The 288,358-nt window shown below is 40.7% G+C and overlaps 2 protein-coding genes across 3 annotated transcripts; one reads left to right on the forward strand and one right to left on the reverse strand.

The window, feature by feature from the left end:
• Positions 1-33,139: 33,139 nt before the first annotated feature.
• osy (oskyddad) lies at positions 33,140-199,027 on the reverse strand. 2 transcript variants are annotated; one of them, XM_065238344.1, is made up of 9 exons: positions 198,862-199,027; positions 197,924-198,143; positions 62,652-62,925; positions 43,684-44,625; positions 43,406-43,622; positions 43,169-43,346; positions 42,917-43,103; positions 42,586-42,851; positions 33,140-33,858 (listed from the first exon to the last, which is right to left on the reverse strand). In XM_065238344.1, the coding sequence occupies exons 3-9, from the start codon at positions 62,918-62,920 to the stop codon at positions 33,557-33,559; spliced, it is 2,361 nt and encodes a 786-aa protein (XP_065094416.1). In that variant the 5' UTR covers positions 62,921-62,925; positions 197,924-198,143; positions 198,862-199,027; the 3' UTR covers positions 33,140-33,556. The 2 variants fall into 2 exon arrangements, with proteins under 2 accessions (XP_065094416.1, XP_065094415.1); XM_065238343.1 differs by having other exon boundaries at positions 62,652-62,922; positions 197,924-199,027.
• On the forward strand, positions 65,642-68,589 carry LOC135714960 (uncharacterized). Its single transcript, XM_065238364.1, has 3 exons — positions 65,642-66,058; positions 67,087-67,108; positions 67,151-68,589. The coding sequence occupies exons 1-3, from the start codon at positions 65,642-65,644 to the stop codon at positions 68,587-68,589; spliced, it is 1,878 nt and encodes a 625-aa protein (XP_065094436.1).
• Positions 199,028-288,358: the final 89,331 nt, after the last annotated feature.

Genomic DNA, 288,358 nt, shown 5'->3' on the forward strand with positions numbered 1-288,358 from the left:
AATTAAACGCTAACACTGCACTATGGTCCGAATCGACAATTTAGCAGGAAAAAATTGTTTTCTTGTTCATTTTAGATGCTAAGTGTTGTGATAGAAGTTGTTTGCTATCATATCATGCTTCTTTTGAGCAAAAAGCCGGTTAGAGTGGTCCTCGTTTAAATCCAAATTCAAATTTTAACTTTTTTGTTTCATGTTATAGGTAGTTACATTCCTAAGCAAAGTTGAAGAAAATATTATTTTAGGCAACTTTGCAAAATACACCGTTTATCTATCTCTTTAATTGACTTTTTAGAGCATTTATTAAGTATTTAGTAAGGGTGTCCATAAAAAACCAGTTTTTTATTCTATCTTTTTTGAATCATTTTCTTTTAGAAAATGGTCTTCAAAAACTTGTAGAACAAATATTGGCGCACATTTTTGCTTAACAAAGCATGTTAATAAGTCTTAACGTTAAAAAATTATAGACTATTTTGCCCAAAAAACCAAGTGGTGTTAAAATGCTTATATCACATGGAGTTGGATCGCTAAAATATTTCTTGAGGTATCATCTGAAAACCCATACTTAAAAAAATATATGAGGAAAAAACTGCGAGGACAACTTTCTTTAAATTTGAATAAATCAATTTTAAAAATTCCCTAAAAAAACTTGAAAATTACCTGTAACTCAAAAATTTCTAAACATTACAAAATACTGTAGGTTTTGACTAGATCTTAAAGTCTTCTTTGCACAACTTTTTTGTAGAATGAAAAATAAAAAAGATAGATCTAATTATATGTTTTATTTTGTGTGAGACAACCTATATCAATTATTAATTATCATGGGGAACATCTTTTTAGTAAACTGTCATTGTACGAATTGACTCTGAAAACTTTAAATGGAACGAAGCATATATATTTACGAAACAAATATTATATTTTCGAGGCTTATTTCACAAAAATAAAGAAACAAGTGTAATAAAACTTTACTAAGTACCAGATGTTGAGCATTTTCTGGCAAAACCAATGAACTATTTCTTGTTTTTTTTTGTTAGTCAAGGATACCACCGGGTCAGAGGTGATCAACAGTCTTTTAAAAACGTCCTCGATGTTAGATACTCTGTTAAATTTTCGGGCATAATGTTCTCGGAACTTACGGACACTCTTGTTCCGTGTCTCTTGCGCCTCTTCGCTTAGCATGCCTATCGGTAAAATTGCATGTCTGATTATAGTCGATCCGTGTACCAGCAATTTATGGGCGGTTGGCGAAAGTGGGTACCACCCATATAGTTCGACATAAAGAGCCCGTGTTTCTTCGGCATAGCTTTGAAATGCCTCAATTTTTATGTCAGATCTACTGTTAATTATGGTTAGAAGCACAAAAATCGCTCCAGTAACCTTTCATAAAGGCCAGCGATTTCTGAAACGATTTTCCATTCCTTCAATTTTTTTCGGGCAGTGTTGCCGTCATTAGAGTTTCCTCCAGACGGCATTGGTTCACTTATGCGCAAACCCAACTGTTCCCCGAATGCAATTTTCATACTGAGCTCTCGTTCTTTCACTTTCTCGTTCAACTTGCTAACTCTCCATGTTGGTTTTTCCATGGCCAACCTGTTTGAAATTTTAAGCATCAATTCCATACACCGGATATATGCGTGGAAAGGGAACATCCCAAATGAATAGAGCATAGGATCGTTTGCATCCTTTTGACTTACTGGATCGTTCAGCTTCTTTCCTGTAAAAAACACGCGTATATTTAAAACCTTAGACAGAGATCACGTTTACTTTAGTACCTGATTTGCCGCATATATAACACGATTGCGAATGAGTACTCGTGACGTTTTTGACGACTTTTGTATCCATCATGCAAAACACGAATGTTGTTTGCACTGTGACACAATAATCTTCTGTCTTACAAACGGTAGGTTTAAAATTTTTGATTTGAACTTTAACGTCCTCAACTTCGTGTTGTGTTAAATCCTTTGTTTCCTTCTGAAACAACATTTTGATTGGTCGGCAAAGAGAAGCTGAGGATGGCAGATCGTTGTTTCACAATATTTCCGTGGTTTGACATGGCATAGATATGAGAGTCACTATATTCTTTTATTTCTCCTTCATCGTCTTCATCAAAATAGGGTTGTTTGTACCGAGAGTGATTTGAACTTCCGTCAGCGTCCCACTTAAAGATTACATGGTAGTCATCATCAGAAGTAAATTCGCATTTTGTGCTGGAATAAACACTCGATACAAGTCGTGTCACCGTGTGTTCGGTTAAGCTCTGCAAAGGAACTTGGGCTATTGAAGGTTGTACTGAAATGTCTGAAAGCAGTCAATTTCTGTGAATGAACTCCCAAAATTGCTAACTATACAATATACCTTTTGGATAACACAGTTTCTTGGCGTCAAGAATCAGATGATATGATGGATACTTATTTATTCCTTTTTGCAGTGCCATGAATCGGATATTCATATATTGGGCTTTCAAAAAATCATTTTGACAAATAAACGCAAGTGCTTCATTTGCCGTATACATCAGAATAGCCGGCTCTGAACTATAAGAGTCGCTTCGAACTTGCATAGCAATTGAAGAATCATGATTAACACTCTCAATCAGCTTTCCAGCCGAACGAAAGCCCTCCGAAGCAGTACTTTTAGCTGCAGCAAACCGCAATTCTTCAGGAGAGAATTGGTTTGTCAGCGTACGTACTTTACTCTGTTTTGATTTCCTCCCAACCGCTGAAAACGGTTTAGAAGGACAATCGCTTTTTCGTAGTTTTGGTGTGACATCGTCCTGTTGAACTTTTTTGAATTGGATCTTTTTGTTCAGCCAAGATTTATTAGATGAAAAAAAAAATATTCACGGCTATACCGACTCTTTAACCACTTTCGGCGGAATTCTGCTCTAATCCATCGAATTTGATTCAGCACAGCACTTCCGTTAATGTTGCTCGCAAAAGATTTTTGAATAACATACTTTAAATTTTTTTTTCAGTGCTTCTACCGGCAATCAGCATGTCTGCTATATCTTTGTAGAATACTAAAAAATAACAAAACAAAAAAGATAAATTTTGTTAATGCTCCATGTACCTGTATTTATTGTCATACCACTACTCATTTTGCGAATCTAAATTCCGATTAAACTTTTCAAAGCACTTAAAAATCGTTAAACAAACTGCTGAATACAAGACAAAACAAGTCACTAAAACCGTTCATGACTGTGAATCTGTTGACATAAATAGCGCAACATATGAAAAGTGCCAATGAGTTATATTCAGAAAGATTCGAGTTTTGGGTGTAATTGATTTGCAAACAAACATTTAAATCGTCTTTTACTCCCGAATTAGAATTTAATCTTGCAAATCTACTAAACCAGATGATAAAGGAATCATTGCTCCATAAATTGGATTATGGATATGGATATGCGTGATTGAGCTCGAATCACTCCGGAAATGTAAGTAATGACTTTCAACGACAATTTCTCTCAGATTTAAACTCTTTCAAGCAAAACTGGAAGAGGAAATTGACTCTACACACTTAGAACTAACTACTTTTACACGAGACGTAATCCATATTGGACGTAAATCATGGAAACCTAACAAAAATTTCCTGTAAAATTAAGTGTTCTCAAACCGAAATATAAGCAACTTGACGAAGAGAACGTTTGATTGAATTGATTTTTTCGTTTCTTTCAACTGATTCTTATGTTAAAAAGGCTGCTTACATGTGTCGATCTCATGGAACCGAAATTTACACGACTTTTTCGTAGTATGTATCATATGCTACTGCTGGTTTTACTGAACTATCAAAAATAATGTTTAAAGTTTTTGTTTAAATTTGACTCATTAATCCGTTTCACATGTTGAGCTGAATATGTTGATGCCAATGCAAACAAATGCGGATAAACCGTTAAGCTTGTATGTGTGACAGTACCGTATCGTACATGCAATATAACAACTACATCTTATTTTTAAATTGTGTGAGTAACACTACTGTGAGATACAACTAATGCCACTACCACAATCAAAATGTCCGGTATACGAATCGTGTAAATAGGAACGTGAATAAACATTCATGGTAAGCAGCGCCAGTGGTGTAGTGATAAGCGTGATTATCTCTCACCCCAGAAGGTCTGGGTTCAATCCAAGTCGGCGCAACCGGGATGTTCTGAGGCATAACATCTCTGATCACGCCTTTGGTTCTCGGTTCATGAGTTCTGATGGGTCGATAGGTAGGGTTCCAGGTGTAGGAGCTGCCTCCCTGGCTTCAGCAGCATTGATGTTTAGCACGGAAAACAAGATCGACGGAAAACAAATCAAGGAAAAAAAAAACCATCATAGAATATTACTGTCTTTAAGTTACAAAAAAACATAGGGGAAATGACGGCTTCGGCATGCCACACTATTTTGGCAACCCAAATTGAAACACTATTTTCGCTGGATTTTTTTACGAAAACACTTCGCTGAATGCATGCAAACGATTCTTTATGCTTTCAGCTTCAATTTGACTAAAAAAAAAAAAAAATCACTGAGAAAAGCAATCTAGCAAAGTTTTCTTGAAATGCAACACACGCACTACAAATTGTAGCTGATTTCGAGTTGCCGATAATAGAACAGCAGATTTACTTGCATTTCAAATGGAACGGTTGCCGAAGAAAAACTGGTTGCCGACAATATTCGCTCTCACTAGAGAAGATTGGAGCTTTGTAAAAGAGTTTCAAAACAGTTTTTGACAATTCTTTCGACTGAAATTGTTAGAGCAGCTGGCAGCAAAAGATTGTAAACAAACCAATACTGCATATGTGTGCGTTCCTTAGAGAAAAAGGCTATAGAAAGAAGGTCGCTGCTTAGGTTGCCGAGAATACGTAAATTCTCTTAATTAATTCTATCTCTTTTACTTTACATTCTATAAAAAAGTAGTGCAAAGAAGACTTTAAGATCTAGTCAAAACCTACAATTTTGATGAAGACAGTATTTTGTTATGTTTAGAAATTTGAGTTACAGGTAATTTTCAAGTTTTTTAGGGAGTTTTTAAAATTGATTTATTCAAATTTAAAGAAAGTTGTCCTCGCAGTTTTTTCCTCATATATTTTTTTAAGTATGGGTTTTCAGATGATACCTCAAGAAATATTTTAGCGATCCAACTCCATGTGATATAAGCATTTTAACACCACTTGGTTTTTTGGGCAAAATAGTCTATAATTTTTTAACGTTAAGACTTATTAACATGCTTTGTTAAGCAAAAATGTGCGCCAATATTTGTTCTACAAGTTTTTGAAGACCATTTTCTAAAAAAAATGGTTCAAAAAAGATAGAATAAAAAACTGGTTTTTTAGGGACACCCTTACTAAATACTTAATAAATGCTCTAAAAAGTCAATTAAAGAGATAGATAAACGGTTTATTCAGCAAAGTTGTCTAAAATAATATTTTCTACAACTTTGTTCAGGAATGTAACTACCTATAACATGAAACAAAAAAGTTAGAATTTGAATTTGGATTTAAACGAGGACCACCCTAACCGGCTTTTTGCTCAAAAGAAGCATGGTATGATAGCAAACAACTTATATCACAACACTTCGCATCTTAAATGAAGAAGCACGGAGAAAACAATTTTTTTCTTGCTAAATTGTCGATTCGGACCATAGTGCAGTGTTAGCAGCAGACATACACGGAAACAAATCCGATTCCATTTCCATGAATAAAAAATCATGAAATGAAAAAACTTGCCATCCCATGAAATCGTAACAATGAGATTACAAGATTACAACTCTGGAGCGCATTTTGTGTGGTCGTTGGGGGCGTGTGGTTCTGAATTTGGACAAACAGGCATAGATTAATTCTATGCCAACAAATAAGCTTGTTTGCCTCCGAAACCGTACAGAGTGCGTCTGTCGCTTCAAAGCGTAAACGACATCCACGGCCGCTTACGCTTGGCGTGTTCAGAGTAGGTGACAGCATCACAGATCACATTTTAATGGAACACATTCAACACACCTCGTGTTTTCTCCTAGATCAGACCGGAGATACGTTTGACATTGCCATGGCGAGCCAGACGACGGATGGCGTTTATAACGGAGAGCCTTGCGATGACGCATGGCACCAAGATCAAGACCTTTTCCTTCTTTGCCACGATCAGTCATTGTTGCTTGTTGGGTAGAAGAGTGGACTACCTTCCTACTGCTGCTTCTGCTGCCTGCTCACCACGCCGTCCGAAGCGAAAATGAGTTGAGGCTAGACAGCAGCGCTCTTTTATATCTTTTCAAGTTAAAGCAGAATGATGTGCAACCAATTGGTGCTCGATTATGACGACTGGGTTTGGGAAGAACGTTTATTTCATGAAAACAATGATAAAATTATCACTTTTTTCAATTATTTTCTTGTAGAAAATCATCAATCGAAATCATTGCTATTGATGCGTAGAAATATTTCTGATCGATTGGAGATTAAAATTATTGAAATTGGTCCAGGGGCAGCTGAGTTATTATTGTTCAAAATATTTCATAATTTTGTTACACGTTTCATTTTCGGTTTTCACAAAGTGTATATAAATCACAGACGTAATCCTACGTCAAAATGGTTTAATTTTACAAAGCTTATTTCCATTCCTCGTCGAACGTTCGACAGAGCAAGTTTGCTTACGCTACTCTCCCGCCGCCGCAAAAGTGTTTTTCGGAAAAAAGTGGATTTTTTTTTGTCTCTCCCCGATCGGAGTTTTTTTTTATACACCTTCTGGTGTGCAGTGCCACAGGCGGACATAAACGTTCCCCGGAGGAAGCAACCATCTCAGCCGAGTCTGAAGATTGGATTGTCCAACGGTCCATCAACCACCACCTAGACATCGCATCATACGGCATCAAAAGGTCATCACCCGTATACACCGTACAACGAAGCAGCAGAACTGCAGATACGGTCTATCCAGACCGGACGGTGCCCTTTGTGCTAAGCCACGTGCTGCAACAATAGAGCTATCATCTCTGCTTCACCGCACAGTGGAGTTTGTAAACGCGCCATCCCGGCATATAGAGATAAGTTAATTTTTTCTCAGCCTATTTCTTTTCTTTTTTTTTTTTTTTTGTAAATATTTTTTTTTTTGTTTGTTTGGTTTTTGATTTGCTAATATTAAGTAATCCCCCTGCAGCGTTGAATTTCCTTTCTTACAAATTATTATTTTTATTGTTATCATTCTCATATCATTATCTTCTTTAGTTTTTTTGCACATATTTTATTTTATTTTTATTTTTTTAACACTGAGCAATTCACTCACAGTGTTGACTTCCTTTTCTTGTTGTTTCCTTTCCAATTTCAATCCATATATTTGAAATTTGTGGAAAATATAAACATTTAATAGCTAAGATTGCAACCAATTCCGTTGCGGTGGTATCTTAAGTCACCGCAATGGATGATACAAATAAAGGCGGGGGTCTGTCGCTTGACATCTCTGATGATGAGTCAATAAAGTCTCCCTCATTTGAAAATCTTGATAGCTCTGAGGAAATGGATACCCTCGAAGAGCACCTTGATCAAACTATCCCCTATCCAAAAGTGAAATCTCTACCACAACCCCCTTCTCCTCCATCGCCGCCTTGTCCACCATCGCCGCCTTGTCCTTCTGTGCCCCCTACTCCACTCCTTCCCCCGAAAATATCAGCGACCCCCCGCCACAAGGCTTACCCTGATGACTCGAAAGGTCCGTGGGTTGTTTTCTTCCGGCAAAAACAAAAACCTTTGAATATTTCTCGGATTTCGAAGGATCTGACAAAACATTTTTCGGCCGTAACCGATATCTTTAAGGTGACGCCAAACAAACTGCGCGTTACCGTTGATAACCTGAAACAGGCAAACCGAATTGTTGCCTGTGAGCTTTTTTCGATCGAATATCGATTCTACGTCCCCAGTTGTGACGTAGAAATTGAAGGAGTGGTCACCGATTCGAGTCTGACTTGTGAGGATTTCCTGCAAGTCGAATCTTTCGGCATTTTCAAAAACCGTGCCCTCCCGAAAGTCAAGATACTGGACTGCATTCAACTGCAGTCAGTGTCGCACATAGGCACAAACAAAAAGTATACCCTCTCAGATTCGTTTCGTGTGACCTTTTCAGGATCGGCATTACCTGACTACGTCACAATTGGGAAGGTTCGACTACCTGTACGCTTGTTTGTACCGAGGGTAATGAATTGCTTGAAATGCAAACAACTAGGTCACACCGCGGACTTTTGTTCCAACAAACCGCGGTGCGATCAATGTGGGGAGGAGCATACGGAGGGTCCTTGTCATGCTACACCAAAATGCGTTTACTGTAAGGATGCTCCGCATGCTCTGAGTGATTGCCCGAAGTACAAACAGCAGGGAGAAAAACTAAAGCGGTCCTTGCAAGCTCGCTCTAAGCGCTCGTTAGCAGAAATTTTGAAAACGACCGCTTCATCTTCCCAAACCACCCCAAAAAGCAACAACACATTCCACCTCCTGCCAGATGATGATCAGGGCTCTGACTCAGAGGTTGGTGAGAGTAGTCCTTTTGTCTTTAACGGCAACACGAGGAAGCGGTCCAAAACAAACGTCACCCAAAAACTTCGTAAGGCCTCTCGTACGGACTTTCAACCTACCTTGACAAATTTAAGAGGTAGCGGAAATGTAGCAAAACCCCCACCACCGGGATTTAAAGTTTGTAATTTTAACAAAGACTTTCCGCCACTTCCGGGATCATCTAAAACCCCAGATATCCCAGTTTTTCAGCCAGAAAAACAGCTGAATAACCAGCAAGAACATGATGCCATGTTCACGTTTTCTGGAATTGTGGAGAGCATCTTCAATATATTCAACGTCTCTGACTCAACTAGGAACATTATTAATTTAGTGCTTCCATTTGTGAAAACTCTTTTGAAGCAACTAGCTTCTAGGTGGTCCTTCCTTGCATCGATCATATCTTTTGATGGATAATTTTCCGAATGAGGTCGGAGATATGATCTCTCTTCTTCAGTGGAACTGTAGAAGTCTTATACCGAAACTTGACGCATTCAAATTTTTAGTTCACAACTCACTTTGTGACGCATTTGCTCTTTGTGAAACATGGCTTTCTTCAGACACCGATCTCCCTTTCCACGATTTTAACATTATTCGCCTTGATCGAGCAGATTCGTATGGAGGGGTGCTTCTAGGGATTAATAAGCTCCATTCCTTTTATAGAATCGATCTGCCTTCCGTGACAGGCATTGAAGTTGTCGCGTGTCAGGTAAATATTCGAGGTAAAAGCCTCAGTATTGCCTCAGTATATTTTCCTCCGAGAACTGCGATTTCTCGCCAAGGTCTCTCAGATATCTGCTCAGTTTTATCTGAGCCTCGGTTGATCTTAGGAGATTTTAACTCTCACGGTACAGGCTGGGGGGAACTGTACGACGACAACCGCTCAACCTTGATATACGACATGTGCGACATCTTCAAAATGACAATTCTGAACACCGGGGAAGCAACACGAGTAGCCAAACCTCCAGCAAGAGTAAGCAGATTAGACCTCTCACTTTGTTCGAGTTCACTATCGTTGGATTGCTCGTGGAAAGTAATCCAAGATCCCTACGGTAGTGATCATCTGCCAATCAAAATTTCTATTACCAATGGTTCATCTTCCACTCGCTCGGTTGACATCGCGTACGACCTCACGAAAAACATCGACTGGAAAAAATTTGCGGCCACGGTTCTCGGTGGTATTGAATCGGTTGAGATACTCCCTCCGCTGGATGAGTACGTCTTTTTATCGCGACTTATCGTTGACTGCGCTCTTCAAGCACAGACGAAACGCGTTCCGGGTGTTTCCATTCACAAACGACCTCTCACTCCGTGGTGGGATAAGGATTGCACCAACGCGAACAGCGAGAAGTCCGCCGCGTTTAAACGCTTCCGCAAACACGGTAAGGTCGGGGATTTCGAGCGGTACACCGACCTCGAGAAAACTTTCAAGGGCTTGATTAAAGCCAAGAAACGCGGTTACTGGCGTCGGTTCGTCGATGGTTTGTCGCGAGAGACTTCCATGAGAACACTCTGGAATGTCGGCAGGAGAATGCGAAACGCGTCATCACCGGTCAACGAAGACAAGGAGTACTCAGACAGTTGGATATTCAGCTTCGCGCGGAAAGTTTGTCCGGATTCGGTGCCGGTTCAACCCAACGTTCGTGATCGTCCGTCGGGTAATAACGAAATAGATTCCCCGTTTTCGATGGTGGAATTCTCACTTGCGCTCCTCTCATGTAACAACTCAGCTCCAGGAATGGATAGAATCAAGTTTAACTTGCTCAAAAATCTCCCAGACGTCGCGAAGAGACGCTTGTTGAACTTATTCAATCAATTTCTGGAGCACAACATTGTTCCGGATGACTGGAGGCAAGTAAGAGTTATCGCCATTCGAAAACCCGGTAAAACCGCGTCGGATTATAACTCGTACCGTCCCATCGCGATGCTGTCCTGTATACGGAAATTGTTGGAGAAAATGATTCTTTTTCGTCTAGACAAATGGGTCGAGTCGAATGGTTTACTTTCAGATACGCAATTTGGATTTCGGAGAGGCAAGGGAACGAGCGACTGTCTTGCGTTGCTTTCAACTGAAATTCAACTGGCCTATGCGCAAAAACAGCAAATGGGTTCAGTTTTCTTGGACATTAAGGGGGCTTTTAATTCTGTTTGTATCGATGTCCTTTCGGATAAACTCCACGATAGTGGGCTTTCACCAATTATGAACAACTATTTGAGCAACTTGTTGTCTGAGAAATATATGAGCTTTTCTCATGGAAACTCGACAACTTCACGAATTAGTTACATGGGTCTCCCCCAGGGCTCATGTTTAAGCCCCCTTCTTTATAATTTTTATGTCAAAGACATTGATGGTTGTCTTGATGAAAATTGCTCGTTAAGGCAGCTTGCAGATGACGGCGTTGTGTCCGTTATAGGGCCAAGTGCACCGGACCTGCAAGGACCATTGCAAGATACCTTAGACAACTTGTCTACTTGGGCTTTGAAGCTGGGTATCGAATTCTCTCCGGAGAAAACTGAGTTGGTTGTTTTTTCTAGGAAGCACCATCCTGCACAGTTACAGCTTCAGCTAATGGGTAAAACAATCACTCAAAGTATTTCTTTTAAGTATTTAGGTGTCTGGTTCGATTCCAAATGCACATGGGGAAAACATATTGCGTATCTGAAACAAAAATGCCAGCAAAGAATTAATTTTCTTCGTACAATTACTGGAACTTGGTGGGGAGCACACCCGGAAGATCTGATCAGGTTGTATCGAACAACCATCTTGTCGGTTCTAGAGTACGGTAGCTTCTGTTTTCAATCCGCGGCGAAAACACATATCCTGAAGCTGCAACGGGTTCAATACCGTTGCCTCCGAATCGCGCTTGGCTGTATGCACTCGACGCATACGATGAGCCTCGAAGTACTCGCGGGTGTTCTCCCACTGACAGATCGTTTCGCGGAACTGTCCTTCCGGTTTCTTATCCGTTGTGAAGTAATGAACCCATTGGTAATAGAAAATTTTGAGAAGCTACTCGACAGAAATCCTCAAACAAGATTCATGAGTTTGTACTATGAGTACATGACGCTGGAGGTTGGTCCTTCTTCATTAAACTCCAATCGTGATTGCTTTCAAGCCTTCTATAGTTCCTCTGTAAATTTTGATCTGACCATGATGCAAGAAATCCATGGAATACCAGATCACCATCGGTCGATGGTTGTTCCCTCAATTTTTGCAATCAAGTACCACCATGTAAGTAACGATAAAAGATTTTTCACAGATGGGTCAACCATAAATGCTTCCACTGGATTTGGTGTATTTAATCAATTTCATAGCGCCTCTTATAAACTGCAGAAACCATGCTCAGTATACGTTGCGGAACTCGCAGCTATATTTTACGCAGTAGAGCGAATTGCCTCACTACCGTCTGACCATTATTTTATTTTTACGGATAGTCTTAGCTCATTGGAGGCTATTCGTTCAATGAGGCCGATGAAGCACTCCTCGTATTTCCTGCCTGATCTAAACTGAGTGCTTTATCTAACTGCTCCTATACTATCACCTTAGCTTGGGTCCCATCTCATTGCTCAATTCCGGGTAATGAGAAAGCGGACTCATTGGCTAAGGTGGGCGCTATGGAAGGCGATATTTTTGAGCGACAAATCGCCTTCAACGAATTTTTCTCCATTGCTCGTCAGCAAGTCCTCATCAGTTGGCAACAAAAATGGAATGATGGTGAATTGGGAAGATGGTTACATTCTATTCTCCCACAGGTGTCGAACAAGCCATGGTTCAAAGGGTTGGACATGAGCCGCGACTTTATACGCGTTATATCAAGGCTTATGTCCAATCACTGCTCGTTAGACTCGCATTTCTATCGAATTGGGCTCTCAGGCAGCAATTTATGTGCGTGTGGCAGTGGTTATCACGATATCGAGCACGATGTTTGGTCATGTACCTTACACCGTGTTGCCCGATCTGAGTTATCCATATCCCTCAGGGCCCGAGGAAAACAACCCGCGATACCCGTTAGAGATGTCTTGGCGAGCCGAGACCTCGACTATTTGAATTTAATTTATGTGTTTTTAAAACGGATAGATTTGAGGATTTAGTAGTTAGTGTCATCTTGTGTTCTCCCAAGTTGTTAGTTGCCCATCGGTGTACCCCCATGTTTGTCTTTTTCATCAGAGTGTCGCCTAGTTCGAGATCAAGAGCACATTGCTCTCCAAACCTTGTGTTCACAATCCCTACCCTGCCATCCATTTGTTACAATTTGTTACCCCTAACCTCGAGATAGCCGCGAGTAATCGGCCTCCGCCTTACTAACGTTAGTTTTAAGTAATTTTGTTATTTAAACAATGAATATCGGCTCCGCAAAGCTACAGCAAATGAGCCTGGAAAAATAAACGAATTATAAAAAAAAAAAAAGCTTATTCCGATCTTGCATCTCATCCAATTAGTGCTTTGAAAGATTTGGTAACCTAACGGATTTCCATTTTACCTTTTTTTCAGTAACGCTAAGCTAAGTGGCGATTCAATGTTGGTAATCTGTGAATTGCTCCATTTTCTGCTTTGTTATAAAATGATTAAAGCTAGAAAAGCAAATACCAGGTGAAAAGAAATAGTCTTTGTGTTTGGTACTCGTTTGCACTTTGATATACTCGTACAAAAACGAATTTATGAAAGACAAGCAAAGGATCGTGCTAAGCGAGGAGACCGTCAACGAAAGAAAGCTCCCTTTTCCATCATCTCACGGGAAAGTTTATTGTGAAGCATCGTAGAGACGTCACCGCAAAGAAGCAACGCCCAGGAAATAAAAAAAAACTACGACTCTTCCCCCTTTGCCCAACATCTAACCAGTTCACAACTCAGCACCACACTGAATAACTAAGGACACTGCATCGCCTCTCCTCTCCCCAATGGCGAAAGGAAAAAGAGTACCCATTATGAATGGGGACATTATGAATAATAACTCGAAAATGACATTCTGATGAATTAATTATATTTAATTGGAAAATTTCTTTTAATTGAAAATAATGAGCATCCGCGTGGGAAACCGCAGTCAACAATAACATCAACGACGTCAGCAGCGGTAGCAGTGATTGCGGATGGTCATTAGACTCATCATTAGTTAGTTATATTCATCCTTCCATCATCATTGCGGTTACGGTTACCCATTAAGGAATGCGTGCCTACTGCGTGAATGGGATCATGGCTGCGGGGGGTTTTATGAGTTGGACAACTTAGCAGAAAAGTTTACGGTGCCAATTTCGAGGAATAGATGGCAATTGAATAATGATGATTCAATGAGATTAATTGGTTTAAAATTGACGACGTGCTGTGTTGGAACATTTGGCTTTAATCTGTTATTGGATTGTGAGTCGCTTTTAACCAAGTACAATCTGTTTTCTTTGATATGGTAAAATGTTCCTAAAACTGATCATCCGCTAAATTTCATAACTGTTTTATAATGAATTTCAATTTGCTTTTCATATGAAGTCTCTATGTCTAAAATACATCAAGCCATAAACCATCCTTGCATTCCGTATAACGACCCAGCTTCAAACACATCATGTACCATCTAGTCGAGAACAATGAAATATTCCACTTTTCAGTACTCTAAAAACTTACCCCGTTAAACTCCAAACAAAACTCTCTCTGAGCCGGCACTGCACATAGGAGCATTTAAACCAAAAAATTGGCCAAAAGCTCGAAATCCTAAATGTGTGAATTTCATGATTTTTTGTCGTTTTTAGTAGCAACATATTGTAGGCATCATATAATTACCATTCGGGGCCTGATTGATGTTTTTCAAAGCCCACCCAACTGGCATTATTGGAAGCTCTTGAGTATTTACTTGGTCGTTTTGAAAAGTTTATTATGTCAGTAGTGCGGTGCAAATTAAAAAAAAAATCGTATTCAATAGCAATTATTTGACATTGGTTAGTGAATGTGGTAAGACGTGGAATACATGTATACAGAAAGAGAGGTGGATTTGCAATTTCGATGTAATTCAATTTCATAATTAAATAGCAAACATTGAATGAATTCCATCACAACACCATTGATCTAGAGTTTTGCCCAACTTTTTGGTTCAAATACTCCTATGTGCACTGGAACAATGCAATTCCAGGTAGATAATTTCCCATCCCTCATAATTCGTTCTCGCAAGACACTGATCCTGCTTTGCTATTCCAAAGTTTTCGCATGGGACAAGCTCGGGAAGCTCGACCCATCAGCTGTGTAGGTATATTCACCCCTAGACCGAACAGGCGGCGCTCCGCAGGGCGCTGAGCAGTCACCTAAAACTTTTGCCGGGAATCCTCCTTTAATCCTATTCAGAGAGCGCTGCTCGCTTCGAAATCCTAAACTATTTTCAATAAGTTAAAAGCTTTGATTAACTTTATCCTCGTTGGCTGGCGCGTCGCAACCTGAAACACGGCGAAACTTTGCTCATCTTTTCCCTTCCAGGACGACGACGATGATGATGACGATGCAATCCCAGTCCACCCACCACCACCACCACCGTTACCGCAGAAGCTTAAGTGCAGAATCATAAAGCATTCTCTAACGACAGTTTCTGTAACCACTAATGCTGCCAGCAGCGCGGAGCCTTACATACACTGCAGCACTTGTAATCGTCATTGGGGAACTGGAATAAAAACACAGAGAAAACTTTACAATCACATTGCGCACCGGTAGCGAAGGAAGGCATAGGTTCCACTATAAAGTCACTCCGGGATTGGAATAATTGATTCTGCCGAGCCACTTGGCAGGCAGGAGTTGTGCAATAAGTTCTCTGGACATAAATGGAAGCTTTGTGAGAAAGCATTTGAAAAACTTGAAATGTCCTCCGACAGCGAATCGAATTATCGCACCAAGTCTAAAATCGCAAGGACTTTCATCGCAGGCACTAATGTGCGAGTGTTCCATTTTCATTATCAGTTTATGCGCCGTCTTCTCCTTAATTGATGTCACGGTGGTAATTTGTTTTTTGAACATTTCAGAAGTAATTCTGGCCATTTGGAGCAAGATTCCATACTTTATCTCCCGTTCGCGCATTTCCCGTCCAGAGTGGTGGTCAGCAGACCGTGGGAAAATTTCTTTTCAACCTTTCTGATGCGAATCGAAAGTGGACGCGTAGTGATAACAGTTGCTCCCGACTGCCGTTATTCTGTCTCGAAGGGGGAGGAACGTGGGGGGAAAAACTATAGGAGTGCTTGGGTGGTAGAAGAAAGGGGGTGGCGGTGCTGTTTAAATTGTTGATTGAATTCTCCACGCTAGAATTTTCAAACACTTAATTGAGCGGCTGGTTAAAACGATCCTTGGGCACAATTGACAATTTGGCATATTTCGGAAATAGCTAAACCAAAGCAAATAAATTGTTTTAAGAAATCTAGGACTTGAAATAACATATGGCTCTCCCATAATCGCGCACTTAAGTGTGGTCCAGTTATGATCTGGACGCAAGAAATCAGCTTGATGTAAAGTAATCAAATGCTTTTCCAAAAACAAATATCTCAAAAAATTATTATGAGAAATTCACAAAATTTACTTGAAACTCCCCCCATTATTTTTGATCGGTCAATCCCAGCATGCCTCAGTGGCCAGTTTGAACTTTAATTGCTTTTTCGATTAAATCCACTCCGTAGTCACGTTACAACTGACATACCTCCCAGCTGTAGCTGATAGGTTGCTGAATCCGGTCAAAGTTTCACAGGTCCTTTGTACACACTGAATTAAGATCACCGAACTCGGTAATATTTTATCGGGTTTTTGAACAGCTGAAAAAGTCGGTTAAATTTCAAATGACCCGTTACACGTTAGAAGTCAATTAAGTCTATACAAATTTGGAATGCAATTTTACATTTATAACTGATTTTTTATCATTTTTCCAAGCAGTTCCATAGTTAAAAAATTACCGAGCAGCGGAGGCCTAAATTAGTATGTACGTCCGGTAGAATGCGTTTTTTGGGTACAATTGTTTGTACAGATATAATTTGTATGGTGGATCACAACTCCCTGTTTCTCACTGCTCCTCCGATGTGTATTGAGGTCCCCAACAACGGTATTAAATGTGAACGAATTTGATTATGATCTGAATTTGCGGGAAAATTTAAAATGTTTTATGGGAAACGAAACAAACCTATTCTTTGCTTGCCAAAAATCCAAATACTGCTCAAATTTCACCAAATCGTGGAAATAGATTGGGAGTACTATGCAGACCAACGTTGTTGAAGACTGCGAATCGATTAGACTTCTGAAAAAAAAAAAACATTATATTCATTTACACCTATTTCTCCGCGCATTACTACAGACGTATATATGAGCTTGTAGGTACGTGTGGAATACATGGTCTAAAGTGAAAGATTAGTAAGTGGTTGTACAAAGCTCAAACCGATTTGAATACACCTCCGATTTGGTAGTTGACAATTTTTTTTTCAAATGCGTTGAATTCAAGCAAGTTGGACGTCGAAATGAACAGCTTAACTGGGAATCACACACTAATGAACAATTTCACCGGAGTAAAAAGCTATCTTTAAAAAAATTTGAAATTTCCCGGGAATTTCTGGAATATACGGAAAACGAAAACTATTGATGACGATACTCGCCTTGCCGTACTTGAAGGTCTTTCTTCACTAGCTTAGTGAACTAGCACCGAAAAATGCACTCTCTAGAAATGCTTCACTAACCACTAAATTCTTCCAAGTCCCTTTTTACTGGAGGACTTTGTCGTTCAAACACACCGATTCAGTCATCGGAGGACCAAAGAAAAAATGACACATATTGTTACTATCTATAAATTCAAATTTCTAATGTATTAACTTTAACATTCCAGCCACCTTGAAATATGGAATATTTCAACTGATCTTTAATCTACTTATTTACAAAAAAACTATCCCTTTTCCCTTTCACTGCCAGAATTCCGGCTGCGCATGATTCTCCATTTGCACGCTTAACCACGGGTTCACGGGTTGATCCAGCGGTAGATGTAGGATGATTATTCCTCGACGGATACTGGGAACAAGAGAAGGAACAGGTAGATCTTACGAGGCAAGTGTAATTTATTGGATCTACAATTACCTGTGCAATGTGCAGGTGCGCATCGAGCAAATTTTCCCGGAATGGGTTGCTCTACCTGGTCACAAGGTTGATGATGATTTCATCAACGGAAGTAACGCGATTCGTGCTACAGGGCACACGACTTCTTTAGCTGAAGCACTCGTACAACACCATCTTTTCCAGGATGAAGCTTGATAATTTTCCCCAGCGGCCAATTTGTTGGTGGAACATTGTCTTCCTTTATAATGACAATGGCACCAACTTCGATGGTGACTGGTGGTTTGCAACCCTTAGTTGCACGAGATTGTAGCTGTTGTAGATACTCCGGGTACCAGCGCAACCAGATCACCTGCAGCCGTTTCTGGGTCAATTCCCAATGGTCCAAGCGATTATCAGCAGTGTCCTTCCAGTTCGGTTCAGGAACCGCTTGTAGGATGCTTCCAACAAGGAAGTGTCCTGGCGTTAGGACTTCTAGGTCAGATGGCTCCGCGGGTATCGGCGTAAGCGGACAAGAGTTGAGGCACATCTCGATTTGTGCTAACAATGTCAACAGGTCCTCGTAGGCTAAGTTGACGTTACCAGCGGTCTTCAGCAGATGTGTTTTCGCAGATTTGACAGCGGCTTCCCAGAGGCCTCCGAAGTGTGGAGCTCGGGGTGGAATAAACTTCCAGACGATTTCATTTTCGGAGCACCAATCGAAGATTTGCGCACGGTCAGCAGCTTCAATCTTTAGCATTCGGTAAATCCTATTCAAGGCATACGAAGCACCTTTGAAGGCAGTAGCATTGTCAGAATGGATCTCGACGACTTTTCCTCGGCGGGCGACTAGACGACGTAGTGCAGCTAGGAACGCAGGAGTTGACAAATCGCTCGCTAACTCGATGTGAACAGCTTTGGTTGAGAAGCAAACGAATATGGCCACGTATATTTTTGTAGGACCACGCTTTCGAACTGCTGACTTGATGTAGAACGGTATCCACAGTAGTCGATACCGCACACGGAAAACGGACGCGTCGGCGAAACTCGCGATGCCGGCAGATCGGCTGTGCTCTGCTGGACTAGAGTTGGCTTGCTTCTAAAACAAGTGCGGCATTGATGGAAGACGGATTTTATGAAGTTTCTGCCGCCCAGAATCCAAAACTTCTGGCGGAGAGTGGCTAGCAGGAGTTTTGGACCTGCAAGCAGTAGCATTTGGTGGTAACTGCTAGCCAACAGAGCAGACAGCGGATGTTTAGCGGACAGAACGATCGGGTGTTTGATTGCGTCGGATAACGCGGCGTTACGGATACGACCACCGACGCGGATGATACCGTTTTGGTCTACGAACGGGTTCAGCCATTTGAGTGAAGATGACTTAGTGATGTGTTCGCCATTTGCAAGATCGGAGAGCTCCTCAGCGAAAGCCTTGCGTTGTGATAAACGGCACAGTAGCTGTTCGGCGTGTTGAAGCTCGGTGGTGGTAACTCGTGAAACGGATGTGGCTTTATCTCCTTGAAGTATTACTAGTTCAGCGAAACTGGGATCGGATTTGCGCAGGAGAGAACGATCTTTCAGGCACTGTAGGTAGCGTTCGCAGAATGCCAAGACTCGGCGTAGTTTGCTGTAGCTGGAGTACCGTGCGCAGAGCTCAAGTCTAGCAATGGAATGATGTGTAAACAACGGGGCGACCTTAGACTTAGATGTCAAAAGGTGTACAAATACTCTTACCACTGATCCCGTGCGAACGTAGCAGCACGTACCGTATGCAATGGAGAATGCATCGGCGAAGAAATGCAGCTGGATATTGTTGACTCCGGCTTTCAATCGGCTTGAAGTTTCTCTGGTAGTGGAGAATCCCATTCACAGGAAACACCATTGCGCTTCAACGTCCACAAATGTTGCATGAAGAACTTTGCCTTGGTTGTCGTTGGACCCAATAATCCCAGTGGATCGAATATTTGAGCTATATACGACATCACTTTCCGCTTTGTAAGGATGGCAGCAAGAAGAGGTAATTCAACCTTGAACCGTAGCATATCGGCGGTTGACTCCCAAAGTAAACCAAGTGTGGAGATTGTCTGCTCATCCTGTAGATCATGGATAGGCTGAATTGCAAGATCCTCTGGCGGAACATCCTCTAGCACTTCATGGGCATTCGACGCCTACTTCTTCAGCATGAACCCAGCGGAACTAAGCATGGCAGTGATTTCTCGGCGGAGAATAATCGCAGCTTCCACATCCAATGCTCCATACAAAAGATCATCGACGTAGAAATCTTCAACAACCGAGTTGACTGCAGCGGGATACAAATGCTCATGATCCTTCGCGATCTGCTAAAGTGTCTTCGTTGCCAAATAAGGAGCGCTTGCTGTTCCGTAGGTGACAGTCTGTAGTTCGTATATGGCGATTGGATCGGTAGGACTTCTACGACATCGTATGCGGAGGAATACTAGGTCGATCAGATGATGCAGCACTTGTCGATACATTTTCTCGACATCTGCTACGATGGCGACAACTCTTGTCCGGAATCTCAAATAGATCGAGTAGAGATCTTGCTGAACAACAGGTCCAACAAGCAGAGTGTCGTTCAAGGAAAAGCCCGACGAAGTCTTGCATGACGCGTCGAAGACAACCCTTTTTTTTTTTTTTTTTTTTTTTATTATAGTCACTTTAACACTCTTGGGTCATTCGTGACTTGTCCGGGGGTGAGATTTGAACTCGTGACTTTGGCGTGAGAGGTATGGATGTTAACCACTACGCCGGGGTCGCCCCCAAAGACAACCCTGACTTTCATGGTCGTACTGGATTCCTTGAATACGACGTGATGTGGAATATAGCAGTGTTGAATGTGGTCATCTACAGGCTTTTCCACCTTCTTCATGTGTCCAAGTTGCAGATACTCCTCCATGAACCTATGATACGAGTCTTTGGTCGCAGGATCTCGCTTGAGTCGACGTTCCAAGCTCAGAAAGCGTCGATCTGCTATTAATCTCGATTCTCCGAGTATGATTTAGGGATCTTCAACCCGTGGGAGACGCACGATGTACCTTCCTGATGAATCACGCGTAGTCGTTGCAGCGTACAGCTCCTCACAACGACTTTCTTCGGTAGACTGAACCGGATCCGATGGAATTGTTTCCATTTCCCAAAACCTTTGTAAAGTGGATTCCAGCCGTTCATCTACGGTGGAGAGATAGCAGAACCGTGGAATGCAGGTAGCCGTGCGAGCTACGGGACCAGTAACCGCCTAACCAAATGGGGTTTCGACTACCCACGGAAGACCTTCACCCAGAGAAATCTTCCTACCCGTGTGGAGTTCCTAGTAAGTTTCACTGCCGATGACGAGGTCGACACTTCCGGGAATACTGAACTGAGGATCTGCTAGCCTTACATCCGGAATTTTCCATGCCGAAATGTCAATCGGCGTTGTTGGCAGCTCCGATGATGGTTGTTTCAATAGCAAAAACTGCAATTTCATCGAGATCGTTCGATCTCCCGACTCGATGGTTGCGGTAATGGCAGTACTGACCTTCTGTGAGGATGATCCAATGCGTGCGACGGACACGTTGACTGTTGATCGGCGACTGTAGAGGTTCTTAGCTAGCGGTTTCGAAATGAAATTCGACATCGATGCTGAATCGAGGAGAGTTCGGGCCTTGTGTGTTTTACCGTAATCGTCGATGATGTTAAGAACAACTGTTTCCAGTAATGTCATGGTGCATGCAGTTTGCACTGCCATGCTGACTTGGCGGGAGCCAGAAGGTTCCACAATTGGTGACGTGGAAGGAAGCGATTTTTGAACCGGGGAAACTGATGGTACAGCAAGATTCGAGACTCAACTGAACTGGATAGAATGGCAGGCGTCGCTGATACCTTCATTGGAGCAGGATCGTGCAGGAGAGAATGATGTTTGTCGTGGCAAGTTCGACAAGTGAATTTGAAACCACACCTCTTGGATTGGTGACCGAAGCTTAAGCAGTTCCAACATAATCGTTTCTGGGAAACCAGCTCGCGTCGCTGGCTTACATCCTTCCCAAGAAACACAACCGTGAATGCGTTTCGCACACTCCTGCTTAACTGCTGGCAAGTCGTACAATGCCCGGAAGAGTTGCCTTTTGAGGTATCGTCGGTTGTCGTACCTCTTGATCAGAGCGTCCCATGTTGTAGCGTAGTTGTCGGCTTCGATGTCAACTGATTCGAAGGGTTTCTTGGCATCCCCTTCGAGAGATTGGAGAAGATACTGCAATTTGGCATGGACCATTGACGTAAATGTGTCCCGAAATGAAATCCAACGAGAAAAATCCCCGTTGAATTTCGGCAAGTCAATTTTTGGAAGACGGAGGTGGAAGTTTGGAGTGAAATGTTGCGGAGCCAGCATAGAATTGTTCATCGACTGATTTTGATCATCAGTGCGTTTCGGAAGTAGAAAGCCCTTTGCCTTGCAGTATCGCTGTTCGAACTCCACACCTTCCAACTGTTCAATGGCATCCTGACAATCCAAAAAGTTTGCGTTCAATTGATCCAACTAATCCAATTGTACACACAGTTGACTAGCATCGCGATCGTGATCGTACTCGCGAACAAACTTCTCCAATGCATTGCGAATCGCAAGGAGTCCCTTACGTTAGGCCAAACGATCGCCCAGTTTTTTCTCCTCCCTCGTCGGCAGCGCGGACGAAATCGAAACGGAAACGGTAGTTTATATATGAAATCGAAAAATCCTTCCCGGCGCGAACTAACCGATTCTACGCGAAACCGTACTGGACGAGGGTAACACACAATCGAAACGTATTGCTCCTTACCGACGCGGTGTATAAACCCCTTCGCGACGTTTCAATCGAACGGATGTGAGTCGTTGATTATCGAAATCGATCTCTCCTTCCCGTCGCGAACGTACCCACTTCTACGCGGTTTCGCAAATCGAGGGCGCGAACGGTTTTCCACTCGATATGCGGACCGTCAACCACCAGTCACAATAGCCCTTTGCTACTCACTTTCTTACGTTATAAAAGCTACTGCTAGCCACATGCAGAATAACTTGGAACGGACTCACCGGGAGCAATCCAATGGATAGGATGCTTTCCTTCAGGCACAATGGTATTGCGTCAAATTGATCCAATGGCACCAGCGAGCGATGGCGTCCAGTAGCGTTCCCAAGCAACGCAGGCAAGCGTAGAAGATGGCAGCGACGTGATGATGTAGAAGGGTTAATCACCTCCTCCCAGCAATGGCCACGATCCACAATGGCCAGACACAATGTCCTTTCTTTTCCACACAACAGAGTAACACTCGGCTTAGTGCACTCTCAAGCGCAATATTCTTGTCCCGCACAAAATACACGCACTTATTTAGTACCGACGGCGAAAATGTACCGTATATCGATCGTTCTGCTTTTCTCCCGCGATCAACACACTAGCAGCGATAGCGATATCTTCACACAGTTCACCGTCGTAGCGCGATCGATATCAGTGATCGAATTATCACACTAAGGCTGACGAATAGCACCCGTCTTGGTACTATGTCCACGCAAAGCACACACAGCAGGATAGTGCTGATTGAATTTGATTAATTCCCACACTGAGGTTTACCCGACGTGGTAGAAACCTTGTCGCACTATCGCACTAGCCTAGTGAACTAGCACCGAAAAATGCACTCTCTAGAAATGCTTCACTAACCACAAAATTCTTCCAAGTCCCTTTTTACGGGAGGACTTTGTCGTTCAAACACACCGATTCAGTCATCGAAGGACCAAAGAAAAAATGAGACACCAAACCGGCCGTACTGTGCTCTTCAACGTGTATATTGTTAGGGTAAAAAACTACTTTGGCCTAATCGCCCATTTTGGGCCTATCGAGCAGAAAACTTCAAATAAATACATGATTTCAGAGTTAACAAATCAATTATGCGTTTAGTACGATACTTTAGTTAATAAGCCGAAGTGAATTCATTGGCGTTTCAATGGCGTTTCGATGCGTTAGGCCGAGTTTAGAATCCGTAGGTCGAGTTTGGCGTCAAGAAGCAGTGTTGGACTTTTGACAATATCTCAATGATTGGCTTCTCTTTATCAAATATTACGGTACATATGGAAAGGTTAATAAATTTGGAAGCCATCAGTAATAATAACATTCCGTTTGGTGCTAAGCTGCGCTAGATTAAGAAAGATAAAGTGCGGGTTGTGCTTAATAGGCCGGAAATGAGGTATTTAACCCTACTATCTATAAATTCAAATTTCTAATGTATTAACTCTAACAACTATGTTCGGGGAATCGGTAATCCCGGGAAGTCTCATTTCCCGAAATGTCAACACTAGTGTCGACTCTTCGAATAGAACGTGTTCAGAAAAGATTTAAATAAATAAGTAAGTAAATAAATTAATTCATAATTAAATGAATAAATTAATAAATAAATAAATAAATAAATTAATAAATAAATAAGTAAATATATAAATAAATAAATAAATAAATAAATAAATAAATAAATAAATAAATAAATAAATAAATAAATAAATAAATAAATAAATAAATAAATAAATAAATAAATAAATAAATAAATAAATAAATCTATTTGATTTTTGCTGAAAGAAGTTTTACTGCTACAACAAATATACCTATAAATTTTCCAACTAGTTCAACTTTCATTCCTCTTCGATCCTTGTTTGGACGCTACCCGCCCAAGTACAACTGCTAGTTTTATCGTGGTTTTAAAGCATTCTAAAAGTCTAAATCATGGTCTACAGAACCCTCATAAAACCTGCAACCTCCATGTCCGAGTGAGGTGGGAACACTTGCCAGAAATATCGATATTTAGGAGTATTTTACCCTTTTCCACATACCGGAAGTCGCCATTTTCCTAAAGTTCATCCTATGATCACTAGGGTCCTTTTTCTGTTCACAAGTCCGAATTCTCTATATGAGCTTTCTAAAAAAAACACTTACTTCTTTTATGAATTGACCACTTTTACGGTTGGTTTGGACCTTTCGAAAAGTTATCCCGTGGCCCTCAGGTTCCATTTACCAGTAGCAAGTCCAAATTCATTCTAATGAGTCTTCTAGAAGTCCTTTCGAAAAAAAATCGTTGATATACAGGTTCAACACTATTAAGGTTGTTCGGGATGTTTCGAAAGGTCACTCAGTTCACTTTCTGGTGAGTGCTTTTGAAAAAAACCGAAGAGCTCTAGGACTAATTTAAGGTTGTTCTGGATTTTCCAAAAGGTCACCCTGTGGCCCATGGGGTCCATTTTCCGGTCACAAGTCCTAATTTATTCTAATGAGTCTTCTAGAAGGACTTTAAAAAAAAACCGATACTCTAGGACCAATATTATGAATTGACCAGTTTTACAAATGTTCCGGATTTATTGGAATGTGGCCCAGGTTTCGGTCACAAGTCCGAATTAATTATAATTAGTCTTCTAAAAGAGCTTTCGGAAAAAAAAACACAGAGCTGTAGGTCCAGTTTCATGAATTGACCATTGAAGCTGTTGGTCAGGACCTTCCGAAAGCTCTCCCGGCTAGATTCCAGTGTCCATTTTTCGGTCACCAGTTTGAATTCGTTCAAATGAGTCTTCTAGAAGTGCTTTCCAAGATAAATTTTATGAATTCATCACTTTAACGGCTGTTTCTTACCTTCTAGAAGGTCATCCCGTAGCATCCGGGGTACATTTTTCGATCACAACTCCAAATTCATTCTAGTGAGTCTTCTATAAGTGCTCTAGAAATAACCGCAGAGCTCTAGGTCCAGTATCATGCATTGACCACTTTCACTGTTGTTTGGTATCTTCCGAAAATTCACTCCGTGACCCCCGAGCTCCATTTTCCGGTCAGAAGTCCAAATTCATACTAATGAGTCGTTATATAAGTGCTTTCAAAAAAACCGCAGGACTCTAAGACCAGTTTCATAAATTTACTGAAATTTTACCTAATCACAGAACATCCTAGACATTTTCAGATCATGTTCGTCAAACGAAATGAGCATTGTTTCTAATTATATCTTTTTCTTAAAGCCTAATCACAGACAAACAGACATAACTCTTAGAAGAAAATTCTTCAAAAAATATCGTCAAGCGTATTTTGCATGTGCACTAGCACCATCTATCACCCACATTCCCAAGCATTGTTTTGCAACCGGAGCATCCCTCGTTCATGCTATTTTTTCACGAGTTGCTTTTCACTCGTTCTGTCAACGCGTCAACTGTGTTGAATAAAAACAAAACAGATGGAAGTCAGTGATGTCGGTTCTACGAAATTTTCCGAAGATCTATAGAATTGATTGAATTCTGCAGAAATACGGATTCGTAGGAAAAATTCACAGAAGCTAAGACCTTCTTTGGGGATTTGTTTTGTTTGCTTAGTGGGCTTCTTCTTTTGCTGGACATAAGTTTTTAAACGAGGTAATGCATCACTTATAAGTGCCCTTTCTACCACCGCTCATCACTTTACTGTGTACACAGAAGAAAAACATAATATGTATCAAACAATGATATTCATGGTGAAGTATTGAACATAAATAACTGGTAATAGTTGATAGAATATTACAGTCATCAACATGATTTGTTCTCGAATTCTGTGTACATCGTACAACGTAATATAAGGAACGGAAAGACTAATGTGCAGCAGTTTTGATGTAATATCCAACAACTTTTTTTTTATGTATTCGTCAGATCTGGTTTATGTCTCCAGTGGGATGCCTTGACCACTTATCATTTTTAAGAGCTGACATCTACTAACTAGACGTGAAAACGAACTGGCATCACTGCTAAGTTCAAAATGTGGTGGCTTGCTCAATGCTTCAGTGGCGCCATCACGACAAATGCAAGCACATTCTCAACTAAAACATTATTAGCGATGAATGTGATTGTGAGTGTTATGTCTGTTTATCTGTGGCCTAATGTGCAGCCTACATTTTTTTACCAAGACGATTTGGTTCTACACACGCAGTTTTCCAAAGTAAGATTGCTTGAATAAATTGTGTGCCAAAACAAATACGCCCTTGTGAAAAATCACACTTGTTTCCAAATTACCATGTGCAATGGTTCATCCAAATCCGAATATTCTTTGCGCATGATATCGGCTTTCCTCCATGCGGAGTGAACCCCCACACAACGTGACTGCCTCGTGCAGACAGCAGTAGGCGGCAGCTGGCAGTGCTGCTAGAAAAAAAGAATAATGAGCAGTTCGTTTGGTTAGCAATCAGTAATAACTAAGTAACTTTTTCCACAAGCGTCGAATCGTTTTGTGGTTCTGGAAGAAAAGTTTCCTTGTAAAATTTCCAAGGAAAAAATTGGTTGATTTATTTCAAGAGGACAATGGGTGACCTCGTTAGATATTTATTTGAAAAAGTAAGTTTTCTCATTGAAAATCCCATATAAAATTAAAACCGCTGGCGCTAAAATATAGTTCCACCGATCGACCTGAAATTTTACACAGTTACTCTAGGACCCAAAACGTCCCGGAAATCATACTGGAACTGGGATTTGAATTTTGTCCCACCCTAATGAGGGCATAGCTTGATAGGAATCGAGAAAAGACATAACAAAAAATCCCATTTACCCATATGTATCATCTTTGGCTTTACTTCGTGAAGCAGCTTTCCAACAATTTGCTCGTTTCCTTCTACCGCCCCGAGTGAGCTGTGTCGCACGGGCTGCTTGTCATGGAAAAAAGGAAGAAGATTATATCATAATTGCTTGCCACTTCTGACATAGCGTTATAATTCGGTTCGTTGATCGTTTGGCATTTTGTCATTTGGAGATATTTTTGATTTCTTGATCATAACAATTAAGGCTGGTTCCACTGGAACGCCACCATTCCATCGCTCTTGGAGTATACGCTGAACCACAAAAAAATAATCGGAGGTTGATCGCTCGGACAAAAAAGCAGCTTGATGATGTCCTATATTGCCCACATATCTTTGAAGCGTTTCGAGAACCCACATCGCATATAGTTTATAACCAGAACTAGATAAGCAAATCCGGCGATATTGTGATGTCGACAACAGGTTAGGAATGATGAGATTATTCTTCCAAGAATTCGGAAGATTATTTTCGGTCCACACAGCTTCTAACAAATCCTTCAACTCTAGCAAAATAGTGGAATTTGCATACTTCAGGTACTCTGTGGTTATGCGATCTTGGCCACTAGCCTTCCAATTTGTCATCATACTCAGGAGTCGACGTATATCTCCAAGCGTAGGGCTCGCTGGTAATGAGCGACCGTCAGTTTCAGGAATCTGCTCGGGCAATCCGTCAGCATGATCTTCACGTACTGCATTTCAGCTGGTAATCGGGATTGTTGAGAAGCGCACTATACTCTTTCGTTTGCGGTGTTTTTTGAGGTACTTATGAGTACGGTTGATACGGGCTCCGTAAGGATACCTGTTAAGGTTTTTAAAGAAATCTTCGCATTTTTTTCTCGTCATAATGCTGTAGTTTAAGTTTCAAGCGAGAGGTAACGTCAGATAGTTTAGTGGATATTTTAACCGAAGGTTTCCACGACATCCAGAACCTATATTTGCATATCAGTGCCACCAGTTTCCGGCAGTCCCGACCAGGTGGTAGGCGCCCTTTAATTTGAATGGCCTGTTTTGCAGCCTTCCTCGTCTTCTGGACAAGACCATCCCATGCATTACTTACTGACAAGTGTTTATCGGACTGTGACTTCTGGAGCTCTTCGTGGTACACTCTTTGGGCATCAGAGTGTTGCAGGATTGAAGGCTCATCCAACGGAAGGAAGTGAGGTTGTTGAAATCGCTTTAATTGTTGATTGCATCTAGGGTTTGATTTAGCACCTATTTTCCGGCTTAGCATGATACACCAGGTTATCATCTTATGGTCAGTTTTGACACCTACGGGTTTTTTTGCTTTAATGTCGCGAATGTAATGCTTGGATACAGCTAGATTATTATATGATCTAGCTGTGAACGTGTTACACCGTTAGTCCATGTCCATAACAGTGACTTGTCGGATCGCATGGATCGAACTACCATATTGTGCCGTACCAAAAAATAACGTAATTGTACTCCAGATTGATTGCTCTTTTCGTGACATGTAATTCTCCCAAGACAGCTTCTCTCTCACTCAGTGGAGTCATTGTAGGCAAGATGACTATTAAAATCACCGACCAGAATAACGAGTTCCTTGTCTGAGCAGCTCTCATAGAATCCACCAAGCTGCCCCAAATATGTCGAATTGGTTTTATTTGGAGCATGCACATTGACCACTATCATATGGTAAGTGGTAAGGCCAGCTGTATAATATACGTTAGCCGTCAAGATAAATGACCCAATGCAATTAATATCGTTTACATTAACATTGTGCCACTTGGAAACCAGAATGGCCAAATTGCGTTTTTTGTTTTTACGAGTGCTCCCAGTTAACCAAATATAATTCTTAGTATCGGATTTTACTGCGTCAATATTAGCCTCCTGAAGGAAAGCAATTCCAACCCAGTCATGATGAAGACAATAATCAAGTCCATTCCGCTTCTCGCGTGTTTGACAGCCCGACACATTCCAGGAGACCATTTTTGGAAGGCAATCGTCAGTATTGTCTGAGCCTGATTGCACCACAGAAGAACAGGCTACGATTTCATTAGCAGACGATGATTGAACGGGCAAAGGTTGGGCTACCGAAACAGTAGTAGGTAATGTAGGCTGAATAAATAAGGAATTATCAGATGCATTGACACCAGGAGTAGGAATGAGAGAGAGGTCAGGAGCTGGTGTTGACAGAAGCAGTTTCGTCGGACTACCATCCTTCGTTGATCCGACGAAAGCTCTCCAGTTCTAATCTTCTTTGCCGGAGGTGACAAGTCAGTGATTTGCAGTACGCTGCCGCTGATGCAAATGCAGTCTCTTGTTCCCAGATAAATCCTTACGCGTGATAAAGTGTCTGAGTTGACGATAAATAGGTGCCGCTCATCTGTATCTTCGCTATAAACAGTTATATTATTGTCAAACAATTCAGAGAGAGCAGACAGAATCTTGTGCGCCATGTCTTCAAAATTGGATCGATTAATTACACTTTGGACTAGAATAAATCAGGCAGAAGTTATTAGCAACGGTGCTAAATCTACAGATGATATGATTACCTGAATCTGAGTTTGATTTAAAGTAGGTGTATTTAAGGATCATCGAGTTTAGCGCAGACACTTCTTTTTCACCCGGGGTTATTGCCAACTGATGAAGGAAAGATCGACAAACGGCCAGGTGATCACAAAAAGGCAGGACATTAAGCACATGTCCAGCTGTTGGAATATCAACTGACCCGGCAGAATCTTGGATGTCAATATGAGCACAAAAGACAACGCTGTCGTAGTGAGAGCCAGTATGATGAATAGCGACTTTTTGAGAGGTAGCGGTCCCTACGGAATACTCTCTAAACCGACCGGTGCGTTCTTCCCAGATGGTGATACTGACGTTGTAGAGTTCACACGCAAAGGATAAACATTCCTCAACCCCCAAGTGCCGTCGTGAGAAAGCAACTCTAAATATTTCCAAACACAGTCGTATACGTCGATGAATCCGTGTTTTATTACATCTTCGGCAAATGGGACTAGATAGACCCAGTATCTGGCAAAATTTCGCTGAAGATGTTCAACCATTGATGCTCGCATCTGCGACACCTTATTTGGGAAAACCGACTCGGCAGGATGAATTCCCAGTATTTGGTGAACGAGGCTACCAAATAGACAATTTCCGTCGCCTGGGATGCGTTGTAACCAAACTTCAAACTCGCCGATCCGACGGCACATTAACTGGAAATTCTTCTTTGAAAACATATCTTCAATGTTCTGTATACACCACGCGCCGAATAATTTACAACTGATTAAGGTTAGGAGCGGTGCGTTGTGCGTGGCAATAATACACTAAAAAAAAAAAGAATGGGAAAAAAAGGAGGAAAAAAGGGGATAAGGGAAGGGGGAAAAAAAGAAAGGGGAAGCGGAAGGAGGGGAAACGGAAAAAGAAAAGAAAAAAATCACATTTCAGATGGAAAATATCCATTAGAATTTCACATAACTTTCATGTGGTCTTATAATTGGGAATCGCTCCAAAACACAACATGAAATTTATGTGTCCAGTGAAATGTGTGTGATTTATCACATAGAACACATGTAATAATATGAAAGTTATGTGAATGTCAGATAAAAACATTAATTGCAGCATATCATGTGCGTTAACTTTTAATATGTTTGCAGACAGTGATAGATGCACATGAGGGTCCTGTGGAGGTGCCAAGGTGTCTTTATCCCAGACAAGGGGTAAGCTCTAAATTCACTATAATCGTCGTCGTCGTTGGCAGTACTATTTGTATATTTTGAATTGATTACCGGTCGAAAAAAAAGCATATGAATTCTGCATATCTTAATCGTTCGCTACATACCTAAAGAGAACTTAATCGTACTTTGACGCGAAGCGCTGTGGATTATGAGATGCTGGATGACCCTGGAGGGATCGATTTTGCTTACTGAGCAGAAAATCATGGATTTAACCCCAAGCTCTTCCACAGCACAATAAATCGCCACCATCATTTGTATATTTGATATGGATCATTAACCTCGGAAACTATTTGCATATCAAGCGAAAACGTAGTCCTGTATTGTCGCGAAGCGTTATGGTTCTGAGATGCTCGATGACCCTGGAGGGATCGTTTCTGTTTACTGAGCAGAAAATCATGGGCTTAATCCCAAGCTCTCCGTCATGACTCTTAAAATTCATGATCACTAAACAAAATGAATATTTTCTTTCGATAGTCGGCTATCGAGAGATTAAATGAACAACAAATAAACGATATATACTTTTGGTTGCATCGCCAACTCGAGGTGAATCCTAACCGAATATCCTACCCAACCCTCCAACTCCGTAGCACTTATGAGGGTGTCGTTAAGTCGGTGGCCTCTCGTTAAGTAAGTACTACATCAACATTTCCTTCCCTATCCCTAGTTATGGTAAAGATGGGCGTGGCCGGGAATAGCGACAGTCATGCTTCTGTTACTCTTGTTTAGATTGGAATCAATGTTTACTCCCCAGCATTATTCCTGAAAGTAGTCTAGCTGAGAATTTCAGAAGAGACGTGAGTGTCGCTAGTATCCAATCTACGAAGTATATCATAACAACGCTAACGCTAACGCTAATAATTAAGGCTGGTTGGTTACTGTAGTAACCATTAGTACCGTCCCAATGACGCGTTCATCTAGATAAAATTGAATAATAGTAGATTTTTAGCGATAGGCCCAATCTTAGATCCATAGGCCAACATTAGAGCCATTTCTCCTTAAGCGTTTAAAAAGAGGACTCTTCAAGAAATGATGAACGTTCGTTTAACTTCCTCCCTCTCAGACCGTTCCCCTCGTACCTAAGCACGCCAGTGGTAAGCTGGCACCCCACTTGATCGCATTGGATTCCAGTCAGTGTCCTTCTTGATTTTAGCTGCACGTGGGGCTGCTAGACTTTTGCGTGCTTAGTAGATTCTCTGCTGTCCCACTGCTGTCCGTATCCCGTACTTACCTTCTAGTGTTCTTTGGGGGAGAAAATGAGTCTCCACCGCCACCGTCTATCGTGAGCGAAGCTGTGTACCATCAATTTCAATTTTATTGTTATTTTAGAGAGCATTAAGTGGATTACGTGTACCTGGAGCAGTACCTCCCGGCTGGAACGGGGGTGATGACAACGAACGAACAACCCCGGGAGACGAAATTCAGTGTGCTACTGCGCTAATGCACTTTTCCCTCGTAAGACCAGTTTTCGCACTGATAAACTAAGTTAGCTAGAGCTGTAAAAGTGCGATAACGTTTCGCCATTCGAGGTTCGTTGCCTCGCCCAATGCCCGTGTCTCAATCGGTGCGGGCTCATTTGCTTCACTTTATGAAGCTTTTCCAATCAGCGCAAATCTCTTTTATGGAACACGCTTGGGAGAAGTTGTCTTGCATGAATGACATGTTTTTTCGCGATTTAAACTGCACTCCGTTCTAGTCCAGTAAGCGTCGAATGTGTTCCAAGAATTCGCCATAAATTTCACCCCAAAAACCATCATCCATGTAATTAAGTTTCACCCGGTGCTTCCGCACATTTGCAACGAGATTTATGTTCCCGGCTCGAACGTATCTGATTATGAAATATTTATTGGATTAGCTCTCGCTTCCAGCGGTCTGGATTGCTTCCGCGCGGTGGTCCAAGGCTGGTTCACTACTCCAAGCTTTTCACTAGTGGTGCTGATGCTGCTGCGATGGGAGCCATTAGCCTCGCTCTATTTACCACGCTGCAATTAATCAATTACTCAATCAGATGTAAATTAATAGTGGCGACGAAGAAAGATGTATCTACACATTAAATCTAGCGGAAATTGAGCCACACTTGACCGCTAATTTGCGCATCGTCATTGCGTGATCTTAAACCTTGGCTGGGCAGGGGAAACGACTGTTAGGATAATTAATTTGCATAAACATCGACCGAGATCGGACAACAGCAGCAAAGGCAAGCGTCTTTGATGGCAATCCACAAGGGATCAGTAGTGTGCTGCTCTAATTAAATCGAATCCTATCGGATGTAGATGAGAAAATTAATCACGCCTTTAATCAACGCGTGTTATGGCTTCCGGTGGAATTAAATTTTCCCGAGTTATTGTAGAGGGGTTTTGTAGAATTTATTGACTTTATTAACTGGCGCTTCACTGAACGCATTATAGTTGGTAACACGAAAACAGAAACTCTGTAATAGACCATCACATAAGATTTTTTTTTTGCGAAAGAGGAATCAGACCTAAATTGTCCAACAGTGTGTAATGTTTGTGTTTATAAATAAAAAAATGTCTGGGTTATGTACACTGCAGCTATATTGCCTATTCTAGATGGGTACACGATAAAATCGTTACAACTACCACTCGTCAGTTCGCTCCGTACTGAAGTACAATATGTTTGGAACTACTTAGTTAAAAATGTCTCCTTCTCTTGTCATTCATTCCTAGCTAAAAGTATTCCGATAAAATTTACCCTAGAAAGCCTTCAACAGTAGTACCCTAGAGCCTAGGTGTGAGCAAGATCTCGCGGGGCTTAACCCTTCTTGAATTTGAGCAACAGTATGCTGATGGTCAGGAAGATCACGATCCAAATTCCGGTCGAGGCGAATCCGATCCAGACGTTTGGGTTGCTGATGAGCCAGCCTCGCTGCAGGATCGAACGGAGCGACTCGGTGGACTTGGTGAGTGGCAGGAAGACGGAGAAGATCTTCACCGCAGGATGCATGCCCTCGATGGGCCAGATGATACCGCACAGCATCACGATCGGCAGGAAGCTTCCCATTGCCATGTAGGTGGCGGACCGTTCATTGTCAACCGAGCATGAGACGACGAAGCCTGCGGTGGAAAAAAAATGGGGGAAATAGAGATTTAGAATACTGGGAAATGGTGTCATGGAATGGATAAGGGTAAATTGATTTATGCTGTAAAGTTGGTTGGTTGGTTGGTTTGTGAAACTGTGGTAATTCACTGATTTTTCATTTGTGTTGACGAATTGTGAAAATTCACTATTTTATGCGAATTATCTTGTACTCTATATGATCATGGTTAACTCCGCTACAATGTCTTTGACCAAGCACATTTCAAATAAAATTACTTAAAATCTACAATTTCCTTGAATTCCCTAATGGTAGTTTAAGTCATAAGATTGTTTAGCTTGTTTATTGGAGACTTTATTTTATCATGGTGCTATTACTTCTTGCATGAAGTTATCGATTTTACATAGTTGAAGATGCAAAGTGGTAATTTTTATACGATAGATGAGGAGCTTAATGTAGAGAGTTGATAGTTCCGTTAGAGTAAAGCAGTGTAAACATTGTATATAGAGAGTAGAAAGCGAGCAATGGTCAATTTTGACTTTACCAAACTCATCATCTCCAACTATTATTGAGCAGAATTTCGGACCAGGGGTTGAAACAGTTGACGTTTTTACTACACTCGCTTCGTTGTCGTGCGCGACAGTCTGGTTGTATTCGTACACTAATGCTCTACTATCGTCTCTCTCACACAACACAAACGGTAGAATAACATTCAAACAAAAAGAAAATTATCAAATAACTATCAAATGACATGTGTGATTTCGTTCTTGTTCCTCAATTTTGTGTAAAATAAACCATTTTTGATCAGAAATGTTATTACTAGGACATCATCGCTTGCTATTTTCAGAATACATCAGCAGCTCTTATTATGAGAAAAACTAAAATGTATACATTCGTGACTGTCTTCGGCGACAGTGTCGTATGACAGAGCATGTCATATGACATTTTAGTTTGGTACTGTACTATGGTAGCTTGTTTTGAAAATGGCAAAAGTAGTCGATTATCACAGAAATTTTGTCAACTACCGTGACCGCTTACAAGGCTGTTCAGAACCATAGCTGAATCGTCTTTTGTAAAAGTTTGAGGGCTTTCTAAAGACTTCAGATCAATGCTGCAAAATCTCGAAGCGTAACCGATCTTCTAAGGGATACCATGCCATTTGCTAGTGACAATATTGTCAGTGGTGAAGTTTTGTTTTCAGTGAAATTTCTTTCAAAATTAAATGGGTTAAGCCAAATGCTCCATAGATCCACCAAAGTAAACATGCATCTACGTCCTTAACTGTATGAATATCAATAATGATAATAAGATGCTCAACATTATACTTCTTGTTATCAGGTGAATCTTTGTCATCGACCAAAAATTAATTACATTTTGACAAAGGTTTATGTAAGACTCAATTCTTTCAGTGACATTTTCAAACATGTCGCGCGAAATTATCCATCAGTTTTACCGTTCAATATGGGTATTTTCGGAATTGGGGTGCTAGAGAGCAAAAATCGATGTACGATGCTATCTTGAAATGCAAGATGGAGGCTTCCGGTTAAAGAATAGCTGGGAAATAATATCAAATACCCTTAGATATGGGTATTTTCGAAATCTTGGTACCGTATAGAGACCGGAAATAGTTTTGGGTTTAAGTCAATACTCCTACGATTTTTTTGACCACCCTAAAATGGAAATGGTCACCCTAATGACAAAATAAAAAATATCTAATATTTTGCGATAAGGATAATTCTGAGAACAACTACATCGTTTTGCTATGGAATGGCTGTATGGGTATCTTCGGCATTGAGGTGACGTCTTGAGACCGGAAACCTCTGTCTGACGCCATCTAAAATTTTAAGATGGCGGCTTCAGGATATAGAAATACTGAGAAATTTGTACTATCAAATACCTTTAAATATGGGTACACGCAAACCAAAAATCTATTACAATGAATGTTAGTTCCGTTTCCTATCATCCTCTGTTCATTAACATCGCAACGAATGTAAGAAATTGACCATGCAGGCGATGTAATGGTTTTTTGTCTTTTTTATTTTGTTTTCTATCTACGCTTTCGACTATACCAGCAAGCTTGTAGAACGACGCACATTGTAGAACATTGTAGAACGACGCACACACTTGCCTCGAATCTCTCCAGCAGAAAAAGCATACGAAGTCGAGTATGCGAGAAAATGAGCGCTTCATGTTTGCTATTAGGCTATCCATATTCAGAAGCATGGAGAGAGCAGTCGAGAAAGCACAGGTCTGATATTCGCAACGTTCGTGGTTCGAGTCCAGTCGCGGCAATCTGTTTCCTTTTTTTTTCGACATAACTAATTTCACTCACTAATACACTCTACACTTTTCGGTCTCCAATTTTCTTGCATTGGACCGCAGCTAGGTATATCGCACCCTCGGTTCATGCGGTCTCCACTAACATCCTCTGATGATGAATCCCACATAATTGTAAGAGAATCTTACATCCCCCGGTTGGGTGTACTTTCGGAATCGGGGAGCCGTATAGAGACCAGAAATCTGTGTCCGACACCACCTTGAAATCCAAGATGGCGGCTTCAGGTTGCAGTAAAACTAGGACACTGCCTAATACCCTTGAATATTGGTATTTTTGGGATCGGAGTGACGTTAAGAGAGCCGAAATCACTGTCTGACGGCATCTTGAAATCCAAGATGGTGGCTTACGGTGTCAGAAAAAATGGAAATTTAGACAAATACCGTTCCATATGGATATTTTCGGAATTGGGATACCGTCTAGTGACCAGAGATCGATGTCCGACGCTATCTTGAAATCCAAGATGTCGGCTTCTGAATGTAGGAAATCTGGGAAATACAGTCAAGTACCCTTCAATATGGGTATTCTCGGAATCGAAATCGATGTCCGACGGCATGTTGAAATCTGGCTTCCGGTTATAGAAAAATTAAGAGATACTGTCAAATAACCCTTCAATATTGGTACTGTCAGAATCGGGTCTAAACTTTTCATTCTGTGGTTGTTGCGTATAATTCGGATAAGTGTACGTCGAGAAACTCAACTTGTTTCCAAAAATTTTTGATTTTCAGGTCATGTTCCGCCCACATCTTCCACATCATCCGATTCCGAAGATATTCAAAAGTGCTCTATGGAAACGTGAGACCTTTCATTAGGCGGTTGTTGCGATCAATTCAGTGGTAGCCGAGAAAATTTTGGATTTCAAGATGGCGTTGAACATCGATTTGTTGGAGAGTACGCACCCCAAATCTATCTATCTATCTATCTATCTATCTATCTATCTATCTATCTATCTATCTATCTATCTATCTATCTATCTATCTATCTATCTATCTATCTATCTATCTATCTATCTATCTATCTATCTATCTATCTATCTATCTATCTATCTATCTATCTATCTATCTATCTATCTATCTATCTATCTATCTATCTATCTATCTATCTATCTATCTATCTATCTATCTATCTATCTATCTATCTATCTATCTATCTATCTATCTATCTATCTATCTATTTATCTATCTATCTATCAACTATCTATCTATCTATCTATCTATCTATCTCTCTATCTCTCTATCTATCTATCTATCGACTATTCGATTCTCTCTGGATTTCCCTGAAATTCTTCCGAATTCCCTGAAGTTCTCTGGACTTCCCTGAAATTCTCTGGACTATCACAAATTCCCTGGACCTCCCTGATTTCCTCAATTTTCAATTTCCAATTTAAAGTTCCCACAATTTTTCCGAGGTTAATGGAAATTTCTTGAAGATGTTTGACCTTCCCTGAAGTATGCTTGCGGAATTTCCCTTAAAATCTCCAAACTTGTTTGAACTTCTTTGGGTTTTTTTTTTTTTTATATATCTTTATTAAGGAGACTTTCAGCCGTTGGCTGGCTCGTCTCCGATCGCTTTGGATTTTTCTGAACATTCCAAAATGTACAAGATGTTCTCGGAACTTCTCTTAAGTCGCCGCGATTTTCCTAATATTCATGAATCTTACCTGACGTCCCCGTTCTGAAATTGTCGGAAATTGTCTGTAATTTCCGCAATTTTAGTGGAATTCTTGGAACTCTGGTGAAGTTGTCTTTTTTCAGAAGATATCTTAACTTTTTTGGAGTTCTTTGGACTCATCAGCATTATCGGGAAATGAAATTGAAATTCATGGAACTGCCCTTAATTTATAGGAACAAATTCTTCAAGATCTTTAAACTATCCTGAAAGCATTGAATTTTTCAATAACATTTGGAGATTCCCTGAAGTTATTATAACTACTCTAACGATCTGATCTTTTCTCTCATCTGTCTTCAAAATCTCAAAACTTCCCTGAACTTCTCTGGACTGCCCTGAAGTTTTTGGAACTTACCTAACGTCCCGGCAATCATTCTGAAACGTATGTAGTTTTCGCAACATCTCTAACATTATCGGAATTTTCCATAGTTCCGTGGAACTTCTTGTAAGTTTCTGCAACTTCTTGAAATTAGTGGAACTACTTCTGAACTTCCCCCAAAGCACTGTTAACATCTCTTATGTGAATACTTCTACTAACATTTCTACTCTCTCTTAACTTTCCTAAACCACGCTGAAGCTTTTGGAACTTGTCTTATGTCCCAGGAATCATCCTGGAATTTATGGAACTTTCATTAAGATTAGGTGATTTTCCAGGTTTCGAAACATCTCTGAAATTATCGGGATTTTCAATTGTTCCTTGGAATTTCTTGAAAATATTGTAACTGCTTCAAAGTTATCTGATCTTCCCCACTTTAATCTTCTCTTATGTTAATACTTCTACTAAAATTTCTAAAAATGTCTCAACTTCTCAGGAGTTGTCTGATCTGATCCCTGCAAGTTTTGGAACTTATTAAATGTTTTTGCAGTTGTCTGAAGCTAATGCAATTGCTCTGAAGTTTACCAAACTTTTGATAAACTCTTGATGTTCCGCTAATTTCCCAATGCTCTCGGAACTTTGGTGAATTGTTCGAAAATTTGTTGAGGTTCTCGGAGTTACTTTATTGTTTTTGTAATGTACTAAACGTTAATGAAACTGCTCTGAGGTTTTTTATGTTCACTGATGCTCTTGGCGCTTTCCTGAAGATCTCACAATGCTCCTGCCCTGATATATTTCTTAAGTTTTCTAAAATTCTCAACTCACCCTTACAGGCCCTTGAACCGCCCCAAAAACCTGGACTTTCCATAAGATTTCGAAACTTCCCTAAGCCTTTCTGAAGCTATAGGAACTTTTTTTAAATTTTCCTACAATTTATCCCAAGTTCTCTGGACTTCTCCAGATTTCGCTAAAATTCCATCTCAGTTTCTGCAACTTCTCTGAAGTTAACCACATTGAATTTTTTGAAACTTCTTAAGGAACACACATGTTCCACAATAGTTTATATGACCTTTGTATGACTAGCTGGTAGTACAGCATTTTATTCAACATAATTTGCATTTGTTGTACTTGGGCGGACATGAAGAACCAGTGGAGGTGCCGGACAAAGGTATTTATCCTAGACAAATGGTAAGTTACAAATTCTCTGTTGTCGTTGTCGTAGGCACCGTCGTAGTCGCTGTCGTAATCGCCGTCGTAGTCGTAGGCAGTACCCTTAGTATATTTAAAATTAAACATCAACCGCTTAAAATATGAATTATCGCGTATTTCTGTTGTTCATTACATTCCAAGTGAAATTCGAGAACGTAATTTCATTTGAATAGCTTGTTTAACCAGGTCTTAAACAATCGTCACGTCGGTCATAGCTTGCTATGATTGTCTGAGCCATGCGTAACGAGAAAATCGAAACATTGAACGTCGCGTGAAAGTGGATCTTAATGAAGGCCTAAGTACTCTTTCGTAGCTTTTAGTTCTAGGATTTCAAAGATCGTCGGTTGCAGTGGCTTGCTTACTGAGGAGAAAAACGCGGTCCCAGATCCTTTCATATTAAAAATGCATGGTAAGATCGCTTGTTTATCGTGTATTTTGTAAAACTTTTCGTTGTCGTCGGTGCTGGGTTTGAATAGTTATAAAAACTTGAGTAACGCTATAATGTGATATGTGAGGCTCGGTTGCCTTAGAGCAACCGTTTTTGCTTACTGAGCAGAACATCATGAGTCTAATCTCAAGCCCTTCCACATTCAAGATTCGTCAATGATTAAAAAGGAGCTCGTCTGCCTAGTGGCAAACGTTTTTGCTTACTGAGCAGAAGACCGTGGGTTCAATCCCAAGCTCCTTCGCGTTATACGATCGTTAGGACATCAATTCAGCTTATCGTTTACCAAAACGAACCCTGCTGCTAACCCAACCCTCTTACCCAACATCCCTGTGATTCCTCGTGGAAGTGCAGAGGACTCCTCGGCTTCCATCAAAGCGAGTGTCACGTCAACACATTCCTACCCATTCCTTTCTTGACCTGCGTTCAGGCGCGGCTGGCGCTGGTATTGCCTAGTTCGAGATCACCAGTTTTTACACATTGAGGATGATTGGTAGTCCCAAGCATCGTCTATTGGTTCTCTGTGTAATTACAGCAGGTCTGGCAATAACAGAGTAGCAACCGTGGGCGGTTAATCATGCTCATGCTCATGCTCATAATTTGCATTTGTTGTACTTGGGTTCTCTGAAGTTACTGAAGCATTTCAGAACTTCCCCAATTTTCCAATTATCTGTTGATGAAACTTCTCTGAAACTGTGCAAGCAAACTTTCCCTCACATGCTTTCTCACAGTACAATCCTTCAAAACACATCGTAAATTTCCTAAAACATTCCTTAAACTCAATCTTTTCCCACCATAACATCAAGTCCATGTTTCCATCTTCTTAGTAGCAATATATTAGCCACGGACAGTTCCAATCATTCATACAAAGCAATAAACCTCAAGCTTGAAGCCATAACTGTAGAATATGCAAACAGTGTCCTATCAACACACTGCTAAACCAGTTCCGTTCTCGAGAAGTGCATAGTGTAAGCGACTAGAGCAAGTCACTCGCGCTAGGGCACTCTCTATGTTTACATCCTCTATCTTTCTATCATCCCTTCTATGCACGATCCATCTAAATACTAGAATCGATTATGTACCGATCAGAATGTTAACTTCTGATTGGTTAATATTTTAGCGAACTTTAATCCACGTTCCTCAATACACAGTTTTTAGATACTCGTTGCAACTGATATTAAACCCCTGAAGTTCTCTGAACTGAAGTTCTCTGGAACTTCTGCGATGTTTCCAAAATCTGTTAAAGTTCTGAAAGCTTCTCTGGAATTTTTCAGGCTTCGTTGAAGTTTTTGAAACTTTTTGAAGGTTTCCACTGTTTTCCTAAAATTAATACTTGATTGAAACAAGCCCTTTTTTCATTTGCAGGTGGAATAATTTCAAACTATTTTTATCACTAGGAGCGTTGCAACATTTTTTCATCTTCCGTAGTACCGATTAAACGCTTTAACCCAAGTAACATTGCAAGTTTTATAGTGGTTTTAATGCATGCTACAAGTCTAAATCATGGTCTACAGAACCCTCATAAAACCAAAATTGTTACTTGGGAAGTGTCTACACAGGAGTGCATGTACGATATTCTGTATTCGATATTTTCCCTAGCTCGGTGGTTTTCAAAGTCCCTTTAATTTTACAAGCATTGCTCTCTTCCTAATTCAATGCCTTTCTTACGGCCGGGAACTCAAGTCCCATACAAGGAATCTCTGTTTTTCTTCTTATAGGCTTCTGCAGTGAGCGTCTTTCCGGCTCTCAACTTAGTATTCTAGATGAACTTCCACAGTTATTAATTGAGAACTTTCTAAGCCAATCAATGCGTGAATTTGTATATTGTGTGACAGTTATGGATCGCACATTTGGGGCTTTTCATTAATTTTTATTATAGAAACTAACGCAAAATCCAATTGAATTTTCAGTTCATCCATCGTTAAATAATTATGCTATTAATCTCTCTTTAAAAATGCAAAATTGCACCGTAGAGCCACACTTTCTGTTTTCACTGAATGTGCGTGCACTCGAGAGTACTCTCAAGTGTACCCTCAGTGAAAACACAGAGTGTGGCTTAACAGTGCGGAAATTTTAAATTTTTTTTGGGAGATTAATAGCACTAAACTTTCTATTGTATCAAAAATGGGTTAACTGAAAATTAACGTAAGCATTCTAAATTAAAAAAATGATGAAAAGTGAAAAAAAAGGTAGAATGGCAAGCACTCTACGCGGTTCCGGGTCATTTGGCTGAATGCCGAATGTCATTTGACCGAATGCCATTTGACCGAATGGGTCGTTTGGCCGAATGCCGAACAACAAAACTCCAAAGAACTGCTCATGTATGAATGAAGGAAAAATCTCCTATTTTTATTAAATTCGGATTTTTCTTAATTTTATGACAAGCTGTGCTTACTGTGCAAAAACTAACTAGAAAAACAAAACTCTAAAGAGCTGCTCATGTTTGAAAGAAGAAAAAATCTGTTTAAATTGTCCACAGGGCTCATTTAAGTTCAAGTAGTGTTCAACAATTGGAAATTTCTTTTCAAGTATTCAGCCAAACGGCATTCAGCCAAACGACCCATTCGGCCAAATGGCCAAACACCCTCTACTCTATTCCCAGAGAAGTCGAGAAAAATTCAAACCCGAAAGATTTCCTCACCGGGCCTAGGAATCGAACCCGCCGCCTCCGGCTTCGTAAGATCGTGCCTATACTGACTAGACTTTCTAAGACCCCTAAGACATATCTGTATACTACCCATTCTCCCAATCCCAAGATTAACAGAATACCTACCGAAGCACATTCCGCACAACCCCGTCATTATGGTCAGCATGACGACCCAGAAGATTTCCCCGTGGATGGTTAGATCGAACACGTAGAAACTGCACAGGATCACCAGTGCGGTTTGACCGCACATCACCAGGAACTGGGTGGTAACGTGGGAAAACAAAATCTCCACCCCGGTGATACCGGACACCAGACAACGCTCCAGGATTCCCTCGTTCCGTTCGATCAACATCGCTCCGGAGGTCAACGCCACCGATAGGAAGAAGATGATTCTGAAAATAAAACCGAAAGTTGTAATATTGAGCTCCCGTGTGACGCCAAATCGATGATAACCCACGTCAGAATTACTCCAGGTGCAGCGAAATCCGTAAAGTTGGGCGTCACATCACCGTAGATGGGCATGTTCCACTGTATAGGTAACCTCCCGTTGGAAGGATTCACGTCACAATCCGACAGGATGCTTTCGATGAAGGAGAAGTACGCATACTGAATATCCCTGTACAATAAGTTCCCGATTTGTTGATCTGTTCGAATTACACAAGCCTCAATTTGAATGATTCTTTTTATGCAGCTTGGTAGGATAACTAACTTGACATGTCCATGCTAACTACAACGCTTGCCGCATCCAGGGTCCACTCCTCGACGCTGCGAATGTTTTCCGAGCGTTCAATCAGCGCTTCCGAGTAGTTGTGTGAGAATATCATCGATGCCCACGCCTTTCCTCGACTGACCTGATTCAGAGTTTCTTCTTCGGTATCGAACAGTTGCTACAATAAGAGTGTTTAAATTCAATTTCTTCAAGCGCTCAACACAAAATCCAACCTACCACAACAACACTCCTGTTTCTCAAATTTTCCAAGTATCGGCAGCTCAGCAGAGTATAGTTGCATCCGGGGTACGATGGGCATTCAGCGGTCGAAAGGTTGGCCTGTTGCAGTTCATGGTTCGTAACTGCCACTCGCAAACCTACAGGGTCATGTCCAACAGCCCAACAAAAGAGGATGATCTGTGCCACCGGTAGTCCTATGATAAACGCCATCACGCTGAAATGGTAAGCAAATTTGAGCTATTCTGTGTCTACCGACAAAACCGTCCACTCCTTACCCAACATTTCGCCACATCCATAAGAAATTCTTCCAAATCAGTGCCTGCATGTGGATCGGTTTGATGAACTTGAAGTACTCGATAAAGGGAACTTTGGTTTCTTCTTCCGGTGGAAGCGGAGGAGCTTGAATTTCCGGTGTGATCGAATCAGGACCACGCGAGGACATTGAAATGTTATCGCCAAACTCGCCGGAGATTTCGCCGTGGTCTTCTTCCGGGGACAAGTCCAGTGCCGGGTTCGATATCGCCGGCACCCGAATGTTTTCCACGACCTCCTGGGCAATGGACGACCGGCGCCGTTTGCCCATGTTTTGCATAACTGACAGCTTCAGGAAGACATCCTCCAACGATTCGGCATGATACTGAGCCAACAGTTCGGCGGGTGACTCCTCGGCAAGGAACTTTCCACCTCGCATCAACCCGATTACGTGAGCTTGACGGGTTTCTTCGATGTAGTGCGTTGTGATGATTACCGCAGTGTTACCGTTCTTAACGATCTCCACCATGTGATCCCATATGCTCTGCCGTAGAACTGGGTCCACTCCAACGGTTGGCTCATCCAGAATCAACAGCTCCGGTGAATGCAGCAACGCTGCAGCCAGACTCATTCGCCGCATTTGGCCTCCGGATAGATTCTTTACGAACCGGGAAGCGTTCGGCAGCTGTAGCAGCTTGAGCAGGAAGTCGGTTTTTTCATCCACCTGTTCGTTGGTCATCCCGTTGATCCAACCGAAGTAGATTAACGTTTCCCGGATGGTAAACTCTCCGTAGAGGGCCAGCTCCTGGGGCATGTAGCCGATTCGGGGCCCTGGTACTCCGGAGCCACGCGATCCCGGCCGACCTCCGAGGACCCAAATTTCGCCGGAATTCAACCGCCGTCGGCCAACAATGCAAGAGAGCAGGGTGGTTTTACCGCATCCGGATGCTCCCAGCAGGCCATAGCTGGAATATAAGAAAAGAAGAAGCATGGTATCGGATTAAATGGAAAATACTGACTCAGGGATTAGAAGTGCAATCGGGCTGTGTAGAAAATTAAATTTCTAGTGGAATTGTAAATTTATTCAATTCATTGGGGGGAAGTTTGCGCTTTTGACGGTGTGCGTTGATTACCGTGAGTTTTGAATACTATTGGTTGAAGGGAATTGCTTGGAATATCGGGAAATGCGGTAATGGTCGTATGCATCATAGCCAAATAGAGCTGATAAATTTGAAACCAATTTCGAAGATTGGGAAAAATGCTGATATTACAACTATGATGTTGAATAGGTATTTTATCATTGAAAATATGAGTAGGTGTAACTGAAGCATCAGCTCGAATTTAATTTTCAAAATAATCTTGTTGGATTTAAAAATAGATGTACTAGTAATGTGTACTCTAGTGGGCTTAGCAGATGGGATGAGAGGTTCTCTACTCTTAGACATACAATAGAACTCATGTGTAGCATTTACAGCCAAAGGCCCAATAACAGAACTCAAATGAACATAATGACTAATGCCTAATGACTTCTCTGGAAGTTATTTACAGCATCTCCAAAAATTTTCCACTGGAAATTTATTTAATTTTATTCTAGTTCTACAGAGAATAATTTTCTCAGGAATGGTGCGGGCTATCTTTAAAAAAAAATATACTATCATGTCTTTTCTTAGCTGATTCCCAAGAAATCAAATTAGCTACCCTAGAATTTGGAATCGTTTCGTTGTTTTTGAAATTGTCGGAAATTAATTCGTAAGATATCAGATTTTTATAAACATGTAATTTCTACAAGCCCAAATTAAATGTTGCATTGAAATACTTTAAATCGTTTTAAATTTAAAAGTCCCTTCATTTCACATCCATTGAACCATTTTGAACGGCCATCCTGTTGTGGTAATATCACAGCATTGCTAATAATGTATATATCTTTATCTTTTCCGGTACCGTGGAGCTCGTTAAGAAAATACCGGAGATGAGCAATGTCTATTTCCGTACTGGTGCCATAATGTCATGTTGGTTTTATAAGGTGACATTGTTTTTACGTGTCGTTAATCATCGGACGTGGTCTCATGTGAAATTTTGAGCCAACGCTCTCACAATCTGGTGCTTGTTTTCTATGCTGCAGTGTTTTGTGCTAGTGTATCAGTGATTAGCATATTGTCATTGCTTATTCACACCCGTTCACTGTCTCTCCCCCGAAGCGCCATCTGCAAGCAAACGTTGGAACCTTCAACAAATCGTGCATCCAAGCGCTGCAGAAATCTAGCCGCATTCCTCGCAACCTGACATTACCGTCGTGCACTATCGATCCCATCAATCGCTCGAGATCCTGCGATGAGACATCCTTTTTCGAAGTCTTGGATGAGATCAACAGCACAGTAGTTTAACAGCCTGACAAGCTTCTGGTGGGAAACAGGCGCGTCCAGATAATTCCCAGTCAGCAATCCAGCAGTACTACTACCCAATCGAATGGTCCAACTAACAGCGAACCCCAATCTCTCACCCAGCCGAATACTGGCAATGCTAGCAAGCGTAGTATCAGCAAAGCCACCACCCTGACTGATAGTGGGAACACGAACCACCCTGGTGGTAACAGGAATAGTACCGGGCCTTTGAGCGTAGCAAGACTAGGCCAGACGTCTGACGACACGGTAGCTTTCTATGTGACCCCGTTTGCCCCAAACCAGAAAGAGGACGACGTAAAACAGCATATCCTTGATATGGCAAATGTTGATTCTTCGTCGGTGAAAGTTGTCAAGCTAGTTCCTCGTGGGAAACTGTATCCAACGTGGTGGGTGATCCTTGGTGCTGGCCAGAAGGAGTCACTGTCCGTGTGTTTGAACATGTTCAAAGAAACGGTTCTGATGCATCACGTCCGAACCTGCTGTGAAAAAAAAACAATCATCAATCAGCCAGCCTCTCATAGTGGATTCAAAATAAACAGTTCCATCCCGGGATGCAACAACCCAAGCCATTTGGAAGCCCCTTATTCCCCCATCACAGTCGTGTCTCTCCGGCCAGCGCTCAGCAGTCATCCCGGACCTGTGTATGGGTACGGAGACGGGGTCTTCCAGGCCATGACTTCAGGCAAGTTCACTTCCTCTGTTTGCCATTATGTACCTGATACTCGCTACGTTTCCAGCTGAATTCCTTCATCACATTATCCTGCATCATCATTCATCAGACCACTAGGATGCATGCCTGCAAGCCTCATGCCCCTAATCCTCTCATTGCAGTCGAGCCCCCCCGGCCAGCGCCCTGCAGTCATCCCGGTCCTGTGTATGAGTATGGAGAGGGGGTCTTCCACCCAGTTACCACAGGCAAGTATGCTCACGTTACGAACTATGCACTTCCTGAATCGTCTATTGCTTCCAGTTGTTCATACCACCACGTTTTCGTGTGGAAAACAATATTGCCAGCGTTCGGAGTTAACCCGATCAACAAATTGCATCGCTTGGAATCAAATCAAAACCAAATCCGTCTGAAATGAACTGTTTATTTATTATCAGAACGTCAGAGGCTTACGGACCAAAATTGTTCAGCTACGCTTACTACTGTCTGGCTGTGATTATGACGTGCTAGTTTTCACAGAGACTTGACTACGAGAAGACATCGGCAGCGCTGAAATCTCTTCGGATTACACCTTATTCAGATGTGACCGCAGTGAATTGACCAGTCAGCACTCGCGTGGAGGAGGAGTGCTCGTCGCGGTCAAAAACAACATCGTTTGTGAACCTGTCACTTTGCCGAACTGCGACCAACTGGAACAAGTGGCAGTTTGCGTAAGGTTGGGGCATCGTTCGCTTTACATCGTCACCATTTACCTTCCGCCGAATTCATGCTCCGACTTATATTCAGTTCATGCAAAAGCAGTTCAGCATATGTCAATCTGTTCTTCAGAAGGTGACATTATTCTATCCCTGAGTGACTTTAACCTGTCGAATTTGCGCTGGCATTTGGATGGTGATATAAATTGTTACATTCCCTCAAACGTTTCATCGGAACACGAACAATTCTTCATCGAAAATTTGTTTGTTCACGGCTTCCAGCAGATATACAGTTTCGTCAACATGAACGGTAGACTTCTCGATCTCGAGTTCGTCCGCCTACCTGAGCATCTAGACGTCATCGCACCCTCTACTCCACTGTTATCCGTTGACAATCATCACGAGCCATTCATTTTACTACTCGACGAGAGCAGCGACGATCTGGCTGCAATAGACGACCAAGACGAGAGTTTCATCTTCGATTTTAAAGAATGCGACTACGATCTCCTAAACAACGCGTTTGCTGGTATCGACTGGGATCTTCTACTGCAGAACAGAACAGTGGACGAAACACTTGCAGTTTTTTTTTTTATGAAAAGCTGTACGAAGTTTTTATCGAGCATGTACCTCGGAAATGGCGACCCATTACCTCAGTTTTCAGCAAACCATGGTGGACTACCGAGCTGATCTCAGGAAATCACGCAAACGGTTCTTCTTAACAAGGACTGATAGCGACAAAGTTAACCTCCGCGAAGTGGAAACGTCGTACAAGGAACTTCTTTTATCGTCATATAGAAACTATGTATCGGGAATTGAATCTTGTGTGAAACAAAACCCTGCATCTTTCTGGGATTTTGTTAGGCAAAAGAAATCTTCCACCCGGATTCCATGTAACGTTCATAACGACGGAACTCATGCTTGCACCAACGCTGAAGCTGCTGACCTGTTTGCGACGTTCTTCGAGAGTGTGCTCACCAATGTGTCACCTGTACTTCGACATGACAGCTTTGCCCATATTACTACACATAACATCACGCTTCCTGTTCTCCAGTTTTCTTCAGAGAAAATTCAAAAATATCTTGAAGATGTAGAAACGAACAAAGGACCTGGGACAGACGGCATTCCTCCACTGTTATTGAAAAAATGTTCGTCCACACTAACATCTCCAATCGCTCGATTGTTCAACCGTTCGCTGCAGGACAGGACTTTTCCAACTGCGTGGAAAACGGCATCGATAGTACCAATCCATAAATCTGGCAGCTGTAATCGTGTGGATAATTATCGTGGGGGTGTCTGAACTTTGCTGCCTAAGCAAGGTTTTGGAAAAGTTGGTCCACAAGGTCTTGTATAATGCCTCTTCCTCGATTATCTCCGAGAGCCAGCACGGGTTCATGAAACATCGGTCTACAACAACAAATCTGATGTGTTACGTCACCAAACTGTCTCGTGAAATTGAACAAAGAAGGCAAGTAGACGCGGTGTATATTGACTTTGCTAAAGCGTTCGATACTGTACCGAATGGAATGAGGCACATAGGATTCTCCGATTGGATAACAGAGTGGCTTTTGTCGTACTTATCGAATCGAAATGCTTATGTGGTTGTTAACTCTGCACGATCCCATTCATTCAACATCATGTCTGGTGTACCGCAAGGTAGCGTTCTCGGTCCTCTAATCTTCAACATTTTTATTAACGACCTGTGCATACTACTTTCATCATTCAAACTTTCCTTTGCCGATGATCTCAAAGTGTATCGCATCATTGCCTCGTCTTTAGACTGTGACGCTTTGCAGGAGGATATAAACTTCATGCTTATCTGGTGCGGTGACAACGGCATGCGCGTTAACAGCAAGAAGTGCAAGATAATATCTTTCACTCGCTGTATCGGTCAAACTCACCATCAGTACTGTATGGACGCAGAGACACTCGAACGGATAAATTCGATCTGCGATCTGGGAGTCACCATCGATTCAAAGCTGAGGTTTAACGATCATGTAGGGATTATATCAGTCCAAGCTTTTTCGGTATTAGGATTCATCCGTCGACACGCTTCTGACTTCACCGATGTATATGCTCTAAAAACACTCTACTGTTCGTTGGTGCGCAGTATCCTGGAGTACGCTGCACCAGTTTGGTCGCCGTATTACGTAACACAGACTCTGACGATCGAACGTGTGCAGAAAAGGCTCATAAGATTCGCTCTTCGTCAACTTCCTTGGAACGATCCAGAAAATCTTCCTCCCTATGTCGATCGATGTCAACTGATTAAACTCAAACCTCTTTCTGCCAGGCGAGTCAACATGCAACGATTGTTTGTCTTTGACCTTATCAAAGGATCCATCGATTGTCCTGCACTTCTCGAACAGATTCCACTGAATGCTCCACCCAGACGCTTCCGCCACTCGCCACTCGTAGCGGTTCCTTATCATAGGACAAACTACGGCCATAATAATCCATTCGACTCGTGTCCTCGAGCATTCAATGACGTTAGCGATGAGTTCGATTTGAATTTGTCTAAAAATTTGTTATACAGTTATTCAGTCTGTACGACTAAGTCGAAGATGGTGTAATAAATAAATAAATAAATAAGAGGAAACGAGGAACTCAAGATCACCATACCGGACGTCGAAATATCGTACAACACATCAGAAATAACACGCAAGACTTTTGGGCTTCTAGTAGCAACTAGTAGCGATGCAGAGAAGAACAACTAATTCACATATAGGCACGAAAGTTAGTGAGATCGTTTTAAATTTTTAAATTTTTATTATTGCTCATATATATTTATAGATACAAGTCAATGTTGGATTTGGAAGGGTCCATCAGGGCACCCGATTGAAGCAATCTGGACGGGGAGAGTGGGAATGCCAACTTCTTGTTGATAACATTTCGTGGATAAAGGGTGGGCTCTTCTCCCCGCTCATTGGAGCATCTTCCTGTTTGGGGGTTCGTCTTTTTGACCACTTGTGCGATCATGTTGCTGGAAGGAGATTCTTTACTGTCCCGTAGATGCGTATAGGCGACTTTGGCCATTGATCCACCCAATCCGTTTTTTGGCCCTTCATACAGCGACATTTTGAGGACAATCAGAAGTTATTAAGCTTGATCAAGACCAGGGTTGCTTCCACTCACTTGCTATAAAACAATGGTTTTCAAAATTATGAGATCATTAGATGATGTAATTATATGTTGTACTAGTAAGTAACAAGAAAAGGGTGTAAAGGATGTGTTTGACTCATAAAACCTGTCAATTTCACTTTCAGAGCGTCACAATCGACGATCTTATTATTCGCGAGCGTTCACTCTGAGTGAGCGCTCACGAATCGTTAAATCGCTGATTGTGACGCACTGAAAGCAATATTGACAGGTTTAATGTGTCAAACACATACTTCACGACTTCTTCTTGTAACTTACAAGTACTAATTATCTTTGTAGCATCTAATGTTTTCATAATTCGGAAACACAATTTTTTATAGCAAGTGAGTGGAAGTAACCCTGAATTCAAGACAAACAGAGAAGAGATCCCACTGCTACCGCACAAATTTTTCGTGCTACAATGCACAGTGGTCCAGAATGCAGATTTAAGCCTAGTATACAGATCAAAGCGACACGAAAAAGGTTGTGAAAAAATGTTTGTGGAACATTTTCTAGTTTCCTTTTTTCGCAGTTTACAGTTCATGTGAAACGAAATCGATCAGTTTACACCTCCGGTGAAGTGAAAATCTGACAGATACGCTCTGCCGAAACGTCAACTTTTCGCTTAGCTGCTGTTCTTTTCGCGAGCGCTGCATGCGCGAAAAAAATAAACGTAAGCGAAAAAGATGCGATCCACAACATTAGATTTCGCTGGATTGTATCTGTTTACAGTTCAAAGCGAAGCGAAATATTTGCCAATTGCGTTTTCCACGCAGGTGAAAAATGCAGTATTTTGTATGAGATTTTCGCTTCGCTTCGATCTCTACACAGGCCTTTAGGTGGAATGATATGTTTTGAGCCTGAAATTGAAACTTTATACTAAAAGTTTCTTCTACAAAGTTGTTCCTTATAGTTATGCCCTCATTTTTATGACAATGAATTCTAGGGTGGTTCCTATTATCATTAAAATCAAAAATCTAACTTATTTGTTTGAATAAATTATGGTATACATTCTTCGTTAAAGTTATAGCTGAGCTGATTTCAAGTAACTTTGTAGAAAACAACTTTTTTGTATCTCTTAAATTGGCCGATTAAGAGATATTTTCTTGAATTGAGTTAGGGTGGCTTTAAAAAAACAGTATTTTTCTACGGCATTTGAAAGGGTGTATGTTATTGTCAATAATATAAAAAAAAATTGAGGTACTTTTTTTTATTAGAGTCACTTTAACGCTCTTGGGTCATTCGTGACTTGTCCGGGGGTGAGATTAGAACTCGTGACTTTGGCGTGAGAGGTATGGATGCTAACCATAACGCCGGGGTCGCCCCCGGAGATACTTTATTTTTTAAACTCGCATAAAATCAATTTGAATTTATTCATATTTTTTACTATATTTGGGTATTATTTTTTATTAGAAGAGATACAGACAAAAAATTTCGCTTTAAAACATTTGTCTTAAAGAGTTTTAAAAGTCTCTAGAAGATGACTTTCATGAGAAATTCCAAATAAAAAAGTTATTGGCAAAAGGACCACTCTAATGACAAATTGATAATAGGAATCACCCTAGAATTCATTGTCATAAAAATGAGAGCATAACTATAAGGAACAACTTTGTAGAAGATACTTTTAGTCTAAAGTTTCAATTTCAGGCTCAAAACATATCATTCCACCTAAATCTGCATTGTGGACCACTGTGCAATGGGTGGTATAATGCTTCATTTGCTTCTATAATAATTGTACATACACCAGCTGATATAAAATTGAATAGGATTAAGTACATGTGGGTTTTAGGAATAGTGAAATTATTAGTCATTTTTGAAATCTCCGTCTCCCTCTCCTCATCCAATCCAATTGTATATCTTCACTAACCTCGAGAAAACCGAGGATATTCGGGTCAATTCCCTTTAAATTTAAATTTAAGACATTAATAATGCATAACGCAAATGATAACTTGGCTCTGTAAAGTTTATTCGATGGAGCCTGTACAAATAAAGTAATTAATAAAAAGACTACTGCAACATTGGGGAAGTTCAGGAAACTTCTGCAATACTTCAGGAACGTCAAGGTGGTTTCATAAACTTTTAAAAAGATGCTGAAACTTTCAGGAAAAATTAAGAATTCCAGAGATATCTGGAGAATTTCAAAGAAGCCCGGACAACTTCATATATGTCAGGAGAACTTGTGATAAATTGTGGGAACATTTTTAACAAGTTCCAAGAGCTTCTGGAACTTTCTGGGAGCTCCGATAACTTCACGGAAGTTTCGAGATCTTTGAAAAGTCCTGAATTTTGGGGTGGTTAATGAACCTGTAAGGGTGAGTGGTGAATTTTAGAAAACTTCAGGAATTATAAGGATTTATATATTAGGAATTTATCAGAAGGCCTGGTAAATAAAGGGAACTTTTAAGATTTTTATGACAGTTTCATTAGTTTCTGGGCAGGAAATTTTTTTTTTGATCTTCAGGAAAGTTCCAAGAGCATCAGGGAACATAAAACACCTCAGAACAGTTCCATTCACTTCAATGTAGGACATACAAACATACATACATTTTTTTTTAAATTCAGCGCAGTTCCGATAGCACCTGGAAATTAGCGGATCACCAAAGGAATGCGAGAACAGTTTATGAAAATTTTCGTATACTTTCGAAAACCTAAGAAAAAAATGCAAGACTTCAGCAAATATCAGACCAGACAACTCCTGAGCAGTTAATTATTTTTCTGAAATTTTAGTAGAAGTATTCATATAAGGATGTTCCGAAAACTAGACTAATGTATGATCTTTAGGAAAGATCCATTAATTTCAGTATGATTGCCGGGATAATAAGCAAGTTCCAAAAACTTCAGCGTGGTCCAGGGAAGTTTAGAGAGAGAATATTTTTTTTGAAATTTTAGAACAAGTATTCACGTAGGACTAAACGTGGCTGGTAAACGGTTGGACAATGCGTACCGTTGATACTTCGCGTATCTGCAGGTATAAAATAGACCCCACTAGCGGTCCTTAGCCTCTTGTCCAGTAACTCCTATCCCACGGTGCCGGCTGGGGTACGAGCAACAATAGGGAAGATCGGGTAACTAACCCCGGTGGGACCTTGGTTGTATGCTGACAGGGAAGGGCGGGAGTCCTCTCTTTGGAGAGTGCAGTCTTCGAGCGTCTGTTCACCTGGAGATTCGGCTCAAAAAGGCGTCTGTTCTCCATGTTAGGAGCGGCTGATCAACGTCCTGGTGCCAGCGTAAGACTCTAAACAGTGCTGTGCACGATGGTCCCCCGGCGAGACAATGGGGGTTGGTGCAGACCCTACAAGCCAGCCGTAAAAAAACAAAAGTACAGGAAGGAAGCAATGTAAATACGGACCGGAACAATCGGCATAGACCCAAGCAACGGAAACGGACTAACGATTGGAAACTCGGAACATGGAACTGCAAGTCTCTCAATTTCTTGGGAAGTACCCGCATTCTTTCCGATTTATTGAGGGTCTGCAAGTTCTACATCGTAGCGCTGCAGGAGGTTTGCTGGAAGGGATCGTCGGTACATACGTATAGGGATGGTTATACCATCTACCAGAGTTGTGGCAATACACATGAGCTGGGTACAGCTTCATCGTGATGGGCGAAATGCAGAAGCGCGTGATTGGGTGGTGGCCAATCGATAGCAGAATGTGCAAGTTGAGGATCAAAGGCCGTTTCTTCAATGTCAGCATAATCAACGTGCACAACCCTCACTTAGCAAGTGACGATGACGATAAAGACGCTTTTTACGCGCAGCTGGATCGGGAATACGACAGCTGCCCAAGCCATGACGTCAAAATCGTCATCGGAGAACTTCGAGGAATTCAGATCGGATATAGGAAAGTTCAGCGCTCACCATCTAACGAACGCCAATGGCCTTAGACTCATCGCTTTAGCCGCCTCTAAGAACATGGCCATACGTAATACCTACTTCCAGCATATGCTCCCATATCGGTACACCTGGAGATCACCGCAGCAGACAGAATCGCAAATCGACCACGTTTTGATCGACGGAAGGCACTTCTCGGACATTATCGACGTCAGGACCTATCGCGGCGCAAATATCGATTCGGACCACTACCTTCTAATGGTCAAGGTGCGCCAAAAACTTTCCGTTGCCAACAACATTCGGTACCGACGCCCGCCACGGTACAATCTGGAGCGACTGAAGCTGCCCGAAGTCGCAACTGATTACGTGCAGTGCCTCGACGCAGCGTTGCCGGATGAGGGAGAGCTCACCGAAACCCCTCTTGAGCAGCGATGGAAGAAAATCGCTTCTAGCGATTAATGAACACGTATAAACCCACTGTGCGATTCTTTGCTACTCCCACAGCAAGCGATTCTTTCCTACTCCTAAGCACTAATACACAGGGAATACTGAGAGCCGTGAGTAACAGAGATCTCAAGAGAGTACGACGAAAGCAAATCATTGACAGGCGCACTCACGATTCGTTTCGCATACCATGCAATGCTTGTCGTCAATGCAAGCTACCAACTGTTGTTCTCGATTTGTACAGTTTAGGACAAAAGGTTGTTCGGATTATGTACAGTGGATGAGCAACTGTATTCAAATCATGATCATTGGCATGATGATCATGATTTTTTTAGCTTTTCAATTTTGATATAGTTTCGGTGCATTTTGCTAGTTTAACCGTCCTAGTGCTTTACGGTCTTTTTTGAGCCATTCAATTCGCTGTAACTTTGTACTGCGAAAAGCAATTGACCTGCAATTTTGTGAATTTTCTCAACTTTTTGAAACACAAACGCAATCAAAGGCAGATTTCAAAGACGTCTAGGAACGGTTCTACAGAAAAAGTGACACATTATGCATTAGCGGGTCGCATTCATATATGCTTGCAAAAAAATATTAACCGATTTTTGAGCAGTTTATTGGATGCTGTCTTGAAGTTAGTATCACGTAGCTCTGAAACCCTGGGCTCTCCAAATTGTCCTTGAATTTAAGCAAACGCCGGTTCAAATCTGCCATACTTTCAACCCTTTTGGGAAAGGGGGAGGGGGTGGGAATTAAATGAAGTAAAAAAAAACACACACACATGAGGGAAAAACAGATTTTCAACGTGAGGTGCTAACAAATTTTAACAACAAATCCTAAAAACGTGGAAAATTAAAAAAAAGATATGAATAATTAAGTGATTTCTTTCCATTTGATCCACATGATACATTTCTGTCAATTTGAATAAATTTTGAATTGATGATATTAATTGATATGAATTGGATTTTTACTAAATTAGATTTAGATTTGTATTGAATTTGAATTGGATATCAATAAAAATCGAACTGATTTTGAATTTAATTTGAGTTAAATTTAAACTGAATAAAAATTGGATTTGAATGGCATGGAAACCGATCCTGAATTGAATTTGAACTGTATATGAATTAGATTTGGCTCTCCCTTAGCTCTGTTGGTAAAGGCGCAGGGATACAAAGCAACGTTATGCTGGAGATGGCTGGGTTCGAATCCCGGTCGGTCTAGAAATTTTTCGGGTTGGAAAATTTCTCGACTGCAATGCGTTGCGTGACGATGTCATTTACAAATAAGACCATAGCAAATTCACGACTGTGGTTTGTATGTTAATGAGCATGCAGCGTGCTTCGTAAGTGCATATAATAGAAATTGTTTTTGTACTGATTCTATTCGGTCAAAATGCGTGCTTTGATAAGGGGATCAGACAATGCTGCAATATTCCAGGATTGACATGACATAGGCGCTATGATATGATTGCTAACATAGTTCTATACTTGTTTGATCTAAAAGAACTAAGCATCTGAACTCTTGGATGGTTTGAAGAACCTAGAATACCTGGCATCCTTGACAATAGATCACGTATCTCTGGTTCTACCTAGTAGTACAAAATATCTGAACTGCTGAACAATTTGGACAACCTAGAACATGAGACATCCTTGACACCGTAGAGCCACACACTCTGTTTTTACTGACGCCACACTCAAGTGCGTGAAATCTTGCACTCGAATGTAGCGTCAGAGAAAACAGCGAATGTGGCTCTACGGTGCAAAATGCGCATATTAGATAGTGACAAAACGAGAGCTCACTTGACTATTTGAAGGTACATTCACTGAAAACTCATTATTACTACAACCAACCGGGGGCTGTTGGATTTCTATACCATTATGTATGATTATTATACGAGATCTGTATAAGAAGGCCGCGTATACATTGGTGCGGATGGTTATAAATAGCTTGCTCGAAGGTGGCAGGAAACTATGCTCCATTCCAAAAACATAGCAGCGTATGATTCTCAAGCCATGGACTTCAGGAACAGTAGTTTAGAGATGTATCCACTGCACATCATGGGTGACCAGCAAACATCGCCTTCCTCCTCGGTGCTTCCACAGTCTCTTATAGCATCATAGCACGCGAGATATATAGCCGCTATTCGCATAAGAATCTCATGTTCTATAGGAATCCCTATCTACATGGGACTATTATGGGAATACCGGCAGTATAGCTGCGCTAACTTCACATTTTTCGGCCGATACTGTAGATTAAAGTGACCAGATCTCTTCAGACCCAATCTGGGACGCTTGATTTAAAACACTTATAATATGTACAGATATATTTGTTTTCTTGGAAAACATAACAGCTGCCTGATACTTGATGCTGTTTTACACACTTAGAAGATGATTAGCTTACAGTTCTTAAAATGTTTCTAAAGCTTTAGAAATGTGGCTTGAACTAAGATGAATTTTTGACAACTTTAAGCATAGAAATTCAAACCATGCCAAACATTTCACAAAATCCATTCATAATTCACTTACCCATACCCATAATCAGTGTGGTTAGTTGTATGGCTTAATCCGTAGTTCTACAGATATTGATATTTTCTACGGATCTACGGACGATTGTTGAAATTCGGATTGTTGTAAATTCCTACGGATATTCTACAGCTTCGCTACCCTCCCCCGCTCATCACTTAAAAATTTGAAGATTTTGAGCCGTTTCTATGAAAATGTTTGTTGGGCAGAACAAATGTAGCTGAATATTTCTCAAGTTAACAACAATTTTCACTGTCTACGGATTATACTCCATGAAAAGTTAACAACACTGCCCATAATGTCAAAAAATTCAAGATTTTCAGAAAGTATTCGAGAGCTTAAAAGCTGATTAAAGAATTTAATAACAATAATTAAGAAAGCTACAATCTGTTGATTAAGTTCAAAAATGTTCAAAGCATACTATTGTAGATAAAAGTTCATAGAAAATAAGGGTATGGTAACCAGAGCTTCAGGAACGAATCCAGTACGCCAATATACACAGAACTGCTTTGATTTTGCTGGAAGTGCAATGTAGCCACCAAAATCATCGCAGATCCCCAAGAAATTCAACTTTGTTTTCTACCTAATTAATAAACATTTTAGAAAATTTTACAGAAAAATAAGGGAACTTCTCAGTTCTTCCAATGGGTATTTCAGAGCTTGTATACAAACTTCAGTGAAATTTTCAGGGTTTTAAAGAGCTGAGGGATTTTCTAAACATTGTAGAAAACTTTAAGAGGTTCTGAGTTGTTTCCAGAACATTAGAGAATCTCTCAGGTTTTTGGAGATGTTTCCGATCGCCCGAAGGAAGGTTTTAAAATAATGAATTTTTCGGAAAAACTTTCAGAACGTACGTGACATAGCAAATCAAAAATCATCATCGTTTCATAGATTTTTATCTTTTAGGAATGTTTCACAAATTTTTCAGGAATGAGCAATCCTTAAAGATTAGAATTAGAAGTCAACGTAGTTCATAGAAAATTTAGATCTTGAGATAATTTCCAACACTTCAGCACATTCGTCCCAAAATTTGCAAATGAGATTTCCACAGAAGCTCTACACTTTTTATAAATTTTCGCAAAAATGTGCACCGGGAAACGTTCTGGGCTGGTACCGGAACCAGTGGACCGACTACCCGGCTATCAAAAGGCCTCAATTCGGCCACATTTTTGGCACACTATCACGGTAGTCGTCGCGCATAAGGCAATGTGTAGCGGAGAACACAGGGCACTAGGTGCAACGTTAGGTTATCGTATTAATTCAGAAAAACGCGACTGATTTTACAACTCCCAAGTGGAAATGCAGAATTCTTATCATGCGAATCTCGCTTTAAGTCTATAGTCTGTATACGGCAGTGCGCCAGTGCGCGCGACTCACGAAACCCCGAATTGACGGGGAATTCGCTTATATCTATTTTTTCTTATTGCTTGCAGCCTGCTAGCAACCGTGCCCTGCATCTTCAAGCCCACACTGCTAATGAAGAACAAACGCAGCAAAATACAAAAAGAACACTCACTCTCACACCTCACTCTCGTCATGTGAAACACACACGAGTTGCGATTTGTGTACGTAGTGAGCGAAAAAGGTAACTCACTTTTCTGAGCAGGACTCAATCCCTCGATGATTGATTTTCTGTGGGTTGCTTTTGTAGCAACGTTTGATCATGACGGGTGATGATTAACTGTTAGTCGTAAAGCGTACAGTTTGCGAGTAACTCTGTTGACGATGAAGTGGAAATCTAATCATGCTCGTTTGATTTCCATCGCTGCTCTTGAGGACTGCTGGAGCAATGTGAAAGCAGCCATTAACAGCGCTGCTGCAGGCGCCCCGTTGGGTTCGTGGAGTGGAATCGACGGAACGATTGGTTCGACGAAGAGTGTCAGACGGTTTTGGACGAGAAGAACGCAGCGCGGACAGGCGATGATGCAGCAAGGAACCCGTCATAATGTGGAGCGATATAAACATAAGCGAAGACAGCAAACCCATCTTTTCCGGGATAAGAAGCGCCGCCTGGAAGAGCTGGAGTGCGAAGAAATGGAGCAGCTGTATCGTTCTCAAAGAACACGCAAGCTCTACAAGAAACTCAACGCATCCCGCCAAGGCTTTGTGCCGCGAGCCGAAATGTGTCGGGATAAGGAAGGGAGTATCGGTCGAAAGTGAGGTGATTGAAAGGTGGAAGCAGCACCACCATGTACATCTGCACGGCGCAGAGGTGGAGGACCAAGGCGGCAGGAGGAATGGCTTCGTCGGTACAGCGGATGAGGGGGACATGCCAGCTCCCACGATAGGTGAAGTAAAAGATGCTATCCGACAGCTTAAGAACAACAAAGCAGCTGGGAAAGATGGTATCGGAGCGGAACTTATCATAATGAGCCCGGATAAGTTGGCCACTTGTATGCACCGACTGATAGTCAGGATCTGGTATACAGAACAGCTACCGAAGGAGTGGAAAGAGGGAGTAATATGCCTAGCCGTTTATCGCCGCTAGCAAGCAGATTTGTGGGAAGTTATCAAGCCGGTTTTGTGGACGGGCGATCGACAACGGACCAAATCTATACGTTGTGGCAGATCCTCCAAAAGTGTCGTGAATATCAAGTCCCTACGCACCACCTAAATACTCAACGATTTCAAGGCCGCTTAGGATACTATTGACCGTGAAGAGCTATGGAAGATTATGGACGAGAAAGGTTTTCCCGGGAAGCTGACCAGACTGATCAGGGCTACGATGGATGGTGTACAGTGCTGCGTGAAGATATCGGGTGCGTTGTCGGACTCGTTTGAAACTCGCAAAGGACTTCGACAAGGCGATGGTCTTTCCTGTCTCCTGTTCAACATTGCGCTAGAAGGTGATATGAAACGTGCGGGCTTTAACATGCGGGTACGATCTTCAATATGTCCAGCCAGTTTATCTGCTTCGCTGACGTCGTGGACATTGTCGGAAAAAAACGTTTCAGGCCGTGGCGGAGTAGTACACCAGGCTGAAACGTGAAGCAGAGAAGGTTGGATTAAAGGTGAATACGTCGAAGACAAAGTATCTGTTAGCTGGAGGAACCGAGCGGGATAGGGCTCGCATAGGCAGAAACGTGACAATCGACGGAGCTGAGTTCGAGGTGGTGGATGAATTTGTCTACCTCGGATCATTGGTGACGTCGGATAGCAACTGCAGCAGAGAAATTCGTCAACGTATTATTGCCGAAAGTCGTGCTTACTACGGACTCCACAAGATCCTGATGTCGGGTAAACTTCACCTCCGTACTAAATGTACCATGTACGAGACGCTGATAAGACCGGTAGTTCTCTACGGGCACGAGACGTGGGCAATGCTCGAGGACGACCTGCAAGCACTGGGTGTTTTCCAACGACAAGTGCTTAGGACCGTCTTTGGCGGGATTTGTGAGAACGGTGTATGGAGGCGAAAGATGAACCACGAGCGGGAGCAACTCTATGGCGAACCCTGTATCCAGAAAGTTGCAAAAGCTGGACGGGTACGATGAGCGGGACACGTTTTAAGAATGCCGGAAAACAATCCCGCAAAAATGGTGTTTGCCTCGAATCCGGCCGGTATAAGACGAGGAGGAGCACAGCGAGCAAGGTGGCTAGACCAAGTGGAGCAGGATATTGGAAGTGTGGGACGGTCAAGAAATTGGAGACAAGCAGCCACGGACCGAGTGAATTGGCGTAACATTGTGGACATTAGGCAAATTTCAAAAACTTCCGGGCAGTCCACAGAAGATCAGGGAAGTTTAGAGATGGTGAAGAAAGAAAAGAGGAAGGTCCAGATCCTTAGGGTAGTTGTAGTAACTTGGAAACTTTTTTTGGAAGTATATGCTTGCCTGGTAGTTTAGAGAACTTGAATATTTTGTTCCTATTCATTCAGGGTAGTTCCATGAATTCCAATAACATTTCTAGAACTTCAGTGACAATCTTGGAACTGCGTACATTATTTGGATCAATAATTTCAGGAAAATTGACCTCTACCTATTTTTTTCTATAAACTGGGCTCATAATTTTTCAAAGTTTCAGAATATTTATTATATGACGATAATAGGTTGTTAAGGTATTGCCGAAGCTGACATTTCAAGACCAACAATTGAAAAGGCCTCAACTCCATTTTGTAAACAAACCTTGTAAGGCCATTTTCACGCCTACCAGAGTCCGCAAAGGCAAACCAACATAATGAACAGGTAGGAGAAATTCTCCTCTACCCGATTGTGGTTTAGGTTTGCAAATTTAGGTTTCGGTTCGCTAGAAAATGGCCTTACAAGGTTTGTTTACAAAATGGAGTTAAGGCCATTTCAATTGTTGGTCTTGATTTTCCCTTTGTTTTGTAACACGTGATAGTCTACTTTGTTTTCATCTAACTATCCAACTTTTTTTTGTAGGAGAGGGAACGGTGGAGTAATTTTTTTTTTTAAAAGGGATGTTGAAAACCACTGAAGATTTAACAAAGTTTTAAACTTCGCTTCACCATTCGAAAAATTTAAATTTTGCAAACATTATGCACACTACCCTCTGGCACCCATTCAGTGGAATTTTTTCCTCCATCCCATACTTCCATACAATAAACAATCAAATTTAAAATTAATTAATTACAGCTCGTCGCACAGCGATTTCAATTCTATGCATTTTTGTGCGTTCCCAGCTTGCTTTTACCCCCAAAAACTCACTCCCCTCACCCCACGACCACGTGTTCCACTTTGATCCCTAGCAGAAACCATAATCCACTTCACACAATCTCCTCTCGGCTCGTGAATGCGATAATCACGCGTTGCAGTTCGGACTACCTCTATCTATAGAGCACACCGTTTGCGCGCAGCTATTCACACCGGAAAAGTGTTCGGAAATTGCGGAAATTTGAATCCCTCTCCTTCTCCTCCAAGTCGGTACCCACGTACACACGTGGGCTCCACCCACATGTTGGTGACGGTCACTTTATCGAAATCCAAACCGATGAATAATTTAATAGCTCTATACCTCTCTCTCTGTGCATGCAAGCACCCACACCAAGAGGGAGTAGATCCTTTGATGTGTCACTGCTAAGCTCACCCTTGTGGGGTGGGGTGGGGGGTGTATGAAAATGGATAATATTAGGGGGAGTAATCCTCCCGGTTGTGAACGAAATTAATTCAAATAAAATTCTCTTCGATCGAAATTCCATCGCATATGGCCAAAGTTCGGTGTTTTGAGTATATGTTAATCATGCGGATAAAGTGTATTGCTGCTGCTTTGTTTACCATTTAGATCAAGGTGGGATGGATTATTTTCAAACCTATCATACGTCCGTCGGTACTTACATCGATCCTTTCTGCACGGTCATGTTCAATCCGTCCAGGATGACGTTGGGGTTCTTTTTGGTGCCGTAGATCTTGTGTGCTCGCCGGACGCAAATCGCCTGTTGCCGTCGGATGGCCACCGTCGAGGGCTGTGACATGAACATTCGCCTCCGGGCGGCCAACTCCTGGTGTGTGTCGTCGGTGTCGATTGTGGTGATGACGGCTGCGGCGGCTGAGTGCCCATTCCCGTTGGCACTCACCGGTTGGACGCCTTCCGATTCAACGTCCATGGCTGCTGTTGGGGAATATAAACCAGAGAAGGTACGATATGTTAGACATGTGTGAGTATGCGTGATTATTAAAACGAAAAATGAAGTAAAACATGGCTTCGGATCTAGTTATTGTACATTTCTATAACCACCGCCATCTATCGTTACGTCGCCGTTTGAACAAAGGTAACGTGCATTTCCTCGTAAAACTGTGGTAATAAAATGTGAAATAGTAGTCTATAAACGGTAGCAATAGTACAACGGAATGGTGCGCAGCGCTTTTGTACATACATATGTGTTTGTGTGTGTGTGCGCAAAATATAAATTTGCATGTTAAATATTCGTGGCAATTTTATATTTTCCCACATTTGATAGATGTGCCTTTCAGTGTTGAGTTGATAGGTACGGCTACCGGGTGCAGCTCAGGATTTAGTGTTTGGTAATGTACATGGTTGACCTGCCTTTATTGAAACTCTAATGTGTGTGAATCTAGCAAACAAGTGTAGTTAGATTTATTGGTGTAATTTGCTATCTATTACACTAAATTATATTTAAAGTCGCAGAGATAAAAAAATGCTAGGTACAGCAGCGACTCTTGAACATCCGTTTATTGCTACCCTCCGCGAATATTGAGTTTCTCTAATTCGTGATTCGTGCTTTTCCATCGATAGTAGACTATTCAACGGAGAAAGTCTAAGACAATCAGTTCTCTAAACAATATACCCAACTAACAAGTTTAGCTGCTTTTAAGATTAAATATGAATTTTTTGTTTATGCAGCTAAGCTGGTTTGCAGTTGAAATTGCTTGTTGGATACTTATCGCAAAACAAGTAATGAAGTCGGACAGTTGCCGATTTTTGTAAAGAGCAATGAAAAATTCAATATAGCATCAACGAAGCTATCGATGGTAACTGGTTCTGGTGAGAGGGACAAATGGTATAAAAAGTTGTATAGATCAAATAGTGATAATCATTGGAATAGGTTCACAATCGCGGGTAATAAATATTCACAATCGATACAAAAAAATTCGTTGTGAATACTTCCAGAGGAAGATTGATCAGCATCAAAACAACAGCAAAGAGTTATGGAAAATTTTGCAATCTGTATCAAAACATAGTAGTTGCAAACCACGGACCATAACTTTTAATGGCACTTTAGAACAGTCAGAACAGGTAATTGGATCTAAGTTTAATGATTATTTTGACGACAGTGTTTATCAATCCATTAAATTGGTCAATGAACCTGACGAAATAAATCAGCCAGTTAATAACAGTTGTAGATTTAAAGATTTTCATCCAATTACATTAGATAAACTTAGAGCTATTTGCTTTTCATTAGGAAAATCGGATGGACCCTATTAATTAATCATTGCAGACTGAACATGTGCCACAAATTTTGAAGGAATCCTTAGCAGTTCCTATTCAAACAGTTGCTGAAACTATTAAAGCCGAAGAGTTTCGTCCCATCAACATGTTGCACACATTAGAGAAAATTTTATGACTTGTTGTTAAAAGCCAGCTGTTGGAGTATTTAAATAGTAATAGTTTGTTGATACCAGAACAATCGGGATATCGGTAAGGTCATTCGAGTACTGCATATAAATCGTTTGAAAGCTATTTGGCTGATAGAGCTCAAAGGACTGTTTTTAATGATTATATTTCCAGTTCCGTGGGGAATAACCTTGGAGTGCCCTAGGGAAGTGTATTGGGGCCCCTGTTATTTATCATGTATATTAATGACATGCAACGTGTTTTACGATTTTGCGACATTAATCTTTTTGCAGATGATACTGTGTTATTCATTGCAGTTAAGGATTTAGAAGTTGCTGTTTCACAGATTTGCGATCTCTTAGTAGATGGTTAAAGTGTAAGCAGTTGAAATTGAATGAAAGTAAAACTAAATTCATGGTAATTTCACGGAATGATCTCTGCGGGTTTGCTAGTGCAATAGGATGCTTTGTTGATTGCTCATTAACTTTTGATTGCTTGTAATACTTAGGAATATTTTAGGTGGAAAAAAGGTGAACTAAGAGGTGGACGCCTAAACTTTACCACATTTATATCGCTGTGAAACAACTGTAAACTCTAGGGGGAATATATATCTGTAACTGTAACCAGTTCGATTTGGTTTGCTAATCTGGTAAAAATGTCATATTTAATTATGTTAAAAATAAATCGCCCAGCTCAAACCTTTGTAGGGGTAAGAGGTGGGTGGGATCATCATCATTTTTTTTTTCACAAGCTCGTTTGTCATTGTACTACGTATGCATAACACGGGATATCAGCCCTTCCCTGCATAATCTCAATCGTGTTTGGTTCTCCGACTTCGGAAATTAATTTGATGTATCTATGACATGGGAGATTCATGAGATTCCAAGGCATCATCGCTCCATAATTACTCCGTCAATTTTCACTGCATACTTTGACCAAGTTGATTCCGCAAGATCGCTGGTTTTGGTATTTATAACGAATTTCTCAGCACCTGCTTCAAGCTCCTTGTTCCGTATATGTTGCTGAGCTGGCGGCAATACAATATACGCTAGCAACTATCGCCTAACTTTTTTTTCCGTCGATCTTGTTTTCCGTGCTGAGCACCAATGCTACCGACGTGCCAGGAAGGCAGCTCCCACACCTGGACCCTACTTATCGACCCATCTTCACGCACGTACACGACCGTTGGCTATCTTTCGAACACACAAAAAAAATTCAATTTCCACTTTGACTGATTTATTGTTACCGACGGATGGATAGCGTAGTCGACAAATCAGAAACGACCGGCTTTGGGATGCTGCGAAAAGAAAGTCAACGGTCGTGTAAGTGCGTGAAGGTGGAACATCAGCAGTGTTTCAGCGTGCCAACTTCCTCAGTGATTTCTGTGCGCCGTTCGAAGGCCGAACGGACTGCCAAATTGTTCATGCAGCGACTTTGGAAACTAAAGAACGAAGACAAAGCTCCCTACGAATGGGACCACCCGCTCCCGCAGAAGCTACAGGATGAGTGGAAGCAATTCCATGCTACGCTTCCCATCCTGGCTGACATCAGAATTACACGTTTCGTATCTTTGGCCGCCATTTCCAAGGTTGAGTTGCATTTCTTTTGCGGTGCATCTGACGCTGCCTACGGAGCTTGTTGCTTCACCCGCTCGTTGAACAACGACCAAGTAAAGGTTCAATTACTGACATCGAAGTCAAAGGTGGCACCTCTTGCCACGAAACACACTATCGCAAGACTTGAGTTGTGTGCAGCCGTTCTTTCCACGAAGCTGTATCAGAAGGTTGAACACTCAATCAAGCTGTCTACCGATGTCTACTTCTGGACAGACTCAACCACAGTCATTCAATGGTTGCAATCACCACCGAATCGTTGGAAAACATTCGTTGCGAATCGTGTTTCCACCATCCAATCCAACACTGAGAGACATGTCTTGGAGACATGTCCCAGGAGTAGAAAACCCAGCCGACGAACTATCTCGAGGATTGCAGCCCGCAGACTTAGTCAATCAGTCCAGATGGTCCGAAGTGGTTGTGGGAATTTCCTGCGCACTGGCCTGTCTCGAATGTTCCAGAAGAAGAACACATTACCGTCATCGAAGAAGCTCGGAAGGTAACTTTGTTATCGCTCAATACTTCTGACGAACAGTTTGCAAATCGGCTATTCGCTCGCTTCTCTAACTACACAACTCTTCGCTGTGTAGTAGCGTACTGCATCAAGTATATCAAGGCATTGCAAGCCACAGTCAGTGTTGGCAAAATCATCAATCAAATGATATTTTTCCGCTCTCATACGCTCTCAATATTACGCGTGATATTGGAACAAAATATCATGCTTGATATTGATTTTACAAGCTCCTTTGATATTGCGAGACTATTCACAACGTGCATAAATCAAGCTGGGAGTTGACTCGACACAAAAATGATTTCGTTGCACATCGTTTTCTTAGAAAGAGAAAGTATAGTTTGCTATCTCTTTTTACTCTTCACCGATGGCAAACACGAAGTGACTGCTGCCAACCGTTATGGACGTTTCGGTTTCATTCGGGTGTAAAGCAAAAATCATGAAGCTCAATCTCACCACAGTTTGTTGAGATTTGCAGCTGATGAGTTTTGTTAGCTTTGTATTCCGAGCTGCGATATCATAGCTTGCAAAATCAACCGCAATTGTTCGCTTGTTGATTTTTGTCTACGAAAGTCAAGCGTGATCTTGGGCATTGGTGAGATTTGATTTTTTGATATTTTCCCAACACTGGCCACAGTACGTAAGTCCACCAAATCATCGAACATCATTCTCACGACAGCTGATCTCGTAGTCACCGATCACACGCTGATTCGACTTGCTCAATCGCAACTCTACTCGGAAGAGCTAGCTGAGCTCACCAGTTCCACAAGTAACGACGTCTTGAAGTCCTCACCCTTGAAATGGTTGAAGCCACATGTCGACGACAACGGAATCATCCGTGTAGGAGGACGTCTATCAAACGCTGAAGTTCCAGATACCGTCAAGTACCCGATGGTGCTATCCTCAAGTCACCCACTAGCACAGTTGCTAGCAGGTTATTACCACAAGTTTCTTCTGCACGCCGGTCCACAACTCATGCTCGCTACCATGCGCCAAAAATACTGGATCATCAGTGGAAGGAATCTTGTCCGGCATGCGTATCACCAGTGTGTCAAGTGCTTCCGGAACAAGCCGATCCTGATTCAGCAGAGTGTAGCAGATCTTCCAAAATCTCGTGTGACTCCAGCACGCCCGTTCGCAATCAGCGGCGTCGATTACTGTGGACCAGTGTTTCTGAAGTCAACGGTACGCAATCGTGGGCCAACCAAAGCGTACATCGCCATTTTCGTATGCTTTTCAACGAAGGCAGTGCACATCGAGTTGGTCACGGACTTGTCCACACCAGCGTTCTTGGCTGCACTTCGCCGATTCGTCGCCCGCCGTGGCCTTGTTCGAGAACTCCATTCGGACAATGGCACTGCATTCAAGGGAGCAGCTAACGCACTCCATCGCATCTACGAGATGTTGAAGTCCAGTGAAACTGACCGAGCTCACATCCAGACCTGGTGTGCCGAAAATCAAATCCAGTGGAAATTCATTCCACCACGCGCCCCACACTTCGGAGGATTGTGGGAAGCCGCAGTGAAGTCAGCCAAACATCATCTCCTGCGTGAAATCGGCCACATCAGCATCCGTCAAGAGAACATGACAACGCTGCTAACACAGATTGAAATGTGCCTCAATTCAAGACCACTGACCCCAATTCCGTGCGATCCTACTGACCTCGAGGTTCTAACGCCTGGTCATTTCTTGGTTGGCTCGAATCTACAATCCGTTCCGGAGCCAAGCTACGTCGACACGCCGGACAACCGTCTGGACCACTGGCAAATCACCCAGAAGCTATTCCAGCGTATTTGGGCCCGGTGGTATCCGGAGTACCTTGCTCAACTCCAATCTCGAGCAGCAAAGGGTTGCAAAGCACCAGTTCCTATCAAGGTGGGACAGATCGTGGTCATCAAGGATGAGAATCTTCCTCCTGCACAATGGCCGCTCGGAAGAATTACCCAGCTACACCCTGGCAAAGATGGGATCGTTCGCGTGGTCACCATGAAGACAGCAAATGCCAACAGCGTCGTGAGACCAGTTGCGAAGATCGCAATCCTGCCAGTTCCAACCAAAGACCACCAACCGAAGTAACAGCAGTTCCTGAAACTACAAAGACCGGTAGAGCAGTCCGAAACTAGCTCGATGCGCATATGGAGCGCAATCAGGTGATTAGCGTTCCATTAATTTAAACCAAACCGTTCGATCTACCGGGTCTTTTGTTGTTCACAGATCTCCGTTTCGTGCAACCTCGTGCCATCCTCCATTCAGTCGTCCTCAACGATTCGCCAACAACTGAATCAATGTCCGCCAATCACCATCGCAAAGGTGAATGGTTCAGTCATGATTACGGAATCGTACTGCCGAAGACATCCGATCGTGAGGAGAGAGTGGAGAGTACAACTACGAGAGATGAGAGTTCAGAGGGTTGAAACAATGGGAATGTTTCAAGGTGGCCGGAATGACCAGTACCCACTGGTTATAATAAAAAATTAATTTTGTAAATATTGTAAATACGTAATCCTAATCATAAGTATAAAACTAAAGCTAAATCCTTAAACCATTGAAATTAAAACTAAATCGATCTAATGCGACTAACAACAACAAATATGACCCACCCTAATGAGGATCGTCAATTCTCACTCAATCCAGTGGTCACTCAATTGCACTTGACCACACAGCAGAAATGTGTATAGGTACATTGTAGATCAGTTGCAAATATACCGCGGTAACGTTCGCAGCATCCCAAAGCCGGCTTTTTGTATGTCCGAAAAGATAGTCAACGGTCGTGTAAGTGCGTGAAGGTGGAACATCAGCAGTGTTTCAGCGTGCCAACTTCCTCAGTGATTTCTGTGCGCCGTTCGAAGGCCGAACGGAAAGAAACACCTCCGAATCCCGGCAAATACAGAGCCCACGGCTCGAACACCATGTCAGAAACAAATATACACGGCAAAAAGTTGCTGGAAATTTAGAGTAAAATCCAAAAAAAAGTGTTTTTAATCTTAAATTACAAATAAATACTCTCTTCAAAATATTTGACATATATTTCATTTTAAAGCTCATGAAGAATGGCGTCTTTTGTGAAATTTTTAAGATGGACAATTGAAAATTAATAAAAATCATAGAATAACATATAACAAATTTTTGAACTTTTGGTTTTAAAAGTTTTATTTTTATTTTTTTTTACAGAAAACCACTTTTGAGACTTTTAGTTGTTAAGTTATTGCTAAGATTTTTGATAATTTTCAAGTGTCCTGCTTTCATCCCAAAAAGCCTGGGTTCAATGCCAGATCACACCTTCCTTCCACAGGGAAGTAAAACCGTTGGTACCCGGTCCATGAGTTGATAGGGAGGGTCCAGATGTAGGAACTGTGGTAGAATTGATGCTCAGTACGGAAAAAAGGGTTCTGCTTATCATAAAGAACATACCATTTATTATAAGCTTTTTAATAAAAATATTTTAGTACATTGAAGGGGGTCATTTTATGTTATTTGTGTTTTCAATGATTTTTAGATTTTTACCCATAGCTACGATGTTTTTTTTTCGATTAGATTTCGAATTTGTTGAAAAACATCGATTAGTCGGAAAAAAAATTGGAGAAGGTCGAGCTTAAATTATTAATTTTTTGCTTGTGGTCTGGAAATGCTAACGTTAGAGTGATCCTCAAATTAATTAATATTCAAAAACTAACTTATTATTGCATATAAAGACATATGATCGTCGGCAAAGTTAATTTCAAGCAACTTTGTTGTAAAATGGGAAATGGTCCTAATGTTGTTTTCCTATAAAGCAGGACCCCAAGCCACAACACAAAATCGCTTCTCAACAGCACCGACGTCACAATCCCGAGGGAGGTCAAACTGCTGTTAAGCCTGGGATCGAAATTTGCATTGCCATACACAGATATGAATGAGCTTCCTATCTACCACCTGATCGCCGATGTGGAGAATGTCGTTCGAGTGCACGAAACGGAAGAGGTTCAATAACGCAATAGATGCGCCGTTGCGAATCAAATCCAGAATTTTCTTCACGCGGAGAGGCGAAAGGGAAGGCACGACAAATTTCTACCGTACCACCACCAAGTCAACGAAAGAATTTCTGAAGCAACACCCCGAGATAGTAGTCATCGAGGCGGACAAAGGGAACAGTACCGTGGTGATGAAACGTGAAGAGTATGAGGCCAAACTGCAACGGATGATAGACGATGACGACACCTACCAGAAGCTGAATCGGGACCCAACATCAGGATATCAAGCAAAAAACAATCAGTTCGCGAAGCGACTAGCAGATCAACCGAAATGAAGTTGAAGACGTTCAAGGCTACGTCCCCTCGAATCTACAGTGCCCCCAAGGCACACAAAGAGGGTTTGCCGTTGAGACCAGTAGTACCATGCATGGCGTAACCGTCGTACACACTCTCGCAGTTCGTTGGTAAAATCATACAGAAGTCCATCGCTGGTAGATACAACGTGCCAAATTAATTCATCTTCTGTGAGTACATCAATAACGTGCAGCTTCCACCCGGCTACGTCCTGATTTCCCTGGATGTAGTGTCACTTTTCACGTGCATCCCTGACAACATCAAGCAACACACAAACATCAACCTGTTTCTGGAGATATCGGAGTTCTACATTGACTGCATCTACTTCCGGTTCAAAGGACAACCCTATCGCCAGATGGGTAACCCACCATTGCGGACCTAGTGATGCTGGACACTACAGTAGCAAGGCTCGATTTCCAGCCCCCGGTGTTGAAAAAGTACGCCGATGACCTGATATTGGCCGTGCCGGGGGAGAAAATCGAATCGGTGAGGGAAACATTTAACCTATCACCCAAAAATCCAATTCACAGTGAAGGTGCAGAAACAAGGACGAATACCGTTCTTAGACCTGCTTCTGGTACGAAGGGATGACCAGACAGTAAAAACCGAATGGTACATGAAACCGATCGCATCAGATAGGTTTCTGAATTACCATTCCATCTACAGCATGCAACTCAAAGTGAATGTGGCACGAAACTTCATTCACCGAGTAAAAAGTTTCTCCACCAACGTCGGCTCAAAAACGGCCACAAACACGATTTTCTCCCAACTAAAGCCCGGCGAAACTAATAAATCGCCTCGTCAATCGATCGAGAGAACGGTGCATCGAAACACAAACCAATGACGTCACGAGCGACGACAACATGCAGTATCGCAGACAGGGGTTGAAACAGTTGACGTTTTTTACGACACTCGCTTCTTTGTCGTGCGCGACAATCTGTTCGTAATCGTACACTCATGCTCTACCGGCGTCTCTCACACACAACACAACCGGTAGAATAACATTCGAGCAAAAATAAAATTATCAAATAACTATCATGTAACATGAGTGATTTGGTTCTTATTCCTCAATTTGGTGTAAATTAAACCATTTATGATCAGAAATGTTATTACTAGGACATCATTGCTTGCTATTTTCAGAATTCACACAAGCACAACATCAGCAGCTCTTATTATGAGAAAAACTAAAATACACACATTCGTGACGGTATTCGCCGACAGTGTCGTATGACAGAGCATGTTAAATGACATTTGAGTTTGGTACTGTACTATGATAGCTTGTTTTGTAAGTGTCGGAGGCAAAGACAGTCGATTATCACAGAAAATGTGTCGACTACCGTGACCGCTTACAAGACTGATCGCAGATACGAAAAAGCTTGAAAAAAGACTACCCCAATATCATCATCAGTGCCAAGCATAAGAAGACGGTCGGCAACCTACTGCCAACCTACTACTGGACCAAAACAACAGATTGAACGTCATCTACAGGATCCCATGCACGGGATGCGCATAGTTAATCTACTGATTGGTTTAAGTTAAATTTGAATCCAGATCTCTAAAATTTCACCAAGTTCATGTAAATTTTTGTTCTTGTCAATGTCCACAAAATTTAACCATTGGATCATTTTCGTCAATGTCCTAGAACTCGAGAAGAAGTACTACACCATGATCATTCTGAAAAGAACTTCAAGATAATACAAAAGAGAAATCTAAGGACATTCCGAGGATAATTTAAATAAAATTCTGGGAAAAAAGGAATCCGGAGCATATTTCCATGTGAGTTTTCGGAGAATTCATAGAGGGTATATTCTGGAGGAAAGGAGGAACCTCAAAAGAATTCGGTTAAAAATTGCAAGAGAGTTCTGGAAAATTTTGTGGAGAAATCTAAGAAGAACTGCAAGTTATTTTTTAGGTGAGAATTTCATAGATGTGAGTTGAATTCCAAGGAAAGGGGCAATATTCAACGGTAATTCCAAAATATATTCAATGAGAATAATTCCAATAATTATATTTTTTCTTTACTCTAAACAATAATACCTATCAGAATTTATAGCTCAATTTAAAATATTTCCAATAAACATTTGGATTGTATTTTTGAAAAATGCGTGAAATTAGAATCATAGATTAATGAAACTATGGTACTTTTCGGTAGAAACATTCGGGAAAACCTGGAAAACTCATGGAATTTTATTAAGTAAAATAAGGAGACTATAAGCAATAATAAATATCAACATTATAAAAAATTACGTTACGAATGTGGAATTCTTTTCCATTGTTTTTTTTTTTAATTTCGCGCTATATAGTACTGTATTTTGTACGTTTGAGCTCTATGACCCTTTCCTTCCCACGGTAACACAGGGGATCTATAGGTTTTTGGTCCGTCTTACGATTATCACTACAGCTTGAATTAGTCAGCATTGATTTAAGTTTCTCTTGTGCTCAATATTCCTTTTTATATATTCATCTCACAAGTTTCCAGAAGGTTTATAAAAAAATCACTTCGGAACTTATAAATTGAGCTTGATAGCTTCAAAAGTGTCTTAGTCCTATGATTTGTAAATTTCCCGCAACTTGCAGTTCTTTTTGTAGAATCATTTTCGTAATATCTTGTTGTTAGCGGTATCGCAAATTAATCGAAGACCATACCCCAATCTATTATTTTAAAATGCAATTGACAACAGAATTTAAAGATTATAAAGACAAATAATCTGGAATTTATTAAAACTAAATCCAAAATATATCATATTTCCACAAAGTGCAAAAGCTTGAAAATAATCAAAGAATATCAACAAATCTCCAAAGACAAGACTAAAAATATCTTAAAACAAATGGTTCATTCAGGTACTTGTTTTTCTTTCTTTAGTCTGACACCTCTCAAGTTAAAATGTATTGAAAATTTTCTTATTTCCAAAAATGGTGGTTATTTTTTATTCTGTCAAAAGTCAAATGAACCAAAATCTCTTCAGGGATCTTGTGAATTGAAGTTCAAGGATTTTATGAATTCCTGGTATCTTGCATAAACAATTCCGATCACTCGATATTTGACTCATCATGTCTTATTCTATTTTCTTACCAGTTTGAAACAGGTTATAAGATTTAAAGGTTGAACACAAAAAAATGCGGACACATGAGATTGTTGCCATAAAAGCATTTTTTGAGATGTTTTTTTTCAAAATTTCTTAATCAAGCTAAGAGTGTATACAATTACAGTAGGCATCTGGTTTGTTTACATCATGGCTTCACCGGAACAAGCACGTCGTAGTTCGATCCTGCGCGCTCAAAACGAAAATCCCGGTCTATCCGCTACTGGCATTTTTCGACCAAATTCCTGGGCTGTCATACCTCGGTTGACCGGAAGAAGAAAAAGAAATTGAAATTCCCCAAAAAGTTCCTTGCCTGGCAAGTAATCTGCAGTTGTGGGATTAAAAGCGAAACTGGGACCATGAACCAGCAAATTTACCAGGAGGAGTGCCTAAGGAAAATAATACTGCCTTTTCTGGAGCAGCATGAGGTGGATTGCCTAATCTGGCTGGACTTGGCAAGCTGCCACTACTAAAATTCCACCAAACAGTGGTGCACCGAAAATGCCGTTACGGTGTTTATAAAGAAGATGAATCCGGCCAATACTCTCCGCAACTAAGGCCAATTGAGGAATACTGGGCAATTGTGAAGCACATAGGGTGGAACTGCAATTGGCCTGAAAGATTTCAAGCGGAAATGGAATTTGGCAGCCAAACAAGTGGAAACAGGGCTCGTGCAAAAGATGATGGGCCTTGTACAAAGAAAAGTTTGAGAAATAGCTTATGGTAAAAAGGAAGACTGAAACAATGGTCTTACAATAAGCATAATACTCACAAATGTATAGCTGCTACAAATTAATTTGCATGATTCTATTTCTTAAAGTTTTCTGATAATGTTCAAGTCACATTTTGGTAACTTTTTAAAATGATTTTGGTCACTAATTCACTATTTTTATTGCTTAACACTGCTATCCTGCCATGCCTATTGGTCCAAAGTAAACCATAGAGGTAATTCTAAGACTAGTAGGTCCCGAAGAAACGTGCTCAACTTTTTGGCTCAGCTCTGGTACTATCTTCGGTCCCAAGCTAATAGATTCACCCCTCGAAACATAGGAAAATCCAATCCCCTCATTTTATCTGTCAAACTTTCATAGTGAATCAAAACAAACATTGTGAAGTAGTAGAATTTCGACTAGAATGGGATACGTTAATCGTTTGCTTGGGACCAATAGGCTAGTTTAAAATCGTTAGTTTCGTATTGATTGTTGGTAAATCGATCAAAGTACCCCATTCCAGTCGAAATTCTAGTACTGCACTATGTTTGTTTTGATTCGCTATGAAAGTTTGACAGATAAAATGAGGAGCTCCTATGTTTCGAGGGGTGCATCGATTAGCTTGGGACTCAGTACCAGAGAGTACCAGAGCTGAGCCAAAGAGTTGGGCACGTTTCTTCGGGACCTTCTTGTCTTAGAGTTACCTTTATGGTATAAGTGTCCTCGAATGTACTCCTCGAGAGTATGACGTCCGGCTAACATGAGATCTTGTTTTGTACCATACGATGCCGAACATCGTGACAATTGTGCCTATGCTGTGGGCTCTTAACACTTAAACGGAATTTAGTTAGTAAGTAAAATCGAAAACGAAGTTCCAACATTGTATTTAAAAAAAAATATTTTCACTGATTCTTTGAAAAAGGCACAATACATGTGACCGAAACGTCAGATGAAAACTAAAAGCCACATAACCTCCAATATATATCTTAGGATTGGGAAAATGCGCCATCTGGAAAATACAAATTAATATTTTTGGTTGGTTGGTGAACTTCAGGGAACTGCAGTGGACTTCAGAAAAGCTATGCAAAATTTAAAGACGTTCTGCAATCTACAACGCAGCTTTGTTAACTTCAGTGAGAATTTATGAACTTTAAAAAAGGATTCTGAATTTCAGGAAAAATATGCAAGTTTCAGTGACATTTTGGAAACCCCTGGAAAATTCTACGAGCTTCAGGACAACTTTCCGATTTTTAATGAAGCTCTGTGAACTCCATGGAAGTTATGCAAACTCCAGCAAAATTCTGTGAACTTTCTGAGAATTTTAGGGAACTGTTTCAAACTTTGAGGGCGATCTGCATCTTTTGCCAAGTTCTTTGAACTCAACTAACGTTCTGCAATCCTTAGTTGTTGTTATGCGAACTTCTGGATATTTTTTGAAAATTTTAAGAAAATTCTGCGAACTTGAGAAAACTTCTGCGACCACGGGTAAGTTCTAAAGACTCCATGAATGTTCTACAAACTTCAACGATCAGCGGTGTCGGTGTTTTAGTGGTAAGCGTGATTACATCTCATCCCAGCAGGCTTGGGTTCAATCCCAGTCAGCGCCGCCGGGATGTTCTGAGGCATAACATTTCTGATCACGCCTTCCTTCGCAAGGGAAGTGAATCCGTTGGTCTCCGGTTCATTAGTTGATGGGTCGATAGGTAGGGTCCAGGTGTGGGAGCTGCTTCCTTGGCGTCGGTAGCATTGGTGCTCAGTACGGAAAACAAGATCGACGGAAAACAAATCAAGGAAAAAAAAACGTCTGAAATCTTCTGCGAACACGAGTAAGTTATAAAAATTCCAGGAATGTTTTACAAACTTCAACGAGCAACAGAAAAGATTAACAACCTTCAAAGAAGTTGAATGAACTTTAGGGAAGTTCAACAAACTCACAAAAAAATCTGCAAGCTTTTAAGACTTGCTTCGAATTTCAGAGAAGCTTTTAAAACTTTAAGTAAGTTACTGATAACGTCAGGAAAATACTTCAATCTACATAAATGAGAGTTCGCCACCTGAGTTGGGCTTTGGGTACAGTCAATTTTCTGGTACAAATAGTCAAATATGAGAAGTAAAGCGCGGAAGTTTTTAAAGAAACTACACACTTGCCAAATCCCTGCATTTTCAAATATGATTGTAAAATAGCAGTTTCAAGTCCAGTGTTAATCGTGATAACTGATAAAGTCATTCATGTAAATCGCAAAATGAAACAAACAAAAACTATAAAATCGACTTTGAAATGATAAACGGTTCGGTTCTATTGAGCACTCATCTTCCTCAGCCGGTCGTGCCCCATGTTGTTCGCATTACTCTTTTTCCCATCGACACTTCAATGCAATGCAAACCCTTATAACATCAATTTTCCCACGCACTTCCAACTTCACCGGAACCAAACAGCTCTATTATGGGTAGAGCGAGTTTCAAGTACCAGACGGGCCACGGCGCCGGGCAGCCCGAAGTGAAAGCTGCGTTCCGTTCTTTTGCCTGGTGGAAATATAATTCAATTAAAAAGTTTCTCGTTTTCAATCAGCGTGCAGGGCCCTGTAAACACGAACGAACGCTTGCAGCAACCTTCCCTGCCTCTTTAAAATATCGAGGGTCTGTTCTGTTCGCGAGTTTGCCGCCCAAAACGAAAGAATTGATCGATGAGTGGTGGTTTGAACGAAACTTGTTGCATTCCGTGATTGTTGCAGTGCGTCCACGAACGAAATTCAATCAACTAACGGGCTTTCATTTCATCCTTTATGTTGCATTCAATGCAAGTTGTACTGCGATAAATAAATAAATTGTTTTTTGTTCGAAACAAAGAACGATAGTCTCGGTTACGAAGAAAATCGATTCATGCAACAAAAAAAGTCTTTTGAAAAAGCTGTAAATTTCTGCATTGGCAATATTTTTGCATATGTTTTCCGTAGATCGAAAAAAAAACAAGCCGCTCAATGAGGAAAACATTGAATCGCCAGCTGAACAATGCAAGCTTCCCGTCTGATCAACCAACCAACCCACCACCCCTCATTGAACATATTCGACGCCGGAAAAAGCGCCTGCAGTTATTAATAGGACCGCTCACATAAAAGCTCGGTGCACGTAATCAGTCGTCGCGATAATAACGGGAAACTCGCGTGCAGTGTCCATTGTGGTTTTCTGCTGGAGGAGACAGGGTTGCATTGCAAGGGTAAGTCCCACCACCCACCATTGACTGCTCCATTCCCCGGCCGGTAGGCACATGCAATCCGGCTCGATTCGAAGCGACGTTCGTGTGAGGTGTGCGTCAATTTGGCTCTTTAAGCGACCGTAAAAAAAAGTCTATTTCCATTCGACACGCAGCAGGTGTCGTCAGCCGGCCGGAGTGGGAGCGAGCGGGGCAGGAAAGTCTTGGAAAATGTTGCCTACAATTTAACTAATTGGAAAAATACTAAGCAATCAATTAATGGAAATATGAAAAACTCTCAAGCAACGATTGAGAAGTTGCTCAAAGATCGCTTTTAAAGGGCATGCTAGTTTAGGTTACGTTATTAAAGAGACTTTCAGTCATCGGCGAGTGAACCTCTGGGAACCCCAGAAGGGGGTCACAGTTTTGGGGCAGCACAGTGCTTCAAACGGTGAAAATCGTGATCCCGTGGAATTTCTCCAAAACCGTTCATTTTAGGTAGAGGAAATGGCTCTAATGTTGGCCTATGGATCTAAGATTGGGCACATCACTAAAAATCTGCTATTTATCAATTTTATCTAGATGAACCCGTCATTGTGACGGTACTAATGCATATTTTTGGTCACTATTGAAAATTTAGTCGATTTCAGAATTTATGTATGGGCTCAAATTAAGCGAAAATTACATCCATTTCCCCTATATAGTATATTTATAGAAGTTTCTTGGCTTACAAAGCCCTATCTTTTGATGGTTTCCGTTGGTTGATTAGTTTCCCTAAAAGTTAGACAAAAAATTTAGTTTTTTGAAAAGTAGAGAAAGAGCGTTAGTGTCTTCGGCGAAGTTGCAGTAAATTCCAATACTTTGTGTAAAAATTTCCAATCGATTTGCTGATTTATAATTAAAATCCATCCAGTATTGACAGAGTTATAAGTGGTCAAAACCTGACCTCTTTTCGTGAGGCGGTCGATTTCCAAATTTACCAGCACATCACTGGGTTGCGGTCTTTGTCAAAGCTGTTCAGATACATAAGACCTTTTGGAAGGTGAACAGTTGAGTTCAGAATTTATCTTCCAGATGGCAATAATAAATTATTTGCTTAACTTAACATCTTGACTAGAAGGGTTCTGTCTTTGGAAACGTCTTTCAAGTGAAATAGAGTTATTGGAGTTGAAATCATGAATTAATTTATGAATTTAACCTCTAGTTTTCAAACCAAAACATTTAAAAAATAAAGCGTCCGAATGGATTTGAACCAAGAACCTCGGGATAATTAAACTTATATTTGACCACCAAACTATCAGTACTTGTAAAAGGCGGAAGGCAAAAGGCGTATAAGCCACCTTTGTGAACACGGTTTGTCAGGTACGTGTAACGCTTGTAACGGACAGAATTCCGCTGCAATATGAAATCATGAATCATTGGGATGGCTAGTTTTATTCATGAAAATGAAATCGGATTTGTTGCCGTGTAGGACCTACCCAAGTAACCAAAAGTTCTGATAAAAGGCTATTTGTGGCTTAATCAGCTTGGTTGAAGGTGTTCTAAAGAGTTCTAAGCAGCCGCTTTTTTAAGTCGTTATAAGAACTTGAAAGTTCCGGTACCATAATTGAACAGCAGTCTAAGCAGCTTCTGGTGGAACTTGAACGGAACATTTAGAAAATAATTTGAAATAAGGTTTTTGTCCTGTACACCAATTATATATTTAAGTTCGTACTTCTATGAAAGTCAATTCTTAAGTCAGGTCTTCATGAAAGTTATTTCTAAAGGAAGGTATGAACGTGTATTGATTTATCAGCATTAGTAGTAGTATTGGAGCTGTTTGAAGAATTAAGCCCAGTCCTTTTGCGTGAGAGCTCCAGCACGAACCGCTACGTCATCTGAGATATGTTAAGGTGATACTCTAAGGAAGCCTTAGCGTGAAACTTCAAAGGCACAAATGTCAGCTTCCACAAAACATAAAAATTTGAAATTGCTACTCACTGTTTGTAGTAGCACAGCAAACAAGGAGTAGCAATTACACATTTGCATGTTTTGTGGAAGCTGACATTTGTGCTTTTGAAGTTTCACGCTAAGGCTTCCTTAGAGTATCACCTTAAAGTGAGTTGTTGTCCCGCCTACTGTTGGAGTTTTCAGTGCCAGCTGACTGACTTGAATACGAAACACAACACATTGATGAATTTTAAATTGGTGTTTGCCCGCATGGTATTCCAACACACTTGTGGCGCAGTGGTTAGCGTTCGTAGATCGCCTGCCGAACACACGGGTTCGAATCCAGGAAATTGCTTTTTAAGTTTTTTTTTAATGTTTGGATATAATATTGATGCACTGCATAGATATAAGAATTATGATTGATTTGAGCTATTAAATATTTACGTACATTAATTTTTTGTAAATAATTAAGACTTGTGTGGGCTATGACGGACCTTTTAAGAAACATTCAAGTTCCTAAAAAGTTCCGCAGGGAACTTTTAATATACTTTAAAGTTGCTAAGAAGTTCCGCAGGGTACTTGTTCGGTACTTTTTTGTGAACATGTTTTCAGTCGTGCCTGAAGTTCCTAAGAAGTGCTTAGGGAAGCTTTTTGGAACTTTTTGTGAACTTCATGTTGCTAGGAGTACGCATCGGAACTTTTTGGAGCCTGAAGTTCCTCGTGTGCTTTCTATGGCTTCTTAAGTAGCAATAATATTGTGGTGGAACTTTATATGCATGTTCCATAAACTTGAAAGTGGATTTTATCGTTGAATGCGGAACTTTTGGTTGCTTGAGAAGAAAGTTGTGTCTGAACTTTATTTGACCTTTATGGACCTTCAAATTTCTTTCGGAATTTTATTTGAACTTTATGGAACTTGAAGGTTCTGTCGGAACTTTATGTGAACTTTATGCAACTTGGAAGTGAGTTTTATCGTTGAATGCGGAACTTTTGGTTACTTGAGTACGATCTTAAATATCCAGAACTGCAAATAGAACTTTGATCCTCTATACAGTCATACCTCGATATAAAGCAACCTCGATATAACGTAACTCGATATAACGTTACTCGATATAACGTAACTTCCACCTCGTTATAACGTGACTTTTTTTTTAAGTCTAAAAATCGAAAAATATCAACTCACAATCGATTATTAAGGTTACAAATCCATTTTAAATTATTTTATACATAGTATTATTTAATTTTTCATGGGTTCGTCTCTTTGAAGGATTGGGGCTCCTGAGGGGGTCCCGGAGAGAGAAAATAAATAAATTACATAGTGTTTGTTACAGAGTTTAAGTATCTCAGAGTTCTGTGTCGATTGTTTTAACAGTAAGGAAGGTGAACGAAGTTGTGGTTAATTTCCGAGAGAGAGAGAGAGAGTCAATGTCCGTAGCCTGCGGGGATGTCATCGTCGTTCTTCCGTTTGACATGTCATTTAGAGAGCTGGTGTTGTCCAAGTGCCGTCGTTCGTCCGTTGTCGTGTCATTGTTCGTTGCGGGGTTCTACGTATATTCATAATAGCCTGTGTCTTTAAGGAAGTCGAGAAGTGATCTTTCCCTGTCTGGGTCATTGGATAATGCGTCTCTGATGCTGAGACCGATACCGCATTGGTCTCGGAGGTTTTGATGTGCAGGGCAATTTATTATGAGATGCTCAACTGACATTTTGGTTGAGCACCCCATACATTGTTTGTGGAATCCATCACGGGATCCGAGATCGTGTGAGAATCTGGTGTAGCCGCAGTGTAATCTGGACAGTACTCTCTGGTCCTTCCAGTTTTTGGTGTCGGACCAGCATTTTGTATCTCCTTTTATTTTGCGTAAGAAAGGGTCTCGGTATTAGCCCATTCCTTGTCCCATGCCGAAGCGAGGATAGTTTTGATCCAGTTTTTTAAGTCCGCTGCCGGGACTTCCGGTTCCACTGGGGTTTTCGATCTGCCGATCGCTGCCAGCTTGTCCACAGCCTCGTTTCCACTGATGTTGCAGTGGCTGGGAACCTAGACATATACGGTGTTACTGTTCGAAGCCATTCTGATTGCTTGCACCAACGGGTGTCAGTTCTTCGGACTCTCAAGTGCCTTCAGCACACTGGCCGAATCGGTAATGATGGCCTTCCAGGAAAAACTGGACTCCGTAACGGCTGAGAAGACGGCAGCTGCCTCAGCCGAGCAAATCGATGTAGGCTTAGGAAGGGCTCTGCTGGTATCTAGGTTGGGGCCGAATACGCGATAGCCGACTTCTTGAATAAACATCATTTTTATCCTAAAGAGCGAAGCCAGCTCAATGACGGATGGTTTGTTTTCTTTGTCTTCTTTTTTTCTCCCCTACCCAATCGTGTTGTTGGTTTGCGAAGGCAAGCCTGGGCCCGCACGAAAAAAAGTTGTTTTCAAAAGGATGATAGCCCCATTTCTAATGTTCGGCCTAGTTTGCAGTGACAGTTCATGACTGGATCTCGATGACGTTTGCGTGATCGATAGCAAAGGTGTCTCCTCTCTCTCAAATTTTTATTATTTCAGGCATGGGAGGCATGTAACGAAAAGTTTATAAATGGAGAAAACATCCAGCAATTTTGAAGTAGGACTACGTCTGTGATCTCTATTGTGAAAACCCAAAATGGAACAACATTATCGGAGATGAGCCAGCCAACGGCTAAAAGTCTCCTTAATAAAGATATAAAAAAAAAATAAAAAAAAAAAAATGGAACATGTAACAAAATTATGAAAGATTTTGAACAGTTATAACTCTGTCCATATCGGATGGATTTTAATTCTAAACAAGCCAATCGATTGGAAAGTCATCTAAAAATCTGTTAAAATGAACACTTTATCAATTGTCAATAGGTCACTATTGAAAATTGCACGAATATGCAACTGCTGCTATCATAATTTAAATTATCACCGATTGTCACTGAAAAGCGCTTTTCCTAACACAGATTTAAAAATTTATTTCACTCCGGTCTTGCCAAACGGAGTTTATTCAATCAATGCGTGTGGTGAGTGGTTGTGTTCGGTCGTCATCAGCAGCAGCAGCTGTGCTTTCGGCGCTTGGCGTTCCCCAGTACATAATGAAAGCCTACCGGCATGCAGCTAGCTGCATGCTCTCGATTCAGCCTTCGATTCTACGAAGAAAGAGGACGAAGCCGCACCGCTACTGATCGGATTCAGTTGCGCGTCGTGCGCCACAGTGGGCCATCTATTCCAAGTGCATCGCCCTCGTTCCAAACAACATACAGCTCGCCAGCTTTATCTGTATTGAACACCCTAATAGTAGCTCAGCATTACTCAACCATTACGACAAAACGTTCCTTTTCAGGACCACGATAAATTTGTTAAATAGTTTTTTTCTGGACATTTCACATGGTCATTAATCGGATATCAGTTCCCATAAGTTTCATACATAACATACCATGTATTTTTAAGACAACCCACAATTACAAAAACCAAAGTTGGTCGTGGCATGAAAGTGATTTGATTTTGATCCAGAGATGATGGATTTTAATTCGTAAACGCCAATCGATTGGAAATTTTTTTACAAATGAGAATTAGACTATCAATTTACAAAAGGTCACCATTAAAAATTGCACGAATGTGCAACTGTTGCGATGGCGATCAAAATTATCACCGATTGCCTGCAAAAATCGCATTCCTTAACACAGATTTAAAAATCGAATTCTCTTCTGTTTCGCCGAACGGTGTTTACTCAATCACCGTGCGTGGTGAATGGTAGTGTCCGATCGTCATTAGCAGCAGCAGTGCTTTCGGCGCGTGGTGTTTTAAGGTACATAATGAAAGGCTGCCCGCAAGCAGCTTGCTATTTATCAAGGCTGCCCACAAGAGCCCTGGATTCACCGAAGAAAGAGGAAGAAGCCGCACCGCTACTGATCGGATTCAGTTGCGCGTAGTGAGCCGCTGTGGGCCATATATGCCAACTGCGTCAACCTCGTTCCAAACAACATACAGCTCGTCAGCTTCATCAGTGTTGAACACCCTAATAGTAGCTCAGCATTACTCAATCATCACGACAAAACGGTCCTTTTCTGGACCACCATAAATTTGTTAAAAATCTCCTTCCGCAGTTAACAAATAAGATTTTTCATATAAGACCACGTAGTCCTACGTCATCATTGCGTACAAGCCCATAGGGCTATCCATTGTAGTTTTTTGATGTTTGACTAGTACAAATAGTGAAAATAGAACAATTGAACAGGCAACGACTGGGATTGAAGCCCAGGCCTTTTGGGATGAGAGGCAATCACGTTTACCACTAAACCACCGGTGCCGCAGTTCATTCACTGTTGGTATCGATTCCATGTTCACACAAACGGCTCCATTTGAAATATTTAAAGAGTTTTAAGGATATAGATTTTAAACAACGAAAAGAACTAAGCACAAAAACAAGTGTACCGACCAATCGTAGTCCTACATCAAACTTCCGTTCGTGCCCCTAGGCACAGACCCTAGTACTTTTTTTTTTTTTTCATTTTCATATCTTTCATGTAAGCTTTGGGAAATTAGGTAATAAAATTGGGGAAAATTATATAAGAAAGGTTTTGTAAGCCTGTTAGATGACTTGGAAAAAAAATTGGGTCATCTTTGGGTTACAATAAACAATTTTCGATTTAAAAAAATATTTTTTTTTGCTTCGATATAGCGTAACTCGATATAACGTAACGTTGCTTTATATCGAGGTACGACTGTACAAGTTTTAAGATTTTAACCGGAAGACTTAATTACAAGCAATGAGCTTAACATTTCAAGGATAAATCATCAAATAGCCATAACTTCTTTTGAAAAATGATGACCTCAAACGACAATTTATCGAAACTGCTTGCTCGTCCACGCAATAACATCACCATCAGGTAGAGTCAATATTCCCCCGACCTGAGCGTGGTGTCAGTTTACGTGGGCGAGCTAGCTGTTGCGACAAATCGATATGCTGATTTGCGACTACATCGATGAAGAGTTGCAGGAATCTGACAGTTTCCTGCAGCCGATTTGCGTTTGATATATAGTTGCATTCCTGTTGCTAATCATACCTAACAAAACCCAGCCTGGTATGTATTCTCCTTCGATAGATCTCAGTAATGCAAATTAGCTGCAAGATGAACACTATGAATTCATCAGCCTCTGCTACACTGCCTTTTTAACTGCAAACTTATATCCCAACATGTTGTTAACCGTGCATCACCTTTCCGTCGATTTAGAAGCTTTGCGCTGAACAATGAAATGACATTCCTCAAATCCTTCAATTTGCACAACTACCTCCCATAGGCTAGTAATCCGCAAAACAAGTAATTTGTTCCGGCGACCTCGCGCACTTCATCCAACGACCTACGGGGAAAACAACCGAGAGCATCTAACAACCCACACATCACGGGACGACTAATGGTGGCAGAACATGCAAATCAAATAGCTTGACCAGTTAGCCCTTGACTCGCGCTAATCCTAGGAACATTACGGGATCGCGACGACATCGCCGACGACATTACACCGCACCCCGGCGAAGGCGAAAATAAATTGCAATTATCACCACATTGAAACGGTTCGACCCTTTGGAGGGGAAGGGTGTAGTGCAAGGCGTGTCGATAGTCGTTATTTTTGCATTCTGAGTACGAGCTCTGGCGCTATTTATAGAGGAATGGAGGTTTTGTCACCGCCGGCTTTCACACGGGAAGTATCACTTGTAAGGACCATCCAAGCGGCAGTAAAAATGGCGATTAATCTGCTGATCGGGCAGTTTTGTCATCGCCGTATGAATTATTGGCACGTGGATCCGACCGAAGTCGAAGGCGAAATTAATTAGCCGACGAGTTAATTCGCAGGAACTGAGCTAGGCTCGGTTGTTAGTGCGAGTTTGACAATCCATCACCCCGCGCGCACCCGGTTGATTCATCACGTTGACTAATCGGTTTCTGGCTGGCGACGCAAACAAAGAAGGTCAGTGCGAAATTTTCCGTCATTTTCCAGCCGTTTGCTCCCATCACGGAGCAGCGTTTCCAAACGAATTGCGTTTGCGTGTCGAGAGCAGGTGGAATTTGATGATGATTAATTTAATTAAGCTGGAAGTATGATTAAATGGGTAAACTTTACTCTTTTTCTCTGACGACACGACGGTGAGTACTTACCCGGTACACGCAATCCCGGCTGGTTGGAACTACCCGCCGAGCATTCGATAAACGCGATATTTGATGACTTTTGGGGGGAGGAAAACACGTTTGACAGATGGTTGTACGATTTCGAGCAGGTCACGGCATCACTGTTGGGGGTCTCTTAATCAGGGTGAATTAAATAATTCTACTTTACAGTTTCTATTTGAATAATTTCAATGGTAACGCACTGCCATTTTAGCTGCTGGAAAGGTCTACTAGGCGGCAGTGATTGAGTGGACGATGAGTTATTTGTTCATTTCGTTCGTAGGACAGGAAAGGATTTATTACTAAGGACTTTTTTCTACGATATGCGTTTGAAACATAATAGTCCTATTTTAAGAGCCTTTTTTGATTTCAAAGGGAATCAGCTTAAATAAAAATTTCATCTGGAAGTTGAGTGTATATACAATGGTTGCTATGATGAGTTTTCACCGTTTGCTCTGCAGTTTTCAAAATGACGTCCAAGCAAGAAAAGCAGAGTGTCAAAATTTTGCTCGCGCAGCAAGAGAATCCGATGTTCTCACACGCCAAGTTGGCAAAATTGCTGAATGTTGCCAAATCGACCGTGACAAACGTTTTAAAAGTGTTCGGGGAGCGTCTGTCGACCGCCAGGAAGCCTGGAAGCGGCGGCAATCATAATCCGGACGTGGCAGCGGCGACGAAGAAGGTGGCAGTGAAATATAAGCGGAATCCTAACCTCTCCATCCGGGACGTCGCTGGCAAGCTCAATGTCTACCATACTATTGTGCAGCGGGCAAGAAACGAGCCGGGTTGTCGACGTTTAAGAAGGTGAAGGTGGCGAACCGAGATTACGAACAAAACACGTCGCCAAAGCAGCGTTCCCGAAAGCTGTATACGAATATGATCACAAAGTTCGACTGTGCCGTCATGGATGCCAAAACTTTTGTGAAGGCGGATTTCAAGCAGCTTCCGGGACAGGATTTTTTTACCACATCAGGAAAAGGGAAGGTGGCTGAATTTTAAAAAAATCATCAAACAATCGAAGTTCCCGAAAAAAATATCTCGTCTGGCAGGCCAGATGCACGTGTGGTCTAAAAAGTTGCATTTCCATTACTACGGGAACCATCAATCAAGAGATCTACGTCCAGGAGTGCCTGAAAAAGCGGCTGCTGCCATTCCTAAAGCATCATAATAGACCTGTGCTGTTCTGGCCGAACTTGGAGAGTCGCCACTATGGGAAAAATTCAATCGAGTGGCACGATGCGAACAACGTGGTTGTGGTACCCAAAGACCACAACCCTCCCAACAGCCCAGAACTCCGCTCTATAGAACGGTATTGGGCCTTGGTCACACGTAATCTCAAGAAAACTTATAAATCCAAGGAAAGCGAGCAGCAGTTTAAATCTAACTGGCGTTCAGCGTCGAATAAGGTCGATGAGCCCACTGTGCAAAATTTAATGGAAGGTGTTAAGCAGAAGGCACGGTAGTTCGGATTTGGCAAACCAAAAGAATAAACGAACATTTTTTCCTTTAAATATATATATATATATTTGTGATTTTTGTGATATGAATTTTGACTGAAAGAAACAGTTTTTTTGTCGACCAATTTTTGCGCGTTCCAGTCTTTAATCTGGAGGAACTTCGTGATAAACATATGCAGCACTGTCACATGAATAATTACTCGCAAAATCATCCATTCCCATATTCGTGAACGAGAGCCGTTAACTAAATATATTTCACGGTGTACATTTCCTTCTTCGCTCGGACTGTGAACTATAATTCACGGTTACCGTTCACGAATATGGGAACTGTTTTTTTTTTTCGATTATGTGGGTAATGATTCTGCTCTGCCGAAGGACTATTCTTCGGATGGGCTTGATGTCAGGCGAATCAATCCTGACAGGGTGGTGATGTTTGAATTTACTTGCCAGTGGATCGGTCGACAGATCGACTTGACTTAATAGCGATTTGCGGTCTCCTGGCGTCTACCTTTGTTGACAAGAATCACCAGAGGCAAGGCCGGAGTGACTCTGCTGAGAGGCGTCCTTTTTTGCTTTTAGATCCGTCTTGGCCCGAGGAATGCGGCGGTTTTGGCCTTGCAAGGCCAGAGCGAAATGGTATCTTTTACTTTTAGAATCAGGACTACTAATCAAGAACGTTGACGCGTCGTTTCCCGGGGACCGAATTTCATCAGGTCAATCGGAACAAACTGCGTATAACTGCGCCTACATATAAAATCGCAAATGATATTGCTGACGACGAGGGTTATAACGAAGAGTATTACGTCTACATCCCATCTCGAGATGTGGAGATAGACGGCGTGGTCTCTGCAGTGAGCCTGACGTGTGATGACGTCATGGAAGGTATGGGGCGCCTTCAAAATGCTGCTACATCTACCGTGGACGTTCTGGGTTGCAGGATATTGTATTCAGCGACCACGGTAGATGGTCAAAAAACTTATTCCCCTTCAGGCTCACTACAGGTGTCTTTCGCTGGATCGGTTCTCCCAAAGTTTTTAGAAATTGAAAATGTTTTTTTCCCGGTGCGACTTTTTGTACCAAGGGTATATAATTGTACCAACTGCAAAAAGTTGGGACACACAGCTGCTTTTTGTGACAACAAGCCTCCGTTGTGGCAAATGTAGCCAAGACCACATGGAGGGTGCTTGCCAACAGGAAGCAACTAAATGTGCTTACTGTGGCAAAGAACCTCTTCATGCTTTGCAGGACTGCCCCGCGTACAAGAAGCGTACCAACAATGTGAAGCGTTCCATAAAAGAACGCTCCAAGCTGACGTTTGCAGAAATGGTTAAGTTGCAAAATGGAACCTCTGCTTCGTCGGCATCAGCCGCTCAAAATGAAAACACTTTTGAGATTTTGTCTTCCGATGAACTGGACTCTGACATAGCAGATGAGAGTGAGTCTCCGGAGGTACACGCCCCCGGTAAAAGGAAGCCGACTAGCTCCCCGGGAGTGCGCCAGAAAAAAATAAAACCACTCTCAAAAGCATTCAAAATCTGAAGGTAGCGGGGATTCATAGAAAAAGCCAAACGTTAATTGCTGCTCCATCTGATCCTTGCTGCAGCTATTCCACCCCGCCGCTACCTAATAAAGGTAATCGTAAGAGGTTACCAAAAATAAACACCACGTCTACTCGCAATTCAAAGAAAACGCTCCCGTCCAAGCGAGGAAAGATTAGATTTAAGGACATTGTGGATAATATTTTGAATGCCCTCGGCTTTCCCGACGAATCGCCACTTCAAGGGCTTATTGACCTGCTTGTTCCTATAGTCGGAAACTACTTCAAGCAATTGACTGTATCATGGCCCCTCATTGGTGAATTCATATCTTTCGATGGATAATTCGTCGATTGAGGATCAAGATATGATCACTTTATTACAATGGAACTGTCGTAGTTTAATACCTAAATTAGATTCGTTCAAGTATTTGATTCACAATTCTGATCAGTGTTGGGAAAATATCAAAAAATCAAATCTCACCAACGCCGGTTGATTTTGCAAGCTGTGATATCGCAGCTCAGAATATCAAGCTAACAAAACTCACCAACTGTAAATCTCACTTGTAAGTATTGACAATATTTCTTACCGTGTGGGGTTTGCTTTACACCCGAATGCAACCGAAACTTCCATAATGGCTTGCAGCAGTCCCTTCGCGTCTGCCATCGGTGAAGATTAAAAAGAGATAGCAAACGATGTGCAATGGAATCATTTTTGTGTCGAGTCAACTCACAGCTTGATTTTCGAACGTTGTGAATAGTCTCGCAATATCAAAGGAGCTTGTAAAATCAATTTTTTTTTTTATAATAACTTTATTTGTACAGGCTCAATCGAATAAACTTTACAGAGCCGAGTTATCCTTTGCGTTATACATTATTACTGTCTTAAATTTAAAGTTAAAGGAACTGGACCGAGTACTCGCGGTTGTCTCGAGGTTAGTGGAGATTTACAATTTTTTGGATGGAAAAAGGGAAGAAGGAGGTTTGAAATGTGGTTTACGATACAACTATTTAATTAATCCTAAAGCATGAAATTATTTGTATTCATCTTGGAAACAAACATTGAAAAAAAAAACCCACACGTACAAAATACAAACTAAACACAAGGTTAATCAAACTTACAATCTAAGGTTAATATCCTTAAAGTAAACATATATGAGTTTCATAAACCTTGTAAAATCAATATCAAGCATGATATTTTGTTCCAATATCACGCGTGATATTGCCAGCGCATGAGAGCGAAAAAATATCAATTGATTTCTGATTTTGCCAACACTGACTCTGATTGTGATATATTTGCACTCTGTGAAACTTGGCTTTCTTCTGAAGATAAACTAAACTTCCAGGATTTTAACATTATCCACCTGGACAGAGATGATTCATATGGTGGCGTACTTTTGGAGTTCAAAAAGTGCTACTCCTTTTATAAAATCTCAATCCCAATAATTTCAGGCATTGAAATTGTCGCTTGCCAAATAAATGTGAAGAACAAAGATCTTTGCATAGCTTCTGTATATGTGCCTCCAAGGACTTCCATAAACCGCCGTCAGCTTTGGAGTTCAGTTAATATCCTTCCATCTCCAGTTCTAATACTGGGCGATATGAACTCACACGGTACTGGTTGGGGCGAATCATACGATGACAATAGAGCGGGTATTTTCTATGAATTGTGCGACGATTTCAACTTGACTATCTTGAACACTGGTGAAGCAACACGTATAGCAAACCCGCCTGCTCGAGAGAGCCGTCTTGACATATCTTTGAGCTCTAACTCACTATCATTAGATTGTCTGTGGAAGGTTATCAATGATCCCCATGGTAGTGGTCACTTGCCAATTATTATTTCAATCAAAAGTGGTCGTCTAAAAACAGATCAGTCAATTCAAGTTCCCTTTGACCTCACGAGGAACATTGATTGGCAAAAATTTGTATCGGCGGCAACTCTTGGTATTGATTCTACCGATCCTCTACCACCACTGGAAGAGTATCGTTTCTCAAAGGAAGACCCACCATCCCTGGATGGGATGACGAATACACAAAGTTGTATCTTGAGAAATCCGATGCCTTTAAAGATTATCGTAGACATGAAAGATATGAGCTTTTTGAAAAGTATCTAAAGCTTGAAAAAAAGCTTAAAAACTTACTAAAAGCAAAGAAACTAAATTACTGGTGTACTTTTATCGAGGGACTTTCTAGAGAAACCTCGTTGACAACGCTTTGAAAAAAGGCTCGCTATATGCGAAACCGCGCATCTTCCCATGAGAGTGAAGAATACTTCTCCCAATGGATATTCGACTTCGCTAAAAAGGTTTGTCCAGATTCTGTTCCAGCACAACCAACTTTACTGGATAAAGGGTGATACGGTCAAAATTTGGTCAATATCAACTTGACGTATTTCTTTCAATTTTGCATTTTAAAAACCTGAACACCCCTCATTTTGAAGGTGTGTGTGTGTAGAATGTTGCTCCTATTTTGATTTTGGAATTCACTCTTCAGTTGTCAAAATGCCGTCCAAGCAAGACGACGATGCTGACGAAGTTTGACTGCGTGGTAATGGACGACGAAACCTACGTCAAAGCCGACTACAAGCAGCTTCCGGGACAGGAGTTTTATACGGCAAAAGGAAGGGGAAAGGTAGCAGATGTTTTCAAGCACATGAAACTGTCAAAGTTCGCAAAGAAATATCTGGTTTGGCAAGCCATCTGTACCTGTGGCTTGAAAAGCAGCATTTTCATAGCTTCCGGGACTGTCAACCAAGAAATTTATGTGAAAGAGTGTTTGAATAAACGTCTGCTGCCTTTCCTGAAGAAACACGGTTGTTCCGTACTGTTTTGGCCGGATTTGGCATCTTGCCATTACGGTAAAAAGGCCATGGAGTGGAACGCCGCCAACAACGTGCAGGTGGTTCCCAAGGACAAGAACCCTCCCAACACGCCAGAGCTCCGCCCAATTGAGAAATACTGGGCTATTGTCAAGCGGAACCTAAAGAAGACCAAAAAAACTGCTAAGGGCGAGCAGCAGTTCAAGGCAAACTGGCTTTCTGCGGCGAAGAAGGTGGACAAGGTGGCTGTACAAAATCTGATGGCAGGGGTCAAGCGTAAGGCCCGGCAATTCGGATTTGGAAAAGCGGAAGCCTAACTGAATATTTTTCCTGAATTTTATACTAATTGAACTTGAAAAAGAAATTTAATTTGATTTTTTAAATAAACGATTTCACCGATTTACACGCGTTTTCCCTTGACCAAATTTTGACCGTATCACCCTTTACAGCCCGAAGTAACGGTTCTCTGGATGAACCATTCAAAATACTGGAATTTCCAATGGCACTTCTTTCATCGAATAACTCTGCTCCGGGAAGCGATATGATCAAATTCGACCTTCTAAAAAACCTCCCCGATATCGCTAAAAGACGATTACTTAACCTATATAATTCATTTATGGAATTCAATATAGTTCCACCAGCATGGAGACAGGTTAAAGTAATAGCTATTCAAAAGCCTAGGAAACCAGCGTCTGATCACAATTCCTACCGTCCGATCTCTATGTTATCATGTCTGAGGAAATTATTAGAAAAAATAATCCTATTAAGACTTGACCATTGGGTTGAATCAAACAATCTACTTTCAAATACGCAATTTGGTTTCCGGAAGAGTAAAGCAACAAACGATTGTCTAGCGATGCTTTCATCTGATATTCAACTGGCCTTTGCGCACAAGAAGCAATTGGCTTCAGTCTTTTTTGGATATTAAGGGCGCATTTGATGGTTTCCATGAGAGGTCCACGTGCGGAAATCTTGCAAAGACCATTGCAAAATTCCCTAAATAATCTGTCTTTCTGGGTAAGAAATTTAGGGATTGAGTTTTCACCGCAAAAAAACTGAATTGGTAGTGTTTACAAGGAAGCGGTTTCCAGCCCAACTGTTTCTAAATCTTTTGAGCAGAGACAATACCCAATCTTTAACCTTCCAATACCTTGGAGTCTGGTTTGATTCAAAATGCATTTGGGGTATCCACATTACGTATTTGAAACAAAAGTGTCAACAAAGGATCAACCTTCTACGATCAATTTCCGGGACATGGTGGGGTGCTCACCCGGAAGACCTCATTAAACTATATAAAACGACTATTCTTTCAGTTCTTGAGTATGGCTCTTTTTGCTTCCTCTCGGCAAGAAAAAGCCACCTAATTAAATTGGAACGTATTCAGTATCGTTGTTTACGTATTGCCCTTGGCTGTATGCGTTCAACACATAATATGAGCCTAGAGGTCCTAGCGGGCGTAAAACCCATGCAGAACCGTTTCAGGGAGCTCTCATTAAGAATATTGATTAAATGTAGTGTCAGTAACAACCTTATGATTGAAGACTTCGAAGAAATGCTCGAATTGAGCATCTAGTCTAGATTCGTGCGAATCTATCTTAATTATATGTCATCGGATATTAGCCTTCTTTGCTATAACCCCTCTCGTACATGCTTTACTAGCTACAGTTCCCCCATTGACTATGATCTCTCCATGAAACAGGCTATTCAAGGAGTTCCAGATCAACTTCGACGTATCTCAATTCCCCGCATTTTTGCTGAAAAGTACCAACAAGTCAATTGCAATAGAAGATTTTTCACTGATGGATCACGCATTGATGGATCCACTGGCTTCGGCGTCTTCAATGAATACTGAACCGCCTTTCGGAAACTTCAGGAACCTTGTTCCGTTTATGTTGCTGAGCTAGCAGCAATCAACTTCGCATTGGGGATGATTTGCGATATGCCCATAGCCCATTACTTCATCTTCTCGGATAGTCTCAGTTCGATTGAGGCTATTCAGTCGATGAAACAAGGTAGGCACTCATCTTATTTCCTTTCAAAGGTAAGATTACCTTTGTATGGGTCCCCTCACATTGCTCAATCCCAGGCAATGAGAAGGCAGACTCTCTCGCAAAGGTGGGCGCACAACAAGGCAAGATTTATGATAGAAGAATTTCACATGATGAATTTTCCCATTAGTACGTCAGAGTTCTCTTTTAAGTTGGCAAAACGATTGGACAAGTAAATCTCTTAAGCGGTGGTTACATTCCATTATTCCAAATGTTTCTTCGAGAGCGTGGTTGAAAGGTCTGGATGTAAGTCGGGGATTCATTCGAGTGATGTTAAGACTTATGTCCAACCACTACTCGCTAGACGCACATCTCTATAGAATAAACCTCGTTGACAGCAATATATGTAGCTCCTTGCAATCGAAATTGTTACCCATTAACCTTGAGCCCACCACGAGTAATTGGTACTAACCTAGAACTACTGCTATTTAAAATGTAAATCCAAACATTACTGATTTTGGCCCCGCAAAGTGCCACACGACTGAGCCTAGTAAATAAACGAACTTGTTAAAAAAAATAATCCTTGTTGTATCTCTTTTTCGTTTGCATGCATTCCGGGTGGTGAGCGAACCTGAAGAAGAAGAAGTAGGTGACTATTTATTTATTTATTTATTGTTCCAATCATTCATCTGACATATGGTTGTCTTAATGAATTAAAAAAGTATAATTACAAAAAGCCAGGCATGGAAAATCATTTGCATTCACTTCATACATTCACTTACATTCATTTGCCTCTAACTTTTTTCATCAGCAACATTCCGCAAAATGATGTATAGAGCCTTTATAGGTTTTATCATTAGCTACAAATTTTGCTCACAACTCAAATCTTTATCTCTTATGCATCACGAACCACAGCGGGTAGAACTTGTTACTGTTTTTCAGTGAATGTAAAATATATTCACTGAAAAACAGTAGTGGCTTCTGTTCGCTCTGGTTCGTCATGCATTAGAGATACGGATTTGACTTGTTTAAAAAGTTGTAGCTAATAACAAAACCTACAAAAGCTCTATACACCATTTTGTGAAATGCTGTTTAGGAAAAAAGTTAGAGGCAAATGAATGTACATGAATGCACGAAATGAATGCAAATGATTTTCCATGCCTGCAAATAGCTATACATTATGAGTGGTACCACAGAGCCCCTTTTCGGAACGAGTGTATTGTTAATGGACCTGGTCTACGATTCAAAGTGTGTTTCTGTGATAATAAGTATCACATAAAAGGTAAAAAAGGTAGCACCATCTTCATCAAAATGTAAGTATTATTGACAATAATCACAACAATCAACTCGTAGGAGAAATGGATGTAATGTCGGCCTAAATTTCCCTAATTTGAGCCATACATAAGTTCAGTAATCGACTAAATTTTCAAAAGCAAACAAAAATATTCATTACTACCGTCCCAATGACACGTTCATCTATATAAAATTGATAAATAGCCGTCACTCTACACTTTTCTGATCAGATTTGGCTTCCAGCCATATCGTCCCGAAAAAATATTAATCCTCTCCCAACAAACAATTGCCTATTGAAGAAACGACTTCTTGACGATTTTATTCCACTTCATGCTTAATAATACTTGTACTATTTTTAATAATAACTTCTGTTCAGGCTTTGTTCACGCAAATCTGGAGAATTTATTCAACCACAACATCGAAATATTTGGTGTTGAATAAGGTATGTCTAGAAACTTTTATTCGACTTACAAAAGTTGTAACAGAGCTTATTCGATCAAAGTTTTGATTATTCAGCGTTTATTAGACATCTGTACTTCCTTAAACAGCGATGGTATAAAGGTGTATGTAGACGCTTGATTCTCATGTGAAACAATGTTTAATTATTACATCATTATACATTTATTAAACGATTATTCAACTACGGGATAATTAATCCGAAAATAAGAACGCCACGAGCAGGGTTGTTCTCGGTAGTGATTGTTGTGTCACATTTTTTCTGTCGAATTTATTACATACATACATACACACACATATCGTTAAATGGGATTCGAACCATGACCTTCCGATCACCAGCCGCTTGCCTTGCCATCTGAGCTATCCTGGAATACATCATATGAGCAGCTATATAAGCAATAAAAGCTTGAATCTGAAAACCTATCAGCACTTCCAGCCGTAACTCTAGCTAATTCAAGGAGATGTGAGAATGATTAATTCATTCATAGTTGTTTAACATTAGACCAACGTTAACTCTCCATCCCTCTAATTTCGATGGAAAGGACGCTATTCTTTTCTATACATCTATGAATTGGTTGTCGTGAGTGATACGATTTATGATTACGATTTAAATTAATTAGGAGTAGAACATAAATAAAAAAAAGGTTGAGGCTGGGATTGAACTCGCGACCTTCTACTTGGAAAGCGGAAACGGTAACCACTATGCTACCAATTTCGTTTTGTTATTAGTCTGAAGCACTATTGTGGAATAATGAATGAATACGCCGTTTGTAAAGCATGCAATTAAAACATGGACGCATGGTGGTATAAGAGCTATTATGCTTCAGTATGTTATTAGATCAAACTTCTGGTGTTGAATCAGGAAGACAGTCATCGTTTGTATAGATTTTAATAAGTATATTAATCAAATCAGAGCAATCAGCGGAATAAAGGCGCATCATCGATCTCAATGAGGTTTTCTGAGCACATAATTTGACAACCCGTTTTATTCAGCATTGTACACTGTTATAAAGCATTTATTCAATCTATATGCTTATTTGTGACTCTGAATTGTTTTGGGCAGTGTTGTGGAATAATGAATCTAATACGTCGTTTATAAAGCATTTACAAAGCATTCAACTAAAACATGGACGCATAGTGGTATAAGAGCTATTTTGCTGACTGTATTCACCTTTATACAGCAATATTGTAAAGTAATGCAATGAAATCTAATAATAGAGTTAGAAAACAATTATAAGACGTCTAATAAAGCATTTTATTAAAGCAATTGAAAACAGTCGAATTAAAGCGACAATGTATGTGAAAATTACACTTATTCAGTTTGTTATTAGATCAAACTTCTGGTTCTGAATCAGAAAGACAGTCAACGTTTATAAAGCTTTTAATAAGTAAATTAATCATATCAGAGCAAACGCCGGAATAAAGGCGCATCTATCGATCTCAATGAGCTTTTTTCAGCACATAATTCGACAACTTGTTTTATTCAGCATTGTACACTGTTATACAGCATTTATTCAATGTGTATGCTTATTTGTGACTGTGAATTGTTTGTTGGGCTAAGCTCACCGGAGGATAAAGCAGAAACTTCGTAACCATTCCGAAATAATTAATCAACAATGAATTAAAGATGAGGAAAGCGTTGAAAAACACACCTAAAGGGCGCACACGAAATTAATGCAACCTTACAACTGGCTGTATCTTTACTCCTACTAGGTGAAAATTAACCAAACTTTGCATAGTTTATCATTGAAGTGCGTTGTTTACACCCTATAAATTGCATTATTGTCTGTTTCGATGCGGCTAAGATGGAAGTGAATTAAGTGAAGACGCGTGAAACAATTTTGTACTCTCACATGGAAAATCCAGAGCTGTCCCATCAATATTGCATGTCAATAATTCAACCGTATCTAGAGTTATAAACAGGTTCAAGGATCGGTTGACATTGGATCACAAGCACGGAGCTGGAAGGAAACCGGGAGTAGCATGTAGGAAGGCGGAGGGAAAGGTGAAGGGTAAGTTCAACACGTATTGTTGTCAAAAAGGTCGGCGTTTCGCAAAGTTACCTACAGAAGGATGGATTACATGCATTCAAGGTTCAAAACTGCCCAAACCACGATGAACGCCAGCAAACTATTGCCAAAAACCGCGCAAGGAAACCCTACACGGAAATGTTGACCAGATACAGTTGCTGTGTAATGGATGATGAAACATAAGTCACAGCTGACTTCCAACAAATACCAGGAAAGGAGTTTTACACCGGAAAAGATAAGCTTCAAGTGGATGATCGTTTCAAGAAAAAGAAAAATGCTAAAATTTGCATCAATATACCTTATTTTGTAGGCTATCTGCACAGGTGCGCAAAAAGAAGTAAAATATTCGTCACAAAAGCGAAGACTACTAATCAAGAAGACTGGCAACTGTTCCCTTCTCCCATACAAATGTCAAACGTCACTGATAACAGTGCCTCTGTCAATCAAAGATGGAACTTCGAAGCACAAGTGTTAGTGAGATTGCTCATAGATAGTGACTGTGTATGTGACCTTATGTCACCGAAACGAATAATCATAAAATGGTACTCGTTGTTGTTTTTGTTTTGCTCTACAAAATTTCACGGCAATTTGAATCCTAATCCCAGCAAGCCGGTGGTTTTGCAACTCCAAACCGAAAAACTTGTCATGGTGGATCAAGTAGAGGATTGAAACTCGGATCGATATCTAGTGAAAGTAACTTTTACTTGTGAACGACGAACTGAAATATTGTTTATTTTGCCTGTTGGAAGCAAATAATTATAAGGAATTGACAGCTTCCACCGCCATTAACTGAACTACCGTCATTGCATTGGAAGCTGCTGAAAATTAAACGACTAAAAAAAAAAGAAAGATCCGTTACCTACATCACGATCCAACGGAACGCGTAGCAGGATCTAATGGTGGAGAAAATGAAAATGAAAGATTGAAGCACTACAATTCCATTTTAGATGATGTGAGAACATGAAACCACCGGATAGTGATCCTCTGTATGCTTTAACTATGCTTGGAATCGACCGAATCCTTCCAGAGAATGATAACAACAGTGTTGGATTGGTCAGTGACATTCAAATGGTCAGTTAGTACTGTGCCAAATTGCCGAGCGTCACAACTTAACTCCCCCGCTGTGGCCAGGTGCCAAGGCCGTGCGGAACGGGCATGGATTTTACTAATGCACCATACAAATGCCCATAAATGCATCACTAAATAGGTTAGGAAAAGTGGTAGATAATTCTGAGATAGCAAATTAATGATCAAGGAAGGTCCCACCATTATTGTCAATGGCATCATTGCCATAGTTTTAATTTTCACCACAAATTTACTTATCCATCTGTTCAATGTCAGCTTAAATTTTACACGTTGTCAGAATAAAGTAAAGAAAGAAACGTTTCACTTTTAACGACAATCATAATAAAACCAATAATTGACAGCTATTTATGTCTACCTATGTGTGTGAATGCACTCGTGATTTAACACACACCATCATACACAGGTTCAACTTTTGCTCAGAAGAGGCGTTGCCGTTACTGTCTCCTGGTTTTTGGCAGAGTTGCCAGTCTTCTTGGTTTGTAGTCTTCGACAAAAGGCTCCATCAATGGTGAAATTTGGATGGATTTGGATTGGAAAAATGGATGTCTCTAAAAACGTCTGCTGCCATTTTTGAGGCAGAAAAATTTAAAATCCATTGTTATGGCCAGACTTAGCTTCATATCACTATTCTAAAAGCGTGCTGGAATGGTATGAGGCTGATTCGGACGACTGTACAAGCTCTTATGGATGGCGTGAAGTAAAAGTGTCGGGCATTTTAACAAACAACCCACGAAAATTGATCCAATATATGTATACTGAGCTAAATATGTGTATAGAACCACTCTACAAATTTGGTTTTTTTCTGTTAAATGCGTGACATTTGATGTGTTGCAATAATTCCGTGTTCGCCCTTTAAAGTCGAATCTGACGTTGTCCAACATCTTATGGAAGGTGTGAAAAGGAGTGCGAGCATTTTGATTCGGAAGCGAACAGTTGAAGAGCTTTTACACTTATCTTGACGATATTTGGCGTTTATGAAAGGTCAATACAATCAAACTAAACTCGTCGTCTTTTTTCAACTTGACGCAAGTGCTCATTGTGAAGCTTTTAAAGATCCTTTAGTTTCTCTTTTCTCAGCAACAGATGATGGCAAAACTTTGCTCCAGTAGAGACTGCCGACTCGGCAAGTGACAGTTTCCCACTAGCATTCATCCTCTCATGCTGCCAACCACACTCGAGAGCCAACAGACAAGGTTTTTCTATACGGACCTTTTAGCCACAAATTCGACGATAATATCATCCTCCTCCGTAGCACACGCGCAAAGATTAGCGTGTTCCTGTAAAGGCAAACTAACCGTGCCGAAGACAGTACTTTCCAAGACATATGAGAAAAGTTAAACTAAAACCACTTTGATTCTAAGTTTCTTTTCTTCCGCTATGAAACATCGTCATCTTCTGTTTTCGATGCAATTCAGCCAAGTGTTAAACTGGCCAGTAGAGAATAAAAGAAGGAACCCAAAGCGGTAGCGCTTTTCCCCAACACCGACAACGGTTGACAGTTGCAGAACATGAAGATCTAACATGAAACTTTTACCTCCGTTCTTCGAGCTTTCTAAATACATATTTGTACTTGCTGCCAACGAACAACCGGACCAACTCGGTATCGAAGATTTATTGCGTCCATCTTGTGTCGCTCTTTTTTGCCGCAGCAGTTCTTCCGACAAATGCAGCAAACAAAGAAAATTCCCGTTGTTCGGAGGTTTTGCTTTTGTTTGGTCTCCACTGGATGAGAAGTGCTAAATCATCAACTTTGGGAGGCAGCCACACCATCAGAGCAGTCTTAGCTTAGCTTGGCCGGAATTGCCTGGGAGTGAATTTTATAGATGCTCATATAATAGGTGTGCGTATCCAAACGAGCATTAAAAAAAAATCAGCGACGAAAATAAAAGCTTTTCTGCAGCAAATTTAAAATGCACATCGGCGCTATGTTCAAAACATTTGCACACAACAAAAAACATCGGCACGAACGACCTCACCATGTAACATTATTTTTTTTTATCGGCTTTGTTTACTTTATGGAGTTTACTGCATTCTAGAGCATTTTGAAGTGATGGCAAATGCAATCATTTTCCATCCACATATCTATTCCATGAGCATCTATAGGGGATTTTACCCCTCGCTGACGAAACCTGCAGTGGTGATCTGGTTGCAGTTCGAGAACCTCGATCGAAACGTTCAAGAAAGTGATGTTTTTTTTTTTGGTATTGAAGACCCCATCATCGGTCCGAAAAAGCGGCAATTACGGACACGAGTGCGACCCAACCGCTCCCGATGGGGCAACATCTCCAATTGCATACACACATACACAAGCGCTAATAGTGTGCTGCTCGGTCACGGCGAATCTAATTGGGAGTCATTATCGCTTTAAGGTGAAGCAAGAAGTAAAACTCTGTATGATAGACATGACGAAAAAAAAAAAAGGAGCAGCAAAAAATGGCTCCCATCGCGTACAGAGATGATGATGGTGAACTTTGTGGCTCGGTTAAATGGCGAATGTGTTATCGTCTGCGGTTGATTTCTTGCTTACAAGCAAGCATGTATTGTTGGTGTACATTGACGCAGCGCGGTTTCACTAGAAATGACGGGTTTGCGGTGAGGATTTGGAGTGCAATTAGCGTCGGGTTTGTTTTTTGTTTTCATTTTGGGAGCTTTTTCAGTGTGGTTCGTATTGAAGCCAAGTCAAAAGCTTGATTTTTGTTTTGTTTGAGTTGTGATTGATTCGAAGACCGCGGCAATTCATTTTTTCAATATATTCTTGGGCAGATCGTATGTAGGTAGTTCAAGTCGACACTAATTCGTTGGAAGTAGGGTTACGGTATGTAATGTGGGTCTAGTCCTTTCATTCGGCCTATCACGCAAATAAATAATTAATTAAGGAATATTACACAAAAAATAAGGAAAATATTGATCACTGATGATTGATAAATGTGTACCACACACAAATCAATTTATATCACAACATTTCAATACATTTTCAGCTCTCGTAAGTAATAAAACTGGTTGAGAATATCACTCTGTTCGGAGTTTTTAGCCGCCATGACTTCTAAGGTTAAGATGGGAAGGTTGCACTGACGATCATCAAATGGCCTGATTATGGCATTTATTGAATGGAATTACCTGATAATACACACTAGACGTAAAACTCACAGTTACTGTTTGAATATTTTATGTTTATTTTAATTGTTTAACAACGTTTTCACAAGTAAATCATGGACCCAACTTTAGGGACACATTTCTTTTCTATGTTCCTAACTTTGGCCCATGAAATTCATTTGACAGCATATAGCAATAAGAGTAACGTCAACAATGTGGTTTGCATTTGGATGATAAGGAACGAACAGGAAGGGAGATTTTTTCTGCCAAATCTGTATAATGAACATCACAATGTTTTGATTTAGATATTCTGCGGTCGAAAGACGATAAGCGAAATTTTTAATTTTTAATTTTTAACTTGAGTGATTTAATGTAGTTTTCGTAAAATTTTCTCTAAGAAATGTTTTGAGGAATGAAGAGTATTAAGTTAACAGTGATAGTGATAAAAAAAAATACATAAGAAAACGTTACCAAGAGCGTTTTTTTTGAGAATCAAACAGGATAGGACGAAGTTGCATCCATAAATAGACCCAATTTGGGGACAATAGACCGATATTACATACATTTCCCTGGTGAGTTTTTGTCTTAAAAAAAGTAAGTTTTTCAACTTTTTGCGGTTCCTGATAGCAAACGACATGATAAGCATATCTAAGCATACCATTTAGCAGTAGAATATCGTTTGCAGGTAAATTAATTGATGAGTTATGATTAAAAACGTAATCTATGGCTGCATATTAGACCGAGGTTAGGGACGTATACCCTATTTTGTTTGAAATCATGTTCTTGAACATAGAGGCATTTACATATTCTCGTCAATCCAAGCATTCATTGACATTTTTTTTTATCAGCGACATGCACACACATGACGTGTTTGTTTGTTTATATTCATTTACTGCCTGCTCCTCTATCCATACCCATCGACAGAATTGCCCAAAACTGATTAACACGTTTTTAAAACGCCCCCAACTTCTCAGGTGAGGGTGACTAGTGTTTTCTTCTTCTTCTTCTTCGCTGGTCAAGATTATTTCTTATCGTATTTTAGCTTACTGCGTGCTCTCAACTTAGTGTTCTAGATGTCAGTGCTGAGATTTGTCATTGTCATTGACAGACTTTTGCACGATATTGACCAAATTGTTTTTGACATAGTCAATGATAGACTTGATTCTCAAAAAAATCTTTGTCAAAATCTCATTCATTTTTTCGTCAATGACAAAGATTCACCTGGTAACAGAAAGTGTAATTTCTTGCATTCTGAGACACATTATTGTTATCCAAGCGGTTCAGGACGTAGATGCTTATTCACTTTAATTGCTCCATGTAATTGTTTTGCTCAAGCCATTTAATTTCATTTCAAATTTAGCTAATAAACAAATCAGCACATATTCGTCACTAACAAAAATGGTACTGACAATTGACATGGTTTGCCTTGACGATGACTGTTAGCTCAAACGAGTGACCAAAGCAGAATTTCCGTGTATCACCGTGTATTGTCGAAATTTTGCAACACTACTAGATGTACTTTCACAGTTATTAATAGAGAATTTTTGTTGCCAGTACCATTTTTGCATTAGTATAATTGTGTGACAAGTACAATCATACTTAATAATAATAATAATAAAAAAAAAAACTCTCTGCCCAGGAAAGTCGAGAAACTATCCAGCCCGAAAAATGTCTAGACCGGACCGAAGATCGAACCCAGCCACCTCCAGCATGGTCTTACTGTGTAGCTATGCCTTTACCGACTGAGCTAAGGTAGGCCCTGACTATTGTCTGCAACCTCTTTTTCTTCGGCAACCTTTCCATTCCATTCGAACTGCTGTTCTATTTATTATCGGCAACTCGAAATCAGCCGCTTTTTGTAGTGCGTATGTTTTATTTCAAGAAAAAACCTGACATGACATGATTTCTCAGCTGTAAACATGTTATCTGATTGTAGGTGATCGACATTTAGCGAAGTGTTTTGGTGAAACAATGCAATGAAATTAACCAATGAAATTGGTTGTCGAAAACAGTCGATGAGTGCCGAAGCCGTCATTTACCCTATATTACAGTAGTTCTTGAGAATTGTTGTGTTGCTATGTTTTGGCGGTTTGGCTTAGCAGTCTCTGGGGAGTTTGAAAATTAAAGTTCATTCCGTAATTTCAGTCCGTTTGAGATCTTAAAAAATGTTATAAATTTGATTGCCATAATGAATTTTAGAAAAAGAATTTTCATCATGATCATCTTAAAACTAATTCATATCATTTGATTCAAACTATTTTACACTTTACAAAATTCATGAAAATCAGAAAACTGAAGATAGTCCAAATGGACATGAAACTATTGCAACCCGAAGACTTCTAAGAAGTGCAGTGATACTGACAAAGGGTTAAGGAATCTTCGGAATCATCTAAACTTTAGAATCTCGAAATGTTTCTTTAAGAGTTTTTCGAAGATATTTTAGTTTTTAATACGTCAAATTCTCTGCGTCCCTGCACTTTTAGAAGTTGCGGGGGATTTTGAGTTCTGCCGCAACAGTAACTGGAAAATTTACTCACTTAAAAGAGGTTCGTGAATATCTAATGTTTAAAATTTAAAATAACTCAGGGGTATTTAATTTATTTTATGCATCCAAAAGTTTTCAGTTTTTCTCTTTCTGATAACGATCTTTGCTCTCAATTATATGTGAACAACTCTTGTCAATTATATTGTAGAGATATCAATTTCAATCTCCCATTTCCATGACAGTCGTTCACATGCTTAAAATTGTTTTCCTTGCTAAAATGTAAATGATGTAAGGTAGGGAACGAACATTTTGATGTTTTTGGTCCATTGTTATAATGGAATTATCTGGAAAATTGTATAGCAATTCAATGAAGTGTTCCAAGAGGTTTTCAGGATTATGCTGAACCAAATTCTAAGGTAAATTACAAAGTTATCCTATCCCTTCTAGGTGTAACCGTTCACGAAATTTCGTTGAGGTTTTCGTAAAACTCAGTGGCTTAAGCGCCACTCTCGGTTAGGAGAGACCACTGGTCGTTTTTGGAATTTACCAGATTTATGAGACCTTATCTCAGAGAACCTGAACGGTTTCCGATTACTAATGGCACAACTAACGTTATTAAAGGAAAAACGCAAAATCTTGTTGAACCGCAGATATTATCGGAACGAAAGAATTACTCTGACTTACACAAACATGAACGAAACGAAAAAAGAAAGAAGGAATGCTTAATCAACTGAGCAGCAGTGCTGAGATTTGTCATTGTCATTGACAGACTTTTGCGCGATATTGACAAAATTGTTCTTCACATAGTCAATGATAGACTTGATCCTCAAAAAAATCTATGTCAAAATCTCATTCATTTTTTCGTCAATGACAAAGATTCACCTGGTAACAGAAAGTGTAATTTCTTGCATTCTGAGACACATTTTTGTTATCCAAGCGGTTCAGGACGTAGATGCTTATTCACTTTAATGGCTCCATGTAATTGTTTTGCTCAAGCCATTTAATTACATTTCAAATTTAGCTAATAAACAAATCAGCACATGTTCGTCACTGACAAAAATGCTACTGACAATTGACATGGTTTGCCTTGACGATGACTGTTAGCTCAAACGAGTGACCAAAGCAGAATTTTGAGTATCACCGTGTATTGTCGAAATTTTGCAGCACTGCTGAGCAGTAACCGAAGGAAAAACTGAACGTAAGATAGCGAGTGTCTTTTATTCCAGGGAAAAACATTCTAAAACATAGAAATAGCTAATCTTCAATCTTCATTAAATCTATTGAGTTCGTTTATTCGGGTTGGACTTCTGGATGAGTGTACGGAAAAAGAGCAAATCATGGCCATGAATAAAAACATGCTCTAACATACCTGCGCAGGTTTTTCGATAATGGGTGACCGTGGGGACTCGATGATGGCTACGGAAGACGACCTTCCTGTTAGCGTGGCGATGGTGGCAAGGCGTGATGGCGCCGCACATGAGCTGCAGTATGGCGAGCAGCGATGAAGCTAACTCGTGCGCAGTATGGCCGAACTAGAGTTGCGGAGAAAGTGGTGGCTGGACGGAAGGCTTCCGATTTATTACGTCGAGAGCTGAGCATTGACCGTGGTCGTGCTTTCCCGGGAGATTCGCCCCTTAGAGAAAAGAGGGCTAACTTACCGCCGCACGGCTTCGCGTACTAAGCTTCCGCTATGACCGCCCGGGATGAAATGAAACCCAGCCACTCTCCTTGGATTGAATCCGGACCGTGGTACGCTCTTGGCTACGCACTCAAATGGTCCGCGCTCTCGGAAAGAATGGTCCACAGGGGTTGTAGCGGAAAAAGGACCTCGTCGACGGTTGATTGGCAACCGTCGGGAAAGTTTTGCTCCGAGGAATAGCGAACTTCACTCTTCTCCGTTTAGCTACCATTTAACAGGCGGGCCTTCGCTTGGGCGCACGAGTCTGATGGTCCGTTTCACACGGACTACGGGAAAGATGCGTTACAAAGGGTTATCGCGAATTCTTAGGAGAATTATTTAGGATAACAATTGAAAGGTGGAGTATATTTCTAGAGAGAAACCAATGAATGTTTTAGAGGATTCCTGAAATGAGCGTATTGACGTGGGAGACCTAAACCAGTTAAATATTGGTAACCTGGAACCAGGGTTGCTTCCACTCACTTGCTATAAAAATATGCTTTTCGGAATTATGAAATCATTAGATGTTATACTGATATTTTGTATTTGTAAGTTACAAGAAGAGGTTGAAAAGTATGTGTTTGACTCATCAAACCTGTCAATTTTGTTTTTAGAGCGTCACAATCAGCGATTTTATGATTCGTGAGCGTTCACTCAGAGTCAGCGCTCACGAGTCGTTAAATCGTTGATTGTGCCGCTCTGAAAGCAATATTGATAGGTTGTTTGTGTCAAACACATAATTTACAACCACTTCTTGTAACTTACTAGTACTGTTTATCATTGTATCATCTAATTATTTCATAATTATGAAAAATATTGTTTTGTATAGTTGAAGACGCTAATTTCAAATAACAGGCTAGAGTGGTAATTTTTATACGATGTATGAGGAGATGAAAGTATAGAATTGATAGTTCCGTTTAGTGTACGGCAGTGTGAAAATTGCATATAGAAGTAGAAAGCGAGCTAGACAACTTTTAGGAAGATACAAATCAGTTTTATCATTTCTCTTTACCAAACTCCCTCTTCGGAGAGGGATGGTGAGGGGTGTGTCCCCCCCCCCTCCGCCACCACTGGCAAAAAGAGATGATCACCGACCCGCTCATGTACCAACGATGTGTTTGAAACAGTTCTACCGATTGTTTTATAGCAAGTGAGTGGAAGCAACCCTGCCTGGAACATTATTGTGTGTGGCAGGATAATTTCTCAAAACGGGATTATACCATCTGCTTTCTGTTTATGGCCGTACGACTGCGCCCATTGATTTAACACACGGCGGCTATTAATCCATGATTCGCTCCTCAAGCCACTGCCATACAATACTATCTAAGTTACACACCTGTGTATAAATTTTATGGGCGGGAGAATGATAGTGTGCAGTGCACAGTGGACAGAGATGCCAAAATAACGAACTTCATTAAATTGTGTATAAACTATTGACTTAACCTTAAAAGTGTCTTCAGAGGAATTGTTCACAATTCTACCATTTCAAAAATTCTATGATAAAAATGAAATACTTAACTTTTTCCCCTTTTTTTCCTCTGTTTGGGACCTAACACCACTGCGACCAGTAATTTGATCTATTGTAGTATATCCCGTGTCCTTAGTGTAGCGCATGTCGTATTACTCCATCACTATTGATAATGTGTCCATCGCGAGTTTTGGTGGTGATTCGGTGGACGTTGCCGTGAATCAGCGAGTTTACGGCTTACAAAAGTGATCGTCTGCTGGTCAGTGTAATGCCGCGGATACACTTGTATGGCAAACTTTAAACATGAGCATTTTTTATATAATAAATTATGAGCACATACTTGGTCACATTTGTATAGTTTTTGTATAGTTGTTGAATAGTGCTCATAATCAGAGTAGGCTGCGCGTGTGAACGAACATGACGTTCGTTTTTTATGCTTATTTGGTTATTAATCCGGTTAACATTTTCGACAATTTGACACTTCAAATTGGTTCTACATAGGACGGGACTAGTTTATGTCGATGCCTATCAAGCGAACCGTCTTTGATTGGAACTACAATGCAACAATAGCACGGATGCTTAATGTGGATTCATTTGGACTAACTTGGTGAGATCGTATCTGATTTTATCTTTATAAACTAAATTTACATGATTCTCTTAAATTTGGCAAATTCTCAATGAAGTTTTCTCCACACATACCATTTTTTGTGTATTTGAAATCATCATTGTCAAATGTCTGCACATTTTTGAACATGTGGTGGAGCATTACTGTTAATCGTATATTTAAAAACATTATATAATATATTAGGTTGGGGAAGGGCAGCCTAAGGGAATCAAAGGATTTGTTGACTGAACGAGGGTTCGTGGATTTGCCAGTCTCTTTTCACGTGATTACAGATGGCCATATGGTCGTTTTGTCTTCCAAAGGTCTTCAATGAAGCTGATTCACCCTGCTGCAACAAACCATCAGGCAGAACTTTACAACCGGTAAAGTATCTGCAGGCTTTGGTAATCCTTGCACTGATGGTGGGTCCCATTCACATCATCATCATCATCATCATCATCATCATCATCATCATCATCAGTAGCATAATTAAATTTAAAAAATATTGTTATAGAATAGGAAATCGAATTTATCCACTTCCAGCATCCCTATTCCCACCTTAAATGCACTTTCCGTCAAGCATTACCACCAGCCACAGCCACAGTTGACTACAACGGTTATCGTCGGTGTGGTAGACGCTCATCACCATCACACCGAGGCTGATAAAACTGCCTGTCACCGTGGGATCGCTCTCTAATAGGTGAACGAATTTCACAATCGCAAGACATGTAATTGCTCAAAATTCCTTTTTCCTTTAATAGTGAATGTTTTAAATTTCGAAGAAACCCACCTGTGTGTTTAAAGCGGCTGGAAAGCCGGTAGTGAACTTCCCGACGAAAAAGAACGTTCCGTCTGTTCCGTGTGCCGTCCGGATAGGAGCTTCAGAAGCGGCAATAGTTGAAGGTGCCGGAGTGAGAGATTCATCAACCCCAGAAGGCGCCATTTCAGAAAGTGCCGGTATGCCCGGCGAGTTAAGGAAATGTGTGACCGTCTGAACTTTTGACCAACCCTCATCGTCATCCGGATTGTGGACTGTCTGATCACCACTCGGATTGCTTCGTGAAGGCTGCCCAGTTTTGAAGCCAAACCACGGAGAAAGAAGGTTCGTCTACGTTACAATCCTTTCCCAATTTTCTTTCAAAAATGAACATTTGAAGCATGTAAAGGCACGAAATACAATATGTTAATCTAATCTATTCCTGCATTAGAAATTTCCTTCACTACGCTAATCCCTTTTCCTTCATCTTCTTTTGTTGCTGGATCCACCTTGGACATTTTTTAAGGGAAGTATTTCCAGAAAATCCCTCCTAGAGCCTTTCAAACGACCCTGAATCTCTAAATAAAGCCTGGATGGACAAAATGAAGTCCCCAGATAAAGTAAGTCTAACAAGAACTACTATACTACTAGTAGAACTATTACTATTTGCCATGTCTAATAATTTAGAAGATATGGAACGACATGTATGGTTATCCTTTTAAATTTATTTTTTTATTATTAACTTATTGTTTAATTACTGAATTTGTACAGGCTCAATCGAATAAAGTTTACAGAGCCAAGTTATCATTTGCTTCTTAAATGTAAAGTTAAAGGAATTGAACCGAATACTCTCGGTCTTCTCAAGGTTAGTGCATGGACATTTTTATGGATGGGGAGAAGTATGCTGTATGATACAAAATTTTCCCTATTTACGAGGACTTTTCCAAAGTGTTTGATAAAGTGCCTGACTAACCGAGTTAACTCGTTTTGCAACACCATCTGGCGTGCCGCAGGGCAGCCATCTCGGGCCCTTTGTCTCATCGTAGTTGCTATCCATGGGTACACCTACTTTTCGTCTCGTAGCTTTTCTGTCTGCGTCTAGAATTAATCCGGTGCCTCTCCATTTTACACAAGCAACACTTGTCCTTGATACCATAATAAAAAAAAACGTTAACGTTCCGATTGAGGAAATGGAGCGAGGGGGGATTTCCTTTTACACTTCCATACATACACTCCTCGTATACCCGTGCGGCACCTAACTTTTCCGTACTTGTCTAGCACTATCGCTAAATCACGATCCAGGAGTTCAGGTGGCTCACACGTATTGAATGTTGCCTCTCCCAGGTGACATATGAACCTTAACTGCCTTCCCATCCGGGTGACTGTTGTTCCTAAGGGCATGCAGCGTGGAATCCTCTGACTTGCGCTTAATGAAGATGGCTTTCTCCTCGGAGATTCAATATGCAGCCTGATGCAAAATTTGACTTTTTTGCTCCACAGTGCTTAAATGGTTTCAAATCGGGTCTTGATTAGCCTTCCAAAGTTACAACTCATTTGGTTAGAAACAGACTTCGCACAAGCCATTTGAAGTTTACATGTAAATTACTATGGGAAATCTCAACTTTTTGTTCATTGCCTTCTAGTCTTTTTCCATATTGAACTGCGAAACAGTTCGATAGCCATTATTAAAGAAAATTTTCTCAGCTACAACTTTGCTGAAGATCGTTTCTATGTAAAACGAGACAGGAAAAGGTTATTAATTATTTAAGAGATTGGTAAACTTATGACATGATCAAGCAGCTGCTCTGTAGGCAACACTGTATTTTGCAGTGTGACATAGTAGCCATGATTTTTGCGTCCTTTTCAACGCCCCAGAAACACCAATGCTGCCTGCTGAGCAGTTGATTGAGCATGAGCATGAGGCATCAGCGCATTGAACCATTGATCACTTTCGATCCTTACATTTAATCAAAAAGTGATCTTCAGCAAATTTGTAGCTGGGAAAATTTACCACAAGTACAGTTGAAAGCTTTCAAAGCAGACCGATATGGTGAATTATTAGATGGACATGAACAAAAATCTTGGTTTTACCATAGTAATTCCCATACAAGCTTCAAATGGTTTGTGCCATCTCAGTTTCTCACCAAAAGGGTTCAAATTTTGAGAGGTTAGTCAGGATCCGATTTGGAATCATATAAGTATTGTGGAGCGAAAATTTCAAATTTTGCATCACTTTAATGCAGCATCTATTCCAGCACCATTAACATCCAGTGTCTTGACGAAGTTCGTAATTTCGTCCAAGGTTGGCCTCGCACATCCATTTCCAAAGTCGAAACAAATGGTATTTTTGATTTCTTTCTAACTTATTATCAGTTGTTTGCTCCATCGGCTACAGGCAGGGAACCAAGCACACAACAAGTTTCGATAGTGTGATTGACAGAGGTACAACCTATTGCCTCGACATCACCCGTAAAAAAAGAACCATAGAGGCACAATGAAATGTATTGCAACCATACAATAGAATGAATTATATATACAATAAATCACATTGTCTACAACGATAAAATCACCATCGAATATATTGTTTTATCAATAGAAACTATGGTAAATGGGGAAATCTACAATAGAACAAGGGGGTTGTTATGTATCTTAACCATAGGAAAAATCACTTTTTGTTGGCAATAGATTTTGATGTAATTGTATTTTGTTGTATGGTAATTGTATTGTTATTTTTTCCGGGCAGAGAGTCGTTAGCATTTTTGAAAGGCTTTCAAATAAACATAGGATCAAATATCTTATGTAATGTTATTTGTTTTCTTATTGAAATTTGATTTTTTTCCTGTGAATTGTTTTTCAGAAAAGGCATTCCTGTTCCTACGACTTTGTCTCAGATATCATTTCGCTTGCATGAGTTGTTTTCGTGCTATTATTTATTTAAGAATATTGAATACGTCATTTTGAAAACAATAGGTGAGAGTCAAAATGGCCGTTTTTCTTTGAAGACGTGCAGTTTATTAACAAAATCTAAGAAAGGTTTAAACCAAATGAAATGTTCAGGAACTCATTTCTAAGGACTCCAATTTAATTTGTTAAAAGCATCAAAATAAAAAACAAATTAAATAAATAAAAATTGTCGTTTTCCATCATAAACTTGGTTCATCGCCCTTTTGCACAGTTGGGTTGTTTAGGTGTATTGAGGTAAATACACATTCATAACCTGCATTCAAAATGGAACCGATGTCCAAAATTACATAAATTTTTGTGCACTGGTACTTTTTTTTAAATCAGTACGATTACATTGGCAAAAATCATCGTCTGAGCGCCCCATCGGAGGGATTTGTATAGGAGCTGATAGATTAAGCGTCAAAATAAATTTTGATTTAAAAATCGAGATGCGATCGATAAAAATATTGTTGTGCTCAAAAAATGAAACTCTTTCAGATGATGTTTTTCGAAATTAAACGACCCAATTAAGCGAATATTCATCCCAAGTAACATTTTAAGTTTTATGAAATACTACAAAGCAACTATTAAACAACAATTATAAAACCCTGGTCAAGGCTATTTTGTCATTAATGCATCCACCAAAACCTCATTAAAACTAGAATATGTCTAGTTGAGCCACCCTGGAGAAGGTTCTGAAGGGTGTATTCTCGAAGCTCTTCAAGATTGATTTACTGCAAAAGGTTGTATGACGAACGCATTGAGAACCATTTGACAGCTACAACAAAAGCTATTTAGCAACAATAAAAACCCTTTCCGAGCTATTCCCCCTAGCCGCTTGCTAAATCCAGTTGGAAAGCATCAATCAAGATAGAAAAGGATTTATGAATCCGATTTTATCAAAATAATTAAACTGATGGTATAAAAATCTTGTTGAATATCCAATTTTGTTACAATAGTTCTCATTGAGGGGCGTAGTTTTAAGTGCCTTATTAAATTTTATGTGAAATGTACGTGAAAACATCGAAAAAAAATAAGTCCACCCTTGTAAAGAGTCGATTTGAGTAATTATTTTACACTGAAAAAAAAAATTCCTCTGATCGAGCGAGGCTGAGATTTTTTTTATGAATTTCGCATTCAAATGTTTGCTCATTGCTAAATTTTTCCAAAATATAGTTATATCCAAGGAAATATAGATTGAAAATTGAAGATTGTAAAAAACAAGCAAACTAATTGTAACATGGCGTTGTTTTATTGTTTTGCTTTCAAGAAAACATTAACAAATTCATGAGGTTTTAAAATGGCTTTTATGAAGAAAAATTGCAGGCTGAATTGTATTTATCTAAAGTCATTTTGCTTGATCCTAACCCGTTCAGATTTATGGCAGCATTTATGGAGGCAAAGTAGCCTGCAAAAAGTTAAACGTCAAAGTTTGTTTATCTTTCGATAGTGGCGCTGTGGAATCCAGGATTCTTCCAGATAGTTTGCGATACTGTTTTACAACATTTCGCATTTCGAACAGCTGGAAGCGCAATCGCTCCCGAAAAAGGTCCCCTTCTTCCGGATGGTTACAGAAGTGCACCATCCAACGATGCAGGGATGTGCGCTTGAATGAAATTTTCGAAAAGTTGATTCTTTCGCCGAATAAAATCGCTGCTATGGATCGGAAACCAGCTAATCTTCGGTAACTAACAGATTCAGTGGTTTGCTGTCGGTTGTTATTTCGATTGTCATCTATTCGCAAGATCTGGAGAAGGCTGGTATGTTTTTCAACTTTCGACAATGTTTTATGAATTCGAGGGCCCCACTCACTTTACTCTTCTCCGCTAGATGGCCAGTCGTTGATGGTGTGCTGGTTCTTATAAAGAAGTAACTTTTGATGAAATCGACTTGAATTTTTCGCCCTAGACGAATCCTTCGAGATTTTCTTGTCTCAAATTTGGCTTTTATTAACTATGAGGAACCATCTTTTAAGCTCAATTTGTAAGAGAGAGTTGGGAGTTTATGTTTAAAAAGCCTAAAAAGCAACAATAAATGATCAAATCTAATGAAAAACCTAATGGTTTTATGGTTGCTTTTTTAATGATAGAGGTTTTTAATACAGCAAAAAGCTGAATTACTAAGCAGGAATGTTTTACACTTTGAAATGCTGTATTTAAACTCAATGGATTGTTCATTTCCGTTATAAAACCATCATAAATCAGAGTGGCTGCCAAATGGTTACTGAATTGTTACTTGGGATGGGATTCTGAGAGGTAAAATTTTAAATTCGTTTATTTTTTCGCAATTTAGCGTGGATTTGCTCTAATTTGTTTCAAGCTTATTCTCACAGCCAAATATCAAAGAGAAGAAGCAGCACATTCAACAATTCCACAAACCATCAAGAACCTCATGCAGAACTTGGCTTACAACGTTATCCCTCCTCAGAATCCCTTTATTCCATCCTAATTCAGATTACCGGTGAGACGCAGTTGCACTAAATGCTACTCTGCATCAGAAATTAAGACACATTCCAGTGTGGGCATACTGCAGTCGTTGGCAACCATGCAGTTACTTGTTCTTCATGATTAATTCAAGTTGCATTAACTATATGTGCATCTCATCTTCCTGGCTGGCTGTGGTATGAAACCCCCGTACCTACATCGTATATCCCGAGCATAATTTGCTCAATTCTCCGAAACGATTCCTGAGGAAAGGATGGTGGATGCAATGGAGCCCGCCCACCGCAACTAGATTCAACTTCCGTCGAACCGAGAGCAGAGTATTTCGTCGAATCTTGAAACTCATGAATATATAGTTATTCGGACGAATACGAGATCAGGCACAAACACTTTCCCCATCCTTCTCTAGCTCTTGCACAGCCAGCCAGCAGGAGCAGAAGCAGGAACGGCTATGGCGACGACTTTCCCGGTCGTCCGGGTTTGATATGTATATGGCCCAGTGTTGCATCAAAATCCGTTCCATTCTGGTTGGTTGCTGTTGCTGTGGGGAGCGCAATTCCAGCGCTCTGGTAAAACAATGCATAAACATGCACAACCACCGCACACCTTTTGATTTCATTTTCCAAAAACCCTTTGTGTTGCAGCCAGCCAGCACATACACACAAACACAACTGGTTGGATTTCCGGCAGGAAAATGTGTTGCATTCCGTGTTGCTGGGCCTGTGCTCCCTGCATGTGTGAAATCCGCCCCTCTCACTGAATGCAGACAATTGGGGGGGGGGGGGGGGGGTGGATTGTACCTCTGAGTTAAGTTTGCTGCTTTCCAGTTTTGATTTTTTTTCTTACCCCAGCACATATAAACATGCCCATACCGTATCGTCGCTCTGTAGAAGTGTATGCATCCGAAATTATGGCGCTACCGGAGCAGAGCTAATGTTGCCTTGTTGGGGCTGTTGTTGCATTATTCTGCTCATATTTCTTCACTTCCGACTGCAGCACAATAGGGTACCTCCCAGCAACGCTGGCGAACAAATGCTCATTGTGCTGGTGTGAATGTGCAACAGTAGCCAGAACAGGTGGCAGTAAATGGGGAAATCGGATTCCTCATATCGTTTTCGGAAGAACGAATAATATTTAATTTTTCAGGGTACTGCCTGGAACTGGAATGTCGTGTTTTGTGCTAGCATTTCCAAGTTTATTTCACCGGAATGAAAACTAAGATTGGATAATGAATAGCTTTCAACAGGAATTTATTCCCGACGTTTACGGTTGATTCTTGGAAAGTTGGATAAATTTCTAGCCCAAAACGATCCTCGTACGAGAAGGGGTGGAATCATCTCCAAAGTTGTGACAGAGGCTAATAGGACTTGTTTTTCTCTCTCTATTGATTATCATATAGATATTTGAAATTACTACTGCATGTGTTTGCGCATCTTTTGAATCATATTTCAAATGTATTATGGTGAAATAGTTCCAAAATTCCAGAATACCACACACAGATTGTTCCCACGACAATGTACCTCCCATTTTTCACCGAACCGACGACATGTCTTTTCCACCACGCTAATTGAACAAGCAAGTGCTGATGTGTCCTGTCCGGTCGGTGTTCGGTGCAGTGGTGGTCTGCCTACAACTGCATAAATGTGAAAAATGCTTTCCAAATTACATTTTTCAGCATCAGAATAACTGTGTAATGAGACATAATGTGGCACTGAGCACACATGAGTTCACAGCGACGACATCCAGGACACGACGACGCATTCTGCTATACATTCATTGCAGGTGCTAAAATGCTCTAAATGCAATTCTTATAACAAGGCAGGACGCAGGATGCAGGATTTAACGTACCGGGTCCGGTTCCTAACAGAACTCGCAACACCAGTATGCCATTCTCAAGTGACGGGTTTTTTAGCAACTGGCTTTCCGTGTCGTTTCCGACCCGGAATACCACTTCTTTGGGCCCTGCTGGACCAGGTAGGTGTGACAGTGGGGCGAGAGTAGCAGTAATTACAGAGTCTTGTCATGAGAACTTTAGTCTAACTGACTGATTTTATGAATGGGTGATGGTATGTTGTACGTTGCTTTCGGGAAATAGAATCGAGGTGGAAACTCCTGTTTCGTACTTGTGGCTAACGGAAGAATTCGTTGCTTTGGACGCTTGTGTGTTGTCTGTGTGCTTGGAGCTCGAATGATTCATGTTGAAAAGGAATTTGATTTGAAGGTATTTTACAATTTCAAATTTAACAATCTTGTAGAAGCAAAATTGTCAATCAATGAAAAACAAATACAGAAAATAATAAACCATAAAATAAGGAGCTTAACCAAAATGGAAATTATACTTCTTCCATTTAACATTTTTTCTAAATTCCAGGGCTTTAAAAATAGGTTGGGGCCTGGTCATTTATTCCTGTAAGTGTCCCTAGGTGGACAATCATCCATATAAATTCTTATATATACATTTTTAAATATATGTAAATTTTGAACACGACCCTCTTTAAACGATCCACATGGTTATGGAAACCTCCAGAGTTACAGAATCAAACATTTTCCGGATTCCACCGACTGAAAGCTATTGGACTGAATGGTTCGTTATTTTGAAATGTGGAAAGTGAGCAGTGCTCTTATGGTACATTTAGAGCTGGTTATTCACTGGAGAGCTCGTGGGGCAATACCAGGCGGGACTTATGGGTGCTCGCGCTACATCGCACCAAATTTTCGCGATTCGGCAAGTTCTGCAGAAGTGCCGCGAATACAACGTGCCCACACATCATTTATTCATCGATTTCAAATCCTCATACGACGCAATCGATCGAGATTAGCTATGGCAGATTATGCGCGAGTACGGGTTTCCGGATAAACTGAACCGACGTGATGTGCGTTGTTCGAGTATCGGGGACACTCTCGAGTCCCTTTGAATCTTGAAGGGGGTTACGAGAAGGGACTTTGTGTCTGAAGAGTTGGGATAGACAAGAGTGGCACGATCATCAGGAAGTCCATCCAGCTTCTTGGCTTCGCCGATGACATCGACATCATGGCACGGAACTTTGAGACGATGGCGGAAACGTACATCAGACTGAAGGCTTGCCATCAACACATCAAAGACAAAATGCATGAGAGGAAGAGGTTCTAGGGAAGACAATGTTAGCCTCCCACCCCGAGTTCAGTTTGACGGTGACGAAGTCGAGGTGGTCAATGAGTTCGTGTATTTGGGCTCACTGGTGACCGCCGAAAATGATACCAGCAGAGAAATTCAAAGACGCATTCCTTCTTTGGACTCCGGAGGACGCTTCGGTCGAATAAAATTCATCTTGACTATCTACAAGACGCTGATTAGACCGGTGGTCCACTACGGCCACGATACCTGGACTATGCTCGTGGAGGACGTAGATTGTTAAGGTAAGTATTCACTGCTTGCACTAGTTTTTTCGGCTATTTGCTTTTCAGTTCAACGGCCGATCAATAAACTACGATGTTAAATGAAAAAGTTCCCGATCCCTGGGTCGATACGTTGGCGATGATAAAACTCTAATCAGCACTTTTTCTAGAAGATTTGCAAGCCGAAACAAATTTTAAGTTCCCAAATAGGGTAGGACGGGGCAAGATCACCATACGGGCAAGATGAGCACCCTTGATATATACATCCAAATTGGTATTTTTCTTAAAAATGCATACCTTTATCCACCAAAGATGATTCATAGATACCTACATCATTTCAAAAATAAATATCAAATACACACGTTATTGAAAAATAAATAAAAATGTAAAAACCGAAAAAATACTCTATTTGCTATAAAAAACTAGCATCAGAAAATAAGCATTTGCCATTAAATTAGGTTTTATTGCACCACAAACAAATCACCAGTATAGTAAGTCCGCTTTGCTTGATGTGTGTGTAATTCATTTTTAACTATTTAACAATTTAATTAGCCAAACCAACACTTTAATAAATGTTCTCCAAACGGGTGGAACGAGCACCTATATCCGGGGTAAGATCGCCACATCACTACTCAGTGTCCTAACTTCAAAAGCAGCTGTCAAAGTTAAATTTTCAAAACAACAGTGCGATAAATAAATCTGAAATCTACAAAATGGTCCGAAATTATAAACGCGTTTCCTGTAGAAACAATTGGGCCACAGCAAATCTTCATGCTGCGGTCAAAGCTGTTGTCTCGGAAGGATTTTCCGTTAAAAGAGCTGCATCCGAGTATGGCATTCCTCGGCAAACGCAAACGCGGCATCTTAAACGTAGTGAGAAAGTGTCGGTACTGTACCGTTTTTACGGAACAACAGGAGAACGAGCTTGTATTAAACATGGAAAAATCGTTCTACGGCCTTATGACCAAAGAAATTCGTCAATTGGCTTTTGATCTTGCGGAAAAAAAAACCACATTCCTCATCCGTTCAACAAGTCCATAGGACTTGCGGGACAAGATTGGTTGGCCGGATTCCGAAAGCGACATCCTGATATAACTTTGCGAACTCCGGAAGCTACATCGGTTGCAAGAGCTCAGGGTTTCAATAAAGTGGCTGTTGAGCGGTTTTACTTGTTGCTAGAGGAAACCATCACAATAGGAAAATTTTCACCAACCCGGATCTACACGGGAAAAAATCCGATTCCATTATCATGAACAAAAAATCATGAAATCAAAAAACTTGCCAACCCTTGAAATCATAACAATGATGCATGATTTCGTTATGGAAATTCATGATTTCATAATGCAGCGGAATCATGACCGCTTCAAGCGTTACCTGAAAAACCGTGTTCACTGCACTACACTCTTATACGCCTTTTGCCTTCCTTCTGATACAAGTATTGATAGTCTAGTGGTCAAAGTATGGGTTTAGTGATCGTAAGGTTCTTGGTTCGAATCCAGTTTGATGATTTATTTTATTTTTTTACATGTTTTGGTTTAAAAACTAAAAGTTAAACTCATGAATTTAGTTCATGATTTTAACTCGGATGATTCATGATTTCCGGAATCATGGGTGCGTTACGCAAACATAGCTCATGATATCATGAATATTATTCATGGTGTATTTTCATAACATGAAAATACGCTATGTTCATGAAATCATGAGTCATTTATCTCATTTCGGATTTTTGATTTGTTCCCGTGTATAATGTGGATGAAACGTCGGTTCTTACGGTAGGTTCATGTTTCCTTTTTTTAATTTTAAATCTTGATTGTTGCCTTCTATTTTATTTTAGATTCAAACGAAGATTCTGGCACTTCGAGGCAAGCGGCAAATCGGCTGCGTTACATCGGCAGAAAGAGGCGTATTAACAACAGCAGCTATTTGTACCTCTGCAACGGGACATTACGTGCCACCTATGCTGATCTTTCCGAGGGTAAGAATGACGGAGCAGCTCAAAATCGGAGCTCCACCTGAAACCCTATTTAGTTGTAATCCAAGTGGTTGGATGACTGGTAAAGATTTCTGTAAATGGCTCGAACATTTCATCCAACATACCAGACCAACACCGGAAAGCCCTATCCTCTTATTGCTGGATGGCCATAGCTCGCACACGAAAAATTTGGCCTTTGTAGAAATTGCCAGATCGGTCAACGTTACTGTTATATCGTTCCCACCACACTGCACTCATAAAATGCAGCCTCTCGATGTTAGCTACATGGCATCTCTGAAGTCACATTTCTCTCAGGCTGTGGAGTTATTTTTGACGGTAAATGAAAAGTCGTGACGGTAAATGAGATTAGCTCCCTCTTTGGAAAAGCGTTCATGGCATCGGCGACCCCTTCCACCGCTATAAATGGCTATAGTAAAACAGGAATAGTTCCACTGAACAAATTGATCTTCGGTGAAGACGATTTTGCTGCATCCAACGTTTCGGATGTTCCTCAAACTGTGGGTTATGGGTTTGATGACTCTGGGAAGGAGCCAAAGTCATTCAACCGCATAAATACCTCGGTTGATCATCTCCCAAGCAGTGAGCTGGCTTCATGTTCGAATGTAGTGGTGGATTCAAATAAGGAACTACCCATTTATTCCGGATTAAAACCTCAGCCAAACCAAATGCACGAAACCGGTCAAGCCTTCATAACATTACCATCGGAGTTGAAGCCAGTCCCGAAGATGGTGTCCAGGAATAAATCCCGTTCTATGAGGAAAGAAAAAGCTGCTGTTATCACATCCAACTCCCATCAACATATGCTGAAAACATCCATGGCCGTGAGAGAAATAAAATAAATTAAAAAAAAAACAGAAACGAAAAGTATCGAAAGCTGCAACCGCAAAGTTTTCCAAAAAGAGGAAGTTGAGCTTGCTGGTTGAGGATTCGTTATGCGACAAGTGTGGATCCATCTTCGGTCAGTCCTAGAAGGAGAAAATTGGAGTAAATGTACAAAGTGTAACGCATGGTTCCATCTTTGTGAGGGTACAAATTATCCATTTTGCTAATCCGTATCATGAATATAAGAAACTCGTTTAATCAAATAAACTTACCTTATGTTTTTGTTTGCTACTTATTTTGTTCATTTTACTAATACTGGTAATCTGTGTTAATAAACCAATCCATATCTTCGCTAAAAAATTGAAACAATCATTTCAAACCCACTTTTCTATATCCATGCTCGTCTTGCCCCGTAGAGGTGCTCATCTTGCCCCAAAGTATATGAGAACAGCGAAAATAAGTTATATTTTTAAGTTTCATTTTTTTAAATCAATTCTTTGAATAATATGTTCTTTCACAGCTTAGGCACTAGGGAAGACATAAAAGAACAAGTGTAGCCGATATTCTGATGTAAAAAATGCTATTATTCAATATAAAACTGAAGTCTACCTTAAGGTGGCGATCTTGCCCCGTCCTACCCTATACATTTCTGAAGCTTTCTGTTCTTCTCTGAAGTTATTGGAGCTGCCATAAATATTTAACAATTTCAATAAAGCATAAACCAGGTTGCACAACGTCGTAGGTGGTACGAGCTCCAAACTATTGTTAAGAAGGAGACCCACCTTCATCCGTTGCTATTTAATAGTAATTTGTGATTAATTGCTACCTCTTAGATAAAGGATGTATCTCCCTACAACCAGGCATGGAAAATCATTTACATTCATTTCATGCATTCATTTACATTCATTTGCCTCTAACTTTTCTCATCAACAGCATCTCACAAAATGAGTAGTAGTAGGTTTTGTTATTAGCTACAACTTTTGCCCATAACTCAAATCTGTATCTCTTATGCATGACAAATTAGAGCGGGCAGAACTTGTTACTGTTTTTCAGTGAATGTAAAATACATTCATTGAAAAACAGTAGTGGCTTCTGTTTGCTCTGGTTCGTCATACATAAGAGATACGGATTTGATTTGTTAACAAAGGTTATAGCTAGTAACAAAACCTACAAAAGTTCCATACATTATTTTGCGGAATTCTGCTGATGAAAAAAGTTAGGGGCAAATGAATGTAAATGAATGCACGAAATGAAAGCAAATGATTTCCCATGCCTGCCTCCAACAGACCACAGCTGTCCTGGCCACGGCCTTGCATCTGGTGGGGAAAGGGGAGGAATGTTAGTCCGACACTTACTTAAGAGAGATGCAGAAAACTCTTCGACTCCTCATAAGTGTCACGGGAAGGGTGGATTTTTGTTAGTAGGGAGGGTAAGCCATAGGATACACCCAGTCGGCGTTGCTGGCAATCGTTATATAAAGCATTTAATAAATAGAAGCTATAAGTAGTTTATCTGTCCGTTGTTGCTGCCCATTACCTAAACATATTATTCAAAACAGTCTTCAGATTTTGGAATTAAGAAACATTATCAGCTCGACCCTGTTGCTCCTTTGCGCCTGAAAATGTGTGTTGATCCTAAACATATGCACAATTCATTCTGATCGATAGGAGGTTCTCATGTGTAAAAGGTTATTAATAGCATGTGGAATCGTAGATTAGAAGCGTCCTTGGGCTAAATAACTCCCACTGTCTGGCAGTGGCATTATGGATAAAATCTGCCTGCAATCAATTCTTATGAATGCAAGAAGCTTGAACCCGGGAGTTAGAAGGTGACAGCTCTACCGCAGCTAAAATAGCCCATTTCAAGAACGCAAGCATTCCAAAGCTATTTTCAAACATGATAAGCCCCGCTCCAATATAATATCGATGCAATTATACACCATTGATAATGTACTGAAAATTTCAATCAAGCAGTAGTGCAATACTTGATTGACGCGAATTTAGTAAGTTTTGAAATGATCGTTTTTAATTTGATGGATATTTTCTATGGAGGACAGCGGAACGAAAAGGTAAATAAACTTAGCTGACCGTAACTACGCGAACACCACATGCAACGGATAAGAATTTGAAAATTTACACTTAATGCACTTTTCAACATCACTTCTGTACTTTCAAATTAACACTTTTTAATCATGAAATTGTAAATTCATAACATTTTCACTAGAACGAAAACGACGCAGCAAAACAAAAACACGTCATTTTCGCAGCGTGGCCTACTTCGACCTTCAATATCTCAGAACTTCAATAAAGCTCTCGAAAATTATCTTAATTTCTTAGATTCTGTGAAGCTCCCTTCACAGAACTTCCCATCAAATCTTAATACTTCCCTAAATTTTTCGTCCTTCCATGAAATTTTCGTTTCTTCATAAAGTTCCTTTAATTTTCACGAAGCCCTCGGAACATCTCCACCGTCCTACCATTTTCTTGATAATTATAGTCTGTCCTAAACACTACGCAATTTACATTTTTTTTTGAACATTCCTGAAATTCTTGGATTTTTCATCTTTCAACTTTTTGAAGTACTCGGAACATCACTGCAAAAAATTAAACTGCCTAAAAATCACAACATTTCTCTGAAGCTCTGTGGACATCCTCAAGATCTCGGAACTTTACTGAAGTTTTCGGAAATTGCCTGAGTTTCTTGAAGCTTCTGTCTGAAATTTCTTTGAAGATGGCTAAACTGCTCTGAGGATCTCTGATCTTCCCTGATTCTTCTTAAGTTATTGGATCTGCACAGAGATAACGAGACGTCCTGAAAATCTTCATCTTTAAATTTCGCGATAGTCCTGGACTTTCCTGAAGTTATTGGCACTGCTCTTAAGATCTCTGATCTACCTGAAAGATCTCTGATCCTAACTTTCCTGAGGTTTATGGAATTTATTTAAAGTTTTCATAATTTTCCTCAAGTTTTCAGAAGTTCTCTGAACTATTCTTAACTTATCTGAAGTGCTCTTTATATTCTTGAAGTTCTTAGAACTACTTAAAAGTTCTTGCAGTTTTACTGCAGCTGATGCAACTGACTTGAAGTGCTCAAAGCTTCCCTGTAGTTGCCAAAATTTTATGGAAGCTCATGGAACTCCTCTTATTATCCCACTGTCTGTTCATGAAACTCCCCCAGAAACCTCGATATTTTCTGGCGTATCTCGAATTGTCCAGGAAATGATGTTGCTGTTTCGGAAATTTCTCGAAGCTTCTGTGAAGTTTCCATTTTTTTAAATAGGGAAAATGGCTCTAATGTTGGCCTATAGATCTCAGATTGGGACCATCGCTAAAAATCTGCTATTTATCAATTTTATCTAGATGAACGCGTCAGTAGAACGGTAATAATGGATATTTTTGGTCGCTATTGAAAATTTAGTATGGGCCCAAATTAGGGGCATTTAGGCTGACATTACATCGATTTCCCCTATCTATATACTTCTCTGATCGGAGAATCGGATATCTTAATTTTTTGGAACATCTCGAAAGTTATCGCATTGAATATAATGGAACTGTCTTTAATTTCCTGAAATTTATTTAAAGATCTAGGAACTTCCCTTATTTTTTTCTGATATTAATAGAACTGTACTGAATTTCTCTGAGCTGCCAAAAAATTCACGTAATTTACTTTCAATAAAGTTTTAGAATATTCTTTTAAAACTCTTGAAATTTTCCTGAATTTGATTCATCTTCATAAAAGTTCTCGAAATTTGCGTAAAATCTTTGGAAAAAGGACTTTAAAACTTCCCCACAGTTTTCGAAACTTCCTTAATTTTCTTTAACTCCATATAACTCGGAAACAGTATTCTGTGGAAATTTCACGTCTGCAAAAGAGTTGTTCATTTTGTCAAGGCAAACAACTTTTCCCAAGACATCAAGTCTCCAAAACGTCAGAGAAAGAAGTAAGATTGTGGCACTATCTTTGCGGAAGAGTTTGAACTATTTGTTTATGTCAATAGATGGTCCTTATTATGATGAGAAACTTTACCCAAGACACCAAGTCGCGGAAATGCTTCGTTTCTGAGTTATTAATTTTGCTCCGCTAGATTGCATTTCTGGCCCAGTGTGCAATGTAGAGTGAGCTAAAGAACAATACAGGGTCTTCAAACAGTGAATATCTTACATGATATTGAAAAGTAAGATTCGAATCTAAGAGAACACCTAAATCCTAAGCAGAAGATTCTCTCTTTAGGGATGTTCCGGCAATGGTGTAATCAAATTAAATGACAGAACGTTTACGTTCAAAGGAAATAACAGGGCATTTGTTGACATTCAAACTTATTCGATAAGTTGCGCACCATTAGGAAAAAAAAAGGTTATGTTCTTTCTGAAAGAAAAGTGCCTCTTCTTGACAGGTTATTACGTAATAGAGTTTGAATTCATCGGAATACGATACCAATTTTGACCAACATTGAACGACCAACCAGATAAGAGTTAAGCCAATCTAGCAACGCATCAGAGAAACCAATCAAGCTTTGCTATCAAGATTTCATTGTTGATTTTATCGAAAGTAGCTGAAAATCAGTATAGATTGCATCGACCTGCTTGTGAGCTTCTATAGTATTGATGATAATGAACGTGTATGGAATCAGATGGGTACAGGTGAATCTCTTTGGCATGAACCCATGTTGAGTCGCGCAAACGTAGTTGAGACAATGATCCTTGAGGGAATCGGGGACAATCAGCTCAAATAGTTTAGTAGTAGAATATAATGCAGCGATTCTTCTGTAGTTTGATACCTGTCATAAATCACCCTGTTTGTACGCGGGAAAAACTAATGATATCTTCCATGTTTTAGGCAAATATTCGAATGATAGTGGGTTGTTCAAAATAGTAGCTAGAGGTGGCGAGATAGCAAAACTACATTTCTTGGTATGCCGTCCGGACCGGGGAATGATGAACATTTCAACCGATCGCAAGCTGATTCAACAGTATTATGTGATTTGGCGTGGAACTGTTCAAGTTGTAATGGAAAACCACTTTGGAGCGAAGTTTAAAATACAATTTAAAGGAAGTGATCGTGAAGGTTATCTACATTAAATAAACAGCAGGAAGCTACACATTTCCATCTAAAATTTATGCTGTAGAACTCATCAAATGCAAGTACTCAGCATCAAAGTAACTCGCATGTAACGCATTTTCCATTAATCAGTAATTATTTCCCGTCCAAATTTCAACCACCGAAGAATACCATCGTAGGCCTACGATCCTCTTGATGACTGTCAAGGTGATCGAACAACTTGATTGATTCCGAAGCCTACGAAACAATTGAGGAAACGAATCGGAAGCATTTTCCAGTACAGCGGCCAGCTGCGAAAAATCCACCCAAATTAGCTACGATCTCTTCGCGCAAGGTGAAATCGTCTGCCTCTTCCAAAGGAAGGTATCCCTGGCTGGCTAATTACTAGCATCGCGTACCCCGACCACGATCGATTGAATGTACAGGAATCCCCCGAATAGCGCGGCCGCACAGTGGGACGAAACTATTGAGTGTAGCATTTTTAAGTGCTTTAGAATGTTTGTTCATTTTTTGAGTACTTTAATTGAGAAGTAAACATTCCTGATTAAGGGGGGTATACACTAAGATACAAAAAATAACTTATTGAAATTGATGAACATCTATGGAAACATTGTAGATGAAGTTATTTTAAGAAATTTTGTCCATGACGTCAATTTGCTATGTCTCAAGTGGACGAAGGTATAGGGTGAAAATGGAATACAAACGGTAGTACCCCAGGTAACAAATTAATGCTTAACAAGTGTTCTTTCAACGATTTTACCCTAGTAACAATTGAAGCTGAATTGTAAGAACAGAAGTTGATTATTGGTTGATATAAGCTGTACGAAGCTGATTAACACCAGGGTGAATATACAGATGATTAGTTGTGCATGAAGCGAATTGTATCCCCATAATTCAACCTCAGTAAGTTAGTGATCTAAAGACTGAATAAGACTTATTTAAGCTTAATATTACTCCACAAACCAGCAATGCGCTACAAATATGTTGATAGCCTGATAGAATAATATGAATTTATTGCACAATATTGTTAAATGTCGTCAGTGTCACTTGTTGCATTTCCGACATTTTAGTTATTCTAAAATCACTACCTTTCTAATCCCAAGCAGCACCAGCAGTAGAGACAAGGAAGAGGAGCTAGAAGTGGACTGCGACGACGTCGGAAGTATTAACATTTGAATTCCTGTGTTTTGGGGCCTCCCTTAGCTCAGTCGGTAAAGGCACAGCTACAAAGCAAGACCATGCTGGAGGTGGCTGGGTTCAATTCCCGGTCCGTCCTAGGAATTTTTCGAGTTGGAAAATGTCTCGACTTCCCTGGGCATAAAAGTATGATTGGATAACAGGCATCGAAAGCTCTCAATTAATAACTGTGGAAGTGCATCTAGTAGAACACTAAGTTGAGAGCACGCAATAAGCTAATATGCGATATGCAATAAGCTTGAAATGTGAAGAAGAAGAAGAAGAAGAAGATTCCTGTGTTTTGTCTGTTCACAACTTTATATTGCACTTAATTTTCATACCGCATTTCATAAATATAATTCAATTTTAACACTAAAACAGCATCGAAATACATCGCGTACTTGTGGCCACAATGTTTACTGCACTTGAAATGAGAGGTATGTTTTACTGTCACAACTTTTTGTTAACAATTCTGCATTGCTGTATAATACTCTTCCGGTTGCTATTATTCAACTTAATTTTGACGTGCTTCAAGTTAATGATAATACCCTTTGCCACAAATATGCTTATTTGGTCGAGCGGGTATAGTTGACGCCTGTGAATCAGCCACTGCCGGTTTGAATCCCGAAATGTAAAGGTAATTTTTAGATATATAATAAAAATATAAATATTTATGTTAATATGTAAATATAAATATGTTAATCCAATTAGTCAGCAAAATTCTAAAGCATTCTCATAAAAAGTACACTCCCGAGCATAAGTTTAAGGACACCCCAAAAAACCATGCAAATATGTTTTGTTCAATTTTTGATCTCCAAAGGTTATTTGAATGGTGAGAATGGTATAGCATAAGGGAAGGTCCATTAATTATTTCACGCAAATTTGGCCCATTTTCAAAACCCCCCTCCACCCTTTGTCACAATTTTTTAAGCTTTGGGGTGATTAAAATCACCAGATTAAGATGTTTAACAATGGTTAAAGTGGTTTATGTATAAAAATTATTCAAACTAAGACTGCATTAAAATCGTTGAAAGAACACTTGTTAAGCATCAATTTGTTACCTGGGTAATTCAGTCTTAGTTTCTTCATGTAACCGTATTTATAATTTTTCAACACTAACTTTAAAGGGGTGCATTTTGCAGGTATAAGCTGCTGAACTCGATGTAATTTCTTTCAGTAACTTATACCCTACTGTTACATACACAGTTCATAGGAGGATCCAAGGAGACCCTAATGAATTTTCTAATAAAGTACCACAATGTTTGATTGCTGTTTTCATGATCATTTTTCCAAGTATGAACATTAGAGTGGGTTGTAGCTTCGACAAAGTGGTTTGGTATAGTATTCTCAATGTAAGTCCGAGTTTTGGTGAAATTTGAGCAATATTTGGATTTTTGGTAAGCAAATGAATAGGATCGTTCCGTTTCCCATACAAAATTTTAAATTCTCCCGCAAATCGAAATTATTTGTTCAAATTTGTTCAAATTTTGCCCAGTTGTTAAGGCCCAGAATAAGCATAAACAAGAGCAGGGGAAAACTCACTCTAACGGAAATTGGATTAGAGTTTAGCTGCTAATACCTGCTAACCTGGAATAACCAAAGAAATAGCTATTGGTTTTTTGCAGCAGTGTGCAGTTTTAGAACCCTTACAACTTTGTAGAACATTGAAATAATTGGAAAATTCGAATTAAAAAGTTATTATATAAAAACGGTTTTTAAAGGGGGTACTACCGTTTGTATTTCATTTCCACCCTATAACTTCGTTCTCTTGAGAGATGGAAAATTGACGTCGTGGACAAAGTTTCTTAAAATGACTTCATCTACAATGTTTCCGTAGATGATCATCAATTTTTACAAGACAAAAAAAGTTATTTTTTTTTATCTTAGTGTAAATACCCCTTAAGTAAAAAAAAAATCACCAGTGCAATAAAGTATTTTAAAGTTGAAGAAACATTTTTTTTTGATTTCGTCCCACTGTGGGCCGTCCACACACCACAATTTCTCAGCTGTACTGTATTCAACTCCATTTGTTGGACAGCACCACCCGCCACGCTATTCGGGGGACTCCTGTATACGCTGGTTCACGGTTGGTGGTGATGGTAGAACCAAGAACTTGAAACTTGTTCGAGAACGGTGCTTTGCTTGAATAGTTGAAGCATTAATTTCCCATTGAAATCGAATTCCGCGAGCATCAATAGCATGAGCGGCAGCCTCCGCTCGATTCGATGAGTGACGACCTTGGAAGCGCCACTCTGCCAGCGCTGTTGCAGAGCCATTTTGCGTTCAAGTTCATGACTCACTCATTCGTTGCAGCTCTCCGAAGCTATTCCCCGTGAGACGCCCCGAGTTCGCTGTCGGTAGGAAAATTTATATCGCTCTCGGTAGTAGCAAAGGCAACAGCAGCAGTATTTTTCCGGTTTGAGAAATCTTCTGCGTCAGCACTCTAGACTGGTTGAACAGCCTTCTAGCGTGAACTTAATGTCAGAATTGTATTGTTGATCACGCTGGTTAAAATGAAGGATCTCGAACTTGTTCTAGGTGTCTCAAGACTCTCTAGCCCTGGTATCGTGTTATTGTCTACATTCCTAGGAAGAAATTGATGTGGCAATAAATTGCCGCGATGATCTTGGGAATGAATTATTGTCAATGGGCATGTGCGGCTGATAGGTGTAATTTAGAACCCAGGGCTTTGCCCTTTCACCTTACAGAATGATACACGACGATCATCGTCCACGGACGGGAACTTCTTCGAATATCGTTTACCTCAGCAGCTTCATTTTTTTTCAGTAAAAGAAGGGTGGTAGTTGGCCAAATTTAAAATGGAGTTGGATTTTGATGGAATCTGAAGATTTTGATTTTGAATTGATCAGATAACCGAAATGGAAAATTGATCACCTGCCATGAAATCGAACTGTTTTTTTGGATCAGTCTAGGGTGCATGCATCGAAGGGTCTTGAACCCTGGTATCGAATCGTTGTTTTGCAGAGGTTGTCAATTGCTACGGAGCTCCGGGGAGGAAATTAATGTTAATGTGCGACTATAATGTCTGATCCAGGGCTTTGCTCTTTCGATTTAAAGATGATACACGATGGTTCACCGTCATAAATTATAGCAGTGGCAGCAGCAGCAGCAACCTACTACTCAATTGTTAAAGAAACATGCAATGACTCGTACTTTCAGTTCTTCGGAACAAGTTGCACTGAATTCCACACGCGCTACGATCGCACATCCTTGTGCGCATTAGTAATCGCTGAAATTGATCATGAACGGTAGGTGTGTTGATGTTAATGATGCTAAGCTTGATACACATAAAATTCCATGCCGAGCTGCTTCGTATGTGATTTCCTGTATGAGTCGCAGCTTGCCCTCTCGGGCGCACTGAAGGATGACCGGTGCAGGGTAGTTAGAATCAACCTCTGGTGCTTTGCTATAGACGGTGATCGGCCCGGTGAAGTCCGTACCATGAACAGTGAGGCCCAAGTTGGGAGTAATTTTACTTTGTTCGTCTTTTCTGTTTGTAGGCGTTCTGGTCTGATTATTTAAAAAGGAGGGTTAATCGTAGAAAACGAAATCCTTGAGTTGCGTCTTCTGCATGCATTCTTAGGAATTGCGAGTGAAAGTGCATTTTGCATTTTGTCAGGTTTCGAGAGCAAGTTCAGAGTAAGCTTATGATATTTTGAAAGTTTCAGGGATAGCTTCAGAGCGCTTTAAAGAAAATTACACATCTTCTCAAAGGATCGTGAAGTAACTTGTAGATCTTCATGGATTGGTTTAGGTAAAAAAAAAAAAACAGACTAAACTGTCAATCATATGCGTGTTACCACAGAACGGAAGGGCAACTGCTAAAGAATCAACGAAGCAAAAAGCGGTATTTTTTTTTAAATCAATAAGCGATGCCTTTCACTCGTGTTTTGTATATGTGTGTGTATTAGAGTGATTTTAAATTACGATTGTGCTTCACCAAGGTCAATCGATTTCAAATCAGGTCCTGGTAATTATCCCACAATTTGTGCACAGGCACTGGCCATTTGACGTTGATATGGCAATTTATATGGGTGGACCTATTCAGTGCCCAGTACCACATTGGTTAAATCCGGATATGTTCAGGGTGCCACAGAATAAATGCCCAGTTGCTGACTTGGACCAAACCCCATCATTCGACACATCAAATCACATGAGAATTCAAAACCTATTTCAATGGTAGCCACATGAAGAGCCAAGAAGTTCAGGATATCCCAAGGGAAGTAGTCAGTTTCAGACCTTGGAGCACGCGCAGAAGACGACAGGCTACCGGTCCCTGATCTTCAAGAAGTTGAGGAGGAGATCGGCTGAAGAACAAAAAGCAACTGGTGTAGATCAACTACCAAGTGAGCTATTAAAATACGGTGGTGAAGCACTGGCTAGAGCGCTGCACTGGGTAATTACCAAGATTTGGGAGGAGAAGATATTACCGGAGGAGTGGATGGAGGTGTCGTATGCCCAATCTACAAAAAGGGCGACAAGTTGGATTGCTGCAACTACCGCGCGATCACACTGCTGAGCGCTGCCTACAAGGTACTCTCCCAAATTCTATGGCGCCTTCTGTCACCATATGCAAGAGAGTTTGTGGGGCAATACCAGGCGGGATTCATGGGTGCCCGCGCTACCACGGATCAAATTTTCGCGATTCGGCAGGTTCTGCAGAAATGCCGCGAATACAACGTGCCCACACATCATTTGTTCATCGATTTCAAATCCGCATACGACACAATCGATCGAGATCAGCTATGGCAGATTATGCACGAGTACGGATTTCCGGATAAACTGACGTGATTGGTCAAGGCGACGATGGATCGAGTGATGTGCGTTGTTCGAGTATCGGGGACACTCTCGAGTCCCTTTGAAGCTTCTTGGCTTCACCGATGACATCGACATCATGGCACGGAACTTTGAAACGATGGCGGAAACGTACATCAGACTGAAGGCTGAAGCTAGGCGGTTTGGGCTTGCTATCAACGCATCAAAGACAAAATACATGAAAGGAAGTGGTTCTAGGGAAGACTATGTTAGCCTCCCACCCGGGGTTCAGATTGACGGTGACAAAATCGAGGTGGTTGACGAGCTCGTGTATTTGGGATCACTGGTGACCGTCGAAAATGATACCAGCAGAGAAATTCAAAGACGCATTATGGCATGGAATCGTGCCTACTTTGGACTCCGGAGGACGCTCCGGTTGAAAAACAAGACGCTGATTAGACCGGTGCTCCTCTACGGCCACGAAACCTGGACTATACTCGTGGAGGATCAACGCACTTTTGGTGTTTTCGAACGTAAGGTGCCATCTACGGTGGAGTGCAGATGGTTGACGGAACGTGGAAGAGGCGAATGATCCATAAATTGCACCAGCTGCTGGGAAAACCATCCATCGTTCACATTGCACAAATTGGGCGACTACGGTGGGCAGGGCACGTCGTAATAATGCCGAACGACGACCCAGTGAAAATAGTTCTAGAAAGCAGCCCAACAGGAACAAGAAGAAGAGGTGTGCTGCGGGGAAGGTGGATCGACCAAGTAGAAGGCGACCTGCGGACCCTTCGTAGACTACGAGGCTGGCGAAGTGTGGCTATGGATCGACAAGAGTGAAGACAACTTCTTTGGACAGCAGAGGACAACAAGGCCTTAGCCTGATTGGTAAGGTAAGTAAGCATCTGCAGAAAACTATGTTTCCTTGGCGGGTTCTTCTAACTTCAAATTCGAGAACAATTATTATACTTAGAACCGATTGGCTAATCGTTCTTTAAGGCAAATGAAGTTAATGTAGGGCTTCCAAACTATATATTATTCATATATCAACCATAGAAAATATCGCAAAAATGGTAATTAGCGGGCCTGGTGGTGACTTGGGATATCCTATGAGAACTCAATCATTTCGGATGCACAACTTGTAGAAGGTGTGTATTGTGCATAAATACAGTCAGGAATCCTTATTGCCGGATTCCTTATTGCCGGTATCTCTTATTGCCGGATCCTTATTGCCGGGCTATCCGCGAATAAGGATACCCACAGCATATGGGATTTTCACTAATGGGGGCTGTAGTGGATTATCTCATTTGTTTCAATACATAAAGCTATACTGTCTTGGACAAAGTTGCTGTACTGGGTTAGACCAACAAGCCTGTGCCATTGGATTCGGGTTAAATTGAGAACTACGCCGCTAGAGGCGCTTCACTTTTATGTTACTTATGACGGGCGCTATAATATATGGATCATATTTCCAACATAGAATATTTCGTGATCCTGGCCATATAGAAAGTTACTGTCTTGAGCAAAGTTGTTCAGGTGACAAAGTCCTTTCGGATGGTGGCCATATTAGTTCAGAACTCTCTCACTACGCAGCGCTAGTGTGCATGTGCAATTCCTATATAAACTGTATCTCGAGAGCCTGGTCATATAGAAAGTTGCTGTTTTGAGCAAAGTTGTGCAGGTGAGCAAGTCCTTTCGGATGATGGTCATATTAGTTCAGAACACGCTCACTACGCGGCGCTAGTGTGCAAGTGAATTTCCTGTATAAGCTGTATCTCGAGAGCCTGGTCATATAGAAAGTTACTGTTTTGAGCAAAGTTGTGCAGGTGAGCAAGTCCTTTCGGATGATGGTCATATTAGTTCAGAACACGCTCACTACGCGGCGCTAGTGTGCAAATGAATTTCCTGTATAAGCTGTATCTCGAGAACCTGGCCATATAGAAGGTTACTGTCTTGAGAAAAGTTGTTTAGGTCACTAAGTCCTTTCGGATGATGGTCATATTATTTCAGAACACGCTCACTACGCGGCGCTAGTGAGCAAGTAAATTTCCTGTATAAGCTGTATCTCGAGAACCTGGCCTTATAGAAGGTTACTGTCTTCAGCAAAGTTGTTCAGATGACTAAGTCCTTTCGGATGATCGTCATATTATTTCAGAACCCTCACACTACGCGGCGCTAGTGTACACATGAACTTCCTTAATATGTTATGTCTCCAAAGCTTGTCCATATAAGATGTTGCTGTGCAATGTGAGAACAGGAACCGGAAAAGGGATGACGTGTAGAGGTCGGAAATCGATGCCAAACGTCATTTTGGAATCCAAGATGGTGGCCATAGGGTCAAGAAAAACTGTCAAATACCCTATAATACGGGTATTTCCAGAGAGGGAACGACGTGTAGAGGCCGGAAATCGACGCAAGATGCCATTTTGGAATCCAAGATGGCGGCCATCAGTTTAAGAAAAACTGTCAAATACACTACAATGTGGGAATTTCCGAAAATGGACGCCGTGTAGAGGCGAGATATAGATTCCAGGCGCTATTTTGGAATCCAAGATGGCGGCCATAGGGTCAAGAAAAACTGTCAAATACCCTATAATACGGGTATTTCCAGAGAGGGAACGACGTGTAGGGGCCGGAAATCGATGCCAGACGCCATTTTGGAATCCAAGATGGCGACCATCGGGTCAAGAAAAACTGTCAAATACCCCACCATATGGGTATTCCGGATAAAGAACGACGTGTAGAGACCGAAAATCGATGTCAGACGCCATTTTGGAATCCAAGATGGTTGCCATCGTTTCAAGAAAAACTGTCAAATACCCAACTACATGGGTATTTTCGGATAGGAGATGACGTGTAGAGACCGGAAATCGATGTCAAATGCCATTTTGTAATCCAAGATGGCGACCATAGGTTCAAGAAAAACTGTCAAATACCCTACAATATGGATATTTTTGGAAGGAGACGACGTGTAGAGGCCGGAAATAGATGCCAGACGACATTTTGGGATCCAAGATGGTGGCCATCGGGTCAAGAAAAACTGTCAAATACTCTACAATATGAGTATTTCCGGAAAGGAAACGACGTGTAGAGGCCGGAAATCGACGCAAGATGCCCTATTGGAATCCAAGATGGCGGCCATCAGTTTAAGAAAAACTGTCAAATACACTACAATGTGGGAATTTCCAAAAATGGACGACGTGTAGAGGCCAGATATAGATTCCAGACGCTATTTTGGAATCCAATATGGCGGCAACATGTTTTCCATAAATAAGGCTTACCAAGCATATTGCGTATAATTTATTGTGTATAGCGTATCATTGAGCAAGATCGTAACGTGGAAAATTCCTCAAAACAATAAAATGCTTTGATTTGTTTTGTTTTTTCTATCGTAAGCTACAGATTTATTCCACATTTTATTTTCTCTTTCGATAACAAAGAACCAACCAGCGCTGTCATGTTTTATGCATTCTAGTCACTCACTGACCTTTACACGTCGTCCCTTTTCGGAAATTCCTACATTGTAGGATATTTGACAGTTTTTCTTAAAACCGATGGCCGCCATCTTGGTTTTTAAAATGGCGTCTGGCATCGGTTTCCGGCCTCTACACGTCCGAAAATACCCATGTTGTAGGGTATTTGACAGTTTTTCTTGACCCGATGGTCACCATCTTGGATTCCAAAATGGCGTCTGGCATCGATTTCTGGCCTCTACACGTCGTTCCCTCTCTGGAAATACCCGTATTATAGGGTATTTGACAGTTTTTCTTGACCCGATGGCCGCCATCTTGGATTCCAAAATGACGTCTGGCAACGATTTCCGGCCTCTACACGTCATCCCCTTTCCAAAAATATCCATATTGTACGGTATTTGACAGTTTTTCTTGAACCGATGGCCGCCATCTTGGATTCCAAAATGGCTTCTGACATCGATTTCCGGCCTCTACACGTCATCCTTTTTCCGGTTCCTGATCTCACATTGCACAGCAACATCTTATATGGACAAGCTTTGGAGTCATAACATATTAAGGAAGTGCATGTGCACACTAGCGCCGCGTTGTGTGAGGGTTCTGAAATAATATGACCATCATCCGAAAGGACTTAGTGACCTGAACAACTTTTCTCAAGACAGCAACTTTCTATATGGCCAGGATCACGAAATATTCTATGTTGGAAATATGATCCATATATTATAGCGCCCGTCATAAGTAACATAAAAGTGAAGCGCCTCTAGCGGCGTAGTTCTCAATTTAACCCGAATCCAATGGCACAGGCTTGTTGGTCTAACCCAGTACAGCAACTTTGTCGAAGACAGTATAGCTTTATGTATTGAAACAAATGAGATAATCCACTACAGCCCCCATTAGTGAAAATCCCATAAGCTGTGGGTATCCTTATTCGCGGTTCCTTATTCACGCCCCCGTTACCCCGGCAATAAGGATTCCTGACTGTACTGTGATTTTGAGTAGCGATTCCTATTTATGATAAAAATTATTCAATACCGATTTTTTCCAGTTTTACCGGTCATTTTCCATTACCGAAAACCAGTTTTCAAAAATCATACCCGGTAATGATAACCCTACTTAGATTGGGATTAACATGCAGAGCAACTTTGTCGACGATCGCAAATTGATTCGACTTTGGGGGCCTCCCTTAACTCAGTCAACAAATGCACAGCTACAAAGCAAGACCATGCTGGAGGTGGATAGGTTCGATTCCCGGTTCTTATGATAGTACTTATGATAGTACTTGCCACACAATTATACTAATACAAAAATGGTAAAGGCATCGAAAGCTCTCAATTGATATCTGCAGCAGTGAACACTAAGTTGAGAGCACGCAATAAGCTGATGCAAGGAAAAGACGAAACACAAATTTATTGTTGTTTTACTTTAGGCCTAGTGCACCGCGCATACCTTAAGGCGTGTATATGAGCTTGTTGGTATGTGCGGAGCAGTTGGTCTAAAGTATAAGGTTAGTTACTGTTTTTGAGGTCTTCGCCATAGTTATTTTGCATAGTTTCCCTAATCTAATTGCGAGGTTTGGTCAACAATGAGCTAGTTTTGAATTTTTGTCTAGCATGCATTTTTCCATACAAAATTTAAATTTCTCCCGCAAATCTAGATCATGACCAAACTCGTTCAAGTTTGGCACAGTTGTTGGAGACCTCAATACACTTCGAAAGAGCAATGAGGAGCAGAGGTTGTATTGTTCACTCACCCAATTCTACATAGTAGGCGAGAAAAGTGTGCTAAGTCTTTAGATTTTCATCCAAGTTGCTGGGGTCAAAATCTAATAAAAACTGTCTACGTACCCAAGTAACATTGCAATTTATGGAGGTTTTAAAGCATGCTACAAGTCTAAATCACGGTCTTCAGAACCCGTATAAAACCAAAATTGTTTCTTGGGTAGTTTGTGGACGTTTCAGATGGATAGTTAAAAATTCGAAAGATATTGACAATCTGAGCGTCTTCGAATCAGATAAGGTGAGATATCACCGAACTGGAGGGGGCGGATTCCATACCCAGCCCAGTTTCGAAAATCTTCTTGACCTCTATTTTTGGTTGCCACATAACAAACGACTGTATGCATTGGTTGACATAGAATGCACTCAACTAAGAACTGTGGAAGTACTTTAAAAAAACTAAGTTGAGGGGTGGCAGAACGCTCGATTAAATCGTCACAAGCCCTATATTCATCTTGAAAGCTTATATGGTTTTGATATTGGAGCTCTTTGTGGTGCTTATTCCAATGCTTATAAGCACTGGCAAGTTTTGTTAGCATCAATAGTGCTTTTTCAAAGTATGTTAGAACTAGCTGTCCAATGAGCACTAAAAACTGTTGCTTAATGCCTTGTAAATATTTGCTGCAGTGAACATAAAGCTTGCTTGCAGAATCAATATGGAATGCAAGTTATTTAAAGCTTTGGACTAATGCTAATTACTATTTGGGTGAGGTAGTTTTGGAAATTCCTCGTTTTCTGGTTTTACCTTTACGATCAACTGGAATTATCTATCAAGTTCTTTGAACAAGTCCCGATGATCTACTGAGTATTCTTGACTTACATATTTAGATTAGTGGGCCAACTGTTGATGCCGGTTGTTCAGTAATTGTGCCTTTTCATGTTCACAGCTACATACCTGAAAAGATGAAAAAATAAATAAATCAATAATCATATTTTTAGAGGCTGTGTTATCAAACAGTTATGATCTGAAAACATGTTTTTATTGTAATGAATTTGGTGTTGTCGTCAAGCAATTGTTTAACTTTCAGTTTCAATACTTGAAACTCTGCAATATTCTGAACTTATGAAAATTTTCAAGATATTTAAGATTACAATTTGTATAAAAAGTGAATTTAATACATTAACCTACCCCTTTTTTGAAACAGTTCTGAAAATCAATCATAAACCTCCTAAGTATTTGTTTATTAATATAACGAAAAAATTCTATATAAAGGTGTTTTATCATTAGCAATTTTAAAAAGTAAGAGGTTGTATCCAAGACCATTGATTTGACGTAGGATTACGTGCTCGGTATCAATATTTGGCGACTATGTTAGGGAAACCACTTTTTGCAGGCAATCGGTGATCATTTTGACCACCATTGCGACAGTTGGACATTTGTGTAATTTTCAATAGTGAATTATTGATAATTGATAAAGTATTCATTTTAGAAGAGAGAGAATATCAATCGATTGGCTTGTTTAGATTTAAAATCCATCCGCTATTGACAGAGTTATAAGTGGTCAAAACCTGACCACTTTTCGTAACGCGGTCGATTTTGTTTTTTTTTTAATTGCACCCCCAATATGTTGCCGAGAGACGTAATCCAACATTAAAACCATTCGGTTTCAAACAAGAACAAAAAGCATTAATTGTGTCTTTTCAGAATCACTTATCATAAAATTCTCACTTGTTTCGATTTTTTTCCAAACGTAGACCTACAAGGAAATACAGAAATAATGTCGAAGTAGGAGGCACAATCCTAGGGAAGCTGTCGACGGAAGGGAAAAGGAATCCAATTCCAGAATTTCCTGGGAGGTCCAGCAGCTCCGATTGAACCGGTTAAACATAAACAGAGCAACCGACTGAGAAAAGTGAAGTGAATGCGATCCACTGGAAGCTGGCATTTGCGACACATTCTGAATGAAAGAAGACCAGAAATTGCGTATCGATGATGATCTGAGTGACACGTAGAGCTGCAGCGAATAGTGCTATTCAACATGGTAGATAATCGAGTGGCCGATTAAAAGTTTGAGTTAAATTTTGATAGCCGAATTCTATGGCGGACTATAACTATCTAAACAAATGCATATATTTGCATGTTTAGAATTCCTTTTCATGCAAATTACTACACATTCTTACATGGCTAGAAATAGTGTTTGCCACTTTACCATCGACACCGAAAGTTAATCCCAGGCCCGGGGATTCCATCCCGCAGCATATCATCTTGTTTTAAGCCGCCTGTATCGAATATCCGAGCCTCTTGTATCCCAATCAATACTAGTCTCATCAGAAATTCTGAATTTATGGTTGAAGTAATGTCACTTTTGCATTCAACCTTCGTTCATCAATAGACATATTTGAAACTATTTTAGTGCCTCAGAGCACTTTTCACTGCAGCCAATTGAATAAATTGATGTAGAGGAAGAAGATTGAGTAGAGCATCTAAGGTTGCTCCAGTTAACGAAATTGGTAGCAAACATATTGTAACTTGTTCAGCGAGATTTTCTCCTCGACTTAACATCCTCAATCTGAGGGGAAATATGTTATAAGACGGGAATAAAAATAAATGTTTCTTATGCAAGATTGAGATGAAGGAGTACCGTTTGAAATCCTGATTCAAGCCGAAGGCCCTGAAGTAGTTCAAAGGGCATCTGAAAGAGGCTGAAAAGTAAGACCTGGACAAAAATCAGAGCGACGGTGGCTCGGATAGAAGGACGTACACTATTCCAGTGTCAGGAGGTGCAGCAACATCAAGTCAATAGAGGAAGTGATAGAGGGGCTGGATGAAAAGGTGGTGAACATAGGCTTGGTTTACCCCGCAGACCGATAAAGCAAGCATAACGAAACCCAGCAGCCACTGAACTGCTAACAGCAAAAGAAAAAAAAAGCGGATTAGGCGAGATACGACCCTTAACAGAAGGGATAGTAGGGAATTTTTCAATTAACGAAAAGTTTCATGGAGTGCGAATTGCTCTCACAAGATTTCAGAATGACAGGTGATGCCACCAAACATGAAGCACAGCGTTGAAAAATTATTGAGAAATCAGGATTTAATATTCTTAGGTTTTTTTTTGTGAGCCGGCAATTCATTGTCAATGTTTTTTAACAAAATTCACTTATTTCTATGCCTAGTAGGAGTCGGGCGGAATACCCGCGGCTTACCCGAGGTAAGAGCGGTACATTGTCGAACGATAGGATCAGGGGAGGAGCTTGGGGTGGGGTTGTCTCATCAGAGCTTTGCGTCAGTATGAACGGTAGTGCGGTTTCAGATTCTTCTGGAGTTTGACCGGTTATGGTGATCAGTGGGCAACGATGAGACTCATCAAGACGGGGGGAGACGACAAACAAAAACTAATGAAGAGAGACAAACGATAAACGAATTAAATTCATATACATTTGCAGAAACACATAAATTCAGGGAGAGAACACGTGACACTAGGCTGACTTTGCGATGCAATAGCGAGGCAATCGAAAGAGCTATCCTATTATACTTAAGCCGGTGGAGTCAATAACCGCATCAGCTGGTAAGGCCGTAGCTAGTCGATTGCTGCCGCTTGAGTGCGACTGCAGATGGCGAAGACCATGGTGACGTCGATAATGATCATGATGATGACCTTTCGCCGGGATGGATAGAGATGGACGCTCGATATAAACTGGCTTGCCGAATTTCGGTGCTTCCCAGACACGCATGCTAGTCAGCTGCAGCTGGTATTTTACCTCTTATGTCAGGCTCGTCAATAAAAAATTTAAGTTGCCAGTTATGCTGCTATCATACCTGAATTAGGTATTTTTAAGCTATTTTCTCCTGCTCGGGCAGAGAAGTTCACAGAACTTTCAAAGCCAGTTAGGACAATTCTCGTTAACAGTTCCTAATCACAAAGCTTACTTTTAAGAAATCTTGTTCATGTACATTGAACTACGGTTCCGCAAAGCTAACGCAAGTGAGCCTTGACAAATAAATGGATTAAAAAAGTTCGAGTGGATACTGGGTGGATTTTATTCCCAATGTCCCATAACAATCCTGAAATGACAACAATTGGTCCAAGCAGGTTTCTGTTTTCGTCACGATCTCATTCAATGTGAATGTAATGTAATCATTATGTATTTACGAATAATATGTTGTCATGCAATCTTGCATTGGAATAACTTTCACATACAATCCCTTCTAAATACGATCATCGATCGTAGGAGATGCGCTGCGACTCCATGGTCGGTTGATGGGATATGTTTCGTTTCTAAGTTCATGGTCTCAGTCGATGTTGATATAGTAGACCATTTGATCTAAACTCCTGTATCAAATATAATATACATAGACAGCTGATGTATATAGATTTTAGGAAACTGTTTGGGCATAGTAGATCATATGATCTGAACTCCTGGAGGATTTGGAATCATAAACTATGCGCATATACTCCATAAATCTGCTTGGCTATATTCAGCTGTGTTTGAAGTTTTTAATCGAACGATCTGAACTCTACGGCGATTCGGAGAATATTGAATATCTAATATATGTGAATAAATCGTAAATGGTGTGCATAGACTCTATGAATCTGATTAGACATATTTCGATGCTAAGGGCGTTAGCTCAGTCATGGATGATTTAGTGGATCATTTGATCTAAACTTCAAAACGACTTGGAGGACCTAGCGTATCTTATATACATGGAAATGGATCGAAAATGATACGTATATACTCTGTGAATCTGCTTGGACATGTAACGATGCTATTGACATTGTAACCAGTCGTAGTTGAACTTGTAGATTTTTGACGTAGGATTACGTTTTTCGGCAACATATTGGGGGGTGTATTTTCAAAAAACCAAAATCGACCGCGTTACGAAAAGTGGTCAGGATTTGACCACTTATAACTCTGACAATAGCGGATGGATATTAATTATAAGCAAACCAATCGATTGGAATGTCATCTACGAATGTGCTAAAATGAACATCAATTCAAAAGGTCACTATTGAAAATTGCACGAATGTGCAATTGTAGCTATAATAATGAAAATTATCATCGATGGACTGCTAACACAGATTCAAAAACCATATTCACTCCGGTCTCCTCGAACGGCGTTCATTCAATCAGTGGTGAGTGGTGATCATCATCAGCAGCAGCAGCAGCAGTGCTTTCGGCGTGAGGGGTTGTAGATTGTTCTCCAGTTCACGACGAAAGGCTGCCCGCAAGCGCGAGCTGCAGCCCACTGAGCGGTCCATTCGCCGAAGAAGGAGGAAGAAGTTGCACCGCTATTGATCGGATTTCAGTTGCTCGTCGTGAGCCGCTGTGGGCCATCTATGCCAAGCGCGTCAGCGTTCCAAACAACATACAGCTCGCCAGCCTTATCTGTGTACTCAACCTCAACCTCAACCACCACCAATCTACTTAGATCGATTCTCTTCATCGACTACTTCTTTCATTTATAACTCGGTTCCAAAAACATGTTCAGCTGTTATTGTCGTCTAAAACGCTTAATAATAGTTTATGTTAATAGACTATGTAGAAAAATTAGCCCGAAATATGAATGCAGGCAAGTTATAAACGAAAAAGAGAGTCGATGAAGAGAATCGATCAATGTAGATTGGTCTATTTGAAAAGTGACGTGAGGCTTGTCAAAGCCATCGATCGGATGTCAGTTCCCATAAGTATAAACCGGAAATAACATTTTTTTTTAAGGCAACATTGGGGGTGCAATTTCAAAAACCAAAGTCCGTCGCGGCATGAAAGTGGTCTGATTTTGATCCACAGATGATGGATTTTAATTCTTAATACGCCAATCGAATTGAAATTTGCACGAATCTGCAACTGTCGCTATGATAATTAAAATTATCATCGATTGCCTGCAAAAAGCGCTTTCCCTAACACAGATTTCAAAAATGAATTCCATCTGGTCTCATCCAACGGTGTTTATTCAATCACCGCGTGGTGAGTGGTGGTGTTCGAAAGGCTCAGCGCCAAACAGCTAGCTATCAAGGCTGCCCTCAACCGCTGATGCTCGTCATGCGCCGCTGCAGGCCATCTATGCCAAGCGCGTCCCCCTTGTTCCAAACAGCCTCATCCGTGCTGAACACCTTAATAGCTCAGCATTACTAAACCATCACGACAAAACGGTCCACAATATATTATTGTTGTTTAAGAGTTAATTTACATTGAACGTTCGCTTGCCTTGCTGCCAGTGCCTTGCATCAAAAAGCATAAACGTAGGTACCATCCGGTATGCTCATTTTCTGTGATTGATGTGTTTTCCCTAATACATATTTCATTTCCGCAACGCTATTATCTCCAAGAACATCGAGGAAAAAACTCCACAGCATTGTTCTAAACTGGCTTCCAATCTTTCAACCCATCGGTCCCCTCCGGACCGCAAATGACTGATAAAAGAGGTTGGCTTGTACTACATGGATACTGACAGAGCACCTCAAAAACAGAACTCTCAAATTGCTTCCGAATTTCAACCTATCGAACTTTTTCACTGATAACAAGTTAAGAAATCAATTTAATATTTCCTATACTTTTGATGTGACATCAAAACTACCTTTCGTAATCCTATGTCAAATCTACGGTCGTGCCTTGGATACAACCTCTAACTTTTTTCTCATGTTTAACCTTACTTAATGAACGATTTTTTCAATAATTAAGTTTTCGTTTCAAAGATAGCGTTCCCTTAAATATGGCATTGTTAATTATGAAGAATATTGTTTTATCTACTTAGGTGTCTTCTGGTCGATCTTGCACAACTCATGTTTCCAATGATACAGTTTCTTCAGTTTCCGATGAGCAATCTCTCCTACGTGACAAACCACAAGACCGCAAAATAAAAGAGTATATCCGATTGTCTAAAAAGACTCAAAATGAATCTTGCTAAAATCGTGCCGATCCTCAGCTGTCAAGAACAGGAATATCGTGAGGAAATTGCACAGTTTTAAGAAAACTACTGTTGCGTCTATTGAAAAAAAGCCTCATGTTTAAGACGTCAATGGGGCTGAGCCGTAGCAAGGATGAGGGATTTGTAAGGTTCGCTACAGACCATCTTGGATTACACCGTTTGAAAAATTCATGTAAATTTCTGCAAGATATAGCGCACATAAAATTAGCGCTAGATTTGGCATAAATTTACGCGATAAATCGTGTAAATTTAAGCGCAATATCCCGTAAATTAGCAATATTGCATGCAAGCTTGTAAACGATTTCGCTGAAATTTGTTACAGCCTTGGAGAAAATTATCTCAGTACTGTGATACCATCATCCCAGATTTCACCAGTTGGGATCAGGGTTACTTGTCATCGAAGTGCACGGTTAGAGATTTGGTAACGATCAACGAACTGGATGACGTTTCCATGAAAATTACATCGTTCAATGGCAGGCTCCGATTCTGCAATCGAATTCAGTCATTATAATATGGCGAAAATATTGATGAACGATGATTCCATATTCCGAGCACTATATGAGTATTTTATTGCAATCCGATGAAGGAGAAGTTATTTGGAAGAATCCAAATCCTTAGGCAAGTACATTCTGCCGCATAAGATCAATGAGCTGGGTAAACGAGACTGAAGGGATCACCAAGCAGTTCTTGACAATTTGTTCGCAGAAGTAGAGGCAATTAACAGCAACCCGGTTACCGTTGTTGTTGGAGAGGTCACGCTGTATCATCCCTTTACACCATGATAGATGGTAAGGTAGCAAATGCGATTGTTGGAAATCGTGATACTCATGCTTGTCCACTTTGTGTCAAAGTTTGTGTTGTGTGGTCAATAAGAATGTCTGTCAAAAATCAGTGGAGAGTCATCCGGCAGATGAACTGGAAAATCACTTTGGCATGAATATAAACCGCCCAAAAATCGGAGGCAGTGGGAGTAAACAATGATAATACATACTGCGATAAAACTATTATTAGACCCATTGCTGAAGTACTGAACATCGTCCTAAATTTAGTTGAAAATCTCAGTAGTCTCGCTCTATCAGACAGAAAACATGATCCGGATAAAGTTGGCCACCTATACGCAGAATTAAAACAGCAAGCTTTACAGGAGTATCCGTTTGTGCGTAGCCTGCCACCATGCATCAGCAAGTACAAACATTTGGCGGAGTTCATAAGACAACTGATAAGCTAAGTAATATATCTTAGTCAATAACTGTTTAGGATTTTTCTGCTACAGCCTTTTCCTATGAATTTTGTGGATGAGCAGTCTGGAGAAAGCTGCCATAAAATTTATAAACATATCAGACCGAATCTGGTACGTCAAGTTTCTCCTGAAACAAACCTGACGGATATGATGAAGACGGCCCTAGCCCGATCAGATCCGAAGATCGTGTGTGAGGTGGCTCAGAATTTGAGGCAAAACTGCATTTGAGGCAAACTGAAATATAAAATCGCTGGTGTCTGCGCTAGTAAAACGGACATAATGTTGGCATGTGAATATTCTTGTTAACTTTTCTAACCAAATTATATATAATGGTCATCATAAAAAAATGTTAAATTCAAGTAACTTAACAAATAAATCAAGTAACAAGGGTACCGGTGCAAAACAAAGTTTATGCTTAAACATGCCTAATTTTGGTCTTGTAGACTATTGCAACCAATTTTCTGAGTATTTTGTACAGCGTACATATTTATTTTTTAATATGCCATTCAAAATGAGAAAACTTGTATATTTGACACATGGCTTATTTTACCCCACATTCTCCCATAAATGTTTCCAATAGTTGATCAAAGCACGCTTACTGGCTTCTAAATGGTATATTTAGACATTTCCAAACAAAGATAGGGTAGAGAACTACTTCGGCCTAATCGCCCATTTTGGGCCTATTGAGCAGAAAACTTCAAATAAATCCATGATGTCAGAGTTAACAAGTCAATTATGCGTTTGGTACGATACTTTAGTTAATAAGCTACGGAACGAAGACAATGAGAACGCGTGATATGAAGGTTTGTACCCATTATTCCCAAAAAAAAAAAAGAAGCGCTCCGACCGGATCAATTTTCATCTTCCTCCGATAGGCCGAAGTGAATTCATTGGCGTTTCAATGGCGATTCAATGCGTTAGGTCGAGTTTAGAATCCGTAGGCCGAGTTGGGCGTCAAGAAACAGTGTTAGACTTTTGACAATATCTCAACGATTGGTTGCTCTTTATCAAATCTTACGGTACATACGGAAAGGTAAATACATTTGGAAGCCATCAGTAATGATAACATTCCGTTTGGTAATAAAATACGCTAGATTAACGAAACGAATCGGACGAATCGAATGTATACATTTCGAGAAATTTTTGGCACCGGTTTTGAAAATATGATTCCGAGATAATCGCGTTTAAAGTTTCAAGTTGGGTTTAGTCCACTATAAGTGAATATTTTTGTACGTCGCATAACTTTCACAATTTTCATCGGATCAACTTGATCTTTTGAGGAAATATTCTTGACTTTAAATACTTTCGATTAGGACAATAAAAAAAAATCGATTTTTTGAAAGTTTGCAGGTAGGTGTAACCCCTTAAATATTGAAATCAGAAAGCTTCAGGAAGTTAAATATAAAACAGATTGTTGAGCCTAACACGGAAGAAACTAAAATCAAAGCAGATTTAACATTTGTTGAAATTCTTGCACATGCTAGTTAACGGCTTTTTAGCGCCGTAGTTAGTGCGAGAATTCAACTGCTGTAGAAGTGATCCGCAATCAATGTCCAATCGTAGGAGATCAGCGATGAAGGTAGCTTTAGAGACGCCACGGAGAACACTAAGTAATTGTAGAGACATCAAATAACAGCGACGTTCATCACTAGGGAGGTTGAAAGGATCACTCCAGAGTAGAGCGACACGAACAAATCTTCGCAGAATGGCCTCAAAAAGATTCACCACCCCGTTGCTGTAAAATGGAGCGAACACTACGGAACAGCACTCTAATGTAGAGCGGATTAGCGAAAAATAGAGTGTTTTTAAACAGAAAATGTCCCTAAAGTCTTTGGCGAAACGAAATATGAAACCAAGTTGAGAAGATGCCTTAGCGGAATGATAAGCCACATGGTCCTTGAAGGTGAGTAGTGAATCAAGTATGACGCCTAAGTATTTTATGGTAGACTCAGGACTTAATGTTTGCTTCAGCAGGCCTCAAAGGAGAACGTTATAATGGCAGAAACGTCCAGCTGCTACTGAAGAAACAATGCATCACTTCGATCTTTGATGACAAAGTATAGATTGAAATCGTCAGCATAAGACAACTTCAGGCAACGGATAGAAAAGTGAACGTCATTCAAATACAATAAAAAATGAACGGGCCCAGATGACTGCCTAGAGATACACCAGAAGAAATAGCGAACGGTTGAGAAATATGATCTCCTATCTTCACTGACATATGCCGACCGGTGTGGTATGAGCGAAGCCAATCAAGAAGGAAACCGTGAAAGCCGAATCGCTCGAGTTTGGCCACTGGAATCTCGTGCTTGATTTTATCAAAAGCAGCGGAAAGATCAGTGTAAATAGAATCCACTTGAATCCACTCGCGTATGATTGATGATGTGTGTTGAACGAGATTTGAAGCGCATTAATTCGTGTTGTTCGGTCGCGATGTAACTGGAGCAAGTGTGTTATAAATCTAAATTATCACATAATCACCAATAGCTCAAAAGATTTGAGACTGCACATCAAGCAGCAATGCTACGGTAGTTGGATACCAACTAAAGAATTCATCCAGCCGTCGAGAAAGGTCGCAGAATCCAAAGAGAGGTTGAAGATGGATGCTAAAGGTGCGACCAGGATTCCAAATCAGTTCCTTATACACGCGGAAGGTATTCCGTCAGGGCCAATGCCGAAAGAATTTTTCAAACGACGGCCCGCTCTACGAACATCATTACTCGATATAGGCAGAAGCGGTCCAACAGCAGTAAGTACGGGAACTTCGCATACGGCGGCCGAGATGTGCTCGTTAGGTAAATTTTCTTCAACGAAGACACTGCTGAATTGTGACATGAGCAGGTCAGCGAATACCTCCGTATCAGACTTCTATCGATCCGAATTCAACATGGTAGAAGGTAAGCCCGATTGCTTCCGTTCACATGATTCCAGAAGCTCTTGAGATTTACTTTGAGTTTAGTTTATAGATGGCGCTGATTAGCTTGAAAAAGCTTGTTACATTCAAAGTGTTATGTTACTTCATACGCGAAGTTAACGATTTTCAGAGTTGGTTGGAAATGCTAACATGAAGCTTTAGTGTGATGATTTATTAGCTAGAGAATGATCTTTGGAAGAGGGTAGGTGGATAGTTCCGTTAGAGTACGGCCGTATGAAAATTGAATAGAAGTTGAAAATGAGCGAAGGGCCGTTAAAGCGACAGTTTTCAAGCTAGACGCACATTTTTGCCTAGCCCGTACGATGTACGCGGGGACTTGAAGTATGTCTCCAAGTCCACAGGCAAAAATGTGCGTCCCTCTTGTTGCTCATAAACTGACTGCGGCTGTGGAATAGTTCTAGCGACGTTTTTCATCACTACCTAAAGCCCCACGTTGCGAGAGCATTTCCAGTCGATGGTGTGTTATAATGCAGTTCTTCTTTACCCAACTATTGTGTTGCTCCTCGCGTCATGACCAACGTGATCATCTCAGAGAGAAAGCAGTAGGGTGGTTGTTGCGTGCTGTACCATCATCAGCATTGTTGACGGCTACTCCCGCCTTGAGTTGTTACATTCAAAGTGTTTTTTTATGTTACTTCATACGCGAATTTAACGATTTTCAGAGTTGGTTGGAAATGCTAACATGAAGCTTTAGTGTGATGATTTATTAGCTAGAGAATGATCTTTAGAAGAGGGTAGGTGGATAGCTGAAAAAGCTGTTTGTTGAACCGCTTATACTGTTTGTTAACGAGGTTGTACTTTCTCTTCGACGCCTCCGTTCGAAGTTTACAAAATTGAGTCGGGGGTTGGACCAAGGAGGGTTACTACATATGGGTGGAGTTGTCATGGGTACAAACTGAACGATCGCATAGACGACAATATTCGAGAAAACAGAAGAGGCAGCATTCGTGTCACGATTTCGGAGTTTATCGTCCTAGCTGATGTTTTCGAAAAAGGTTGCCCTCGAAGTCAGTCCTTCGGTAGTCATACCTGTCCACGGTAACCAAAAAGTATATAACCCGAGCAAAGTAAAATAACAACTTGATATCATCCGGAAAACAAGTTTTGTTTTTCCAGATATCATTTTGTAATATAAGTTTAGTTATCAACCTCGACTGATTTTGTTATCAGTTGTTATCATGAAAGGAAATGAAATGATGTAAGGTTTGGGGGCGATCGCGGCGTAGTGGTTAGCATCCATACCTCTCACGCCAAAGTCACGAGTTCAAATCTCACCCCCGGACAAGTCACGAATGACCCAAGAGCGTTAAAATGAATATAATAAAAAATAAATAAATAATGTGAGGTTAGTTCAAAACTTTCAATATCATCCGCATGGTAAGAAATAAAAACACTGCCAATCCTATTTCATTTACAAGCGAAAGGCTGTTATACCAAATCGATAAAATAATTTGAAATTTGTTGAAAAAATTCGCATGGATCACAGGATTTGTTATCGAGATGTTTTCAATGATAACTATATCAGTTATTTTTGTGATATCCTAGGAGTATTCTTTTGTTATAATATTTGTTATGTTGGCTGTTTATTCAAACACAATGATAACATGTTCGGTTATCAAATCTTGATAACCGGGTATCAGAACTTGTTATCAATCTGGTATAATCCTTTACTCCGGAAGTGTTGATAACTGCAGAGGTGGATGGTGTCTACAACGTTTAACTAGTGATTCTGTGCCTCTTGGACCGAACAATTAGAGGCGAGTTCACGGCTTAGGAAACATATATCAAGCAATCTAAGATTTTCATTGTTTTTAGATCCCGTTTCGTTACAGAAGATCAGCAGTATTGTAGCAATCTAGGAGAGATGCTACTCGATGTGTAATATATGAGCCATTAGAGCGAGGATGAAAGAACCCTGCTTCATTCGATGACCAGTTGACTGAAGCAAGATTGAAATCACCACCGACAAGGATATTGTCAGTCGCATTCATCTTAGATTTAACCCAAAAAAAGTAGAAGGGTCTGTGCCTAGGGGCACGAACGGAACCTTGACGTAGGACCGCCAGTAGACGGAACAAATATGTTGATCATTTAGTTCTTAACTCTTTCCTTTTTTGAATTGGTGACCCTGAAAAGGGCCGGTTTATTTTCAAATGGTGGCCACACCAGTTCAAGTCGATGCCGACTGGATGACGGCAGCCTATAGCCATGCTTCCTATTGCGGGAAGCCTTTCCTCCGGTCAATGTGGGTGCTTTCGTAGTCGTCGTCGTCGTCTTCGAATTGTTGCGATACGTGCTGTTCCACTTATACGTCGTGTCCAACGCTTATCCGTCCGTTGCTCGAAAGCAAATGACGAAGAAAAGTAGTAGTTGATTATGGTAGTAAATTGATTTATCATATTAATTGATTAACCTACCTGGCTCTTCATCTTTGTTTTTTTGATATTCTAATTTAATATTTGCGTTTTTCAACTAGTTTACAGAATACCCCTTTGGGGATGTGTTTTATTTGAATTGAAAAAAGTGATAACCTACCTAACTACGAGTATAACTTAACCTAACGTGCTAGATCACGTATGATCTGATGATCTGATCTCAGACAGGTTTCTCTGAACCATTCCAGGATGAATACTCTCTGTTCTGAATGTCTGAATACCAGCCAGGAGGTGGATCTCAGAATTTCTAGTCCGCGGGGGACTGTTTAGGACCATCCTAAGGATCTTGTTCTGGATCCTTTGGAGTTTAAGGTGATGGCATTTTGCGCAACTCTCCCAGATTGGCGTACCGTACTGGATTACAGGAAGGATGATTTGTTTGTAGACAGCAAGCTTATTTTTCAGGGACAAGGTTGACTTCCTGTTGATAAGTGGATATAACGATCTTATCAAGATGTTGCACTTGGTTTTCGTTTTGTCAACGTGCTCCCTGAAAAGAAGCTTGCTGTCTAGTGTTAGGCCGAGGTACACGACCTCTTTGAACCATTCCACCACTGTGCCGTTCAGGCAGATCTTGTTATTCTCCGTAGGAACAAGTCTGGGAGATTAAGAGTGTGGAAAGATAATGACCTGGGTCTTTGCCGCGTTGATACGGATCTTCCAGCTGTTGAAGTATTCAGACAGGACGTCCAGGCCTCTCTGAAGTTTTGCAGTCAGAGCTCCAATGACCCTACCCTTGTAGACGATTGATGTGTCATCTGCGAACAGAGACAACGATCCACCATCAGGGAGAGCCGGCATATCGGAGGTGAACAGGTTGAATAGGATGGGGCCAAGGATGCTTCCTTGTGGAACCCCGGCACCGAATTGAAAGCATCCGATGTGATGCCATTCAGAGAGACTCGGAACGTCCTGTCTGATAGATAGTTGTTTATTATCTTCACTAGGAAGATTGGAAGACCGTACTGCTGCAATTTGAACACCAGGCCATCATGCCAGACATTGTCGAACGCTTTTTCAACGTCCAACAACGCCATAGCAGATGTTTTCGAAACAAACTTGTTCCGTCTGAGAATGTTTGTTACTCGAGTCAGCTGGTGGACGGTCGAACGACCTTTCCGAAAACCAAACTGTTCCTCGAGTAACAAGTTATTTTCATCGGCAGATGTTAGGAGCCGGTGGTACACTGCTCTTTCGAACAGTTTTGATAACCCTGAGAGAAGGCTGATTGGTCGAGAACTTGAAGGAGAGGACGGATCCTTCCCAGGTTTCCGGATGGGTATGACTTTAGCTGACTTCCAATACGAGGTGAAGTAGCCAAGTTTGAGGCACTGATTAAAAATCAGTGCCAGATGGTTGGAGAATCTGGAACTCAAGTGAGGGCTGACGATGTTTTGTCCGAGATTATGGGAGCTGACGAAGTGTTGACCTATCGCGGCAGCCTTCTCTTCAGGAGTTATCAGATGAACCACTGGGTCGCCGGGACGATCCAGTGGGGTCAGTGGTGGAATGGGCCTAGGCTTGTTTTTAAGAATTTTTGTAAGTTTCCAGAAGGGCTTAGCACAATCTGGAAGAGAGCGGATCTTACTAGCAAAATCGTTATTTCTGAGATCCACCATCCTGGCCTGAATGATCTTTGTTAATTGATTACAATTGGTCTTCAAGCTAGGCAGGCCAGTACGCTGGTACTGCCTACGAATAGTGTTACGGAGTCTAATGAGATCTTTGGTAGGGCTGTCAAGGTTCAGAGTGCTACTCACCTGTCTGGATACTGGCACGTGTTGTTCCTTGGCCCGGGAAAACGCCTCCTCGATGGTTTGTAGACACCGGTCAACATCTTCGGACTTCCCCGGTTGGACATCGTAGTCGATGGTTGTGTCGACGCAGTATTGATATTGCGCCCAACTCGATGGTAGTTGCACCAGGAAGCTTCGAATCGGTTTACCGAGGATCCAACTTCGGCCACCACCGGGTAGTGGTCCGAGCTAAGCTCCTGGAATGCCACATTTTGCGAGACGTTGTGTCCCATGTTGCTTACGAAGATGTCGATGGTCGCATGGACCCCAGACCGACTCAACCGGGTGGGAGAGTCCGGGACCAAGATGGTATAGTGGCCCTCTTGCAGGTCTTCATTGAGGATGATGCCGTTTCTATTGCTCTGACCGTTGCCCCAAGCTAGGTGTTTTGCGTTCAGATCGCCAGCGATGATAAAGTTCCCGCTCCTCCGGGTGAGTTTGATGATGTATTTCCGGAGGGGAGTAGGCCGCGATGATGATGATTTGGCCAAGTGATGTGCTCACCTCCACTTCAATGGCATCAATTGTTTTCAGCTGGAAGTTTGGTAGCAGCTGGCAACTGATGTTCCGTCTTGCAGCGATAGCCACTCCTCTACCTCCAGAGCACGTGCGATCAAGTCTGATAAGCCGGAAGTCGGGAAGGAATACGTTCAGTTCGGGCTTTAAGTACGTCTCGGTGATGATAGCAATGTCGACCTCCTTGGTGTTGAGAAAATCGAGTAGCTCTCTATGCTTGTTCGTTAGTGAGCAAGCGTTCAAATTTGCAATTTTTATAGCTTCACGGTCCATACTTGGTGACGAGTGACAAGGCAGCATGAAGCTGTTCAGATCGAGTCTTGAAGGTGCGCAGAATGACGATCACCTCTGGAACCAGCGTTTCTAGTTCCTCTGATGTTAACGGAGATTCGTCAACTGAGTCACCTGAGGCAACACGGGCATGCGATAGTCCAGGCGCCGAGGCAGAAGCTTGATTTGGCAGAGCTGCAGCAGCAGTGAGGCGATGCTGAGCTGAGGGGGCAGAGCTCGTTGACTGTTGTTAAGAGGTAGCGGTGGAAGATTTGGGACCAGACGACGAGGATGGATTGCCGGGTATTGTTCGTCCGTGATGGCTGTTAAAGCACGTTTATTTCGATGCCGGCCTGGCTGGTTGCTAGTCGCCACCTTCTTCCTTATGGTGATGAATTCCGTTCGCTTGGGACAGTCCCGAGTAGTGGCACGGTGAGTTCCGCCGCAATTCAAGCACTTCGGGTCGGTGTCATCAGCTTGAGCACAAGTCGCCGTCGAGTGGGCCATAGCACACTTGTCGCAGCGTTGATTTCATTTAACAGTTCTTCGTGTCATGACTGAAGGAGAGGAAACTTGTGCATTGGGTCACATCACGGTGTTGCGGCTTGTAGTATTCCCAGTCGATAATGACCTGAAACAGGTCACGTATGTTGCTCTTGAGCGCAGCCAGGGTGGTGGAGCCCTTCGTGAGGTGGACCAGAAAAAGTTGGTCACGATAGTTGGTATTGGGCATAGGTCGTCGATTCATTGGGTGGACTGCCTCTGGTTTCAATCCGAGCCTCACCAGCTCAGACCTCACCAGCAGCAGACCTCGAAAAACAACCTTCAATGGTTTCATCGAAGGCAAATCGTGAGTGTAAAACTCCACTGTGCTGTTCTTCAGCAGGTCACTGACCGACTTGTACTGCTGTAGGATGGAGCACATGATCTTTGTTCCAACGCTACAGATTTTGAATCGCGGGAACAATTTGCGTTTTGCCAGCTCATCCCGAAGCTGGGCGAACTCCTTCATCGGGGTAAACAGCGGGGGAATCCGCTCATTTTTCGCAATTTAAGCGGCGTCACCACCGCCATTTTCTACTCCGAGCACCGAGAATTGGTTGCTCTGTAGTAGCCGATTTGCTGCGTCATCCGAAGCAGCGCTGGGATCCGTTTGGGCCTTCTTGCTAGGGCCCTCCGATGCAGGAGCAGTAGTACGCTTGCGTACCATGCTTTGTTTATTGGCAAGTGCAATTAGACTTGCTATTGCACCTGTCGATGACAGCACTTCCACGACGCGAACGTAGCAATAAAACGAACTAGAAAAAAAAAACTCGATGGCAAAGCGAACGAACGAACGAACTATACTGCTAGACGGTCTAGCAACGTCTAGCATTTTTTATTACCACTGCTTTTCTCCTCCCTTCCTTTCATTGGTCGATCAACCGATGTGTCGTTTGTTCGAGTTGCGCTCTTTCGTTGCGTCCGTGTTTGGGATTTTTCGTTACATGTCTGAATTTTGATTTTTTAATGTGACCCCCAGTATAGAAATTAAAGACGTAGTCCTACGTCAAAAAAGTGAATCAATGTGTTGATCGATCTGAATTGTCAGAATCGCCAAGTCAGTCCGGGGGTACATACAACCAGTGCTGAGATTTGTCATTGTCATTGACAGACTTTTGCGCGATATTGACAAAATTGTTTTTCACATAGTCAATGATAGACTTGATCCTCAAAAAAATCTTTGTCAAAATCTCATTCATTTTTTCGTCAATGACAAAGATTCACCTGGTAACAGAAAGTGTAATTTCTTGCATTCTGAGACACATTATTGTTATCCAAGCCGTTCAGGACGTAGATGCTTATTCACTTTAATGGCTCCATGTAATTGTTTTGCTCAAGCCATTTAATTTCATCTCAAATTTAGCTAATAAACAAATCAGCACATGTTCGTCACTGACAAAAATGCTACTGACAATTGACAGGGTTTGCCTTGACGATGACTGTTAGCTCAAACGAGTGACCAAAGCAGAATTTTGAGTATCACCGTGTATTGTCGAAATTTTGCAGCACTGCATACAACACACAAATGAAGACTATTTTCAACGGTAAGTTAACAGCCTCTCACACCTGTTCGACACCTGAGCTATTGGATGGATAAAATAACCGATAGTTTTTTTTTCGTTCGTTTACTTGCAAGGCTCAATCGCGTTAGCTTTACGGAGCCGATAATTCATTGTTCACTGTTTGTAACAAAATTCACTTAATTCTATGTCAAGTAGAAGTTGGGCCAAATACTCGCGGCTTACTCGAGTTTAGACGGGTACATCGTCGAAGGATAGGATCAGGGGAGGAGCTTAGGGGTGGGTTTTTGTTGTCTCATCAGAGCGTTGTCGTCAGTATGAATGGTAGCTCGGTTCTAGATTCGTCTGGAGTTCGACCGGCTATGAAGTAACCGAGAGATAAAAGTAGAACGAATTGCTGGTAAAACTCCACCGCCGGAAGCTTTGGGGCTAGTGGGTTGAGAAAAATCAGTGAGACCGTAAAATCCGAACTAAATATTTGCTTAGAAAGGGTGTTGCTGTTCAATCAAGTTTCAGTGAAGACGTATATGTCGTAACAAGTATCCGAACAGGCGTATTTGTACTCAGCTACGGTTGTATTCATGCCTTCAACGTTTTGGTAATACGTGGTGAATTCTGGATGCGTTACGGTTGGACATGTTTCGGGGCTAGGGAAATTGTCCCAGGTTTGGTTGACCTAATAGATTGAATGATCTAAGCTCCAGAACAATTTCAAAAACTTAGAACATTATAAGATGATCATAATTGATGCGCATAGGTTCACTGAATATGTTTGGATATGTTTTGTTGCTAAGAATTTTGTGCAAGCCCAGGTTGATCAAGTAGATCATACGATCTGAACTCTTGAACGATTTAGAAGACTGAGAATATTTTATGGCCATGAGAATGGATCTAGAATGATAAATCTAGATTTTATGAACATGACATAGTATCATACATAAGGAAAAACCAGTGTCTAGATGATTTTAGCGATACAACCAAAAATAAGCACTCTAGGATAAATCCTGATGAACGTGGGCGTCTTAGTGGAATACCTATATAAAGAGAGAGAAAGAGAGAAAGATTAGTAATTTTCATTTAATTCCACTACTTTATTTGCTTATCCTTGACAGATACGCGTATTTCGTCTACAATGTGCAGACTTCTTCAGTGTCTTGTACTAATTCTCGAGTATCGGTCGTACTAGTACTAGTCGAGTATTAGTACAAGATACTGAAGAATTCTGCACATTGTAGATGAAATACGCGTATCTGTCAAGGATAAGCAAATAAGGCAGTGGAATTAAATGGAAATTACTAATCTTTCTCTCTCTATATACTCAAGGATAGCTTAAATGGCCTAGTACACAAAACATTTTGCTGATATTCAAACCTTACTTTAACTAACCACGTAAAGAAAAAAGTCGTCCCGAAAGGGTGATATCACCGTCATCAATAACATTTACAAAATCACCTAGTCAAGTATATAGCCTTTGATTCTAGCAGCCACGTTGGAACCAATGGTTGTAAGTTCCAAACTCAAGAGCAAATGGTTAGAAACAACATGTTTAAATGGAATTTGATAACAATCACATAAGTAATTTGCCACAGCCTCGTATTCGATGATAAATCTGAGAGAAAAAATTCGCTAATACAGTAATTAAAAATAATTCCCCCATGTAACAACGCCTATCTTCCGTCAATTGATGCGTACGCACATTTCTCAAATGCCACCTCTTTGGAATGCATTTCCTATTCCGATTAGTGCTGAGTAATTTCACCTGCAAAAATTTCCCGCTCATCCCACGTCATTCCGATTCTCCTCTGACGCTGTTCGCGTGTATCCCGTAATGACACAACGACCCAATTAGCAGTAGCCCACCGACCGACCGGCCTTACGTAGCACGGATGCAACGAGAATTGCAGTAGTATTTTGCTACCGTGCATCGGCCAATTAACAACAATTGGAAAGCAAAATTCGATCCAATTAGAACGCCCGGTTTTCTGAGGAAAGCTCTATCATACTCATTCTAACATCGCTCGCAACTGCTTTGTAATGATTGCGAATATAAACGCACCAAACGCACACCGATGGCGGCCGATCTAATCAACGCCGTCACTTCCCCGTTCTCAGTCTAGCTGTAGCCGGTCAAAATTACAGTTTTGTGTACATTGTAACAACAACAACCACACTATATGCTTGCCATGTGAGCCGGAGTTGAAAACTTCGGTTGCACTTCGCGTAATTTTCACCCAGTCATCACTCGAGTGGTATTTACTCACACAAAGTTTGTCTTTTGGATGAGATGGACGGTCATGTTTGGGGGCCAGTGCCCTGGAATCTCGTCAAGTGCAAGTTGAGGTTATTCTCCAAAGGTGTTTGGAATGACGGTGCACATTTGTTGTTGTTGTTGTGCTTTCAGCCGGATCGAGTAATTTTTATTGTGGGTTGGGTGGTGGGGGTGGGGGCCTCCCTTAGATCAATCGGTAAAGGCGCAGCTACATACAAACCAAGACCATGCTGGAGGTGGTTGGGTTCAATTCCCGGTCCGGTCTAGGAATTTTTCGGGTTGGAAAATTTCTCGACTTCCCTGGGCATAGAAGTATGATTGAACTTGCCACACAATTATACTAATGCAAAAATGGTACAGGCATCGAAAGCTCTCAATTAATAACTGTGGAAGTGCATCTAGAACACTAAGATGAGAGCACGCAATACGCTAATATGCGATATGCAATAAGCTTGAAATACGAAGAAGAATAGAAGAAGGGGTTGGGTGGTTTGGCCGGGCAAGTCGATGCATTTTATTTGGGAAAAAATACAATTCGTGCTTGATACCATGCGGAAGTAAGTTACGAGTAACAGTAAATCATGTACAGCTTTTTACACCTAGGTAATTAATGCCACTTGTTGAGCGACAAGAAACGTGCCATTTGACAAATAACAACAAGTGCACTGCTGCAATCACGTGAAAGTAACACGTGCTTCGATATCCACGGTGCGAATGATGGAGCAATCTAATAAGACAGGTTTTCTTGAGTGTGCTGCAACAAAGCATTGATTTGGATTGCATAATGTGGATGGTTTTCGCAAGTTTGATACAAACAAATCAATACAATTTTCAATATCTAGCATCTTAGCAATAATAGGTCTTAAACAAGATGTTTTTAAGTTCCCGACAGGATCATGATCCCATAAAAATCCTTCAAATGGGCAAAAACAGCCGAACCTTGGCGACTGGTTTGACAACATATTGTATGTGTGTGCGTGTTGTGCCGTAAAACCGAGTAACGACACTCATTGTTAGTAAATACACACCATGTGTTGATCATGACCCTACCAAACAGTGGCACCTCGGTGCTGGTACATCGCCAAGTACGACAACAAGTAAACATCAACTGCCAAAAAATAAGTCTCAGGCTGACCAGTTTGCGACGGCAAGGTCAGTTACACTGATCTGCAGTGCTGCAAAAAATAATTCACTCCTCTGCAATTCCTTTCACTTTACGAATCCCAATGGCCATCAAGGGCTATGGTCAAAAGGTCACAGAGGCGTTGCAGCAATCATAATATATGTTCGGTAATCTCATTCTATTGAACGATGATGATGGCCCGTAAAACTTTTACTACCGATCGACTGGGCCAAACGCCAGTATTCGAGAGCATGGTTCTACCGTGATCCACCGACAGGAATGTACTATTTTCCACTCCGTTTTCAACACTCTTCAACAGAGTCGGAACACAATTAGCCAAGTGGAAACCACTTTGTCGAAGTTCGATGATTGATGCCGGCCGTTCGTTCGCTGAGTGTGCACTTGGAGTATGCCGAAAATGCGCCACCGCAACAGCACAGACTCGGCGATGCACACAGGTGTGGTACCTGCAGTGAGGCGTTTCCGAAATTCGAAAACAAAAATGAATTTATCCATTCAGTGGCGTACTTGAGCAAACTGGACTGCTAGTACCTACTGTTGCATTGAGGCTAGGTACCGAGCACCGGTGTTTATTGCACAAAGCGCTTGCAATTTCACAGCTGCTCGCGGGAAAGACCTTCGTGAGTGTTTTTTCCCGCGCAAAATAGATGAAATCGAAAAATTGCACTGGCAACTTAAAAAAAAAAAATGGCGCTCAAGTTATTCAGGTCGGAAGAAGGCTACACTGCAATTGGTCGAGTGCTGAAGGTAATTTTGAAATAAGTTGGAAAGTATATGGTAATGATTTAGCTGAGACGATTGGATTGAACATACGAGCTGGATGGACTTGCGACCGTTTGTTGTACAAGTTATCGAAGTTTTGATTTCGGCAAATTTGTACTGTCGCGCCTATACAGAATATTTGGTGATGCAAAATGGCTACTGATCATTTATAGGATGGTATTCAAACACTCTTTTCCATTGTTCAATATTTTTGAAGCTATGTTAAAGATAAAAGGGTGTCTCGGAAAGTATAAGCACACTTTGAACTCGCCGCCATTTCTACACCGATAAAGTTTGTTCCGGTTGTGGTTTCTTTACCCTACGCAACCAGTTGAGAGCAAGAGAAGAGCATAGTGTTGTCCATGATGAATACACTCAACCATAATAGTTAGCTTTTTATGACAGTTGCATACAATATATTTAAAAAACTACAAGGGACAGCCCAATGGGACGTAGGACTACGTGGTATGCTATAATAAATATTTTTGTTAACTGCAGCAGGAGCTTGTGTTTTGTGTAGGAATAGGAATTTTAGCGGGGTTCTCTCTGTTTATACTCTTTAGTATGACTATGAGTGCCCTGAAAAGAACCTTTTGATATGAATTTTAGTTGTTTCCAAGTTTGGTTACAAGATTACAACTCTGGAGAGCATTTTGTGTGGTCGTTGGGCGCGTGTGTTTCTAAATATGGCGATGAGTGTGCAAAATATTACGCAATTCCATCCTCCCTATTCGGACGCGCCCGAGGATCGGAGGCGAATGCCACTTCGACTTGTTTCGTCTACTTACTACTCTCTGACGGCTGTGCTGGGGAAGCAGCATATGCATGTAGGTAATTGGTGGATTTGTTAGTTAATTCAACGCATTTGGACAAAGCTGGACACTTACCAGTTTTTCAATAGTTTCTTGTTGAAAATCAACATTCGGAAGCTTTTTTATCGATGCGTAGCTATATTTCTGCTCGATTGGTGATAAAATTATTGAAATTGGACCAGGAGCAGCTGAGTTATTAACGTTCAAAATCTTTCTTAATTTGTTACATGTTTCATTTTTGGTTTTCACAAAGTGTACTGCGATAAAGAAATCAAAGACGTAGACTTACGTCAAAAAATGTAGGTATATATCTATAATATGAAAGTAGTGGTAGGGAAAATTCTCTCTTACACCAACGGTCAAGTTAAACAACCAATTATGTAACATTACTACACAAACTCGTTACCAAACACTGAAGGGGATGAATTGACAAGGACAAGGTGGGCGTTAGAAGTTGGAGGAGGATATGGAAAAGAAGCAGCGGGAATGTGCTCATACAAATATCCAAAATCTACCCCTGTTACTCAATATCCTCCCCAACTCCATAGTCCGTTTAACATCGAGTTGAAATTGTAACAATTAAAACATATTAGAATTTAGTCTTTGTGGCTTGACTTTGATGTGTAGATGCACAGGCACTTTCTTCACCTTTTGTATTATCTGGGAGACGATTTTCCTTGAAAATTACTGTCTAAGTTTTGAGAGCGATGTTCTCTTTTAAGGTGATGACCCAGATTGCTTCTCAGCTGTTACGAATAGGTGACTAAAAATCTCCGAAACTAAAGGCTGACTAAAAGTAAATTGGTACGCCCCTCGCGCGCCGCTAGCACGCCTCTAGTGTTGGGAATCGAAAATCTTTGACCGTGGTTTGCTTACACTTCTATAGAGAACAACTGGTGAAAGTTTGATGAAAGTAGTCGATCGCGTTCAGAAATAACGTCAAATGTAACTCAAAAGAAGGAAAAATATTGTGCACAAACATCTGTGAAATCCGGAGTGGTCCGGTTCCAAGTTGGCTAAAGTGCTGAAGATGCCGAAAACAACAGTTTGTCGAGTGCTCAAAACCTACAAGGAAACCCTGCTTGTGGAAAGGAATCAGCGGATCTATGAAAAAACTGGAACCAGTGATCGTCAGCTGCGCAGCAAGGTGTTGAGGTGCGTTAAAGCCAACCCCGGTATACGATCCGAAGTGTGGCCAGAAGATACAACGCCCACTTTCAAACGGTGTGGAACATCCTTGCCAGGGAAGGATACAAGTCGTACAAAGTCAGTAAATATCCGAACCGTCACATGAAGCAGAATTCCGTGGACAAAAAGCGAGCAAGGCTCTTGCACGACCGTGTTTTGACGAAACACAAGGGCTGCACTTTGATCGATGACGAAACATACGTCAAACGTTGATTTTAGGCAGCTTCCCGGTCAAAAGTCTTACTTCGTGACTGGACGTGGGGATGTGCCGGGAAGATTCAAGTTCGTGTTTGTCGACAAGTTCGCGAAGAAGGCCATGATTTGGCAAGCGATTTGCGGAACCATTCGTCACATGCTCGACGATGACATCCCAAATTTACATCATCCGCAAGCATAGGGGCAAAGTCACATTTGACCCGATTTGGTCAGCTGCCACTACTCCAAGGTGGTTCTGGAGCGGTATGCTGCCAACAAGATCGATTTTGTCCCCAAGTTAATGAATCCTGCGAATTGCCCGGAATTTCGACCAATCGAAAAATAGTGGGCAACTTCAAAGCTGCGGCTTCGACGAAGCGGCGGGCAGTCAAGGACATCCAGCAAATACGAGAAAAATGGAAGAAATGCGGTGATTCCGTGTCCGTTTCCACTGTGTGGGCGCTGATGGGTTTCATCAAGAGGAAGGTTCGAGATTTCGTTCGAACTGGAGAAATGTAATCATCTTATGCTGTAACTTTGAAGTCTTTATGAAAGTACTGTCAAGCAACCATTAATGGACTTTTTAAATTTATAGAATCACGAATAATAGGTCTTCTTGTGCGTACCAATTTACTTTTAGTCAGCCTTTACACAGCTCAAAGTGTGCAGTTATTATCGGCAACTCAGCTAGACACTTAGGCATAACTAATATTATACGAGGCGTAATCTAGATTGGATGTAAATCATGGAACGTAAACAAACATGTCATATCAAATTAAGTGTTCTCAATCCGAATCATAAGCAAGTCGACGTTTCATTGAATTGATTTTCTCGTTTCTTTCAACTGATTCTTATGTCAAAAGTGTCGCTTGCATGTGTCGGTCTCAGGAATCCAAAATTTACATGACTTTACGTAGTGTGTAGAATACATTGATTTCGTAGAAAATGTTACATTGGTGTTCAAGAATGCACAACTAGCAACTGGCAGTTCTGATATACAAGATAACCTAGATGTTAACTATCTTAGAACGAGAAAATATAAATTATCAGTTCAGTTGCGTACTTTGAATGTTGCGTCAAAATCGATATGTTTTTGTAGATGCACAAATTAAAATGATAAATGGGAAATTCCAACTCTAACCGTCGTACATTAGCAATCAAAACTAACCTTGAATTTATCGTTAATTTGCCATCAATGGTGTGAGAGACAGATCTCAACTCATAGCTATACAAAATCTACAACTAATGCCTTGCATGTCAATTTATGAACATGAGCATTATTTGTATATTAAATTATGAGCAAATCCAAAAACTATACAAGTGTGACCATGGATTTGCTGATAATTTATTATACAAATAATGTTCATACTCTTCCCCCGATCTGGCTGGAGCGCTGCACTGGGTAATTGCCAAGATTTGGGAGGAGGAGATATTACCGGAGGAGTGGATGGAAGGTGTCGTATGCCCAATCTACAAAAAGGGCGACAAGTTGGATTGCTGCAACTACCGCGCGATCACACTGCTGAGCGCTGCCTACCAGGTACTCTCCCAAATTCTATGCCGCCGTCTGTCTCCATATGCAAGAGAGTTCGTGGGGCAATACCAGGCGGGATTCATGGGTGCCCGCGCTACCACGGATCAAATTTTCGCGATTCGGCAGGTTCTGCAGAAATGCCGCGAATACAACGTGCCCACACATCATTTGTTCATCGATTTCAAATCCGCATACGACACAATCGATCGAGATCAGGTATGGCAGATTAAGCACGAGTACGGGTTTCCGGATAAGTGTCGGGGACACTCTCGAGTCCCTTTGAATCTCGAAGGGGGTTACGGCAGGGTGATGGACTTTCGTGTCTGCTGTTCAACATTGCGTTAGAAGGTGTGATCAGAAGAGCTGGGATAGACACGAGTGACACGATATTCAGGAAGTCCATCCAGCTCCTTGGTTTCGCCGATGACATTGACATTGGTATTGGCAAGGAACTTTGAAATGATGGCGGAAACGTACATCAGACTGAAGGCTGAAGGTAGACGGATTGGACTTGCCATCAACGCATCAAAGACAAAATACATGAAAGGAAGAGGTTCTAGGCACAACAATGTTAGCCTCCCACCCCGAGTTCAGATTGACGGTGACGAAATCGAGGTGGTCGATGAGTTCGTGTATTTGGGCTCACTGGTGACCGCCGAAAATGATATCAGCAGAGAAATTCAAAGATGCAGGAATCGTGCCTACTTTGGACTCCGGAGGACGCTCCGATCGAATAAAATTCGCCGCCGCACGAAGTTGACTGCCTACAAGACGCTGATTAGACCGGTGGTCCTCTACGGCCACGAGACCTGGACTATGCTCGTGGAGGACCAACGCGCCCTTGGTGTTTTCGAACGGAAGGTGTTGCGTACCATCTACGGTGGAGTGCAGATGGATGACGGAACGTGGAGGAGGCGAATGAACCACGAATTGCACCAGCTGCTGGGAGAACCATCCATCGTCCACATTGCAAAAATTGGGCGACTACGGTGGGCTGGTCACGTCGTAAGAATGCCGCACGACGACCCAGTGAAAATGGTTCTAGAAAGCGACCCAACAGGAACAAGAAGAAGAGGCGCGCAGTGGGCAAGGTGGATCGACCAAGTAGAAGGTGACCTGCAGACCCTTCGCAGACTACGAGGCTGGCGAACTGTGGCTATGGATCTAGTAGAGTGGAGACGACTTCTTCGGACAGCAGAGGACAACAAGGCCTTAGCCTGATTGGTAAGGTAAGTAATGTTCATACTCATAGTTGGTCATGCAAGTGTATCCTGATTTAGAATTCCGAATAATCCATATGCTATCAATAAATCGCTTTCATCTTATTTTTATTTTGTTACATACACTTAAATGAATTGCTTTCATAAAACTAAATTTGTTATTTATGCTACTTTATAAACATAAAAAATATATTTCTAATTGGCGAATGAAATGTTAACGGCAATATTTGAGAACTATAACAAACTGTATTACAAGTTTTAGCCACCCTCCGTTTACATCAGTGCAGCAAGCCGCATGAACTAGAAGATTGAAGAACGTATTCGATAGTGAGAGTTCCGAACATACGTTATAATTTTTAACTCAGTTGCCAGAGCCAGCCTAAGAGATTCTGCTTTAGATAACACGTTACTTTGTGATCTTGCATCTACTCATTCTTCAACAGTTGTGGTAGACAAGATGGCAACGGCACCAGAATTCCCACTAACCGAGTTTGTTAGACGTCGGGTTCGAATCCCAGGGACAGCACTAATGTATGTATCAAAACAAAATTCAAGCAATTTCGCATAACCCTGCAATTTGTTTTCAATCAAATTTCGAATCAGACAAGTGAAACTTCAAGCCTTTACAAACCTCAATGCTCTTAATTTATGCGAACTACGACCAGAACCATATAAGTGTCGTTCCAGCTGACATCTCTGCCACACCAGCAGAGGCCAGAAACTGTTATCAACTAATCTTCACGTGTAGAGGCGCTCATGTTGCATTCATGCATACAGTAATTACTCCGGCCAATTACCATCGTACACTTCGTACATGTTTGCTCTTACAGTTCAACAGTTTGTCACAGCGTGTAAGTAGCCGCCTCTTCGGAGTAGTGCATATCCGGGCATTGTTTCATTGTTTTTCTCGTTCTAAGACTACCCGATTTGGCTTGAGAAAAATCAGCACTACACCCTGCTATACAGCCATATATCAATATCAATATCAAGTATGCAGATTTCGATGGCTGGCTGTGGCTCCAAGCTCGCTAATTGCTTTATCGTGAGTTGATATGGTGAGTGGTTGAAGAAAAGCGCATCTGCCTTATGGTCTGTTGTTCGGAAAAGTTGTACCGTTGTTTCGCCCTGAGCGCAGAGACGGGGCTCTTCTCCTCTATGTGCACGTGATGCATGTATGCGGTCGAGTCAAATTTGTTCCACAACGCCACATCGCATCATCCCCGGACAGAATCAGACTAGAGCGTTGTTAGTTGCTGCTGCTGCCGTTGTTGTTGTTGTTGGTGGTGGTGGTGGTGGTGTTGGTAGAGCTCATTTATGGATCAACCCAGGCTTATAGTTGTGCTGAAGTGTTCTTATCTACGCGTCTGGTATACTCTGGACCTCAAAGTTCATCATCCGTCGTAGACTCTCAGTATCCGAACCGGTTGGAATCGGGAACGGTCTTCGTTGAAGGAGGATTCAGTTGACTTCGAGTGCTGTTGTATGAAGTTGAGAGATGCACTATTTGCATCTGTTCTGTTTTGATGAAGTGTGAAATTGTTTGTACTCCCAAATGGGGGCAGCAAAGTATGAAGTATCATTTGCTCATCAGGAAGTAGGTTAGTTTCAGTGCTTCGCTTCATGTAAACATCCAAAATAAGAAATATGAATTATTGCCAAAATGACATAATCTCAGCATGACTCCGCAAGTAAGCTTAAACCGCCAGGGCCTTGAATTTTCGAGCCATCCGATAATTTTTTTTTAGCACTTGACGGTTATAATCACTCTTAACATCATCCGAACTTCATCCCTCCCTAAAGATGGTCAGCTTTAACCATTCCTTTGGATGAAAATATCGCCTTGAAGCTGAGAAGAAAAAAAGACGTGGGGAGGGGTGAGACGGTACTGCAAAATTGCGCCTCATCATATTTGCTAACGATTAACATCATCATCCTCACAGTCGTCGATCGCCATCACGGCTCTTTGAAGTTCTGACGTCAATTACCTCCTCAATCTCCTAGTAAGTACACAAATACGTTCTCAGCAGCATGAATCAGGTACCACTGGGACCAAGTAAAAGTATTCGCTAGTGCTGTTTCAACCTGTTGCTATTGCCCGTAGCAATTAGCACCGAGACGAGGTTCGATGATCGTCATCGCCTTAACTGCTGGCACCATGCCCGTACTGGTTCGGCTGACTTTTTTTGTTTTGGGAATTGACAATTGATTTTGATTAACTCACGTGTGTGACGTTGATTGCTTCATTTGCGTAGTTGTATTTTCTTTGAATGACGAACCACAATTAGTCGCATTGGTAAATAGGGTGGGTATTTTTTACGGCAATTTGATCAAATATTGCACAGTTTGGAATAATGTACGTAATGAGTGGTTTGTTTTTGAGGAAGAAACATCACCCGTGCCAGTACGCCCATTCTAGACGCTTCTACTTCAAATGATTACTTCCCATCCCGTTGAAATCTGTAGCGTGCATCTAATGGTGATCATTCCAATCGTTACTGCCATATAACGTTTTGTGCACAGTTAGAAGCCTCTCGGCGGACTTGTAGTGTGTTTGAACTAGCTGTTCAATATTTATAAAGTGACGCTGCACTTCTTCGCTTTCCGTTAATGATGAGCAGATAGCTACGAACCTAACTGAATCTGAGCTCGTAGACCGGACGGTCAGCAATCCGGTCGGGAGGGCTAAGATTGAATTTCCTCAACATTTGATAAAGTTTAATGACTGAACTAAGGGGATTTTTTTCAACTTCCTTGTTGGCTTGCATCATCGCAATAGTTGCTTTAAACTGCTTGAAGCTTATTTTCCAGGAGACGATTATGAAGTCCCTCCTTCTTCGGTTGTGCAGTTTCTCAACTACTGTAAAAAAAAAACCCAATTTATAATAGGGTGTGATGCAAATGCCCATCACACTATATGGGGTAGTACTGATATTAACGAAATAGGTGAGGATCTCCTGAATTGCATATCGTCTAGCGATATTGACAAATGTAATAGAGGAAATTCTCCAACATTTATCAATGTTATTCGACAAGAAGTTCTCGATCTCCCGATCTGCAGTGACCTTTTAACAGAAAAGATTGGGACCACCAATTCAAAAAGGCTCTAACTGAATACTGCAGAGAATTGAAGCGAACCAAACGGAAGAACTGGAGACGGGTATGTGAAGACATCAATAGCGCCCCATCAGTTGCGAGGATGCATAAAGCTCTTTCAAAAGACCTTTCAAATGGCCTTGGTGTAGCCTCAAAAAAGAAAATGGGACATTTACTGCTGACTCTTCTGAAACATTGGAAAAATGATAAGGACTCCCTTTCCCGGGTCGACTCCTTTGGCGGCTGAAGAAGAACAGGACATTGACAAGGGAAGGCATGCCTATCTGAAATCTGAAATCTTTACACCATCTGGAGTTGAATGGGCGTTGAGTTCTTTTTAACCTTTCAACTCTGTCGGGAAAGATGAAATATTCCCAGCATTACTTCAACAGGGAAAATAAGTATGTACTCATTCCCCTCTTTGCTGAACATTTAAATCCAGTGTTCCTTTGAGCCACATTTACCAAAAACATGGAGAAAGTCAGGCTTGCTGAAGCTCCTCAAACCCACTGGGGGTTTTAAAACACTCTTGTCCTGCGAGTTTAGCCAGTCCTCACCTCGAGTGAGTGGCGGCAGGAATATGGAGGAAGTAAACAAAAACTCCTCGAGGGAGAGAGAGGGAGAGTGAACTTCAGTGAGAGGATGATTTAACGTGAGGTGTGCTTTTCGAGACCCGGGATGACTTTTTTATTCGACGCAAGAAGCTCAGAGTTCACCCAGAGTGAGAGTAAGAGCTCGTGATAGAAATCATGAACATGAATGGCAGAAAACCTCAGTCTCATTTTATCCCCCTTTGCTCACAAGCTCTGAAACTCAGTGGAATGATTTGGCAGTAAGCATCCTACTCCTCAGAAAAATGCTACGCTCGGCTCATTTCAAACTCGCGAGCGAGGCTCCATCAAGCCTGGCAGAAAGGTTCGAGTTGTCTTCATTCAAAAAGCTGGAAAAAGGGATAAAACGACTCCGAAAGCCTTTCCTCTGTTCTGTTGAAAAAATTGTGGATGACTTCATTAAATCAACAAGTTTAGCAAGGTTACCTCAAAGCAAATTTCAATTCGCTTATGAATCAGGTAAATCTACGATAACGGCATTACAATCGCTGGTTAATAAAATCGAGAAATCGCTTGAAGCCAAGGAAATAGCCGTGGTTGCTTTTATTGATATTGATAATGCACCCTACACCTCAATGCGTTCAGCTATGGAAGCACGGGGCTTGGATAACTGCATTATCGAATGGATAATGGCGATGCTCACAGATTGAGGTGCGCAACTAACTATAAGATCCATGAAGGGTTGTCCTCAAGGAGGGGTACTATCACCCTTACTGTAGTCTTTACTAGTGGACAAACTCCTTGCAAGTTTAACGGAGCAGGGTTTCGAGGTGATTGGTAACGCAGACGATGTGGCCATTAAAGAAGGCTTAAATGTAAACCCTTCAAAAACTGTCATAGTTCCTTTCACCAAAAGGAGAACAAAATATGTTGACACAGCCTAAAGTTTGTTCCATTTAGAATTGGCCGCACAAAATAGGTCATTTCTCCAAGGGGAAATAAAGTACAACAACGCTAAAGGTGTCATTTTGTAGGATTTTTATTTAGCTTTTAGGAAAGAATGCAACAAAAAATATTCGTCAACTTTTCGGATGAATTTTCGAACATTTCACGGAATTCCTCTCATCATGTCTTGCACAGTAGTACTATCAACGTCATCTACCATCCTTTTCCACCACTTCTCCAAATCAGATAGTGTTTTGATTGTTTTGCCGCATATATTTCTTTTGCGCTTGATAACTGCCTATATTTTTGACGTAGAACTACGGTTTGTGGACTATACTCGAAAAATATGTGTGGTGAAATAGTGTTAGGTTTTGAACGCTTGTAACTTTGTCATTTATAGATGAATTTAAAATCCAAATACGCCAATCGATATGATACTACATTACGAATCTGTTAAAATAAATACTTTTAAAATTTTTAATATAAAACTTTTAAAAAATGTGCAAATGATAATTTTCTCACTGTTTTAATGAAATAAACGTTTTTCCCAAACCCAGTCATCATAGTCTAGTACCGCTTGGTTGCACATCGTTCTGCTTGAACCTGTAAAGATATGAAACAGCGCTGTTGTCGTGCCACTGCTTACAATCCGTTTGACAATCCACAATGAGCAAGTTGTGGCAAAAGCCGTGCGGTTGAGCGGCAACCTGAGAAGTGCTCAATGTTTTTAGATGTGTTTTTCATTTAAATTTTGAATTAACTAGACACTTCAAGACGTGAACCAAATAATCATCCAAGGTAGTAAGTAGTCAGAAAAATGTTGGCCGCATCCGGACATGTTCTGGGTACCCCCGAGGAAGTGGTCAGTTTCTTCTTGTAACACCCTCATGCGACACATCAAACTACGTCAGAATTCAAAAATATGTCCATTTTTGTTCACATTAAGTACTGAAGACCACGTTGGCCACCCCCGGAGAAGTGAAACTTGGACCTACATCCTCATGTGACACATAAAACTACATGAGAATTCAAAAATAAGAACATTGGTGGCCATATTAAGTACTGAGGACCACACTGACATGTTCCGGGTCCTTTCGGGGAGTTTTATAAATTTCTCGAAATTTTCCTGAGGCCAATGAAGCTTCTCTGGAGTTTTCAGAAATTCCCTGAAATTCTCTTCAGAACTACTCTGAAGGTCTCATCAGAACTACTCTGAAACTCTCCACAGAACTACTCTGAAGTTCTCCTTAGAACTACTTTGATTTTCTCCTCAGAACTACTCTGAAGCTTTCTTCAGAACTACTTTGAACTTCTCCTCAAAACTACTCTGAAATTCTCCTTTGAACTATTCTGAAGTTCTCCTCAGAACTAAGTTCTCGTCAGAACTACTCTGAAGTTCTCCTAAAACTACTCTAGATCTTCGATTAAGTTTTCAACATTTTTTCTGATATGTTCGAAGTTGTCTGAATGTTCTCTTGAATATCTTTGAACTTTCCCCATATTCGAAGATATCGTTAATCCCAAAGTTCTTTAATCTTCTCAATAAATTAGAGTTCTCTGGACTTCCCTAAAATTCATGGAACATTCTTTAAGCTCTCTCAGTTTTCCTAATATTCATAATTCTTCTGCGAAGCCCTAAAAAAAAATACCATTGAGGAATGAAACCCCAAATGATAGAACTATTCCACAAATGGTTTGCATGATGCCCGGAATACGTTGGTAAGCAAAATAACAATAACAATTTTATTAAGGAGTTCTCGATATTTCCCCACGGTTCATGGTACTTCTTCAAAGTGCTCCCAAATTTTTTGAAATTAATGCAAATTCTAAAAAGATCACTGAACTTTGGAGAATTTCAAAGCACCTTGGATATTTTTACAAGATTGATCAATTATTCAGAAGACCTGCTACTGGTCAACTATTCAATCAGATAATCCCTCACATATTTCTTCACTATGTCAGCTGAATCAGATATAACCGTATGACTTCATGACGATTAGCTAGTTTGAAGATCTTCATTTTATTGAAAGTGCAAGAAACGACTCTACTTATCTACAAAACCATAAGAAAATCATAATAATGTAAACAAATTCCGATAAACGTGTACTTTTCAAAGACATCACACAGCTCCATAATTGATGTAATGAAAAACTATTAATACAAGCGGTCTGATTATGTGCTGTATTAAAGTGTTTTACGTGTTTTTCTCAATCCGAAATTAGTTGCCCAAACTCAAAACTGCAATGAATTGTGGGTAGGAATGCGGCAAAGTGGCAGCGAAACAACCCTAGAGGTAACTCTAAGACCAGAAGGTTCTAAAGAAATCAATTGGAAATTATCCACGGCCCCTACAAATTTAAAATATATCGATAGTTGCCTATGCGGGGGGAGGGAGAGGGGCTAGAATCACAAAAAACTATCGACGTAGTTAATGAACAGCCCCTAATACGAAACGCGGAAAAGTTATTTATGCTAAAATTAATGTATTTTTTGGGAATTGTGTCATCCCACAACATGCATAGCGTTTCTGTGAGGTGAAAATTAATAAAAAAAAATGTGCAACGAAATAATGTAAGTTGCTTTTGCAGTCGATGTCGATGTCGAATTTAGTGCACATTGATCACAGCAAAATAGCTCAACATTGATCAACCCAATGCAATTATGTAGGGAAAATTATGGCAATTCTTAACCATTACATTTAATTTAAAAACATTAACTCATGCGTAAGATGACCGGTGGCCTGATTAGGCTAACATGAATTGTCGCAAGTTTTGAACCATAACCCAAACATTGAAATACTTGAAAAATTTAAGATAAAGCATAATAGTCAAAAATGTATGACATACATCAATTTTCCGTAGTTCTACGTCATACTGCGGTAGTGTCTAGGACACAACCCTTTAATTTTTTAATGGGACGAAAATCTGGACAAAATCGGCATTATTCTGCTTATACCATTCTATGAAATCGTGGCTGTAATGGCAGCTGACTAAGTCAGTCCAGAACATTACGGAACCTTCGTGTGATTGAATGAACTGCAAAATTATGTTCTCGATACACTCCTCCTTGTAAAGTTGTCCATTTATTTTCTTTCCGCAACTGCAGATGCCTTCCCAAATCATCAACTTGCGAGCGAATTTATCCGCAGCATCCCCTTACTTATGTCCTTATGACCTTCGCTCGTAGCTCTCGATCATATGTTCTACTTCTACGTGTTTTTTGTTTTGCTCGATCCAACGTTAGTGTAACGTTTAAGCACGGTATTTACAGTCGATTTTGGAAATTTGAGAGCCTTTGCAATCATTCCTCCTGGCCACGTTGGATTTTGCACGTGAGTGTGTAGAATTTGTTCACGTCTGTCTGTTTCATCTTCGATAACTTTCGACCAAGTATATGAATCCTGATGAAATTTTCATTACTAAATTAACAATCCTTCGGGATCAAAACGCTGTCAAATGAGTCGCGAACTTTTCCTTTTGTGTGCCTATATTTACCGTAACTAGGAATAGGAAAGGAAATGTTGATTTAGTAGTTACTCAAAGAGAGGCCACCGAGTTAGTGACACCCTGATAAGTACTACGGAGTTGGAGTATTAGGTTCGATATTAGATCAGGATACGCCTCAAGCAAACGATACAACCAAAATAATATGATTGTTTTTTTTTTATGCAGCAGCCGCTTAGCTTGCCGAGTTCCTCAATTTGTTTTCTTAGTACTGTATTAGTGAAATTTATATGGAACCTAATGTTACGAACTAAATAAATAAAAAGGATGATCTCACCCGAATAATCCTTGAAGCTCCCGAATTCAGTTCAGAAATGTTTCTTGGATCTTGATTAAGGAAAACCGCTACTCGTTGCCAGCTCTCGGAAAGAGATGCATCAAATGCAACAGTCCGGCATCTCTCGGTATCACTATAAGCCTGCTGGATTCACACCATCGTGATCATCTTGGGATCTTCGTTGCCCATCAGCTAAGACAGCTCCCAACAAACACCGCTCCTGGATCTTCCTTTTTTTCTTTTTCACTTACCATCCGCCATGGTCTGATCTATTACGCTCCCGTCCATGAGGTTTTGAACAATTTAACAATCGGAAGTTTGTTTAAACAGGATTAAAATGGTTAAAATTGCCAAATGAAAATCAGCAGCCTCGTCAGAGAAAGAAAAGAACACATTCAAGAAAATTTCAGAAAGAATTTGGGACTCCTTCATTCTTTATTCTTTATTCTTTATTCTTTATTCTTTATTCTTTATTGGGAGAAGGGGAAAGCCCATTTGAGTGGAGCTTATAAAAGCTTTTTTTTCTCAAATGGGCATAAAACCTCCTCATCTTTTCGCATCAACATACATACAACGTACATTCCAAATGATACATTATTAACTTAAGACTTAACAAAATACGACCTTATTCTATTTCTTACTACTACCTATAATTTACTAACTGAGCACTTCACGGAACCTATTTTTATTAATGGAACGTGACAGGTGAAAGCCATAATTAGTACGGAATGTCGATATACGCATAAATTGATGAGAACGGAGAGTACGATGACGAATATCAAAATTCAACTCACGTAACACCGTAGGACAATCTATGTGAGATTGAACAACATCAGATATGAAACAAGCCTTAGTGACATTCCTACGAACCTCCAGAAGGTCAAGGTCAATTAATTTACAACGATCTTCATATCTAGGAAGATTATATGGATCATTCCAAGGCAAACGTCGAAGAGCAAAGCGAATAAACTTATGTTGGATAGCTTCTACTTGCTTTACGCTGTTCTGATAGTAAGGAGCCCAGACCACAACTGCATACTCCAATGTAGAGTGAACTAAAGAACAATACAGGGTCTTCAAACAGTGAATATCCGAGAATTCTTTGCAGCACGAAAAATAACGCCCAGGCATTTAGAAGCTATGGAGGTTATATATCCTACATGATCTTTAAAAGTAAGTTTCGAATCTAAGAGAACACCCAAATCCTTAACAGTAGATTCTCTCTTTAGAGATATTCCGGCAATGGTGTAATCAAATGAAATGACAGAACGTTTACGTCCAAAGGAAATTACTGAGCATTTGTTGGCATTCAAGCTCATACGATAAGTTGCGCACCATTTGGAAAAAAAGTTAAGTTCTTTCTGAAGTAAATGTGCATCTTCTTCACAGGTTATTACATAATAGAGTTTGAAGTCATCGGCATACGAGAGCTTAAAACATTTGAGCACTAGGTTGACGTCGCTCAGGTACAGCAAGATTAAGAATGGTCCAATATGACTGCCCTGTGGAACACCAGATGTGACATGGAATGGTTCTGATATAGTATTACCAATTTTGACCGACATTGAACGACCAACCAGATAAGAGTTAAGCCAATCTAGCAACGAACCAGAGAAACCAAGACGTTCAAGCTTTGCGATCAAGATTTCATAGTTGATTTTATCGAAAGCAGCTGAAAAATCAGTATAAATGGCATCGACCTGCTTGTGAGCTTCTATAGTCTTGATGATAAAGAACTACACTTCTTCAAGATGATAGATGGTATGCCGTCCGGATCGGGGTTTGGTGAGCATTTCAACCGAGCGCAAGCAGATTCAACGGTATTATGTGATATCCGTGGATGAGGACCAATGGCAGAGCGGGGAGGTACATTAGCTGCAGCATCAGTCACCAGAAGTAGGTCAAATGATTCGTCAGTAAATACTGCTGAGAATTGTTCTTTGAAAAGTCAGCGGAAGAGAAGAAGCTTCTTTATGGCCGAGCTTCATCGTTGAAGGTAGTTCTATTTCCTTCCGCTGTTCGTCGATATATGACCAGAACATCTTAGGATTGTCTTTTAAATTACGTGGAATTCAACGCAGATATGTATGAAACAGTTTCTTGTTTAGCCGTTTGTATCTACTGTTGCAGGCGAGGTAATACGACCGTATGTAGGAGTTACGATTCTTGGACAGTTTTTTAAGAGCCGATCTTTTAACCGACTTCAGGCGCTTAAGAAGGTTGGATTTTTACACACAATTTTGGGGGTGAACTGATCTATGGCGTAAGCTACGACGAAAGTGAAGGCTTCAACTGTTGTTTCGACGCTCATACCCTGCAACATGTTCTCCCAACCGATAGATGATAAAAATAGATTCATTTTCGAGAAGTCAGTTTTTCTGAATGTATAACAAGTGGCTTCCGTGACAGGGATAAATTCATAAGGAACACATTCCTTTATGAACAATTGAAGAGGCGGATGATGGCGGCATTCCTTAACAAGAGGGGTTGGAGCTTCAGAAACAGTAGTATCGTGATTGAGATCTTGGCTAACAAAACAGAGATCAAGCAAGCGATGGTTGGAGTTACAGACAGAGTTGAGCTGGATGAGTCCCACTGTACTATAATCATCCAGGAGTTGATTCTGAACTAGATTCATCGATGAGTGCGCAAGGTCGGGATGCAGGTACTCCGATGAACTTTGAATCCAGTTCACAGAACGCATGTTAAAATCACCCAGGATGAGGATTTTGTCTGCCAAAGACATGCGTGAGGTAATCCAAGCCAATGATTCACAATGTTTAGACATCAAAGTTGCATCGGTGACACGGTCAGGAGGTACGTAAATGACACAGATGGATAATGTGAAGCCAGGGACGAAAAGTTCCACCCATACCTGTTCGACAGAATTGCAGTTGGGTGGTTGCAATAGCCGACATTTGTAGTTGGAACGTTTGTGCGGTCAGAACGGAAAACAGTATATACACGTCCAAAAATCTGAGTGGAAAGTGTGTTGCAGTTGAGCCAGGTTTCCGTAAAAGCATATATGTCGTATGCCTCATCCGAGCACGCAAGCGAATAGTCAGCAAGAGTAGTGTTCATGCCACCAAGATTTTGATAGTAACATAGTAATCCATTTATACCAGAGTGGCTCTGATATTGGGAAGCAGAGGCTTTGGAGGACGTGGTAGAGTTTGCTGCGGAGCTGTGGTGGGTTTTGGGGATTGAAGACGTTGAAGCTCTTGTCGTGGAGTTGGTTTTGTGGTAGGCCTTGGGGGTTGAAAACGTGGAGCATCTTGTAGTCGGAATAAAGGAGTTGATTGATTGTACCCGATAGGCATAGGGCGATTTGAACGATCCTGTTTTCGAGTGCCAACCGGTTTGTGGCTGTTGAATCTCCGGTCTAAAAAAGGAGTTATGGATACTCCATTTGGCCAAAAGCCATCCGAAAGCAAAGTTTGCTCAATATTAGAAGGAACATTGAGTTTGAACGATAAGAAGGACAATGGTCTATCTTCACCACTGCGGATAAGTCGATGGCAAGCTATTAGAGTAGGTTCACAATGGGTATAGTGAGCAATATAATTGATTATGTTCGCTTCTGTTTCGTGAGGTTGAAACTTTGTAAGGTAATACCAATTCCTACTACTATTAATAAGCGTCATTGCTGACGATGGTGTCGCTGCGACTGCCAAACTAAATCGAGTGTTAATGCTACTAACTTGTGAAAAACCGTTAGTGTTCACTCCTTGTGGATTTTCCAAAACCAGGCTTTGGAAATTCGAATGATGGCAACACTAGTCAAACATTCTTTGCTGATCCAGAAACCGCTGCTCAAATAACAGGTGTTGATTTTAATTTGATCTACCGGCTTAATGTTATGTTGGAGACACTAGCTAGTGGTTTTAAAATTGATACGAAATTTTTTGGAAAATTTACTCAAGATACAGCGGAGATATACGTTCGACTGTATCCGTGGAATCCGATGACTTCAACTCTGCATATAATGTTAATACACAGTACCATTGTTATAGAACATTCACTGCTACCAATAGGGCAATTTTGAGAAGCATGCTTGGCGTGCACAGTTGTACACATCAACTGCTCATTTGTTAATAACTTTTCACTCAGTAGTTGAAATGTGTTTTTCTTTAAAGTAATTAACAGATTAGGATTACTGACCCACATTTATATGGGAGATTTTATATCGCTTTGTGCCATTCGGTGAGGAAACCACTCTCTTAAAATTTCAGCTCATTCGGATGTAACACGAGCTGGCGCTTTTGGCTTAAAGTTAAAATGGGATTTTTTTTTCGAAATGTATGGAGAACTAACATCCCTTCACTCTTTCGTGCATAAAACTGGCGCAGCAAACTCTTTTAAGCTCAAAATTTCAGTACTTGTAGCTTAATCTATGAGAAACAACTTTGTTTCATGATTCAAGTTAGTATTATGGAGATATTCATACTTGAATTTATATGTGCATTTTGCTCGTATATTGCAGCAAAATACAGGCAGCTTCTGCAACGTATCAACTAGATTACCACTAAAATAATAAAAGTTCAAATTTTCCACAGGACAACATCCAGTCTCGTGTCAGTATGTGAGATAACCACTCTCTGAATGTTTCAGCTCTTTTTAACGTTACTCGGAATGGCGCTTTTGGTTCAATGTTCATATAGGAGATTTGGTTTATATTTTCATATACAAAATGCTCATACATATTCAAAAGCGAATATCTCAATAAAACTAACCGGATTCATAATGCAGTCTTCAGCAAAGTTGTTTCTTATTGATTGAACTACAAGTTTTCAACATCAGAAAAAGGAAACTTTTTATGATCGATTGAGAGTAGGAGTGTCGTTTTTTCATGTATTTTATCCAAAATCCCCATACAAAATTCAAACTAAAAGTGCCAGCTCATCCTTCAACCAAATGAGCTAAAACTTTCAGAGAATGGTTTTCTCACCTAAAGGCTCAAATCTAGAGGTTGGCCCGTGGAAAATTAGAACTTTTATTTTTGTGGGCCAGTCTAATTAGGATCATAGTTCGCTATAGATATGCAAAGAGTAGGAAAATCTTAACATTTGAATCAACACCCATGATTTTTTACGCTTAATGCCCGAGATGTGCAGCGAGCATTTCTCATTTCATTTTTACAACGCAAAAACAAATGCAGTTTATTGCTAGAATAAAAATTTACTTTTTTTACGTGTCTATAACAAGCTTAAAATCTATTCTATCTACTGCTTCAAAAAGAACAACGTTTCGTCAACTGTCTGCAAAGTTATTAGCAAATGAGCAGCAACTATGTATGCCAAGCATGGTGAGAAGAATCTATAGAATCGAGGAACACATATTTACGATTACACCACGAAAAATTTTCCAGAAAGGAGTTTCAAAAAGTTTGGGCTTTTTTCATGCAAAATTCAGCATATTTGTGGTTCTGTGTCAAATTTGGCTAGTTTGTAAACAGTATTCGACTTTGGGGGGTTTTTTTTTATTGACCGCAGGTGTAAGAGCATTTTTATATTTTTTTTCAATTTAAAGTATTATTAGTTCCCAACATTTCATCCTTTGACGGAAACTATATCCGAAGAATACTTAACGATTTACTAATGCGGTCGTGCTTTCGGTACACCTAGGTGTACGAGAAAGGCAAAACGTTAAAATTTATTGCCGATTCCAAATTTCATCAAAACACTATGCTTAGTGGAAACAATCTCACCAAACTCCCAAACCTTCATACATGACAGGTGGTTGCTACTTTCGGTCCCCGCGTCACGGGACAAGTTTTCCTCAAAACACGTGGCACCGATCTCATCCAGGAAGCTTTACGCAACTTCGAAAGGTAGCTGGCGTTCTCTCTGCTGATCGCTACCGTTTCCCATATAGGCATACAAACCACACACCTTCTTTCTCACGTTTGAAAATACTTCTCCGATCGTCATTTGATATCCCGCACACACGCTAGTAACGTAACGCGATGTTAACGGGCTCGCACGCTTACATGAAATATCTACCTTGCGGCTAGCGGGCGGCTACGATACCTACGTAGTTTGCTATTGTTGTTCTAGGTTTCTTCCTCCGCTACGAGCCCCGCACTCGATACGGCTCGACGAACATGTTTGTCAACTTCTTTTAACGGACCGACCGGTTCCTTCGATCGTCGTCATTGTAGACCTCGTCGTCGTCGTCGTCGTCGTGGTGGTGAATCTCTGCTGACTTGCGAGCTGGGCCGACACAGCTCGGTGACCGTGGTGGCAGATTCGGTAAAAATTCGATCCAACATCCTTGTGTGGGTCGTTCCCCTCCGACAATTTCCGCAAAATCTGACCGAGTTCGATTTTTGTGTACTAGGCTTATTAGCAAACGTGTGGTCGAAAGTCAACATCTGAGCGAATCACTAAAGTGGAGTGTATTTGCGGGAGCGTGGAATGGCAAGCGAAAAGACCGGCTTCAAGATCATTAATTAACATTCAGCCATGCAGTGACGAGCGACCCTTTGTGGACTGAACTGGGCTGAATTTGGATTTTGAATGGATTGTTTTGATCAACTCCACTATGCGGAACTGATTAATTGTTTGATCGTGGTGTTTACCGAATCCTTGACTTTGTTAGATTTAATCTGATTCCCGCCGTTTAAGTTCAGCATTGTTAAAGAAGCCCCGGTACTGTGGCTGTGAGTCATGGCAAACATTAACAGATAGCCCTTCTATTGCGGCGAAATCGAAGCATAGGGATGAGTCAATACCAGTGAAAACCAGTTTTAGTTTTGCAATGAAAGTTCAAGATCCGTTTTCGTGATCAAGCAGAACGTGATCACGTGTCGGACTGGTTTTCAAGACAAATCAGTCCCTCTGAGTGGATAAGGATGGTGACGTTCTGTCCTGCGATCGGTTGCCTGTTGCTAAGAGAAATTTTGATCAGTCAGCTACTGATACCGGTGTGGTGGGATAAACTCGTTTCGGGAAGTTTTTGTGGTGTGCCCCGGATTCAATTTCACTATTGGGTTCGTTTTGAATTTAGGTTGGTGAAATTCAGATGATGAGGGTCATCGTTCGCAGTTTTTTTCTCCTCTGTTCGGGACCTAACACCACTGCAACCAGTAATTTGATTTATTGTAGTATATACCGAGTCCTTAGTTTAAGTGCATGTCGTATTACTCCATCACTATTGAGAAATGATGAAGTATTCGATTTTTTGCAAGTTGTCATTCTTGCATTTATTGCCTGGATCCTAGTCTAATTAAAAGGTTCCGCTATTTATACCCTTCGGAGTGTTGAAACACCCTCCAAAGGCGCGCCCCTTTGTCAGTCAAAATTTGATTCCTTAGCAAAAAAAAAGAAGGAATGACACCAATAATGACCATGCATCAGAACCCTATTCTTAACCACTTCAAACTAGAGAACAACGAATAGAAGATTAGGAATCACATAGATGAAGACTAACTAACTCATTTTTTCCTTGTTTCAAGATTATCCTCGGTGGACAAAGCCGAGTCTTGTCACTATCAACAAGGCATACAAAGTAACAAGGACTAAGATGTGTTCCTTGGATTACTGAAAAATCCTGTTCCCCTTAATAATGAGAGAGAGAAGGATTAGTAATTTCCATTTAATTCCACAACCTTATTTGTTTATCCACAGCCACTAAGACGCCCACATTCATCAGGATCCTGTTTTCCCCTAGTTTGAAGTAGTTAAGAATAGGAATCGGTAGATCTTACATCCCGTAATGTACCACGAAAAGGTGATCTACCCACGTTACGTTCGCAGTTAGCGGATGGCTGGATTCTATTATCGAATATAATTGCGTTAAATTTATCCACGTTAATTCATACATTCATAAAGAGCCAACAGTTGGTTTTGTTAGCTGAGAAGTGAAATACTGATGACAGCAAGCATTGAACCTTAACCCACACGTTGATTAGCCAAACTCTTAACTACTGTTATATCTATATGCTTTTTTTCCGCGTCATCATTCACAAATAAGAATCGAAATTCTTCACTGCATTACTGAGGAACACACAATAGACACCATTAATTTAAGCAGAAATATGGATCTCCATAAGATACCAGCAGACAGGGTAACTTGAAACGGATCTGATATTTGCCACAGTTAGATAATAAGGAAAAATCCATAGATTTCCTGTAATTTTCCAGATATTCATAGAATATTCTTAAACATCCTGGAATTTGCCTGAAGTTCATGGAATTTTTTGTGAATTTTTGTAGACTTGCTCGAGATTCTCTTGACTTCCTTAATTTTCTGAAGTCCTCAGAACTTTAAAAGTTTTCACATTGTTCCTGAAGGTAATGGAACTGCTTTGACGTTTACGAAACTTACCGATGGCTCTCGAAACTTCCCTTAACATGTTTTAGATTTCCTGAACATCTCTGGGCTTTTCAAATGTTCTTGCATTTTTTTCAGGAATTGTAGACATATCCTGACAGTTAAACTAGAGGAAATGGATGTAATGTCAGCCTGAATGACCATAAATTGGGCCCATACATAAATTCAGCAATCGACTAAATTTTCAAAGATATCAAAAAATATCCATTATTACAGTCCCAATGACGCGTTCATCTAGATAAAATTGATAAATAGCAGAATTTTAGCGATGGGCCCAATCTTAGATCCATAGGCCAACATTAGAGCCAATTCCCCTATCTCCCAGAATTTCTTAAAAATACTGTAAAATTTCTGAAATTTCCCTGCAGTTAATGGAACACCTCTAAGGTCCTCTGATCTTCCATGAAGTTCTTGGAACATATTTAGAGTTCTTGGAATTTTCCTGAATCTCTTAGTACTGCCTTGAATTTAAGGGGGTATTCCCAATCTTTTGCCTTTTTTCGGCCTGTTTTTCAATTAATTTTTTTTTCAAGGAAAATGAATAGTAATGCGCCTAACTCTTTGGGATTCTTGTTTATTGAACATTAAAGTTTACAAATAAAATTTTTTCGACATAAAAAAAGACATTATTGACGTCACAAAATGGCGGCAAACAGACCCCTGTTCGCCGCAAACGCCTGGACGGACGAAGACTTTTCTCTGGAACGGCTTCATCTGAAACAGATTTCGTGATGAAATTAATAATCTGCATAAGATTCTCTGGAGCTTCTCCCGTTGGCAGCAAAAAATCTTGCAAATTAACAAAATGGCGGCCATATGAAAAAACAGGCGATTTTTAGCCCGCTTTTTTGCAACTTTAAGGTGCTTCAAACAATGTTAAATGTTAATATTTTTGGCTGAAAGTGAGAGAAGCTCCAAAGAATTTAATAAGGAACAAAATGCGCAAAGATTCAAGTCAATATCTCTTATAGTTTCTGAGAAAAATCTTCGCCCGATAAAAAAAATGTGGTTTCGAGAAAAACGCGTTTAAAGTTTTGACTTTAGTTAAAACCATTTGGGGGTTCTTACCATTAGTCGGCTATGCCTGGACACCGAATTCGCTGATCGGAAAACGGCTTGGGGGGATGAAAGTATATAGCCTAAAGTACAAAAAAACGTGAAAAAAAAAAATTTGATTTTTTGAAAAAAAAGATCGGGAATACCCCCTTAATAGAACAGTCCGAAGAATTCCTAAGCTTCATCGGTAATCTCTGAACGTCGGTGGAGCTCTTATACATTTTATGAAGTTTTCCAATCTATGAAGCTTTCTGAACCCTGAACTGTTATCTTGCAATAATTTCACATAACCATAATTCAAAATCTTTCTCATTCATCTTCAAGATGGCTATTTAAGGTATACTTTGGTGAAATAAGACCACTGAAAAAGCGCATGGGTGTCGTAAAACATTAGAGAAAATTTCCAAAAAGGGTGCGGACAAAATCAGGTCATTACTGTAGTAGAAAATTTGGTAGTATCTCAAAACTTCCCGCTATTTTCCGGAAATTAATGGAACTGCAATCATCTTCCCTGAAGTTCCACCAACTCTCGATACTGTTCTGAAGCTTCGGAACTTTTTTAAAAATGTTCCCGCATTTTTGACGTTGGTCTGTGATCTCTATATGAGGGTACACTTTGTGAAAACGGAAAATAATACATGTTACAAAATTATGAAAGATTTTGAACGCTAATAACTCAGCTGCTCCTGGACCAATTTCAATAAATCTATCACCAATCGATCAGATATATTTCTACGCATCCGTTAAATTCAAGACTATCGTATTTCATATTTTCACTATTGAATATTGCACGAATGTGCAACTGCTGCTGTGATAATTCAAATTATCACCGATTTCCTGTGAAAAGCGGTTTCCTTAACACAGATTTCAAAGTTGAGTTCCATCCGGTCTCACCAAGTGGTGTTTATACAATCACCGCGTGGTGCGTTTGTGATGTTCTCCAGTACACAACGAAAGGCTGCCTGCAAGCAGCGAACTGCAGCCCACATGAGCATCCATAGAAGAAGGAAGAAGCCGCACCGCTATTGATCGGAATCAGTAGCTCTTCGTGAGTCGCTGTAGGCCATCTATGTCAAGTGTGTCATACTAAAGAGTATGAACAGTTCCCTGCTCAAATTCCTATTCCTACTCAAAACAAAAGCTCCTGCTCCAGTTAACAAATAAGATTTATTATATAAGACCACGTAGTCCTACGTCACCATTGCGTTCAACCCCATAAGGCTGTCCCTTGTAGTTTTTTTGATGTTCATGAAACTTTCAGGCTGTTCTCGGAAATTCCCTGAAGTTCCCGAAGGTTTCCTGATGTTCTTTGGGCCCCTTTGAATCTCCCTGAAAGTTTCGGAACTTTTGTGATGTTTCCTTAATTTTCCTGAAATTGAAACGAAATAATTTTTGCTGTTTTTTTGATATGAAATAATTTTTTTAAATTTTCCTGAAATTCATAAAACTGTCCATACATTTTTGGAACTAATTCTTCAAAATCTTATATTTTCCCTTAACGTACAGATGTTTTATCGTGTTTTTCTGATGTTATTCGAATGGCTAGAAACAGCTCTGATCTTCTTTGAAGTCCTCCTGAGTTCCCTGATTTGTTCAGTATGTTATAAAAGTTTGCACTATTCTTCTGACGTTAACACTCCAAACACGATGGAAAATTGGCAATGTTTGATTAATCATTACTCAAGAATTTATCCATAGATTTAAAACTTTTTCGTACCGTATAAATTTTTACAGTCTGTAGTTTCAAGTTGCTGCAATAGGTTTGAAACTAGTCAATAAATGGCTGAGCTTTGATTTTTCAAGCATTGCAAGATTTCCGTTACCCATTTAAAGGGAGGCATCATGTTCGGAGTGTCCATTGAATTGTCACGAATTTTCATGAAGTTTGGAAACTTCTTTGAAGCTCACGTAACTTTCTTCTGATCTTAACCGAACTTCTCTGGACTCCCCTCCTCCATGAAGTTCCCTTTTTTCTAATGTTTGGGAAATTATCTAGATATACATATAACTTGTCTCAAGATCCTGAAATGTCCTGAAGTTTTCGAAACATTCCTTAAAATTTAGAAACTCCTTTAAAATTTCTGTATTCTTCCTGAAGATAATGGGACTGCTCTGAAGTACTCAGAAATTCCTCGAAGTACTTGGGATTTTCCTGCATATAATGGCAATACCAGAGGGAACGAAACATCCTTATCCCATATCAATTTTATCCTCCAATCTGAAGTCTCAACCACATACAGCCATTCCATAGCAAAACTATTAAGTGGTTCTCAGAATTTCGTAAGAATTATGAATTGGTGGTTTATATTAGACCCATATTTTAAATTATCAAACGGGTGACCATTTCCATGTTAGGGTGGTAAAAAAAGAAGATTTGTTTCAAAGATGACTTATTTTAAAAACATCATAAAATTGATTGAATTTGTTTTTTTTTTAATTTTCATGGTTCGTAGACAGAGAAGGCAATGTGTTTTTATATTTTTCCTTGAACATTTTTGGCATTTTCACACAACATAATAAAAAAAATGAGTTGTATTTTTTTGAGCTTATTAACTTTTGGGCTTACGCTCAATACTCCTATTCTACTAGACTACAATACGTCTCCATTGATTTAAAGCGACTGTAAATTGTCACGACTGGGGACTTCCACCCTTGAAAATGTCTTTATAACAGTCCATAAATTCTTTGCAGAACACTCAAATTTGACCTTAAATTCTCTTCGAATTTTAAATTGTTTCTAAGTATTCAATGAAGCTTCCTTTTTTAATTTGCTTGAAATTCTTCGTAGAATTCTCATGCAATTTGCTTCAGATTCTCGACTTACAATTAAAAAGGGCCTTTTAGCTTTTATGAGCCAAACTTGTTATCTTCCTTCCCTGCCAACATCATCGGGCAAGAAAAACTCTCACGTCGAGAATTGCCTTAAAATTTTGCTTAGAATCATCTTGGAATTCTCTTCTAAATTCCTCTGGAAATTGCATGGAATTCAAATTAAAATTCACTGAAAATTCCATTCGGAAAGCGCTTGGAATTATCCTCGAAATTTACTTATAACTCCTAGCAGAATTATTTTAGAACTGTACCCTCAAAATTCGCTTCCTGTGATATTTTTCACGAATCTTGGAAATCTCTTCACTCTTGGGAATTCTATTAAAAACTTTCTTAGAGATTTTGCTAAAATTCCGTAGAAAATACTCTCTGAAATACCTTGGTGTAATTTCCAGAATTCAATCTAAAATCTGCTCAAATTTGTTTTGGGAAAAAAATCTAAAATTCTCTTAACAGTTTTTCAAAGTGACTGTATCGCGAAAATCTAGTCCAGTTCAAGGGTTTTGAAATCTCGATGTTTTCGAAGAAAGAACGAGGTATATTATACCAGGTTTGTCATCTTTCGGTTATTTCCCAGTGACTTCAAATTCCCAGCAACACTCAGTGTTGAATTTATAATAGGATCAAAATCATCGTAATACCCTTTCATTTGAGTATATTTTGCTCAACTTGCAAAAATGCAACATCAAGCATTGACCAACCACAAGTTTGCAACTTTATTTACACAACAACCATCCTCAAAATACACTGAGCAATTAAGTTGTTTGAGACTAGCGAAATCAGCCATACTTATTAATAGGTTTCCCAAAAATGGATTCCATGATTTTCCCTGATTTCCAGGCTTTTTATATGTAGTCAACACCCTGTCATTACTCACTTCATATATATAGGATGTACACCACATCCTATTATTAATTGATTTTATACGAACATGCCAAGGGAGCAAGCAGTATCCTATGCAGAAGGTTCATTCCACAAAACTTGGACGTGGCTCTTATTCAGGAGCCATGGTTCAACAATAATAAGAATTTAGGAAACTCTACACCACAATGTAAGCTTCTTTATGATAACACGCAGTCTGCACCTGCAATTCTGATACGGGCAAATATAACTGCATGCCTGTTGCAAAATTCATCAACAGAGACACCGTGGCAATACAACTGGAAGTTCCAACGATCCGGGGGAAAACCGATATCATCGTAGCCTCGGCACATTTCCCAGGACACAACGAACTTACTGCACTGATTCAACATAGTAAATTGAAGAACAAATAGCTCATCATTGGTTGTGATGCAAATGCTCACCACATAGTGTGGGGTAGCACGAACAACAATGTTAGAGGTGATTGTTTACTCCAATATTTAATATCTAATAGCATCAACATTTGCAATCAAGGAAATCATCCTACATTTGTTAATTGAATTAGACAAGAAATACATGATCTTACACTAAGTAGCTCAAAATCGTCAGATATGATAGACAATTGGCATGTTCCAAATGAATCATCATTATCTGATCATATAATGTTTAATTATAACTCTGGTGTTCTGCAACCGAACAAGTCAGAGATCCAAGAAAAACATATTGGGATAATTTCTACTCCATACTTTTGAAAGAGGATTTCATGCTAGTGGACAGGGTTGCTTCCACTCACTTGCTATAAAAAAATGATTACCTGAATTTTGAAATCATTCGATGTTATAATGATGTTTTGTACTTGTGTCAATTTCGCTACCAGTGTGTTACAATCAACGATCTTATGATTCGTGAGCGTTCACTCAGAGTGGGAATTGTGGGTTCGAATCCCACCGGTGCCCTTAGATTTTTTCGCAAATTTTCTCACACACACGTCTCTTACCGATGATATGTGCTTACCTCTCAGTATGTTAAAACTTTCCTATAAACAATTAAATTGACTGCAACGTCGCTAAACCGTAAATCAAAAAACTAATTCTTTAACTTCTTAGATTTTCTCTAAACGTCCAGACCTTCCTGATGTTTTATCATGTTTTTCTGATGTTATTCTAACTGCTAGAAACTGCTCTGAACTTTTTTAAAGTCCTCTTGACTTCCTTGATTTGGTCAGTATTTTAAAAATCGACAACAAGGAGTTATATCCAAGATAGCACGTGAGTTTGATTACCCTCTTTGTCTACGTTAGATCTGTTAGTTAGTTAGATCTGTTCTTAAATTTGCTTCTGCCGTCTGGACACCATATGGTGCTGTGTGGATTTCACGAATAGAATCAGTGCAGCGTACATTTGTGAGAAGTGCTCTGCGTTGCCTACCATGGTCAGATTCATTACAACTGCTCCCTTACGAACATTGCTGTGCACTGCTTAGTATTGAACCGCTAGTGGTTAAAAGCAAGTTCAACCAAGTCATTTTTGGATTTTACGCTCCGAAGTAGACAGCCCTACATTGCTGAGTAAACTCAACATCTACGCGCCTCAACTGTGCTGCTGCCAAGGCAGCTGTTGCGCCAACCACCGAGACGAACACTGTATCGATTCAATAATCCTATCTATCGCATCGGACGTCGAAAACTTCATGATAATTATAGTTTGTTTGACTTCAACATTTACTACCTATGCTATATTGCTATTGCGGGAGTAGACATCAAAATTCTAGCCAAAATAATTCTAAAGGTATTTGAGAAAAGGCAGACGCACACTTTTTTGCCCGTAAATTTGAAGACAGCCAGGTAAGCGGAGTTTTCCAGCTGTTGCTCGAGTTTTCGTTAAGGTTTAGGTGTCAACTATCACATTCTGGTGGTTTGTCATGTGGACCGACGCAAGTCGACCAGCTCCGATCGAGAATGGAATAAGCTGTTCCTGCACTAGCACCACTGTCCATCCTGATCGACGATTTCGGACTCACCCCAGTCGAACCAACACCCCAGCGAAATACAAACTCAAACGAATCGATCCTGAACTCCGATCAACAAGCATGTCACATGTGTCGAAGAATCCGTTGAGCCAGCCAAGATACTCCATCTTGAAGACACTTTGTCGAGTGTGACCCAAAATCACATATGCTTCGTTAGTGTGGTGGCCTTAAACTACACAAATTTCAGCCCATAAAAAGCTTGAACAATTAAAACGACTGGCGTGCTCGTCAATAACTGGAGCAATGACCAGTGCACCCTCTAAGGTCTAAGATGCTCTTTTACGTCTTCTGCCGCTACATCAATTCGTGCAACTTGAAGCAGAAAAAAGTGCTCTAAGGCTGAAACGTGTAAAACGTTTTCAAGATGGAGACCTCAATGGGCACCTACGAATCCTCAGAGATTTCAACTAAGGACTTCAGTAGCCATGAATGAAGACGGGATGGAGGCCAATGTTCCCTTTGAAGTGATTGAATCCAATCGCATCATGTGGGAAGATGGCGGTCCTAAAATTTGACCAGGATTACTTGTGTTTTACACCGATGGCTCCAAAATGAGTAAATCTACCGGAGCTGGGATCACAGGCCCAGGAATCAACATCCAGGCAGAAATACATGTACAAATATAGGGGAAATGCAGGTAATGTCGGCCTAAGTGTCCCTAATTTGGGCCCATACATAAATTCAGCAATCAACTAAATTTTCAATAGCAACCAAAAATATCCATTAGTAACGTCCCAATAACGCGTTCATCTAGATAAAATTGATAAATAGCAGACTTTTAGCGATGGGCCCAAATTAGGGACATGTAGGCCGACATTACCTACATTTCCCCTATGTTTGACTGGAAAATACAGACTATTTTCTCTGATAGTAAAGCAGCACTGAATACTTCAAAAGCATACATCCTCTCCTTGGGATAAGAGCAAGTCAAATTTGGTGGCATATTCGATTTGATGCTGTACAGTGAATATTACACGTCAGCGCTGGAGGAATATTATATGTTATTCGATGGATGCGTTTATCGGAAGGAAAGCTTACTAGTTTGGCGCTGTGAGTTTCCCAACTGCCCGTGTCAACTGTTGGTAGAAAATAATTTCAGCAAGTTCTGGATCTATGGAGCACACAACCATGCTAAACTAACCAGCGACCAGAGAAAGTTTACCCAAATCGATCAACGTGTTTGTGCATTTCTGAACAAACTTCGGAATCAGATGGATGGCATAACTGATGAGATGCAAGACAAAACTGCATGGTCGATCTGTGCCCAGCAAAATTTAGTGTCGGATCCACAGCAAACTGTCCCGTCAAATTCGGAATCAAGCGTAATTCAGTACAGCACGGAAGGTGATAAGCCATCGATCGTTGTCAATTTTCACAGGTACTACGAGGAAGCGGTGAACAGCGACGTTATTCCATCTCAAATCTACTGGCGATGCAACGACAAAAACTGTCTCGGAATGATCTTAACAACGGCAGATCTTCGTAGTTACAAGGTGTGCAAAGACCATAACCATGTTCCCAAATCCGTGCCCGATAGGTCCTCTATTCAGATAGACTCATTGATGGCGTTCTACAAAGATATCAAAAACTATTCCATGTACCTTTTTCTCTTCTTGTACCAGAGAGAAGTCTGCTACAGCAGTCCGACCAATTCGGAAGTACTTTGGAAGTGTATGGTCACAAAATGTCCTGGCACCATGATCGTTTTCCCAAGCCTTAAATATGCCCCAGGTTTAGCCCACAACCATGGACCTATGAATTGGCCAATGAGCAATCTGACCAAGGTACCCTCTGCAGAAGCTCTGACCAAACCAATCATCGTCTCGAAAATAAGTTTCTACCGGTGTTCGACCAACGACGGGATTTGCTTGCTCTACAAGCAATTCATTTACAGCGTACTCTCGTTCCTTTCGACGGATGCCATCGCCTGGAAGTGTAGAAACGTTGGATGCGATGGCCAATTACGGTCCGGGATGCAGTTTGAGTATTTAACAACTGTCAAGAACTACAATCACGGGCCCGTGCTGGAGCTAACCGTTAACGTCGAAAGCTACCTGACAGTCCCCGACGCCTTGATGGAGCTGAAAGCGCAAAACCTAGTCAAGCTTAACTGTCCACAGTTGTAAGACAAAATCGAAAAGCGGATCGCAGCCGTATTGCGTTCGAAACGCAACCAGAATAGTCTCAAGAAACGCAGGAAGTCAACATGGTGTTGATTCTTATTCTTTACTTTTGTTATCGTTCATTTTGACTTTTTTTTTCAGCTAATTACTTTCCTTGTTGGTTCACAATAAATATAACTTTTGTTTTGTTTTCAATTTAAAACAGCTGGCTAAAACTAATAATGTTAAACTATACTGGGTAATGAAAAAGCCGATTCAATAGCAAGAATTGACTGTTCAACTGATTTCAGCGGACCTGAGCCATTTTGGGGGGTATCTAAAGCGTCAACGGCGCCGGTGGTGTAGTGGTAAGCGTGATTACCTCTCACCCCAGCAGGCCTGGGTTCAATCCCAGTCGGCGCCGTCGGGATGTTCTGAGGCATAATATCTCTGGAAGTAAAGCCGTTAGTTCCCGGTTCATGAGTTGATGGGTCGATAGGTAGGGTCCAGGTGTGGGAGTTGCCTCCCTGGCATCGGTAGCATTGGTGTTCAGCACGGAAAAAAAAATCAAGGAAAAAAATCTACATCTTTCTTAAAATCCGAGCTCAGAACCTGGGAATCATCGATGATTCATGCCAATTAGGGGAAATGGCTCTAATGTTGGCCTACACTCAAACATATGTATAAACAGAGAAAGATTAAAATTTAATCATTTTATGGTTAAGCAATGTTTTCACATTGGTAAGATTAGAATTTTCTGTAAAATAATATTAAGTCAGAATATGGACTTGGAATTCGTTTAGTGTATGCCATTGAACTTTGGTAGACTTTTATTAATGCAACACATCGTCACCCCACTGAAGTTAATAGCATTCTTAACAAGGTTCTTAACTTTGTCTTTCGCACGGAAGTTCCTCGTTAAATCTACAAGGAAGAATATGAAATAACATTTGGGGGCTCCGATGGCTTTGACGAGTGAGGAGTCGTTTGTTAAATTCGTGGAGTGCCGTGTTCTACTGAAAGTGTGTCCTCAAATTACGCGGAAAATCGATGGTTCTGCTAAGATTTTGTAAGCTTTATCCTTCAAATACTTCACACGATGGTAAACACATTTTTTCCTTTCCAGGATAATGCTTCCAACTGCTATCACTTGCGCGACTTCCGTGGCCAATACATTGCTATAGATTGCTACGGTTGGCTGCACAAGGAGGCATTTACCCACGTGGACAAGCTGACCCGTGGTGAAGTACATCTATATTTTGACATCGCCTGGCCAAGGCTATCACCGAAGTCAAACGGCGGAATTCAAGGGATAATTGAAGCTAATCAAATAAATAGGCAGCCGAGTTGCTGCTGATAGATATGACTGAGAGAGCCAAGAACTACCTACGAATTTGTATCAGTACTAACCACGAGATGGCCCAGCAGCTAATCCAGGAATGCCGAATGAGGAAGGTGGACTGCAGGTCAATCTTTCAACTGAAAACATTCGGTGGTGACGCATCCCGGTGTTTGGAGAGGTTGCACCTACGAGAGTCAGAAGTCTAAGCTAGTCGGCATCTCCAAAAAGCTCACAATGCGTTGCAACGGTACGGAATAAGTTAAAAGTGGGTATTATTGTGAGGAGACCAAATCCGAATCTGGATTTATGAGAATCGGGAAATCCATCGACGATGTACTACGGGTGTACGGATCCACTGAAATGGTATAACCTAACAACTAAAGCTTTCATCCCGGAATGTCCCGGGATGAAAATCCCGGGATTGTTACATTTTCCGGGATTACCGAATCCTGGGAAATAAATTTATCGCGTGAATCCCGGGAATTTTTTTTATCACTCTTTTACCCCATTAAATCTATCTTAGAATATCTGTAGCAGAATCCAGAACTTTCACATCTTATGAAATATAGTTACGTTGGTACCTACATCAAGTATTGCTGACGGCACATGACGCCCTCAGCAACAGGAATGGAATCTATATAGCAAGCACTCCGAAAAGAGCTGTACGACAGAATGGCCCCAACAACGAGACCGGACGTGATCGACGACTGCACTTCGCACCCAGGACAGCGTCAGCAGAATTTCAGACTAGTAGTAGGTAACAAGTAGGGAGACTTTGACAAATTCAATCATCCCAGTTCGTATCCGCGAGTAGAAGAGAAGCTAATTCCAATTTATAATTAATTAATTAGTGAATAAGTAGTGAAGATAAGTGAATAAATCATTTTTTTTTTCTAAAACACTGAGCCACGACTCGTTAATATATATCTCTTCCCTTCGTTTGTCATTCATTCTGATTTATCGAAAGTATGGCACACAGATATCACTTTTTGTATATGATCGTTGCACAAGAACTACAAGAAGCATTCGTGAAAAATACGATCTAGCAGTGAAACATATAAACGTATTAAATTAAATATAAAATATAAATATAAAAATAAAAATGTATTAAATTATATAATCGCGTATCTAGATGGTACATTGGGCTTGTAGAACGCTTGAAGACCTTGATAAAACTTGCAATGTTACTTGGGCATCATTCATAGTTGATCGAAAAACAATTGAAATGCATTGTTAAGATGGTTGGAAGTACGTAGTACTAGTCTCAACTGATGAAAAAACTCAGTATTTGCAGTTTTTAGAGTCCTTCCGTAGATAAGCGAGCTGAATCTTGTAAAATGCTTACTCCTTCTGGAGGAACTTCTATGTGTCACCGTTTTCTATCCTGGGTTCCATAGCTCTCCATCGCTGTCATTTGTTACGCACAAAGGTATGCATTACCTTTACCGGTTAGTATGTAATCTAAAGCACGGCAACATAGTTTTTACAATTTATGAGAGAAATCATCCACCATCATGATCTGTACGGGCTATTGTGAAAAATGGCTGACAAACATACCATCACGTCACACTAGGGAACTTATTAGACGTCAAAAGACATTCATTTGATTTCAGAGAACTTCATAGAAGTTCGTGGAACTTCGTAAAACTTCAGGGACCATCATAGATCTTCAGGATACTTCGTAGAATGTTAAACAACTTCGTGGACGATGATTACGGAACATCGCATGAATTATTTCAAAGTTCAGCAAGCTGGGCAGAAATTAAGTTGTACCTATCGAAAAATTAAAAGATGTAAGCTATGGAAAAATCTTTGAAGTACTGGGAACTTCGAAGAAGTTGACGGAATATCCCAGGATTTCGTCGAATATTCTACATATTTTAAGTTCATGGAACTGAGCTTAAGATCAAGAAGGTTCTTGAAAGTACAGGAATCTTCGTAAAACTGATATTCACGGATTTGCGATGATATCTTTCGATATTATTCAAGACTTTTCAACTTAATCAAGTTATGTTCTGAAGATCTGCAACTGTTCAAAAATTCAATCGACATCTTCTAGACATCCTTCCAAGATGGACATTTGATTAAAGAGAATTTAAAGGATATGCAGTTGGTCCGAGGTTTAAAGACCTCTGGATATTTTTCAAGACTTCAGGTTGATCAATTGTTATTTTTAAGATATTCAACTGTTCATATAATTCAAATAATGTCTCTAGATGGTCTCTCGAGATTGTTGGTTGGTTAGATATAAGTATATAAGTATATAATCTGAATTTTTTAAACTAGTCAAACATTCAATTGGTTCTCTCAAGATGGCAGATCGGTTAGGAAGTACTTAAAGATCTCCAACACAATAAAGTCCTCTGGATATTTTTCAAGGCTTCAGGTTGATCAAGTAATATTGTGAAGATATTCTCCCAAAACTGTCCATTGATCAGGAAGTATTCAAAAGATCTCCAGCTAATCGAATATGTCAGTGAAGTTCTGTGAATATTCAATTGGATGAAGTTCTATTCTGAAATATCCGATTTTTCATATTCAACAAATTCAGGAAAAAGCTTAAAATATGAAGTCAAAAACTTCATTTATTTAACAAAAATCTTCATATGCCAGCTTGAAATTAAAAAAAAAATGGAAGCCTGCTTCAGCTTCCGCGTGTCTTGAAACAACTTCACAAATCATGAGATGTCTTCAAAATGTCTGCATGAAAAAAATACCTTCACAGAATTTTAAATGTCTTCAAATGAAGAAATGTCTTTAAATCTGGTGTCCCTAGTTTTGAAGGAATCTCCATGTTTTAATCTTTCTTCGAAGGAGATGAAACATACGAATATTAAAATAATTTACTGTCTTTGTTCACTACCCGGGATCCCAGAATTTCCCGGGATATCAAATAAATATTTCCCGAATTCCGGGATGGTGGAAACCACCGGGAAATGGAAGCTCTATTAACAACCACTATAACCGTGTAGCAGCAGCAGCAGCAGCAGCAGCAGCAGCAGCAGCAGCAGCAGCAGCAGCAGCAGCAGAAGACTCGATTTCAGGTTTCGGAAAAGTCCTTCCCGGAGAAATCCTTTTCAAGTAAGTTGGGCTTAAGTACTCTTTTTGTGGAAATATTTAAAACAAGCTATTGTAATTTTCTGGTCTCCTCAACAGCTCCCATATCGATCAGTTGACGTTTGACGGAGCCAATCCTGCTGATATCATGAAGATCCCTCGGAAAACAATTCCTGCGTCAGGTCAGTTCAGTGAAACAAATCTCCAGGCCAACAGGAGGAAACAAATTCACTGCAAATAGCCAACGTTTACCTGCTTTTGCCGGGAGCCAAAGGAGAGAAGACTCCCGAAAAGCAGCAGCCTGCATTGCAGAACGATGTCAGCTGCTTGAATTATAATTTAATTTAAAGTATATTTATTTCTTTGAAAATAAAATTCGATTTTCAAACTTTTACCTTTGTTCACGATTCAACAGTAACCAAAAGAATTCGAGGTACAGTATCAATACATTTGACAAATAAAGCCCCATTATAAGCATTCACATACCAGAACTTTATTCTTTGGATGAATAATCCAATTTTATACTAAAGGGTGATACGGTCAAAATTTGGTCAAGGGAAAACGCGTGTAAATCGGTGAAATCGTTTATTTAAAAAAATCAAATTAAATTTCTTTTGCAAGTTCAATTAGTATAAAATTCAGGAAAAATATTCAGTTAGGCTTCCACTTTTCCAAATCCGAATTGCCGGGCCTTACGCTTGACCCCTGCCATCAGATTTTGTACAGCCACCTTGTCCACCTTCTTCGCCGCAGAAAGCCAGTTTGCCTTGAACTGCTGCTCGCCCTTAGCAGTTTTTTTGGTCTTCTTTAGGTTCCGCTTGACAATAGCCCAGTATTTCTCAATTGGGCGGAGCTCTGGCGTGTTGGGAGGGTTCTTGTCCTTGGGAACCACCTGCACGTTGTTGGCGGCGTACCACTCCATGGCCTTTTTACCGTAATGGCAAGATGCCAAATCCGGCCAAAACAGTACGGAACAACCGTGTTTCTTCAGGAAAGGCAGCAGACGTTTATTCAAACACTCTTTCACGTAAATTTCTTGGTTGACAGTCCCGGAAGCTATGAAAATGCTGCTTTTCAAGCCACAGGTACAGATGGCTTGCCAAACCAGATATTTCTTTGCGAACTTTGACAGTTTCATGTGCTTGAAAACATCTGCTACCTTTCCCCTTCCTTTTGCCGTATAAAACTCCTGTCCCGGTAGCTGCTTGTAGTCGGCTTTGACGTAGGTTTCGTCGTCCATTACCACGCAGTCAAACTTCGTCAGCATCGTCGTGTACAGCCTCCGGGATCGCGCTTTGGCCGTCGTATTTTGTTTATCATCGCGATTTGGAGTCACTACCTTCTTGTAAGTCGATAGTCCGGCTCGTTTTTTGGCTCGATGCACGGTTGTAGACGATACACCCAGCTTATTTGCGGCATCTCGGAGAGAGAGGTTAGGGTTTCGCTTGAAACTACCGGCAACTCTCTTTGTCGTCTCAGCGGCTTCCGGTTTTCGATTTCCCCCCGATCCAGACTTCCTGGCTGTCGACAAACGTTCCCCAAACACTTTAATTACATTTGTAACGGTTGATTTGGCAACTTTTAGCGATTTTGCCAACTTTGCGTGCGAGTAGCTCGGATTTTCGCGATGCGCGAGCAAAATTTTGATACGCTGCTCTTCTTGCTTGGACGGCATTTTGACAACTGAAGAGTGAATTCCAAAATCAAAATAGGAGCAACATTCTACACACACACACCTTCAAAATGAGGGGTGTTCAGGTTTTTTAAATGCAAAATTGAAAGAAATACGTCAAGTTGATATTGACCAAATTTTGAGCGTATCACCCTTTAAGTTCATATTCTCTCTCTCTTTATACCGAAATAGGGGAAATGGTTCTAATATTGGCCTATGGCTCTAAGATTGGACCAATCGTTAAAAATCTGCTATTTATCAATTTTATCTAGATGAACGCGTCATTGGGACGGTACTAATGGATAATTTTGGTCGCTATTGAAAATTTAGTCGATTGCTGAATTTATGTATGGGCCCAAATTAGAGGCATTTAGGCCGACATTACATCCATTTTCCCTACTACACCTTGTAATAGAATCACATGCAGCCTACTCAGCTTTTTTTCCTTTGATTTGTTTTTCGTTGATCTTTTTTTTATGTGCTGAGCACCAATGCTACCGACGCCAGGGAGGCAGCTCCCACACCTGGACCCTACCTATCGAGCCCTCAACTCATGAAACGGGGACCAACGGCTTTACTTCCCTTCCCCTGTGATCAGAGATGTTATGCCTCAGAACATCCCGGCTGCGCCGACTGGAATTGAACACAGGCCTGCTGGGTTGAGAGGTAATCACGCTTACCACTACACCACCGGCGCCACTGAGCCTACTCAGCTTTTAAAAAGAAGACCTGAGTACGTTGACTGGTCTATTCACCGGACACTGTCCAAGCAAGTATCACCTTCAAAAAATAGGTTAGCTGACAGATCAAGAGCAAATTTTCATTACGTCGAAAGTAACAAAGGTAAACAAAGTCGAGCTATCAGTGTCAATCGATACTCCTGCTATTTCACTATATACTGTCCGAATATAGGATCACATCCCATTTTTAAATTTATTTACCAGTCAAATCACCTTCCGATCAAAATAGTTTTCGATGTTACTTAAGTCACCCGATTTCTATGGAGATGCTGTTTGCCTTAAGTAACAGCGCTGAGAAACCCGTGAAAAGTGTACGTTCGTCGTTTCGCTTTCTCATTATTAAAGTGAATAAATCGAACTGTTTCTTGCTAAGATGATTTCGGTGGTCCTAAAACGATGAATGGGCTGCACGTAAGGAGACGTAATTGATAATTCTCCGGAATATCCTGGTAAATAAACTTTGACTTAGGTAACAATAGGGGCCACCAAACGACGTATAATAACTTTTGACTCAAAAACCCAGTATTTTTTAACATGAAAGCTAGCGATTTGCATTTGTATGATTAAAACTCTGCTAAATATGTTAAGCATTGCTATCATTATGAGAATATATGTGTTTTATTGGAAATAGGAATAACTTTTCGGTCATCAAAACAAAACATTATTTTTCTTGGATCGGTGCGAATGTTACTTACGACATAATGAAAATTTGCTCTTGAGATGATACATGTTGCTTCAGTAATTTTGACGTTGAAACTTTGGAACACCTACTGTGTCAATGTGCATTAATTCATTAGCCCAACGAAATATGGTCTCCTGAACTAAAAAAGGTAACGAACTTCATTAGTGATGAAACGAAGAAGAAGAAGAAGAAGAAGAAGAAGAAGACGAAGAATAAGAAGAAGGAGAACATTTTCAAGTTCGGTTACTCCAGAAAAGTGTCCAAAGAAGCACACCCCAACGGTATTAAAACTAACTACAACCTGAAAAGTTTCACTCAACCGAACAAATTTGCCGAAAACGGAAAAACTCCATATGGTCTGGATCATTATGATTCAGATAAAACAATTATTGACTCACATACGCCCCCTACCCACTCAGAATTTATTGTCTTGTTTTATTTTTTCACCAAAATCCCAACAGCTGAACGTTGCGTAAAACTTTGGCCTTCATTTTAAAGCGTATTTTGCCGAAATATAATTTCAAAACACGTTCCACTTTGTTCAAATGATCAAATCTTGTAATTGCAGTGGAGATTTCGCTTAAAGTAGTTTAAAAACAATTTAATTGAATTGCCCAAATTTTACCAAACAGTTCAGCTGTTGGAATTTCTGTAAACATTACCAAAATCGGTGACAATTTCTAAGTGTGCAGCCGTCCATTTTTGAAATAAACTACCCCCCATCTCAATGGTCTCATTCAAGAGAACTTACTTCTGCCTACAGCTCTTCGAAAACGTTTCCAAATTGTGTATTAAAAATTCTGTCTCTAAGAGGCCTTCCAAACAAGTGTCAAAACGTTAAGTTTTATTTTACACGGGCTTCGAAATCCTAAAAACGAACTTTTGCCTCCCCCTCTCACTCTACCTGAGCTAGACAGTTCTTTGATGAGCAGAATTTCGTTTGAAATAAAAGCGCATTTTATGTTATGAGCAAATTCCCTTAGAAACAAGCAAGTTTTCTTTGAGCAATAACCTCCACCAATCTCAAGCTCCCCATCCACAGTTATTGACCGCTATCGGCTGATCAAAAGAGAACGGTGAGTTAAAATAGACTTGCCCCGTCCGCAGCGACGAACCTACCTTTTAAAATGGAAAACGCTCGGCTATTCGCACGCTGCTGCTTTGCCTCTGCTGCCTGCCGCAACTATTTCGCTATGAGCACCACCCCGTCTTTTATCGATGCAACACTTTACTTTCTTCCGAAACAACAGCTGTATTTTTCTTCTTCTTCTTCTTCTTTGTAGGTGCAGTCTTGTTGTTTCTTTCACACTAATTTGGCCTAACGTATATCTTCTTCGCGCTGAAATCGAAATTGAATGAATAATGGAACAAACGAAGCGAAAGCACACGCACGATAACACTGCAATCACTCCCGCCAAGACACACCTGTTTATGGCAATTTTCCTCTTGCTGCTTTTTTCGTTTAATTATTTTTTAACGAATTCAATTGCATTTCACCAATGTTGTAAGATTCGGTTTTTTAATCGACAAGCGATGTTCCACAGTAGTTCTCGATCGATCGGTTGCGATCCGGCGCAGGGGCAATGTTCGGTCTTGTTTACCTGTCAGCTAGCTCACTCGGTTCAGGTAAGGCACCCTCCGACTGGCAGTTTGAACTTGAAGCCGAGATAAACCTGTAGCGTGCCACTTGGGCAGGAGGGGACCTTGAAATTTACGCAATTTTCAACGCGTACGAACCGCACGAACGAAGCATGTAGTTGTTGGAGTGCTGCTTTTCGAAGTACGACTACTTCAATTAGCGCTTGTGCTTCCTACTTTAGCCAGCTGCAACTGCCTGGGAGAGCCACTGCCTAGCCAGTTGCTGCCACCAGCTATTACTCAACAACACTTGCTACGGTGCGCGGCCACACGGTCGGGGATTTTTTCCCAGACGCGGAAATTTTCTGATCAACTAGGTATGTGATCCGCGTATGATTTGCTCTAACAAATGCACCGATCAGCAACCGATCTGTTTTACACCGTTCGAACATCCAATTACAACTCCGGCAATTACTCACATGTACCGATTAACTCCGTAGCGGGGAAAGCCTTAAAACCCTTCTGATATCGTCTTCCCGCAGGACGACTAAATCTACGTAGTTGAAACTCGAACAGACTCGATCAACAGCAGCTAACTCGCAACGCGCGCGTGGTTTTGTGGTGGGTGTTAAGAAATGGTAAACCGATCACACCAGAACCTCACAGTAGACTGACTATCCAAGCCGAGGTGCGGTTGCGAAAAACTTGAATGGCAGGCTCTCGCGAATCGTCGTGAGCGCGAATCGTCGTGAACAGCGACGACCCCCGGACTATGGAGATCGTGAAAGCGCGCACGTGTGCAGGCTCCATCAACGGGGGGGTGTCTAACCTGGAGTTTGGAAATTCCAGAATCCTGTTTCTAGCTGTGGATGCGTCATCGTTGCTTCCGATTCTAGTCGATGATCTATCTCATTCGATCATGCAACTGGACAACCACAACCTCCGTACGTCAACGTCAGCGAGCGCACTTACTTTTCAGATGGTAGGGGAAAACCATCATCCACAATTTCCCCTTCGGCTTCGGATAGAGCTGCTAGTGGCTGATTGTTCTTTGTTTGTTTGTTTGGTTGTTTGTTTACCTTTCTGTGTACCGCTCGTTTGCTTTGTGGCTGCTGTCCACAGCCAGTAGGTTAGGTACGGCATGATTTTCGTAACCGGGTCCACCAGTTCACTACGACCGATGAATGAAAATAAGCTAATCAATGAAACGGTTGAGGGTGGGGGGTGGGACTCGATTTGGTTGCCAATAGTAGGTTTTAAGCTACATATCGAAGGCGCATTATTACATCGATGATGGTGATCATGGCTCGTGGATGTCGATGGTTTTGTTCTGCTTGAAACTAAACCGGGTGATAATTGTTTGTGATGATGGTGATCAACGGGAAATTATGAATATAAGTGCCTCATTGGTAAGCTGATCTCGTTAATCAGAGCTGATCGTTGATAGGTCATTAGGCCGAAAGGCTGAATACAATTAGGCCAAGATTTCAATAGTTATTCAAACAAATTAATGTCCTCCAATTTGCACGAAACTTTGCATTGTTTGTTATGGTCAATTATTAACGTGTGAGCTAAATTTCGGCCATTTTGAATACCGTATGCGTGATAATGTTTCCACCATTGAGCAATGTCAAAATTTAAAAATTCTCAAAAATTTTGTTTTCGAGTTTTTTTTTATTTATTCAAAGGGGAGATGTTTCTCAGAGTCTTAAACTATGTTAATCATCGATCGAGTTTCCATTTGCTGCAAATACGGCCTCCACACGCTTCCGGAATGCACGGCAGGTTCTAATAATGTAGTCTGGATCCATTTCTCTGCAGGTACGGGTCAATGTTTGTCTGAGGCTTGCTGTACTCGGGTGGCGTTTAAAACAGGCCTTGGCCTTCATGACGCGCCATATTGAGTAATTCAGCGGATTAAGATCGGGACTGGATGGCGGTCACATATCCTTCGCCCAGAACAGAAGATGTTCCTGCAACCACTTCTGAGTGCTGTTTGAGGTGTGGCACGGAGCCCCATCTTGTTGAAATTCAACATTTGGCTTCGGACCGTACTGTTTTTTGATCCACGGAAGAACATACTTACTTAAAATCCCAATGTAGACCTACGTGTTGACCTTGTCGCCTTCTGGAATGAACACCGGGTCCATTTTTTTTCCATCGGTAGCCACCAATCCAAACACCATAACGCTAGCAGGATGCTTGGTCAGATACACGTTCTTGTGCTCGTCGGCCACGTCTTTTACCGGAAGAGAACTAATATACCGGTCGGTTCTTGAATTTGATAGGGATAGACGGTAAACATGCTCTCGTCAGTGACAGGATTACCGGATTTTTTCGCTTAAGGAAGTTCAAGATTTTCTTGCATCGTTCGACGCGTAGCTCCCGGATGCAGTTGGTAATCATGTGAGTTTTTTTTTCCATGCCCTCGACTTTGCCCCGCAATCTTCCTTTACGATCTTCCATGCCGTTAAGTCACTGATCCCGTGTTCCATTGCCATTTTCTTTATTGAACGCACTGGATTCATCCGAATCTTCCATTTGATAGCAGCGATAACCCTCGGCGATTGAAATGTCTTTTTGCGACATTTGTGCCTGGGACAAATCCCGAATACACTGCCTCTTCGTCATGGTGCAACTGTCAAACTAAATAAATTATTTTCTTTTATACACAGCCTACTACGGTATGAGCTATAGGTAACGTGTATGCAAAGAAACCCAAGGCATTGTATGCACAGGTGAAACGGGAACCTTATTTGTACGATGGTGCATACGTTATCACGCATACGGTATTGTTAAAACAAAAATTAAAAATCGCGCATTCTATGTTTTTCAACAAATCATAGCTCGAAAAGTCACTCTCAATTGAAATAAGGTCTGAGGCAGAGTTGTAGGAAAAAACTTAATATTTTTTTGCAAAATTATACATGAAACAAAATTAAGAATGGGAACGAATATATTTTGGACATGCTGAAGTTCTTTCAACCTATGAGCCTAAAATTAATTACGACGGTCACTTCTTCCTATCTCGCATTTGTTAGGTCCGTCTAGGTGGGAATTTTTTTAAAGAAGGTGCCGTAAAACGGGGTGAAATTGATCAGCGGGGTGAATTTGATCGCTGAGTATACCCAATATTGTACTTATGCATAATATTTTTTACAATGTATACAAAGATACATTCGTACGCTTAGTAACGAAAAACATGTTACACATGAAAAAATATCACGAGAAATTTCAGCGATCAATTTTGCCCCGCTGAACAATTACACCCCGTTTTACGGTATGCATAAAAGTTAACCAAAAGTTACTCGCGCTGTTGTACTTTGTACAACACATATGAGTTTTCCATTGCCATTTTGTTGCTGCCAATCGATCTGAAACCAACTTGTATTCCTCAAAAAACATGTTTTGAACTAAAAAAGCTAAACTTTGATTACAATTAACCCCCAAAATGCGGATAATAGAGAAATGTAAATGGAAACCGCGTAAACGGTGTCCATACTACGTGGGATTGACTTAATTGGTTACAACATGGAATATCTCGAGATCCTGACCAGATAGAAAGTTACTGTCTTCGGCAAAGTTGTTCAGGAGTTCAAAGCCTATTTCTTACTGTACAATAGTTCAGAAATATCTCACTTCGTGGTGCTAGTATACATGTGAAATTCTCGTGTTTAAAATATCTCTAGATCCTAACCAGATAGAAAGTAAATGCCTTCAGCAAAGTTGTTCAGGAAGTCAAGCTCTTTTCGCTGGTGGAGTAGTTCAGAAATTTCACACTACGAGGCGCTAGTATATACGTGTAATTCTCGCATATACAATAGCTCGAGTTCTTGACCAGCTAGAAAGTTACTGTATTGAGCAAACTTGTTCAGGGGTCAAGACTTTTCGACTGGTAGACAGTAGTTCAGTATTTTCTCACCACGTGGCGAGAAAGTTACTGTTACTGTCTTGGGCAAAGTTGTTTAGGAGATCAAGGCCTTTTGGCTAGTGGACGGTAGTTCAGAATATTTCACTTCATGGTACAAGTATATACGTGCAATTCTCGCATATGATATATCTCAAGACCTGCTAAAAATGTACTGTAATCGGCAAAGTTGTCCAGGAGATCAAACCCTATCGTTGGTGGAAAGTACATAATTTTCTCACTAGGTGACGTTGAAAGACACGTGAAATCCTTGCATATAAAATATCTCTGAATGACCCGCATACTAGTGCCACGTAAAGGGAAAATTCTGAATTACTGTACACCAACGAAAAGATCCTAACAGCCTGAACAACTTTGCCAAAGACAGTAACTTTCTGTCTGGTCAGGATCTAGAGATATTTTATATGCGAGAATTCCTCATGTATATTAGCGTTGCAAAGTGAGAAAACTCTGAACTTAAGTCCACCAGCAAAAAGGCCTTGACTTCCTGAACAACTTTGCCCAAGACAGTAACTTTTTATATGATCAGGATTTCGAGATATTTTATATGAAAATTTCACGTATATACTAGCACCATATAGTGAAAAAATTCTGAACTATAGGCTTTGAACTTTTTCGAAGACAGTAACTTTCTATCTGGTCAGGATTTCAAGATATATCACATGCGAGAACTTCACATGTATACTAGCGCTATGTAGTGAGTAAATTTTGAACTACTGTCCACCAGCAAAAAGGTTATGATCTCTAGAACTACTTTGGCAAAGACAGTAACTTTCTATCTGGTCAGGATCTCGAGATATTCCATGTTGTAACCAATTAAGTCAGAACCCTCGTAGTATGGACACCATTTACGCGGTTTCCATTTACATTTTCTCTATTATCCGCATATTTTGGGGGTTAACTGTAATAAATATTTAGCTTGTTTAGTTAAAAGCAAGTTTTTTGAGGAATACTCGTTGATTGCAGATCGATTGGTAGCTAGGCTGCAAAATGGAAAACTCACACTGTTGTACAAAGTACAACGCGTTAGTACTCATGTTACAAAAGTTGGCGCGAGTAACGGAGGAAATATAATATAACATAAGGAAACAACTGATCATACCATAAAAAAAGTCATTCAGAAGTAAATCTTAATACGGAGACCTGACTCTATGCTTGCAGTCCATATTATTTTTTGTATGGGCTGTTCATAAACTACGTAGACGGTTTTTGAGAGATTTAAAACCCCCCTCCCCCCTTCTGTAGAAGACAGTCTCAAACACAAAATTTAAAAAATTGTATGGACCGTAGACATCTGCCAAACGCTCCCACCCCCCCTAAAGTGTCTACGTAGTTTATGAACAGCCCCTTAGTTAAATGCGTTTGGGAGATAGGAAAACTTTTGTGGAAAACTAGGAACTAGGAAAACTAGGAAAACTCAGAGTGGACCACTCTACGTGTTTTGCCGTTTTTCCCATTTTGAATCGCCTGATAAACAAGAAATATATTTAAAAACAATGAATTCATATAATTTTGATTGATTTACTTACCAATTTAATCAGAAATCTGAGATAATAGCACGATCGACCAACCGGAATTTTTTTTTTTGTCGCTCTTTTGATGATTCTCATTTGATAAGTGTCCAAAATAAGTTGGAAACATTTTTTTACGATCTTTCTTGGACACTTTTTATTTAATACTTTTAAAGTAAAATCTTAAGGTGAAATCTTTATAAACACGTGAAATACATCTTCCAAAGTCAGATAAACTGATTTGATAAAAAAAAATCATTGAACTGTATATTTTAGACCAAATTTAAAACAAGTACACTAACGCCGATTCCTCTTAACAAACGTCGAAACATGAAACTTTTTCGATAACATTTTCTAAAACTGCATAAATTGAGCAATTGTAAGCAATTTGAGGCGAACTAATGATCTTGAGACATAGCAAGTAATTGAAAGAATGTAATTACAACATCAACCCAGATGAATTTGAAGAAAATAGACAGTAAGCGAGGAAAATATATGAAAAGGGTCCAAAATATGTAGGGGTCCAATTCAAGTTGGTTACCCTACAATGCATTAATTCTATTCTGTTTTAGCTTAGTTTTTATTTGCTGCTCTGACATAGTGATGTCAATAGTTCCGCAATGCAAATTATACAGGCGCATTGATTGGGCTTTTTTTTTGAATAGTTTGTTATGTAAGATTTGTCTGAAAATAAATTCCGTGTTCTAAGATATCGACAAGGTGTGTAAAAGTTTAATTGTACGAGAATTTCTGCCAAATCTATGCGAAGAAGAAGAGCATTGAAAATTGGCGGCGCTCCTTAAGTGTTTGTATATTGATAAGCATGCATGCGCGCTCATAAGGTGGTAATGGAAATGCACTCCAATTTAATTTACGTAAAGCATATAAAAGGAAAATTTGTTTTCGGACACGATTTTATAACGATCTCTTGATTCTGAACAACATTGAAAAAATCGCAAGGTCCTAGCACAATTTTTATAATGTGGCCGATAAAATCCAGATTATCCGGAGAACCAGAATATGGCCACTACACCCCAAAATATAGTTTCCATATTAAATACGCTTTGATTTCGGGACCTCCCTTAGCTCAGTCGGTAAAGTCGCAGCTACAAAGCAAGACCATGCTGGAGGTGGCTGGGTTCGATTCCCAGTCCTAGGAATCTTTTCGGGTATTTTTCTAGGAATTTTTCGGGTTGTAAAATGTCTCGTCTTTCCTGGGCATAGAAGTATGATTGGACTTGCCACACAATTATACCAATGCAAAAATGGTACAGGCATCGAAAGCTCTCAATTAATAACTGTGGAAGTGCATCTAGAACACTAAGTTGAGAACACGCAATAAGCTAATATGCGATATGCAATAAGCTTGAAATGCGAAGAAGAAGAAGAAGTTGATTTCTTGATTCTGAACAACATAGAAAAAATCGCAAGGTTCTAGCACAATTTTTATAATGTGGCCTCTTTATCGGTCAATCCAGATTATCCGGTGAACCAGGATATGGCCACCATATTCGAAAATATGTATTCCAAGTTAAATACGCTTTGCTCTCTTGATTCTGAAGAACATAAAAAAAAAATCGCAAGGTTCTAGGACATTTTTTATAATGTGGCCACTTTATCGATCGTTCCGGATCCTCCTTTAGGCCAGTAAAGTTTTCCTGATGACGTATATGGTGTATTTACACCGTATATACTTAGTACTATCAATTTCCAGTAATATACGTTAAGTAAAATCTAAAATTATGTCGATAGATAGTGGCATTTCCTACATTACCGGGAACTCGGGTTGATCCCGGCCCTCTATCTCGGTACGCAAAAGACAATGAGACCACCACCATTCGATACAGGAGAGTTTTTCCTTTGAGAATATGTATAACATGTTGACTGAAACCGTTTGGCAGCTGAGATATTCAATTTAGTCGCGGTTTTGTCATTTTTTGCCCACTGTGCAGTGTTGGAAAAATATAAAAATATCAAATCTCATCAAAGAACAAGATCACGCGTGATTTTCGAAGACGAAAATCAACAAGCATACATTTGCGGTTGATATTGAAAGCTGTGATATAGCAGAACGGGATATCAAGCGGCAAATCTCACCAAACTGTGGTGAGATTAAGTTTCATGATTTTTGCTCTACACCCGAACGCAACCGAAACTGCCATAACGGGTGGCAGCAGTCGCTTCGTGTCTGCTATCGGTGAAGAGAAAAAAGAGATAGCATTATTATTCTTTATCTTTCTAAGAAAACGAGGTGCATTTGAATCATTTTGCGTCGATTCAACTCTCAGCTTCAACTTTACACGTTGTGAATAGTCTCACAACACCAAAGGAGCTTGTAAAATCAATATCAAGGATTCATAAAAGGTGGGCAATACTCTCAAATACTCGTCAATATGCGTATATTTGGAATAAGGGTGACGTATAGAGGCCGGAAATCGATGTCCGACGTCATCTTGAAACCGAAGATGGCTGCTTACGGTTTCGTTACAATGATATATTGTACAATGGATAATGGATAAAGTTTATTTTGATGCCTGACCACTTTTTTTTTTTTTTAATCCATTTATTTGTCAAGGCTCAAATGCGTTTTCTTTGCGGAGCCGAATATTTTTTACATAATTGTGTGTGAATATCATTTTCTTCCAACTAATGTCAGTAGAACGGGGGTCGATTACTCGCGGTTTACTCGAGATTAGGGATTATATTTATTTATCATTTGGAGGGAGGACAAGGGAAAGCATTTTGAACTAATTTAAAACTTAAACGTAAAGGATGACTAAAACACAAAACATTAAACACATACATCAACAGCTTTAAGAAAGTCGTAAATAAGCTTCATAAAGTCGATATCACGGCAAGCTAAGACGTCTCTAATTGGCTTAAAGGGTTGTTTTCCTCGGACCCTAAGGGAATCACACAGAACGGATCTCGCCTCATGATGCAAGGAGCAGGACCAAACAACATGCTCGATGTCGTGATAACCGTTTCCACAGGTACATAAGTTGCTGTCGGCAAGCGTAATACGGAAGAGGTGGGCGTTTAACGAACATTGATTGGACATGAGCCTGGACATTACACGAATAAAACCACGACTCATATCCAACCCTTTGAACCAGGGTTTGATCGACACCTGTGGGACAATAGAATGTAGCCATCTTCCCAGATCACCATCATTCCACTTTTGTTGCCAGTTGGCGAGGACTTGCTGACGAGAAATCGTGGAAAATTCGTGGTAGGCGATTTGTCGCTCGTAAATATCGCCTTCCATAGCGCCCACCTTGGCCAGCGAGTCCGCTTTCTCATTGCCTGGGATAGAACAATGAGAAGGGACACATACCAAGGTGACGATATGCGAGCTGTTTGATAAAGCACTCAATGACGATCGTATTTCCTGGAGGAAATACGCCGAGTGCTTTATCGGCCTCATTGAACGCATAGGCTCCAGGGAGCTTAGGCTATCCGTAAAAATGAAATAATGGTCAGGTGGAAGTGAGGCAATGCGCTCTAACGTGTACGATATAGCTGCTAGTTCAGCAACGTATACCGAACACGGCTTTTGAAGCTTGTATGAGGCGCTATGAAGATCGTGGAATACTCCAAAACCAGTCGACGCATTTATATGTGAAAAATCTCTTCTCGGTGGGGACGTGGCGGTATTTGTTCGCAAATATAGTTGGGACAATCAGAGAACGGTGAGGCTCTGGAATTCCTTGAATCTCCTGCCTCATTGTGTGATCGAATCTCGCGATTGGGGTTGAACGAGGAGGGGCCGATGTCCAGAGTCATGTACTCGTAGTACAAGCTCATGAATCGTGTTTGAGGATTCCGCTCTAGCAGCTTCTCAACGTTGCATGACTTCACAGCCGATGAGGAACCGGAACGATAAATCTGCAAAACGATTTGTTAAGGGGAGGACGCCCGCAAGAACTTCAAGACTCATGGTATGCGTCGATTGCATACAACCTAGCGTGATTCGAATGCAACGATATTGAATCCTTTGGAGCTTCAATATGTGCGTCCCCGCCGCCGATTGAAATCAAAAGCTACCGTACTCCAAAATCGAGAGAATGGTGGTCTTGTAGAGTCTTATCAGATCTTCCGGATGGGCTCCCCATGAAGTGCCGGTAATGGAACGAAGGAAATTGATTCGCTGTTGGTATCTCTGCCTCAGATACGCTATGTGTTTTCCCCAAGTGCACTTGGAATCGAACCAGACACCTAAATACTTAAACGACATTTTTTTCGGAGAGAATTCGATACCCAGATTCATTGCCCAAGTAGACAAATTATCCAAGGTATCTTGCAATGGTCCTTGCAGGTCCGATGCTGTTGGTCCAACCGTGGAAACCACGCCGTCATCTGCAAGCTGCCTTAGCGTGCAATTTTCGGCCAAACATTCATCAATGTATTTGACATAGAAATTGTACAGGAGGGGACTTAAACCTGAGCCTTGTGGAAGACCCATTGTAGCTGATTCGTGCAATTTCCGTGTTGCCATGAGAGAAGCTCATTCGTTTCTCGGACAACAAATTAAACAGGAAATTGTTGATAATCGGAGAAAGCCCACTCGCATGGAGTTTGTCCGAAAGGATGGCGATGCAAACAGAATCAAACGCCCCTTTAATGTCCAAGAAAACTGAACCCATCTGCTGTTTTTCAGCATAGGCTAATTGGATTTCAGTTGAAAGCAACGCAAGGCAGTCGTTCGTCCCTTTGCCCCTACGGAATCCAAATTGCGTATCTGAGAGTAAGCCATTCGCCTCGACCAACTTGTCCAGACGAAGAATAATCATTTTTTTCTAACAGCTTCCGAATACACGACAGCATCGCGATGGGACGGTACGAATTATGATCCGACGCGGGTTTACCGGGCTTCTGGATGGCGATAACTCTCACTTGTCTCCAATCATCCGGAACAACGTTGAGCTCAAGGAATCGATTGAACAAGTTCAACAATCGCCTCTTTGTGACTTCTGGGAGGTTCTTGAGCAGGTTGAACTTGATTCGATCAATTCCCGAAGCCGAGTTATTGCATGAAAGAAGAGCAATTGAGAATTCTACCATCGAAAACGAGGAGTCCATGTCATCGTTTTCCACCGGCGGATCGCGAGTGTTGCATCGAACCGAAACGGAATCGGGACAAACCTTACGCGCGAAGTCGAAAATCCACTTGTTAGAGTACTCCTTGTCCTCGTTGACCGACGATGCCGCGTTACGCATTCTCCTGCCGACATTCCAGAGCGTTTGCATGGAAGTCTCTCGCGATAGCCCTTCGACGAACCGACGCCAGTAACCGCGTTTTTTGGCCCTGACCAAGCTCTTGAACTTTTCCTCTAGCTCCGTATACCGCTCAAAATATTCGCGGGAACCGTATTTACGAAACTGTTTAAACGCGGTAGACTTCTCGTTATTCACGTCGGTGCATTCCTGGTCCCACCACACTGTGGGTGGACGTTTGCGAATGGTAGTGCCAGGAACAGGCTTCGTTTGTGCTTGAAGCGCGCAATCCACTATGAGCCGCGATAGGAAGGAGTACTCATCCAACGGAGAGAGAACGTCGACCGATTCTGAACCGTCACGGACCGCGTTCGCGTATTCTTCCCAATTGATGTTTCTCGTGAGATCGTACGCGATGTTGATTGGACACTGTGAAGATGAACCGTTGGAAATCGAAATTATGATGGGCAAATGATCACTACCATAGGGGTCTGTGAGAAGTGTGACAAGTCTAGTCTGCTCTCTCTTGCTGGAGGTTTGACTATTCGAGTTACTTCACCGGTGTTTAGAATGGTCATATTGAAATCGTCGCATAGGTCATAGATGATGGTTGAGCGGTTGTCATCGTACAGCTCTCCCCAGCCTGTACCGTGGGAATTAAAATCCCCTAAGATCAACCGCGGCTCAGGTAGCACTGAGCAGATGTCAGATAGCGCTCGCCGAGAAACAGCCGTTCTCGGAGGGATGTATAACGAGGCAATACTGAAGGTTTTACCTCTAATATTCACCTGACATGCGACAATTTCAATACCTGACACTGGAGGAAGGTCGATTCTGTAGAATGAGTGTTGTTTGTTGACCCCTAGGAGCGCCCCACCGTACGAATCTGCACGATCGAGACGGATAATGTTGTAGTCGTGAAGAGAAAGGTTAACATCTGGAGAGAGCCTTGTTTCGCAGAGAGCAAACGCATCACAGTGTATGTTATGCAGTAAAAATTTGAATATGTCTAGTTTTGGTAAAATGCTTCTACAATTTCATTGAAGGAGAGATACCGTATCATTTTTTGGAAAATTATCCATCGAGGGATACGAATGAAGCAAGGAGGGACCACTTGGAAGCAAATTGCTTCAGAAAAGGTTTCACGATTGGAAGCATCATGTTAATGATGCTCCGTAGAGGGTCAGTGATGTTGAACAGATCGAGAATGCTGTCCACAATTCCAGAAAGCGTGAACATGGCGTTCTGCTGTTCTGGTTACGAAACTGGTGCATCTGGGGTTTTAAATGTTCCCGGAAGCCCCGGAAATTCTTTGTCATAATCGACAGGCTTAAAACCCGGTGGATTGGGTTTCGGTTTATTTCCGTGACCTCTTGATTTATCCAAGCCTGACCACTTCTGCATTAACCGATTCTTGGACATTTATAATGGCTTTGACTTTGGAATGACATTTGCCACATCCTCCCCTTTTTAAATTCAGATATTTTTGCCCGCTCATGCAGGATTTTCTATTGCAGCTACCGGGGAATTTGAAACATGTTCCGAAATTTATGCGCGAAAATATACAGCTTATAAATATAAAATAAAATCCGTCCACTAGGGTGGAGCAATACTTCGACATATTTCTAAAAAAAAAACAATGAGGTACATCTACACCCAACAGTTAAGCATCAAACTCGTTGCTCACTATGTTAAATTACGACTGCTGTAAATCAAATCCAGCAAGGCTTTAGGCTAAAGTGGTGCCGCACTCTTTTCATAATGTTTATGCAGTTTGAATTTTTGTTGAATTCGTAAAAAAAAACAAGCAAGTCATATACTAATGACCGACGTCGTTTTTTTTGTATTGAAAATTATTGAAAGTCTCTAGAATAATATATACAATACAATTCCATTCTCGTTAAAAAGTACAAATTAAACGTAATGAAAATCGTTTCCGAGAACGTGTCCAGGCGATGGAAATCCGTTATCCGCATTTCGTGCACTGCAAACATATGAGCAATCCGTTTGCAAAGCTGTGCTTACGGTTGAGTAATTCTCCAATTGAGTGCGTAAATTTTCCAATCTACTTATTCTAATTAATCCACTTAATGATTCACTTCTTTGTTACAGGTCACTGCCATGGAAACTTTACAAAGTTCTTACAAAACTGCTCATCGCAGAAAACCCCCTTTCACGGAGATTAATTAGATTGTATCGAACAGCATAGTGATTCACTTTTTTTTATAAATCATGTTAAGATTTCAATTGAATAGGTAGAATTATTGTGTCTGACCGCTTCGCTTCTACCAGCTATCATTGTAGCCTATCGACGAACGGTGAGAGCAAGTGCAATCCATCAACCTTGCACTGTAACATCACATGAACACGCTCGCTCGAGCCGGTCAGTGGCTCACCTTGAGCATAGCGCGCATTGCCCAGCCCATCCATCCCCGCTCGACGGCCTCCAATCGTAATTTACTGTACACAATGCGGAAAAATGAAGCAAAACGTGCATGCACACTGCGAAGCTATCTACCATTATTGAACTTTTACTCGCGATATGTGAGATCTTCGCGTAGGCTGCCCACACACACACATGTACTACGGCAGTCAAGATCAAATCCCGCAACCTCCAATCCACCGAGCGTCGCGAAAAGTTTAATGGTCGTGTAAATTTGTAGCCTGCACACTGAGATTACAAAAGAAACAAAAAGCGTCCACCTTTTGATCGCAGCATCACTTTGGTCATTATTGGTTTTTAGTAGAAGCAGATACAGCAGTCGGTCAAGGCAGTCTGTTCAAGGTTCCCAAGGACATAACTTTGTAGCCGGTGTGAGTTGAGCGAGATGCTTCAGCTCTAGGTGCATCTGATGACGAGCGACCATGGCGTGCACTCCAGACCTGTAACTAACTCTAATTACTGCCCAGTGTCAAAAGTGACGCGGGTGAAAGCTAGTCAGTGTCAACTTTGGATGGCAATTGGCTGCCTTCAAATGGTGTTTATTCCAATGAGATAGCAGAACTTCCTGTACACTAGCGAACTACTTATGGATGACTAATTAGCGGGTTCATTGAAAGTGAAACCGGAAAACGTATCGCATTTGGACTTTGTAACTATTGGTGCTGTGGAAAGTTGTGCTGTGACGCAATGCACTGGATGCCGGATAGTTTGTTAATCCGGACATTTAATTAAAAATATAACGTATTTTAACCTAGGGGCAAGGAAACTTAGATGTGTTTTAAAATATCAACGATTTTTAAAAAGTATTTTCTAAGACTCTTGTATGTAACAGATAGAGATTTTTGTGCTGAACAATGTTTATTCTACTGTTACTTTTGTGTTTAAGTCTAAGTCAAAAAGAATAAAATATCAACAAATATATTGATATTTTCAGTCAAGGTATCCCGCTTTCTGTACTATACCAAAAGTTCGCGCAATTTTAGCTATCATAATCATCTTTTAAAAGCGTCTGAATTTGTGGTCTAGGTGTCTGGATTTCGAGTCATTACGGTACACCTGCACTTTAACGCAAATAACGCTTATCTAAAGGGCCACGCACATTAGATCCGTTTGCGTTGCGTTGACGTAAATTTGACAGTTAGACAATAGATTTAGCTGTCACTTTTCCGCAACGCGTCCGATCCGGATCTAATGTGCGTGGGCCTTAAGGAGTTAATAATATAGTGCATAAGACGAGGGGTGCGACACATCTAGATTATCTTCTTTCCATCACACATCTCTTATTTCTTTTATTTATCTATTTACCGCACACTATCTGTTTTATATCTGTGTAATCTACTTTCATCACTCGCATCTACTCGCATCTTCTCGTGATCGAAGCAATCACCGAACGAACGAAAGCAGCGAGCGAGACAGCAAACCAGTGTTTTTGTTTACATTTTGCTGCGAGTTGTAGTTCGGATAGTTAGTTTGTATGGTCGGAAGATATCCCAATTGAAAAGCAAGAATTGCAGATCAGGAGATGGTAAGTATGATAGATTACTTTCAAGAGTTTTTATTTTAACAAACAAATTTGCAATAACAGTGAAAGTGGTAATTCTTATCTTCTTGGCATTTGTCGAATTGACGGGTTCACTAAGATGTCCTGCTTCGAGCGCGGGTTACCGGGGACCAATGCTTCATGAAAACCTTGGCTCTGATCAGTTTCTACAACAAGAAAGGAGACAGCAACAGTTCCACCTTGGCCGTCAATTTTCTGTTCCAGACACTCAGAAGGATTTGGAGGTGGATATTGTCGAACTGAACATCGACGAACTAGTTAAATTGAATCAGAATATGGCGTACTGCCACACAAACTGGATGATATTCTTTAGAAAGGAACGAAGTTTGCTTTTGTATTTGTAGCATCGTTCCGATACGGTAATATGTTGTTTTAGTTTCAAACAAAAACAGTTTCTCTACGGTTATCTACCAGGATGACTGGTCAGACCGTGAACCACGTGCACTGTCACGCAATTTGATTATCGAGAACGTTTAGGTGTAAGTTACACCGTGTTATTGATGGCGGAGATGACTATAATACTCAATGCAAAACTGTAAGTTGAAAGTAATGTGTTTTAATGAAAATGTTATCAAATTCAAATAAATTTAACATTATTTTAGATCTTGACAACCTCAGCGTTCATGGTAACACCTTCTATTCAGGTCATGCTTGAACTTCGGCTGGATCATCCGACGGTAGAGAAAGTAACATGATTGATTTTGTTCAAGAAATTGTGTCCAAGAATATGCAGTTGAAAATGTGCATGTCCGTACTCCAAGACATTCCAGACGAGTCGGAATCCGTTGACGCCCATATACCGCAGTCTACGGTTCACGAGTTTAAGCTGCCTATATTGGTAGAATTTCATGCTGACTTTTGTCACCTCACCTCGCTCGTGGCGAAGAATAAGGGGAATTATTGCTACTGGAAGAAACGTTCAAATAGTAAATGGTTTAATTAAAAAAGTCAGCTGTCTAATAAAACAGTAATGCACAATTGGACTGGAATTCCGACGACTTATAAACATTCCGATGCAACCGACAGGACATTAGGACATATTATTGGGCTCTCACTATATAAGTGATACTGATATATGACCACTGCAACCCTAACAATAACAGTTGGTTGGTAATAACTGAACTAAAAAAGAATATAAAATGCGATAAACTTTTATGTTGCGCAAAAACTTTCGCTTATTCAATAATACAGGTTTTAGAACATCATAATATTGTTAAGACTTGTCCCGGAGGAGATTTGAATTTGTTATTTTGGCGAAAAAGGCATGCATGTTAACCACTATGCAGTGGCCGTCCCCTCATTTTTAATTATACTTTATGAGCTCAAGACAGTGTTCACTCGGCTGTCGACAAAAGCAGACCACTCTCAATGTGTGCTACGCGATCGTCTGTTTTCTCGGCAGCAACCATTGTGTGGTTCTCCTCATTGTTCTTCATCAGCAGTTCTTTCGGTCGATGCGTCGTCGACTTTGGAAAGCAACCGTTTCGTGATGAGTGTGTGAGTGCTGACCACGTTTTGCGTCCATTGCTGCAGTGGACGCGCTCTGACCCTCGTTGGCGTACAACAATTTGCCATACATTGAAACTACTGGAAGCGGCTCCAGTTCTGATGGAGGAGGCTTTTTGGATAGCGGAAGATAAAGTGTTTATTGTGTTGTGCCTTTTGACTATATATTTAAGATGTATTGTATAGTGACCAAGAATCCTCGGCTCTGTTAAGTTAATTCGGTTGAGCCTTATCAAATAAATAAATTAATAAAAAAAATTCCATAATCTGCGCTGCGTGACCAATTTTGTTGGAATCAGTAGTACCTGTGATTGCAGATTGACTTCGAGCAGATTCAATATTTCTCACAGGCTGGAAAAGAAGCACCACTATCGAAGAGTATGGTCCCGAGCCGAGGTCTTTAGGTGCAGCCTATAAATGAACAAAACCGACGCGCTATAGAATGAACAAAGGGATTTTAATTGAAACTCTCATTAGCCAGCAAAAAACAAAACAAAATTCCTAGATCCTTTTTATATAGTTCTAGATAGGGTCATATTATTACCGACTGCTATAGGTTGATTGCGATTTGGGCGACAATGCTGTTTTGGATGCCAACATTGCTCCAGTATTATGATAGCACCAAACTGTTCGCAACCTAGGTCCAGATCCTTGAAGAACGGGTAGATGAAGGTAAACATATCGGGAAGGTCCAGTGGATTATAGTTCTGCAAAATCACTTCCATCTCCTGTTGCACTGTGTAAGATCCGGTTTCTAAAAAGCCAGATATGCAATTATCAGAACTAAACACAGCATCAACTAGCAGCAACTTACCATTCTGTTTCCAACGGATCGAATATCTGTAGAAAACGATCAAACAGTACTAATCCAGAAAATAATTGCCCGTCTTATGGAAGTTTTGATTCTGCTAGAATAAGTGGAAGTAATAAATGATTCAGTTAAATATTCTTAAAAACACTATCACTATTCTCATTCGCAAACCTAAAGCAACGAAATAGCCGAAATAGCACAACACTGTAACCGTCCATACGGATTTTTAGAAGCTAACATGTTTCACCGCACACTCATTTCCAAATTTATTTAACTCGATTTCGTACCGCTGTTTTGTCATCTACCGCAAAATATTCTCTAATCTTCTGCATCTTTTGCATCATCGAAAAAGTAGATGCAGCGAACGGAGGGTGCAAAATCTAGAAAAAGTACACTTGTCCGAAAAAGCAGCTTCATCTTGTCCGCTATCTTCATGCCATTTTAGATGTGTCACACCCCTCGGCATAAGAGCAAAAACCTCTTACAACTGCACAGTAAATCACCAAAAATGGAACCAAGCAAAAACCACGGCAAATGATTCAACACAAAGCGTCGGTTCTTCTTCACGCACCGCACTCTGCACTCGTTAAGCCCATACCCACACATGTACGTCAAACAGCTGTTTGTTGCAAAAAACACACTCATGGTGGGATGACCTTAGCAAGAGCAGACTATGACCGCCGTTCGAGGGCACGGTTCCGTCTCTGCCACCAAAAGAAACACATTAGCCAATCAACCAACCCGTCACAAGTAGAGTCAAAGTCCAACTTCATTAGACGCAGTCCGATCGCAGACTACCGGTCTTAGTCATCTAATTATTGGTAGCAATTCAGTTTCAGCGGCTTGCGGATTATTCTGTATCTTGATTTGTTGTTTTTATGTCCAAGTCCAGAATCGGTATTTGTTGAAAATGGCGAAGAGTGACGCTCCATTTTGTGTACAGTATTTTAGTTTAATTCATACTAAGCTGGCTCAACTTTTGGACTGAACTAATTCGGCTGCTTCTTAATGTTCAACGAGCTCCGAAATTTATTCCTTTGGATGAGAACAACATTTGAGCGTGTGAGGTTTCGAAAATGTATAGGACGCTTCCTGTCATGAAAGTCATTGGCATTGAAAGTTTCCACGTAATATTGATAGAATTATTTTTGACATTGTCACTGGAAGGATTGACTCGCTCATAAATCTCCAAAGTCTCGTTAATTTTTTCGTCAATGACAAAGATGCACCTGGTAGTAAAGTGTAATTCCGTGCGTTTTCTCACATTATTATTCTCATCCAGGCTGTTACGGACGTAGATGGTGGACTGCATGGATTAATTTTGAGTAATTTCGTTCAACATTTAGGTACTTAGAAAAACAACACAAGTTCGTCACTACATACAATGTCACTGACAATTGACATGATTTCCTTTGAAGATGATTGTTGGCTCGAGTGAGTGACGAATACTGTTTTTTTCAATACCGCCGTGTATAGTCGATATTTTGCAACACTATCACTAAGTGTTTGGTTTGTATTTTTTAAGTTGTTAAAAAATACCAAAAAGCTAATCTCACCAATTACCATGATCATGCTTGATTTTCGTAGACCAAAATCAACAAGCACACAACTGCGGATGAAATTACAAGCTGTGACATCGTAGCTCCGAATAGCAAGATAACAAAACTCACCAGCCACAGCTCCCACCAAACTGTGGTGAGTTTGTGTTTCATCATTTTTGATTTACACTCGAACGCGAAAATGGCAAAGTGCAATCAAGCTATCATTCTCCACTTCCGTTGTACCAATTTCTATCATTGTGGCCGATTGTCCCAAGCAAATCAATATCAGGGACGAACCGGCAGAGAACCTGACCAGCAGACTCCATCGACGGGAAATCGACATCATCGCTAGCCGGTAACAGCCAGCGAAATCAAAATGGCACCATCCTAAACAACGACCTGCAAGAAACATACAGCAATATCTTGTGCCCGGACTCTCGCACCCGGTTGAGCCGGTCCGGTGTTTACGGTGCCATCGATATGTACACGCAAAACAAATTTCTCTTATATCTAACGGAAGGTTGAACTTATTGCATCCTCTGCATATTTTTCCGACAGCAAATGTAATGGCAGTTCTTGCAATGGGCTGCAGTCAGCGTACAAGCAAAATTTTCCAGCATGCATATTTTTGTATATATCCTTCACGAGATGATTTTCTAGACTTAGGGGAAATGGATGTAATGTCGGCCTAAATGCCTCTAATTTGGGCCCATACGTACATTCAGCAATCGACTAAATTTTCAATATCAACTAAAATATCCATAAGTACTGTTCCAATGACGTGTTTATCTAGATAAAATTGATAAATAGCAAATTTTTTGCGATGGGCCCAATCTTATTCAACATTATCATAATAACATAATCCAACATTAGAGCAATTTCCTGTACATGCAAACATAAAAATTACAAAATTAATTGAAAAACATTTCAGCTACTACCTTACAGAATCTGTTCTTGTCGCGAAACAATGCAAACTCTACATATTTGTCATGCAAATCTGCTTCTTGTTATCCATGGGCCTTTATTTTAGGAGACTTTATTTTTTTAAGAATACTTAATCTGCCAATGACACACACACAAAAACAACGTCACATCTAATAATTGCTATAAAAGGTTGATAAACATACACATTTTGCGGCAGCAGACTGATCCTAGCTACCAAAGACCTACTCAACCCTCGATACGAATCAATGCTGTACCCATACAACAATCCGTCCCGCACCAAACAACTGATCAATCCATCTTTGATTTATAGAGCTTACAATTTGTTTGCTTTCCCTGTGCAGCAGCGCATGCAATCGACGAAGCTCAACCGAACTCCTTCTTGCCGCAGAATAGGGTTGTTTAACCGGTTTTACCGGTAATACCGTGTCATTCTTCATTACCGAAATACTGGTTATTCACATTCTAAAAATTGGAAATTTCGATAATTTTTATATCCACAGTATGATGTTTAAAAGTTCAATTATGAATATAACAAGGGTTTCCCTTAATCGAAGACAACATATCAAGAAGGCTGGCAACACTTCCGTTTTCTCATACATCCGCTATAAGACAGACACAATCGCGTCATCTGCCACTCAAAAGTAAATGCTCCAAACGAATTTTGCGATGTTTCCAACCCCAGAAGAAAGGTGTGTGCTCATTTTCCTATTCGTTGCTTCCACCTTGACTCAAGCGCAGCGCTACTGTATCTGTCGTTTGGATTTTGGCAACGTTGCCAGTTTTCCTGATTTGTTGTCGTCACCTTAATTCTGGTATAAAGGCTGACTGAAAGTAAATTTTTACAGTTCGAACGAAATCTCGAACCTTCCTCTTGATGCAGCCCATCAGCGCCCGCACAGTGGAAACGGACACGGAATCGGCGCATTTCTTCAATTTTACCCACATTTGCTTGGATGTCCCGCCGTTTCGTCGAAGTCGCTGCTTTGAAATTGCCCAGTATTTTTCGATTGGTCGAAATTCCGGGCAATTCGGAGGATTCATTAGCTTGTGGACAAAATCGATCTTGTTGGTAGCATACCACTCCAGAACCACATTGGAGTAGTGGAAGCCAGCCAAATCGTGCCAAAAGATGATTTAATTATTTTTATAACTGAATGGCATATTAACATCATGTAAAGAAAATACGTTTATTTTCTGGGTTTTTATGTTTCAACATTTGATTTAACATTTCAATTGGTTAGCCTTTGGCTCTTCATCTTTGTTCTAGTTAATTGGTTATTCTAATGTGATGATTGCGTTTAGCGCTAATTTACAGGATACCCTTTGTGGGATTGTTTTGGTTTGAATTTAAAAATTTGATAACCTACCTAATTGAGCAACTAACTACTTAAACTAGGTTGCTAAATCACGAATGATCTGGTGGTTTGATCGCAGACAGGCGACTCTGAACCTTTCCAGCGTGGAAGTCTTTCGCTCCTCGCGTGTTTGAAGACCGGCCAGGTGGTGAATCTCAGAATTACGAGTTCACGGTGGACTGTTAAGGATCATTCTGAGGATCTTGTTTTGGATCATCTGAAGCTTTAAGTGGTGGCACTTAGCACAACTCTCCCAGATTGGCATACCATACTCAATAGCCGGAAGAATGATTTGCTTGTGGACAGCAAGCTTGTTTTTGGGGACAGGGTGGACTTCCTGTTTATCAGAGGGTAGAGCGACCTGATCAAGATGTTACACTTGGTGGATGTCTTGTTCACATGGGATCGGAATAGAAATTTGTTATCGAGCGTGAGACCAAGGTAGACTACTTCACTCGACCATTCAATGGGAGTGCTATCAAGATGGATCTTGACGTCAGCAGGCGGAACAAGCCGAGGTGAATACGAGTGTGGAAACATAATGGTTTGTGTTTTAGCTGCATTGATACAAATCTTCCAGCTCTTAAAATAGTCGGACAAAACATCCAGGCCTGATTGTAGTTTACTCGCCAGAGCACGGATCACTCGACCCTTATAGATGATGGAGGTGTCATCTGCGAACATAGACAGGATACCACCACCCGGCAGGGGAGGAACGTCTGACGTGAAAATTTTGAATAGGATAGGCAAAAGCAGGCTACCCGGAGGGACCCGTGCATCAACGTTGAACGTATCACAGGGGACATTGTTCAAGTAGACCTGGAATGATCTGCCCGACAAGTAGTTTTTGATGATCTTCACGAGGTAGATCGGAAAGTTGTATCGATGCAGCTTGTACACTAGACCATCATGCCAGACAGTGTCGAACGCCTTCTCGACGTCCAACCATGCCATGGCAGATGTATTGGAAACGGACTTGTTCCGCTTGATGATGTTAGTAGCCCGTGCGAGTTGGTGGATGGTAGAGTGGCCTTTCCTAAACCTAAATTGCTCTTTGAGAAAGATGTTATTACCATTTGAAAACACCAGCAGACGGCTGAGTGTCAAGTTTTCGAATAGCTTCGAGATAGAGGACAAGAGGCTGATGGGGCGATAGCTTTTGGCACTGGTAGGATCTTTGCCAGGCTTGTGTATTGGAATCACTTTGGCTAACTTCCAGCATGCGGGGAAGTAGCCAAGCTCCAAACATTTGTTGAAGATAACGGTAAGATGGTTGAAGAAGTCAATACTCAAGTTTTTCAACTCGAGGTTGACTACACCATCCATACCCGCAGCCTTCATGTTTTTAGTACTTCTAATAGCTGCTATCACCTCATCAACCGATATTCTACTATGATCATGCACTACTACGGGGGTGTCAGCGACTCTAGTCATTGCCTCCAGGACGGCAGGCCCATGGGGGCTCACCATGGTTTGACCAAAACTATGTGAAATCACAAAATGTTGGCCAAGAGCATTGGCCTTTTCAACTGGGGTTATCAGTAGGGATGGGTCTAAGTGGTCAACAGAGGAAAGCGGAGGGATCGGTCTCGACTTATTTTTCAAAATTTTGGTCATCTTCCAAAATGGTTTTGCACAATCTGGGAGAGAGCGAATCTTTTTGGTAAAATCGTTATTTCTGAGTTATACCATCCTGGCCTGGATAATTTTGGTTAGCCTATTGACATTGGTCTTCAAGTGGGGCAGCCCAGAACGCTGGAACTGCCTAAGAATGGTGTTACGGAGCCTAATAAGATCTTTGGTTGGGCTGTCAAGGTTCAGAGTATGACTCACCTGTCTGGATGCTGGTACGTGTTGCTCCCTGGCACGGGATATCGCCACTTCGATGACTTGCAGACACTGATCGACTTCTTCGAACGACTCCGGTAGGACGTCGTAATTGATTGCTGTGTCCACACAGCACTGATACTGCTGCCAGTTGACACGATGGTAATTTCACCGGGAAACTTGAAACCTATTGGCCGAGGAACCTACTTCGGCCACCACCGGATAGTGGTCCGAGCTCAGTTCCTGATAGGCGGTAGGGTAACCAACTGATTTTGGACCCCTAGAGGAAGTGAGATCACGTTTATGTCAAAATAATATTATTTGTTTATTATTATTATGCAATTTACATGCGGTTGTGCTCGAAAGCTACTCATCTTGGATGTAAAATGTCACTAGATGTTTTATTTATTGATATATACTCGAAAAATAATTCTTTTCACATCATGATATTCACATATTTTGGACCCTTCCACTTGATTTTGGACAGTGTCCATAGTATATTTTGGACACACTGAATGGGAACGAATATATTTTGGACATGCTGAAGTTCTTTCAACCTATGAGCCTAAAATTAATTACGACGGTCACTTCTTCCTATCTCGCATTTGTAAGGTCCGTCTAGGTGGGAAATTTTTTAAAGAAGGTGCCGTAAAACGGGGTGAAATTGATCAGCGGGGTGAATTTGATCGCTGAGTATACCCAATATTGTACTTATGCATAATATTTTTTACAATGTATACAAAGATACATTCGTACGCTTAGTAACGAAAAACATGTTACACATGAAAAAATATCACGAGAAATTTCAGCGATCAATTTTTCCCGCTGAACAATTACACCCCGTTTTACGGTATGCATAAAAGTTAACCCCACGTTACTCGCGCTGTTGTACTTTGTACAACACATATGAGTTTTCCATTGCCATTTTGTTGCTGCCAATCGATCTGAAACCAACTTGTATTCCTCAAAAAACATGTTTTGAACTAAAAAAGCTAAACTTTGATTACAATTAACCCCCAAAATGCGGATAATAGAGAAATGTAAATGGAAACCGCGTTAACGGTGTCCATACTACGTGGGATTGACTTAATTGGTTACAACATGGAATATCTCGAGATCCTGACCAGATAGAAAGTTACTGTCTTCGGCAAAGTTGTTCAGGAGTTCAAAGCCTATTTCTTACTGTACAATAGTTCAGAAATATCTCACTTCGTGGTGCTAGTATACATGTGAAATTCTCGTGTATAAAATATCTCTAGATCCTAACCAGATAGAAAGTAAATGCCTTCAGCAAAGTTGTTCAGGAAGTCAAGCTCTTTTCGTTGGTGGAGTAGTTCAGAAATTTCACACTACGAGGCGCTAGTATAAACGTGTAATTCTCGCATATACAATAGCTCGAGTTCTTGACCAGCTAGAAAGTTACTGTATTGAGCAAACTTGTTCAGGGGTCAAGACTTTTCGACTGGTAGACAGTAGTTCAGTATTTTCTCACCACGTGGCGAGAAAGTTACTGTTACTGTCTTGGGCAAAGTTGTTCAGGAGATCAAGGCCTTTTGGCTAGTGGACGGTAGTTCAGAATATTTCACTTCATGGTACAAGTATATAGTGCAATTCTCGCATATGATATATCTCAAGACCTGCTAAAAATGTACTGTAATCGGCAAAGTTGTCCAGGAGATCAAACCCTATCGTTGGTGGAAAGTACATAATTTTCTCACTAGTTGACGTTGAAAGACACGTGAAATCCTTGCATATAAAATATCTCTGAATGACCCGCATACTAGTGCCACGTAAAGGGAAAATTCTGAATTACTGTACACTAACGAAAAGATCCTAACATCCTGAACAACTTTGCCAAAGACAGTAACTTTCTGTCTGGTCAGGATCTAGAGATATTTTATATGCGAGAATTCCTCATGTATATTAGCGTTGCAAAGTGAGAAAACTCTGAACTTAAGTCCACCAGCAAAAAGGCCTTGACTTCCTGAACAACTTTGCCGAAGACAGTAACTTTTTATATGATCAGGATTTCGAGATATTTTATATGAAAATTTCACGTATATGCTAGCACCATATAGTGAAAAAATTCTGAAATATAGGCTTTGAACTTTTTCGAAGACAGTAACTTTCTATCTGGTCAGGATTTCGAGATATATCACATGCGAGAACTTCACATGTATACTAGCGCTATGTAGTGAGTAAATTTTGAACTACTGTCCACCAGCAAAAAGGTTATGATCTCTAGAACTACTTTGGCAAAGACAGTAACTTTCTATCTGGTCAGGATCTCGAGATATTCCATGTTGTAACCAATTAAGTCAGAACCCTCGTAGTATGGACACCATTTACGCGGTTTCCATTTACATTTTCTCTATTATCCGCATATTTTGGGGGTTAACTGTAATAAATATTTAGCTTGTTTAGTTAAAAGCAAGTTTTTTGAGGAATACTCGTTGATTTCAGATCGATTGGTAGCTCGGCTGCAAAATGGAAATGGAAAACTCACACTGTTGTACAAAGTACAACGCGTTAGTACTCATGTTACAAAAGTTGGCGCGAGTAACGGAGGAAATATAATATAACATAAGGAAACAACTGATCATACCATAAAAAAAATCATTCGGAAGTAAATCTTAATACGGACACCTGACTCAATGTCCATATTATTTTTTGTATGGGCTGTTCATAAACTACGTAGACGGTTTTTGAGAGATTTAAAACCCCCCTCCCCCCTTCTGTAGAAGACAGTCTCAAACACAAAATTTAAAAAATTGTATGGACCGTAGACATCTGCCAAACGCTCCCACCCCCCCTAAAGTGTCTACGTAGTTTATGAACAGCCCCTTAGTTAAATGCGTTTGGGAGATAGGAAAACTTTTGTGGAAAACTAGGAACTAGGAAAACTAGGAAAACTCAGAGTGGACCACTCTACGTGTTTTGCCGTTTTTCCCATTTTGAATCGCCTGATAAACAAGAAATATATTTAAAAACAATGAATTCATATAATTTTGATTGATTTACTTACCAATTTAATCAGAAATCTGAGAAAATAGCACGATCGACCAACCGGAATTTTTTTTGTCGCTCTTTTGATGATTCTCATTTGATAAGTGTCCAAAATAAGGTGGTAACATTTTTTTACGATCTTTTTTGGACACTTTTTATTTAATACTTTTAAAGTAAAATCTTAAGGTGAAATCTTTATAAACACGTGAAATACATCTTCCAAAGTCAGATAAACTGATTTGATAAAAAAAATCATTGAATTGTATATTTTAGACCAAATTTAAAACAAGTACACTAACGCCGATTCCTCTTGACAAACGTCGAAACATGAAACTTTTTCGATAACATTTTCTAAAACTGCATAAATTGAGCAATTGTAAGCAATTTGAGGTGAACTAATGATCTTGAGACATAGCAAGTAATTGAAAGAATGTAATTACAACATCAACCCAGATGAATTTGAAGAAAATAGACAGTAAGCGAGGAAAATATATGAAAAGGGTCCAAAATATGTAGGGGTCCAATTCAAGTTGGTTACCCTAGGTTGGGAGATGTTATCGCCAATGTTGCTGATGAAGATGTCGATGGTGGCATGAGCTCCGGATCGACTCAACCGGGTGGGAGAGTCCAGACACAGAATGTTGTAGTGGGCTTGCTGCAGATCGTTGTATAATATTGTGCCGTTCTGATTTCGCCGACTATTGCCCCAGGCTTGATGTTTGGCGTTCAGGTCGCCAGCGATGACGAAATTTTGCCGCCGTCGTGCTTGATGATGTCTCTTCGCAGGTCTGCGGCCGAGCCGTCCCTAATGTTGGTTTGCTTGGGGCAGTAGACCGCGATGATGGTGATTGGACTGGATTTCAGCTGGAAGCTTGGTAGTAGCCGGCAGCTGATGTTCCGCCTCGCAGCGATGGCCACTCCCCCTCCCCCGGAGCTGGTGCGGTTAAGCCTTACGAGCCGAAAGTCGGGAAGGAAGACGTTCAGCTCGGGCTTCAAGTGAGTCTCGGTGATGACGGCTATGTCGATTTGCCGTTCGTTGAGAAAGTCAACAAACTCGATGTTTTTGCTCTTCAAGGAGCAAGCATTCCAATTTACGATCTTGATGGCTTCACGGTCCATACTTAGTGACAAGGGACAGGGCAGCATATAGCTGTTCAGATCGAGTCTTGCAGGTGCGCATGATGATAATGACCTCGGCCACGAGCGTCACAAGTTCCTCCGAGGTGAACGGAGAATCGTCGACAGGTTCACCTGAGATAGCAGCAGCGTATGATAAACCAGGGGCAGTGGATGAACCTGGAATTGGCTGGGCCGCAGCAGCAGCGAGACGATGCTGAACTGTCCGACTGTTGGGAACCATTTGGATACTCGCAGGGTTGGCTTGTTGGTTGTTGAGCGGAAGCGGGGCTAGGTTCGGAACATGTCGACGGGGCTGGAGTGCTGGGTACTGGACTTCCGTGAGTACAGGAGGCGAACGATGATTACGGAGGCGACCGACCTGGTTGTTGATTGTAGCCTTCCGACGGATATTAATGAACTCCACTCGCTTGGGACATCCGCGATTGGAGGCTTGGTGGTTTCCACCGCAGTTGACACACGTTGGCTGATGTCATCGACTTGCTCATAGGACGCAGTTGAGTGAGTTCCAGCACATTTGCCGCAGTAGGGCAGTTTTTGGTGCCATGGTCATAGGAGAGGCAGTTCGTACACTGCGTAACATCACGATGTTGGGGTTTGTAATGCTCCCAACTGATGATAACCTGAAACAGGTCCCGGATTTTGGATCTCAGAGTGGATCCCTTCCCTTCTCTTCGTGAAGTGCACCAGGAGCAACTGGTCACGGAAGCTGGTATTGTTGATGGAACGGCGGTTCATCTGTAACACGGACTATGGTTGGAGCCCAAGCCGCTCCAGCTCGGACTTCACTGCAGCCGCCGCGAACGACGGAAATCCACGCAAAACCGCCTTTAGTGGCTTGCTCGATGGCAGATCATGCGTGAAGAAGTCCGCGTTGTTTTCTTTCAGGAAACATCCTATTTGTTTGTACTCCTCTAGGCTGGAGCACATGATTTTGGTACCGATGCTGCAAAGCTTAAAGCGAGGTAGCAGCTTGTGTTTTGCCAGTTCGGCACCTAGCTTGGCAACATCCTTCACCGGCATAAAAAGCAGGGGAATTCGCTCTTTTCTTGCAATGGGAGCGGCGTCACCATCGCCATTTTCTTCCGGGAGTACTGCATACTGGTTGGCTTGTAGTACCCGTTTTCCGGCGTCATCCTGCGACGCGCTGGGCTTGATTAGCACCTTCTATGAAGGGCCTGCTGCTGACTCATTGGCACGTTTACGCACCATTTGTTTCGTGTTTGCAAGTTCAAGTAAACTTGCCAGAACGCGAGAAGGTGGCGACACTTCCACGGCACAAAACGAAACAAAATCGAAACGAGATCTCGAGCGAAAAATACGGACTGCACAGCTCAACAGTCGAGCAAAGAATGGCGATTGATTAACATCATGAAAAACACCATAGTATTGATGAACCTTGCGCACATAATGCATCTACCTTCTATATATCTAGTATTTGTTTACCCAATAAAATGTATAAGTCAAGCTTCATGACTGAAGGTTATAATTCTTGACTTATACTTTTTGTGTTCTCTGGCATTAAAAGAAAAAGCGTTCAATATGGCGCTTGAAGTATTTAAGTCCGTGGTGTTGGATGATTTACAGCTGCCAGAAGCTTGCGAAGTTTTTTAGGTAAGTTATACAAAGAAAAATCATATACTGTAATCCTCAACTAAGATTAATGGTATCCTGTGGTATTTGTTTACAGACAACGGCAACGACTCATCGGCATCGGCATCGATACTTATTACATATACATAGATTTAATTTTGTATACTTATATTTAGAATAAACAGTTTTGGCTTGGCAGTCTGGCAATCACTCAATCAGAACAAATTAATTTTGTAATTTGTCCCTACGTTTCGGCTCTGATTAGGGCCTTCTTCAGGAGAAGAAGGCCCTAATTAGAGCCGAAACGTAGGGACAAATTACAAAATTAATTTGTTCTGATTGAGTGATTGCCAGACTGCCAAGCCGAAACTGTTTATTGTAAAACCTCACAGTCGAACACTCCAACACAATATAACTTATATTTAGAATACTATAAAATAGCCCAAACAAGGACACTGTGTTTATCATTACTGTCACATGCTGTAAGTGAGTAGCTTATCTTCTCGTTTTCAGTAGAAACGCATTTTTATATAAACATGTGTTTCGACTGAAAACGAAAATGGATACGATAGTAAAATAAATCCAATTGCTATATTATCATGAATAATCAATAATAATACTATTTGTGAGACTCATAATATTAATATTCTTTATAATATAATATTAATGAATCGATTTATTTAAAAAGATTGTACATTAAATGTATAAGTCTATGTTATGAAATTATTTTGACATGACTTATACACTTCATATGTATATCTTTTAGGCTTTATGGGAATATAGCCATTGCAAAAATCTATGTGGTTTGCTTAATACTTTCAATATGAATTTTTCTTTTCGTGTATGCTAGCGGAGGAACGGTAATACACGCATTTTCAGGCATTCTTCGAAGTAAACTTGGGATGTCATCGTTGAGGACGTGACGAATAGTTCCGCAAATCGCTTGCCAAATCATGGCCTTCTTCGCGAACTTGTCGGAAAACACAAACTTGAATCTTCCCGGCACATCCTCACGTCCAATCGCGATGTAAAACTTTTGACCGGCAAGTTGCTTAAAATCGAGTTTGACGTATGTGTCGTCATCGATCAAAAGCTTCAACGAACCATATACAACGGCCATACAATCCCATATTCCGACGGCTCCGCAGCCGCAGGAATTACGGACTCTCTAATGTCTGTATCCCACTGGCTACCGGATCAGTACTCCCTAGTTGCAGCGGACGCTGCCGCTACATTCATCGCTGCTACTACACCATCCAATGGCCTATCGCGATTTTCACGGACTCTTCCAGCGTGGTCGAAGCCCTCGGATCAGATGTTTCCAAGCATCCTAAGATCCAGGGCATTCAGAAACAATCACCCAAGAACACAGCTTTCATATGGATCCCTGGGCACTGTGGTATTCGAAGGGAATATGGCGGCCGACCGTGATTCAAGCTCCTGTTTACACCCGGGAGGTTCCAGCGATGGATTTTGAAACACTGCTTCGCTCAGTGGATATTTTCATCCGAAAGATCAAGGAGGTCACACATAGGTGGAAGGACCCACGAGACCACCGAATTCAGAACCGGGCACACCAACATTTTCCATAACTTCTCCGGGAATGGTCCTTTTGCGACATCTGTCATGTCCCGCACATGGCAGGGCACATCATATGCCCCCAATATAGACTAGACTGATGCAAAATTTGAAATGTTCGCTCCACAGTGGTCCTGATAAGCCTCCCAAAATTTGATCTTATATAGTAAGAAACTGATTTGGCACAAACCATTTGAGGTTTCTATGGAAATTACTATGTTTTATTCATATCAATCTATCAATTGCTCTGCTATAGAAACTGTGCTTGTAGGAAATTTTCTCAGCTACTACAGTCAAGATTCAAGATCCACAATAGAAACCGCATCGAAACACGTAGCATACGGGATTAGAGCTAATTGCACAAACACTTATTGCAGGTAAATTTGAAGAGATAACTTCCTGGTGTCTATAACAAAATAGATGAACTCCTTTTGGGAAAATTTTGCTCAAGAAAGTCAAAATTTTGGTCCTCCGGAAGACCCGGAACATCCGTTAAAGTTGTCAATTCATAAAACTGAACCTTTAGCTCCGTGGTTTTTTTTTTTTCTAAACCACTCATAGACGTCTTATCAGAATGAATTCGGAGTTGTGACCGGAATATGGACACTAGGTACTACGGGACAGTCCACAATAATATCCGGAACATCCGTAAAAGTGGTCGATTCATGAAACTGATCCTAGAACTCTGTGTTTTTTTTTCATAGACGTCTTATTACAATTAACTTGGAGTTATGACTAGCAATGGGCGATCTTGGATCGAATCACAAAAGATCGATTCTTTTGGTTCGATTAATCGATTTTTGGAATCGATCTCAAACACGACAAAAATCGACTGGATCGATCCTTTTCATTCAATTTATAAATCCCCATGCTCGAGACGATTTACCAAGAATGGTAACAAGTGCTCCGTTAGAGAGGCTATTCTTCAAAACTGGTGGAACCACACAGAATCGATATCGGCTCAATGCAAAATGCATGGCTCAATTAGTTTTCTTGCGATCCCTCTCTGATGAGTTTTGGGTTATCTGAATTAAGTACTTACCTGCTTTAACACTCCGACCATCTAATCGTTTTGTTTCTTATGTTAATCTTTCGATTTTTAATTCGTTCATTTAATACAAATAAAACGAATTTTATAACCTGTTAAATTGCTTACCTAATCAAGAATCCTGAGCGAAAACTTCCACATGACAAATGAAATCAAAATAGTCATTTACTATATTCTCACGTAGACCATCCGTTAAAGAGTTCGATCCGCGGTACACGGTAAAGACCGTAAAGCATGGAAGTGGTAGCATCATGGTTTGGGGCTTTTTTCTTGGTATGGAGTAGGTCCCATTTTCCGTATTAATTCCATCATGACCAGATTTGAATACAAAGAAATCATGGAGGAGGTTATGCTCCCTTATGCAGAAGAGAACATGCCTCTTATATGGCATTTTCAGCAAGACAACGATCCGAAACTCAATTCTAAGTATGTAAAGGAATTGTTTCGAGCAAACAAAGTGTCGGTTATTTCATGGCCTAGCCAATCTCCTGACATCAACCTCATCGAAAATTTATTATCTGGTTATATTTTCAAACCAGAGGTCAAGCATTTTCAAATAAGGATCAACTATGGACCACAGTTCAAAAAGAGTGGTATGCTGTACCAAATGAAACTTGTCAGTAAATACTTGGTTGAGTCATTGCCAAGAAGATTGAACTAGGTTCAACTTAACAATGGAGGGCACAGCGATTACTAAGCGTCATTAGTCTAATAAAACTGATACGATATATTTTATTTTCAAGCTTTCTATACTATAGTTTTATGCAACACACCTATTTCACTGACCATGCATATTTTATATTTGATTCTAATGAGTGAGTCATTTAATAATTTAACTTTGAGTTTTCCCGTGCGATTACTTAATTTTTATTACACTATCAAATGCTAAACTTTAAAGTCGAATAAAATGAAGTTGAATGAACATAAGTACTAAGCTGATGCATGATTTTAATGTTTCACCTGCCACCGTTTCCTACGATTTTCGCAACGCCGACCATGGTTGTATCGCCGAGTTACTCTCCAATTGAGATTGGGATGACTTATTGGACTGTTATCAATCGGACATATCAATCGCTAAACTGGACAGGCTTGGTATCCACAGCTGCCTTTTGCAATGGTTTCAGTCGTACCTCACCGATCGCTATCTTACTGTTGTCATTGGTGATCACCAGTCCCGTACGTTCACTGCCACATCCGGCATACCTCAGGGTAGTCACCTGGGACCGCTGATTTTTCTTATTTATTTCAACGACATGAATCTGGTAATTGAGGGACCACGATTATCTTACGCTGATGACCTTAAACTCTGCCTCCGAATTCATTCAATTGAAGACTGTTGCTTCCTTCAACGTCAGCTGAATGCTTTTGCTGATTGGTGTATTCTGAATCGTATGGAGGTTAACCCGTCCAAATGCTCGGGTATCTCTTTTTCGCGCAAGAAAGAGACTATTATGTTCAAGTATGTTTTTTTAGGCAGTGAAATTGAGCGTGTCAGCCAAATTAAGGACCTAGGCGTGATTCTGGATACAAAACTCTCTTTCAAGCAGCACATCTCGCATGCCGTCGACAAAGCTTCCAGAATTCTAGGGTTTATCTTCAGGATTGCCAAAGACTTCACGGATATCTACTGCCTTAAATCGTTGTACTGCTCCTTGTCTCGCTCCATATTAGAATACTGCTCGGTTGTCTGGACTCCTCACTACAACAACGGTGTCGAAAGAGTTGAGTCTGTTCAGCGACGGTTCTTGAGATATGCGCTACGTAAACTGCCGTGGACGGATCCCTTCCGATTGCCTAGCTACGAAAGTCGTTTGCAACTGATCCATCTGGAGCGCCTGTCGGTCCGAAGAGATACAGCAAGGGCATTGCTAATTGCGGATATTTTGCAAGGACGCACCGATTGCCCTGTCCTCCTTGAGCAAATTGACATCGATGTTCAACCCCGAGCCCTACGGAATAATTCAATGCTGCGCCTGCCCATACAGCGAACTAATTATAGCATGTTCAGTGCAATCGGTGGTTTACAGAGACTCTTCAATAGGGTCCCCACACTGTTTGATTTTGACCTGACTCGCCAGCTGCTTCGCCGGAGGTTTAGTTCGTTTTTTTTCTAGATCAGTTTAGTTTGTTAAGTAATGTTCCTTTTGACGTAGGACTACGTCTTTGATTTCTATATGGGGGTACACTTTGTGAAAACCGAAAATGGAACATGTAACAAATTAAGAAAGATTTTGAACGTTAATAACTCAGCTGCCCCTGGTACAATTTCAATAATTTCATCATCAATCGATCAGAAATATGGCTACGCATCGATAACAATGCTTCCGAATGTTGATTTTCAACAAGGAACTATTGAAAAACTGGTAAATGTCCAGCATTGTCCAAAAGCGTCGAATTAACTAACAAATCCAACAATTACCTACATGCATATGCTGCTTCCCCAGCACAGTCGTCAGAGAGTAGTAAGTAGACGAAACAAGTCGAAGCGGCATTCGCCTCCGATCCTCGGGCGCGTGCGAATAGGGAGGATGGAATAGCGTAATATTTTGCACACTCATCGCCATATTCAGAACCAAACGCAAATTCTTCAAGATAACCACCATCCGGTGTCTGGCTCGCCGTGGCGGTGTCTGACGTATCTCCGGTTTGATTTACGAGGTGTGCTGAAGGTGTTCCTAAAAAATGAGATCCGTGATGCTGTCACCTACACTAAACACGCCAAGCGTAAGCGGTCATGAATGACATCTACGTTTTTGAAGTGACTGAGACGCACTCTGGTTTCGGAGGTTAAATCATCACCAACGGCTCTTTTCAGGGCCATCAAGCTTACATCAGTAAAGAGTTGGAATAGAATTTATCTGTGCTTGTTTGTCCATATTCAGAACCACAAGCCCCCATCGCAACGACCACACAAACTAGGAAGTAGGGGTGCAAGTGATTTTGATTGATTCTCGTAATCAACTTTCTCTTTGAAAAAGATTACTACAAATTTGGTACGCCTACAATTCAAAAACGGAAAGAGTTGATAAAATAGATATTTGATCAATTAAAAGAACTTAATGCTCTTCACATATTCCGTCCACTAGCGGTCCTACGTCAAGCTTCCATTCGTGCCCCTAGGCACAGACCCTTCTACTTTTTTTTTTACGAGATGACTATCTATGTACTTATTGATGTTTTGTTTTAGTACTTTTCATGTTTAGTTTAAGTTACATCATTGGGGCAAATAACGCCTGTTGATGTTCAGTCATATAAATAAATAACCTAAAATTTATTATTTATTTTACCTACACCTATTAATGACCAGAAGTGATGTATGTTACACTTACAACATTTACTGCATACGTACTACACAATTTATTTCTAAAGGATATTAATCATCACACTAAATGACTATTATAGGTGAAATTTCATAATAAGATAGCTTATGTAAAGTAATATCAAATCTAGACTGAACTTGACTTAATTTGCACCAACTTTCCTATGATCCGTTATATTTGAAACATTTTTGTGCCATTTTGAAAAATGAATCGATTCGCTAAGATCGATTCTTGCCTCAAGATCGCCCAATGCTAGTTATGACCGCCACTTGGACCCTGGGGACTACAGAATAGTGGGACTACAAAATGGTGAGTTGACAACCTGGAAGAAGCGAAATACCTAGCTCTGGTCCTCACAAGTTCCTCTTTGATTGGGATGGGATAGGGGAAAGGTATACAAAATTATTATTCGCTATCGTGGGTCGAGTCTGCAACAGGTAACACACTAATCTTCTCGACTGGCCGCTTCAATGCTCCTGATCCAATTTTGAGTGTAATTACTCTTACAACATCATTACTACCAGGATGCACCTTGACGATCCGGCCCATATACCAGCGCATCGATGGTTGATTACTGTCCTGAACGATTACCAGCCTTCCGACTTCAATTGCAACAGGTGGATTCCACCGCTTGGATCTGCCTTGCAACTGGCAAAGGTATTCTCCATCGATCCTGGAAATGTAGCAACTTTTGATGCACTAACTGCCAATGTCTTAGAAGATTCGTCGTTACCGTTCGATGATCTTCTTCTGGAAACGATTTGTAGGGATGTTCCAACCAAGAAATGAGCTGTGGTTAACGGATCGAGATCATTTGGATCATCGGACATCGGAGTCAGAGGTCTGGAATTCAAGCAACCCTCTCCCTAAACCAGCAGCGTGTTCATGTCTTCCAGTGTGACTGGGTTATAACCGATGACCCGTAGGAGATGGTGTTCTGCTGCTTCCCACAGTCCTCCAAAGTGGGGTGCGCTGGGAGGGTTGATGTGCCATTCAATCCCTTCATTAGCGCAGAACCTAGACACCTGATCTCGATGTTGTCTCTCCTTCCACAATACGAACAGTTCCTGCAGCTGGTTTCGGGCTCCAACGAAGTTCGTGCCGTTGTCCGAATACAAATCGGTACACTTTCCTCTACGTGCGATGAAACGTCGGAGTGCAGAAACCTATCAGTGGACAAGTCAGACACCAGTTCGATGTGTACGGCCTTTGTACACAAACATACACGTATGCCTTGACAGCAACTCGACGTGGTCCGGGCCGAATATACACCGGCCCAAAGTAATCAACACCAGTTTTCGAGAAAGGGCGAGAAACTGGGACTCTCGATGTAGGTAACTCTCTCATGAATTGCTGCACCAGCTTTGGTTTCAACCTGAAGCACGTTAGGCATTGATGAAGCTGTCTGGCAATATTTCTTCCTCCTAATGGCCAGAAGCGTCGACGGATAGATCCCTGGATATGACCAACACACAGAAAATAAATCGTTCACGTTCTAATCGACGGGAAATTCTTCTCCAACATTATCAACGTCCGGTGGTTGAGAGGTGGAAGCAGTACTATGACCAGCACCTCAACGGTGATGCAGCAGAAAACGAAGTTGGCACGGCAACAGACCTTGGAGCACGCGCAGAAGACGACAGGCTACCGGCCCCTGATCTTCAAGAAGTTTAGGAGGAGATCGGTCGGTTTAAGAATAACAAAACAACTGGTGTGGATCAACTACCAAGTGAGCTTTTAAAATACTGTGGTGAAGCACTGGCCAGAGCGCTGCACTCGGTAATTGTCAAGATTTGGGAGGAGGAGATGATATTACCGGAGGAGTGGATGGAAGGTGTCGTATGCCCAATCTACAAAAAGGGCGACAAGTTGGATTGCTGCAACTACCGCGCGATCACACTGCTGAGCACCGCCTAGAAGGTACTCTCCCAAATTCTATTCCGCCGCCTGTCCCCATTTGCAAGAGAGTTCGTGGGGGCAAGACCAGACCGGATTCATGGGGGCCCGCGCTACCACGGACCAAATTCTCGCAATTCGACAGGTTCTGCTAACAGTTAATTAATCATATGTAAACAAGGTTTTCTTATGAAGAAGTTTAACTCTATTTTAGAAATTCAACGATTTGTACCTTGGTATTGGCAATTATTTAAACTAGCAAGTGTTATGGTAATCCAAAGCTTCTGGTACGTTGAATAAATTCCAGAGGATTATACAGAACGATTTTTTTGGAAGACTTGTGCATGAATTTGATTTCAATAGTTAGCATAATTGAAAATACGATTTCTATGTATATTGGTTGTTTCAAAATATTCCAGATTTTTCCAGATTTTAAATCCTGACGAATGTTGGCGTCCTAATGGTAATCCTGTATGAAGAAAGAGAGAAGGATTAGTAATTTCCATTCAATTCCACTACCTTATTTGCTTAACCTTGTGCTCCACAATGTGCAGATATCTTCATTGTCTTGTACTAATACTCGACAAGTACAAGACACTGAAGATGTCTGCACAGTGTTGACGGAATACGCGTCACTGTCAAGGATAAGCATATAAGGTCGTGGAATTTCATTGAAATTACTAATCCTTCTCATTTTCTCTTTATGCATATTTTATATTTTAAGTGGGTCAAATTTCCTTGAAATGACCTGGCATTACAGCAGCATTTTTCATTTATGAAAAACGTTTTCCATTACCTTTAACCGGTATTAAATTTCTCAAAACCAAAAAACAAATCCGGTAATGGCAACCCTACCCCCAGAACCAACAATTCTTTGACATGGTTCACCATTCCGCAAAGGTTCCATTTCTACCATCACGAACGACAACGACCTGACTCAGATCGATCCCACCGGATTTCAGCTTCTTTTGTGGTCTAGGTCGGTCGGTTGTTCGTTCGGTTCTGGTAGGTAAAGGTAGGTTAGGTACACTAACAACATTGCTTTCTATGATTTCGTTTGCAAAATGAAATGATGCAATTGATTTGTTTGCTAAACTGAAACCATTGCTGCTGCACATGCACATTGCCAACGTCGTCGTTCGTCTCAGCAGTTTTGTTGTTCGTCCGTCTATAGAATTTACCATTTACATTTTCAACCTGCCAAGTTTCCCTGAAGCCATTTCCCGAAAAGGAGCCATCCCCTTCCGCTGCGGTTTACCCGCACCTTTAACGGGACGAAAGGATTCATGGATTTCCGTTCGTTACGTACCTCCGAACAATTGGTGTGATTTATATGAATGAAGATGAATACCGAACCGGTTTCTTGGGGTCGGCATGTGGAGGGAGGGATAGCTGCAAAGCTTTGTCGGAAGAGGTGGCAGGCAAAGTGGAGCTTTTCTGCTGCTATCGGTGCGCCTGATGACTATGCTGTCTGCAGTACGCCACTTGTGCCACACATCTTTCTTGGGCTGTGCTGAGTGTGGAACTTGTTGCTCTCAAGATAAACGCCCTCGAGGGGCTACGCTGCTGCTGCGCCATTGCTGCTATTCACATTGATGGTCATTCAAGTCAATCTGTCTTGGGGTCTGCATGGGCATGTCGGGTGGTTCCAAGTCGTAGCTGTTGAGGCAACGTCAGAGACGAGATGTATGGCTGCTCTAGGCGAAGTTGTTTGTAAAGGAAAATAAATAATTTGCACAAATTGAAACGAATCGGAAACGATATGTTCAATTCGGGGCAGATTTTGATGTGGTGAAGCAGAGTGGACGTTTAACATAATTCAATTATCTGTTACAGGACCAAGAGGGAGTATTTCATTCATTTCACAAGCATGAATCACTTTCTTTCATTGAATGGAGCATATTTCCCGATGGATTAGGGTTTCACGAAATCACGATTATTGTTTTGGACAACATTGGGTGTACCAGATTCTCTTTAACCAAGAGGCTATTCTATATCTACAAACTCCAACATGCCAAATAAACAATCACGTTGATCAGGATAGCAAAAATGTTTGTTCCAGATTGCTTCGCAAGATTCAATATATAACAAAGATATAGAAACTCTCGATACATCCACACACAACAAAATTGAACTGAGTATTGTGGAAAAAGACACAGCACAGTCCCTACCGTCGTCAATGCAAAATCCAATTAAAATCGATACGATCTGAAGTTTTTGTATATTTGGTTTATGAGTTCCACATATTAAAGCAGCTCCCTCATTCGAAGTGAGTAAAGTTGAGACGAATCGGACAAAAAGAGGGTGGTGGGTTGCTCTGCACTGGATTCTGTTTTGTTTGAGTTCATATTTTCTCGGTAATAAATCTGTTATCGAGAGTGTCAGATTGAGTGGTTGAGATTGGAAGCATTTTTTGGTTTGCCTTGTGCTGTCGTTTGGGTCGGTGGACAGATTTATTGGATTGGGTGTAGTTTTAACTCAGTTACTTCACTTGTTGAGGTTTTTCGGCAATGGTGAGCATTTTGTCGTGGAATTTGATTTATCGGTCAACATCAGAGTTTATTTTTTAGGTATAGAGTAGGTTGTTGCGATAATAGTGGAGATTCTATAAGTAGCGAATACATTCACACATTAAGAAAGAAAATTTCCTGCGTAAAACACATTCACTGTATTTACTTACTTGTGTTCTTGGAAGCATAGCACAATTACAAGCAATCGAATACACGAAACTCAAAACAACTGCTTCATAAAACTCTTGGTGAACAAAATTGAACACAAAAAAAGCACTTCAACGTTACTGCTTTGCGAGCAATCGTAAAAGTAATTGAAAAAGCGTTGTCAGATGTATTGCTTCTAGCAATGAATTTAAGTTTATTGAAAAAAAGAAATTGCGAAGTTTGACTCATTTATTTAATTGTAAAAAAATAGAACAAAAGCGACCATTTTAGGTATTTTGCCGGTCTAATTGAAAAGTCAAAGAAGATTGAATTAAACACTAACATGAAAGATGGTAGCAGTGCACGTAGCATGTCATTCGCTTTCCCTCTCATGACGGTATGCTCCAACTCGGATCAACTTTAAATACCGGCCCTGATTGAAGAATCTGCCAAATGTTTGTTAAAGATCGTTTTGATTAACATCGACGTTGACACCATAACAGCCTGCCGCCGGGTAAAGCAGGTGCATAAGAACGCCTATTATTAGTTGTCGGGCTCTGCCCTGCCCGGCGATTTGCGACCTCTGTACACCTGAACTCCGATTCTTACCTCTACGCGGTGCCCGGTTGCAGGCGGTGATATTTGCCGTCAGTAATGCGAACAAGAACGGGGGATCATCGTTGTCACTAATGCACTATTGTTTATAAGTCGCTAGTGTCAGTGATGATGATGACAGAGCAAAAAGGTTATAGCCAATTCTAAGTAGCCCTTGATTATCGCTACCTGGGGATGCTAATCGGCTTGGTGCTGGTTGCGATTTGGCCGTCCTGAATGTACTCTATCCATCTCTTCAAGGTGGTTTGTTTAAAAGGACGTTAATAGATGGAAGCATGGAAGCATAACAGCCTGCCAGAGCTGGTAAATATCACAGCTGTCATGTGACAGTGAGAAAACAGGTCCTCTCTGTCGTGACCGGACTCGATTTCTGGACCATCCATTTCCAAGCGGCTTTATCTGGAACCTTCTTTCACTATCACGAGACGAAACTACCTATCACGAGATTTCTTGTCATTTTCCAATGATCAAGCACTCATGAGAATAATTCTTATGCGGTTTTTACATCAACATTTCTAGATGAATTTAAGCAAGCAACCGTATGCAATCGGCAGAGTGAAGATATTATTACGATTTTCTCGGTACAAGTAACTTTAATAGCAATAAGTGAGCTAGATATTACGATGACCACAACACTGTCACGTTCTGTCATGACAACAAATTCGATGAGATTTTGCAAACAATCTCTATCATCGTTTTCTCAGCCTGACATTTGTGATCATTTGTAATTGAATCAACAATAAAAAAATAAATAACAAATATCAAATATTTCGTGAAAATAATTAAACACTTTTTTAATCATTGAGAACAATACTTCTATCTAGTGAATTGAGCGAACAGTAATGATCATATACTTTGCTCGCTTGGCTCAGTGTTTGACGGTTCATTTGGTTATTCTTGCTTCAGTCTATGCGTGTCTGTTCTTTCCTTTATTTAACGTCGGTCTCTGATCCGCAATCTAGTGCCAATCACCGACGGACATCAATTGCCATCTCTGGATCAACAATAGAAAAGGGCCCATCAGCATTTGTAAACAAACCGTTCCAAAGCCCTTTACTCACAAAGCGAAGGCCACCCACGCAAACCAACACCATCATGTGATACACGCTTACTTCAGCTTACTCACCGAGTGAGTCGATCGTACTCAATTCAGTCTGATGCATTAGGTTGTCAAAATCTGAGTAAACGAGAAATGTCAAACTGAGTAAAAGCCACTCAGTCAGCCAAATCCGGGACTTAGAAAAAAAAATGTCAGCCGTGTCGGAGCAAACGCTCTAGCAAACGGCGCAATTATTGCATAACACAGGCCGAAATGCATTAAGGTAAGCAGGAATTTCATGCTGAGACGGTTTTCAGTCGTCTACAGCTCCAGTTAAATAAATCTGGAGCAGCTAATTTCAACTTTTCATCAGAACAAAAAAAAAAACAAACTTCCCGGCTGAAAATATCTCAGAGTGGTTTTGGCTCACTCTGCGCGAGAACGTTGTTTACTCAAAATTGAGTAAAAGCGCACGTACTCACTTTTGAGTAGCCATACTTCCCACTGAAATGAGCATATTTGCCTCAATTTTGAGTTGTTGCGAGTTACCGTGTAGGGGAAACTTCTACTTACACGATGATGGTGTTGGTTTGTATGGGCGGCCTTCGATTTCTAAGGAATGGGCTTTGGAACGGTTTGTTTACAAATGCTGATGGGCCCTTTTCAATTGTTGATCCAGATCTATTGACGGCAATCGAAAGTGCAGAAAGGCAGCTTCCACACCTGCGTAGGATATCGCACCCATTCAACACACATGGGCAGTAGACTGAAGCAAAATTTGACTTTTTCGCTCCACAGTGCTTAATTGGTTTCAAATAGGGTCCTGATTAGCCTCCAAAAGTTACAACTCATTTGGTTAGAAACAGACTTCGCACAAACCATTTGAAGTTTAAATGTAAATTACTATGGGAAATCTCAATTTTTTGTTCATTGCCTTCTAGTCTTTTTCCATATTGAGCTGCGAAACAGTTCGATAGTCATTCTTATAGAAAATTTTCTCAGCTACAACTTTGCTGAGAATCATTTTTATGTAAAACGAGACAGCAAAAAGTTATTAATTATTTAAGAGATTGGTAAACTTATGGCATGATCAAGCAGCTGCTCTGTAGGCAACACTGTATTTTACAGTGTTACATAGTAGTCATGATTTTTGTGTCCTATTCAACGCCCCAGAAACACCAATGTTGCCTGCTCAGCAGTTGATTGAGCATGATCATAAGACATCAGCGAATTGAACCATTGATAACTTTCGATCCTTTCATTTAATCAAAAAGTGGTCTTAGGCAAAGTTGTAGCTGGTACAAGTACAGTTGAAAGCTTTTGAAGCAGATCGATATGGTGAATTATTAAATAGACATGAACAAAAATCTTGGTTTTACCATAGTAATTCCCATACAAACTTCAAATGGTTTGTGCCATCTCTGTTTCTCACCAAATGGGTTCAAATTTTGAGAGGTTAGTCAGGATCCGATTTGGAATGGTTTAAGTATTGTGGAGCGAAAATTTCAAATTTTGCATCACTCTAATGGGCAGGGACCAACGGCTTTAATTCCCTTCCGAAGGAAGACGTGACCAGAGATTTTTATGCCTCAGAAAAATCCCACCGACCTCGGCTGGGATTGAACCCAGACCCATTGGGGTGAGAAAGCAGTCACGCTTACTACTAAACCACCGGCGCCGGCTATGCGTGTATCTATTCAACGTCTCTGGAGCTTACCACCATCAGGGATGTAAACGCAATTTCTCACAGCGCAGTCTGGCAATGTGATTTTTTTTGTCTACAACATCCGTATGGTAGTGTGATGTTTTATTTGCTTTTGATTTGAAATGGAGGAAGAAAAGAGGTTAAACTTTCCTTACCATACCGGTTGATATTTATGAAACAGTTTTGGCGTGGTGACTTGCATTTTCAATGAATTTCACCAATACATTTAGAAAATGATGATCGAGGAATATTTCGTCTTAGAAAACTTCAGCAATGGTTCTGATAACATCTACCATGCAGTTCTGCAATACTTTCAAGGGCTTCAACGAAAATTTATATAATCTGCATGGGATAAATTTGAAAAAAAAATCGCAGTACAAGGAGCATCCAAATGAAGCTTTAGGAGAAGCACAAAGTACTTTAAACGGGCAGTTGAGCGAGCCTCGAACCAGGATCTTCCGAAGCGTAGTTGGACGAAGCGTAGCTCAGAGAATTTCCGAAATGCACTTTAAGTAACATCTTCTAGGAACATAGGGAAGTTCTAGGTACTTCTGATGGGAAATTATAAGAACTTACGATGGACAATTATAGGAACTTCCGAAGGGAAGTTCTATAAACTTCTGATGGAACATTATTGGAACTTCCGTAGGGATGCTCGAGGATCTCCCAAATGGAAATTCTAGGAACTTCCGTTGGGAAATCATAGGTATTTCCAATTGAAATTTCTAAGAATTTCCTTATAAACATTCTAGAAATTTCCAAAGTTTGAAGTGGCCTGCTTCTGTCGACAACACTGAGTTTCTTAAAATGTCATTGGAAGTTTCTATTTAATCACTTTTAACTACCTAAGAAGTTTTAATAAGTATCCTTGGCTTCGAATGAAAGTGTCTTCTGAGTTCCTTGGAATATTTCCTGAACTCTTCGGAAATTTCTTCTGGCCTCTGCCTTTGCCAAGATCTTTCTTCCGAATTCCTTTGAAAGATCTTTACACTTTCACTGGACGGTTCTGCAAACTTTCTCTTTAGATGTTTTTTTTATGATTATCAGCAGCGGCGCTGGTAGTAGTGGTGTAGTGGTAAACGTGATTGCCTCTCGCCCCAAAAGGCCTGTGTACAATCCCAGTCGGTGCCACCAGAATTTTCTGAGGCTTAAAATCTCAAAAATAACGGAACTATCGACCTACCCTCTTCTAAGACCATTCTCTAGCTAATAAATTATCACACTAAAGCTTCATATTAGATAGCATTTCCAACCAACTTTGAAAATCACAAACTTCGCGTATTAAGTAACATAAAAACACTTTGAATGAAATTAAAATCTCTGATCACGCCTTTCTTCGGAATGGAAGTAAAGCCGTTGGTCCCCGGTCCATTAGTTTATGGGTCGATAGCTAGGGTCCAGGTGTGGCAGCTGCCTCTCTGGCGTCGGTAGGATTGGTATCCAGTACGGAAAACAAGATCAGCGGAAAACAAAACAAGGAAAAATAATGATTCTTCAGAGAAGATTCATATAATTTTCTCCCAAATATACTAAAAAATAAAAATTGTTTTACCATATATTGGAATAAATACCAGGGAATCAGGAAAAGTTTCCCGGGGTGTATCGGATAGCAAACATTATTTCCACAAGACGCCTTATGTACTACGGGCTACTATAGAAGTTGTATGGGCTTCCTAAATAAATTCTATTTACTAGCCCGTACAAGTTCTGGGTTCAGTTAAGTTCTCTAGAAGAAATGTGGACCTATGAACTTCTCTTATAAGGAAACCAGATGGACTTAAGAATTTTATGTTGCTAATTGAAATAAACCATCCACAGCATCCCGATGAATGTGGGCGACTTAGTGGAATACCTGTATAATGAGAAAGAGAAGGATTAGTAATTACTATTTAATTGATCATTCTGTCAAGCTTCTGCATTCATATTCCATTAGATGTCACAGCTGTTCTTTGCGTTGACATCTATCGGAAACTAGACACAAAACATGTCTGGTACCTCTATATATGCATTTAGATTATTATTCGAAGTGCCTCCTTTTTTACACACTCTGCACACAAATTAGCTCACCCCTCACAGAATTTATCACCGAATTTTATGTATGGGGCGGGGCATTAAGTATCTTTTACACAGAATATGTAAAAAGGAGGGACTTCAAATGTTAAAGCAAATGAATATATAGAGGTACCAGACATGTTTTGTAGTGACAGGTACTCTATTTTGTAATCTGTGAAAGGGAAATCACAAATCAAGTGTCAACAAAATACATGGCATGTTGAGAAATTGAGGTCGTGAGAGCAAATTTTCGCTCTCAAATTTGATTTTTTTTTGGCTCTCTGGGAGCTGGTAGTAAATCAGGTAAAACTGTATGCGGAAAAATCATTTTTTTTTAATTGTAGCTTGTTTAGCATTAGTTTCCGGGAAAAACTGAACGACAAAGCCCCTGACTAATTTGTTTAGGTTGTGGTTTACTTTTTTTGACCTGCATATGCACCGAAAGCGAATTATTTATTTATGGGGATTTTTATCACTTCCTACCAGCGGAACAGCGCCATCTCTGTGGAAAATGGTCGGGGTCTCCCTTAGCTCAGTCGGTAAAGGCACAGCTACAAAGCAAGACCATGCTGGAGGTGGCTGGGTTCGATTCCCGGTTCGGCCTAGGAATTTTTCGGGTTGGAAAATTTCTCGACTTCCCTGGGCATAGAAGTATGATTGGACTTGCCACACAATCATATCAATGCAAAAATGGTACAGGCATCGAAAGCTCTCAATTAACAACTGTGGAAGTGCATCTAGAACACTAAGTTTGAGAGCACGCAATAAGCTAATATGAAGAAGAAGAAGAAGAAGAAGAAGAATGTGTAAAAAAGGAGGGATTTCGAATAATAATCTAAATGCATATATAGAGGTACCAGACATGTTTTGCACTGCAGTGTCCTCTGTGAACAATTATAGGAAAACAGATTGTGTGTAGTTTCCGATAGATGTCACCGCAAACTACAGCAGTGACATCTGATGGAACATGAATGCAGAAGCTTGACAAAATGATCAATTGGTTAGCCTTTGGCTCTTCATCTTTGTTCTAGTTAATTAATTATTCTAATGTGATGATTGCGTTTTGCGCTAATTTACAGGATACCCTTTTATGGGAATGTTTTCGTTTGAATTTAAAAATTTGATAATCTACCTACTTGAGCACAGGAACCTACCTTACTACTTGAACTAGGTTGCCAAATCACGAATGATCTGGTGGTTTGAACGCAGACAGGCGACTCTGAACCTTTCCAGCGTGGACGTCTTTCTCTCCTTGAGTGTTTGAAGACCAGCCAGGTGGTGAATATCAGAATTACGAGCTCGCGGTGGACTGAGTACACTGAAACCTCCGTTTACGAAGTCTTTTTTTACGCAGTATTCAATTTACGTCCCTCTTTTTACGAAGTAAATCCCAAATAACGAGGTTTTTTTTTACGAAGTAAATCCCAAATAACGAGTTTTCTTTTTACGAAGTAAATTCCAAATAACGAGTTTTTTTTGTGATTTTGGGTAACTGGGATATACTGTGAAATACCTCACAATATGGGTATTTTTGGAATCGGAGTGATGTGTAGGGACCGGAATTCGATGTCTGACGCCATTTTGAAATCCAATATGGCGACTTCCGGTTACAGGAAAACTTGGACATTCTGCCAAATACCCCACAATATGGGTATTTTTGGAATCGGAGTGATGTGTAGGGACCGGAAATCGATGTCTGACGCCATTTTGAAATCCAATATGGCGGCTTCCAGTAACAGAAAAGCTTGGAAATTCTGTCATACACCCCACAATATGGGTATTTTTGGAAATGGAGTGACGTCTAAGAACCGGATATCGATGTCTGAAGTCATTTCGAAATCGAAGATGGCGGCTTCCGGTTACAGAAAAATTGGCAAATACCACCACGTCACCTCGATTCTTAAGATACCCATATTGTAGGTTATGTAATATTACTTTTATGTTTTTATGTAACCGGAAGTTGCGATATTGAATTTCAAAATGGCGTCAGACATGGGTTTTCAGTCCTAATAGGTCACCCCGATTCCAAACAACCCATATTGTTGAGTATTTGACAGTATTTCCCAGTGTTTCTGTAACCGGATGTCACCATCTTGGATTTCGAAATGGCGTCAGACATGGATTCTCGGTTCTCACAGGTCACCCCGATTCCAAATATATCCGTATTGTTGTGTATTTTACGGTATTTTTCTGTTTTCCTGTAACCGGAAGCCGCCATGTTGGATTTCAAAATGGTGTCAGACATCGATTTCCGGTCCCTACACGTCACTCCGATTCCAAAAATACCCATATTGTGTGGTATATGACAGAATTTTGAAGTTTTTCTGTTACCGGAAGCCGCCATCTTGGATTTCAAAATGGCCTCAAACATCGATTTCCGGTCCATACACGTCACCCTGATTCCAAAAATACCCATATTGTGGGGTATTTGACAATATTTTCAAAAACCTCTTTTTACGAAGTAAATCCCAAATAACGAGTTTTCTTTTTACGAAGTACACAGCAAAAAAATAATTTTGATATCACGTCAAAGTGGATGCACTACAATCATGTCGAAAATATGGTGTAATATTACTTGCTAAAAAGGACAAAATTATCATTAATACAATGCATGAACTGACATTACGCTGCTTTTACTGCATTTGTTTATTTATGTGGTCATAAAAATTACATGAAATTTTCGACATGATTGTAGTGCATCCACTTTGATGTGATATCAAAATTATTTTTTTGCTGTGTAGATCCCAAATAACGAGGTTTTTTTTACGCACTAATTCGATTTACGAACCCCCGTTTTGGTTCGTAAATGAAGGTTCCAGTGTATCTGGTTTTGGATCCTCTGAAGCTTTAGGTGGTGGCACTTAGCACAACTCTCTCTGAGATTGGCATACCATACTCAATAGCCGGCAGAATGATCTGCTTGTGGACAGCAAGTTTGTTTTTGAGGGACAGGGTGGACTTTCTGTTTATCAGAGGGTAGAGCGACCTGATCAAGATGTTACACCTGTCTTATCCACATGTGATCAGAATAGCAATTTGCTATCGAGGGTGAGACCAAGGTAGACTACTTCACTCAACCATTCAATGGGAGTGCTATTGTAAGGTACAAACCTTAACTTTTTCAATTTCAATTAGACATGCAAATTACGTTCCCACAAACAAGGTGCCTTCCATTCATTTTGACTAAAAACATGTTTTATTAAATTATGGAATAATAAGATATTATGATGATATTCTGTATGTGTAAGTAATAAGAAAAGATTGTAAAGTTTGTGTTTCACACATCAAACTTGCAAATTTAGCTTTGACAGAGTCACAATGAGCGTTTTTCTGATCGCCTCTTCGCGAAGAGTGAAGAGTGAAGAGTGGGTGAGATAAATTACAAAATCGCTTATCGCGACTCTCATGTAGCAAAATTGGCAGGTATTATATGTCAAACACACACTTTACAATCTTTTCTTGTTGTTTACATAATCAAAATATTTTCATAATATCTTATTATTCCATAATTTCTTAAAACATTTTTTTAGTAAAAATGAATGGAAGGCACCCTGCCCACAAAACCGACCAAGTCATGACCAGACAAAACTATCCCACGACAATAAATTTCAAAAGACATTAACGTTAAGACCCGATCGACCCAAATTCACAAAATGCATGTTTGCAATCCGAGACGTACCCAACAATCCATTCCCACTGTAAAACAACATTTTCCAGAACCAATTTCCTAACACCAAAGACAACCATCATCATTTCACACTTGAGATTTCGAAAGGTTAATTTATTGCCTCAGAACGAACAAGTGACTATGACCATCCTAACTGCATACCTATCATATTCCCACCACACATGAAGAAACCAGAACGGTTGACAAAGAACGAAAACGTAAACGCTGACATCCACTCGAAGCACGCGACCGACGACAAACATTCCCACGGAATAGAAAACTCACCCACGCGACAATACAATTCTCCCTTTCGCGCGCATGAGCTTAAGCCCTCCGAGCGCACGAAAGAAAGATGCAAAATAACAACCAATTAGGATCGAGACCGATTACTCTCTCCGATACATATCCCTCTCCATTCATTAGAATGGTGAAGTACTAGATTATTTGAACAACACATTGTAAACATAAAAACCGTTTGGAATAAAGAAATACACACAGTCTAGACACAGTCTAGAGACAGTCTAGAGACAGTCTAGAGAGAGTCTTGACAAAAGTCAAAACGGAGTTTATGATATCAGTGGATGATGACAAACCCCTAAAAAGGAGAACTCAGTGAAAAAGTAGTGAAGTTTGATGTGGCCAAATGGTGCCAATGGTGATAAGAAAATGTCCAAACTATCAAGATGGATGTCTAAGATTATACCTTACCAATTTGGTTAACAACGTACGCAGCCATCACAACTTTATTACTACTGTCCAAACCGTGGGTTACTGTCGGAGTTCACGGATCGAGGATTATCGTCGGGATGCTGAGAGCCTTGAGAGGAATGAATCTTCAACAATATGTGATCTCTTCTAACGAAGCAGAAATCAGTCACCACTCGATCACCGTCGGATACGGTCAAAAAGGGCAAGGTCTTTGTGCAAACCCAATTTTAAATTGTTTATAGTTAAGAATAAATGTTGCTTATTATAATAAAATGTTTTTATGTAGTAAACTATTAATAAACTGAATTTAATGTGTTAAGTGTAGCGTTTTGTAAAAACTGAACGTGTATGCTGCATGGCCCAGTGGATATACAAACCAGAAGCGAAGAAGTCCCCAAGATACGGTTCTTATCAAGGTCAGCAGAGGTCAGCATTCGGAGCTAGGCTGCTGGGTACGGTTTTGGTCCCTCGAACGTACATAGTTGGTCCTTCGAGCCGGATACATTCCGGCAAATTTCGGATTTCGAGGCCCAAAGGATGCTACAATAGGCTATTCCACCATCGTGACAGCATTAATTCGGCGTTGTCTTCATTGTGCCGGAGCGCACAATTGCCAGCATCCCAACAAAGGGAACCCAGTGCAATCGGCCATCACTACCAGCCATCGCCACTATCCAACAGTGCCATCATTGTTGTTCGATTGGCTTGGGTTCAACGGAGTTCACACCGAAAAAAACAGCTTGGACATACACGCAGTGGGCATTAACTCTAATTGGCGCCATCACTACAAGCAGTAACACCCGTAGAATAATCAGGAGATTGTTCTTCTTTCCTACCAGGTTAGTAAGAACGAGTATATGTGCAGCCGAAGCATCGACCTGCAACTTTCTTACAGCAAATTTCGTTTCTTCACTCTTACTCTCGGAACTGAGATTCGCTCGACATCTACTATGGGAGGTGTTTCGTTGGCTCAACCGTTGCCAAAAGCGATTCGTGATTTGGTGACCGCATCTGTGGATTGCAGACTGCCGTGAATGGATACGGTGGACGATATCAAAGATTTCGCAGATATCGAGTGGTGACGGTGACTGAGATAACGCTACGGTGGACGTCGTGGCAGGTAAATTTTAACACAAATATGTGTCCAGCCGTTGCTAGATTTGTGAACTGTACTCCAACAATAAATTGTACCTTTTCGGCGAACATTGGATCACTACTTTCTTGTGGACGAGTCCCTGATTTGCGAGGTTCGAGATTTAATCTCTCAACTACTTTTGACGATTTTCTTCGCTGAACTTCACCTCGGTTGGATTGCCCTCCATCATCATTGGTTGTCCAGGTGAGGCATAGTATATGTCTACCGAAGCAAGTTTTGTTGGATACTACATTAGGGCTTTATTCCCCTCACGTACTGGTTGAATACTATTGTCCAGTCATCGTGGAATAGCTGGTGCAGTTGGAACGAAATTTGCTCATTCATTATGGAATTCCATCGCTTCATTGTCTCGCCAACGATCGTCGCATAAGAGAACCTACGGTTTCATTGGGGTTCAGATCGTACTGGGTTGGCGCCTTCGTTCTTTGCCCAGGTAAAGCTAAACGGTATATGTCCGGCCGTAGTTGGATTATTGATACACATCCGCCACTCCTGAATCAGTGATAATTTAACCTATGCGTGTGGATGAAAGCTAATCGTACATTGGCTTGCACATTGAACGAGCTTTAAGAAAATTGGAGGTTGCTACCAGAATCCTTCGGTCATCCAGCCCAGCTATTAGTTTCAATGGTGAGACTACATAGTATATGTTTGGCCGAAGTGGGCCATTTGGATACTACATTCTTTCATGTTGAATAATAATTGCACAATGTGTTCACCACAACTTTTATAAAACCCTTGTTTACACTGGTTTGGAGAACATATACAACTGCAACGCAAAGGTGTTGTCTAACGTATTCAGTAAAACGTTTACCCAAAATCAATTTCTTGTTGAAGAAACGCTTCCATTGTGATTTTATTAAACTGCATGCTGAATAATAACTGTACAATTTGTTTATTACAACTTCTGTAAAACTCTTGTTTACACTGGTTTGGAGAACCTGTTCAACTACAGCATTATATGTATACGCGGTATAGGAGTAGAAGCAACTTTTATACAACGTTTATAGATACATATTTAAACTCAAGATTTATTATGTTGGTGAAAGCTCTTATACAACGTTTGTAGACACTTCTTGACAGCTGCTTTGAAATTTAATAGAGAGGAAACCTGAGAGGCGTTTGTTGCACTCTTTTATGACTCCTAAATAATCATTGTACAGCAAGCGGTGAAAAGCGTTTATAGCACTTTTTAATGACTCCTTAATAACCGTTGTATAAGTACTCACAATATTCACAGATTAAAATTAGTTTAACAATTGTCGTGGTACGCCAAAATAATTGCTTGTACAGTTTTTATTAATTTAATTTATTTGTGCACATTGAAAAAATATGTAATTATGCCATAATTCACATTCTGTGATCATGGAGGAAGTAGTAACAAGCATCTGTTTAATCTTGGATTGATATTCTTTCAATTAATCTCTCTAATCATTAATTGAGAGAATTTATCTAGAAATGTTATCGTTGATTATATGATATATGTCTTAAATTAATGTTTGCATTTATTAATAACACCTATTTATAATTTACCTCTACTCCACCGAGGGTTTCTCGCAGCAAGATTCGAACTCATGATCCCCGGATTGCCAGCCGCTTCTGTTTCCATCTGCTCTATTCTTGAATACATATTTTGATCATATGAGAGAAGTATATGAAGCTCATCTTGAGTGACTTCTCTTGCAGTCTAATAATCATTGCCTTATGGTCATATAAACGTGCCTATCACTTGTGCTATTTTTAGCAACAAAATTGTGGTTGGTGGTTGGTCGAACGTAAACAATGATTTAAGAGTGCTCCAAGCAGCTTTTGAAGCTTCTAACCAAAAAGGCAATACAACTACATTCTTGTTCAACTCTGGAAGCTATTATTCAACGTTTGATCAACTCAGGTGTTTTATAAGAGCTCCCAATTGTTTGTTGGGACTGCTAGCCAAATTCACGTGCGTCTTGAACGTTTAGATGATCTATGGGAGAAAACTAGTGGTTCTCTCTATGAAATCGAAACTCATGAAGAATACACTGAAAGCGATGTATTTTCAAAGGAACGTTCGGATTTTGAAAACCGCTATTATGACGTCAAGTCATTTTTGCTTGACAAGGCCAAGGAATTTACAAATACGTCAGCTCTCGACGAATCAGCTGCAACGTTGCATGGAGGGATGGATCATGTTCGTCTGCCGCATATTAAACTACAAAATTTCGACGGCAACATAGACGAGTGGCTGAGCTTTCGGGATCTTTATACTTCATTGATTCATCGGAAGTCAGATTTATCAGAAGTAGAAAAATTCCATTACCTTAAGGGTTGTCTCGGAGGTGAAGCGAAGGCGTTAGTAGATTCATTGAAAATCACTCGAGGCAACTATTCGATAGCATCGGAAACCCTTCAAAAGCGATATAATAACAGCAAGTTGCTAAAGAAAAGGCATGTTCAGGCGCTTTTCAAACTGTCAAACCTTGGAAAGGCATCAGTGATCGACCTGCAGAGGCTTTTGGAAGGGTTTGAGGGATCTATTCAAACATTGGATCAAGTAGTTCAGCTGGCATATTATAAGGATCTTTTGCTGATAGAAATTCCAAAATGGCATCGGACATTGATTTCCGGTCTCTACACGTCACTCCGATTCCAAAAATACCCATATTGTGGGGTATTTGACAGAATTTCTATGTTTTCCTGTAACCGGAAGCCACCATCTTTGATTTCAAAATGGCGTCAGATATTGATTTCCGGTCCCTACACGTCACTCCGATTCCTACAAGACCCATATTGTGGTGTATTTCACAGTATATTCCAGTTTCCTAAAATCACAAAAAAAAACTTGTTATTTGGGATTTACTTCGTAAAAAAAACCTCGTTATTTGGGATTTACTTCGTAAAAAGAGGGACGTAAATTGAATACTGCGTAAAAAAAGACTTCGTAAACTACTTTGATCATTTTTGAGTAAATATGAGTAACTCAAATTTACTCGCTGCAAATATATTTACTCTGAGTGCAGCTGTCTTGCCCCCAGGTGGAAACATTTCAAGACCAACAATTGAAATGGCCTTAACTCCATTTAGTAAACAAACCTTGTAAAGCCATTTTCTCGCGAACCGAAACCTTCATTCGCAAACCTAAATAACCACACTTGGGTAGAGGAGAATTTCCCCTACCTGTTCATTATGTTGGTTTGCCTTTGCGGACTTTGGTTCGCGAGAAAATGGCCTTACAAGGTTTGTTTACAAAATGGAGTTAAGGCCATTTCAATTGTTGGTCTTGATTTGATGTCAGTCCCGTGGCTTTTCCTCTCATGTCGGTAAGCTACAACTCGGATCAACTTTAAATACCAGCCCTGATTGAAGAATCTGCCAAATGTTTGTTAAGGATCGTATTGATTAACATCGACGTCGACACCATAACAGCCTGACATTTGTGATCAGGACTTAATCCGAGGATAATACCACCCGGCTGAAACTAACGATTTTAAATTGGCTCACTACTTGACTAGCCTATTGATCCCAAGCAAATCGATTAACGTACCCCATTCTAGTCTAAATTCTAGTACTACACTATGATTGTTTTGATACGCTATGAAAGTTTGACAGACAAAAAGAGGGGTTCGTGGATTTCCCTATGTTTCGAGGGGTGCATCGATTAGCTTGGGACCGAAGATAGTACCAGCGATGAGCCAAAAACTAGCACGTTTCTTCGGGACCTTCTAGTCTTAGAGTTACCTCTATGAGAATACCGGCTGGAGCTTACCAGAGACGTTAATAGATACGGGCAAAGAAAATTTCTGTCAAAACAGCAGCACGGTTTTTGAGGGATCTTTTGGCAATGTCACTGGCCTCCATGTTTCTTCCAGTGGCTGCAAATGATTTTCATACAGTGCCGCAATGCTGTTGATAAAATTTGAAGTTTCGACTGGAGCTGAAGAAGAATGAAGTGTGCGGCAACATTTTGCAAAAATAATGCGAAGACGAGAGATGACAGCCGCTGCATGACAGTATTATTTTTGTCATATTGAATTGAATCAACAATAAATAAATAAATAGCAGATATCAAATACTTCGTGAAACTAATAAAACACTTTTTTCATCACTGAGAACAATACGCCTTTCTGGCGAATTGAGCGAACAGTAATGTTTATTTACTTTGCTCGTTTGTTTCAGTGTTTCGTTTTGCTTGCTTCAGTCTATGCGTGTCTCTATTCAACATCTCTGGAGCTTACCATCATCAGGGGTGTAAATTAAATTTCCGGAGAACTTCGAGATTAGGGCGTAATTGATATTGTAAATAAACGCTTCATTTGACGATTTCCCGCGAATTAAAGCTCAATCTCAAAAACTAACAACACAAACAAGTAAATGAATGGTTCCTCTATCTTTTGGTATAGTTTTTTTTCACGAGAATGTTCTTTTATTCTCTTGAAAACAACGAATTTCCGAATTTCTCACAGCTCAGTCTGCCAATGTGAATTATTTGTCTACAAAATCCTTATGCACTAGGTACCCAGAAAATCAGAATGCACGTATATTCAAAGTTGTTTCTGTGATGTACAAACACATATACAAATAATCAAATCGTATAGAATGCAATAAAGGGCTTATACTTACAAAAGTGGAAGCCATATACGTGTAAATCTTAATTTATAATTAAACGAGTTGATTTGACATCATATACGATTTAATCTTAATAAAAAATTCAATTTGAAAAGTCTTACGATGTGATCCGATTTAATTTGTGGTTCAGTACGATGGAAAAATGATTCATCGCATATAAGGTGAAAATTTGCATTATATACGATTTAACTTAAACATATTGCGATGTATGTCATACTTATATGCGGTGTTGACTTAAACTGTAGTTATTTACGATACTGTTTGTACATTGCTATACGACTTCTGGTTGTCTGGGTAGTGAGATGTCATATTTGCTGTTGTATTGAAATGGAGGAAGAAAAGAGATGGTTAAACTATGGTTAAACTTTCCTCACCATACCAGTTGAAATTTATGAAACAGTTTTGGCATGGTGACATGCACTTCCAATGAATTTTACCAACACATTTAGAAAATGATGATCGAAGAATATATCGACAGTGAGCATGCATAAGGGCGTATACGCGATGATCGATTCTCTTTGTCGATTTTCTCTTTTGTTAATAACTCGCTAGATATAACGTTTCTCGTGCGTTTGCTGTTGCTTTTGATAGCCAATACAACCTGTTACAACTTCGCATTGAACAAATTCTAGAAAATTCTTTCGCTTAGCTGTAGCAATGCAAAGAGAAAATCGATGAAGAAAATCGATCATCGCGTATACGCCCTTATGCATGCTCACTGTCGATTTCGTCTTAGAAAACTTCAGCAATGATTCTGAGAACATCTACCATGCAGCTCTGGAATACTTCCAAGGGCTTCAACGAAAATTTCTGTAATCCCGAGCAGAAGAAAATAACTAATAACTAACTAATTTTGATCTGATAGCAATATTTGGTATTGATCAGCATGACATAAGAGGTAAAATACCAAAGAATAAAAAAAAATGCATACAAAATACTTTGTAAACAACAAAAATTGATATTTGGATACCAAAAGAATGCCTGTTTCGTATTGTTTTGGTATTGCTTTATCATAATTTGATATTGGAATGGTATTGAGGGAACATTTTTTTTTGGTATTATTTTTTGGTATTTTACCTCTTATGTCAGGTTCGTCCATACCAATTTAAGGTATCGAGATATTCGTTGCTGCTTGGGTGAAAGCTGATAGATCATATTTTGCTATTTTTGTATTTATTTTATATTTAACAAAATATTTCGATACCTGAATATTATCAAAACATGGTTTTATAGCACAAGCATATCAAAATAAGGTAGATTTTTTTTTGTTATAGTCACTCTTGGGTCATTCGTGACTTGTGGGGGTGAGATTTGAACTCGTGACTTTGGCGTGAGAGGTATGGATGTTAACCACTACGCCAGGGTCGCCCTGCATAAGGTAGCATGCCTCATTACGATATACCGTATGCGTGATAATGTTTGCACCATCGTACAAATAAGGTTCCCGTTTCACCTGTGCATACAATGCCTTGGTTTTCTTTGCATGCACGTAACCTATAGCTCATACCGTAGTAGGCTGTGTATAAAAGAAAATGATTAACTTATTTGACAGTTGTACAATGACGAAGTGGCAGCGTATTCGTGATTTGTCCCACGCGCAAATGTCGCAAAAAGACATTTAAATCGCCGTGGGAGTGTCCCGGTGGACCGTCAAAAGGGTTGTAGACCGAGAAAAGAAAGGACAACTATCCGCGAAGGTGGCCACAGGTCGTCCGAGTCCGCTCGGGTTCCGAGGGTTATCGCTGCTATCAAAAGGGAGATTCGGGTGAATCCAGTGCGTTCAATAAGAAAAATGGCAAAGGAACACAGGATCAGTGACTTTACGACACGGAAGATCGTAAAGGAAGATTGCGGGTGAAGTCGAGGGCACGAAAAAAAAACTCACATGATTACCAACCACATCCGGGAGCTATGAGTTGAACGATGCATGAAAATCTTGAAATTCCTTAAGCGAAAAAAATCCGGTAATCCTTTTCAGCGACGAGAGCATGTTTACCGTCGATCCCGTATCAAATTCCAGAACCGACCGGTATATTAGTTCTCTTCCGGTAAAAGACGTGGCCGACGAGCACAAGAACGTGTATCTGACCAAGCATCCTGCTAGTGTTATGGAGTTTGGATTGGTGGCTTTCTATGGCAAAAAATAATGGACCCGGTTCACTTCAACAATGGGACAAAATGCACTACAATAATGGGGCAATATGACACTCTTTGCCGTCTTATAAATTATCATGACCAATTGATGCAGAAGAACATCTTCGGTTTTGACTGCCTCCAGTTCCAATCGTAGTCCACAAGCGCTTAGTAGACTTCGGAACGTTTCGGACAATTTGTGAAGACATAATTGAACGTAAATAAGCTCGTTTACTAAAGGATCGTTTTCCCCCAAATGTATAAAGAAAATGATTTTGATCATAAAATAGAAATACACCCTAAAACTTACCGGTATTTTATCTGAAAGATGGAGCTCTAACCTCAGTCAAATGGTAAATATCTTTCACTGACGCTTAATAATGTTTGAATCGCTTAAAAATCTTAACAATACGGAGTACAAAATGACACTATATCCAATGTAAGCTGGTTTTTTGTTTTTATTTACATTAGGCCGGAACAAATCACAAGTTTTTCTTTTGTCACTCGATGCTCGCACCAGTCGAGGGGGGAGGAATAAAAAATAAACAAAAAAAAATAAAACATTTAAAATTCGTTTTACATTATATCTAAACCGTATAGGGTTAACTACCCCATTTCTGGCCTATTAAGCATAACCCGCACTTAGTCTTTCTTAATCTAGTTAAGTTTAGCACCAAACGGATTGTTATTATTACTGATGACTTCCAAATTTATTTACCTTTCTGTACGTACCGTAAGATTTGAAAACGAGAAACCAATCGTTGAGATATTGTCAAAAGTCCAACACTGCTTCTTGACGCCAAACTCGGCCTACGGATATTAAACTTGGCCTAACGCATTGAAACGCAATTGAAACACCATTGAATTTACTTTGGCCTATCGGATGAAGATAAAAAAAAATGATTCGGTCGGAGCGCTTCTTTTGTTTTTGGGAATAATGGGTGTAAACCTTCATACCACGCGTTCGCATTGACTTCATTCGGTAGCTTATTAACTAAAGTATCGTACCAAACGCATAATTGACTTGTTAACTCTGAAATCATGGATTTATTTGAAGTTTTCTGCTCGATAGGCCCAAAATGGGCGATTAGGAGGAAGTAGTTCTCTACCCTATTTAAAACGCTAACATTTTTTCTTAGCCTCCGCTTTAGCCTTATACTTCTTTGAAGCCGTGTTTTTTGACACTAATGCCTTTATTTGTTGACTTTATTATGTGTAACACTCGAGTTATCAACAAGACATTTCGCGCATAAGTTTTTGTATCCTTTCAAGGAAGAACATTGGTAATAATGTAGATGAATAGGATCAAAGCAATTGATTTTTGGATATTGATAAATTCCGGATAAACCATCAAGCGGAATACCACAAACGTAACAGTTCTTATGAAAAAAAAAACGTTCTGTTTTCGATATTTCTTCCCTATCCAAATATAACTCAGTTTTCTCAACAATTGTTCGTGCTTCAAAAAAATCTAACAAGACGTATGGATTCAGGAAGGTCTATTCAACAAAATCCAAGCGTAATATTCAAAGAAAGGAGTCAACATCCATCTTGGCTGAACATAAAAACCAAATTTTAACAAAAATACGTAGTTTTGTCAATTTAAACCTGGCTTTGGGTGTGCTTAAAAAAATTATCATCACATATGAATTCAGCAAGGTCAGTTCTATAAAATCTAAGAATAACTTTCAAAGGACTGTATCAAAATCCAACTTAGCAGAAAAGGAAAACAAAAAAATACCTTTTCGAATAACAAACCCGGTTCAACTTTCACGTATGGATTCAGCAAGGTCCATTCTAAAAAATACAAGCCTATTTTTAAAAGATATGAGCCAAAATGCAATTTGGCAGAACCGAAAAACCAAATTTCTATGAAAATAAGGATGATTTCAGCAATTCGGTAAAATCCACTTCTATTTTTCAAAGGAAGGAGCCGAAATTCAACTTGGCTGAACAAGAAACCCAAATTTCTATCAAAATACGTACTTTTGAGAATTCAAACCCAGTTATCTAAAAAATTGTGCATGCTTCAAAAAATTTACCATCAAGTATGGATTCTGCAAAGTCCATTCTATAAAATTTAAGTCTATTTTCAAATATTGGAGTCGAAATTCAACTTGGCATAACAGAAAATCAAAGTTTTTATGAAAATACGTACTTTTGTGAATTTAAACTCGGTATTCTCAAAAATTGAAGAAATTCAACCCTCACGTATGGATTCAGCAACTTCTATTAAAATACAAGCATATTTTTCAAAGATAGAAGCCAAAATTCAGTTCGGAAAACAGAAAAATTAATTTTCTATAAAAAATACCTTTTTTTTGTGAATATTAACCAGGTTCGTCCTTCCGGTATTCAGCAAGTTCCATTCTATAAAATCCAAGCTCAAATTTCAAAAGATTGAACCGAAATCCAACCTAGCTTTAAAAATATCTACCATCACATATGAACCCACAAAAATCTATTCCACAACATCCAAGGTTGTTTTTCAAAGGACGGAGCCAAAATCCAACGTGGCTGATCAAGAAACCCAAATTTCTATAAAAATGCGTACTTTTGTGGATGTAAACCCAGTTTTCTCAACAATTGTGCTTGCTTTAAAAAAAATCTACCATCAGGTATGAACACACGAAGGTCCATTCTTTAAAATCTCAGCCTAATTTTCACACGATGTGAATCTCACAAGAACGAGGAAGGGATCTAAGGGAGCGGAATCTACGTTAAAAGTTAGGTAAATCACTTCAAGAAAGCTCAGACTAACATTCAATATAATTCAATCACTCAACAGAACATTTTGGACTCCCTAAGGAAGGTTTTGAACCACTTCAGAAAAGGTTGGAGACCATTTGGAAAATTTAAGCTCAAAAAATTGTCGGTTCACTTCGAAAAAGATTGCAAGATTGTGTCCTTGCCAAACGCCAAAGCAGTTAACAAAAATCTGGAGCTCACTTAGGAAAATATCAAACTCGTTCTGACTAGTTGGTTCAGTTCGAAAAAAAGTTGAATCAATGCAGGAAACCTTGGATTCATTTAGGAAAAGGATTAATCAGCTAATGTTGCCTCACTTCAGAAAATGTGAAACCAATTCATTCAAGATTGGATTTGGAATATGTTGAATCACTTCAGGAAAGTTTTGACAACTTTAAAAAGGATTGAATAACATAACAGAAAAAGTTTAGACCCAGTTAGAAAAATATTGATGACTTATTCGAAAGTTTGAACTCACTTCAAAAAAGTTCAGACTCAGTTTTGAATCTGCTTTGAAAAGTATCACCTCAGTTAGGAATTTCCTGAATCGTTTCTGATTTGGTCTCACTTCTAAAAATTTTATACCAATTTTGAAAAGATTGGATTTAGCTCGTAAATTGTTGAATCACTGTAGAAAAGAAGTGAATCATTAAGTATCATTGCAGAAGGTTTGTTAGTTAAGACATGTAGATCGAATGCAAAAATCTGGCGACTACGGTGGGCTGGGCACATCGTAATAATGTCGGATAACGAACCACTGAAAATGGTTCTTTGTAGTGATCCGACTGGGACAAGACGAAGATGTGCGCAACGAACAAGAGGGATCGATCAGATTGAAGGTGGCTAGTGAGTTGCCAAACAAGATTAGGAATGATGTTCGATTAAATCCGTTTTCAACAACTGAAACCGGTTGATCCGATTTCAAGGACCTGCCGTATTGGTCAAGTACCAATTTATGTGAAAATTCTTTAAAAGAACAAGGTGATACAACAACAACAACAACATAATAAAATCTAGCAAAGCGAGTATCCATACCTAAATGAACTTGCGAAAAATAAATATACACTGAAAGTTTTATTTTATTTCCCCCTTGGTGATATTCCAAAATTTTGAAGGGGGGGGGGGGGGGGGGGTGACAAAAGAAAAACTTGATATTTGTTCTGGCCTTATACACACTTAGAAATTTTTACAGAAATCTGTAAAATTTTATCGAAATCTCAACAGCTGAACGTTCGGTAAACAGTTTCGCAGATTTTCTGTAATTTTTCACAAATATCTGTGAATTTTTGACAGATATCTGTAAGAAATTAATCGGTAAAATTTTACAGAAATCTGTAAAATAATCTTAGTGTGTATTATAACATAGGTTTGTCAAATTGATACGGTGTCGAGAGCAAACATGGGTTTAACTTGTAAAATGTATTTTAGGCTTGAAACGAAGGAAGTGCATCTTGTCCAATGGTGCATGTTACCCCAGGTATCCCGAATATCTTTCTACCGTGTGTTACTAAAATCCAAAGCATATAACCACGAAGAACATCGTCATATTGTTGTAATATTTCATTTTTATCTGTCGATCAATATGCTGTAGTTGTGTACTATAATGTGTAGTTGTATCATCAGTATTCTAAATTCATCGACGCCAGATTGTTACCCGTGCAGCTGATTCCTTCATTTTAAGTGACGAGGAAGACATTGAAGTTGTACAGCATTATCTTTTCCAGTCACATGAACTGTTGTTAACGGCTGCGGAAGAAGACAAGAAAAATTGCGCTGGCGGATCTCGGCCTGGCAAAAAACCGTATATCAACAGGGGTGCTCATGTAGGAGCTGAGCGACTGTTTTAGGATTATTTCTCCGAGAATCCTACGTAGCGATTCACAATTTTGGCGGTGGTTTCTAATGTCCTTAAACATGTTTACAAAGGTTGATGCAGAAATAGAAGTCGCGAATCATTACTGCGTGCAAAAGCCTGATGTGGCTGGTAAGCTAGGATTAATTGGCCTTCAAAAATGCACCGCCGCAATCCGACAGCTTGCATATGGCATCCCAAGTAACAATTGTGGTTTTATGAGGGTTCTGTAGACCATAATTTAGACTTGTAGCATGCTTTAAAACCACTATTAAACTTGCAATGTTACTTGAGATGTATGAATACATCAGGATGATAGAGACAACAGCGCTGAAATATCTTGTGGAGTTGTTTTGTGAAACCACTGTTCGTGTTTACGGCCCCAAGTATCTACGCTTTCCGACACCTGACGATGCGAGAGGTTGTTGCGTGTTGAAAAGAATCGTGGATTTCCTAGAATGCTAGGATCCTTAGACAACTGCCGTTGCGTTTCTGCCTCCTGGTTTGATCCTGTTATGGGGTCCTAGGACACAACCAACCACGCAAGACAAAGCGGCGTATCTTCTTCGGATGTCCAGTTTTCACCTCTTGCATTGGTTTTCATCCTAACAAAATGCAATGAAATGCACTGAACAATGAATGTAAACCGAAAAAGTGTGAATCAAAGCAGCAGTGTCACAACCAATCAAAATAGCGACCCAGAGCAGAGCTTTTTGCGTTCTCATTTCCCAACTCCTATATGGGGCTCTGAAACAGAGATTGGGACCCGTATGGGGAGTCCCGTGGCGGTGCTCTAATTATAAGATTTTCCCAGTGAAGTCAAGACATGTTTTTTTTTAAGGAATTAGATATTAGACCCATTGCCGCCAGCGTGATCTTGAGATGGAGTAAATACATTATCCATATTACCTGTTCTTAAATTCGTGATAAGGAATCATATGGTTTAGCGCTGTTCAGAGGAACGTTTCAATGATAACATTTTTGATGGTTTTGGGAAACTAATTTGAATTCTAAACATTTTCCACTCCTTCTGGCAGCCGAAAATTTGTCCTAAAAATCTATTCTACCACCAGGTGCGTAGTTTTCCGCCATAATCGCTTCCAGTACAAACCACACGATCAAATAATAACCGCAACCGCAACCGTCTACCAGAATACGGACAAACTCGTTTCAATAAAATAAAATTGTAAACTTTTCAAATCATCATTACCGGAACGTGTGTGAAGGTTCGGTTTTCGGCTCTCAACATCTGTCTGTCTACCACCGCCGCCGTGTCAATATGGGTCTTTCTCGCGATATTGTTGAACAAATACAAAAATGGCACAAGACCACCAGCATCGGTATTTGCATAGAAAGAGATAGCAAGTGACAAATAACAGTAAAATAAAAGCAAATCTTTTCCAAACCAGCTCGGAATTATTAGCCACAAGGCAAATTACCCCTTTTGGGCGAGCGTTTTTTGTTTTGTTTTTTGGGGCATAGCATCGCATCGGAAGCGAAGAACATGGTGAAAATTAGCAAACACATATACACGTCGCGCTGAAGCCGCAAAAGAGCGTGTGTGTTGTGTTTTAAAGTGTTATGTGAAATTCACCCGAACGCGAGCTGCTCCCGCCGTTGCAGGCGGTGGGGGGGGGGGAAAGTCTGGAACAAGATGGAGGTGGGGCGAGGAGGTGCTTTCACGGGTTAAACCATGAGATAGCATATATGTAAGTACAACAATCTCGAAGCCTGGTGATTGCGGTGGTGGGAGTGCCGATGGAGTTGGGATGGTCACGTGCGGAAATTGAGTGCGATGTAAAGTTTAATCGGTACCGCCCTTGTCGGTACAATAAATATCCATTAACAGAGACCCCCACCAGCAGTCGGAGGGGATTGCGCCAGGCCATGGGTGGGCGGGCATGCACATCCGTCGGTGATTATATCTGCGTGGTGATGATGGCTGATGTTATAAAGGGTCTGGATCATAGATGTATTTTTGTTGTTGTTGATGTTGGATTAATGTTTCATGGTTTTCTGGATTATGGCATGGATTTAGGGTGATCGGATATCAAAGTTTTCCAAGAATCCTCATTAATTCCTTCGTGCAATGATTTTACAACGCTTGCCTGTCGTACTTGAGTCAATTTCAGTGCTGAATTTTGAACCGGTTTGGATGACGGTAATGAAATTTTAATTTTTGTTACACTCATGATTAGTACTATCCAAAGAATCACAACTGACCGTTCTGAAAACGGTAGTGTAATTTGAATTTTTGTTACACATCATGATAATATATTCAATTTAGCAACAATCTCTGATCTTCATCATCAATGGTCCTTTAACTAATCATGTTTTGATTACTTCAAACATGAATTTAACGATTAACATAGTATACATTAAAATAGCTTAACGTCAAATATCAGACTTAAAGTGGGCATTTTATACGATAGATGAGGAGATGAAAGTATAGAGTTGATAGTTCCATTATAGTACGGCAGTGTGAAAATTGTGTATAGGTAGGATGTAGGTACTAATCGAGTTGATCATTCCCCTTTACCAAACGCCCCTGTTGTCCTTTGCTCGCTTTCTACTTTCTATATACAATTTTCACACTGGCGTACTACAACGGAACTATCAGCTCTATACTTTCATCTCATCATCTATCGTATAATAGGGTTAACTACCCCATTTCCGGCCTATTAAGCACAACCCACACTTAGTCCTTCTTCATCTAGCGCAGTTTAGCACCAAACGGAATGTTATTATTACTGATGGCTTCCAAATTTATTTACCTTTCCGTACGTACCGTAAGATTTGATAAAGAGAAACCAATCGTTGAGATATTGTCAAAAGTCTAACACTACTTCTTGACGCCAAACTCGGCCTACGGTTTCTAAACTCGGCCTAACGCATTGACACGCCATTGAAATGCCAATGAATTCACTTCGGCCTATCGGATGAAGATAAAAATTGATTCGGTCGGAGCGCTTCTTTTGATTTTGGGAATAATGGTTGCAAACCTTCATATCACGCTTTCTCATTGACTTCGTTTGGTAGATTATTAACTAAAGTATCGTACCAAACGCATAACTGACATGTAAACTATGAAATCATGGATTTATTTGAAGTTTTCTGCTCGATAGGCCCAAAATGGGCGATTAGGCCGAAGTAGTTCTCTACCCTATGTTCACTTTAAGTCTGATATTTCGCTTTAGGCATCGCCAATTAGGCCGGAACAAATCTCAAGTTTTTCACAAAGAGGGAAATAAAAGATCAGTGTAGGGGAAATGGCTCTCGCTAAAAATCTGATATTTATCAATTTAATCTAGATGAACACGTCATTGGGACGGTACTAATGGATATTTGTGGTTGCTATTTAAAATTTAGTTGATTGCTGAATTTATGTATGGGCCCAAATTAGGGGCATTTAGGTCGACATTACATCCATTTCCCTATATTTATTTTTCAAGCATCGCTATTTAATTTGGGTATGGATATGTACTAGATTTTATTATGTTGTGGAATATCACCTTGTTTTTTTTTTACAGAATTTTTACTTAAATCGGTGCTAGACCGTTACGGCATAACAAGTCTTTCAAATCGGATCAGCCAGTTTCAGTTGTTGAAACGGATTTTATCGAACTCATTCCTAATCTTGTTTGGCAACTTACTATTGATCTCCTTTTTTCGCTGCACACATCATCGTCTTGTTCCAGTCGGGTCGCTACCAAGAACCATTTTCATTGGACCGTTATCTGACATTGTTACGATGTACCACCGTAGTCGCCCGATGTTCGATCTAAATTTCGTAATCTTTTCAAAAATGGTTTCAAATTTTTAGAAGTGAGACCAAATCAGAAACGATCAAGGTAATTCCTAATTGAGGTGACATTTTCAAAGCAGATCCAAAACTGAGTCGATTAAGCATTCAAAACTTTTCAAACTGAGTCTTAACCTTTCTAATATGTTATTCAATCCTTTTTAATGTTGTCAAAGGTTTCCTGAAGTGATGCAACATATCCCGAACCTAAACTTTAAATAATTGGTTTCGCATTTTCTGGAGTTTGGCCACCTTAGCTGATGTAATCCCTTTCCTAAATGAATCCAGGGTTTCCTGCATTGATGCAACTTTCTCCGAACTGAATCCAAACTTGTCAGGACGGGTTTGACATTTTCCTAAGTGAGCCCCAGATTTTTGTTAACTGTTTTAGCATTTGTCAAGGACACAATCTTGTTTAGGCCACCTAGATTTCCTAAAAGTGTAGGAAGTTTTCAAAAGTGAACCGACACTTTTTTGAGCTTAAATTATCAAACGGAGTCCAAAATTTTCTGAAGTGGTTCAATATCTTCCTTAGGGAGTCCAAACTTTTCTGTTGAGTGATTGAATTATATTTAATGTTAGTCTGAAGCGATTTATCTATCTTTTAACATATATTCCGCTCCCCTAGACCCCTTCCTCGTTCTTGTGCGATTCATATCCTTTGAAAATTAGGCTGAAATTTTAAAGAATGGACCTTCGTGTGTTCAAACCTGATGGTAGATTTTTTTTTAACTAAGCACAATTGTAGAGAAAACTGGGTTTGCATCCACAAAAGTACGAATTTTTATAGAAATTTTGATTTCTTGATCAGGCAAGTTGAATTTTGGCTCCGTCCTTCTGTGATCACATATCACCATCACGTATGAAGATGGCAGATTTTTTTGAAGCTAGGTTGGATTTCGATTACATCGTTTGAAATTTGTCCTTGGATTTTATAGAATGGAACCTGCTGAATCCGTACGTGAAGGACCAACCTGGTTGATATTCACAAAAGTAGTATTGTCATAGAAATTTGATTTATCTGTTTTGCAGAACTGAATTTTGGCTCCTATCTATGAAAACTAGGCTTGTATTTATTTTTCATAGAAGTTAGGTTGTTCGGCTCTGCCAAATTGGATTTCAGCTCATATTTTTGAAAAATAAGCTTGTATTTTTACCCTTCTTACAAAGAAGGGTATAGATATCACTTGAAAAACCGACATGTCATATACCATTCGACTCAGCTCGACGAGATCGGAACATGTCTGTGTGTGTGTGTACGTGTGTATGTGTGTATGTGTGTGTGTATGTAACGAAATGAATGCGCTCACGTTTCTCAGCAACCGCTCAACCGATTTGGACAAACTCGACGCCAAATGATAGGTCTTGGGGTCCCATTGAACGCTATTGAACGGTTTTGGAATCGGTGAACCGGTTCCGGAGATATGGCCGGAATAAGATCCGGTGAATATGGGCCTTCACGCTGGATTTAACGGAAAACGTATCAAAACCGCATGATACACATCAAATTACTACAGAATTCAAAAATAAGATCAATGCAAGTCGTGTTAAGTGTTCCAGACCACATTGCACACACTTGGACATGTTCCGGGTACCCGGGGAAGTTGCTTGAATACGAATTGAATTAAAACCCATTAAATCACATTAAAATACGATGATAAGGTGATTGGTAGCCTCACCAAATAGACTACACCCGGATATATTCCGGGTACCCCCAGGCAGTGGCGTAGCGTCACTGGATGACACGGGGGTGGGGGGCTTGGTCACTGATAATGACAATAAAATAAATAAACTTGAATAAGTAAGAAGGGTCTGATCACACCATAGGTGGATACATTCGGGTTTTTTTTAATGGACCTTGCTGAATCCATACGTGAACGTTGAACCGGGTTTGTAATTCGAATCTATAATTCTATAGACACTGAATCTTTGGGAAAATTCGAAATCAGTTTACTCCGGAAAGTATTACCACTTTAAAACAAAAACCTATTCATTTTGAAAAGTACTAATTCACACAGTTCACTTACTTATGAACTGATTCAGAACTTTCCGAAGTGGTTCCGAACTTTTGTTACGTGGTCCAGTGATTTCGAACATTGCCGAAATTATTCAGTTATTGTGGAAGTAGTTTAGTTCAGTGTGATAAAAAAACTTTCTAGAATGATTTAGTACTTTCCACAGTAATTTTTCATACTGATTTAGTTAAATCCTGATGAATGTGGGCGTCTTAGTGGAATACCTGTATAAAGGGAGAGAAGGATTAAGAATTTTCATTTTATTCCACTACCTTATTTGCTTATCCGTGACAGATACGCGTATTTCGTTTACAATGTACAAACTTCTTCAGTTTCTTGTACTAATACTCGACTATTAGTACAAGACACTGAAGAAGTCAGCACATTGTAGACGAAATACGCGTATCTGTCACGGATAAGCAAACAAAGTAGTGGAATTAAATGGAAATTACTAATCCTTCTCTCTTTCTTGATTTAGTTATTTCCGCTGGGATTCGGAACTTGCAGAAGTGATTAAATAGTTTTTTGGACTGATTTACTGCTTTCCGAACATATTCCGAAAATTTATTAAGTGATTCAGTACTTCCGAAGTTATTCTAGGCCAGTGATGACCAAAGTGCGGTTCGAGTGCCGTACGTGGTGCTTGCATCTTTATGATGCAACCACCTCAGCATAAATTTATTTCTGCATTACGAATGTTTGGCTGAAATGGTTGGAAAACACACAAAATTCAACTTAAAGTATGACCATGGAACAAAGATACAGGCATTGAAAAAAGGGGTTGACCACCACTGCTCTAGGCTTTTCTGAAGTGTTTCAGTAAATTCTGAAGTAATTCCAAACTTTTTCCTAAGTTTCCTACCCCGTAACGTGGGTAGATCACCTTTCGTGGTACGTTACGGGATGTAAGATCTACCATCGATTCCTAGTCCTGACTGCTTCAAACTAGGGGAACAGGATTTTCCAGTAATCCAAGGAACACATCTTAGTCCTTGTTCTTTTTATGCCTTGTTTTCAAAATCAACATTACTGGTCGATCAAATTACTGGTCGCAGCAGTGTTAGTTCCCGAAAAAAAAATGTTTCGGAGTTATTGAAACCTTTCTGAAGTGATTCAATACTTTCCTAAGTAATCCCCAACCCAACTAACAGTTTTCACAAGGTAAACGCTTTACCCATTTCATTTCTACAACCTCAAGCTGTATTCAAACGTATACGATATGAGACAACCTTTAATCAAGCAAATCTGGTGAACATAGTCAGCTACTTATGGCTGTTGGAACGGTTGGGACAAGCTCTTATTGAATATCCATTTACGCTTCAATACAGCTGTTATCCTGCTGTTTGGTTGTGTGCAAACTTTTTGTTTTCCTTGATTTGTTTTCCGTCGATCTTGTTTTCCGTGCTGAGCACCAATGTTAACGACGCCAGGGAGGCAGCTCTCAAACCTGGACCCTACCTATCGACCCATCAACTCATGAACCGGGGACCAACGGCTTACTTCCCTTCCGAATGTAATCACGCTTACCACTACACCACTGCGAACTTGAAAGGTGCTTATTCAACCTATTCTCAGTTATCGAATAATCGCTAACCAGCTTTCTTTTGAAGCCGAGTTAAAAATTGTTCACTCCTTTTTTATTGTTGGAGGAATTGACTGAATTTATTTTGCTGTGAGCATCAACTTAATCGAAATATTTTATAAGCACAGTTATAAGGCTGACTAAAGGTAAATTGGTACACTCCTCTCGCGTCGCTAGCACGGAACCACACCAATCAGCGAGGAAGGAGTCAACATCTAACCAGGAACGGAAATTAGTGCGGATTTATCTCCCTCGGAAAACAAGAAAAACCCGGAAAAGGCGGAATCTTGTTAGAACCAATCAAGGACGATCTACGGAAGTAAATTGCCGGTGAAACATGGAATGAAATAAGAAGCGTTAGAGAAAAAGTCCAAGGGATTCCAAAAGAAGCAATTAACGGCTGCGGAAGAGCAGAATATGGTGAGAGCTTTCCAAATATTTTTTTTGCAAATTAAATTTCAAAATTAAACTAAATAGGTTCATGCCAGCCTGGCATTGCCAGGTTTGAAAAAAAGTATTTTCGAACCTGGAAGTGTGTATGTACTTATAACCAATATCCATCATTTGACAACGGTGATGCATACATGCGGGGCTTATTGTGAGTGAAAGTAACCTCGGAATGGGCGTGACTCTCCAGACATTCTAGGGAGAGTTCTTCCATAATAACATTGCCGGCCAGTGGCCGCTAACACGCCTCTAGTGTTGGGAATCGAAAATCTTTGAAGGTGGTTTGCAGACGTTTATCTACAGCAAGTTTGTTGAATGCTGGGCAACGTGTGATGAAATGTTGTTCATTACAGAAGATACAGCTATGACCTGAAGTTTCGGTCGCCGAGTTGACCGAAACATTTGCTGACCGAAATCTGGATCCACCAAAGGAAGATGAAGCACTTGAAGTTGATGAACGTTGATCCACCGAAACTGCATCCAGGACTCGCGTCTGTTTCTTGAGAAAGTCCACTAGTACAGAGAACGCCAGTTCATCAACGCCTGAAGCATGTACCTCCCATTGTTTCTGAGTGACGTCATCCAGTTTTGCGACCATAAGATGCGTCACCATGGTGGGGAGCCAACACCACGTCTGTTTTCTCCCCTAGCTGATTCAAAATATTCGTATTCCGCTCGAAACAGTCGATGAGCTCGTGGATACCGACCGCAGATTCCTTCCGTATCTTGGGGTACTCAAACAAAGCGTTCAAGTGTCTCTTCTTGACCAAATAGGTATTGGAGAACCGAGCGACTAAGCTATCCCAAGCCACCCTATAATTTGCATCACTCATTGGAAATGAGTCTATGAGATTCAATGCTTCACCTTTCAGAGAAGCTCGAAGATAATGAAACTTCTTAATATTGCTCAGTTCGGGAGAAGAATCGATCAAAGCCTTGAAAGTATCATAAAATGCAAGCCACTTTTCAAACTTCCCGTCAAATTCTGGTAGATTAATTTGAGGTAGACGTACATACATGTGAACATTGGCGTTATCGATTGTTTGTGCAACAAATGGAACGTTTTGTGACGCATTTTGTGGTATGTCACGGGGTAATTTATCAGCCAGCCCTGCCCTTACCTGGAAGTACATCTCCTCAAATTCTTCCCTCACTTGCCGATGTTGTACCATGTTATCTTCATGTTCTCCGCGCCCTCAATCTCCGCTTGTATCTCCTCGAATTCGTCCCACTTTGCTTCGAGTTTCTCTAAGCGGAATTTGATATGATACTCATCGGGTGCTTGACTGGTTTTCAGGAATTTTTCCGTCCGATGAAGGAAATCGACGATACCATCTTGTATGTGGATTTTTGGTTTGATCTTCTTGCCCATCAATGTCGACGTACAAACTAATCGAAGAGCATTGCAGGAGTTTGCAAAGAGTTGATAAAGCCTGCAAAGGGGGCAAAGCGGAGTACCTCTCGCGGAAGAAATATAATGGTTTGGACAGGTACTCACCTGGTGAGCCTGTCAAACAGGCCTTGTATTTCTGTATTTTCTCCGCGGACCGAGCCGCTGACAGTTTGAAGGACTTTATTCAACTGGCCAACCCTGGTGAGCCTGACAAACAGGCCTTTTGTATATCTATATATATTCTCCGCAAACAGCAATATTCCCCAAAAGTGAAGGCAAGGTACCAGTACAGCTGACTCAGAGATCTAGTTTATCGTATCACAATCTCACGTAGTTAGACTCCTCCATTAACGACCGACGGCGCAAAGGGTATTTTTATAGCAAGTTTCGAGTTCTAAGACGCATAAACAGTTGGTTAATCAGGGCACTCCGCGTCCGTAGTTTCAGATTATGGCCACAATTGTGATGATAGCTTTGCCTTGAGTAGAATGGCCTAACGGATGAACTTCGTTCGAAATCAACCTTCCCTCGTCCGGGAGTAATCGACCACCAAGTCCAGAAGCGTAGTAAGTGAACAGTAGTACCGAGAAATGGGACAGAAAAACGACCAGGTAGAGATGAAAGCAGAAAGTAATGCGTTGGACAGATACTCACCTTGTGAGCCTGTCAAATAGGCTTTGAATTTTCAATTTCTACTGGCTTTTCCGGTAACTTCCAATGGCGTCCACTAGCCAATCAAACAATAGGAGTGTGATGGCTGCTTCTTATTATTCACAGGCCATCAAAGGTAGTTATGGCTATTCTTATTGTAGTAGCGAACCTTCCAGTATGGCGATAGTCCTTTTATGACTACGCGTCAATTATGGCGATACTGACGCCACGTCACTTCCTTGGAACGCGATCCTGGTCACGGCACCAATGTTGTGACCTTACCGTGTGCGTTCCAACCACAAACTTCGCAAATATGGAATTCCTTTCTGTACCGCTGATTTTCTACTTGTGCTTAAGTTCCTCCTTTTAGTTTCAAGCACACCGGCGACAACTTACCTTACCAATCAGGCTAAGGCCTTGTTGTCCTCTGCTGTCCGAAGAAGTCGTCTCCACTCTACTCGATCCATGGCCACAGTTCGCCAGCCTCGTAGTCTGCGAAGGGTCCGCAGGTCACCTTCTACTTGGTCGATCCACCTTGCCCGCTGCGCGCCTCTTCTTCTTGTTCCTGTTGGGTCGCTTTCTAGAACCATTTTCACTGGGTCGTCGTGCGGCATTCTTACGACGTGCCCAGCCCACCGTAGTCGCCCAATTTTTGCAATGTGGACGATGGATGGTTCTCCCAGCAGCTGGTGCAATTCGTGGTTCATTCGCCTCCTCCACGTTCCGTCATCCATCTGCACTCCACCGTAGATGGTACGCAACACCTTCCGTTCGAAAACACCAAGGGCGCGTTGGTCCTCCACGAGCATAGTCCAGGTCTCGTGGCCGTAAAGGACCACCGGTCTAATCAGCGTCTTGTAGACAGTCAACTTCGTGCGGTGGCGAATTTTATTCGACCGGAGCGTCCTCCGGAGTCCAAAGTAGGCACGATTCCCTGCCATAATGCGTCTTTGAATTTCTCTGCTGGTATCATTTTCGGCGGTCACCAGTGAGCCCAAATACACGAACTCATCGACCACCTCGATTTCGTCACCGTCAATCTGAACTCGGGGTGGGAGGCTAACATTGTCTTCCCTAGAACCTCTTGCTTTCATATATTTTGTCTTTGATGCGTTGATGGCAAGTCCAATCCGTCTAGCTTCAGCCTTCAGTCTGATGTACGTTTCCGCCATCATCTCAAAGTTCCGTGCCATAATGTCAATGTCATCGGCGAAACCAAGGAGCTGGATGGACTTCCTGAATATCGTGCCACTCGTGTCTATCCCAGCTCTTCTGATCACACCTTCTAACGCGATGTTGAACAGCAGACACGAAAGTCCATCACCCTGTCGTAACCCCCTTCGAGATTCAAAGGGACTCGAGAGTGTCCCCGATACTCGAACAACGCACGTCACTCGATCCATCGTCGCCTTGACCAATCGCGTCAGTTTATCCGGAAATCCGTACTCGTGCATAATCTGCCATAGCTGATCTCGATCGATTGTGTCGTATGCGGATTTGAAATCGATGAACAAATGATGTGTGGGCACGTTGTATTCGCGGCATTTCTGCAGAACCTGCCGAATCGCGAAAATTTGGGAGAGTACCTTGTAGGCGGCGCTCAGCAGTGTGATCGCGCGGTAGTTGCAGCAATCCAACTTGTCGCCCTTTTTGTAGATTGGGCATACGACACCTTCCATCCACTCCTCCGGTAATATCTCCTCCTCCCAAATCTTGGCAATTACCCAGTGCAGCGCTCTAGCCAGTGCTTCACCACCGTATTTCAATAGCTCACTTGGTAGTTGATCTACACCAGTTGCTTTGTTGTTCTTCAGCCGACCGATCTCCTCCTCAACTTCTTGAAGATCAGGGGCCGGTAGCCTGTCGTCTTCTGCGCGTGCTCCAAGGTCTGTTGCCGTGCCACCTTCGTTTTCTGCTGCTTCACCGTTGAGGTGCTCGTCATAGTACTGCTTCCACCTCTCAATCACCTCACACTCGTTCGTGAGAAGGTTACCGTCCAAGTCCTTGCACATATCGGCTTGCGGCACGTAGCCTTTGCGCGAACTATTTAGCTTCTCGTAGAACTTCCGTGTGTCGTTTACGCGGTACAGATTTTCCATCGCCTCGCGATCTCGATCTTCCTGCTGACGCTTCTTCCTTCGGAAAACCGAGTTTTGTCTGTTCCGCGCTTGTCTGTATCCACATTCAATCTCGTGCGGTGTTGCAGCATTCTCGCCCGTGCTGCATTCTTCTCCTCTACTAACAGTTTGCATTCGCCGTCAAACCAGTCATTTCTTCGGTCCGGGATTGCAGTACCTAGTGCCGCTGCAGCAGTGCTACCTATGGCTGAACGGATGTCCCTCCAGCCAACTTCCAGCTGCTGCGCGTAGTCCTGGGCAACTCCGGCGTCCCGTAGTTGCTCAATTTTGGGTCGTGGCGTTCGATTTCGACGTGTATTATGCACCGTTGAGGGTTTTGAGCGCATGCATACTGCAACTAGGTAGTGGTCCGAATCTATGTTCGCACTGCGGTACGTGCGGACGTTGATAATGTCGGAGATGAATTTCCCGTCGATTAGAACGTGATCGATTTGGTTTTCTGTGTGTTGGTCAGGTGATCTCCAGGTAGCTTTGTGGATATCCTTGCGGGGGGGAAAAGGTACTTTGAACTACCATACCCCGAGAGGCTGCAAAGTTCACGCATCGTTGGCCGTTGTCGTTCGATACGGCATGCAGGCTGTTTGGCCCGATTGCCGGTCTATACATTGCCTCCCGTCCTACCTGAGCGTTCATGTCGCCGATGACGATTTTGACGTCCCGTTGCGAACAGCCGTCGTACACCTGCTCCAGCTGCGCATAGAACGCTTCTTTCTCGTCGTCGGGTCTCCCTTCGTGTGGGCAGTGCACGTTGATGATGCTGTAGTTGAAGAAACGGCCCTTAATCCTCAACTTGCACATCCTCGCGTTGATCGGCTGCCAACCAGTCACGCGTTGGCGCATCTTACCCAGCACTACAAAGCCGGTTCCCAGCTCGTTGGTGGTGCCACAGCTCTGGTAGAAAGTAGCCGCTCGATGCCCGCTTTTCCATACCTTTTGTCCCGTCCAGCAAAGTTCCTGCAGTGCTACGACTTCGAAGTTGCGTGGTTGAAGTTCTTCATAGATTATGACGTTCATGGCGCGTGATCTCCATTAAATCTTGAGCGAAGCATTCTTTCTGAGCCAGTTTCACTAGTAGCTGCACCGCTTCATTGATTTCCATGGTAGATATGAATCCAGTGCAACGTTCCGTGGGAAGCCTTGCCTTCGTGTTATGTGAAAACCTTCGAAGCAGCGCTACAATCCGGACGAGCTTGGTGTACGATGAGCATAGTGCGAATAGTTCGTTTGTTGGTTGTATTTGAGCAGGTAGAGATACAGTTCGTTCTTCCAGTTCATCTGAACTGAAACTTCTGTTGCGTGGGCACCCAAGTGGCGGCCAAAAGCGAGACGGTTGTGCCAACCAATCTGCCCCTTTCCACCAGACTTAACAGTAACGCAGTTGTGCTGGAGACATCCCATGTCTCCATCATGTCTGCGGGGTTCTCCGAACCTGGTACATGGGACCACATACCATTGGCTGTAATTCGCTGTATTTCCGAACACCTGTTAGCAACGAAAGTTTTCCAGCGCGATGGGTTAGCAGCTATTTGGTGTAGCGTGATCTCCGAATCTGTCCAGAAGAAGTTTTTGGCCTTGAGTTTCAAACTGGAATAGACCTTTTCGAACAGGTGGCTCAATAAAAGAGCACCACATAGTTCAAGACGAGGGAGACTGATGATTCGCCCCTTTTTCGATTTCCCCTTCGGCGCAATCTTGGATTTGGCGGTAAGCAGGTTAACATGGATGTGGACGATACTGCACGGAGATATACGCAAGCTCCATACGCTCTTTCCGACGCGTCAGAAAACCCATGAACCTCAATACACGCAACTACCGACGTTTCTATGACCCATCGAGGAAATTTCAGGTCTGGTAAATGACACAAACTTTCTCGAAGTTCTATCCACAAACGTTGACGAGATTCGGTAAGTGGCTCCTTCCATTCACAACCTTCTTGCCATAGATCTTGAGGGAACAATTTTGCTTGAACCAACACCGGTCCGACCAAACCTAGAGGATCAAACAAGCGGGCGATGTCCGAGAGCACAGTTTGCTTGGTAATCGGTGCATGTGTGTTGAATTTTGGAACATGAAACTGTAATACATCCGTTGAGGCGTCCCATTGAAGCCCTAGTGCCTTTATGGGAGCAGCATCCGAATCGAGCTCGAAAAGTGTACGCTCATCTCTTAGATGAGGCGGGACGCTTGCTAGAATAGCAGAATTGTTCGAGGCCCACTTGCGAAGAAGTAGACCAGCGGAATTAGTAAGCTCGATTAGTTCCTCGTAGAGGTTTTGACCTTCCTCAACACTATCGGTGCCGGTGAGCATGTCATTCATGTAAAAGTCACGACCAAGAACTAAAGCTGCAGCTGGATGACTCTCTGATCCATCTTCAGAAAGTTACTTGAGACATCTTGTCGCGAGGTACGGAGCCGAAGATGTTCCGTATGTCACCGTTGTGAGTTGGAAAGTTTGCAGTGGAAGCGACAGAGAATCCCTCCATCGGATGCGGAGCAGTGGTTGCTCGGACTCCCGTACAAGGAATTGCCGATACATTTTTTCAAAGTCAGCTATGATGACGAACTGCGGTATTCGAAATCTAAGAACAATGCTTAAAAGATCGTCCTGGACAACCGGACCAACCAACAGTGCCTCGTTGAGAGAATGATCACTATCAGTTGGGCAAGAGGCATCAAAACTAGGAAGTGAGTCATCTATTAGCTTCATATGCCCTAACTGTTCGTACTCATGTATGAACGCAGAGTATGCCTCCTTTAGCGCTGGACTAACGTTAAGCCGGCGTTCCAAGGAGTAAAACCGACGATCGGCAATGTCCCTTGAATTCCCAAGTATCGAGATTACTGCAGGTTTAGTTGGAAGGGCGACGATAAAACGACTAGATGAATCCCTTTTCGTCGTTTGTTTGAAATATTCCTCGCAATCCACTTCTTCGATGGAATACGTACTCTTGATGTGGCAAGACTCTACTTCCCAGAACCGAGCCAGCTGATCCTCGATTGATGGTTTATTCGAAACGTGTGCGACATTAGCGACTATTTAGTGTAGCCTGCGTCTGACTCTTTCCTGAAACTACCCAACCCAGGGCGGTCTGCTGCAAAATTGGTGCTCCGGTACTGGGTTTGATCTAACCGTTACGAAAAAGGTCGTAGAAGATGTCAACGCCGAAAATTAAATCGATGGGACCTGGTTTGTTGAAAGTTGGATCCGCCAATACAATATCGGATGGCCAACTGGATCTGTAGACGGCAACATGTTGATTTGGCAATTCTAGTGTCAGCTTCGGAAGTACGTGGAATTCCCAATTCTCCTCAAAATCAGCACGATGAGACTGGATGCGAATGATGGTGGTGTGTCTAGATGAGGTAGTCGAAAGACCAACACCGCTAATTGGAACGAATTCTTTGCTGCGACGTAGTTTCAACCTCCGAAACAAAGTTGAGCTATGATACGGAATCCAGAAGTGCGCGAGCCCAAATGAGGGAACCAGACGAAGTGAAGACCTTCACAAGAGCTGTCGACAACAATACAGTTGCAGGAACGCTGAGTTGAGCTTCGGCGAAGAGTATCGAAAAGTGGCTTGTTTGGGGGGTAGGGACCGCGGTGGCTTGGGTTTGATTTTCTTCTGGTCGAGACTGGTTCTTCGGTGGAGCAGACTATGTATGGTGGTTTTGAGTTGATGATGATGATGAGGGTGAATCCGATGACGAAGAATTGGTGGAAGATTGGACCGATTGAGTATTTGGGGCGAAAGTTCTTTGGTGCAGCATCGTATGGTGCCTCTGTTGGCATACCCGGCAGGTTCCACTCGTACAAGCTTTGACTAGATGCGAAGGCGGCAGACAGTTGATGCAAAGAGCGTTCCTTTTGGTGGCATCAAACCGCTGCGTAGGAGTCATTTTTCGAAAGACTTCGCATTGGTATGGTGAATGAGCAGAGTGCTTGCAAAAAGAGCAGGATTTCTGAGCTGTCACTGCAGAATGCACCACATTTTGCTTGGAAGTTAACGAGGTGGGACGCTGTGATGAGGATCGAGATGCATCTGACGATCGAGATTTAGACGTATCGACTGATTGCAGCACGAGACTATGACTACGTAGAAATTCAACGAGTTCAGTGTATGTAGGCACCACCGTTGACCTTCTGTGCGTCTCCCAGTGACGCAGTGTGGCTGGATCTAGCCGAGAGCTGAGCATGAAGACCAATAACGTACTCTAATTCTACGGCTGTTCTCCCGCTTTCTCTAGCATCCTCAAATTACGTTCGAAAGCATCGATCAGACGATTCAAAGCTTCATGACATTCCCTTTTTATTGGATCGATGATAAAAAGGATTTCGACATACGATTTAACAATTAAATATTTATTATGCAACAATGTAATTATCTGACGTAACTTCTATCACTTCGACCACACGCTTCGCATCCTTCGACAGAGATGATAGAAGGTAAGAAAATTTGTCTACGTCACTGAGTTGGGGGTTTGAGTCGATAAGTGACCGAAATGAATCACAGAACGATGGCCATTCTCTAATAGTCCCATCGAAAATAGGGAGTTTGATCTCAGGTAGCTTTACCCGACTCTGAGGGATATTCATAGGGGCAGGTTGCCTCATTTCAATGTCATGAGCGCGAATCTTGGACATAATGAAACCCTTAATTCTCAAATGCCACACGAACAATTCTATTTGCTTGTTCCACAGACTGTGACTGAACTTCCTTCCCTTCCTTTGCTTGCTCTAGTGCGTCTGATTCTAACTTTTGCTTCAATGAAGATTGGAAATCTTCAGATACTTCTAACTGCAACCTAGTCTCCTTGTAATCCTCAAAAATCTCGTGTAAACGTTCCCTGCCAGCTTTCAAGCATATTCCTATCTCTATACTCTTGATAGTTATCCACCAGATATGCCAAATTCTTCAACGAATCTTGACAGAAACTGTTCGGCACCGATGGCAGAGGAGTTAAAGCAAGCTGTCCCGAGTTTGTTTAACCACGTGAAGGTTTACTTACCACGCCGAACGGTTTGGATGGTACACCGTTGCCCTGCCGGGACTGCTGGAGCGAGTGCCTATTTTTTCTCGATTCTATCAAAAAACTGTTCAAGACGCTAAGACAGTTACTCTACTAGATTAAGAGACTGTTACAATAGCGTGGTTCAGATTTTGATAGAAAGAAAAGGAGTGCCTTTAGCATCAGGTGTTTGGACTTTGATTGTAACTGAGGACTGAACTTCTCACTAAATTAGAGATTCTGGTCTCATCAGTAATCTTAGTTTAAAACCTGATGAAGGTACTGGCTGGAAGGAATTCGGATCTTAACAGATCGACAGACGTTTTAAGACTAACGAAAACATTCAGTTTATTAAGTTGAAAATTTTCCTTATATAGGAGTTTAAGCCTAGAAAGATTTGTCTCCTGCTAAGATCTTCCTAACGTAATGTTGATAAGAACGAAAGAGACAAAAAGTATTCCTGTTCTAAACTTATCCATCGTTCTCCTTCAAGATCATGTGATGCATTTTGGGACCAACGCAATCCTTCCAGAATAATCTCACATGTATGCATACGTCTAGGATGCACTTGACTCCTACGCAGCGCCTATACCAAAGCTAATCTGGTGAAAGCGTATAATTTCCCTATGCTGAGTTTATTGCTTTGTTTTATGCTGCATGCACCCGTTGGGTACATCCTACTGAGCAAACGAGAGTGTACCGCATATGCGTTCTCTTATTACATAGAATTGACCTATAATATTGTGTCATTTTCGTTGCTCTCGTGTTCATTAAACCTGACTAAGCGAAGGGATGATGAAACAGAACAGCTGTTTATATTTGACTTTGAAATTTTACTTCTTTGCATCGTCTTGGGTGATTCGAGAACGTTCTTCAATTATTGCTAATTTATCGCATTTACAACAGAAACTCTCACTCTTCGTTAACTTCTTTACATTAGGTGGCATAATGACTCATGCTTGCACTAGAACAAACCAGGAAACTCGTGTGAAACACGTGTGCACCTACTCCAGTCAAATTGCAAAAATCTCCCGAATTCGAACCAAGTAGATCATGCAAAAGTGATGAAACATTTGATGATGCAGAAAACCTCAGCTAAGTTGAAGTTCCTGACGATCGGTCTTATGTAGCATGCAGATAGTACTACTTACAGTGATCGGTGGTGAATCCAAGCCACGCCAAGCGGTGATACCTACGCCAATCTGCGGCAGTGGTACCCAAGCCATGCTATCGTAATCCAACGACAATAGCACTCGAGAGCAATACTTCCTTGTCGTCAATAGCACCTCCTAGTAAAGCGACGATTCTTCGTTGGCGGGTTATTACACAATCAGCAACTGTTAGCACCAACCACTTTCTCACAGCAGCCACATCGATTTATTCTTCTCACTTTAGCCACGCAATGTTAGTGTTCGATTAAGGGTTTCTTTTCTCGATCAGTTCACAGTTTTTGTCACAAACCGGTAGAAATCACCGAACCGACGACAACGAAATTGCAAGCACAAATTCCAAAAGTGAATATCTGGCTCGAAGGACCAAACTTTATGTAGAATCTTTCGAATTTGGATAGATGTGCTTCGATTTTTGGGCGAAATAACGACACTTTATTTCTGAGCTCCACTGAGTATACTCGATGATATTCAGATATGGTGCAATAGGATGTTTATTGGCAACTTAACTTCAAACTCTACTGCTATCGGGTTTTATTGATCTGCGGGAAGATGGTCAATGTGCGATAACGATCGGCTCATAGATCGGAAACTGCGATGGTCTGATAAGGTATGCATTTGAGCAAAAGCGAGATGACTACTGATAAGAAATTCGAGCAGTCTTAACCTTCCATAAATTACGCTACGCGGTAACGTTTATAATCAAGTGAAAATTTAAAAAAAAATATTTGGTTACACTGTTTTCAATCTTTAATCATATTACACGTGCGATGCATTTTGCAACACGCATTAGAAATTCGCGCGTTTTAAAATCCACCACACGAACGAGCTGTCACTGTTATAGGGGCAAAGTGGACAACTTCCCTATATCTACACTATCCGACCCAAGCAACACACAAAACATCTTTTTATATAAGAATTTCAACAGCTAAGTTATACAGAAAACAAGCCACGTATTACCAATAAGAGTTATGTAAATGTTTTCTAAATAGGAGAAATGGCTCTAATGTTGGTCTATGGATCTAAGATTGGGCCCATCGCTAAAAATCTGCAATTTATCAATTTAATCTAGATGGACGCATCATGGGACGGTACTTATGGATATTTTAGGTCGCTACTGAAAATTTAGTCGATTGCTAAATTTATGTATGGGCCCAAATATGGGGCATTTAGGCCGATTTTACATCCATTTCCTCTACCTTCCAGATTTTAACATTCTAAACAAAATATTGTTGGGTTTTAATCTTTAAAAGTTCTTCAACAGTGCACCTAACTTTTGAAATACGAGTCAGATGAATGATAGGTAAATAAATAAATACTTTACTCCCCTCTCGCGCCGCTAGCACGCCTCTAGTGTTAAGAATCGAAAATCTTTGACAGTGGTTTGTTTACACGTCTATAGAGAACAACTGGTGCATATTTAATCAAAGTAGTCGATCGCGAGAAATAACGTCAAAACCTACAAAGAAACCCTGAGTGCAGAAAGGAATCAGTGGACCTACGAACAAATTGGAACCAGGGATCGTCAGTTGCGCAGCAAGGTGTTGAGGTGCGTTAAAGCCAACCCCGGTCTTTCGATCTGAGATGTGGCCAGAAGGTACAACGCCAACTTTTAAACGGTGCGGAACATCCCTACCATCGAAGGATACAAGTCGATCAAAACCAGTAAACATACGAACCGGCATATGAAGCAGAATCCGTGGCCAAAAAGCGTGCAAGGCTCTTGTACGACCGTGTTTGTCGAAACACAAGGACTGCGCTTTGATCGATGACGAAACATACGTCAAACTCGATTTTAAGCAGCTTCCCGGTCAAAAGTTTTACATCACGACTAGACGGGAAGATTAAAGTTCGTGTTGGCCGACAAGTTCACGAAGAAGGCCATGATTTGGCAAGCGATTTGCAGTTGTGGCCTGAAAACGTAACCATTCGTCACATCCTCGACGATGACATCCCAAATTTACATTGAAGAAGACCTGAAAAAGCGTGTATGTATTGCCGTTGATCCACAAGCATAGGGGCAAAGTCATCTCTTGTCCCGATTTGGCCAACTGCCAGCACTCCAAGGTGGTTCTGGAGTGGTATTCTGCCAACAAGATCGATTTTGTCCCCAAGCTAATGAATCCTCCGAATTGCCCGGAATTTCAACCAATCGAAAAGTATTGGACAATTTCAAAGCAGCGGCTTCGTCGAAGCGACGGGGCAGTCAAGGACATCCAGCAAATGCGGGCAAAATGGAAGAAATGCGCTGATTCCGTGTCCGTTTCCACTGTGCGGGATACAATTAAAAGTACATTTCTCCGTACATTCCGATGTCAATTTTTCACGGCTCGGTTTCTGGTGATGTGTGCTGTCAGGGTAAATGCTCCTATAGTTGCGGTAGTACCAATAGTTGCGATACCGCATAAAAATCAATTAATTTGATTACCTAAAATTGAATTACTCTAACTTAATAATGAATAAAACATAAATCAAACATATTTACGTATGTTGCTACAATTACCGGATTACAAAAAAAAAACACACGTTATTTAAAAAATACTATTTTGATATGCCATAGCCAAACTGTTTCATTCACTAATGTATTCGCTACATTTTCTCACAACATTTTAAGCCATTATTATAAAACTATTCAACATATTTGCAAGAACTATGTCCATTCACATGATAAACTATCGTAGGAATTAAATAAAACCGTAAAATATGCACATTATTGATAATATTATCTAAAAATGTATGCCTCCACTATTGGAACACCAAATACTCTGCGTTCCTGTAGTTGTGTTATTTTCTGCGCCTCCGGCTGCAATGTAATAGAAAACAGGTCTCAACATCCAAATGTTTCATCACTTTCTTGCTCCCACTGTTCTAACGTAACGACAAGTTTGACGTCACACTCATCTTTACGTAAGAACAGCGGGAGAATGAAGGAGACGGTTGATTAGCATTGCCGTACCTGTTCTTCATGATATTGCAGTGCAACGTTGAAGAAGTGTCAAAGTTGCTCGTCACTTCTTCAGCGTTTGTTTACCTTCCATTCGTTTGCGGTGCGTATCAATTATTATATTTTTGCAGTTCTGAGTTATCTAAGTTGTGAAAGTGAGTGATTTTATTGTAATTATTGTGTATAGGTACTGAAATATCTATATCTTTTCAGAATGGCATCTGATGAGAAGCGTGAGCCGGAAAAGAAAAAAACGATCCGGAAGCGTCGGAAGAACGACGAGAACGCTGTGAGGCAATGCATTCTCAGCATTAAAAACGGGAAAGAAACTATTTACGGCGCTTCGCTATCTTTTGGCATTTCTGAATCCACCATCCGGTTCCGGCTCAGTGATAAATGGAGCAAGAAGACACGAAAAGGCCCTCAAACAGTGCTGTCTTAAGAGGAGGAGGCAAAGCTTGTGGACTGGATTAAAGACATGCAACGAAAAGGTTTTCCTGTCGTGAAAAAGACATTGTATTCGAAAATCAAATCCTTCTTTGATTCTACCTCGCGGCCAAATTCCTTTCGGAATAATGCTCCCGGTAAGTTGTGTTGTATTCGTGATGTTGTTCCAGTTTAACAAGTATGTAATTGCAATTTAAGGTCGTAAATGGTTCAACAGTTTCCTCAAGAGACACAAAACCGTCACGTTGCGAACACCAGAAGCAGTTTCCGCAGCTAGCGCTAAGGTTTCCGAGTCCGACATTCGTGGCTGGTTTGCTCAAGTGACGTCATATCTGGAAGAACGAGGTCTTTTGGAAATCCTTCAGGGTGGATCGAGGGTTTACAACGGTGACGAGACTTCTTTCTTCCTGCACCCCAAAACCAAAGCAGTGCTGGCTGCTCGTGGGAGCCACAATGTTTACGAAGTCGAACACGCCAGTAGTCACACGAACATAACCGTGATGTTCAGTTTTGGTGCGGACGGCTCTATTGTGCCACCTAAAATCATCTTGCCAATGCAAAGAATTCGTGCAGACTTGTTGCGGACTTTTCCACCGGACTGGGGCATTGGAAAAAGCGCTAAGGGATGGATGGATGCCTCCAATTTTGAATTGTACGTTCGGAAGGTTTTTTATCCTTTTCTTTTGAAGAAAGGAGTAACTTTTCCGGTTATATATTTTGTTGACGGACATTCGTCACACATGGCAGCAGATGTGGCTGATTTGTGTCTTGATTTAGGAATAATACTTATAGTATTATATCCTAATACCACAAGAATTACACAACCTGCTGATGTGGCAATTTTCAAACCATTAAAAAACGCTTGGAAGGCAGCAGTTTCCGAGTGGCAGGACAGGAACAACGGAGATATGTTCACATTAAACCACTTCGCGGTGGTTCTCCAGGAGGCTATGAAGCGTGGAATCGTGGCAAACAGCATTATCAATGGATTCAAAGCTTGTGGACTACAGACGTTTGATCCCGACAGCATTGACTACAGCAAGTGCATTGCAAAGTCCACTACGCCTGCACCTAATCCGAATGTATCTCAGGAGCTGAACCCTCCTAATGTAACATCCCCCGAGCACGAAGAATTACAAATTGTCGAGAATAACAGCACACTTTCTTCGTATATTATGGACTCATACGTCATTCTATTCAAGACCATTGAGCTCGCCTTGGAGGACATTGGAGAAAAACGTCTGAATAAGATAACGAGCTGCGAAGAACTGAGTGATGACGAGGTTGTTATCAGAAACCTTTACGAGAAACTCATTAAACCGTATCACTCCTCTCTATCATTCACCTTATCGAAAGCTAAGTCCTCAAATCACCTTTTCGAGTACGCTGATGTTAACCAATCTACTTCCACGCAGGAGCAAATCCAAGATCAGCCAGGTACTGTTTGATATATCTTTATTAAAATCTAATAGTGATATATTTTTGTTTACTATTTACAGTTGGTCTTCAAAATCCTCTTGAGAAATCATTTGAGGTTCAACAAAACGATTCTTTCCCATTCGAACCAGAACCAACTTCCAACAACGAGCTCTGGACCACAGCTCTGGAATTATGTACCGATAACTCTGATAGCACTACACACCCTGTAGACTTTAAAAATGTTAAATCAGGTAAATTTAAAACAAATGCATTATTCGAAACAGGTACATTATGAGCTTTTATTTCCAGCTGAGATGGTGGTGGTGGCTGAAGAATTATCTTTTGAACAGCGACAAGAAACATCTTTGCAAACTGTTGGTGAGCTGTGCTATCTGGATGACACGTCCAACCATACTTCAGGATACTCAGAGGAGTCACCACACGTCGTCGGTACATACATGAATGAACAAGAAAAACATGTATTGATGGACATAACTAACGATAAGGGAGGGGTAAAAAGGAAGATGAGCATCTCAGGTTACCTCAACTGTCCTGAAACTCCGAAAAGAAATCGTGCCCATCGCAATTATAAGCGCAAATTCTACCCTGTGCTTACGGCTGGTGAACGCTTGGAGGAGATGCGTCGAATCGAGGAAGAGAAGATGGACGTAATCCAAGAGAAGAAGGAGAAAGCTGAGAGGCGTGCTGAAAGGAAGAAAGAAAATGATAAACTGAAAGCAGCCACACGTGAGCTGAAGAACGAAAAAGCTGAGAAACGTGCCCAGGAAAAACTTGAAGCTGAAAAACTGAAAGTAGTAATGCGCGAACGAAAACGTCAGGAAGCGGCAATCAGGAAGCAGGAGCGTGAAAATCTGCGAAAAGAAAATCGAGAAGTAGCAGCAGCGACAAAACGTGCGAAACCTGAAAAAGTAAATTTGTTCAAGCACTTGAATCTTACTAATTTGTAAACAAGCAACATGAATTGCTTCATACTGTAATTTCCGTAATATTCCACAAAATGGCTAAAATACACTTTTTAATGGATATCAATTAAAAATCTTTTCCGTTTATTTAACATTTTACTATTCAAATCTGGTTCGAACTGGGGTTTTGCACAACACTACCTACACCACCACTCCCACCCTCCCCCTCCTTATATCGGCTAGCCTAATGCATTTTTTGAAAATTATCATTCCTATGTTTACTCGTAAGAAAACCAGAACCAACTTCCAACAACGAGCTCTGGACCACAGCTCTGGAATTATGTACCGATAACTATATCTTAATTCGTTTAGTCCAGTTTAGTGCACTGTTCCAACGATTTACAAAGGGTTCCTTCAAATATTATATAACGCTAAATTGTAAATTGTTGACCCCCCCCCCCTTCGTAACAAATTGTGTATGGGAAGCCTTAAATTTGTGTATGGACCGTAACATTTTGGCAGACCTCCTCCCCCTCCCTTAGAGTATTACGTAATATTTAAACAGCCCCTTTAAGACATTGTTTAAGACAACGATTCTTATCCTGTGCTAGCATTAACACGGAATTAAACTTTTTGATCAATATCAGAAAGTAACATAATTTTAACACTTTATTATTTACCGCAACTATAGGAACACCCATGCGCAACTATAGGCACACTATCGCAACTATAGGAACAAAAACATCCAATATTTTATTGAGAATTACATCCCCAAAATCTTTCAATAATCATGTTTTATGTTGAAAAATGATAAAAGAGTATCAATTTGAATAGAAAATGATAGAAAACATCAACAATATTCATTTCATTTTGTCAAAAAAAACAAAATATATGACTTTGTTGTGCTTAGCTCCTCCACTATTGGGTCATTTACCCCAGTAGGAGTCACCTAGTAAAGAGGCAAAATTTTCATGATTCGCCAAGGGCGTAGCAAACCTTCACTACGTCTCTGCATTAGAAATCATGATACCAATCATCCCGTCGCCTTGATCATGCACATGAATGCAATGCATATTTGTTTACAGCACTCAAAAATAAAAAAAGCGTCCCATGATCCCCCCACGAGGACCCATAAGCTACACATTATCTTCCATAATATCTTACCGTCAGCACGTCTTGCAAGGTAGTGAATCAACTTAAGAGCTAGAAGTCACAGCAGCAGCAGCAGCAGCAGTTTCTTAAAAGTCATAAAATTACACCATTCACCGTTGAACCATTTCGCTGGCTGCATCCACCCAAGAACCCGAGAAGGTGCTTCGAAAATTGTCTGCTACAGTTACAGCAACGAGTGAGCTCTTATCAAATAAATCCCCAAGAGACAAATGTTGCCCCAGCGCCCCCCCCCCTCACCGTTATTTCGTTTCTTCAAGAAAGAGAACTGCAACGGAAAGCATTCGTTCGACGGTTGTTTGTTGGTGTGATGCTGGAAATGGAGAAAATCTAAAATTCAATTTTGTTGTATTCGGGTGCAGCCGGAGCTTTTTGGGAGTTGAATTTGGTGTGCTCGCTGTCGTCAATTGGAGGAGAGTTCGACAATGCAACACACATAAAAAGTTGAAAGAAAGTCAAGTGCAAGCAAAGTGCTATTTCTTGTCGGGAAAGGAGCGATGGGAGGAATTTTATTTCTTAGTTATTTTGGATGTTTGTCACACGTTCAGGGATCGTCTTGAAATACGTTATTGAACTTGGAGTGGTTGTTTTGCTTTCGCTTGACAAAGGCTATGTATATGCGCTTACAAGAACAAGGCTGAGTATGAGACTTGTTGAAATGTTCTGCAACTTGTGAATGTGCACATGGTTCTAAGCACAATTTTTATCATTTGGAAGACTGAAGTTGTCTGGATGTTTCAGGATCACAACGGAAGGTGATCGCGCACGGGTGGGATCCCTATGTTGTGTTGTAATACGGATTAGTACGACGACGAATAAATGAAATAAAACACACCAATCTACTTGGCCGTCCTGCCATGGCGGAGGCATACGAACTACTGGTATATTGTTTATTTGTATTCGTTTATATAGTAGCTTCAGTGGGTAGGGTAGTTGAACATGTAGATGACGTTGCACAAACAGAAGGTATTTATGCACAATCGAATAAGCTTCTCTATTTTTTACACATGACAACCATCAATATCCATTCAATGCAATATAATATTAAATTAAGCCTATCCGGTGGGTTGCCCTCTCTGTTGCAATGAGCTATGACAATGTGAGTTAGTATATGTGTACCTTTCAGCAATAAATGGCATTAATCTACTCAGCTGCCAGGTCAATTAATTTTACTTTTCGAGCGGAAACTTTCAACAACGTTTCACACGTTGATGCTATCTCATAAGTAAATTAAATTTTAAAATAGATCAATCGATAGTAGATGAACAGAGAGTGCTCGCAATTGCAATAATTCTCTTATATATGCTAAAATTATTGCCCTCATTTTAGATTTCTGATCCGATTAAAGGATTTTAAGGATCGTCATTTTTTCGACTCAAACAATAGTTACCATTACAGAATATTTTCATTTATTCTACTTTCCCATTCGCACACATTCTCGTTCACTCATCAACTGGTAGCTGAATGCATGTATGATTCACACTTATTAGCAGCCGGAAAACGGTCTACAAATGACCAACGATTGAACGGGGAACTGTCTGGCTGACGCGTTGCCCATAATTCTCTGTCTTCCTATCATGCGGAAAGTAGAATCGTTCTAATCATGATTACCATCATCATCAGCAACAACTTTGCTATCATTATCATTAGGCTTCCAACTTAGTCGTACGTCGCTTCAGTATGAACGAGTTGGTAATGAAAGGTGTGCACTAGCCGTATGGGCTCTGCAATCAACGCTAATGCTCGGTCATTTATGGCGCTTGTGGATCAATACGGAACATGAATCACGATTAACGCACTTTCAGCGGCATTTCGTTTGATTTAATCTGAAGAAGGTCGTTGTTCGTTGTTTCTATGGCTGTTTAAAGTGATGCTGATAGAAGTTTACCAATGATGTTGAGTTGTGGAGAACAAAGCTTATTGCTTTGGAAGGTGTAATCCAAAGAACGAGAATAGACTAAAGCGGTACGATTTTCAGGAAGTCCGCCCAGCTTCTTGGCTTCGCCGATGACATCGAAATCATGGCATGGAGTTTTGAGACGATGGAGAAAACGTACCGTGTACCTCAAAATTGATCGTAACTCTAGAGGAAAATTTGGTGTAACATGGTGAATAGATATATATTTTTTTTAAATCATGGCTGGTGGTTGAACAGATGCTTATTGATTTATTGCTATAGTTTTGGTATTCATTGGAAGAGCCTGTATGAAGATAGATTTATTTTAGAAACACGCTCGAGTTTCAACTTTTGACGCAGACTAAGTCTAACGGGAAGGTACTGGGGGTAAATCGAACATCTAAAATTGCGACCGTCACAAAGAGATGTAAGGTTTTGAACGCTTATAACTTTGTAATTTATTGATTAAATCAAAATCCAAATGCACCAATCGGTAGGAAATTACTCTCATAATTTGCTACAATAAAAGTTTTTTCAATTTTCCATAAAAACTGTTGAAAAATGTACAGATAAAAAGTGATAATGTTATCACTGATTTCATTAAATAAACGTTCTCCCCAAACCCAGTCGTTATAATCGAGTACCTTTTGGTTGCACATCATGCTGCTTGAATCTGAAAAGTTATAAAACAGTGCTGGTGCCTCAACTCAACATGGGACACAACATCTCGCAACCTGTGGCATTCCAGGAGCTGAGCTTGGACCACTACCCGGTGGTGGCCGAAGTTGGATCCTCGGTAAACCGATTCGAAGCTTCCCGGCGCAACTACCATCGAGTCAACTGGGCGCAATATCAACACTGCGTCGACACATCCATCGACTACGATGTCCAACCGGGGACGTCCAAAAATGTTGACCGGTGTCTACAAACCATCGAGGAGGCGATTTCCCGGGCCAGGGAACAACACGTGCCAGTATCCAGACAGGTGAATAACACTCTGAACCTTGACAGCCCTACCAAAGATCTCATTAGACTCCGTAACACCATTCGTAGGCAGTACCAACGTACTGGCCTGCCTAACTTGAAGACCAATTGTAATCGATTAACAAAGAGTGTGGATCTCAGAAATAACGATTTTGCTAGTAAGATCCGCTCTCTCCCAGATTGTGCTAAGCCCTGCTGGAAACTTACAAAAATTCTTAAAAACAAGCCTAGGCCCATTCCACCACTGACCCCACTGGATCGTCCCGGCGACCCAGTGGTTCATCTGATAACTCCTAAACAGAAGGCTGCCGCGATAGGTCAACACTTCGTCAGCTTCCATAATCACGGACAAAACATCGTCAGCCCTCATGAATCTGATGTAGCTGAAAATGCAACCAATCTTCTTCAGATTCCTAACATTTTTGCATAGGAATCCGAGATTACGGCTGACCTATATCAAATCATCTAAAAACACGAAGGCCCCAGGTTTCGACAACATCCTGAATCTGGCATTTTGAATCAGTGCCTCAGACTTGGCTACTTCCCCTCGTGTTGGAAGTCAGCTAAAGTCATACCCATCCGGAAACCTGGGAAGGATCCGTCCTCTCCTTCAAGTTATCGACCAATCAGCCTTCTCTCAGGGTTTTATCCAAACTGTTCGAAAGAGCAGTCTATCACCGACTCCTAACATCTGCCAATGAAAAAAACTTGTTACTCGAGGAACAGTTTGGTTTTCGGAAAGATCGTTCGACCGTCCACCAGCTGACTCGAGTAACAAACATTCTCAGATGGAACACGTCTGTTTAGAAAACATCTGCCATGGTGTTG

This window comes from Ochlerotatus camptorhynchus, unplaced genomic scaffold (assembly GCF_037179485.1).
Source record: "Ochlerotatus camptorhynchus isolate MF236.1 unplaced genomic scaffold, CSIRO-AGI_Acam_v1.1 ptg000767l, whole genome shotgun sequence".
In the NCBI taxonomy this organism is placed as follows: Eukaryota; Metazoa; Arthropoda; class Insecta; order Diptera; family Culicidae; genus Ochlerotatus; species Ochlerotatus camptorhynchus.

What these genes read in the sequence shown, in the direction of transcription:
- osy (XM_065238344.1), bottom strand. Translation starts at nt 62,920, where the DNA reads ATGGACGTTGAATCGGAAGGCGTCCAACCGGTGAGTGCCAACGGGAAT. An exon ending in ACCGTGCAGAAAGGATCGAT is followed by an intron (nt 44,626 to 62,651) that starts GTAAGTACCGAC and finishes CTTATATTCCAG; the next exon opens with CTATGGCCTGCTGGGAGCAT. An exon ending in AGTTAGCATGGACATGTCAA is followed by an intron (nt 43,104 to 43,168) that starts GTTAGTTATCCT and finishes TAATTCGAACAG; the next exon opens with ATCAACAAATCGGGAACTTA.
- LOC135714960 (XM_065238364.1), top strand. Translation starts at nt 65,642, where the DNA reads ATGGATAGCGTAGTCGACAAATCAGAAACGACCGGCTTTGGGATGCTG. An exon ending in GCTCGTTGAACAACGACCAA is followed by an intron (nt 66,059 to 67,086) that starts GTAAAGGTTCAA and finishes TGTCTACGAAAG; the next exon opens with TCAAGCGTGATCTTGGGCAT. An exon ending in AAGCGTGATCTTGGGCATTG is followed by an intron (nt 67,109 to 67,150) that starts GTGAGATTTGAT and finishes CACTGGCCACAG; the next exon opens with TACGTAAGTCCACCAAATCA.